This window comes from Corythoichthys intestinalis, chromosome 7, assembly GCF_030265065.1.
Source record: "Corythoichthys intestinalis isolate RoL2023-P3 chromosome 7, ASM3026506v1, whole genome shotgun sequence".
Classification (NCBI taxonomy): Eukaryota; Metazoa; Chordata; class Actinopteri; order Syngnathiformes; family Syngnathidae; genus Corythoichthys; species Corythoichthys intestinalis.
The window spans coordinates 16,736,008-17,024,365 of record NC_080401.1 but is presented as its reverse complement, the minus strand read 5'-3'; the positions used below and the strand labels follow the sequence as shown (position 1 = coordinate 17,024,365).

Genomic DNA, 288,358 nt, shown 5'->3' with positions numbered 1-288,358 from the left:
ATTAAATTTCATATCTTTATGTTTGAAGCCTGAAATGTGGCGAAAGGTTGCAAGATTCAAGGGGGCCGAATACTTTTGCAAGGCACTGTATATTTATGCATACATATATATATATGCAGTAGTCAACCACCAATTGTGCAAGTTCTCCTACTTGAAAAGATTAGGGAGGCCTGTAATTGTAAACATGGGTAAACCTCAACCAAGAGAGACAGAATCTGGAAAAAAAAAAAAAAGAAAGAAAATCACATTGTTCGATTTTTAAATAATTTATTTCCAAGTTAAAATTTAAAATTAGTATTTGGTCACCTACAAACAAACAAGATTTCTGGCTGTCAAAGAGGTCTAACTTCTTCTAACGAAGCCAACGAGGCTCCACTCGTTACCTGTATTAATGGCACCTTTTTTTAACTCATTATCGGTATAAAAGACACCTGTCCACAACTTCAGTCAGTCACATTCCAAACTCCATTATGGCCAAGACCAAAGAGCTGTCGAAGGACACCAGAGACAAAAATGTAGACCTGCACCAGGCTGGGAAGACTGAATCTACATTAGGTAAAATGCTTGGTGTAAAGAAATCAACTGTGGGAGCAATTATTAGAAAATGGGAGACAAACAAGATCACTGATAATCTCCCTCGAACTGGGGCTCCATGCAAGATCTCACCCCGTGGCATCAAAATGATAAAAACGGTGAGTAAAAATCCCAGGACCACTGGGGGGACCTAGTGAATGACCTACAGAGAGCTGGGACCACAGTAACAAAGGCTACTATCAGTAACACAATGCACCGCCAGGGACTCAAATCCTGCACTGCCAGACGTGTCCCCCTGCTGAAGAAAGTACATGTCCAGGCCCGTCTGCGGTTCGCTAGAGAGCATTTGGATGATCCAGAAGAGGACTGGGAGAATGTGTTATGGTCAGATGAAACAAAAATAGAACTTTTTGGTAGAAACACAGGTTCTCGTGTTTGGAGGAGAAAGAATACTGAATTGTATCCGTAGAACACCATACCCACTGTGAAGCATTGGGGTGGAAACATCATGCTTTGGGGCTGTTTTTTTGCAAAGGGACCAGAACGACTGATCTGTGTAAAGGAAAGAATGAATGGGGCCATGTATCGAGAGATTTTGAGTGAAAATCTCCTTCCATCAGCAAGGGCATTGAAGATGAGACGTGGCTGGGTCTTTCAGCATGACAATGATCCCAAACACACAGCCAGGGCAACAAAGGAGTGGCTTCGTAAGAAGCATTTCAAGGTCTTAGAGTGGTCTAGCCAGTCTTCAGATCTCAACCCCATAGAAAATCTGTGAAGGGAATTGAAAGTCCGTTTTGCCTAACGACAGCACCAAAACAACACTGCTCTAGAGGAGATCTGCATGGAGGAATGGGCCAAAATACCAGCAACAGTGTGTGAAAGGCTTGTGAATAGTTACAGAAAACATTTGGCCTCCGTTATTGCCAACAGAGGGTACATAACAAAGTATTAAGATGAACTTTTGGGATTGACCAAATATGTATTTTCCACCATGATTTGCAAATAAATTCTTTAAAAATCAAACAATGCAATTTTCTGTTTATTTTTTCCCCACATTCTGTCTCTCATGGTTGAGGTTTACCCATGTTGACAATTACACTTGCACAATTAGTGGTTGACTAATTACTTATTTGCCCCATACATACATATATATATATATATATATATATATATACACAGTATATACACAGTATATATATGTATATACACAGGGGTGCACATAATTTTTTTGCCCAGGTTCTCAGAGGAGGACCTGGAGATGTGACTTGGTCCTCATTGAGCTTGAGAGCCGACCCGCCTGATGCGATAAAATTATGACAAGCTTTACTAAGAGCCAATTACCTTTAATTAATTATATTAACAATTAATGCTCGATTAACATCAACTGGCACAACAAAATTGCCATTAGTTCAAAGTGAAATGTAAAGAAATAAACATAAAAGCACCAATTCAAAATAAAGGGCATTATGCGGCTCCCACATTAACTCCAAGCCTTTGTAAAAGTGGGATGCCCTCCTCCTCATAAGAGCTCATTGAACGTACATGTTTAGCTTTGTGAAATGCGAGCAAAAACACGTTTGTCAGTGCATAGCGCTGTGCAGGGCGAGTGGAGTGCTGTCTGACATCGATAGTTTGCTTAAGTGCCACATGCTCTGTTTTTTTCGTGCTTTTCAAAGTTTGGATGGCTGAAATTCTTTGACCCTACTACATAAAATGCGCTGCTTTTATTAGCGATATTGGAATTCTCACGGCAAATTTTGTACCACATTTCCGTGCAAGCATCATTTGCTTCTAGCCATGGTACCTACCTCCTGCAGCCGCTTTTCAGCAAATGTCCTTTTTTTCGGTAGCTCCGGTGACGTCTCTCTCGTCTGTCTGTCTTTTGACGGGGGTGGGGGAATACGGAAATAATTACCGGTACTCAGTGGGGCCTGCCTCTTATCCCGCCCTCCTGTAGTTCGAGGAGCTATCCTTTGCGAAGCAGTCGTGTTCGCACATGGGGTACTACGCCCAATACGACCTGCTGTGACGTTTTAGTCTGCGCCAGTGACGCATTATTTACTCGCCAGTCGCCATACCCAGCAGCAGCGCATAAGCTAAACGGAAAACAACGAAATGGAGACCGTTGAAGACACCGCAGCAATTCTTGCATGTTTGAAGGGAATCGTTTCCATCAGCGAGCAATCCCAGCGTTTAACGACGAGACTGGTAGCGCACATTGAAAGACAACAGAGACAAAGGCAAGCAATATGGAGACCGAAAGGGTAGCAGACGACCGTAGAAGACAAAGGAGGCTATGGGTAAGTGTAAAACAATGTATTTGACGTGTTTACTAAGGATGTAAGTGTTCACGTGATGCGCGAAAAGTAAGGGGCGTGTTTGCCGCTGATTTCAGCGAATCACCAAAGAGCTACGTAATATCGTTCCTGCGGCCCCGCGGAAAGTACTCACTTCAGAGTCGGAGCTAAAATGTAGCTCGGAAGACGAGGTCCGCGTCCTAGGTTCCTACATATCCGAACACACAAAATGACGTCATCCACCCCCAAAAGGGTCGAGGAACTGCGTATAGTTACAACAGTGCGAAAGCGTCTTTTGACATTTTGAGAAGTGATTTTCTCCTGTCCGCCGCAAATACAGTGGTCAGCCATCAGTACGCAAAAGCCTATGGAATCAAGTTGAGTGCCCGCGCGTTTGTCTATGTCCAGTACGCATGCGCGCATGCGGACCACTTATGTGCACCCCTGTATATACAGTATATATGGTGAAAATGTGCCACGAAACTGCTATGGCAGTATATAGACATATTGTTACGGGTAAACGGGTGCAAGAGCAGAAACTGCTTTTTCAGCATTGTCTGTGTTTTCCGCTATATACAGTGGAGAGAACAAGTATTTGATACACTGCCAATGGGTTTTCCCATTGACTGTGTATCAAATACTTGTTCTCCCCACTGTATACGTCGTAAAACACTCAGGTGACTTGAAGTTCCGCTCTGAGACCACCAATTAGGCCAAATTCAAAATTGTCCTAAATGAATGTGTGATACATCATTGGAAAGCTTAAAATCTCAATTTTCTGGGGAAAGAACAAATTTGAACAGGAGGACATTTAAAAATAAAAAAAAATTAAACCCCTAAACCCTAACTCGAGGTGAGAGCATTAAAGAGCACAATTAAAGACACCATGATTTTAACGAGGTATTCGCGTACTTACCTTGTTTCGATCCCAAAACTCTGCGTATCATGTCTCACCGATTGTCAAGACACAGCTGTGAATGGCCACAGCTTGATTTTTGGGGGATTTTATGGGCAAAACACGGTAATATAACAAGGGTCAATGAATAATTCCAAGCTAAAAATGATAGTTCGAAAAATAAATATAATTACTTACCTTCTTTTTATGGCTTGGTTGAAACAAAAACGGTTGTGCAGTGTCTGTTAACAGGGGTCTCCAGCGTAAAAGGGACAGATTAAAAATAGTCCTGGGGCATAATGCGCCATGAAACTGCTATGGCAGCATATAGACATATTGCTCTATCAAACACAACAGTTCTTTTGGCTTAAAAGCAGTTTTATTTTAAAGAGGGGTGCAAGAGCAGAAACTGATTTTTCAGCCTTGTATGTGTTTTCCGCCACAATATATACAAAGATCTAAGCCAATATTCAAGGAACGAGAAAATTCAGCAATAAAATTGACAGCACTGCAAACAGAATCAAGCTCAATCAACTCAAAATTTACCTTTAATGGCTTGCTGTACAAGATGTGCAGCATCCATCTGAAAGTGTGCTGCTTTCACTGTTGGTTTTTATTGGTCAATATCTTGTTTACCTGCCTAAAATTCCTTGTACATTTTATTTATAGAGTGGTTTTACAGATGTTCAAAGACGCTTTACATTTAAATAAAGGAAAGCAGCAAACAATGTGAGCAGAACAGAACAGTAGAGAAAAAGAATGAAAAAGCCAGTTTAAAAAGGTGAGTTTTTTTGAATGAAGACAGGTCTGAACAGGTGCGGATAGGGTTAGGGAGTGACTTCCAAAGGGAGGGTGCAGCAACAGAGAAGGCTCTGTACTTAAGTACAATAACAAAGTACTTTTACTCCGTTACATTTTCCACCACTGCTCCTCTCAAATTGTTTGATTTTCATACAAGAATGCTCACAGCTCTAGATCATACTAATTCTGTTATTTGTGACATTGCTAGGCTATGGGGGTGAGACAAACTAGCATTGTCATGGCAATAACAGAAATACTATTCTCCTTTTTGTCAGTCAGTGCACCATCAAAATGTCTGGCAGTTGTTTTAAGGTAATTGCTACTTTAAGAGGGTGAATTCTACTTGCAGTATCAAACTGTCATTAAACGTAAAGTCCAATTGTTTTTCATTTAGTTTGTAATTCTTGTTGCTTTTCCTGTTTTTTTTTTTTTTTTTTTTTTTTTTTTTTACTCCCTCAACATGCTAAAAATCACAAGCTGTTGATGGATCTTGAAGATTATTATCCACTGAGATTGAGCTTCTCTAGCTTAACACGCCCAAGGGAGTCTCATCACCCTCGCTGTAATAGACAAGAACAAAAGGAGGAGAGAGTGAAAGAAAAGCATGAATTCCACTGAGTTACAACAAAGAACACACTCAAATCCCCCCCCCCCCTTCCTCACACCGTCTATAACAGCGTGCCATGAGCATACCTCATCTTCTTCTCAACTGAGGTGAGCCATACAGACACATATTGATCACACTCTGTTCACAGCTATCGTTAATTGACAACTTTGCTTGATTATAAGTCTGCTTTCACACACATAAGCGTTCATATCTATTCCCTCTGTCGGTTTGTCTACGTGTAGCCTACAGTACATGCATTATGAGAAAAAAATGTTTTGAAAGTCTGACTTAGAAAAAAAGAGAAGAAAAAAAAAAGTTTCATATCAGAGGGGACCTTCTACATTTTCAGAAAAAGATAAAAAATATTCTTGAAAAATAAGTATTGTACAGTGGTACCTTCGACATACGATCGCATCAACACACAACCCTTTTGACATCCGACGTAAAATTTGACTCTTCATTTGTCTCGACATAAGACGACGTGCTCGAAATACAACGATTTATGAAAGTGTCGCAATATTGTTTTCGCGCAAGAGGGACGCACAGCGGAAAGGCAACTGGCTCGATAGTATGGCCGGAAAAAAGCCATCGTCAGACATTTTATAATGGAAATTTTTATTATTTTGACCAATCAAATGTGAGTATTTCAGATTGTCTCCCCAACTCGTGATGGATTTACTACCCACTGTAGCATTTGCGTTAACTGAAGTGAAGTGGACTTCATCTAAGTCTCATACGGATAAAGGAGAAAGATGGACACAGACTGCAAAGGTACAAAACTTTTTTTAGCTACTTTTTATCTCGATCGAGTGGATCAGCACTTATGTGGCCCTGAAGTGCAAAACTTAAGGGCAAGTCACAAAACAAAACGACAAATCAGAAAGCACTAATGGCTGCACTTTTTTTTTTGGTGTTTGAACATTATTTTCCCAGTAATCATAGTTCTAAGAAATATATGATTTGCATATTTAGATTCATTGAGCAACCACCTTGCACCTAAAGGTCATTTATACTGGCTCTTGTCTTTTCCTTAAAGTTTTTAAATCTGTATTCAAGTGCCATATTCAGGAGTAACTCCACTTGCCAATGTGTACACAAGATTCCACTTTTCTTTGTTATATCATTGTCTTTGCTGCAAATGCTTTTGAAAATGACTAATGGCTCAAATTTCAAGTGCCACCTGTTGCTTTCGCAGCAATTTCAAGTGCCCTTTCGTGTGGACAAACCCAGTTTGCGTTTGAGGTGTTTTTTTGCTACGTTTGTTGAAAAGGTAAAATACTTTTTTCTCAGTCTTTCTGTTCCATTGTTTTGTTTGCATTCAGTCATTCACCTCCATACACCGTCCAACCTCATGTGACATAGATGCTAACACTGTCCCTGCCAAATCCAACATTTAAAGATTTATCTCTTAAATGAGAACCTGTGGTAAACAAGCTAATCTGTTTGGCGGTGCTCACAGTCATGGCTGAATAAAACATTTGACAAGGCTAAGCTCCTGACTCTTCCTATCTCTCTCTGGCAAAAGGCCTCTCTCTGCTTCCCTTCGGGGCTTCTTCATTGTTAATTCTACCGATCGCATTCTCTGAGCTTTTCTTTTGCCCTGGCGCTGGGGTCTGTCCATACTTTTGTCCTGTCTCGCTGTCCGAGAGTTCATTATGCGACTGGCGACTAGCTAATGCAATAAGGTGCATCATGTGCTACTACCAGCCATATATGAGCAGCACTCTGCTCCTCTTCCTCCCATCTTTTTCCAGTCTTGTGGAGCCAGCTTGCCACCTGTCCAGGGGTGACAGGTTCTCTCTAAGGTATTTAACCACTTGTCTTGAGAAAACAGTTGTAGTTCACGTCTTTCATGATGGAGAACCTTTCTGTGATTAGAACTTGTCTAATTGTCATTGTATTCACTTCTCAACTTCGCGATGATATCTTGTGTAACTGGACCTTTAACCCTTAAATACCTGCAACATGAATCAATTATCAGAGAATCCCAAAATTTTAAAAATAAGGAGCAAATGAAACTGAATTTTCATTCATTCATTTTCCATGCCGCTTTTTCCTCACGAGGGTCGCGGAGGTGCTGGAGCCTATCCCAGCTAACTACGGGCAGTAGGCAGGGGACACCCTGAACTGGTTGCCAGCCAATCGCAGGGCGCAAGGAGACATACAACCAGTCACGCACACACTCATACCTACGGTAAAATTAGAGTGTTCAATCAGCCTACCATGCATGTGTTTGGGATGTGGGAGGAAACTGGAGTTCCCGGAGGAAACCCACGCAGGTACAGGGAGAACATGCAAACTCCACACAGAAAGGCCAAAGCCCGGGATTGAACCCTTGATCTCAGAACTGTGAGGCAGACGTGCTAACCACTCAGCCACCATGCCGCTAACTGAATTCTCAAATTCGTAAAAAGAAAAGTCCAAATGAATATTTGTAATAAGCGCTCTCATATCTATAACCCTTGCTAAATCATGTTTGTTTTTCTCATGGAACCTGCAGATGCATGTGTTGACTTGCATCCATCATTTTTTTTTTTTTTCAAAAAGAATTGTCAAAATTCTGAATTATCGTAATTTCCCAAATATAAGGCGCACCACTGTATAATGCTCACCCCAAATTTACTTGTAAAATCTAGGGGAAATTATTGTACCCTAATTTTAGCACCAATAAATAGAAGAATACAAGAAAACAGAGCTCGTGTACAGGTACAGAAATGTCATTTTACTGACTGGTGAAACACAGCACAAGCATAGCATATTGGTAGTTCAAAACATTACCATAAACTGACAATATTTACAGTAATAATATGATTTGAAAACTTCTCCAATTTACCAGAATCTAGGAGAAAACAAAACAGATGTGACTTTTCTTTTAAAGGCTGCTGTATAACTTGCTCGTTTCATCATGATGAATAAATGTTTCTTCCATGGATTGATACGGTAAAATGAAAGCGAGAACGTAAGTCGGAAATCCGAGAGCGCTCATCGCTGTCGACACGACAGTAACAATAGGAACTATTGTTATTTGGGTTTGAGTTTCCCGAGGGGCAGATATAGTTGACGGACACACACAGGACGTCTGTGTTGTTACGTTTGTTATGGGCCAAGTTGCGGAGCTGCAATAAACGTTGACTCAAATGAGTTCAAGAAACTAAATTCTGTGCTTTATGAAGAGTGAAAAAAGCAGAATTTAACACAGACGAAATCATTCGGCCAATCAGAGTGATGTATTACCGAAACAAAATGGTGACGTCACGTGCCGTAATGGTCGACAACGGATCACCGCATACGTTTCTTCAACACAACGTGGCCGTGTCAATAAAAAAAAAATCGGTTTATATATATATATTTCTGTCTCCATCCATGTACCCGTTTATAATGCGCACCATGATTTTACAAGTTGACTTTGGGGGGAAAAAAGTGCGCATTATATTCAGGAAATTACGGTAGTCTCAAAATCATGAAATTTTAGGTGTATCAAATGTGATACGTTTGGCAATAAAGGGTGATGTTATTAAAATCAAAGTCAAGCATTCCGCCCTTTGTTGGAGACTCTGAATAGCAGTAGTTGGCATGAACATGTAATTTTTTAACCTGCACCAATGAAAAACTTTTAATAAATTTTGAGGTATTATCATGTTCTCTAATTGTTGATTAACTCAATTAAAGTATAATTCCACTCGTGGGTTTTGTTAAATTTTGTGGAAAGATGACACAATTTCAGATCAAGACATTTAGTCATTGTCCATGTGCGATACTAAAGGGTGAAACAATGGGTGGGGGGAATTTTTATGCAGAAAAAAAAAAAATTTCATTTGATATTTTCACCATTACAGTCACAATAGAGTTGCCCCAGAATACAAAAAATATATATAAAAATTAAGGAAAAAATCAAAAAAATAATGCAATTCCAAGAAAGAATTCCAGAAAGCTAAATACAATCATGTCTGCACTAAAATGAATTGGCCAGATCACTTACAACTTTTCTGCTGCACAAGTTTACTGCCAAACTACAATTAAAACAAAGTAAGTTACATAATATGTATTTGGAATAACCTCAGTAGCCTACATTACATTAGCTTAAAGTGCGTATGACACCAAAACGCATGTTTATTTCATATTTCACGCAGTGTTTTATGCTCCTGAATGAAATGGACCGCATGGATATGTGTGGAAGTGATTGTTTATACATTCAATTTTTGAATCCCGCGCCATGAAAATGAGTGACTTCGGGCTTCAATCTCAGGTTTAGGATGTATGCAAATGTGACGTCACCCGGGCCAGCATCAAATCAGCATTGCTTTATAGCATGCAGATGGACTGTGGATTCAGCTAATTTTAGAGATTAATTTGTTAATTTTTTGCATCACACCGGCCAAACGGCTGCAGGCTTTTGTAGCTGCACCAGGGTGATGCATGTGAGCCTTTTTGGGTTTCAGAAAGTTTCCGTTCACCCCGAGATCGGCCAAGACGAGTGTGCGACAACTGTGGGACCATTGGACTTACGAGGAAGTGAGTAAACAGTGTGTTTTGTATTATGTCAAATAATGGGATCATGGCACACGTTTTAATACAGAGGTTTTTGTGGCTGACTGTCCACCGAAAATGCCAATCAGCCGACGACCGTCGGCTTGTCGCACACCGCCCCCCACCAAAAGATCACTATACTCGGTTTATTGCCCTCTACGTGTGTCCGGTGTTCTGTCAAATTTTCAACCCCATCAGAAATTCCAACTTTGTGTAAAAAATGGCCGCGAATACAGCGATTACAAAGTAAACACTACAAAGTTCCTTTAAATGAAGGACTATTTACTTACGTTTGCTCATGGACGGAGATGTAGAAAAGTTCTCCTCAGACACAACCTGCCATGTTAGCTGTACAACAACTGCACGCCGCTCTCTGTTTACGTCTTCGCAGTGTATTAAAGCATTATTTCACGCCATATTCGTGTTGACCATGTGGCAGCTATGCACCCCTTCAACGTCGGCTGGTTTGTCCGGCGGTAATCTCCAGCTGCTTCCCCTGCGAGCTCTCCTGTCCATAGGAGGGGAAAGAGCTGTAACTTGTTCGCCGCCGGGCGGGTTGCCGTTCGACGAAGACAATCGACATCCCCGCTGCCGTGTTACATAATCTGGGATAGTTTTGTGTGATTTTTCGCTTCGAAAAGCGAATATAAGACTTTGAGACGTCATTCGGTTCGGGTTAGCATGTCAGCTAGCTGCCACGCCTCTTGGTCTGTTTACATTATCCGAAGCTGGGGCAGGGAAATGACAAAAGCCTGACTAACTACGGTGGCATAAAATATTGTTTGGGAGGTGCGATAGTAAAGGTGAAGTGACAGTTTTGACCATTATGGAGTAATTTTGTCATGTACTGAATAAATGGATTTTTAATATTATTTCATATACCATTTAGCATAAGACTGTTATTTGTCATGACCATACCATTTATTTAGAAATTGAGGAGAAATACTTCGATAAAAAGAATATCCTGTAAAAATATTGGAGTAGAAAGACTGAAACAATGACATTTTGCGGCTCTCTTCGTCACATTTTCCTTGCTCTGAATAATTCCCCCTCAGTGGGTTGAATTCTAAATCAGATGAAACCATGACCCTGCCGATGTCATTCTCCTGTTTGGGATGCTATAGACCCTACTCACGTGACGTCACAGCCACGCCCCCGCGCCATGTTGTCCGTATACTCGTCATGTTAATGCATTAGTGCTTCGTAAATTCCTCCTATTATGGCGTGTTTTTCTGCTCGTTAACATTAATAATCAAAATGGTGAAGTCGTGTGTGGCGGTTGGTTGCAAAAACAGAGAAGATAGACAGAGAGACTTGAAATTTTACCGTATTCCGAGAGACCCGGAGAGGAGACCGAGATTGACTGCTGCAAATCGATGAGAAAACTGGGTTCCAAACGACTACCACAGATTATGTAGTAGTCATTTTATATCTTGTAAGATGCATTTAATATATATTTAGAGGGTTTTGGGCTGACAACCACAATTAAGATCATTGCTAGGCTAATCGCCAACAACATACACCTAGACGGTGTCAATGAACTACCTGAAAATATATAATTATAAGGGGATAATCAGACAGTTGTCATACAATTAATTTACAATTTCACCATTGAGGTCAAAAGTCAAAAAATAAATTCAACTAGGGACAATCTGGAGTAGTGCTATCGCACTTCATATTTATTACATATTATATATGTATGTAGTGAGAGTGCTATCGCTAAACCATATAAACATTAAAAGCCCTAGCTCCATTGACAAATGACATGAAATACATTAGACTTGACCGTGGATGTTAGCAAGAACAAAAGATTTTGAATTGAAAATTTCGTAACTCACCTTCCGAGCACAAGATTCCTGCCGAATTTTCGTGTACGAGGACCTGTTTCACCCAACCAGCAACGTAGCATTTATAAGCCTCCAAGCTCTTAAAGTTTTTCAAACTTTCGTGAGAATAGGCTGATTTTGTGTGGACAAGATAGTTGTAAATATCAGGGTCAGGCAAAGATGGCGAAGACAGCGGGTCGAAAAACATCGATTTAGGCATCAAATACGGATCTGGCGAATGGATAAACTGAAGCTTTTCCATGTAACGCCTTTTATGCAACGCATCCAATGAGTTTACAGCGTCAGATAACACCGGGGCTCTATAACTTGCACGATTAATTGAAAACAATGAGAATAGGTCTAAAAAATAGGTACAATATGGCGGCCGGATACAGTGACACGTCATTTTGTGACATAGGTGAGTAGGGTCTATAGCCCCTATAATAGCAGGCGTGGCTAAACGGCAGATTAAAAGACTCATTTTTCGTCATCTGTGCTTTGCCAAATTGTTGTGTATTGTCGAATCGTCTCAAAATTTGATTCTAATTCACATAATAGTGCTATTTAAGACCTTTTTTTATCCTGTCGTATTCACTTTAATGTCTGGTAGCGGGATTCAAGATGGAAACGCTATTGACGTGCTAACAAGTGGAATCTAGGGCTAATAATTGTGTTCATGGTGCAGTTAATGCAGAGTGACTAACAGTTTAGCAACTCCATTCGCCCACCAAGAAAAATTTCTTCAGCAAGACACTAAACCCCAATTTTCTCCCATTATGCCCCTTTCGGACCTACCCTGAAATCCAGTATTATGCTTTAAAATTTACTAAAATTATATCACTCCAACATCAGATCTAGCATGCACAAGCGATCCGGACGGTACCGATCATCAGTCTGAGCCTTCATAGCGTGTGTTCATCGCGTTTTTTTTTTTGTTTTTTTTTTCCAAACCTAGCGCTTGAGAAAGTGTTGCAGTTCAGTCTGGTCTCAGAAATGAATGGGGAAGATCATTACAGTGAATTAACTTTACTACTTCAGTGGAATATGAAAATGTAAAACGATTTCACGTCATGGCCGGGTTTCATTCTCTACTTTTGCACCAATGGCAACAAGTGATTTGAAAAAAAAAATGAGGGGCGCACTTCCAGACAGTACTATATGTTGGCCGAGAAATGTCAGGCAAATTGGAAAATGGATTTACATTATCTTATGTTTGTAGTTCTATACGTTTACCCCAAATTTTTATGATCCCTGGTGCTCTTTATTGGTGAGCCACCTCTGATCTGCACAGTACATGTCTGAAAGAGGCCAAGCTGGCATATTTTCTAGCTCACAGCCTTATGTCTAAAAGACCCATTGTGGATTGTGGGTCATATCACATCGTAATGTTGCAGTATTCATGTCTGAAAGGGGCTTCAGGCAAAGTAAGGCAAATTTATTTGTATAGCACAATTTAACACAAGGTAATTCAAAGTGCTTTACATCACTAAAAATCAGCAAGACAAATGAGAAATAATAACACAGACAAAATGAAACATTAAAAGGTACTGGGAGTGCTTTACATGGCAGCAATTAAATTTCATTCTAAACAAACACTAATGCTCAAAATATTACAATTTGAATATCTTAACTTATTTTTTCCTTTTTAATATCGATGTAGAAGCATGTGACTCATCACCACAGTCGTAAGCTTTTGAGCCACAGGTCAAGTCAGAGCCATTACCGTTGGCCTTGTGGGTTTTCAAATGAAATGATTTGCAGCATTTTCATCAGTCAGCATAATTAGCAAACTGCTAATTTCTCATTTCAAAGGTTCTAGCCCATTAAACATTGATGGAGATATCCAGTAATTAGGCCAGTAGGAATTAGTTATTTAAATTCTGAACAATTTGTAATTTACCGACACACACACACCTACGCTTACAAAACTCTTAGTGAGAAAACAAATAAAAAAACAACAACAACAATTATAGGCTATACAGTAACTATTATTAAGGAGATACTCATATTTCATTTGGGTATTGGGGCATATTCCCATTATGTAATGCAAAAAAGAAGATCAAAAGTATACTCAGTACCCAAGTTTGCATTGTTTTGCCAATAGAAATACACATATCCTTGGTTCAATATCCCTGCTTGTAGCACAGCATGCAATTGAATCCAACTCAGCAGGCCAAATTCAATTTGAAAAGGCACTAGTCATACAACAAGGTAAACAACCACATGCATCCACCCGCTTTTCAAAGAAGAGTATACTCAACGTGAACAGTCCTATTCTAAACTAACACATGCAGGCAGCTCTTGTAGTGTATATTATATATATATATATATATATATATATATATATATATATATATATATATATATATATATATATATATATATATATATATAATACCACTTGTCCCCACAAGGGTCACAGGGTGATGGAGCCAACCTGTCCTATCCCTGATTGTGGATAGGTTGCAAATTACTCCCTGAATTATTTGCCAGTCAATTGTAGGCATGGCACAAAGATAAAAACAACAATTTACACTCTCTTTCACAACTATGGAAAATTCACAGTGTTCAATTAACCTAGTACATATACAGTACATGTGTTAAGGATGTGGAAGAAAACTGTGGTACCCGGAAAAACCCACACAGGCAACGAAAACAGAAAAACACGTAAACTCTTCATAGCAAGGCCATATTAAGCCTGGAATTGAACCCTTGATTGCAGAACCGTGAGGCAATGTGCCAACCATTTGTCCACTCTACCACTGCAGGGTAGTTAGATGAAGGAGCCTATCAAACTATGGACATTTAGTAAACTTGAACCAACATTATTCTCAAGGCATTGACAGATGTGTATTTTGAGGACATTTATTATGCGTCCCCAAAAAGCAGTCATTTGTTTTAGTGACTCATGTGAACAAATTAATGTCCAACATCTGAATTATTAATCACCTGTTATTATGCCGTCCTGTTTGCATATTTTAGTTTGAAACATGTAAGTATGCTACTGAACTCACACTGCACACTGTGTGCTGTGATTAAAAAAATAAATTCAAAAAAGTTTCTTGATATTATGTGCAAACCTTCAAAATGCGCAAGTGAGCCTCACAGGGGTCGCGTTAACCGAATATTTTCCGTCGTTGACCGTTTTTTTAAAACGGTGATGGAAAAAACTGAAGTCCATCCGTCATTTTGACAGGTTGCAATTCACACCCCAGACCACAGGGTGGCGAGTGTGCATATTAATTAGCTATTGTCTCTCTTGATGCATGACGTCGTTGGCCTTACTCGGAAAAATGTCAAGGCAACTGAGTGTTTGCGTGGCACGGCCAGACTGTTCTCCCTTTATTTTTCAAACACTGAGAGAAAAGTCTGGGACACAGCCTCTCGAGTCAAAATCAAAATCGCTACAAAATCAATCGACAAATCAGATTTGTTTATTTGCGTGACGTGTTCTTCACGATCAACGTCACTCTTGCGCGCCGAAAGTCATCTCTACAACAACACGGATGGCGGGAGAGCCGAGAATATGTTCCAATCCGCGGTAAATTCAGTTTTAAATGAGCTTAAACACATCGACACGAGACATTGACAACAGTCTGTCTCACGCTAGCCATGTTGAATAAACTCCGTTCTCCTCGTATGTTTACTTCCGCGCGCCGCGCAAGTCCCTCGTCCTGCCCTCGTCGCTTTGCTAGCGGCACGTCTGCCCGTCGCTGATTGGTGCACTCCGCTGTCTGTTTGCCTCTTGTTAAACTTGTTTGGACAGAATATTAATTAAAAATGAATGAAAACTAAATACTATTGAATATGTCATTATTATCATTTTAAAAATGTAAGTGACGGGTAAAAATAGATTATGACCGGATTTTTATGACACTGTCAGTCAAAATGACAGACAACGAAAAAGTCTAGCGCAACCTCTGGAGCCTCACAACAATAGAAGTTGTGCTTCCAGGTAAATATGGCACCTTTTGTTGAACAGTATGAGTTTAATGTGAGGAACACCCGGAATGAAAATAAATACCTCTTCCTTCTAGAAAGAATATTGAAAAGTGATAAACTGTATATGATATTACCGTAGGTGTTTTTGAATGGTTTTTTCGGTTGAGACCAATGATGTTTTTTTTTTCTCTCCTCATTTCGTTTGCCCGATTTCTTACCGACTTTCGACTGCTGTAGTTTTTCAATTGGCTTGGATAAACATTTATGTTGGTAGCATCGTGTGGTACCTGGATGCTACAGACGTTACGCAAATAGTCTAACTCCTCCAGGAAGGCTCATCAACATGTGCCATTGCAAGAAGGTTTGCTGTGTCTCCCAGCACAGTCTTAATATCATGAAGGAAATTCCAGGAGGCAGGTAGTTAAGGCCATTTCACAATAGCGGCAGCTTAGTGTGAGGAGCGGCCCACAGCAAGCGCAAAACGGGAATAGCCATACAGGCTGATGTAGACGCTGGTCAGGAAGTGAAACGTGGCAAGCATATTTACTAAAGTCTCAAGCACCAATGCATATATTTTTCATTGTTGCACAAGAAAAAATAGACTTTTCTTATTTCAAGGAGTAGGGGGCATTAAAATAATCGTGTAAATAGTTTTACCCTGTTGAAATTTGACCCCCCCCCCCGGCCCAGACGCACCCGAGAACAGCACCAGCCACAACAATTGCTGCTCGGCCGACGCTGCCCCGCGCGCGCCCTCCGGGAAGGCCAAATCTCGCGCGTCCTCTTATTTTAACCCTTTGTACTGACTCCATGTTTCAAAAGCTTGAAGAACACTAACCGAAAACAGGTTGACAATTTATTCGTCGACAATGGTAAAAACAAGGCAAAAACAGACGACGGAGGGACAATTCTGGATCCAAAACAAGGCTACATGTTTCCGAGCAGAAGAAATCTGTCTTATCTCAGTGTCCAGTCTTTTTAAAGTCTTTGCTGACGCGGGTCATGTCGAAGGTGTGTCTGAAGGTGGGTCTGGGCGTTGCTTTTTGGTCTTCCCCTTGTTGGCCGGTTTGAGGCGGCTTAGGTTCGTGCGCGGATTGGGACGCTCGCTATCAACTTTGCTGTCCGGGCTGGTTGTACTTGTTTTAGGACAAAGCGCTTTGTCCTTGGAGTTTGCTGGGAGAGCAGATTGCCCGAGTTGGTGCGTCACTCTTGTGATAAGACGGCATTGTGTATCTCTTCTATTTTCCTCATTAAACTATGGTGTTCTATTTATTTTATATTAGTAGCTTAGTCCTACCGTAAATATGAAAATGATACTATTTCGTGATTAATTATATTACGTGTGTTAGAGTAATGCAAACAGTTAGACGGTGCCAACCTGTACCATCTGTATGTGTTAGACTATACAGTATATGTGTTAGACTAATGCAGACAATTATATGGTGTGTGCGATGACGATATCGTTTCTCCTTCAACCCTTTTCGGTTAGAAGGTGAATAGTTTTGTTGTTGTTGTTCGTGAACTACATTTACACACAAACGGACATTTAGCTTAGCAAAGAGAGGTATAAAAGTTACTTTTCGAGTGTCCCAGAGCTCGAGAAACTCGTAAAAAAAAAAGTGCATTTATCAAGGTTTTATTGGCCGTGATTTGCTTATATTCATCTGGCGAATCAGTCTGATAGCACAAACATAAATACGCCTGTCCCTCTGCTATTTGATACGGTGTTGATGTCAGCGTGGTGGCGCTGTGAAAATGCAACAAGTCTCTATTTTGGGCCCCGCCCCTCATCAAAATTTCATTCACCTCACCGAGAAGTACCATCCCACATGCAACAGAGGTGAAAGTGTCTGGAGATGCTGAGGAGAGCTTTATACTACCCGTAACATGACTCAGAATGACCAGTTTGGTTGTGGGTCAGTAATAGTATGGAGAGGCATATCCCTAGAAGGATGCACAGGTTAGATAATGGTACCCTGACTGCTATTAGGTATCAGGATGAAATCCTTGGACCGATTGTCGGAACCTTGCTCCTGGTCCACATAATGCCCAACCTCCTGTGGCTGGAATATGCAAGCAGTTCCTGGAGGATGCAGCTGTAATTTCCAATGTGTCGTAACAGGGAAATAATGTGTTCAGATCATTTACAAATTATTCTAGGTCAGTTACTGTACAAGTGATAGATTTGGGTTCACACTCTGCAAGGATCCTCACCTTCTGCAAGGCCTGTTCGATTGTTCATACAGCAAATCAAGGATTTCTTAGAATTACAATAATTCGGGGGGTTTAAACACTGTAAATGATGATACAGGTTGCCAGTTGAGGAAGTTTTATGTTGGTTATACCCAGGCTCCTTTGTGCTGGAGGTAACATACAGACTGCTAGCCAAGGATGTGTCAGAAAGCCAGAGAAGTCTGTTGGTTAATCACTTTTGGGCTGTGAGGCAAAATAAAATAGCAGATGAAGTTCTTAACTCGGGTAGTTTGAGCAATGCGTCTTGCTCAAGTTATGTGTTGGAAAGCCAGAGCCAGCTGCAGGCTGAAATCTAAAAGTTTGAGCCGAGCCGAGACAATAATTCGAGTTAGCACTCTTCACAATAGGGTAAAACGATCGCAGGCACTGTTAGCACACAACACGTAAAAATGAATGGACTCAAACAATTATTAAAAAAGAAAAAAAACAAAACAAAATAAAATAAAACGAAATACGTGCACACTCTTCAAAGTTACTATACCTGTTTTGGTGTTGCTTTTTTCCTTTTTTCTGTCTTGGACAGAAATGGAGGATTTCACATTTTGGGTTGGGCGAATCGGAATCTTGTCATCCTTAATCAAAGCATCTTTTTGCCTCGTCGCCGTTCATTTATCCTGTTTTTCGGTTGGCAACAACCAGTTTTACCTTGTCCACATACACTATGAAACACTTGGGCAGAAAATGTGCCGAACAAACATTTGAGGCTTCTGTAGGTGTAAACAGTGTGCATCTTTTCAGCAAGACCTTGGGAATGTGAAATGAAGCACAGGCGGTGGTGGACTATTGTGCTTGCCCTCCATCCTGTTTGTACAGCTCGTCTAAGAATTTTTTAACAAGATACTGAAACTCACATTGCTGCTGGTGCTGCTTTTTACTAAGCCATACTTTTTACTTTTACTTGAGTAGATTTGTGAAGAAAAAGTACTACTCTAACTCCGCTACTTTGGGCTACATAAAAGTCGTGACATTTTTCCTCATTATTCTACATATTAGATTTATTTATTATTATTCTTTATGTTTTTTTTTTTTTTTTGCCAGCGATGCCTTTGCCAAGAGTAACGCTACTAATTTCACCGATGAGACGTCACAACAATAATCACATGACTCCATTTCACCAATCAGACGCAAGCTTGCAGTTCAATGATCACGCCAGCCTGTTCATGTGGCGTTTTTAAAGCACTGTAAAAAATAAAGTATTTGACATAGAGGTACTAAACCTCTCTTCGAGTTTTTATTTGGCACCAAATGACCACGGAAAACCGAAGATATGAACCTTTTAATTTCATAATAGTGACTATAACAGAACTACAGTATTCACTATTCAAACTATGAACAGTTTTCTCCACTAGAGGGCATTCATGGTCTTTAGACGAATAATGAGTCATTTTGTTTTTTTCCTCCCTCTCTTGCCGGAATTCAATGATTTTTTTTTTTTTTTTTTTTTTGTCTTAATGTGGTTATGTACTGGGTTATTGTACAGTGTCATTATAACATCAGTTCATATAGATACGTTTGTGCGGAGAGAAAAAAAAAATACCAATGTTAAAAAAAAGAAAATCAAACAAAAATAAGCAGTTACTCACAATGTTACTCATTACTTGAGTATTATTTTTATTGGATAGTTTTTTACTTGTACTTGAGTTCATTTTTTGGATGACTACTTTTACTTGATAATATTATTTTGAAGAAACGCTACTCTTGCTTGAGTGACATTTTTGGCTACTCTACCCACCTCTGCATAGATCCAACATCCAGCACCATTGGCAGGACAAAATACACAACACTTTCCTTTTCTTTATATCATTTTTTGAGCAAAGTATGTGCAAATATGCCAATTCAAGTGGCCCTCGGAATAGCCACGAGCAATTGCAAGCTACGCACATTTAATTGGTTAAAATAATTCTAGCATTCAAAAATGTCTACTAAAAGCAATTTCAGGCACTTCCTGGAAAATATAAGTTTATATTGACATTTTTCTCCATTAGTACAAAGCAGAGAAAATGTTCTTTCTGTTCAAATTGTTAAACATGATTCAATCTGCTTGGAGGGTCTTGATTTAAAATGCATTTTGCACTTTAAAATAATCTAATTTATTTTAAGTCATATTTAATTATTTTTCATTCATTTAATTCATTATATATGCACACATTTTTTTAATTATATATTTGTTTTATTGTCAGTGCTATTTTAATGTAGCATATCATAGCAAAGTCACAGGCAAATTCACATTTTACATGATTGATTTATCATGTTGCTAAGAGATTTAGGTGTCAAGATTAAGAAAACTGCATACAACAGAAGGCAGTAAGGACAGCATATGAAGAGGTGTGGGAAAGGTGAACGTCTCCAGATGCAAGTGCAATGCCACGTGACACTCAGACGGCCCATCAGAACTACCTGAGACTCCAGTCAGTATGAAACAGGAGTGCTTTGTTGACAAGCCATCACTGGAAGTCTCCGACAAGGGCTTTCAGCAAACCCCTGTCTACTCTGTCCATCCCCTCCCCTCTAGAGCCTCCCCCGACACACCCGCTTGAACCCTACACCGCAATGTATGTCAGCACTGTCATTAGCGTAATTGCTGATCACGTACACAATTGTCTCAGCCAAATGTGTTAGACATGCATCAGTCCTCAAGTAGCTTGTCTTTATGATGATTGATCTAAGTTGAGTCTTTTCTTTACACTCTTTAGACAGACCAACATTTGCCTACTTTTTTCATATTCGAGTGTGAATGTCTAAATGTTTATGTTTTGTAAGTTTCAACGTATCAGATTTTGCGTTCTTCAGATGAAAACTGACAGTTTGATTCTGAGGTATGCTGATGGATATGAGGACAGTGTGTCACGGACAGGTAGCAGTGAAAAATTGCCCTTGTTATTCTTGTCGACAGTCATGCTTTTGGAATTCAAAGCGGTGAAAGTCCTTGCGGATTACTTCTCCATTTTCAGTAAAATATACCTTTTTTTGACAGTCTCTCATGCTTCGTGACAGAGACAAGTATTTTAGGCCTCAGAATTAGATACAGCTGTATACCCACTGAGCTCTAGTGCAAGAACTGTATTATCATTTCTGTCTAAGAAAGCTTATACCGTTCCGTTTCTGTAGACACTGGTGATGATTTAACAAACACAATTTATTTTGAATGCAATTTTAGTATTGAAGCTCACTATCTAGAAATCGTTGTAGTTAGCAGGCTTAACATCAACATCTATGTGAGGACACCAGTGTTGCCAATTCCCCAGTAAGGAAAGTAGCGATTGGCTTTCCTAAAAGCCGCTGGCAGTCGCTGGATGACATCATCACCTAATTTGCATAATTGTCTATTTGCATGTGATGTTAATGGACGCTGTTGGAGAGAGGAATAACGTCGTGGGAGAGGCATAAAGTGAGTAAAAAAATAACACCAGAAAGGGCCCCCATATTTGTCGCTAGTCGCTTTTGACCAAAAAAGTCGCCCAGTGGCTTTTGAAAATCGCCAGATTTAGTGAGAAAGTCGCCAGGTTGGCAATATTGGAGGTCACCTATGTAACACGTAATAGCTAATATATATAATATATCGTAATATCTCTTCTTTTAGGATTGTATTCACTATACTTTTATCATAGATTAAATTTACTGATTTGTTAGGTGTTCAACCGAAGCAGATACTTCTTGCACAGTGTCAAAATAACATTGGTTGTTTTATTTATTTTTTCAAACAAAGTTTTCACCTCATGCCAGTTGTGGTGGTGGTGATGCCAATTTTCAATAAATGAAGTCCAATTATTTGATTGCATGATGTTTGGTAAGGACCTTTGAAAGTCAAACGTGTTTCATGGCTTCTTTGTGAAAATCCGCGTATTTTGTGATTTTCAATTTCCTCAAATTTCAGGGACATACAAATGTGATTATTATTCTGGTTGAATTACAAAAATCTTTTTTTTGTAAAGTTCATTAAAAGTACAATAAGGACAACTGAAAATCTTTTCTTCAGTTATGTTTACAGAAGTGTCCTGTTTTTCTGAGCGAGATTAGAAAAAATTAATAGGACATTCTGGGCATTTTTAACTAAAATGATCCCACAAACCCAGTGAAAGGACATCACAGATTATAAAAAATAATAATTACTATAATAAAATAATTATCACAAATTATCCTGAATACTGTATAAAAATATATATAAGATTATTCCGAAATAAATATATAGATAATAATAAAAATTGAGAAAAGGGGATGAATGGACTTTTAAGGAAACACAATCACAAGGAGAACTGCTGCTTCGTATACGCACATGAAGTGCTGTGTGTAGTGTAGAACACCAGACGGTCTAATTGGCACCACAACAAAGTTCCTATGTAGTTTTATTGAATGAAAAGTGAACACACTCCTTTTTTTCGTTTCTGTCTAATTTTATGACACCTGAAACCATTCACTTACTTTTTATTACCACATATAGCCTCTGCCACAAAATATAGCCACAATGACAATGTCGATGGCATTGGGTTTCAAATGTGTTTTTTTATGACCATTTTCTAAACTCACTTGAGTGAAGAATTTGTCTGTATTCAGAGGTTTTTGATTGTGAGGACAACAGGCAATGGTTTTTATGTTTCAGGAGGCTGGAGATGACAAAGGAGGCGAGCAGTGCACCATCTGTATCAGGTGATGAGTTTATGCGTACTCACTTCTCAGAGGCCGTGAAGCCATGACCCCCATCCTTTGCATTATACTGCACTTTCATTCACTTTCCTTTAATGGGCAGCAATCATGATTTTGCTTTGCTGAAAAAGAGACTGCAATGCTTCTTGGATTTAAGTGGAATTTTTGCTTGGATGGGAAGTGGCAGTGCACTTAGAACGGCCTTTGTGCAGATATATAATAATTTCCGAGGTCACGTCGGAGGGACACAAAAATCATTTGCACCTTATCCTGCATGCTTACAGCTTTATGCAGTTGGCACTCAAACAGATTGACACATGCCTTAACGCTCATATTTATGCACGTACACTGATAGCACATGCTCACACAGTGGCTGACTCTGTGCATTGTAATATGCTCAGGAGCCTGTACAAGGATTAACAGCTCATTTCAGGGGCTGTGCAGTTGGCCCTCACAGGGGTCTCAAGGGAGGAAGACAGCTGTGCTTGGGGGTGCTGTTTAGGGAGCTTGTAGTTGCATGTGTATGTTAAGGGGGATGAGGTTCCATGGCATATATTTATTTGACACCGCAGAGCATATTCTACCAGTTTAACTATTACATAGCACTGGACTTAACACGGGCAGCTGACTTGCTTCTTTTTCATATGATATTGCTGTTTAAACAAACTACATGGCTGTGAGGATTCAGAACAAGTATGTGACATGGGAATACTTCTGGAGTATCTTATGGAGACCAAAGTTAATTTTAAGGAAGGTTCCAGCTTAGGGTGAGAAGCTCGGTCATCTGGGAGGGGCTCGGAGTCGAGCCTCCACTCCTACGTATTGAGACGAGTCAGATGCCATGGCTCAGGTATCTGATTAGGATGGTGAGGTGCTCTGGGGTTGTCCCACCAGGAGGAGGCTCCAGGGTCAAGCAAGGACAAGCTTCGGAGCCTATGGCTAGGTTCATACTGCAGGTCTTAATGCACAATTCCGATTTTTTTTCATATCTGATTTTTTGGCATGCCCATTCAGACAGCCTTTATCCATTTAGCCTGTTCAAGTATTACACATGCGCACTAATTCGCAGTCCGACACGCGCTGAGCAAACTGGCCCGCATGCGCAGAAGCATCAAAACGAATGACTACACATGCTGGCTGCATGTCATTCCAGGATGATATTTTGACTTCCAAAAAGAGGACACAAATAACAGACATTAATAATGCTGGTTTAGTTTTATATTCAAAGTTCATATGGATTTATAGAATGCATGCACTCACTGTACGTGTGTGACGCACACACATAAGCCTTATTTGTGTGGGTCAGTTTGCCCCGACTCGGCCATGTGCGCAATATTGCTTATTTGACGCACAGAAAGAAAACAAGCATTATAAGGCTTATCCTTTTCTTCATTTTATTTTATTTTTTTATGACTTTGGTCAAGCCCGCCTCCTGCGTAAAAGCCGAGTTCAAGCTAGGCGCTAACGCAAATGCGCAGTTATTGCTGCCGTCCTGCCTGCCGCTCTCGCTCTTTGCTAACGTAATTGCTGCATGAATTCTGATTTGGGAAACTTGACAGCTCAGACCGCCACCACATTCTGGGAAAATGTGGCCCTTATCAAATTTAAACCACATACGAAATTGACCCAGATCAAATTTAAATGGTCCACTTCTATGCAACTTGTCCTGTTCAGCTTGTTTAATGCCTCACTCGAGTCGGAAAAAACAACAAAAATCAATCGGTCTGAACCTAGCCTATGTCTGCCCGCTGACCTGTAAACGCCTTACGATCCCCCTTGAGGAGACGTTTAAAGTTAATGAGAAGAGGGAAGTATGGGTGTTCAGTTAATTTTGTTTTTACGGCTCTCTGAATAGGGTTCGTAACTCAGAATTGATGGATTATTCGCCATGCACTCTTTTGATTATTTGTTATTATTTGAATTATTATTATTATTATTATTATTATCATTATTTGAAACAGCAGGTAATAACCAAAAAGTATGCATGAATACAATAAACAAAATGTTTTTGCATTAAATTTTAAATGATATGTAATTTAAAGGTAAATAATTAACAACAATGTGAGCATGAGTTCACCATCTTAATAGTCTCTATCTAAACAATAATGCGATCAACTATAATATAAATAATCAGATTTTATTATAACAGATTCATTTAAGCATTCTATATATAATCATCATCGACATTAATTTAAATTTAAAATAGTTTTAAATATACTGTAAATGTAATCATGATGCATAGCCAAAAATAATGAGAAGCAATAAAACATAGGCTTTATACCACCTATGCCAGCAGAACTACATACACAAGTGGATACAAGCGGAACTGCACCAATGAACTACAAATCCCAGCAGTCAAACCAGGAAGTAAAGTGCTGGTATTAAAGCCGCATTCGAGGAAGGTGGGAAATCGGACTTTTCCAACCTCCGACCAGGAAAAAAAAATCATTGGCACGCCACTCGAACTAGGTGGTCTTAGTTGCGAAGTCAGGGGAAAAAAAGTACTCTGACTTCACAAGTTGCTTAAGTCTGACGTCACTCAAGAACTTGTCGTTGCCCGTAGAAAAGCAGACTTGTCAATGGTAAAACCAAAGCTATACGATTGTAAAAAATATATTCATCTGTAACATATGTATTATTAAATGAATTGAGTTAATCACCACAACTACCTGTACCATTAAATGATTTTTACTGACTTTGCTTAGGGATATACTGCTATCTCTTTGCACCAAGTTATCTAATGATTCATATAAAAGATATTCCATTTTAAACGATGTAACTAAAGAAGGAAGTTTATAGTGTGTACTATTTACCTCAGCCGTCATTTTTCCGCCACTATTTGATTGCTTACAAGAAGGCAAGTTTGCTGGAGGTCAAAATGTCTTTGATGGCTAAAGTAAAAAGACAACTTGTCACAATCAGCCAACTTTGCTGTTTACATTCACTTGGAATGCTTTGAGGTCGCAACAGCTACCATCCGAGTGGGGTAAGTCTGACTTCCCACCTTCCTCAAATGCAGCATTACACGAGCTGTAATGCAAGTTAAACATTTATATTTTCGAATGAAATGAACAAAACGTGACAATACTCCAACCAAACAGATTTCAGCATGGATCGCCGTAATTGTGGGTTTCAACTTCAACTTTATGACATTTGGCCCTTGTTATTTAAATGCTACTACTGCAAGTGATACAAACAAACCAAGCAAGCAAGGGATATAAACAACAGACAATAATACTATGGATCAAACAAACACGAACATAAAGTAGCTTCTCATCAGGGTCATGCTGGTGATGAATACTGGGGATTCCACTGAATCAAACCACAGTGCCTTTTTTATACAACACCAAAATGGTCACCTGTCAGTGGAGACCCTGTCCCATCCCATCCCATATGATATGGTAGGTTCCACATACAGTAATTTGAAAAGAAAAACAAAAATGTTAGTTTCACAAAGTACTTGTCACAGTCGTGGGCTGAGGACCCTGAAGCAGGCAACCGAGTAGGAGAAGGTTTGGCCGAAACTCAATTTTATTGAATATGAGCTACAAGACAGTTAGCCAGGCGTGGGGGGTGTTCGGAAGTTTGGAATCTGTGGCGTAGACAGCTGGGGCGATGGGACATGTTGTGGAACAAGCCGGATGGTGAAATAAGTGTGGCGGTCAGAACCTGTGGATTCCGTTCCGTGGAGAGTCTGGGCAAAGGTGCAGGGCGTGAGAGGCAAAAACGAGCTCCTGAGACGAAGAAAGAGGTCGTTGATAAGGTAGGCAAAACACAGCAATCATAGAACATGAGAAGATTCTAAAGCCCCTGTCACAAATTCCATAACACCAGGAATATTGCGGGATTTAACCGTGCAGCAGTTGTATGTGAAAACAATTTCTTGGGTCGACTGACACAGAGATTACGCGGACATTTTATGGGTCGCGGTGTGCGTGATAGCAGGCGTTAAATTCGCGGGTCACAGCACGATGGCTGACGACGTAAATATCATGGCGGGCCCATCGTCACTTCCTCCCTCTTCGTAGTAAGATGAAAAGCGGTAAACAAACATCGCAACTATCAACATAGCAAGCTGGAAATAGCTAAATTAAACTGAAAATATAACGAAATTAAATTGCTACGCGATCGTAGAGCAATGGAAGAAAGTCCATCTTCCATCTTTGGAAATGTATGGTATATTTTGTTGCCGATGTTAGGGTCAGGTACTGCGGAAACAAGGTTGTACTTCAAAGCAGAAGACAACAGAGGGTTGTGTTCAAGGGTTTATTAAATACAAAAATACAGTGGTACATCGACATCCGGTCGCTTCGACACGCGATCTTTCGACATCCGACGTAAAATTTGACTCGCCATTTGTTTCTACATCCGACGACATGCTCGAAATACGACGATCTATGACAGCGGCGCAGTTCTTTTTTTTTCCCACAAGACGGACTCACGGAAGATTTTTTTGTGAGAGCAATCAACATGGGTTCCAATCATGTTAGTGCAGGTGGTGAAAAAAAGGAAAAAAGTGATGCTTACCATTGAAATGAAGTTTGAAATAATAGCGTCGTGTGCGCATCCATGAACTGGCTCGACAATATGGCCGTACAATGTCTACTCTCGACGGTCCGCCTCCGACCTCCGTTCGCCAGTCGTTATAAGTTAAGGTGACAATTATTATTGTGGCAACATCGCCAAAGAAATCACCAGCTTTGTCAGGTTTCTAGTCATTTATGCCATCAACGTTTGCAACGCCTATTGTCCCTCGCAGCTGAACATGTAAAGTGAAAGTGAAAATAGTCCTCCCTCCCTCACTCTGGCACGTCAACCACGCGGTGCGTTCAGGTTCAGCAAAAAATGTCTGCCACATTAGAACCCTATTCGTTACATTATTACGGGAATTATTATTATCATTATATTATTATTCCGATTTTTATTTATAATTCATTTGTTTTGCTATGTGTAACTGCCATTTGTAGTAGTACCAGCAATATTTATTAAGGATTTAGTGTAGGTTTTTGGGCTGTGGAATGAATGAATGGAATTATAATGTATTCCTATGGGAAAATCCTGCTCGACATACGACCATTTCGACTTACAAACAAGGTCCTGGAACCAATTAACTTTGCATGTAGAGGCACCACTGTACATGCGATCGCTGAAAAGTGAGAATTACACAATGCGTCCGTGACAGTAGAACCAAGGAAGAGAGTCCATCATCCATCTTTAGAAATGTGTGGTTTATTTTGTTGCCGATTTTAGGGTCCGTTACTGCGGAAACAAGGTTGTACTTCAAAGCAAAAAACAACGGAGGGACGCGTTCAAGGGCTTATTAAATCTAAAATTTAAATACAAAAACGTACACTACCTAAGCGGTAGGCAGAGAGCCGATAAGACAACAAAACAAAGCCAGCAAGATTCTTCCTTCCCGAGCCAGTGGGATTCTTCCTTCCACCCTTCTCTTGGATCGCAGCAGCCCTCCCCGCACAGAGAGCGCCAGTGGGCAACACGAGACAAGTCTGTGAAAGTGTCCAAGCCGCGTCATTCTCGGGACATCTTTACATGCGTGAAAGCAATGAGGCGAGTAAATCCCGCATCACTTTAAACAGGAATTTCCCTGGATTTGTGTGTGAAAAGGGCTTAAGAGTGCACTGAGAGAGAAGATCCAGCAACGTAGCTGAGCTGTATTAGGGTGATACTGTTTTCACATGGTCCATGCTTTGTTTGATAATTGCTTATGAAACAATTAAGTTTAATTACATTTTGCCCAGACAAAGTACTCTCGTCATTTCTGGTTATAGGGCCCAGGTTGGCCTTACTATGGAAATGCACAAACGGTTGACATTGATGAAGGGTCATGTGAAGATGTGCCTTCACATAAAGCCAAATAAATATTTAGGTCCCTGTCTGTCAATTTTTAAAAAAAGGGTTTCATGTCACATGGCTTCTAGAGTGACAAATTGGGAATTTGAGTGAATGAGTTTTGTTGACCTCCACCACTTGTACACTTTTATTTATTTATTTATTTGTAAACAACAGTAAACAGACCATTTTATTATTCTGCTCTGGCATGTTTTAGCATTGGGGATTTTTTTTTTCCCTTTACTTTCTGGACTGTTGTTTACAGGTTAAAATGTCATGCCTTTTTGTGGGCTGGATCTAACTCTCTGCTCTAAATCAAACACGGTCAAGTCCAGGACTTAAAGAAAAAGGAACATATGACCAAATTTTAGAGCTTTAAGAAAGCCTTTGGCGAAATAAATCATTATCACAACAACCATTAAATGGAATTTTAGGTATTACTCGTCCAATATAGAACATACATATATATTTATATATAAATGTACAGTGCCTTGCAAAAGTATTCGGCCCCCTTGAATCTTGCAACCTTTCGCCACATTTCAGGCTTCAAACATAAAGATATGAAAATTAATTTTTTTGTCAAGAATCAACAACAAGTGGGACACAATCGTGAAGTGGAACAACATTTATTGGATAATTTAAACTTTTTTAACAAATAAAAAACTGAAAAGTGGGGCGTGCAATATTATTCGGCCCCTTTACTTTCAGTGCAGCAAACTCACTCCAGAAGTTCAGTGAGGATCTCTGAATGATCCAATGTTGTCCTAAATGACCGATGATGATAAATAGAATCCACCTGTGTGTAATCAAGTCTCCGTATAAATGCACCTGCTCTGTGATAGTCTCATGGTTCTGTTTAAAGTGCAGAGAGCATTATGAAAACCAAGGAACACACCAGGCAGGTCCGAGATACTGTTGTGGAGAAGTTTAAAGCCGGATTTGGATACAAAAAGATTTCCCAAGCTTTAAACATCTCAAGGAGCACTGTGCAAGCCATCATATTGAAATGGAAGGAGCATTAGACCACTGCAAATCTACCAAGACCCGGCCATCCTTCCAAACTTTCTTCTCAAACAAGGAGAAAACTGATCAGCGATGCAGCCAAGAGGCCCATGATCACTCTGGATGAACTGCAGAGATCTACAGCTGAGGTGGGAGAGTCTGTCCATAGGACAACAATCAGTCGTACACTGCACAAATCTGGCCTTTATGGAAGAGTGGCAAGAAGAAAGCCATTACTCAAAGATATCCATAAAAAGTCTCGTTTAAAGTTTGCCACAAGCCACCTGGGAGACACACCAAACATGTGGAAGAAGGTGCTCTGGTCAGATGAAACCAAAATTGAACTTTTTGGCCACAATGCAAAACGATATGTTTGGCGTAAAAGCAACACAGCTCATCACCCTGAACACACCATCCCCACTGTCAAACATGGTGGTGGCAGCATCATGGTTTGGGCCTGCTTTTCTTCAGCAGGGACAGGGAAGATGGTTCAAATTGACGGGAAGATGGATGCAGCCAAATACAGGAACATTCTGGAAGAAAACCTGTTGGTATCTGCACAAGACCTGAGACTGGGACGGAGATTTATCTTCCAACAGGACAATGATCCAAAACATAAAGCCAAATCTACAGTGGAATGGTTCAAAAATAAACGTATCCAGGTGTTAGAATGGCCAAGTCAAAGTCCAGACCTGAATCCAATCGAGAATCTGTGGAAAGAGCTGAAGACTGCTGTTCACAAACACTCTCCATCCAACCTCACTGAGCTCGAGCTGTTTTGCAAGGAAGAATGGGCAAGAATGTCAGTCTTTCGATGTGAAAAACTGATAGAAACATACCCCAAGCGACTTGCAGCTGTAATTGGAGCAAAAGGTGGCGCTACAAAGTATTAATTCAAGGGGGCCGAATAATATTGCACGCCCCACTTTTCAGTTTTTTGTTAAAAAAGTTTAAATTATCCAATAAATTTTGTTCCACTTCACGATTGTGTCCCACTTGTTGTTGATTCTTGACAAAAAATTAAAATTTTATATCTTTATGTTTGAAGCCTGAAATGTGGCGAAAGGTTGCAAGGTTCAAGGGGGCCGAATACTTTTGCAAGGCACTGTATATATAATTTTCATGGTTATTCTTTAAAAACTCTATTTTATACTACTAACTATGACTTGTGGGAAGCCGAGACTCCAATTCACAGTTGGCCATCTCCCTAATCCAATCTAGTCTTATGGTGCTGGCAATGATGTGCCAGTGTTGCAGCAGTAGGGGATTGTATTGTGAAAAGAGAAGGGTATTATAATATTTTGAAACCCAAACCATTCAGACCTGCTTCTCTTTCTGTGATGCCACGCAGTATGCGATCGAGGGGCATTTAGCATTTAATCGCTTGTCATACTCAATCAAGAGATGATGAAACAATAATGAAATAATGCATAGTAAGTTGTTAAAGTTGACAAGCATTTGCTTGGATGTTTTCCTTCGACATGGGATAGAATAATGTGTTGCAGGGCAAACGTTTGAAAAGAACACAATGATATACTGACTGACAAACTTTTCAGTTGTCATTTTTGTACTCAATATGGAGAACAGTGACACCTTATCTATGTTTCTCTAGTCCGTAATGTTGGACACACATTTACTATGCCCTCTGAAACAATTATCAAACAACTGAATGCTGTCCTATTTTAGTTCCTCACCACCGAAGACACATCCTACTGAGGCTTCTGCAGAACCGTTGCTTCATTGTTCTCAACACAACAGCTGTGACTTAATGAGTTCATTCCAAAGTGCTCAGCCTTTGCTCAAGTCTGAGCTGCTTCCACTGCTGTCTTCTCATTGACCACATGACCACTGTAGCCGAGGTATTCACTGGGTCTTAATAGTAAGACACACAAGAATGCAATGGTGGCTGAGCCTTTGCCACATTGTGGCCTTTCTTGGAAAGCTTGTGAACTCAATTCCAGCAGCTTATGTTTACCATGACAAACCAGTGACCTATGGGTTCATACTCCTAATTTGGGGAGAACCACCCACACTCACAAATGTTAACTTTCTCATGGCAGCTCAACTAATTGCTTATATTTTCTAAACTGTGTTGTTTCGCTTTCAAATTGTTAGAAATTGTGTCTCATTTTTAAAGGCGGAAACACAATGGTTAGTTAATTTTGTTTGATTTATGAAATAATAAAATATAATACAACTGTCTGGCCACACAATTACTCTAAAAAAATGGTTTGTGTCTGCATCAGATTGTTTATTTTAATTAATACCAACCTCCTGTATTTGCCCCAATTCTATAATCCAGCCTCATGCAGTATTAATGAACAAATAATGAACAGACATCGAAAAAATTTACCAATTTCCCAATGTCAACAAGTTTTATGCACTTCACAAATATATTCAATAGGCCCAGGCACCACCCTATTCACATTTACTTGCAGGAGTTTTGAACATTAACAAACAATTGTAATTAAAATGACACAAAAGCACTTTTGCCCTGTATCTCAACTGGGATAGGCTCTGGCATCCCACAACACGGATGAGGATAAGTGGGGTAAAGAAATGAACGAATGGGTAACACCCATGCACTCATACTTCATAACTTTACGCAATGTGTACTGTGCTTGTGCATACTTACTCATACAGCAGTGTGAAATTTGGTAATATTCTCTTTTCAGTGTGATTCGTCCCCTGTCCCACCACTTATTCATGATCAACTTGCATAATAGAAACTGAAAATGGAATAACTAAGTAAACGTCGCATACAGTAATGCAATATTGTTCCATTAAGTGTTGGAGCACATGCTGGAGAAGTAGTCAGCTAACTGTGGACAGAAAAGGGGAGTGGCGGGCAGAGATTTTTCACCCAGACCGAGTAAAATCAAACATTTACTACCATCCACAGCATGTCCGTCCTAATCAGCTCTTGCCTGGTGATAGTCAATGTCGGTTCCTGGGACGGTCGGGTTGGGCGGTCGCCCAGGGCGGCAAATTGCTTGGGGCGCACACACGCGAGGTGCACGTAAGTGATTGTCGACGTTTATAATAGGCGCTCCTAGCGTTGCAATGACATCCCCTGCAGACTGCAGTTACTGTCTGCATGCAACACATAGAGAAGGAGGTGTGGGAGGTGATTGGATAAGTTAACAGTGTCATTCACCTAGGGTTGACTTTGATTCTTAATGTGCAAAGTATCTTTTTTTAGTACTTTGGGTGTCAAATTTGCCTCTTGTAGGACGTTTCGCCGGTGTAGCACAAAGGCGCTGCACAAGATCATGAACATTCCTCACAATGCTATGTGGAGGAATATTTGTATTAAATGTGTTTTTGTGTCCGTTATTTTTTTATCCTTCACACTCGTAATTTGGTAGTCTTTAGCTTGTTTTTTCATCGGCTACGGAAAGTGTTGTTAATCTTACTTTAAAAAAGTAATTAATTACAGTTACAAATTACTTCTCCCAAATAGAATTGCATTAGTAACTCAGTTACCTGAATGTAAGAGTAATTAGTTACTTGGCAAAGTAACTGGTGATAATTTTCATGGTTTTTATTCTCAAAAAAAAAAAAAAAAAGAAAATACAGGTCACACAATGTGAAGTTTAAATGGTTTTGGGGACAATTGGCCCTAGCCCAATTCTTTACCCTAAACTTAACTAGACACAGGGGTATTGTGGATATTGCAATAACTAGACAGTTACCTTTGCTATGTGTGGAAGTCATTTAATGTTGTGAATCAACCGTTAAAGTTGTTAAAATTGCTCTTATTGCATTAGTTCCCTTCTGTCTACTTTCGACATTTGTACGTTTTAAAACTGTTTCATCATTTAAAGATTTAAGTTAGGTTTTGCCGATTTAGGAGCATTTTAGATAAAAAGTTACTTACGTTTGCTAGGAAGGTTCTCTACAACAGAGCCTTTTTGAGAAGTCTACTGCTTTAAGATGGCGGCTGTTTACCAACGCATCTTGTTCTTTATACATGTCGCTAATGCCACCGTGTCTGTCATTTGCATCTAGTTCTGTATATATGTGATATCTACCGTAGCATCATGTGGCCGTAGTTTGTAGGCTATTGGCTACAGTCAGGTATTATTGGAGCCACCTAGCATAGTAGCATCGCATTTGCAACGTCGTCACACTCCCTTGCCTCCTACCCACTCCTGCTCTGCTCTCTAGTCTCTGTGAGTCCATCTTTCTCAGAGTTTTCTTGCGTAGTCAACCAACATAGTAACGCATAGTAACACACGTCTTTCCCGCCTCAGTAACGGTAACGGCGTTGCCAAGATGAGAAAAGTAATTAATTAGATTACTCACTACTGAAGAAAATAACGCCGTTAGTAACACCATGATATTCTAACGCCGTTATTAACAACACTGGCTACGACTGTTAGCATCATACCAAAATAATTAATGTGAGCAGTGAATGTAGTGGCTTGAAGGGACAACACATGCAAATGTTCACTATAGACCCCAATCACCACCGTCACACAATCACGTGATTGCTGTATTGTGCCGCCATATTGTCCGTCATTGTGTGTCCGTATTGTCAGTGAGCGTAGTTTCTAAAGGTGGATTCACTTGCAAATTATGGAAGCCCCGGTGCTTTCAGACGCTGTAAACTCATTGGATGAGTTGCATAAAAGCCGTTATTTGGAAAAGCTTCGGTCGATCCAGTCGCCAGATCCATATTTGATACCCAAACCGATGTTTCCTTCCGTCCGGTCCTGTCCCGTGCGTCAGAGCTCGTCCTGAGACCACAACATTTCCAACCATACTCCAGTTTATGTCACGATGAGGAGTCGGGTACCCAAAATCGGCACCGGCCCAAATATACAGTAAACCGACATTTGGTCAGCTGGGCGTCACCGTTGTCACGATTGTAAAATGAAAATTGATCAACAACGGGCCGATGTGTGCCGAAAAATAGCTGCCCCGCGTGAAAAGTCCCTCCTGACGGGAGCGCTTATTTATAACGCTTTATTGACGTGAAAAGATCAAATGCTTTCATGGACGCATTACAATAATGGATTTACGACTGTAAGATCAGTTTTAAATAATTAAATGACACAAAATATTAGAACTATATTTTAGTAACAAATTATGGACCTTGCCACATAACCATCTTTGAACAGAAATGTATTAGTCTACAGGTTTTCACGACCATATCCCAATTACAATCACACAGGTATAATATTTATTAGTTCAAGCAGAGTAAAATAATACATATTCACAGTACAAGAAAGTAGTTTCCGTGTGGGCGCTCCCATCAGGGGGGACATTTCACGCAGAGTGGCTATTTTTCGGCACAACACCTGTTGTTGCGCTCACCTTCTTGCTGCGCGACCGTGGCGACGAGCTTCGTAGTCTCCGTCTGATGATGTCTGCAATCGTTTCGGCATCATATTGATGTTTTCGCTGCTGTCTGACGGCTGTCGACACAAACGCATCATGGACCGAGATAAACAAACCGTGCTGCTTTAGAGATTTGCCCTTTTAACAATGGGCACACAGCAACTACTAAAATGACCGTTTATCTTCTCTACTACTGCAACCAACCGCCACACATGCCTTCACCATTTTGATTAATCAATGTTAACGATTGTCAGGAAGGTTTTTGGGTTCGTTTACTAGGCGGTGATTCCTTAGACAAGCAGAAAAACACACAGTAATAGGAGGAATGTACGTAGCGGTAATATGTAAACACGATGAGCTGACGGACAATGTGGCGGCACCAGTCAGGGGGGCGGAGTTGTGACGTCACGTGATTGGGATCTATAGTTGGTTTATAGTTAAAAGGATGTTTTTGATGTTTAGTAAGCTAAACACATTAAGTCTGTGAATATTGACTATATTTCTGTATGTTATTCACCAGATGCTAAATGTGTGCACAGGTATGCACACCTGCACATGAGCCCAAAAAAGTCACAAGACACAAGTAGACATTTCCACCCTTTCTTTATTATGTCTACAATATTTTATTAATGTTTGTGGTGTTAAATTAATATTCTCTTACGCATTTCTATTGCTGTGCACTTTCAACTGGTTTGATAGTGTTAATGAATGTAACGTTCTAAGCAAATACTGTGTTTTGGTTGTTGGGTTGTGCTAAGTATACTTCCGGCGCTGTATTTTGTGGGCCAACCATCTTTGTTGTTGTTTTTTTTTCTTTTTTTTGCGATGGTGAGGGGGTGGGGGTGGGGCAAAGTATCTTGTCGCCCAGGGCACCATGTAGGCGAGGAACGCTACTGGTGGTAGTGTTCCACACCGATCCTGTCAATGTTGAACTTTCAGGACATACAGTAGGTAAGCGAGTTCATTTCACCACATCTCCATTCTCCAAGTCTGCTGGGTCAAAAACTTTACTTGTCCCCATGGCAAAGCTGTAACGCCAGCTAAGAAAAGCTTTGCGTGGTTTTTCATAGTCCCAATGAACATGTAAGGTAATTAATCGTTCTTTTTCTTTTTCGTTCTGTCAGCACCATCACATAAGCACTGAAAACCAATCGTTCTTCATACTTTTCTCCTGTGTGATCTTCATGGCAGCAGAATGGCTGTTGCAGCTTGGAAGAAGCAGTTAGGATGCTGTCACCGATATTTATAAGACATGCAAAAGTAGTTGTTTTACTCATTCTGTTTCTTTTGTAGACTTGACAGTGAGAATACTAGTGACGATAGGCAGCAATGACATGACAAGTACATCATGAGAGTGGCCTTGTGGAACCATGTAAATCATTCCATGTGAGTCTTTTCTGCAGATTGTAGATTTGAGCTGGAGGATTTGTTTTTATCAAAAGATTTATTCATGCAGACGCAGAGGAATTAAATATTGTGACAAAGCTAAGAAGCAGTATATTACGTGACCAGAATTTTCAAAGTGTTGATCTACATTCAGCTAAGTGGAACAGCTTCATTTTGTCGAGTTTGTACCTTAGGAAACAGTGCCTGTCACAGTGTGACACGTATGCATACAAATTGATGTGCTTGTGTGTTAGGGCCCATACAAACGAGGCTGTATTACATGCCAGGCAGAAATATGATGTTGAACAGCCTGGAGTCACACCCCTTTAACCCCAGGAAGAACACAGCATGGAACTGTCACTTGAGTCAGGCGTCATTATCGCTGCAGGTCTGAGTTCTTAGTGAAGGCTGATAACTTTATGATTTGATTCACTTGAATTGAGAAGTAATTAAAAAGAGAGGTTGGCATTGAGACCCCATAATGAAAAGGTATTATTCATGCATTCTATTGCATGATGTTATGCAAATGCACAAAATCCGTGTGCAATAAAGTCACACTAGGGCATAACTTAAATCATAAATTTGCAACAGTTATTCATCTTTCATTAATCTTATCACAAATTTGAGACTGGGTTTGTATAAATAGATGTTAACAACGAAGTATCACAAATGTAAATTAAAAAGTAAACACAAAAAAAATCACAAAACTTTCAAGAACAACTTTTAGCTTCTTTTAAAGTAAACAATGATTTATTACCAATTGCATTTTTCTCAGTACACCAGCAAAGACAAAGACAAAAGTTGTGTGAAAAATCCTTTATATTTGTGAGGAATAGAAATGGTATAGTTCACTGAACCGTATGACGCTCAAATGATTATTTGGTCCAAATTAAATAAGAAAACTCAGAATATTACAAAATGAATTTGAAAATCTGATCACGTTATAGAGAATCAATTCAACACATTATGGTTTCAAACTGTGATCTAAATCATATAACATTGCAATTTGTTCTTGAAATAAATATTGCTAATTTCCTAAAAGATGGAGTGTATTAAGATATGTAGTGGCTTGTTTATATAGCATGTCTCTAAAACTCCATCTATCCAATATCATTCATTTTATTTCAGATGAGAAAGAGGTACTTGATATTATCTTTAAATACTCAACAGCTTTGAGACATTGAATGCAATTTATGATTAAAGTTCCTCAATCTTTAGATTTTTTTGGGGCACATAATCAAATTGTCAAGCTCAGTGACACCATCTCCCTACTCAAAATAATGAAGTACCAGGGCATTTCTCCATGAATTTGACAGATGCATAATAAGCGACAAAATATTAAAACACTTCCTCATCAAGAGATAAAATGTACATTTCCCATGCCTGAAGGCAGTCAATTATATGACAAGTACATCTAATGAACAATGCAAAACTATTGAGAATTTAATCAAAAGGCAGTGGCATGGTCCCAGTGCAGATGGAAAATGATTAACACAGTTAATCAAACATCCCAGTGTTAGGTTAAACACGGCCAGCCTTTGCCATCATCTGAAATATGAATGGGATGCTTAGCACATTTCCATTTTTCCTTTTGCTTTCGCCTTTGGAACATTGATAATATTCATCATCTTGACCCTGTTTATTCTTTTGCTTTCATGAAGGTATTTTTGTTAACCATGACATCTCTGACAAATGTCTTCTCTTTGAAAGCAAATGCCGACACTTCAAAATGAGCTAACATCGCCACAGTTATTAAACATTCTATTGCAGCCAGCTGGTCAAAACATGAGTTAGCAGACACAGTAACTAAGTACAGGATATTAAATTACCATTTGTTTGTAAACTTTTACACCATTTCTCGTGATAAATATTACTCTTATTAATCCAAATATTATTTTGGTGATTCGAAAAGGGTTTATGTATTGCCAAAACATGTACATATGCAAGTAAAATATTTTAGAAATTTATCACCACATCAACCTCAAAGCCCAAGTAATGATTTGTATATATTTTTCCATTGCTTAGTTTATTAAATAACAAAAAAGTTTACTTTGTTTAAAATGACAAAATCAAGATACAGTGGTACCTCTACTTCAGAAGGTCTCTACATACAGAATTTTCAGGTTGAGACACACCTCAATGGGAAAATATTGCCTCTTGTTAAGAAAAAAATACTAGCATAAGGAAGGCAAAAATGCAGTATGGCTGGTACTTGCAGCTGCCAGAGTCCACTGAACGTAATATACTTATAACTGCTCTGCAATTGGCTATTGCCTCGCATTCCTGGCATCAAAATGGCTAAGAAGGACCGCCACAGTATGTGTGTATCCCAGCGGCCTTTTCATTCGCCCCTCGTGTTCCAACAGCTTTACGTGATCGTCTCAACTTTGATTCTTTACTCTATTCTTTTTCTGTTTTTTTTTTTTTTTTACCTTATGCACAACTCAGATTTTATGTTTATTGTGCAATAATCTAATTGTAACATATATTTGTTACATGTTAATTATAAAAAAAAGCGTATGTCTAAATTTTGGGGGACTTGAAAAAGATTAGGGCATTTACATGGAAAACGTGTCTACCAACAGAATTTTCAAGTTAAGAAACTACTTCCAAAACCAATTAATTTCGTAAGTAGAGGTACCACTGTATACCGTATACCGTATGTTTCGGACTATAAGTCACAGTTTTTTTCATAGTTTGGCTGGGGGTGCGACTTATACTCAGGAGCGACTTATGTGTGAAATTATTAACACATTATGATATCATTTCACACGTTATTTTGGTGTTTTGGAGTGACACGGATGGTTTGGTAGACTTGTTAGCATGTTCTTTATGCTATAGTTATCTGAATAACTCTTAATAGCTACGGCGACGTTCGCGTTCTGCCTTTGGCAATGTGTGTTCAATTGTATTATTGACTTTTTTTACATTGAAATGCATGCTTTTAGTTTGTGGTGCTTTCACGCCCTAGTGGGGGCGCACTCCCACTTGTTTACGCGAAGAAGAGCGCTCACACGCCAGAAGAAGACTACCAGCTACGCAGCATCTCTGAGCAAGTGGGCGAAAGAGCGAGAGAGAAACACGGCTGCGAACCTACGTTCATTGTTTATGCTTGTAAAATATCTCTACAGAGGCAACGCCTGTGTGTATCATCTTTTCTGTTGTTGTTGTTTGTTTTTCACCCGCGATCGGACACTTAGAGCCAGTTGTGTGGTTGTTTGAATGATGTGCTGTTTGTGTCATTGCTGTAATAGCGGTTAATTATCATTTATTTACGTTGACGCGAACCTGTTTGGTATCGAGGACGAAACTGATTCAGCAAATTATACGGACGTCCAGCATGGTCATTTGGGAGTTTAGCTCGCTGTATAGCCAGGACCGAGCCGTAGCGTCCTGGAGAGGACAGTATATTCGCATTTCGTTGTTCATGCATCATGTAACATCATACTGTACACTTATTCAGCATGTTGTTCTCTATTATATTTTTATATTAAATTGCCTTTCAAGATGACATATCTGTTCTATGTGTTGGAGTTTATCAAGTAAATTTCCCCCCAAAATGTGACTTATACTCCGGGGCGACTTATACTTGTACATGTTTCTTTCCTCTTCGTTGGGCATTTTATGGCTGGTGCGACTTATACTCAGGTGCGACTTATAGTCCGAAAAATACGGTACTTATAGTACTTGCAGTATTATATTCACAGACCTCCATTTTACTGTACTGATCATATTTTTTGCAGCACTCATTATCAAAATGTATTTTGTCTTCATACAGTGGTTATTAGCCACATGTTAAGAAAATGTAATTATGCAACAAAATTCCCAGAAATCTCAATTGAAAGAATAAAGTATCCACCTAACTTAACTAACATGATCTCCTCCGACATGTGTCATCCGTCATGACGCCTCCAGTGTGGTCAGTCAAAAAAAAAAAAAAAAAAAAAAACTAGTCCAGCTGAAAGTCGGTCTTACAACATAGTGGAAAAAATTCCAAATTCTTCTGCCTTGCATGGCTCAAATGGAACTACATCCTATATTTTTTGTGGAAGGGTTTGTTAAATGTATCAATACTCGTCAAAAAATAAAAACTACGCTTTTTAGTTATGGTAAATGGTGTTACACTTGTATAGCGCTTTTCCACCTTCTGTTGGTGGAGTACGAAACAGAAGAATCCATCAATCTCAGTGAGCTATAGGCGATGTCACTCCCTCCGGAAGTGACGACACTGTGATATCAGTGTGAACAGTAAGTTCGTTACGTTACAAATGGGTCATCAAATAATGCATCGATGCATATTTTATTTTGAAGTGATCATTCGTGGTGTGCACAGGTGTACATCTTTTTCCCCCCATTCACCAACTCTCAAAAGCAACTTTTATGCCGTTCACAATTTACAACGCAACAGTAATTAGCCATGATTACAAAGTATCTCTTGAGAAATTGGGACAGAACAATTTACTGCTTTGTCCTCAGGAATGAAGAGATGCCCTTCCTTACATGTCGATTTCCACTCTCGGATTCATTTGCTCTCTCAAGAAGACACAACTAATCAAGCAAACTATTTGATTGCCTTCTTTTGGAATAATTAAGTTCAATAATTAGGGTGACTCATCTAGACTTTTAACTCTGTAAATGAAGATGTTTGAAAATGTCCATCCATATTTTACAAGCATGCAAGCATTTGTTTTGCAAAAGTTTTAGGAAAACTTGGTAGACTTGGTAATAAGCTTAAGCATCTATAGCTTGTATCTTTTTTTTAAACCCTCGGGACCACCTTCTGTGTTTGGAACAGTAATGCTTTATGGAAATAAGCTATATGTACTCAAAACTTATAATTGTGTTCCTTTATACTTGGACAAAGCAGGACCTTTTAATTTGGTTGAATTAATCGGAATCCAAAATTGAAGGGAGGAATGTCTGTCCACAATGATGAATGCTTAAGTAAGATTTTGCCTCAATTAAATTTCAGGCAATTATTCTGGAAGATTATTGACCTCTAAAGGGACTACTGAGGTCACATATTGTCCTCTGTCTTTGCAGTGCAGTATTCATCTTCATTAGGCAGAACAATTGAAGTTGTTTCCTTCCTAAATGAGAGAGTATTAACATAGACAGATTATCCCCTGCACAGTTCACTAAGAAAGCTGATTTAGAATATGGTCAGCACAGGTAAAATGAGATTTTTTTTTTTTTTCCCACATAGCTCTTTGCCTCAACGCCACTCAGATATGACCACAGACTGAATAAACCATTCACAATGCTCATCAGCCAGCTTTTTACCAGCTTGTGTAGTTCTGTATGTAATATAGTCAAGTGAAATTTTTATAGAACACTTAATTGCGAAGTCTTTCAAGGGGCTTCACAAGCCCACGGTCTCAGGCAAAGAACTGGGAGATACCCCAACTGAGGGGGAAAAAAGGGAGAAACCTCAGGAGAAGAGCACAGATGGAGGGATTCATCCACATGACCAGGCTGCAGTGGACATCAAGTGGGCAAAATTAAATGATGTGATGCTGTACAATGTTATTTAAAAAAGCAAGAGATTCCATCTGGTGAAACGAAGTACCACAGAAAATTAATCGGGGTGACCAAATTCTGAAATAAAACATTCAGATGTTCTCATCTTTTTTTAATATGAGTTTATATTATCCTTAAAAAAAATGTGAATTTATTTTCAACATTGCTTATCCTTGTTAGCGTGTCACAGAGTGCTGAAGACCAGATGACTTTGGGCAAAAGACAGCCCACACCCTGAACTGGTTACCAGACACCCATAAGGTACACAAAGACAGTCAACCATTCTTACACAATCACACTGCCTGCGCTGAAGTCAGGCGAATGCACCACGACACCATCAGCAACTTTCTTAGAAAACTATTCAAACATAAATTTCCCCATTGGCAATCAAGGAAATGTTGTACAATGCCCACCCACTGTCATCGATTATAAGTGAAATATGAACTCATTTTCCCACCCAAGTTGATTAAAAGTGAGATCATGAACAGAAAAGCAATGAGGCAATGATGTAATTTGTCCATCAGTCAGTCAGATGTCATCTGAGACAAATTAAGCAGTTTCAGAAACAATGATTTTTTTTGTTTTTTTTTTGTTTTTTTTCTTTTTTTAGAATTATAAATTTTGCTTGCAAAAAATAAATATAAATTGAATTACAGTTTGGCAGCATCTCCGCATTCATAATTTAATTTCTGAGGTGGGTGGAATTTTTTTGTTGCGCCAAGACTTTCTGTATTTATTTTTAGTGCGTGTGATTGGTACATTACTGTTGTTGGCATGACAATGTAGTCTTAGAAATTCTTCTTGTCGTGTGGTAACAATTGGGTACTGCTCCTCAAGTCTGGAGATAATTGAAGAGTAAATGCCTGGCAAAAAGAAAAAAATGCTGGTTTATTATTTCAGATTTCTTTCAAAAGACTTGCAAGAGGATGAAAACTTGCAGATGTTCTCATTTGTTGGCCAATGTTTTATAATTCCTGATTATGATACATCAGCTTGATGAATTATAATTATGATGGCTCCATTTTTGTTTTTTGTTTTTTTTATGACAGAACGCCTGTCTTTTTGTCCCCCTCCCAAGTGTTACACTTGTGAGTGAATGGGTGTCTCGCTCAATCATTTCAAAACACACTGAGAAGGGGGCTGCGTTTACTGTGAAAATGCCACATCTTTTGAAAAATATGTCAATTTTTCCACCAGACAGACTTATAGCACGGCAAAATGAAGCAAATTGGAACTGTTGGCCTCTGCTGAACCATATTACTGGGGACCATATATCATTTTTTTATAGGTCACAAGTGAAGCACATCTGTTTCCACTTGCCTAAGTTTCCATACAAAACATTTGAATGGAGATTCTTCATGTACATCCTTTGCTTTCCTGCTCTTGTTTAAATCAACATGTGCCTCATACATCAGGCCACCCGTCAAAAAGCGCATAAGGCTGAGCTCCACTAGAACTTTCTCAGCCTGTTTGATTAAAGAACGTAGAAGGTGTAGGATGTTTACGCCACAACACAATGATTTGTTTATGCACCGCAGTCTTTTAACAGTCAAGTTTTCTGACAGTTGTGGAATCCAGAACACAACATGCCGATGCTGAACCCGTTTTTTTCTCTCAAATTTGATCTCAAAGCCCCTCATGTGTTTGACTTCTTTTTAATTACTTCCTGTCTGCTGGGTCAATTATAAGTCCTGGATTCTTTTAAGGGGGAGCAGGGCATTTTAAACAGACAGGGATATTAAATAACTGAAATATGAGAATAATCATGAGATCATCCATTGGGGTTTGATTTGATGATTTGATGCTATACTGTACACCCATTTTGAAAGTACTTTTAAATGTTTTAGCAGAAGTTGATTATTTCTACCGCCATTCTTGACTCCATTTTAATTAACCAGTTGAAAAGACAAAGAAGTCTTTATTGATTAAAGTAGATTGAAGTCTTTTAAGTCTTACTTTGTTTTTTCTGTCATCGATTTCAGTCGCATGGGTGCCACCCTTTTGTCACTTAATTAAAAGAACGTATTTAACAAAAATGCTTAAAAGCTCAAGCAGTACTCAGACATATAAGACAGGTTTCCATTAACACATTTACACTTAAATCAACCCTAAAAGCATTAAGTTTGTGTCCGTCTTTGTATTTTGCACATCGTTGGATAGTTTATGTTCAGCGGAAAGTTGAATGCCTCAAGGTTGTACAATTCAGAATAAAAAAGGCCTCTAAAATCACACCAAACGTCAGCATTCAGCAATTTTTAGAACAAGAGGTGACAAAAAAAGAAAAATAAACAAAGGAAGTTACATGAGGTCAGCAAACACCTATTAAAAGTAGAGAGACTGCAGTTCCACCATGAAAGTGGCATCACTGTCATAATGTTAGGTACAGTGTATCACAAAAGTGAGTATACCCCTCACATTTCTGCAGATATTTATTTTATTTTTTCATGGGACAACACTGACAAAATGACACTTTGACACAATGAAAAGTAGTCTGTGTGCAGATTATATAATAGAGTTAATTCATTTTCCCCTGAAAATAACTCAAAATATAGCCATTTATATACAAACACCTGGCAACAAAAGTGAGTACACCCCTTAGACACTACGTACATCCCTAAATGTCCACATTGAGTACTGCTTGTCATTTTCCCTCCAAAATGTCATGTGACTCATTACAGGAGTGCTGTCAGCATTGCTGCAGAGATTGAAGAGGTGGGGGGTCAGCCTGTTACTGCTCACACCATACGCCGCACTCTACATCAAATTGATGTGCATGGCTGTCACCCCAGGAGGAAGCCTCTTCTGAAGACAGTACACAAGAAAGCCCCATAAAGGACTTCCCATCTCATCAGACCATAGGACATGGTTCCAGTAATCCATGTTCTTTGTTGACATGTCTTCAGCAAACTGTTTGTGAGCTTTGTTGTGTACCGTCTTCAGAAGAGGTTCACCGCTTTTAATAGATGAGCGCATGTGTTGAACGTCTCGCCGCGTAGAACAGGGGTGCCCATCTGCCGGGCCGCGGACCGATACCGGTCCGTGGCTACCGTTGCTACCGGGCCGCATAGAAATAATAATTTAATAACGACCGCATTCTGGCTGAATTAACCCTGTGCCCCTGATTAACACACCAATATCCCTGTCTACTCCAGATATAATACTGCGGGATAGATTAGAATGTCGTCATAGAAATCCATTGATTGGACTGCTAGCAGTACATCTTGTTTGTGCATATAATATATTTATGTGCGCTTGTCCTCGATAATAACGTATTGCTAGGCCGCGGGCGCAGCACATTTGTTCCCAGAAATAATTAGCCCCCACACGAGCGAAGATGACTGGAAAACAGACGTCTTTGGAGATATTTTTACGGCAAAAAGGGCACCTGACAAGCCTACAACCTCAAAGACCCAAGAACTGTGAAGGAGTGGATTCGAGACCCGTTTGTGAATAAACCGAGTTATTCGAGCATGTCTGTGCAACAGGAAGATCAACTTGTAGAGATCGCAAATGATGACGACCCTATTAAACGTACATTTGAGACAACAACTCTACCGAGGTTCTGGATTAAAGTCATTCTGGAATATCCTGACATCGCTACAGGAGCACTGAAAACCTTGCTACAATTTCCAACATCGTATCTTTGTGAAGCCGGTTTCTTAATTAATGTTTAACGACAAGGCGAAGTCGTTAATGGTGAGAGCGGTGTGCAGTTGTTGTGTGCAGCTTACATGGCAGGATATATCTGAGGAGAACTTTTCTACAAGTCCTTCCATGATCAAACGTAAGTTAATATTCCTTTCTTTCAAGAAAGTGTGCAGTGTTTACTTTGGAATCGCTGCATTTGCGCATTTTGCGGCTATGTTTAACGTTACGCGCATGCGCAGAACCGCATCGTTGCAGTTTTTGATGGGTTGCAAAATTGGTCAGAACACCGGTCCGTGAAAAAAAAGACCCAAATAACACCGGTCCGTGGTGCCAAAAAGGTTGGGGACCCCTGGCGTAGAAGGAATTGCAGTAACTCAGTAGTATTGGTTGAGTGACAGTGACAATTTTCGTCATCACCCCGAGCGTCCATAAAACATGGCGCCCTCTGTAGGTCAAAACTTGTAATAAATATTATAGATTTTTAAATCAACAGAATTATTTTATGTGTTTCTAATAACATATTTGAGTAAAAGAGAACAATTGTGGCTTATTAGAGCCTACAAGTCTTTAAGTTCGAGGTTCCCTTTAAAGGTTGACCAACCTATGTAGAATGATCTGTTTGAGGTACAGTATATTAACATTCAAAGTTCAGCACGGAGGAAGAGTGGTTAGCACATCCGTCTCACAGTTGTAAGATCAAGGGGTTTAATCCCGGGCTGTGGTCTCTCCGTATGGGGTTTGCATGTTCTCCCCGTGCCAGCGTAAATTTTCTCTGGGTACTCTGGTTTCCTCATCCATCCTAAAAACATGCATGATAGGCTGATTGAACACCCCGAATTGTGTTTGGGTGTGAGTGCGTACGATTGTGTGTGAATTAATTTTGGTCTCATTGTGCCCTGTGATAGGCTGGTAACCAATTCAGGGTGTTGCCTTCATACTGCCCATAGTTAGGTGGGATGGGTTCCAATACCCCATGAGGTTAAGCGGCATGGAAGATGAATGAATGAATGAGTTATATATAATTTCCAAATATACTTGGCCTACTGTAAAATTACCTTTCTGAAACTCATTAAGGTTAATAAAAGTCCATTGTTCTACATTTTACAGGTTGTTGTCCAAAATATCAACTACCTAAGTTATAAATAAACCTGAAGAGATCAATGGATAACCCAAAGGAAGCCCAGTTCAACCGGTGAAAAAACAGGGCAATTCCTTGTGGAGGTGGAGAAGTGAGGTCAATCTCCAAGTGGCATGGTTGCCCATGCCTACATAAATATTAATCAACTTGCCTGTGTGGTGAGACAGGCCTTCTTTTGATTGGGACACTGCTATGAGAGCTTGATATCCAAGGAGACCACTGAGGCACCCCATCCAAATTGATGTGTGACTACCAGGAGAGCTCATGTTGAGGTAATTTGGAGAACTGTCCTTTGGGTAGATCCAGCTGCTCTTTATCATGCAAAAGGAAAGAAAATTAAAACAATAAAAATACGCTTTTTAAAATGTCACAACATTAACATTGTTTTTTTTTGTTGTTGTTTTTTTTCTTATGTAATTGATACAGATGAGCCAAAATATGAAGGATTTCCTTTTCCTTATTTGTCAAAACTAGGGCTGTCAAACGATTAATATTTTTAATCGAGTTAATTACAGCTTAAAAATTAATTAATCGTAATTAATCGCAATTCAAACCATCTATAAAATATGCCATATTTTTCTGTAAATTATTGTTGGAACGGAAAGATAAGACACAAGATGGATATATACATTCAACATACGGTACATATGTACTGTATTTGTTTGTTGTACACAATGCCAGCGATTATTCCACCATAGACTAGGCCTCTCAAGTCATATGAGACATAAACATCCACCACGAAAATAGGCTGACAAACGACCAAAACTAATACTCGGACACGAGTGTGAAGCCGCCGCCGACGACGAAATCAACAAAATGGGATTAACATTATTAACATTCTGTTAATGCGATCCATGGATAGGAAGACTTCTAGTTCTTAAAAGATAAATGTTAGTACAAGTTATAGAAATTTTATATTAAAACCCCTCTTAATGTTTTCGTTTTAATAAAATTTGTTAAATTTTCAATCAAAAAATAAACTAGTAGCCTGCCATTGTTGATGTCAATAATTACACGATGCTCATGGGTGCGTAAACCCATAAAATCAGTCCTACCCAAGCGCCAGCAGAGGGCGACAAAACTCCTAAAAAAACACAAGTAACAAGTTGGCATTGCACTGTTTGAGCGGGGCATGTGCGTTAATTGCATCAAATATTTTAACGTCATTAATTAAAAAAATTAATTACCGCCCGTTAACGCGATCATTTTGACAGCCCTAGTAAAATCCGATTAAAAAAACACAAGATGCTTTCGATATTGTGGATTGTGACGGAGGCGAAGCACTACGTAAAGTAAGTAGCAGTTTATTCAGCTGCATTAGCCCAAGGAAATAATACGACTATTATACTCATAGTAACAGTTTGACTTTTTTCTCTTAGTAATAGTGCTGTATTTTTCGGACTATATGTCGCAATTTTTTTCATAGTTTGGCTGGGGGTGCGACTTATACTCAGGAGCGACTTATGTGTGAAATTAACACATTATTGTATCATTTCACATGTTATTTTTTTTTTTTTTTTGGAGTGACACTGATGGTTTGGTAAACGTGTTAGCATGTTCTTTACGCTATAGTTATTTGAATAAATCTTAATAGCTATGGTACGTCAACATACCGGCCACATTCGCATTTTGTTGTTCATGCATCATAATATTATCATACTGTACACTTACAGTATTCAGCATGTTGTTCTGTATTTTATTTTTATTTTAAATTGCCTTTCAAGATTGCATATCTGTTCCATGTGTTGGATTTTATCAAGTAAATTTCCCCCAAAAATGTGACTTATACTCCGATGCGACTTAAGCCTGAGTTATACTCCCGCGTTGCAGTGACGGCGCAGCGACTACGGCGTCATTCGACATTCGATAGTTCTGCGGTGAGGGAACGCGTTGCTCTGTAATTCACCGCCAAGCCACTAGAGGGATGTGGCGTTATGTTTGTACAGTTTTGGGGCATGCTTGTTGACTTCCGCTAGTCGGAGAAAAAATAAACAATGCAAGGTGGAACTCTTGAATGTAAATATTCTGCTCATCAACACTGAATAAATATTGAACATACAAATGTTGAGGGGCAGGCGATGCTGAAGACAGTTTCGAGGCGGTCTGGCCGACTTTTGATGCCGCACAGAGAGTTTTAGACTCGGGTGGAGAGAGCTAGCTGTGGCAGCTAGCTTCAAACTGGCGTCGAGCACTGCGTTCAAGGTCTGCATAGCCCTCCAGCCCGATTTGTTTGCCGTGTCCTACAACCAGCCTGTGGGAAGCCATAGCAGATTTCTGGCGTCTATGGAACTTCCCAAACTGCGTTGGGAGCCTTGATTTTATAAAAAGCACAGAGGCACTCTCAATCAGTGATGATGTATTGTGTGTGAACTGTCTGTTATTGAAAATTAAAGATCAAAACAACTCTTTTGACACCAAATCTGTGCTTTATTCTTCATATACTTGAAGTGTGACACGTAAATAAGTCACAGACTCAAGCAATCATATGTACACGATAAATGATGAAGTGCACCAACCAAAAATACGACATAAAGTGATAAAAAGTTGGCAGTTTTTGGCCGACTGGGTCACCGCTTCGTGTGGCCACTCGATTCCGAACACACACATCTCGGTGGTTCTTCCATTTTTTTTTTTTTTTTTTCAATCGCCGACCTTGCCATTTGGCAATCACAATAATGTCTTGACGAGACTTGCTCTTCAATGATACTCCCGTCGGCTTGGTCCATTTTTGCGTGTAGAAAATAATGTTTGATTCTATTCTACAATGGCGGTGATTTCGCGCTAAACCAGAAACAACAGTCTGAGCGGACCAATCACAGTCCGTTTTCGCCAAGTCATACACGTCTACACGACGCGAAGGTTAGAAAATTCGAGAGGCGCGCGTCAGGCTACGGCGTAGGGTCGTAACTCGGGTCTTCCTTGACGGCGCAGGTCTGACGCGGAAGTATAACTCGGCCTTTATATATGTTTTTTTCCTCTTCGTTGGGCATTTTATGGCTGGTGCGACTTATAGTCCGAAAAATACGGTACTTTTTCTCATGGTAACAGTTTGACTTTTTCTTCCTCGCTGTAATAATATGTATTTTTTCTGGTACTATTACGACTACATCAAATCATAATCAATAGAATGATTTATAGGCTACCAACACTTCGTCGTAGCTCCCAGCTACGTAGTAGCTTTACGAGGTAAGTGATGTAATTGTGAATTGGAATAATATTGTGCATCTCCTGAGTCTATATTATTGAATCTGCTTTATAAATACGGAAATTCTTTATCTTTTGGCTCATCTCCATCAAATTTTAATGAATAGATGGCTTTATATTAATGTTCCCAGCAAACTACATGTATTTAAAGTGTGTAGCGGTTTATCCTATGTAATAATCGACTTTTTTTCTCGTAGTACCAGTATGACTTTAATCTCGTAGTCCTTTTTTTTCCTTCTTCTTCTTTATTTGGCCTTAATCCTCCGTCGTAGGATCCAGTTGCCTTCGAACGATACTATGACGACCTGCCCCCCTGCAGGCTAAGAAGGTGCAAATACAGTACAGTAGCTTTCATGGCGTCTCAGACAGAAATGCCCCTCAAACTGGTATATGTTTGCATTAATACCACCAATGCAACCAAAATGTCTTTGGATGCATTTTCTCTTCATAAACCATTCTTTTTTCATCGTGACATGAGTGATACCCTTTAAGGGGCTTCGGGAGATTACAGATTTGTGCCTTAAAGTTGACACTCGGAGACCAATTTCCACTGCAATCATTCATGTGCGTATGTGACCTTCCCACTCTCTCGAACCCAACCCCTGATTATGTGTCACATCTATTGGGGTGATTTCAAACGTATGATAAAGATGATGATAACAATGATTGTTTGGATGGAAGGATTTCTCCAATGTTTCAGAGTGTTTGATGCACACTGTTACACATTTATCAGCAGTCTACCTTGCACCAAAAGTTACTTGTTCTGAAGAGGCGTAAGTTAAGGCCGACTGCCAATCACCTAATATTCACACGTGCTGAGTGTATCTTCAAGCACTGTTTTTTACACTTGAGCGCAGCTGTGCCAACTACAGAAATCGAGCCCGCAGAGTTAATCATTTGATGCTTGCTGAGGTCAGTGCACTATTTTATCATATGATATCCTACTTCTTGAGCAGCAAAGACAGTTTAGTTTGACTTTATTATTTCCTTCCTTTTACATATTTACTGCATTATAGTGAGGAGTCACTTCATTCTAGAATTTATTACCAAATGGGCTATTTTTACTTTCACTGCAACCTTTCAAATCATTGCAGAGCATACACATACATTGACTACCATTATGCAAACACATACGATGAATGACCTTTTCAATATTATTTAAAGCATTTGTATGTTACTAGTTAACTTTATTTCTTTCCAAGCATGCCAAAGGCCAACAATGTTGCAGCTGTGCTTTGAAAAACTAAAGAGGCTGTTGTGACAGACTTTATTTATTCATGTGTGCTGCCGAGTATATTTTATATCCTGCACACATTCTCGTTTCGATGCAAATCAGTTAGCTCCATTTCTCTATGAACATGAGTACATGGGTCAAGGTAGTGCATAAAGTGAATAAGTAATATAAAATGAGATACAAATGACTTGAGTAAGTGGGACATTGAGGCATGGTGCTTATAAGAAGCTTTGTTAATTGTGCTCTGAAACCTTAAACCTGACCAAAACCTTTGGCAGTCATCAGCAACAGAGCTCTAATTTAACAGGGTCAGTCACAGTCCTGTGACTGGTCATGTGTGCCTGAGATGTCAATCATGTGCAAATATTTTGGGAAGGAACCAATAAGCATTGTTCCTGTGACAATTCAAGGTTAAGAGACAGGTCTTGAGCCACATGAGAAATTGGGAGGTATGTTAGCCCACCGGGGAGGACTGCGGCCAGTCCAAAGCATCTGCCACTCTCTCTACATGATTAAAAAACAAACAAATAAACAAAAATGGCAAAAACTTGTCCTTCTTTGCCAGTTTTGATTTTTGTAGGAGGGAGAGGCAAGTTAAAAACTTGATTTATGATTAAAACTACCAACACGCCTTCAGCCTTATTAACAGTACTAATAAGTGTAAACTGTAGAAATGTTCTTACTCGGCATTGAAGTTGATCTTAAATGGAAAAACACAGTAAAATTCCAGTCATTTTCTTCGTCATTTTCCTCCCTATTTTCCTGTAGAAGGGCGTCAATTTGACCTATCTAAACCAAAGTGTATAGGTCTAAAACCATTTTTAAAAAAGTTGGCATCACTGAAACACCTATGTCCAATACTGATGCTATAGTCATCATTATTGCATTACACTAAAGTTCAATTAGAGGTTTTGGCACAAAACCTGACGATTTCCAGACTTTTTAATGCATGATTTAAGCACATGTTTGTTGACATCTAGTATCAGTGATTGATACCCCTAGTCTGTATTTTGCTTTCTTTTTTTTCCTTTCGTGCAAATTAATTAAACAGAGAGCCGACTGGCATTTGCCAGACTAGCCACTAGTAACTACAAAAACCTAAATATAAATAAAGTAAAAATCTAAAATGAGAATCTGTTAGGCCTTCCTTCAGAGGCACTCACAAAAACATTCCCTAAGAAACAAACAAAAAAAGATTAACGTGCACAATAAACCACTTTTTTTTGCTCGCTGAACTGAGGAAAACGAGAATTTGTACAAAAATTGTTTATTTAAATTTCTAATTGTAAATCCTCATTGACTTTCATGTTTTTGTTTCAATGTAAAAGCGGCCAATTTCTACATTAAATCTTGATACACATGCCTGTGCCGAGACTGCGATTAGCATTTAGCTAGTTGCACTTTGTGCAGCTGAGCTATTTTTTGCAAGACACATTTAAACTCAAACACTCTCAGTGAATCTCACAAAAAAATAAAATAAAATAGAGCAACTACAGTAACACCCACAGTAAGAATTAGAAAAAAGTATTACTAGATGAGCTCCTTGATAATCTGTCTTAACCTTTAGTTGGTTTATGTTGAGTTATCTTTTCAAAGGAGTTGTTAAATTCCTTCTGTTGACAATTTGACAGACTAGTATGAATACAAAATTGCTGTTCAACAAAGCTATAAAGACACCCCATGTGTTTTTAGTCTCTGCTTATAAATAAACATTTTTTTCAGCTATGGATGCTTGCCACTGGGTGACCTTTTATTACATCTGTTTTCTCTTTTTTTGTCCGGCCCCCACCCAAAAAATGGCATGTATTATTATGTAAAATTATGCTTATAAAAACACAAGTCAGCCCCTCGCTTGCATTCACCTTCACCTGGTGAGCATGACTCAACTTCACATTTCTCCACCATGGGTGAAAGACAGTTTTTATTGAAGCCAGGTGTTTAGCCATGCCCTGCCTTATAATATTTCAGGACAGAACTGCTCAGCCATCACAATACACAAGTCCTTGCCCAATGCAGAAATAAACACACAACTCTTGTGCATTGACCTGATTTTGTTTTATGTAGTAATTGTCACCACTTTAAAAAAATATATGCGACACATTTGAAAAAGATGTGATACAAAATAGTTTCTCATGTTATTGTGCTATGTTGTTCAACTTGTCTTATTCATATGTGTTGGGTTTTAGTTAGGTTTTCTTTTGTTCGGTCAAAGTACTTTTCCCCTCCCAAAGATGAAAAAGTTCCTTTCCCTAACTGTCATCGTCAGAGCTGTCCCAGAATTCTCAGGTTCTCATGTTTAGAACTGAATAATTTTCCAAGTACCTGTACTTTAATTTACAGTGGTTTAGAATTGGTGGCACAGTAGGAGAGTTGTTAGCAAGTCTGCCTTACAGTTCTGAGATCAGGGGTTCAATCCCGGGCTCTGGCCTTCCTGTGTGGAGTTTGCATGTTCTTCCCGTGCCTGTGTGAGTTTTCTCCGGGTACTCCAATTTCCCCCCATCTGGTAGGTTGATTGAACACTCTAAATTGATTGGTTGGCGACCGATTCTGGGTGTACACCGACTACTGCCCATAGTTAGCTGGGATTGGCCCCAGCACCCCCGTGACCCTCGTGAGAATCGGCAGCTCAGAAAATGAATGAATGAACGGTTTAGAATTGCATTCCACCAGAATTTAATATACTGTACAAAATTTGATTTATTTTATTTAATTTTTAATTGCATTTCAACTTTACAAGTTAGTTAAATTAGGTTAGGTGTTCTATTTCATGCAATAAATGCTTATAGGACGACATCGAATAATTGTAATAACATACCTGTCAAGTTCTACGGTTTCGGCGTAATTTGTACAACTGAGCACTGATTTTTAAATGTGTACGCCGCACGTTCAAAATCTGTACGTTTTTCGTGCATTACGTTTTTTCTCCATTCTGATTTTGTCACCGTTTCGGCAACAAGACAAGGAACAGAATTAGTTTGTAGCCGTTTGCTCGCGAGAATTACGCTTTGAGTTTAGCGTCCGCTTCCTCCGATCACGTGTCTGCACTTGCACTTCCGCCACCATTTCGTGACTCACAGTCGACAATGTTGATACAAACGTGATAAAAATATGGATCAACCAGCTCGTAAGAAAAAAAAAACTGTTCCCCACAGACGCCAGCTACCAGAATGGGAGATACAAACTGGTAATTACACTGGATGGATAAAAGCGTCTTCGAAAGGACAACAGTATTCATTTTGCGTGCCGTGTGGATTAAAACTTTAAAGTTTTGGCATCAGGATTCTTCGATCTCAGAAAGCACTTCCAGACAAAAGGTCATGAAGATGCAGTCTGCAGAATGAAAAAGCTACAAGCCTACCAAAGAACAATTTTTACCGCAAAACAAAACCACGCTCTCATCGGATGCTGTGACGAAAGCAGAGATTTTATTCTGCCAATTTGTTGCCGAAAACAATTTGCCTGCAACTATTGCCAATCACTTCTTAGAATTAGCAAAAGAAATGTTCCCTGACTCAAAGATTGCATCGGTAAGTTAATTTTATTTATCTTATTTTATTTTATTTTTTAAATTTTTGATTCTGTTTCATATTGCACGCTATATAAATCGTTGTAAGATTAGTCACCATTTTGTAAGGGCATACATTACTTTTTATAAGATTGCCAATGGCCTCGGGTTGACAAGTATGTAATAATGATAAAACAATACAAATTAAATACATTAAAAAAGAAAAAGAAACCCACTGATGGTGTCGGTCACTTGCCTGCTGTACAGGTAGTGTTTTATTATGAATCAAGGGTGCAGGTTTGGTCTCAACATTGGTAGGGACATTATAACAGCATAACCTGCATATACACTTTTTGCTGGGGACGGGACATTAATAAGACCAAACAGATTGTGTGAACGGGGATCAGGGCTACATTTCGCACAAGTATGAAGTGTTGCCTACGTAAAAATGAAAAAAATTTAAATTGTTACTTTCAAGGGAGAAAATGGGGGAAATACCCATTTCTTCATATAGCCTAAAGAAAATTTACAGTGGTTGTGTTTTTGTGTGTGTTATTTTTTTGGGTGGGGGTGTTGGATTAAAGAAATGTCTGCATAAAATTATTTTCAAATCAATGATGGCGAAAATAACTAAATATATTTTAATTAATGAATAAATGCACTGTTGAATTAATGTTAATGGTAGAAAACACATACAGTACAGGAGGACACTTATGTCTAAGCTGCTTCCTACTCGAGTTTTGCAGGTTAGCAAGTTCAAACAGTTTAATGTTATGCTAACTGTGATGCAGGTCAGACTTTCAGTAGCAAAATTAGTGGCGTGTTCTCCACCTCCACAACATTCAAGTCTATTTACAGTGGCTGCTGCGGCTGGCGTAAAAAAAAATTGTAATATCCCTCGTCTTTGAAGGGGGTGGAGGAAGCGGCATGTTGACATGTATTTCTGTTGGGGTGTCGGGGTTGTGTAAGTGCGTTTTTGTTTGTTGTAGTCATCAGCCAATCAAACGTGCGTTTGAGGGGAAAAAATGGACAGGCACATTCAGCAAGTGAAAAGGGGCAAATGAAAGTCTGAACATAATGAAAATACAGTAATTCACTCAATAATGGAAGGGTCAATTCTATTCTTACAACATGTGGGGAGACATTATAAATTATCATCATTAATAATTATCATCAATTATAATCATTATATAATTCAAATAAGGTTGCTTAAAAGTTGGTGGGGACACTTTGAGCATCCTGAAAAGCTGGTAGTGTTATGTCCCTACCGTCCCTATGAAAACCTACGCCCTTGTTATGAATACAGTCGATACTGTAAAATCAATATATATCTGACAGTCAAGCATTGTTTTTAGAAATGATACTACTGATTAAATTTCATTCTCAATAAATTGATTATATATGATTCACTTTAGGATCCGTGTGTTCATGTTCATATATACAAAATGCTGAACAATAGTTTAGCTTAAACACTGTCATTCTTGGTTTAAAAAAAAAAAAAACATTTTTTTTTTGCTATGATTTTTCCCCATTGTACTATGACAGCGGAGACCAAATACTTACTTTCATTGGCTGATGAGACGGGACTGCCCACAGTAGTGCATCGGGTGTTTGCACTAAAGCAAAGAACACATCTCAGTGCACAAAAAGAGCCAATAAATGATGTATTGATAACATCCTCTCTATGAACTGATATGAATTTCCTCAGAATACTGCACATAAAAAAAGATGGCTGGCTAATAAATCCCCTGCTGTTTCCCCGGCTGCTGTCACCCAGTCCGCATCTGACAAACTCCAGTCCAGGCTTTTGTGACGCCTCTGCCCTGTGTAGTTGCCCGCACACGGCAGCCTGCTCCCGGCCGAAGCACTGGCTGGCTTCTCTTACTGGAAGTCTGCCGTTCATCGCTTCCTCCTCTACCCGGTGAGAGCGCTCCAATTCGGCTTCCAAACTTCTCGCCTACGGACGGAGCACAAGCCGTTTACAGAGCCACTAAGCCTCCACTTACACTTTTATTTTGTTTCCTGCCACAAGAGGTGACTAAATGTCGCCGGCTCGATTCGAGCAAATGTGTTGACGAAACCGGACAAAGCGGCTTTTGGCTATGGAAGTGCGCCCCTGGAAGAGAGGCACGGCCGGGCTGAGAGTGAGAGGAAGACCTGTCGCTGAGTGAGAACCAGCCCGACTCCCATGAAGAAGGGCATGACTCAGAGCCCAAGATCCTCTCAGGACTCACCATCATATTCTATCTGACTTTTTTTCTTTTTCTTATTATTTTTTTTTCCCCATTTTGACTTTATTCCGCCTGGCTTCGCTGCAAGGTAAGTTTCGTTGCATCCTTAAATGAACGAAGATGGCTATAATTCAATGCAGGCAACTTTCCCCACTTTAGTACGAACACTATATTGCGTGTTCGCGACTCAATTAAAAGAAGCGTTTTGCATGGCAAGTTGTATTTGAGAAGCTTAAAAAGCCACCGTGACAAGCAGATTGCGAGCCGAAACTCCCCAAAATACTGGAAAAATCCCTGCGCAACAGATGTGCGTCCGCGTTGATCTTTCATCGCGTTTCAGAGATGGCGAAGAACCTCAAACATGAATTCTTTTTAATAGTTAAGTTGTGCAATTTTCCCCTTTTTACACACCCATTGATGTCCTTGTTGTATTCAATGAGGAATTTCTAGTGGAGCTTTGACCTGAGAAGTGATTTTTGAGCACATTCAAGGGCTAATCCTTTCTAATTGGACCGAGACTATTTATTCAAAGACATTAGAGGGAAAAGTGGAGAAAATTATCCTTGCAATGTAATAATTACTTTACCACAGAAAATACGTGGGTTGTTTAATGTCAGCGAAATGAGGCTAAGAGTGAAATAAATGTCACTGCTTAAATCTGTGCAGCATAATGATACATAATGATTTACTGTACGTATTAAGTGAAACAGTCATTATAAAGGATGATAAAGGCATGTGTTTTGGAGATGGGCGAGCATGCACGCCGGTCCCGGTCGGTGATGCATGGCACCACCTGAAGCACAGCCGCACTCCTCGGCCATCCATCATTGGATTATTGGTCAAATTTAGGTTCGCAATTGGCACAGTCAAAACTGTGCAGTTGAAAACAATGTTGCGTTTACCCAAATAGATTCAGGTACATGATTATGTCTATTTCTCAGATAAGAAAAGAATGATGTGGCTTTTTGTACATTTAACAGGTTAGACCATCCTAAATGACTCTTTATTATAGAACAGTTCAGTTTGTAGGCAGTAACAAAATATATTAAGTACATTTTGTTAAGAATGCCAATAATTTTGCCTCTGATTTACCCTAACCCATTGAGATAATACAAAGCTCCTAATAGTCTTGGTTTTTGTGTAAATTCCACCCAGTTTGAATGATTACACTAATATAGACTATAAGAGTGGTGCTTTTAAATTTCGGAGTTGGTGTTGGCCGTAACGTTATCTCGTCTCAGCCCATTGTATTGTGCTGTAACTGGAAGCTTTTTACACAATTTGTCTCTCTGCTAGTAAGGTACATTTAGACCCCTCCCTCCGCGCCCCAAAAACTAGGTCAATTAATAAAGACGAATGGAAAAGTAGTATTTTTTTCCTTATATTTTTAGAAATATACATTTTCTTCAGACCCTCCATCATTAGTAGAAGGAAGTGTATGACGCAAGTGAGACTGTTTTGTTTCAATCATGTTTGAGTGAAATTGGCTAGTTCTGTAAAACTAGTCTCCTCTTTTTCCAATTTTATGTCAAGGCATGGATCAATATCGGCCAGCTCACATGTCCAAAGGGTTTGGAGCAGTCACAAGTGTCTCACATCCATTTTCTCAACTCTTTTTTTTCCACCTTCAATTTCACACTCCTTCCAGTATGTATGAAAGAGGAGGGTGCGGGTGAGAGCTCATCAAAAATTTGTGACAATATGGGCTGTTGCTTTATGCACCCTGGCCATTCTACATTTCCTTTCTTCAACAGTAGACAAGAGCACCCAGGATTGGCTTCTTCTGACGAATCATGTACTTAAAGAGACTGTCGTTTGGTTCTTTAGATGATAACGAGTCAAGCACTTGCACTTAGGCTTTATTAAGGTCATTTGTTATTGATATAATATTGAATGGCTTAGACTGGTGGGAAGGCAGCATTTGCTTTCCAATGAGAATTGGTTGTTTTTCTTCATGTGATTGAATGATGGACTGCCACAAGCGTCACTTTACAGACATGCAGAGCTTTTAAATCCTCACTGATTACTGTCCAAATATAATCTTTCTTGTATTGTCTCCCCTCACATTCAGCAATCTTATGACAAGAATCCATGTTCTTTTGTGTGTGGAGTCAAGGATATATACTATAGGGAGTGGACTAATTTTGATTTACAACCTGATGGCAATTTTGGCATATAAATTGTGGGCTTGCGTTTTTTTCCCTAACCACCTACATGGAGTCATGCTGGGCGGATAACTGCTTGCCATTAAAAGGACTAAACAAGGCTTTAAAGCAAGGCATGGATGGAAGGTGCACAGTTTTTTATGCCAAGTACTCTCCCTTCTTGTGACTAATTTTATTTTACGATAGCTAATCACTAAAACACTGTGCGCCTCTATGCGCAACACCACCTAACCTTCTTCACCAACAAACATTTTTCTCCACTTCACAAAAGTCCCTGCAGTGCAACAACGGTGGGGGGGGGGGGGGGGGGGGGGTTTATCATTCGTGGGTTTTGGCTGAAGAAATTTCCAGCTTGCCGAAATAATTTCATAGAGGAGCGAGACATAAACGACAGGATAGCTTGCAAAGACTCCATTTCAACACAATGACAAGAAGCAACATGGCTGCCTTCCTAAGCTCTGAGCGCTATGTACGTATTTGCCCTTTGTGAAATGCTAGTGCAAAGTGCAGTGCACTGCACTCTCAAATGTACCCGCTTTGTGGTTTTCAGTCATTTTATGACATATTGCACACATGTTTGGCTTTCACAAGGCTGTGCATGATTTAAAGCTATAAGCATTGGTCACACCCAACATGTGGAAAAGAGGAAAAAAATAGGCTAACGAATGAAAGGTAAAAAGAAAGCAAACTTGTAATTTAATCAAAATACATGCACAAAGAACACTCTCAATGTTGGATGGTGGAATTAATGTAAAGAAATATTTGTAATTAAGGAAATGTGCAACTCATTTCAAAATCAGATCTTTTAAGAAGAATGAAGACATACACAAACCCACAGTCTCATTTCTTGCGGTATATGTGAACAAGACGTGTGCTTATCTGTGCACAGCTGCAACACTGTTTGGGGAAAATATTCAATTTGTGCACGTTAGAAGAGATGGAGGCTGTGAGCAAACAGCAGTTATTGCGGCTCCGCTATAGCAGCCGTAAGCAGGGCGTGCATTGGGAGAAAAGGGGGGATCTGCACACGTCTGCCAGGGGAAGGGAGTCATGTCTCCGCTGGATTATAGGAGAGCGAAGCACTTAAAAGCCCCTCTGCCGACAGGACACGGACTGTTATTCAGGGATGGTGTGGGTAAACATGGTAGAGCAATATATTCGTCCTTGACTATTGCAACTCATTGCAAGTGAGAGATGTTTTACTGGGTGTCATTTTGCTTTTAGAATAGATAAAAAAAAGGAAGCTGTGGTCCGGTAGTATTTTATACTGAGCGGAAACCAATTTTAGTAACATCCTGCAAATATGTGTTTTATATGGAGGAAACTTTTTCATATTTGGGTTCTTTATCACAAAGTGTCACCAAACTGAAGACGGAAAAAAAATTCTAGTTGACCTAATTACCAAACTATTTTGACATATTCACTTTTGACATTTTTTCCTATTGTACAAGTTTTTGTATGTATTTAAAGGGGAAAAAAAAACAATTCAGCGCCATAGCATATAGTACAACTAACACACAACAGTAATCATATCATTATAACGGACACACAATCACTTTAAAATACAGTAAAACAGCTTAAGTGATTGAGTTTATGAAACAAAAATGTTATTTTAACACTAAACGAAGTTAATGTTTACTATAAGTCCTTGCGGATCATTATTATTTTATTTTAATCTTACACAATGACCAATTAAATTTTATATATGCCTATCTTGTGGATTAGGCCTGTTAAGTTGCTACTAGTTGTGTACTGTGTGTTTGGCTGTGTTTTGAGCTTTGTTCTCGCACTGAAGCTTAGTTGCCAAGTCAGATGGAGTGGCGCGTCTGGTCTGGGACTTTCAGAGGAATATCACAATATCACAAGCCTGCTAAGTTGCTAAAAACTAAGCTAATCAACAAAATAATTATCTGTTCAATTGCTACCATGCCAGAGACATCAAACACAGTGGAGGGATGGAAAAACAATCAAATTACATGATAATGATTGCTCACGCTGACAGAAGGTGTTTTTTTTTTCTGTGTGTGTACGTGAGAAAGGATGGCGATTGAGGCTGCTCACTCACAAAAATGGAAAAAAAAAGTGTGTACATTTTGAGAATGAAGAAACGTCCATCATCGCCTCTAATGAGCTTCTTATGTGAGTTTTTTGGCATTGAAACAGAGAGAAAACAGTATTAGTCGATTAATTTCCTGCAGTGAATCATGGAACCTGCTGCTTTTATCTTCACACTACGCTCCATGTGTGGGCCACCAAAAAAAGGTTTATGTTTGCCTCACACGCTCACAAGTTTGGCCCGCCGTGTGTCCCCCTCCACCCCCTGCTTTCCCCCTTTCATTCTGGGCATAGATAATGTCTCAGCATATGAATTAACCGCCTTCGTTGAGCTTCTTTCCAGTAATTGAGAAAGCAGACACCGTAAAACCGTCGTCATATTATATCTGATATGTTCTTCTCTGCGCTGGTTTGACACTCTGCTTGGAATGTTCTTTCCAGAAGTACTTTTAATTTTCTGGTTATGGTTTGAATGCTGTGCATGATTGAAGTCTGGTAGGGGGTAAAGTGCAGCCTCAGGATGAGGAAAATCGATCCCTGTAATTGTAAATAGTTATGATGATTGATCAGAAATGTGTTTATGACAAGAAGAACAAAAAATATAATACATGATATAACTATGCTTTATTGATTACACCCACAACATACCCGTTTTCATATAGTTAAGCCTTTACAGTACATAGATGAAATGATGTTTTTAAGATCTTAATTTGAAAGTTATTTTTACTATGTTAATATACAGTATATATATCACATATAGCGCAAACTAAACCAATCAAATCATAGAATAGTTATACCGTATAAATATCTTGTGCACCTGTGGCCAACGTTTCAAGTAAAATACTATTTATGAATTGAACAACACTGCCTGTGTAATCACAGATAAGTCCTCAATGTTCTACAAAGATGCTTCAGGTTTAATGTGTTTTGTTGTCTTGACTGGAGAGCTTGTGATTGTGTTGCTGTAGCGGCGCACAGTTTTCGTGTGTGTTTGTGTGTGCATGTGTCACAATGAAGTTTCCGCTTGGTACAGTCTTACAAACACAGTGCAAAATGGCCTGAGGAGGAGTTGTTCCTGACAGAGATGCATTGTTTGAGGCAGCCAATAAAGGCGCGCGCTGAGTAGCTACATCTGTGAACCTCATCTTGACTACAGTGTGGGCCGAGCGACAACACGGCAACTGTCACAGCTGCACCTGCTGCTGTGTCCCCGCGCACAGCCCCTCATTCTGTGCCCGCCCGCCGAGCCGCCACCGCCGCTTCGTCCTTCTGTGCCGTGACCATCCAAAAGCCCGTGGCCTCTGCTTGAGTCAGCTAGAATTGAGTTTCTTGAGGGGAACCTCTTGAAAATACAGGGTGGAGAAAAATGTGAAGTAGAAAAATAGAATTGAAATTGATGCCCCCAGGGAGTTGGATGTAGTTCTGCTGGAGTGCAAAAAACTCTCCCTGTAAAACAAAATTGGGTTCAAGAGACCTGGCTTAATATAAACTGACCAGTCTGGAGGGTAATAGTAAAGCTAGTTGTCCCTCCATGTCACTGTAAATGTAGATTGCATGAGCTATTTGGGACACATACATACCCACACACACACTCGTGTAAAAGGTTGACATTAAGAACATTAACAGATTTTAAATATGCATTTAAATGCCCAACTGCTGTTACCTCATTTGCCTACTGGCAAATTAAATATATTTAACCAAATTATCTTTTTGCTATTATTTTAGTGTTTTTTTTGTTTTGTTTTTTTATTGTGACTTTCACCTCTGTCTTTAGTATGGGTTTTGTATCAGGTTACCAACAGTTATTTATTCTGTTGTATAGTTTTTATTATTAAAATGGCTTTTTTCCCATAGTGGCTGAGCGAGACACATACAGAGCTGTTGGGGGTTGTGTGTCACTTATACTCTACACAGTAATGCTAACAGTCATGGCAGTGACTGGAATATTTTGTTTCATTGACTTTGCAGCAGTTCAGTTTTCATGCTTCTTTTTTAGTATTGTAAGGCAGCATCAATTTAAAAAAAATCTTATTACACAGTGTAGTGTGATATAGTGGAAATTTGTCTTTTCCAAACACGGGTATGATATAAAATGTACCTACTCATTGTCCAATAAGAGCAAAACTAGGCTAATGACATTCAGTAAGCGTCTAAGAAGCAATTTTCAATTGAGAGTTGATATGTGTAACAATGGCATGGACTCAGACATTGGTGGGGGGTTTGAGATTGACCACTTCCAGCTTTGCTTATACAGCTGTGCCAGGCTCGCTGGCATTGAATGCTGTTTGTTGGCTCCAGCTCCTCCACCTACACTGCGGGGGTGCTCACGTAATAAACATCCTTAAAATTGGTGATAAGTAACCCTCCACTGCCGAACCAGCAATGGTTTGATGGAGATGTCAAATGATTCATGCATTAATCATGAACATTCAGAAGGAGAATATTGACACCTCTGATCTTTTTGGCATGTGCAGAAGAAGTGTGTGTGTGTGTGTGTGGGGGGGGGGGGGGTGTGTGTGTGCAGGCTGGCCCAATAATGCTGCTCACTAATGCTGCTCATACACCACCTTAGATCTGTATTTAATAGGTTGATGTTTTTTCTTACAGCAACTTCAAAAATTCTGTGTGTGCAAATGATGGAGATCTCATCTGTTTTGTTTGCCCAGCAAGCAAAACACAATAATTATTTTCTATACTTTTTATTATGTAAGTGACCGAGATGTACTTCCATATTTAAATTATTTGTGTGGAATACTTTGGATATGTTCAAGGCTCAGATCAAAGAATGATACGTTTAAGTATTTATATTAGAAAAACAATGTTTACAGCATGAGGAGATTTTCTGTATTATTGCCAAGTTGTCGTGAAGATGAAACATTTCTCTTTCTTGCAATTTGTTGGAATTGTGTCGATAAAATTTGTAGCTTCTCCTGCCATGAATTTGTAATTGCGAAAAAAAGTCATTTAAACTTTACAATGTTGTAAAAAGTGTCTATAAAACCCAAAATGAGCTTTTGAGGTACCATTCTCACATCTGAAGATCGATGACATGGGTTGGTACCACCTCTCTAAAGTCAATAAGCCAATATTCAGTTTATGACTGTTCCATGGAAGTCTTTAAAACATTTTTTTGGGGAAGCTGTCATTTTAATTAACTAAATTAATGTGGTTTCTATATTTTCTTAAATATGAAGGGAGGTCACAAAAACTGAAAAGCTTTGTTTCTTTTTTGGGGGCTTTTTCTGCCCAGTGCATAAGAGAAGCATCAGTCCCAAATGGGAAAATCACAGACAGATTTGCAAGCAGGGTATTTATTCATATAATTATTTATAATATTAATAGGACATTAATATTACATTATTAACATAAGAAAATAGTTAATAACTAATATGATATTTTTATGATAGCTCGTCTTTTTACAAGGGATGGGCATAATAATAATAATAATCTAGAATTGTTAAGAGGAGACTCGCAAGCAGCAACTAGAGCACCTTTATAGTTTTATGTCAATCACTCACTACTATCACATACTATTTTTTACTACTTTTTATTTCTCTCAGAACTTGACCAGTGGTTCAGTAGTGTGATCAGGGGAGGTCCATATCAGCTGATGAAAAATGGGTGAAAAAGCACCATAAGGAGGTCAATCAAATGGGGACTGGACAAAAAAAAAAAGAATGGTCGATTTTTTTTTTTTTTGTCATTGCGAAGCAGAACTGGTGGCATTTGAAGCATCGTTCATCAGCTCGAGCTGATTACAGTAGAAGCTGGTGAAGTGAGCTGTGGATGCAGCTTTTGTAGCCATTTCCATCACAAGTAGGTCCGGCCCGCCCGCGGGTAGACAAAGAGATGTGTCTCAGTAGAGGCCGAGACCTGCCTACAGGATGTAAAAGTTTTCACTTATATTTGCGTGATAACATTTCCCTCACAGTGGAGGTGAGCTTTTTTTCTTTTTAGCATATTTAGCAAAATCCACCTAAGCTGAAGCAAAGGACCTTATGCTCTGTAAATGTAGCTACGAGACAACCGGCATTGCAACGCCTCCTCACTTTTATTGCATTGGATCTTTTTTCCTCACCTGAAGCGGCCCCTGTTTCCTGTGCATATTGGAGGCAATGTAGTTGCAGACATACTGTAACAGAGGGCCTATAAGGATTCTATATTCGGCTATTAAATAAAGACTCCCTCTGCTGCATGCTTCAAACTTAAATATAAGTTTATACCCAGATAGAAATGCCTAATGAAGCTGCGAGTAACGTAGCATATGTACAGTAAGTATAATGTGCAGTGATAGTCCCAAATTGATGAGCTAATTGATGCTCTCGATATTTTTGGCATTTGGGTCCAAGAAAGATTGTGGTGATGGGGAATATATTTTAGCCGCTTGTTCGTTTGACGTTTCGACACAATGTTTTACTACTTAAAACATTCAGCTCTGTATATTAAAAGGACAATCCAGAGGAAGTCAGCCTTAATACATGATTTGATTGGATCAAATAGAAGATTGTTTCACATCCTTGTCAAATGTGAATTATTTAACAAATGTTGCTAACTATATTTAATAATATTTGAGACCACAAAACTTCACAGTTTTGTGGCAAAAGGTGGATTTGTCAGATGAATCTTCCATTGAAGTACACCACGGTCGCCGCAAATATTGCAGGAGACCTACTTAAGCCCGCATGGATCCGAGATTCACACAGAAAACAGTGAAGTTTGGTGGTGGCAAAATCATGGTCTGGGGTTACATCCAATATGGGGTGTGCGAGAGAGCTGCAGGGTGGAAGGCAACATAAATTATCGGAAATATCAATGGCTGACTCTTACATTCCTAACCATGAAAAGGGAAAAATTCTGCAGCAGGATGATGCTCCATCGCATATTTCAATCTCTACCTCAAAGTTCCTCAAGGCAAAGAAGATCTAGATCCTCCAGGACTGGACAGCCCAGTCACCAGACATTAACAGGATGAAAGAGGAAGCATGGAAGACGAAACCCAAGAATGCTGATGAACTCTGGGAGGCATGCAAGACTGCTTTCTTTGATGTTCCTGATGACTTCATCAATAAATTGTATGAATCCTTGCGAAACCGCATGGATGCAGTCCTTCAAACCCATGGAAGTCATACTAAATATTACATTTGGATCTCACAGCACCACTACTTAATTCGCTTTTGTTATGTAACATATTTTTGTATTTGAAGTACATTTTTTGTTCAATTTTTACACTACTTTCTGTGGGTGACAAAATTTTTGTCTTGACAAAATTTGACCTTTATGTCTTCATTAAAATATATTTTTGTACATTCAACATAATTTGGTAGGGTCTTAGCTTGCATATGAGCCATTTCTGAAACCAATTGAATAATTAAAAGTCAGGTTATTAGTAATTGTTTCTACAACATGGATAAGCGACAAGACTTTTGTCAGGGACTGTACTTGTTATTATAGCTTGTTACAATATTGATGATAATTTGATGAGAGGTTTCTCATGTCTATAGAACTCATCTACCATGCCATCAAGGCTTTGTAACGCAAGGAAAAGCATCCCTCTCGTCAGAGGGGCTTAGCGTGTGCAGTAGCATGTAGTAGTTGCCAGTAAGCAAGCCCATATTACATAAAACACATATGAACACAACATATGTATTTTGTTGACGGAGGTCATAAGTTTTCCGCTGCTGCCATGGAAGTAGTGCTAGAATTTTAGAGGACCCTTGAAAGAACTTGAGCTGACCAAAATGCATACAATGTCAGCCGCTGCTTGCCAGCCGTGCTCATTGCTCGTGGCTGGCTGTTGGTCTCACCTAGACAAAGCCCAAATATATAAAACACATACATGTACACGCAAGAGATAATGTATTTTGGGGATTGGAGGCTGTAACTTCGCGGCACAGCTTGATGGCAAAATAAATGCGGGAGCTGCAGTTGTGGTGGGCAGAAAGCCACTGATAGCGAGAGAGTTCTTATATAGTGGTAGGGGCGGGGAAGAAAGCAATAGTTTGAGGTGACGTCACCCTACCCCTTTTTAGGTCTTTCCAAAAACATCCAGGCAGCTCTGACAAAGAAAAAGAGTTTCTTGCTGAAACTCAGTTTCAGAACTCAATTGTTCTCAACCTGTGCACATGTTCACCATTTATCTTCAAACATATTTTGTGTACTGAGAAATGAATCATCAGAATGACTGGAGTCTCCCTTTAAAATTCAGAGAATAGTGACAGATGCTTTCAAGATATGGAGTCATTTCTTCTAAATGACATCATTAACAACAGCAAAGCATATGCAGCAAAAGTAAAACGAGTGGTGCCTAAAGTTTATGTTCACAAACCATAAGATGATGTCACTCTGGAACAGAATATTCGTCATACATCACTGCACTGTGGTTCATATTCAAAATACCCCTTAGCATAGTATCTATTCATTCTACTTCCAAGCCGCTTATCCACATGAGGGTCGCAGGGGGTGCTGTAGCCCCCCCCCCCCCAGCTAACTGTGGGCAGTAGGTGAGGTACACCTTGAAATGATTCCATTAGTATAGTAATACGTGAAATTATCTACAAATCAAATAAGTTAGTCCTTTTCACACAGACTTCCAGTCTGAATCGTTAGGTACTACCTTACTAGCCTGGTACTCCAGACCCATCGCTGTTCCAGCTATTGAGTCTGGCCACCATTCAGCGGATTACAATTTCCAGGGCGGAGCAAGCCGCAGCAAACATACAGCGGAGTGGACCAATCAGCGACGGGCGGGACGAGGGACTTGCGCGCGGAAGTAAACATACGGGGAGACCGGAGTTTATTCAACATGGCTAGCGCGAGACAGACTGTTGTCAATGACTTGTGTCGATGTGTTTTTGGTAATTTAAAACTGATTTTACCGTGGATTGGAACATAATCTCGTCTCTCCTGTTCTGTGTTGTTGTGGAGAGTGAGACGACTTCCGACGCGGAAGAGTGACGTTGTTCGTTAAGAACACGTCACGCAAATAAACAAATCTGATTTGTCGATTGATTTTGTACTTGCTCGAGAGGCCGTTAATGGGCTGGGTCCCAGACTATTCTCTGTGTTTGAAAAACACAGGGAGAACAGTCTGGCCGTGCCAGGCAACTTCCTTACCTTACTGGTATTATTATTATTATTATTATTATTTTTTTTTTTTTTTGAACTCACGGTATGCAAATAGTAATCTTTTTGTTTTCCTTTTTATTATTATTGTGATTTGTTTCTGCTACAAGATACCATTCTTCAAATGATAACTTTTTGACCGAGCTACATCTATGTGGCAATTGTTCCCAATTAATTGGCCGGCCAGTAGGTGAAGGTTTGAGTGGAATGAGTGCTGCATGTTATTTATATGTAGTTTAGAAGTGTAGAATGTGTGACCTTGTTATAACTTTCACTTTGTATTCCAAGTAAGTTGTCCTCTGCTGTCATGATTTTGCATGACATACATCTGTAGCAATCACACTTCAGTGGATCACCTAAGCACAGATACCTGGATTCACATCTCGACTTCATACACATTCCCAAGCGGCGGTTCAAAACGTGCGACCTGAAATTGTTCTCCCTTTCGGAGTTTGTTTTGGGAATTAAAATCCCTTTAGTATTCAAAGTGAGAGAAGATAATTTTCCTCAGTTAATGTTTTTTTTTTTTTTTTTTTTTTTTGCACGCGGCTTGGCGGTCTCGTGTAGCTTCTCAAGTATTCATCACTGAAGGAAAAAAAAAAACCTTACCATCCTTCCCCCTTTTGCTTATCACCAGAGAGCAAACAAGTATTAAACACACACAAGGTGGAACACAAGCGATTGCTGTATCTGCTGTCCAGCTGTGGATGATAAGACAGGCCATGAATGAAAAATGTGTTTCAATTATTCTTGAACAAATGTCGGAAGGGGATATCTATTTTTCCTCTTTACAAGAAAACACTAAAAGTGCTACTCCGTTATTAAAGTTGTCATCGTTTAGCTGAAATCCACCAAGAAACTCAAAGCAACTCCACTTTCATCATGTCATAGATTTAAATATGTGCCCAACAAATTCTCTTTAAGCTTGATGGTGTCAGATTCACTTGTTTCACCATCGTTAACCATACCCCTTTAGAATATGCTGGTTGAACAGTGAGCAGAGCAATTCACTAGCACCTCAGTAACGTTTTCAATTAAGAGGATTGTTTGGTAAGCTTGTTTTCATTACAATCCACTGCTTTATCCCGATGTTATTCTAATGAACACTGAGGTGATGACTCCGTTTCCCAAACGCTAAGGGCGTGGCAATCAGAGGAGCAGTGAGACTAAAACCTCTCAATGAAATCTACTGCTGCAACCAGAAATACTTAATAGCTTTGTTGTTTGTTATTTGCTGTGAATTAATGTTATTTAATTTTAAATACTGTATATTGTAAATTATTGTTATACAGTACTTGTGTAGTTTTCAGGCAGCAAAAAAAAGCCAAATATAGCTTCATGAGTTTTAACAAGCTCTTTTACCTGTCCTGGGGCTGTGATTTAGGATTGACAGGTGATTGGATTTGGGAAAGACGACACCCAGCTCTTAGTGTGGGTTTATGCGTGGGGGTGTGTGTGCCTGTGTGCGCGTGCTTCCTGACAAGACACAGAGCCATACCTTGTTTTAGGTTGACATATGCTTCTCTTCCTGTCGGATGAAGGCATTTGTGCTGGTTTTGTGAATGGAAATGGATAAACTGCTGGTGTGGCAGGTATTGTAACAAGCCAGAATGAAGCTGGCTACTGTAGATACATTCCATGGTTGAAAAAATATTTGCTAATGTAATGGGTGTAAGGAATTTGTCTGTTGGATTTTAGATACACTAAATGGACTAACTCTTATTATTGACCGTGTTTGAAATTTTGCAAGTTTTGCAGCAGTGCTGAATGATATGACAGTATATTGCACCAAAACGATATAAAACTTTCTATCGACATTTTACATGCTTATGGTTATAATTGCCTTAGAGTTCCTGCACTGCAAATTTTGACCAGCAGGTGATGTCCAATTGGCTTGCGACATTGATGGGATTCCATATACCACAGTAGTACCACCAACCGGCCTCAAGATATCACTATCGTCACCAAAAAGTCAGCTAAATGGCTCCCCTGCCAACCATATTTGAGTAATGCATGCAATACAATTGAAAATAGCAACAGATACCCCTCACAGAACACAGACAATACATTTTCACTTCATTCTAGGGATGTCTCGATTTGATCACATGATCGGAAACCGGGCCGATCGCGGGTTTTTAATTAATTTAATTTATTTATGTTTTTCTGCTTCATGCTTGTACAGCGCCATAGCCAGTCAACCTCCCTCCTGCTAAGCAGTGCGTCCAAAATGTCCAGCTTGCGTTTTGTACTTAAAGTTAATTTGATCTTCGTGAGAAGCTTGGTACCTCTACAATCAAAGGCACAAATGTGTCAATCATCGTTAAACTTAGCATAAGTGTGCTGTGACAACTCATTATGTAAGTGAGAGGCTGTTCTCAGGCATGAACTTCAAAGCATGAGTGGAATTGAGTGGAATCTAGTGGACTCACTCAATGAAGCATTTCATAAAGCCAAGCATTTTTCTACGTTATTCTTGTTTAAAAAAAAATCACGTTTTGAAGGCGGCGTGGTGGGACAGTAACATGTTTGGAACCCCCCCCCCAAAAAAAAAAAAAAAAAACCCCCAAAAAAAAAACCAAAAAAAAAAAAAAAAACATTTTTTCGGTATCGGATCGAAATTGGTATCGGCAGATTCTCAAAATCAGCTGACTTGGACTCTAGTGCAAAAAAATTGCGATCAAACATCCCTAGTTCATTCCAATATCTATATAATGCAATTATTGTTTTAAATAAATGATATTGTTCTAATTTAATATACAGCAGTCTTAAACGTCAAAACCCCTATTGAGTATAAGTAGATAATAAGATATATCTTTGCATTTGAGCAAAAATAGTAATGCTGTATATATATTACTGTGTTGTTTCTGTTAACACTGGGTAGTTTTAAGCTACAGCACTAGTTGATACATTTACGTGGCAGATAGTGAGTGGGGGGAAAGCAGTCATTACTGTTTCATATCAATATCATGATATAAATTGGCCTATACCGTGATAGATTTTTTTCAATATCACACAACACCAGTTTGCAGGTACACGGTGGATCCCCATTCCATCAAAAGTACATTGCTGTCCGGATCATCTGTTCAGTTGTTCCCAATTATATGGATTTTTTTTGTGCTTTGTTCCATTTCAGAGATGTAATGTGGCATCTATTATATTGACCATGTGTCCGTCGTCTAGACTGCTGAAGGTTAAAAGCATCAATTAAACGCCAAGTGACGGTCAGTCACATTATGGCCAAAGCCCTTAGTCCAAGATTTGGTACTCTTCAAGAAAAAAAAGACACAACGATTACTGCCTTACAAGCTTATGTGCACTTTATTATTATTATCGTGTCTTCAATTGTACATTTATTAAGGTGAGTGTAATTTAGTGTAATGATGAGGTGGATGCAACAATGACCCTAAGGTAAATGTTCTGTGTTCTATTAAAACAATAGCATTTAAAAATGGTCTTTTTTCACTTCTGCTTTAACAGCATTATACTCATCATCTCATTTACCTTGTTCGTGTTTGTGTCACACGCCTCTTAAAAATTGATAATCCTTTTTTGATACTGCTTGGCGATCGCAGTGCATTATTGATGGCGGGGCCCTTAATAGAAAGACTGTGCAGTGTTTTTAACCATGCAGCTGCTCATTTTGAGAGAGGGTGGGGGTTAGAGGGTCATACAAGCTGCTTACTTGTGCACATCCGTGTAAATACAGCGGCATTATTATTGTACGCTAAAACCACGCTTCATACATCCAAAGGGCTTTGCTTCCTTTTTGGCAAACAAACATGGACTTGGGAATATAATCACACGGATTTTCGGTAAGGCTGAGTTGTGCTCAGTGATCATAGTGAACAGTTATGATGCGGCTGTTTGTCAGGCTACTTCTACACTGCTTTATGTTCCTGGTGACCATAGCACCCTGTGAATTATGAAATTTTGGAATATTTCTCCCCTGTGTATTGAAATCTTGCTGAGTTTTCATTGTGAATTATGGTAGCCATGAAGGGCCATGGGCAGAGGGACTACAGTCACATCTCTGCTCAATGAATACTTAAAGAAAATATAAGTTTTTTGTCAACAACTATTCATCCAGCTCATGCAAAACCTGGAAAAGACAGTTATTTAAATACAAACTCCACAATGAACTGAGGCGTATGCCACTTCCTCACACGCTTGCTCTCCCACATGCACACATTCAACATTAGTGGTATAAACAGGTATGCCATGTCATTTAAGTAAATTAACACATTTACACAGTTAGTTTAAGAAGAGTTGTAGGCAACCGGTGTGAAATACCGGGGGATACATGTGCTTCCCATCTATCTACAGGCCGCTTCCAGGTTTGGTGCACCATTATGCACTGTCAAGTTTAGTTGAGTTTAGACATGTGCCGGTTTGATATTCTAACAATATGATAACCGTAACCCAAAATATCACGGTTCCACAGTATCACAGTATTGCAATTACAGCTCTAAAACGTGTTACTTATGTAGGTTTAAAGAAAAACAAAAAAACATTTTTTCCATTATACAGGATGTTTATTTTTCAAAGCATATTAGGAAATTGTAACATAAGTATAATGTTAAGTTAAAATAAATTAAAAAAAACAAAACAACATATTCTAAATAAAATTAAAATAAATCCAGTCCTTTAGAATGAGCCTAAACCCACAGCTACAGCTCAACATTATTCCCATCAGAACAAAAATAATTGAATTATTTTCCATAAAAGGACGTGTGTATGACTCGTATCATGTTTACATGATACACACACTCTCTTTCTCAACATAGACAGTTGCCAGAGAGAAAAAAACTCACATATTTTTCCACCGCTAGACACACTAAACAAGCTCTCGTAGCTGGTGGTAAATCTCAGTGACAGTGTTTACTAACCTTTAATTTTGTATAAATGCGAAATCATATTGGAGGTATTGCCTCCTCAGCAGCCACCCTCCATAAACATGTTTTACATGTCGGTTGGCCCGCGGCCGTCTGTAACTTTTCTGTAGCCAAAGGGTTCCCATAGCAGTGATTTTGTTTTCTTCGCTGGGGGAAAAAGTTCAGGTGTTTGACCTACTCCAGCCATTGTGTAGCACAGCTGACTCACGGACACTGAGCAATGTAATATTGTAACATAAATATGCAGTTTATCTACAGCAACAACCGGTGGGGGAGGGTTGCAGCTGCAAGCGAGGGATTTCTCCCTGCATTATTGGGACATAATAAAAAATAGCTAATACCTTAGGGATGGTATGACATAAATTTTTGCGGTTTTGAAACCGTGACAGTTTCATACCACGGTATACCTTGAAACCGGTAATCAGCATATGTCTAGTTGAGTTTAGGGCTGCAATTATTTTCATAATCGATTAATCAGATGATTAATTAAACGATTAATCGATTAATTGGACAAATGCCAATCACTTCTTTCAATCACCTTCACAATTTACCTTGAAGTTGTTTTCGGCATGTTGTAGGTACCAATGGAGACAAAATGGATGACTTTTTCCTTCAAAAATAATATTTTATTACAGCTTCCTGAGTTAACTGTAGTTAAGAAGGTAGTTTACACAGTAAGATGTCCGAAAATTGGCAAAAATGTGAATTGTTGTTTTCCAAAATAAAATCAGATTTTTGTTCATGTCCTACTTTGACTTAACGAATATATAATGAAGAGATCTACAACTGAGAAGTTATATATATTGTATAATTTCAAGAATTTAGACAGATTTAACCCGAAGAAGGTCCTAAACGATTAATTGGTTATTAAAATAGTTGTCAATTAATTTGCTAACCGATTAGTTGTCGATTAATTGATAAATTGTTGCATCTCTGGTTGAGTTCACGCTTTCTTATGAAGTCCGAGACATCTCCTTCACATCATGACAGCCATAGAAAATTTTCTATATTCAAACATTTCGCTGGATGTCCAGGGCATCATGGCCTCTTACTCCATGCTGTCTAATGGCCATCTCATTTTGTCCACAGCTTTTCTCATCCTCCAATTTGTTTGGATTAATTTAGCCATGGACAACTGGGCCCTACTTTAATGTTACTTTTATGGTGTCCTAATGTACTATCTGAGTAACAACCAGACAGCATATTTATGTGCACTTTCTAATTAGATTGGGTTTTTGGTCAGTGGAGATCCATGTTCAGCAGTGCTCCAGACTGCACCTAACAGTTGATAAAGTGCAAGTTTCATTTATTTGCACCTGAATAACCTGTAAATATGCTATATATTTTTTAGTCATAATTATTAATCTTTAATGGCTATCGCTCCCCACTTAAGTCCAGTTAACAATGGTAATGCATGAAATAGCTGTTAAAACGTTTATCAATAATGTTGTGAAAATTAGTGGAAATATGAATACTTACCAGAAGGTTTCAGGTTAAGGAGCTAAAGTCCTTCCAATAACAAAAAAAAAAGTTCTGTACAGTATATGCATTCATAATGTACATTCCTGTTATTTCAAGGTAAATCATGCCTCGTCATGGACTTGATTGGCAGCTCGTGTGAGATGCCCATTCCTACTCCTAATCTCCCTATTTGTCGTCCAGTATTAATGTCACGCTAATATTTCCTAAGCTCAGGTAACATTTGGCAAAGGCACCGTTTAATAGTCCTGCCTGAATCATTCTTATCTCAATAGAGCTGAAAAATAGTATTGTGCTATCAGCAAATTGAAATTACATTCTGAAATTCCCTTCCAGATAATCCACTTCAGGTGCCAGTAAAACATCAAAATTACAACTCAAATCTATTCTATTCTATCTATTTCACCACTTTGTTACTGTATCGAATCATTTAGCAATAATCCGTATGGACAGACAGGTGTAGGAATCTTACAGCTCTAATGGGATTTTCAGTGCATTACTGAAGTGATTATATGGCTAAGGATGTCATATAGAAGCAGAGAGCAGTATGGCTGAACCACAGCCCGCAACTCTCTACATTTAACTTATTTGCTGTTATTTGTCCACTAAACCCTACCTGAACTGGGTTATGCTTTTCATTGTAAACATGCTCTAAATTGTCTCCACTAATGCAACAAAAAAGTTCTGTTGTTCCAACCGATGGATAATTATTGCTTTATTTAGTAGTATTATGTCATGATCAATGGGGGACACAGCTCATTGATGAATTGAGTGGCTCATAAAAATGATGAATGCTGCAAACTCCAAAGTAATGAGCCTGCTGTCCTGGTCTTTGTCAGGAAATTGTTTTAGTCTTTGAAATCGAACCTAATAGGAGTAAAAATTTAATTTGTTTTGTCCAAGACCGGTATCAGAATACAGTGGTACCTCTACGTACGAAGTTAATTCATTTCAGGATCTTGTTTGTAAGTCGTAATGGTCGTATGTTGGGCATGATTTTCCCATTGGAATACATTATATATTCATTAATTGGTTCCACAGCCCAAAAACTTACACTAAATCCTTAATAAATACTGCTGGTACTATTACAAATGGCAGTTACACATAACAAAACAAGTACATTGTAAACAAAAATCGGAATAATATAATAATAATAATTCCTGTAGTAATGTAACGAATCGGGTTCTAATGTGGCGGACGTTTTTTGCTGTAACTGAACGCACCGCGGGGCTGACGTGCCAGAGACGGAGACCGGTGAGCCTGAGAGTTTCACTTTCACTTTCAATGTTTTCTTGAGAACACCGTTAATTGCGGCAGACAGTAGGCTTTTTGTGTTGAATAAGTTGTGAGAAAAATGATAAAAACGTGGCGAAGCTGGCGATTTCTTTGGCAGTGTTACCACAATAATAATTGTCGGCTTAACTTATAAAGACTGGCGAACGGTGGTTGAAGGAGGACTGTGGTGACGTATTATTGAGCCAGTTCACGGATGCGCACACCACGCTCATATTTTTCCTTAATTTTCATCTTCATTTAAAAGGTAAGCGTCAGCTTTTTCTTTGTTTCACCACCTGTACCAACCTTTTTGAAACCTGTGTTGACGAGAAAATCCGCCTGAGTTCGTCTGCGGTGCTGTCATGTCGTCGTATTTCGAGCATGTCGTCAGATGTAGAAACAAATGGAGAGTCAAATTTTACGTCGGATGTCGAAAAGATTTTGTGTCGAAGCGATCGTATGTCGAGGTACCACGGTAATTGTCCACAATGTGTTGATCAGCATTTACGCTTTCCATATAGTGGTAATGCTTGGACCAGAAGTTTTCTTTTGTCTTCTTCTCATACAGTCTCACCTTCTACCCCCCCGCCCCCCTCTTCAAACCATCACCCCCAGCACTTACCTCACTCTCTGTGCTGATCTGTCTTGTTACGCTATGTGCAAGTTTGACCTGATATTCCCCCTTGCGTGATCTCTGGTCAGGGCTGTTTTTTTGGGGTGGGGGGCATACAGTCTTTTGGTGGATGGATTTCACTCCTTGGCTGCTCTGAATCATTCCCTCAACAGAAGGGGTCATTGCCTGATTCCTCTCTGCCCCATATCGGGCTCAGCGGGGATCCAGACTCATTTGATCAACAGTCCAATCTCTTTCCTCAGGAGTGCGAATTTTCTGATTTCCGCTTTCAAATTGTAAGTCTCGAGCCATCGGAAGGCGCAAACGCAATCTCTTCTGGGGGAAGTATTTTCCTTCTGCAGTGTGTCTGCGTGTTTGGCACCTTAGCTCTGAGTCCCCAGGTTCTTTAGCCTCTGAGATCTGACATGAAAGGGGGTAGTACAGTATGTATGAATTTATGTTTCAACATGTCGTTGGGAAAGAAGTATTAGAAACAACCTTCCTATTCAACATGTGGGGGTCTCTTTGCTCTGATTTACATTTGTGTGAAAGTCCAAGCCTGTATTTCCCCCTCCTTTGCATCTCTTTGATGTTCACTGACAATTAACATCCCAACTCTTTCTCGGGGTTTGTTGAAAGCTGAGGGGCTAATTCAAGGGTCAAGCAAGACTTGCAAGCTGTCAATCTTTTTATTGTAACTCCAATCCCCTCCCCCAATAGAGTGCTTTTATTCTCAGACACCCCAAACCCCCTTCTCTCTCCCAGACCTCGTTTAACAGAAAATCCCAACTCTTCCTCTATTATCTTGTTGCCCTCTAACTGCCCAAGTGGGACAACCAAAAGCTTTGTCTTGGAGAAGCCATGCATTCTTTCACATCTGCCTTTTGTTTTCAGACCCTTGCCTCCCACCCCTCTAATTCAAATTTCTAACTGCCCCTTTCAATCAGCTCTCCTCCTGTCTCTTCTAATCACCCCTTCCTCTTAGCTATTAATTTCCAGTTTTACTATTTTCTACAAAAACAATTGATTCGTCTCAAAGTACTCTGTCATTTACTGTGCATCCACAGAGCATCTTCATTTTTCAGGATACTTTAACATATTTTGGTAACAACTACATACACCTCTCCGCAAAAAAAACCCAACTGTTTCAATTGCACCTTCGGAATCAAGCCACTCTGTTTCTGATGCCCTCCATCATCAGTCTGCCCTGAGTCTGTAGATAAAAACACCTTTTCTTAGATCATGGCGCCGTGGAGGTGGCTCAGAACACGATCACTGGCAGTGTCTCTCTTTAAAGGCATGAGGAGAGAAAAGCAACCTCCAGCTGAGAGGGGAGACTTTGGAGCTTAATGAGGAGAATGCCAGTCAGACAGTGTCCCTCCGGTCGGTGTCTTTGGTGTCTGTGCATGTTGAACATTCACAGCATGAGACAAAATAGATTAAGTACAAGACTGTTACAATCAATTTATAGAACAACCTCTATATGTAAGAGTGATATACTGTACTCTGAATCTACATCATGGCAGGGGACGTCAGTATGAGGCAAATCTCTTAAGATATTTTTTTGTTGTTGTCGTAAGACACTTGAGGTATGTTGAACGTTGTGCCAGGATATAATGACAGAAGAAAAGAATGATGTGGATTCTCTAATAGTTTGTTTACAGGCTGGAAAAACCTCAGCTTCCGTAGAAACGGTTAATGTGCTGCTCAAGTCCATAGGGTGTTTGGATTGTAACACAGAAGCATACAAGTCGTAAATTAATAGATCTGTGTTAAAGCGAGGCAATGTGATTCGAGAGAAGATTTGCAAGTGTTCCTCCTGATAACTCCAGATAAGTTTAAGGTTAAGCTTTTAATTCAGCCCATTAATCTTAACCGAGCCAGGGAAATCTCTTTGTTAACACGCATATCCATTTAAAACAGCAGGAGGGCACTACTGTGATGTAAACATCATAACCCCCCTACATCACCAAAGGTCGTGAGCCTCTAAGTATCCGTTTTTTATGACATGTGAATGCATACATTCTATAATAACATATTTTGGATTCCCGTTCATGCATTGAAGAAGTGTTTTTTTTTTTCTATTTTTCTCAGTTTTTATTTTTTTTTCTTGTTTTCTTCAGTCTCTGGTCTTCACCCCCCAAAAAGACACACAAAAAAAACATTTCCATCATTACTTATCACATTTGCAATTCTTTTATTGCACAAGGCAAGATTGCATTTGGAGGGGATTATTGTCGTTTCTCTCTATGTGCACCACAAATATCCTAAGTGGGAAAAATGGTTGGCACTAAGCCTGTTTTTTTGTAAAGATCTTAAGAGCCTTTATGCTTCCCCTTCCAACTTTATTGTTCAGACAGATTCAGGCCTTGTCTTGCAGGAAGAGAAATGACTCAATAGAGCAAAGCCCTCCACCTAAGCTGGACAATCGTTGTATCAGGACCAAATGATGAAGCTTAATCCCCTTTTGTACTGTATACTGTATGTGTGCATTTACTAATTTAGTGATCATTTGCGAGACACAAACACAAACCTTTGAAAATGTCTCAAAGTGCAAGTTTCTGAAAATGTTACAACTTCTGAAACCTCGTGACAACAGAAATGTGTTCAGTTTGATCATGTATGTTACTGTGATAATAGTAAGTTATATGTGTTGTTATGCTTTTTAAATATTGTTGACTTTTGTTTTTGTTGTGATGCATGCTTTTATTTTGGCGCAGGAAGCCTAGAGCAGGTACCAGGTAGTACTTCCGAGACTTCACGAGAATAAGAGCGCGTGAACTAGGAGTGGGAACCTCTTGGTACCTCACGATGCGATACGATTTGCGATACAAAGCTCACGATAACGATGATCTGACTATATGGCGATACAACTATTATCGTTACATTGGGCAGGAAATCATTCTAGGATATTCTACAAACAACTAATAAACAGAAAACAAGCTTCTGCTATGAATTCAAACGAGTTTATCACTAGTAAACATCCAATTTGAACTGTTAGTGGCAGCCAATGCCAGGCAATGAAGTTAATTTTGAGCCATTTAAGGTCATTTACCTATTGATTTTTAGTTACTTCCTGTTGATTTTGGAGTATTTTATGGGTCACTTCCTGTCAATTTTGAGTTACAGAACGGGAAGTGACCTGGGAATCCCCCAAATGAATAGGCAATGACTCAAACTAAACAGAAAATGACCTGTAAATGCCCTAAAATGAACCGCAAGTGACCTGTAAATGCCCCGAAAATCGGACAATTAATGTGAATGCTCTGGTTTCGAATAAACGAACGTTCCCAGTCTAAATGGATTGGGCGTCGTGCACCGTCAGTGCAGGCTTGGAGTTAAATGAGACGCTATTATGGTGGAAGATTTTGGTAGAAACTTGTTGGTTCCTTTTTATTTTTATTTTCTTAAGACCATGAACATCTTCTTTTAAAACGATATCTCAGTTCTTGGCCGGAGCATATCGATAACCTTTTGGGATACAAAGTATCACGACACAGGGTGACCCAAAAAAAAAGTTTACACTGCCATAATACAACTTAAATGCCATGTTTATTCAGCTTAGAATTAGAATTTAATCACAAATTATACATTATTGTAAAGAACATGTACAGTACACTCTATTTTTCAATGTGTCCTCCCTTAAGTGTCACAACAGCCTCCAGGCGCCTGCGGAACGCTTGACAGGTCTTCTTTACGTAGGATGCTGTCATCTTTTCCCAAGATCTAACAATGGACCTCTCCAAGGCTGCCACAGAAGTTTGTGGCTTCTTACAGGCACTGTCCTCCACAGTTGCCCATATGCTATAATCGAGGGGATTGAGATCTGGACTCTGGGGTGGCCGCATATCACCTTGTCAATCAACTTTTTTGGTCCGCACAGATCGGCACTTCCAGACCCAGGTTTTCGTGAGGCTGTTCCAGTATCTTTCAGCTTCTTTTTAACTTTGTAGACTGCACATCTGGATATTCTCAGATTTGCTGCAATCTCAGTAGGTGTCAGACCGGCACGCAGCAATTCAGGTACAGCTAAAGTTTTCTTCATTTTCAGCAGAAGCACAGGAATTGTAGAGACGAGAAATTAACAGCTGCATTGAGTGACCTTAATGAATCACTTAAGCATGACAACCTATTTAGATATGTTTCAATGGCTTTTAAACAAGCAGTCAACTGAGTGTAAACTTTTTTTTGGGTCACCCTGTATATCACCATTTCGATATTTTGTCACACCTCTAGCGTGAACACATGAAGAAGAACAGTTTCGCACACGAACAAGAGCGCATATGAACACACGAAGTCGCGGTGCCAAGTAAGTAAGAGAGAGAGAGAGGAGACAGAAAGCTTACCGTATTTTCACGACCATACGGCGCACCGTATTAAAGGGCGCATTCTAATTCTTGTGTGTTTTTTTTGTATTTAACACACACACAGGGCGCACCGGATTATTGGGCTCGTGGGCGTGCATGCATGCACTCACGCTAAAACATACAGTAGCATTCACACTAGCTTGCACGCTAGCATACACACGAACGTATTAAAAAAAAAGGCAGCGGAAGCAAAACTGAGTTCGATTGTACTTTATTAAAGAATTTTAATAAATACTCACTTTTTTTTCAGTCCACAAAGCCATCAAAGTCCTCATCTTCTGTATCTGACATGAACAGCTGGGTTAGGTCTTCATCAAACACGCCAGGTTCCCCCTCTTCGTTGTTGTTGTCCGAGTGAGTCTCGTTGCCATGAGGCTCCTCCTCGGAAATAATGGCTTTGGCGACAGCTCGAACAACAGTGCAAGCGGACACATTAGCCCAAGCATCCACAATCCATTCGCAAATTGTGGCGTAACTCGTCTGGCGTTGCCTGCCAGTCTGAAACTGTGTTCGCCATTCGTCATCCATTGCTCCCACACTGCACGCAACTTGACTTGGATGGTGGAACATGGAAAAAACCATCCGGTCGCCTCACGTAAACCTCCCTCAGCCAGTCTCTCATTTTCTCTTCGTCCATCCAGCCCTTTTGATTGGCTTTCACGACGACCCCGGCAGGAAACTTGTCTTTCTGCAACGTCTTCCTTTTGAAAATCACCAGCGGTGGCAGTGTCTGTCCACTAGCATAGCAGCTAAGCACAAAAGTAAAAGGTGACTTCTCGTACCCCATTGTGCGTATCGCTACCATGCTGGCTTTGTTCTTCTCCACGATGTGTCTCACCTGGATGTCGAAAGTGAGTGGGATGTCGATAGTGAGTGGCACCTCGTCCATGTTCGTGATATGCTTCGGCTGGATGCGTATGTCGGCAATCTTTTTGCTGCAGTAGGAGCGGAAGATGGTCAGCTTTTCCTTGTAATCAGCTGGAAGTTGCTGCGCCAATGTAGTTCTTGTCCGGATGGAAAGATGACGCCGTTTCATGAATTGAAAGCACCACGACGGACCTCTTCGAAAATGTTCAATTTTCATCTCTTGCGCCAGCGTGTGTGCCTTCATTCGCATGGTGACTGTCGAGACGCTTCTCCCGGCTGTTCTTTGGTTGGGAATCCACCTCTCGAGTTCCAGGTGAGGCCACTTCGCTTTATTTCCACGGAAACTCAGCTTTGTTTTCTTGACTTGGCTTAGCTAGTTTTCCAGCTTTCTCCACTTGCGAACCATTGACTCGTTGATGCTGAATTGTCTCGCCGCGGCTCGATTTCCAAGTTGCTTCGCGTAGCTGATAGCTTGGAGCTTAAACTGGGCTTCGTAAGCGTGTCTTTTCGTCAGAGTTACCATTTTCGGGGGTCTTGATTCAGACAGAAGTTGATTTGCCCAACGCACGTAACTCAATTTTATACTGTAACTAATGGCGGCCCGCCCCCTATGACGAGCACCATTCACACCTCTAATGGTTGTCATGCTGCTTTCACTCCCGTCCGCCTTTGGTACACACATTGGGCGCACCGCATTATTAGGCGCCCCGCCCATTTTGGAGAAAAGTTTTGACTTTTAGGTGTGCATTATGGTCGTGAAAATATGGTATATGCATATAAGTTGCTTGTGAAGCAACCACAGAGGCAACAGCTGTATATAACCCTTTTGTACTGTTTGTTATGCGTTTTCAATCGTGGTCGAATACTTGGGCGTATATGTGAGTATATGTGATTGGTTTTGATGATGTGCGGGCGCAAACTGATACGTGCTAATCGTTTGTGTGATTTGTTATTGCACGATCAGAAGCTAGTTATAATCGTAAATTTGAATTGATGTTATTGAAGATGAAACTGATTTAATTTCATGTTTATCTGACTTTAATTCTGCAAGTGTTGATGTCACGAGCTGCTGAATAAAGTCAGACGCCACACGGACATTTGACATAGTCATTCCGGAGCTTAGCTCACTGTCTAGCTCCAACGTCTTGCAGAGGACGGTACAATTATGTACAATACATGTTTTTGGGTAGTTATTTTTTGCGATTTTAAGGTATTTAGCGGTATTTAAAGGAATAATTCCGACTCACGGGGAAATTCGGGTTATGGCGCCAGCGTCGGAACAGAGCTCGTTCTTAAGCCGAGGACTACCTGTATTTTGTGTTTATCTACCAAATTTTGCTCACAAATTGAAAAAAAATATAGGACAAGGATTGAAAACATGCTTTCTGTGAGTTTTTTTTTTTCACCATTATTATTATTATTATTATTATTTTCCAATGAATGTGCATAGCTTGATTTTTTATTTATTTATTTTTTAATATTTTTAATTCCTGAAACTATGTATTCATCATTGGACCTAAACATACAGTGATGTCAAGTCTCTTACACCCACTAACCTCATTTTAATGGTTCTGAAATTAGAGGTCCCACATGAGGCATACTGTCATATTAGATGAGGTGATTATGGCGGACTTAATTACAACTTTGTTGCCTAATGTGTGCATGCTGCATGTTTTTATGCCCATGAAGTACTCCGCTGTCTGGGAACTTACAAACACAAAATAGATCAGACGCTCTGCAGCCAGTGGATATTCTCCAGTGAGAAAAGCAGTGTTTTACACCCCAGGCTGCACACGACAAGCAGAATGCCTCAGTTGTTTTTGGAAGCTAACATTCACAGAAAGGTTGCAGACACATAAAGAAGGACATGGCTTTTTTTGATTGGGCTAAAAAAAGATCAGGGGAAAAAACAGTTTCTAATGGGGTCCTGTGTGTCCTGTTGCCTGAGTGATGCCATATCCTTTGGTAAATTCGCTAATGGTTCATGGAACTGAGAGAACCGAGTTGAACCCAGCAGTATAAACATCGGACAAAAGGGAGCCGTTAGTAGTGTGAAACGCATGCCTGAACACACAGGTACGCATTAGGTTTCACCCGTCACAGCCCCACAAGTGTATCCATGACTTAGGAGTAGGCTATTTGCTTTTGTAGTGAAAGAGGCAAAAACAAACATTCAAACAAAGTCCTACTATTGGGACAGGTATGGATGAGGTCGGAAGACAAGAATCCTTCTTGGGAATAATGGGAGTAGAAGGGGTGGGGAAGCAGAGATAAGTTTGTGGTCAGTCACAACAAAGCATGTTGACCAATTGCTGTCAAGTGTTTATTTGTTTGTCAGTGTCACTGGGGTGGAAAAGGCAATTTACCTCTAAATTTGCAGCTAAAAATCCAAAGTTGTATAATTGTGAGTAAAATTTGTCATAAAATGTAAATTTGGTCCTATGTGAATTTGGTAACTGAAGTGCTTCTATGGCCTTAGAAACTTCACTATTTCACCAGGCTGAATACGTCATGGATAATCTTTCATAACATTTATGATTTTTTGCATACAGCGTTGATTTATTATTGCTCCTGCACGTGAATGTGGAAAGCAGTTCGGCTCACAGTTGGCCACTTCCTCCCAGTTTGGAGCCTACTCTTTTTTTCCTTTTTCCTTCTTTTTTTAAATTTAATGTTTCTTTTTGTAGTTTTTAGCCTTTTTTTCTGGGATTGTGTCAATTTACTGTCAGTAAGTGTGTCGACTCCAAATCTAAATTGTCATGATAAATCAACATCACTATAAAGTTTTACTGATATGCCTCATGTGCTCCTTGGTGGTAGGACAGAGCTGTGATTTACAGATGACAACTTAAAAAAGTATGTAAAAATGGGATTGAATTAAGTTTTGATAAGGTGTAGCATCCTTCTTCCATAGGTTTGGACTATGGCGGGCTTTTTAGGTTTGACAGCATTTGTTGCACCCAGTTACGAGAGATGGTCAGCTTCCAGTAGCCATTAAAAAATATCTATCTTTCATGATTAGTAACCACATCTGCTTATTTGACGGTCCATGCAGCATTTCTCAGAAAACACACACACATTTTGGAGGTGGAGGTTCTTAAGGTTCTATTTCGCTGCCAAATTGACATTCCCTCTCCATGTGCTTCATCTACAGGTGAGAGGATCCACGATGACCATTTCTAAGAGCGTTTGGATTGGACTTTTTTAGAAGCCATTTGTCACGACACAAAAACCTGTAATAGACCACCGACACTTGGCACCATGTGGAAACTACACACCTTGTGCTGGCTTGTCGCGCTGGCCCAATTCCACTCCACTGAGGGTAAGTGCACGTAAAAATCTTTGGTCCTATAAATACAGACCGCTTTGTTTTCATACCACCATTTTACAGCATCCCGTGAATAAGTGTTTCAGGCTCACTGACAGTTAGGCACTCAGTGGGGATTTTTCTTATACTGTAGACTTATTTAGGAATTCTCGAATGAGCAATGAAAATGTAACGCTCACGCTGCTCCTCCGAGGTCCCACAGTGCATGTCTAAGTAATGTGGCTCTGAGGACCATAGGCTGAGGCGGATGGGGATGATCAGGAGTGCTTTCATTAGTTGGGATATCTCAGACAAATTGTGATTTGCCAGAGATTTTCTACTTGAGAGCCCCAGTTGTTCCCAGTGGCATTAGGGCTAGATACATTTAAAGACATTTAGGGCTAAAGTCTTCAGTTCTGTGCCCAGCACGCACACGTTTCACACCTCAAAAATGAATCGTGGTGTGTTTTAGTTGTGATTGAAACCCCCGTCCTTGTCTTTATGGTTAGATCTATATGTCTACACTGCGTATCCCAAAGACTTTCCTCCACTTATTAGTCTTTAATCGCTGAAATACCGGTGCTCTACTTTTGGTAATTGATTATTGTTTTAATAATTGGCTTCTGTTTTAAACGCAGTATATCACAAGAGCTATTTCTCAGTTATTGTTTTTTTTGTGTCAATGGTTGAAGCATTGCCAGTCTTTTATCAATTTTTAATAGTGTTCTACAATATTAGGTCTTTGCAATGCAATGATTATTTGTGCAGTATGTCACACCCAAGAAACTAATGTAGTATCTTGATATAAAATGAATTTTTTTCATGTGTCATCTGGCTTGGATTTTTAGTCACAGGCTAAGTAACTGGCTCCTTTATCTTGCAAACGCCGAGAAGCAGAATTTCATTAATGATGGCAACATGCATTGTCTCAGTTATGCGACAATTAAAGTTTGCAATTTTTATTTTCAATATTTTCATGGTCTAAAAAGAGATGGCCAGCACCGTGAGAACGATAGAGCGGAATAAAAATGTGAAAAAATGTGCAATTATTTTAAGAAAGTAATAATATTTGTGTGGGCTGCAACTTTGTACATGAAAAGATGGGCCCACGGACAGAAAGATTAAGAACCCCTCGTGTAGTTGACCTTAGGACTGAAGTTAGCTGTGGTAGGCTTCAGCTGTGCACAACCCTGAACACGATAAATGGCATTAATATAGATGGGTGACATCAGTAGAATTGGCGCACATGGGAATATTTGTATTTTTTGTGGCAATATACGCAGGAGATGCAAAGAGTGTTTCCATTGCTTTAAAGCTTTTAAAACTCCACCCTGCTTACCCTTTTCAAAATTCTCCACATCCATACATTGAAACATATTTTAAAAAGGCAAACATGCAGTGACTAGACAAGTGGGAAGTTTTGGAGGGCTCTCGACTCCTAAACTTTTGTTGTACAGTATGTTAAAAGTGAGACTTGTGTACGGCTGAAGCCCTTAAAACTAAATAAGCAAAAACTATTGAATAATGCACACTTGGTTTTGTTATTGATAACATTTGTCATTTATGTTCGTTTGCATTTCTTCCCCCCTCCTGTCAGTCCCATTTCCCATCTCAGCTGCAGAGATCAGCCCCCGAAACAGTTCATTACAAACAATATCCCCAAGTCCACACACTTCATTAAACTACGTCTAGGCCTAATATCTTTTTAATGCATGTTTTATAATTGAATTAAATGAGCTAGTGAAATGTTGTAAATAGTTTAAAGTTTGTATTCGGAAGGAAGACCTTCACGCATGCAATATTATTCCTTTTTCTTAGGGGGTTTGTGTTGTTACCTACAATTACTTTATAATGTATGTCTCCCCCACATCCAGCAATGTTTCTTTGACTGCGGTCCCTGCATACATGCCTTTTATCTATATTTGCACAGCTGGCTCACTGTCATCCCAAGGCTTTCATCCCATAACCTCTTTGCCCATTAAAAGATATCGAAAACGAGGCAAATAAAGGAGTTTCCATCTATGTTTGTGGACAGTCGATCGCTTCCGGGTTAGCAAACGTGATGGTGAGTGTATCGTATATAAAAGCGACAGTTGAATTTCATCATTGCAAAGCATTTTAATACTGGACTCCAAAGTTTTTACATCATGCAGATGCAGGTTGATTTACACCTGTGTACGTATGAGGTCATTAGTGGTGGAGGATTTAGCACTAATTGCTTCTGTATCTCCTAGCAAACTTTGAGTACAAACTAAGGTGTGGAGTTGACCTGGGCATTTACCAGCCAGATACGGTCCCACAAATGACGCTCTTGTATTGCATTGTGGGAAGGGTCAATGTCTTTGTTTCTCAGGATTGACCCATACTTGAGGCTCAAAGTCTAGATTTCACAAAAGTACTGAAATTTACAATCTTAAGCTGCTAAGTGACACACCAAGCTTTTGGGCCGCTGCTTGACAAATTACTAACCGTTAAACATGCATTGATTGCATTCCTGAAGATAATCAATCTTGATCAACTTGTAATTCCTGTTTAAATGTTAGTGAAAGGAGATAATACATATGAGTAAAACCTAGATCAGGTCACTTCCTTCTTTATAGGAGGGGAATGGATGAAAGTAATGACTACAATAGATTGCAAATTGTATTTCAACCTTTTTTTAAGATAAAACACCACTTTCCTTTAATTGCAACTAAAAAAAATTTATCTGAAATCTTTCTAGTACGCTTTTTAAATTTTTTTTAAATGTACCACCCTTGTTTTATTTTCCAAGAATTTCTCATATGAAGTAAAGTCAACAGATGACACTGTTTTACATTGCCGATGGTACACAGTGGTGTTCTCAGATAGTGTTCTGTTCTATAGATAAAATGTTTGTATTCTTTAATTCTTTAATTATCGTCTTCATTCACTTAATTTGTACTAAATGTATTACTTAAAATTACATTACATAAAAGGCCAATTTCTTGTTTAGAAGTATTTGTTATTTAGGGGTGTAACGGTACACAAAAATCTTGGTTCGGTAAGTACCTCGGTTTTGAGGTCATGGTTCGGTTCATTTTCGGTACAGTAAGAAAACAAAATGCAAAATATAAATGTGCTAGTTGTTTATTACACACTTTTGTGCTTTCAACAATAGGAACATTAGCCTATACAAAGCTAGAATTCTGCTCAAAAATAGAAAATAAAATCAGAAATGTAGATATTTTGAAAAACAAAATAAAAATAACTTTGGCTAAGACTTTTTCTTCAAAATAAATATCTGATGTGCAAAATTGAACAGTTGCAACACTGAAGTGAAGAGTTGTTCCATCTATATTCTTTTTTAATTTGTATTCCCCACCCAGAGGGCCAACCATCTTCCATGTTAACATTTAACCGTTACCCACGCTGCTCACTGCACTTCTGAGTGGTGCGACGGCCCTGGCCGTTTAATTGTTATCTTTTTTGAGACTGTCAGTCATCTGATCGCCGCGTCTGCCAGCTGGCTGCCTCCCCTCCCAACGTGGCGTACTCTGATTGATGCCGGACGGGCTGACGACGTCACCGCCGCTGTCCGGCCACCCGAACTAGCCGCTGTCTGACATGTATCCATTATGCAGCGCTTTGTTTACATTTGCGGCAATAACGACACTTGCTTTACGGCAGCTAATCCGATACACAGTAATACGGCTCTGGGTAATACTATTAGGCCGTTGTTTGAGCTTGCATATCCGCGTGTGTGTTGTATTGTGCCTGAGTCTTGTTAACCAAATAAAGGCAGCGTTAACAAAAGTCATCTGACCGCTCGTCATTTTACAGTCAACACTCAGAGTTCGCAACTGCGCATTTGACAGCATACGTGCCGTGTACCTCCTTGCCAGCTGTTTGCTCGCTATTCATTCACCTGTGCATTTGATCACTATTTTGTTACACTCCCGCTTTTTCGGTGAGGTATTTTGTGTTCATTGGTTATTGGATCGTTTTTGTTCACCGCAGCAGTAGAGGTAAACTGCCGTTTTCGTTCAACCCATTTTGTTTAGTGTAGAAGCCAGGTTAGTGGTTGTATTGTTATTTCATTTTTACGATCAGGATTTACTTAGCGGGTGGGGTCCAAGTGTAGTTTCATTTTGTTTGTTGTTTTGGCCTGGGCTTACGCTGAAGCCAGCTCCTTCCGCTTTTTGTATATTTTGTTCATTGCGAGTTCGACTTGTGTGAATAAATTTGTGTCCTCTTGCAATTTGTGTGCGTGTCTCGTTTTATGGTACGCCCTTAGCAGACGTCCGTCGGACGTAACAGTGGGATTATGGGAAGCATGAGCGGGCATTCCGCGCTTGCGTTAAATGCATCAAATATTTTAACGTGATTAATTAAAAAAAATTAATTACCGCCTGTTAACGCGCTAAATTTAACAGCACTTTACATTTCGTCAGAAACTCGTTCGGTACGCCCCCGTACCGAACCGAGGACCCCGAACCAAAACGGTTCAATACAAATACATGTACCGTTACACCCTTAATATATATATATATAATATATACATATATATATATATATATTAGGGCTGTCAAAATTAACGCGTTAACGCGCGGTAATTAATTTTTTAAATTAATCACGTTAAAATATTTGACGCAATTAACGCACATGTCCAGCTCAGACAGTATTCTGCCTTTTGGTAAGTTTTACAGCAAGGCTTTTTGTGCTGTCCAACAGCGAACTCTTGTGGTCGCTTTGCGACATGGTTTATTGTTTTCTTGCCAGTTCAATATGGCTGCACGACATCTCGGGCTGACGCCTACGTTGTAATGTTGTGCTTATATGATCCTTGGACAAGATTTGTCTGTAAGTATGGTTGTTGTAAAGAGTGTACATATTATGTTAGTAAGCGAAATGTTATATTTTTTGTATGAGACACTTTTGCCTTTGTTTATGTTTAGTTAACCTGTATAGCGTGCTAAGCTAACGTTGTTGCTAATGCAATGCTTGTGTACTTTTTTTTTTGTAGTTTTACGACGGTCTACAGTAAAGAGGACAATGGTTTGAGGCCATTTTATTAATAAATCAGATGAAAAACGAAGAAGTCTGATTATTACGGCGTCGTTCACTAGCTGTCTAGCTTTGGAAAAAGTAGACGCTTCGGAGTGAGGACAGCATAGACCAATTTAAACGACAGTAGAGTGAAATGCCCACTACAGTCCTTATGTACCGTATGTTGAATGTATATATCCATCTTGTGTCTTATCTTTCCATTCCAACAATTTATTGTACAGAATATATATATAATTCACAGAAAAATATGGCATATTTTATAGATGGTTTGAATTGCGATTAATTGCGATTAATTGTGATTAATTATTTTTTAAGCTGTAATTAACTCGATTAAAAATTTGAATCGTTTGACAGCCCTAATATATATACTAGTATATGTAAAACTCAAAAATTAGGAAAACAATTGAATTAAAATAAACAACGACAAAATCCAGTGTCCAAATAAATATTATTGAAATTAACTGTTGGCATACAGATTTTCAAGGAATGAAAATAAGTGCAGAATTCAAAAAGTTCAATAATGAAGCGATTTTAGTAACATCCAAGTATCCTTAACATTTAACCAGTAAAATTTGTAAATACATTATTAAGTCTTTTAGAGGTTAGGTTTTAGGAACAGAGGCACCAGTAGCAGCATAAAAAAAAAGTAAAGCAGCGTCGTAACGATTTAAAAGTAGATATTTAGAGGCCATGGCCACAATTTTTGTTCTGCTGTATTTTTTATCTACTGTATTTAACCAAGATGTCCTACTGAGATTAAAAAAACAACCTCTTTTTCAAAGAAGACCTGGCTGAGACAGGCAGCAGCACAACAAACATGATTACAGACATAGGTTACATAAACAGACATCAATAAAAACATAAAATAAACATTAAACCTTCAAGATACAATTACCACTGTATTTTTTAGTCTGCGGGGTTCATCACATTATTGAGTGCACCATCAATGAAAAAGTTCATTTTAATGGCACACCTGATTATAAGGAGCATTAGCACATCAATGGACAGCATTTGTTATTTGCTCTTTATCTTTAAATACTAGGGATGTGCCGATCCAGGTTTTTTGCACTTCTGATCCGATACCGATATTGTTTTGCACTTCCGATCCGATACCGATACTGACCGATACCGATACCGGCCTATCTGAGCATGTGTTAAAGTTTAAAGTTATTTAGCCTCCTTACTTAGTTGTCAGACTCATGTTGAAAAGGGTTTTAGTAGTCTTGATAACAACTAGCCACCTGAATTAGGTGAGTTTGAATTACACACAACGGTTGGTAACAAGAAACTGACCTGTTTATTCAGTGACAAACACAAAACATTATAAATAACAAACAGAAATGGCATAGTCAGTCAGTAAAACGTGCAAATAATATTGTAAACTGTCTTAAAAAAGCAAAACACACAAACAACCTCAGTGGAAAATCCCACAAACTCCCCAAGCTATTAGATGCTTTTAATGTTTCGTGCATTAGTTACAAAAATTGTATAAAAAGTAAACAGTAAATAACATATTCAAGTCCCCATTCTGTATCAGCAGCTTTAAACTACATTCAATAATTTAATTTTGCGAATCAATTGTTAAAGTTATTAAAATTGCTCCCGTTATTCCATAATTTCCCTTCTGTCTACTTTCGACACGTGAAAGTTTTAAAATTGTTTTGAAGGTAGATTCAAGTCAAGATTTTGCCGATTTAGGAGTATTTTAGATAAAAAGTTAATTAGGTTCGCTTGGAAGGTTCACAACAGCCTACTAGGGAAATCTCCTGCTTTAAGATGGCGGCTGTTTATTAACGCATCTAGTTTTCCATACTTCAGTGTTGCTAACGACGTCGATTCTGTCATTTTGCATCTAGTTGTATATACATATGATATCTTTTATCTACAGTAAAACAATGTTGACGTAGTTTGTAGCGGCTGTCAGCAGCAGTCAGGTATTCTTGTGTTTTTTATCCAGCGGCATGAATTGAGCTAAAGCCGTGAGTCGAGCATTGGCATTACCCGGGTCTATGACAAGCATGATGTTTACTCTCAGGACGCAATGCGGTCCGTTTCTCATTGCGTCCCGAAGACCGCGCTGTGTATTAGTTCCGCTTTACTTGACATATTTCAATAATCGGAATTTGGATGTTTGTGAATCGTTCTCGAATCTTTAGTGGAACCGAAGCAAAAACTGGAATGGATTATGTAAATTGGTGCGCTGGAAAACCCGGACCGGATGAAAAACTGGATCGGAAGTCTGGATCGGAATTTTTCCGTGTCGGCCGATACGATGCCGATGCACATTTTTTTGCCCATATCGGCGTCCGATCCGATCTAAATATCGGATCGGGACATCTCTATTAAATATTGTAATTGATGTTTTATCTATTAAATTGAGCTTATTAAACACATCCAGAATTCATACATAAGGCACATTGTCAATTCTGGGGACAAATAAAGGATTTTAGGTGTGCCTTTTAGTCCATTTATAACACTGACTTTAAAGATGCTGTCTCCTTATCCTTAAATTTAGTTTAGAATTCATTAATGCGATTCAGATTGGGGACATTTTGTAAACTATTCCATGCAATGGAGGCGGAGTATAAGAAATATTTTTTCCCATTGTAGTGTGAACATTTGGGACAGAAGGCACATAATGATCTGTGAAGTGCAGTGAGTAATGTCCAGTACTCTTTTGAGGTAAAAACTCAAAAAGATAAGATGGAAGCAGACCCAAAATATCCTTATATATGAAGGCGTACCAATGATATGCTAGTAGTCTACGAATAGCCAGAGAAGGCCACAACTAAGGCTCAGTTCAGACCACAGGTCTTAATGCACAATTTTTTGTCATCTTTTTTATTTTTAGGGCCTGCCTCTTCAGATTACCTTTTTCGCTTGAGCCCGTTCAAGTATCCACATCCAGTACGAGTGGAGCAAACTTACCTGCATGAGCAGAAGTATCAAAACAAATGAAAACACATGATGGCACTTCGTTATTCCAGGGTGACCATATTTTGATTTCCAAAAAGAGGACGCAAAAAGCAGACATCAATAATCCCTGTTTACTTTTATATTCAAAGTTTATACTGTCTGTGTTGATAGAGCACATACAGTCAGTTTGCTCTTGGCCATGGAAGCAATATTGCTCATTTGGCGCAGAGAAAGAAAGCTGAGAGTTCTCAGGCTTAGACTTTTTTTCTCGCTTATTTTTCTAAGGGTGGTCAAGCCCACCTTCTGCCTAAAAGCCGAGTTCAAGCTCAGCGCTACCGGTAATGCACAGCTCCATCGCTGCCGTCCTCCCTGCTTCTCTCTCTCCTTGCTGACGTAATTGTTGCATGAATTTTGATTTGGGAGACTTGAGAGTACAGAATGCCACCACATTTTAAAAAAATTCGGCCCAAATTGGATATAAAACCACATATGAAAGTGACCAAGATCAGATTTTAAATGGTCCACTTCAATGCGACTTGTCCCATTCAGACAGTCATGTAAATTGGAAAAACGCGAAAAACTCCCGTGGTATGAACCTAGCCTAAGTGAATTAAAAAGCAACACAAAACTGCCTCTTGAAACACACATAGTTTCTTTTCAGTATTATTTTCTGGAATAATATAACGCCTTAATCTTAAAATACTTCAACAAAACTAGACATTGATTACAAATGAGATCTGTCAAAACAAATGGGAGTTTTACAACAAATTTATTCTAGCAAAGCTGATATTTACATTAGAAATAATCAAACTCTCAATAATTTAATGACAAAAACATACAACAGCATGTTGAACTTTACCTTGAAGGATTTAGGTTGATGCTCATCATGAAAAATCTTAATATTGTTCACTGAGAAATAAATATCATACTTTTCAAGAAGTATACTCATATTTGATCGATTTGATTGACAATCATTGTTAAACTGTGCATTTTTCACATTCTGGGTTGCACACAGCATAGGAACCATTTTGACAAGAGTATATTTACCAAGCAATCATACTGTCTGTCACACAAGTCACTCAACTTTGGTATCTGTCTTACTGCAGGTTGATTTCCTTTGTCCTGTCGGTGTCCTCTATGACTGTTACCATGGCAACCGTAGGAAATTACGGGACTGCGATTTATAAAGAAATATTGTAAATGTATTTGGAAGCGTGGAGTGTTGTTATTTTATTTTTGTAATACGTGATTAAATTGTCTCCAAAGTCTGCCTGTGTTATTTAGTCAAGCTGAGAGAATTTCTTGGCATCAGCAAGTGAATAACAATTCTCACTCAGCGTCGGCCGTGTGCTCTCTGTAAAGGTTTTGCCAAAGATTGTTTCAATTACTAAGTGGAGCTATGTTTCTGTGTCATATGAAAGGAACATGTCGAATGGACAGCTAAGAATCAATCAAGCCAAAACGTGCACTGTTTCTTTCCTCCCGGTGTTGCCAACTTTGTCAATTTTCCACTTTTTCTAACAGTGAAGAATCAAGGGGGAAATGTAATTAGCAAAAGAATACTATTGCAGCTTTAAAGGCTATGCCGAATACACAAAATTTGTGTTTGTTATTAAAAACTATAAACTAGGTCACAAATGGCTTGTGTGAGTATAATTTGACAGCATTGTTTTATGTTCTTGTTTTCATTCCATTAGTATGAGGCTTTTGTCATTTATGTATGTCACTTATGGGGTATGTAAACTTTATGTCATAATATAAAAGCTTTTTCAGGAAACAAACTTTAAGAAAACTGCCCCTTGCCTCGTTTCTTGTAACAGCTTGACTTGTTTGAAGTTCTTGAAATTTTTCAAGGGCATGAGAGAAGGGCACCTTTAAAAGTCCTCTTTTTTGGATCATGTGAAACAGAAGAGAAGAGGCTTTAGACCTTAATCTCAAAGTGAAAGGGGTGAAATAGACAATCAGGGTGTTCCGAAATGTAATTACTGGAAGTAAAAGCTAAGGGCTTAATACGAGCCAGAACCTGTAAGAGCACCATCTTGCGCCACCCACTGCCGTCCTACCTTTTACTCTGGTTTAATACCTCTTCTGGCTTCTAGCAAACCTATTTTTTTTCATAAAATGGGTTTGAAATGTTTTGTACACAAATAAATTAAAGCCAGGCTAAACTATCCCACAAACCCAGTCAATACGTCTCCATCGGAGAGACTGCGTTGTTTTACTCTGAATAGTGTAGGGTTTAATATCTTTCCACAAGGCACTTTCTTCAGCAGCCAGGCTTATCTTTCAAAAACAATAGCATAATACTATCTTTCAAACAAGCATTGGTGGAACCTCAAACATTTTCCCTTAAATACAAAAGAAAAGTAAAATACTGAATCATAAGAGCATAGTTCCCTCATCAAATACAGCATTTTAGGTTAAAGGCATGAGATAAAAAGTGGCTGATGGATTACTTTTAAGTAAACTGCATTAAGTAATTTACTCATTTTTCATTGGATTAGACCTATTTCTGCAAAATGGGTGGAAGATAGCCTTTTAAATATAATGCTCACATAATCACATTACTGTTACCTGTGCCTTTTGTAGTATTCGTTAGTATACTACAATCACTTCAGTCATTTAAACACAACTAAAATAAAGTAGGTTGTTAAAAAAAAAAAAAAAAAACTTTTTTGGATGAGACTGGTCAGACCAGTAGTCGGTTCAGCGTTAAATAAATCTGGTATTATCCTCGAGATGCATGCAAGATTGTTTTTTTCTGGTGTACGAAATACAATGTTTAAGTTGTGGTGTTAAGGCTGATCATTTCCATCATCTTATTTACAATAAACTTTTTAAAATGCCAGGAAACCAAAATATACCAGCTTTTATACTGTATATTGTTATACTCTACATTTACGCTAAAACTGTGATGAGTCACTAGGCATGTGCCGGTATAAGACACTGACATTATGATAACCTTAAGCAAAAATATCACGGTATTGCAATTACAGCTCTAAAATGTGTTACTTTGAGATATCTGGGATAGAAAAGAAAATATTTTTTTTCCCCCATTGAACAGGACTTTTATTTTTCAAAACATATTAGCAAATTGAAACATGTGTATAATGTTAAGTTAGGATGAATTAAAAGAATAAATAAATAACACATTTTCCAAATAAAATATAAATGCAGTCCAGAGGTTGCGCTAGACTTTTTCGTTGTCTGTCATTTTGACTGACAAGGTCATAAAAATCCAGTCATAATCTATTTTTACCCGTCACTTAAATTTTTAAAATGATAATAATGACATATTCAATAGTATTTAGTTTTCATTCATTTTTACTTAATATTCTGTCCGAACAAGCTTAACAGAGAATCCACACCGTGCCATCACACATCAAGCAGATGAATATGTTACTTTTTCTCCGCAGTGACAAAAACAGCTGACTGTGGCCCCAGTAGGTAGGCTACATATGGAACAATGAAATTAACAGTTCACCTGCTGTGGCCTGAATGCAGTCTCACAACTTCCTCCTGGTGCGCATGGACTTGAATTGCGTGCCCGCTTGTGCATAATCAAATGTCTCAAGAAGAAACTTTTTTGAAGAAACTTCGGAAACTCAGTTTCCTTGACATTTTTCTGAGTAAGGCCAACGACGTCATGCATCAAGAGAGAAGACAATAGCTAATTAATATGCTCACTCGCCACCCTGTGGTCTGGGGTGTGAATTGCAACCTGTCAAAATGACAGATGGACAGTTTTTTCCGTCACAGTTTAAAAAAAACGGTCAACGACGGAAAATATTCGGTTAACGCAACCCCTGATGCAGTCCTTTGTTGAGGAGTTTCACCTTCTCCAGCTATTGTGTAACACAGCTGACTCACTCACACTGAGCAACAACCAGTGGAGGAGGCTTGAGCTTTGCACCTGCAAGCGAGGCATTTCTCCCTCCATTTATGGTACATAAAAAATAGCCAATACCTTAGGGACTGTATGACTGAAAATTTTTACGGTTTTATAACCGTGAAGTTTTCATAACACGGTATACCTTGAAACCTTGAAATAAGCACATGCCTATGAGTCACTGTTTTTTCTTGTATTTATTTATTTTTCCTATGTCTTGAGTAAATGAATCCTTTTTGTTTTGTCTCCCCTTTGCTTGCTTACTGTCATTGGGGTTGTTTGTGGCGGACTGTTGAATCTGGATCCCCATGGAGCCAGGCAGGCTTGGGGGCCTTGTGTACCAAGACCCACCATGCTGTCATGTCTCTTTCATCACCAGCCAGACGTGGAGATAAGGAGACAATAAGCAGTGGCAAGGTGTAACCACAGCCCCTGGGTCTCCTCCCTGCCGAGCACTTCAAATCCTCATTAGGATTTTCAGCAAAGGAAGCAGGGATTTTGTTGGATTAGTGCTTTGTCACAGCTGGCCCCAGGTTGGCGTTTGTCATGCAGAGTGCTGACATACTCCCATCCAACCCCAGCACATACCTCCTTTTACCTGGGCATTGAATAAGCTAATGCCTTTTTTCCTCAAAAAGCAGAAGTTGGCTTTTTTTCCCACATTGTCAGAAGTTGTAAATGGCACCATGCTTTTGCTTGCTGTACCACTCTTGACATCTGTAGTTGATACCCAAAAAGTTTAACTTAATCCATCCATTTTCAGCACTGCATATTCTGGTCAGGGTCGTGGGGTCCTCAAGACTATTCCAGCTGACTTCAGGCTAAAGGTGGACTACAGGTCGCCAGTCATTCATAGTGCTCACAAAGAAATGCACAACCATTGACATCGACATTGACAACATTAGTAAGCAGGAATTTATCCTGCTAGGTATCACTACAGAGCTACAGTTGCATGAAAAAATTTGAGCATACCCAGACTTTTATCTGCCACTATAGACTTGAATGTGAGACCAATATGAACCTACAATGGCATACAAATTCCACTCTGGGCATGCCAACATTTTCACTCTATTTTGTATGCATCACAGCCTATATTTTAATCATCAAAGATTCATCATTTATATGACCGCTAAAGGAAAGGGTCAAACATCAAACAAATTGGAACAAACTAAGACCACCAAATGGGACGCATTCGAGCTAACATTTTGTGATCTATGCAATGTTGCATCACATTGCATACATCGCCCTACCTCAATCCTACGTGACTGACATAAAATTTAATAAAACAAAATAAGTTGGGCTCAGAGAATCAATGCATATTAGGGATGACCTGATCGCATATTTTTGCACCCGAGTCGGAGTCACCTTATTTTGAAAATCTGCCGATACCGAGTCTGATCTGATACTGAAAAATAGGATTTTGTTAGTAAAAAAACATTTCAAACATACACATTACAGTACTGTACTGTTTAAAGTTCTTCTTCTTCCGTTTTTTCCAGGAGTGTTGCGGAGTGTAAAACGTATATATTTTTGTTTCATTTGGCAATACAGTTGTATTTTTGGATTATTTTGTTACCCTTTAAAGTATTATATATATATTTTTTAAAATTAAAAACCTGGTCATTTTCACCCAATTCCGATCCACTAAAAATGGCCCGATCAGCCCTATTTCCAATCTAGTGATCAGATCGGGGACATTCCTAATGCATATACTGTATATGCCTAGAACTCACCTACCAAATTTAATTCGGATCCAACCATGAATAACGGAGGAGTAGCAATTAGTTTCCTCAAGAAGAACAAGAACAAAGTGAGTGACCGTTTGAGCCAGCCCCCGGGTGGTCTAAAATAGATATTTTGACCAGATGGCACCAATGTTGCTTGTGTTTCCCCATCTTCTCCATTTAATCCTGCCTTCATACTCAGTTGTTGAAACACCCGGTTATGGGTCATCATTTGGGTAATAGAATAAACTTTAGCCCACATTCTGACTGTTGGTTTCAACAGAAGTTTAAGAATGCCTTTTGTGCCTGGAGTATTAATGCAAACAAAACACTGACAAAAACATAAAGTGGCACTTTTTAGTCACCTTCAATACTTCTTGTTAAGATCTCTAACTGTTGCTTTCCAGACAGGGAACCCTGTTTTCTTCCAGCTGTAATATTTTTTCTCATCATCATAAGTTATTACAAGGACATTACAAATGGTGTCTTGTAGATACCTTGAGCCTTGCCACTTTTTCCTGTGTTGTTGTTTTGTCTTAAATGAAAGCAAATAGTTTGTGTCTGTTCTCTCATGAGTCTTGTGGATTCATCATGGACAACACAACTTTGTTTGTCAAAGTGGAGCCACAGTAATGCAGTCTAATGTAGTCCTTAATTGGGCCTCAGACAAAGAGACTGGTTTAGCGTGAGAGCGCTTCCGTGTTTTTTAAGGTCTACTTTTACTTGTCTTGTTGGACTTATCCTTGTGAATAATGGCCAGACAAACAAGTCACTGGATGGGATTTCTAAGGCTGTTGATTAGTCATCTACCCTTATTCTTTCAACGTCTGCTTTTTATTTTACTTTTTCGTCTCATTTTGTTCTTGGTCAGACAAACTATTGTGGGTTCCTTACATAAGTATATACTGTATTTTCGCAACCATAAGGCACTCTGTATTAAAGGAATATTCTAAGTTGCAGGTGCAGGTTATGTATTGAACACGTACAGTACATAAGGCGCATCATATTATCAGGTGCAACATACGGCAGCATGCATGCAAGCTAAAACATGATAAGCTAGCATACAAATGTGTTTTTGAAAAGACAGCAGGAGCAAAATTGAGTTTGGTAGTGTTTTATTAAAGTTATGTAGTTAACAATGTACTCAAGTTACTTTTTGATCGATCATCTAGAAATCCATCAAGTACTCATCCTCTGTATCCGAAATGAAAAGTTCGGCCAAGAGGTCAAGTTCGCCAACCAACATGCTAGGTTCTCTCTCATAGTGATGCCAGCTTTTGCGAAAGCTCTAGCAACACTGCTAGCAGACACATTAGCCCAAGCATAAAATAGAATAGAATAGAATAGAATAGAATTGCCCTTTATTGTCATTAATTGGTTGTACAATGAAATTGTGGAGCCTCCCCCTACAGTGCAGGACAAGTAAAACATCTCAAAAGTGGCTTGCAAGAATAAAAGTATAAAATCTAAATAAATATAAAATTTACAGTATATGAGGTAGTCCTATTTTCAGGCAATGCAAATAATTGAAGTGAAGTAGCAGCAGTTGACAGTGAAGGCATTGAATATTGGACAAGTAAAAAATCTCGAAAGTGACTTGCAGGAATAAACGTATAAAATCTAAATATATATAAAATATATATGACATAGTCCTATGTTCATGCAGTGCAAATAATTGAAGCGAAATAGCAGCAGTTGAGAGTGAAGGCAATGAATATTGCAGTTTAATATTACACGTAAATTAGTATTGCACATAGAATATGTGTGAATAGAAATTAAGTTGCAGAAGTTGACAGTGAGGCATTGAATTGCACTTAGTAAGTATTGCACATAGTATATTGCATGTAAATGAATATTAGACATTGGGTGATGTTGTGTTACATGTGGCTGTTCAGGGTGGAGATTAGTGGTGCAAGATATCCATTTTTTTTTAACCGATACCAAACTTCCCGCTCCTCAAGGCCGATACCGATACGATAACCGATAATATATATATATAATTTTTCAATGTATATTCACCTGAGTTTTTGAACACCTGTAGGTCAAAAATACTAATGGTTGATTCAGCATAGATTTGCCTTTGCCCGTACCAGAATTTTCATGATGACATGACCATTATTATAATGAACAAAACAAAGACAAGAACAGTTTTGCCTTCAAATAAAGTGACCATATTAATTTTTTCAAATAAATATGATTTCAGTCAATCACCATCAATCAGTCAACATCATTGACGATGTGCTCCCCTGAACAATGAGCACTGATCTACAACAAACATAAACCCATCAGGTATTATGCTTTGTCAGCAGATAAAACATTTGGTGTAACAGGAGAGGAGACTTTTGTCATCTTGGTCCATGAAACAGCCTTCTTAACCTGGCAATTATAGAAAAGCAAGCCTATCAATAACCAAAAGGCCTCTCAAGAACTTGTAAACATAACCCTGTAGATTGCAAACATTTGCTAATTGCCATGGTAAGGTTTATAACTCATTGACCGAAAAATACGGCATCTAGAAAAGTAACAAGCAAAACACGAGTGGAAACAAACGCACACATCCCAATCCACTGTGCCAAAAATATTATTAATAGGCCTGATAATATATAATGTTATCAGATTAATTAGAATGACGTCATAATTCCTTTATCGGACCGATAATTATCGAACCAATAATTATCGTGCACTTCTAGTGGAGATAGCTTTACCAAAAAAACTGTTCCTCAGTTTGTTTGTTCTTGCTTTTAAACAACTATAGCGTCTCCCAGAGGGGAGCAGTTCAAACAGCTGGGAACCAAGATGTGAGCTGTCCTTGAGGATGGTTAGAGCTCTGCTGAGGCATCGAGAGGAGTAGCTGTCCATCAGGGAGGGGAGAGGACAGCCAATGATCCTCATCGCTGTCTTGACTGTCCTCTGAAGCCTCTCCCTGTCTGCAGCAGTGCAGCTCCCGTACCAGGTGGAAATGCAATATGTTTTAAAAATTGTGGATTAACTTGCCTAATGCTGGCTGCCAGCAGTGTTGGTAATTATGGCGTTAGAGTATAACACCATTTCTAACTGTGTTATTTTTTTCAGTGTGAGTAATCTAATTAATTAATTTTCTCATCTTTACACCACCGTTACGGTTATTAAGGTTGTGAAGGGGTGCGTTACTACAATTTGGTTGAATGAACCGCGAGTTGTCTGATTTCGTCACAACCTTCTTGGGAGACAACAGAGCAGGAGGGGGAGGAGGGGAAGGGGTGGTGGCACCGATGCAAACTTAATAATGATTGGCTAGGTGGCTCGGAGTGTTAGCATAGCATTTGTGTTTTGGGGAAAAGAAACTAAAAGTCAACACAAGAGCAAATGATGGTAGATTAATGTGTTTTTTTTTGGGGGGGGGGGGGTCACTAGTTTAGACCTCAGAAGTTTTGGAAATGTGTGTATGAGGAGACTTAAATAAATATTTAAATTTTGACGTTTTCAAAAATTGTAATCTATATCTCTTACTACTGTAATTTTACTTCAAAAGCGCCTAACCCTACTAACGCCTTGAAAATTGGACTGGAGTACATTATTCATTTCTTAGTGAAATGAATAAAAGTCATCATATAACTAACTTTTAAAACAGAAGTGTGGGCACATAAAACAGCTCTACTTTCAGATGATTATGTGATTCCTGATCAAGAGCTAGAAGGGGCAGATGAGAATGTTTTTGATTATCCAGTAGATGGTGTTTCAAAGCAGAAGCAGCATGCAGGCTTCAGGCCCGAAAGACGAACCAGCTTGTCTGGTCAAAGGGCAAATGTAGCTGACTTTCCTGTTTGCTACTGTATTACTTTGAAATCAAAAGAAGTGATTAAGTTGCAGTATCAATTCACATTGCACCACACTATTCACTGGTCATCAGCAGGGAATAATCTTTTGGGGTTGTGCTAGCTAGTGAATAATATGGTACAAGATTCAGTCTTTCCCAGTGCATTGAATATATTTATTGTAAAGACAAGCAATTTGATCTTCTTTCACACACACAAAAAGCATTTTATGAAACTATTAGCTTTGGCCTTTATAAATTTCCCCCTGAACATAAGCCATACTATCTTATTTGGGCAGGTGTTCAAGGGAGATGCTTTTACTGTAGATGAAAGGCATTTTGATCACAGTGTATGTAAAAGTGCAATCCATTTTGTGTTCTGTAAAAAAAAAAAAAAAAAAAGAAAAAGAAAACACACACACCAAAAGATGCATATTTTGCTGATTTGTGCACTTTTTTTAGATTAAGTAGCAAGATATTGCTTGTATTTACCTTGTGTCCTTTTTGTCCTTTTGCTTTCCTTTATCCTGACTTAGAGTGGCTATATTTCCTGTTGAGGCGCCTATAAAGAAGGGGTGGCGGAACTGGGCTTGTAAATATGAAGGATTTAGATCCAGGGCCTTTCGGAGGATGCCTGAGTTCCCATTTATGAAGCTTGTTAAGTAGTTTCCCAGGCACATGATGATATAAATGAGCGTTTGAAAATATATCCTTGATTGACTCAGGGAAAGGTGAACCTTTCATTCATAGAATATATCTTTTAAAATATGTGTGATAGGGAATGATAATCTTGCTCTGAATGTTTTAGGATTCAATTTCAATGCCAATCTCATCTCAAGTTGATTGATGCTGCATGAAGTAATAGTTCCATAGAAAAGGTTTTGCAGATATGTAGCTTAATTTATCATGCTTTCTTTAGGCAGCAAACTAATTGAGGCTGATTAGAAAGTGCATCAGCTGGTTGCAGCTAAGTATGGCTTTTATTTCTATTGATTCAAAAATAATTAACGTAACTATCAAATTCAGTCAAGTGTTATATCAGGGCTCCCCAAACTGCGGCCCGCGGGCCGGATACGGCCCACCTCCACATTTGGTCCGGCCCCCTTAACAATACCAGAGAGCATTTTGAATTTTTTTTTTTTTTCTTTTTTCTTTTTTTTTTCCCAATAGTGTTATTTATTTCCTGGCCTTTTCTGTGAAGAACTCAGAGAGGGTTATTTGGTTATTATCTATTTAATTAAGAGTGTTATTATTATTTATTATTATTATATTATATTATTATTTTATTTAGTTTTGTTCCGTGAAGAATCCAGAAAGGGTTATGTGATTGTGGCTTTCTGAAAAACAATACATTTTTACATTTAGGCATTCCTGCAAACGTCACACTTTTTCTGGTACAAACTGACCCCGGCCCCTCATCAGAAAAGGGAAAAGTCATGTGGCCCTCACAGGAAAAAGTTTGGGGACCCCTGTGTTATATCAGTACGTACTACTTATTATATTTTATCAATATATTTATTTATGTGAATGTTTTGTATTATTTTATAATGTATACTCATTACATTTGGTCAAAAACATTTTTATTTATTTTTGTTTTTTGACCTCATGGTCCCATTGTAAAAAAAAAAAAAAAATCACCATTTAGAGGTCATGAATTTCTGGTTTGCTTGCTGTCAACTTTAACTTGTCAGACCAGACCATTTGTCCGGTGACAGATCACTACGTCTTGACCCCATGTGACTCAGCATTTGACCTTGTGAGTCATTATGACCCCTAAGTGTGTCCATATGTCAAGAGCTTGCCTCTCTTTTCTTAAACCCCTAAAGTAAATGATTGCCTGAAGAAAACAACTCTCCAAGGTTTCCCATGTGGAAACATTATCAATCAATACCAATAGAGTAAGTCATTTTTAATTAACTGAGATAAATCTCCATACTAATACTGACTCAGCTTGGCAGGGTTGTTATTGTTGTTAATGTTAGCATTTTATAGTATTTCTGAAAGCAGACTTTTGCCTTGCGAGTTAGCCAATTGTTTTTTTTTTTTTTTTTGTACTTAGATCCTCATCTAATTATTTTTTTAACACCGTTTGAGGCTAAGCTCAGGTATTTTCATTCATTTTTTAATGAAATTGCAATTCTGCACCATTCGAAGAAACACTTGGACATTTTATTTTTTTCTCCATATTTAATGCTCTTTTGAAAGTGCTTGAAGGTTGAAGTGTGCTTTCTCAGGACTCAGGAAATTTATTTTGTATTGACTTTTATTGTTCTTTTTAAAGTGAAATCTTATCAAGCCTTTGTTTTACATCTCCTAATTTTTTTTCTACAACACTTTAACTGTTCCTAATCCGATTACTCGATTATTCGAACTAACTAGTTGATAGAATAATCGACTACTAAAATAATCGATAGTTGCAGCCCTAAAACAAAATGTTGAGCCTATTTTACCTTGGAGGCAACAAAAGTCTTCAGTCTAAATTGTATGACAATTTAATCGGGCGTGATAACAGTGGTGTCCTTACTGTAGTAGTGAGGTAGTCAGCAGACTTCAATGGCAGGTGGGGGTCAGTCGAACCACTAGCTGAATAATGTGGCACAAATGCATAGGCATGGTAGTGTAGTCTCAGTAAAAGAAACAAGTACTGTGGTCCTACTTGAAGAAGCGCTCTGGGGGAATGCAAACCAAGCAGATGGACCTATCTCATTTGTGTGTGCTGCCACTTGTGACCCACTGGGAAAGGTTTCCTTATTGAATCAGGAAGCATCAAACGCTTCATTGGAGCAGAGAGCGAACCAAGTCCGAGCCGCTCCATGTATATGAATCTATTTTTTCATAATTTGTAATGGAAACAGTGGCAGTGAGCTGGCAAACACACCCCCAAATCCCAATTTAAAAGGTCTTTCAAAGAAAATATAGCTGACATCCGTAACACATTTAACGTTACTTAATAATGAAGTGAAATATTGTTAGCGATAAGGAAGCATAATGAGGTCAAAAGTTCCTGCTCTTCACTAAAACACTGGATTCATCTTTGAATGAACTGCTGAATATCAGTTCTCTTAAAAGTGACTCATTGGCTCACTTCACTACTACAACTACAAACTAAAAAGACAACAACAAAAAAACCCAATTCAATAAGTCCATTTAAAAAAAAAAAAAAAAAAAAATTAAACAGGGATTTTTTTTTAAATCACTAAAATAGTTTGTATTTTTTTTTTTTTTTTTTTTTTTTTTATGTCATTCAAATTATGGCTAAAAACACTGGTTGGCGATAGGACCCAATGATATTTTTGATCTTTTTTGCAGGCTATTTTAATAAAAACAGAACTTGCCCTTGCTTTTTTCCGTATGTTTCTATGACCTAAAAATCACTCACCCCCTTGCCCCCCCCCCAAAAAAAAAAAAAAACACACACACACAAACACACACACGCACACACACACGCACACACACACACACACACACACACACACACACACACACACACACACACACACACACAATGTACACAGGCTGGCCTGAGGGCGATCCAATATTAGACAGTGAGATGACAGTTTGTACTTGTGTGAGTGCAGCCAGCCGGTATGTGCTGATGATGGGAAGTCAATAATGCATTATGAAAAAAGGAGGATTTATGACCTTTATTAGCCCCATTGAACTTAATTAGGCCTAAAGGTTGATATACATACAAGTGTAAACGGTGTTTCTTAAGGATATGTATTTTCAGCACAATGCATTTCTTTCAGTAGCAAGACTTCAGCCGCACAATTTTCTGTTGGATTAATAAAATACCTACATTGTATTTGTCAGGAATGAAAGACAAGATACACCTTTAAATCTCTGTTGTGCCATTTACATAATATTTAAATGACTGGCTGTAGCTCATAGCATTTACTGTGTAGTATTTTGTGCTTATCTGTTAGTTGTAAGGTGGAAGCGACCAGTAAGTGTACGCAACATGGTTTATTTCTTGGTAAAATATCACCTTAACACCATAAATGTGTCCTCACATAGAAATGACAGGATATATTTAACAGTGATATATCTACAGTATATCAAAATTTCTCCTGATACCCCCTGCTGTTGCTATGGAAGTAGGAGAGATGTAAATGAACTTGAGAGTTGGATGGTGGGGAATACAAATGAGGTTCAAGCACTTGTTTCTTTGCTGCTCTTTGCCTCATCGTCAACTACCACGATCACCAAGCTTTTACTTACTCTCTGTCTCTCTCTCTGATTTACAAATGTTTTTTTCCTTTCAAGTGTAATGCATTGATGAAAAAAAACTAAAAATTATAATTTTTTTAAAATGGAGAACATGTCTACACCAGGTAAAGGACCCGAAGTAGATCAAATTATATTATTAAAAAAAAAAAAAAAAAAAAAAAAAAAAATATATATATATATATATATATATATATATATATATATATATAAAATCTCAAATTGGGTTCCTTAATACAATAATACATATTCAACAATAGGTTCAAAATGAAATAGGGTTTATGTCAAATGAGCAATTCACACCACAACCCAATTTTGGATTTTTTAAAAATGAATTCCAATATTTTTCTGTAACAATTCAAATTGCACAAACATATGTGACTTGAAGTGTGAAGGGAACGCGTTCGTGGTTTCACATGCGAGACGTTTAGCAGTGTTTACAGAAGTAAAAATGGTCTCTTCAGGAGGTCTTGGGCATCATGCTTTTGTGGCAACTTTTGGGGATTTTATGCAACCGGAGCCAACATTTTTTAATCCGATAGCTTCACATGTGGTGGTATCAAGAAGCCAAAGTGTAATTTTTGTGCCTTGGTCGTTCATTTCTGTTGTTTGTTTTGTCGATCAGCAGTTACATACAGTGGTATGAAAAAGTATCTGAACCTTATGGAATTTCTCACATTTCTTTATAAAATCTCCATCAAATGTGATCTGATCTTTATAAAAATCAGACAGATGAAATACAATGTCTGCTTTAACTAAAAGTACCCAAACATTTATAGGTTTTCATATTTTCATGAGGATAGCATGCAAAGAATGAGAGAAAGGGGAAAAAGTGAACCCTCTGCCTAAGGAGACTTAAAGAGCAATTGAAACTAATTTTTACCAAACATTTGAAGTCAGGTGTGTTCCCAGTCACTGATGAGTGGTTTAAAGCTGCCCTGCAAACACACACACCTAGAACACACACCTGGTCAGAAATGTCTTGATGAGACTTATTGTCTGATGTGCTTCATGGCTCGGTCAAAAGAGTTGTCTGAAGACCTGCAATCAAGCAAAGCTGGTAAAGGATACAAAACCATCTCTGAAAGTCTGGATGTTCATCAATCGACAGTCAGAGAAGTTGTCTACAAATGGAGAGAGTTTGGCACTGTTGCTTCTCTCCCAAGGAGTGGCAGTCCACCAAAAATGATGCCAATAATTCAACGCAGAATACTCAGAGAGGTAAAAAAAAACCCTAGAATGTCTGCTAAAGACTTACATAAATCACTGGCACAGTCCAGTATCTCTGTGCGCACATTAAGTATATGTAAAACTATGGCCAAGAATGGTGTTCATGGAAGGACTCCACGGAGGAATCCGCTGCTGTCTAAAAAAAAAACGAACAAACATTGTTGCTCGTTTAATTTTCGCAAAAAGGCACTTAGACAGTCCACAGAAGTTTTGGCAAACTATTTTGTGGACTGATAAAAACAAAGTTGAATTATTTGGGAGTAACACACAACATCATATATGGAGGAAAATTGAAACAGCTCACCAACATCAACACCTCATCTCCACTGTGAAGCCTGGTGGAGGGAACATCATGATTTGGGGCTGTTTTGCTGCCTCAGGGCCTGTACAACTTGCAATCATTAATGGAAGGATGAATTCAAAAGTTTATCAGTACGTTTTGCAGGAGAACCTGTGGCCATCTGTCATACATTTGAAGCTAAAAAAAGGATGGATGCTGCAACAAACAATGATCCAAAACACAGAAGTAAATCAACTTCAGACTAGTTTTAGAAGAACAAAATACAGGTTCTGGAGTTTCCAAATTAAAGTCCGACGTGAACCCCATTGAGATGCTGTGGCATGACCTAAATACAGCGATTCATGCGAGACATCCCAGGAATCTGACTGAACTACAGCAGTTTTGTAGAGAAGAATGGGCCAAGATTAGTCCTGATCAATGTGCCAGACTGATATGTAGCTACAGGAAGCGTCTGGTTGAAGTTGTTGCTGCCAAAGGGAGGGGCACAAAATATTAAATGTGATGGTTCACTGACTTATTTTTTCCGATTTTGTCATTGTTTACATACTATCCTTATTAAAATATGAAAACCTTTAAATGCTTGGGTGGTTTTAGTTAAAGCAGACACAGTTTTTTCATCTGTGTGATTTTGACATAAATCATATTTGATGGTGATTTTTTTTTAACAGAAATGTGATAAATTCCAAGAGGTTCAGACACTTTTTCATACCACTGTATTTCACTTGTTGATGAAGTGTAGATCAAATGTACAGTAGCCTTTATGGATAAGTGTTCATATTAAAGATACACGATAATATCGGTTACCAATAATTATCGGCCGATAATGGCAATTATGACATCACACAGATAATACAGATAAAAAAAAGAAAAATCAACCGATAATGTAATCCGATAATTATATACTTGATTTAGCCTCCAAATGTGCGCAACCAAGCAGTTTTCTCCACTTCTCCACCGCCGCCTGATCAACCCCTCCCCTCTCTGAAGCCCCTGTGGGAGGAGGGGTTGAGGAGTAAGGCGTCATAGAGGAGGTGGTGTTACACATCAGTGTTGAGGCGCTCTCAGTAGCGTGCGTTGCTTTTCCCGTGTTTGAAATGAAATAAACGACGCTCTCGCCATCTACAAAACAGTTCCACGAGGCGTAAAGAAAGCGTCCTCATTGAACACCACTGACCCAGCAGCCATTTAAAACTGCATCACAATGATTTTTGGAACGAATACGAGGCTGCTGCTAGCGCGAATGCTAAATCTATTGTAAACACAAACTATAAAGGAAGCTACGGGGCTTGTGACGATACAGAGACGCTGCGGTCCTCCCGGAGTCGGGTTGTTTGGGAATGCAGCCGAAACCGGGTGGTAAACTCCCATCTATGGCTAAACACCTCACGAGACCGATAGTCGACAAGTAGCTGTCTTCCAACGGAGTCCGCCGGTCCGGCAGGCCGCCGCCGCCTCGCCCAAGGCGGGCAGAGCAGAGCCATGCACCGAATACGGCGCAGCGAGCCTGCCGGGAAGGGCGGATATCCAGTACGAACTTAGCTGCCGCCGCCACTCCAGTTCAAGACAGAGGCCTGGCGCGGGTGCTAATTTGGCAGCCGGGCGGACTGAAGGGCACAGGCGGGAGGAAATTCCCGAAAAGACCCGATAGCCAAACCCCTGAATGAAAAAATAATGCAGTTTATACGACCACGATTCTTCGTGAAAGACATGCCGATCACATCAGTTTTACCACGGACATTTACACAAGTGATGTCAAGGAAGCATGTTTATCATGACGGCACAGTGGTTAGTTGATAATTTTAACATGCACCAAACCACACAAAGAAGTCATCCCGTCAATAATGCATTCAGTACGCTTTAAATTTATGACGTCTTAATCAGATCATTCTTCTTAAATGTAGTCAAATAATTTTCCCAATCTTGTTTGAGTGTTGAAGACTAGTTAACAGATGAATGCGCCAGATTATTCCACTTACTTGAACTAAATATTGCCATTAGTTCTTATTAAGCCCAAAAAAAATGTAATTTTTCACCTAAATCAAGAAAAAATTGCTTTCAAATAATGTTTTGAACCATACATATTCTTGAATAAAGTACATTTCTGAAAAGGTTTTTTTAGGACTATGTATAATTTATTGCTTAAAATAAGGCTGTTAAGGTTATTTTCAGCTAGCTATTTTTCTTCAAGAAATCTGAGTGAAATATACTTGAAGTGCTGGCAGTTAACTTCACTTATTTCCAATATATTTAAACTGATAACAAGGGAATTTAACTAGTTTTAAGGAGTTGTGTTTTTGCTGTGTAGTAATGTTATACATTAGGAATGGCTTACTTTTAAAGCCATTTTTGTGCAATTTATGTATTTACTCTAAGTAATTGTTGCCAAAAGTTTACCATTACACAATGTCAGACAATCTGTCCTTATTTAGATGTTGGAATTTACTACTTGTTCACATTTGATGTTGGAAAAAAAGAGCAATAATATTTTTGCACAGTAATATTTTCTCTTGTGTATACTTTAAAATTTTACATAAATCTTTTAATAAAATTATCTGCTTGACATTATCGGTTATCGGTTGGAAAGAGGAGGAAATTATCGGTTATCGGTATCGGCTGAAAAATTCATTATCGTGCATCATTAGTTCATATTGCAGAGGCATCTGTTAAATATGTGATTCAATCCACATATTAATGTGGCCCAGGTGGGATTTAAAAAAAAATAAAAATAAAAAAAATAAAAAACAGAATTGTTCATACAGCATGAAAATATCAGGTAGGTGTCGCTTTTGGGCAAAAACATCAGAATTGAAGTGTGCTGTGAACGTAGCCTGAATGGGGTTACCCCTAGATGTCATTCCTACATTTTTTGAGAAGTAAGACTTCTAAACCTTTTTTGTGAATCTTTCGCACTTTAAGCTGAATAAAACTAAACTGCATTTGATAAATGCACCGTAGTAGATTTAGAAATGTCGTTTGAACTTTTAATTCAGTCAATATTTTTTTTTTTTTTTTTAATGATAAAACATGAAGATTGTTTTGTCCCAACTATTTTTTTAACCATACAACATGAAGCTCACTATGTCACAAATAAAAGGAAAACCAAAAAAAAAAAAAAAAAAAAAAAAAAAAAGAAACATACATGAGCTGCTTGTTTATGAAAGCCACAGGGTTTAAATACAGAGAAAAAAGCTAGTCGCTTATAGTGGTGGTATATTTGACATTTCCTATTAATTATTCACCAGCACTTGTCCTTCTTTTTCTTATTTTCTTGACTTCCCAGTTTGGAAAGTGTTTTAGCGGTATGGGAAATGAATGAATGCATGCCTTCATTGCGTTTCTCTTTCTAATCATGGTCATATTAAGAAATATGCAGCGAGTGTCTAATATACCTGTAGCAAGGTGTCTACTGACTGAGAAGGGTAAAAGCTCATCCGTCATAAATGAACACATTTTGTTCTTCAGAAGCTGTTAAGCAATGGACAAAGAACAAACACTATACTTCTAAGTATTGCTTATCCTTCCATCACACACACCCCCATACCCACACGCACACACAAAGCATGTCAAGTTATACACCCACCAAAGTTACAAATCTAATTATAAGACATATTTTGTTTCTTTACCCCTGGGTGGACCTGACTTCTGTTGTTGTAAAGAATATCTGTAGATTATAGAGTCAGCTCTGTGGGAAGACCCTTAACTTTAGGTTTCCTCTCCCTTGTGGGCTTCCTTTATTTGTGCCATAGTGAAAGGCCTGGGGTGGTAGAACTTGGAGGACTCAAGCTGTGTTTCCTGGAGCTCCTCACCAATGCTGTGGGCCACAATATTCTTTCACAACAAATCCTACCCTAGCAAGAGACCTTGTCGGCTCAAGAGTGTCAAATAATAGCAGGCCAAGAGAGATGCTGCCTCATTTAAAAAGCAGCTGTTTAGTCCTTACAGAATGGAAACCAAAGAGCTATGTTAACTGTAGATGACAACCATCAGGAGTGCCTGTGTAGCACTCTACACTGAAAAATTATCTGGTTTCCCATCAAAATAATCTGGAGACCTTTGTGTTCTGGTCACAGAAATGGCAAGTGTAAGGGGTCTGAATGGGCCTTTTGATCAGCCTTATCCCCTGGACTCTTGTCTGGAAGCAGGGGTTACTCAAGTTACAAAGGGTCATTTTAATAAGAAAACTTCAATTGGTGCAAGAATGTCCCAATGAAAAGCTGAATAGGTTCACAAATTCACAGTTCTGGTGATTCAGTTACATTTGTTGACAGTCGCTGAGTAAAAAAAGAAACATAATATTGCCTCCTTTTTACATTTACAGTCTAAGTTAATACACTATTTAAAAGAAAAGATCCCTGTAATAAGCCAGCCAAGAAACTGCTTGACTACCACTATATACAGTACATATTACCTTTCAAATAAACTTTGTCACCACATGTAACACTTTAGAATGTAATTATATTCTACACAAGTAACAGGACTGTGATGTGCTCAGTAAGGGTGTAGTGAATGTAGACCAGGGGTCCCCAAACTTTTTCCTGTGAAGGCCACATAACTTTTCCCTTCTCTGATGAGGGGCCAGGGTCAGTTTGTAACAGAAAAAGTGTGACGATTGCAGGAGTGCCTAATGTAAAAAATTTGTTTTGTTTTGTTTTTCAGAAAGCCACAATCAAATAACCCTTTCTGGATTCTTCACGGATCAAAAGTAAATTAAAAAAAATAAAATAAATAAATAAATAAATAATACTATTAATTAAATAGATAACAACCAAATAACCGTCTCTGGGTTATTCACAGAAAAAAGCCAGGAAATAAATAACACTATTGAGACAAAAAAAAAAAAAAAATCAGGGGGCCGGATCAAATGTGGAGGCAGGCCGGCTACGGCCTGTGGGCCGTAGTTTGGGGACCACTGATTTAGACTTTGTTGCATGAGCAGTGTGGTCTGTCGTTTATAGTTTTAGTTACCACATTAAGTATCCAGAATAATAACATGTCTGTTTTCAGGTTGTTTATGTGCTTCATGTGAATACATTGTTTACTAAACTTAGATTCTTAAGTTTCTTTTCAGATGATTAAGGCCAAATTCTCATATACATTAATGATCAAGATTCACTCACTATAGACCCTACTCACGTGACGTCACAGCCACGCCCCCGCGCCATGTTGTCCGTATACTCGTCATGTTAATGCATTAGCGCTTTGTAAATTCCTCCTATTATGGCGTGTTTTTCTGCTCGTTAACAATAATCAAAATGGTGAAGTCGTGTGTGGCGGTCGGTTGCAAAAAACAGAGAAGATAGACGGAGAGACTTGAAGTTTTACCGTATTCCGCTAGACCCGGAGGAGACCGAGATTGACTGCTGCAATTCGACGAGAAAACTGGGCTCCAAACGACTACCACAGATTATGTAGTAGTCATTTTATATCTGGTAAGATGCATTTAATATATATTTAGAGGGTTTTGGGCTGACAACCACAATTAAGATCATTGCTTGGCTAATCGCCAACAACATACACTCAGACGTTGTGAATGAACTACCTGAAAATATATAATTATAAGGGGATAATCAGACAGTTGTCATACAATTAATTTACAATTTCACTATTGAGGTCAAAAGCCAAAAAATAAATTCAACTAGGGACAATCTGGAGTAGTGCTATCGCACTCCATATTTATTACATATTATATATGTATGTAGTGAGAGTGCTATCGCTAAACCATATAAACATTAAAAGCCCTAGCTCCATTGACAAATGACATGAAATACATTAGACTTGACAGTGGATGTTAGCAAGAACAAAAGATTTTGAATTGAAAATTTCGTAACTCACTCGCACAAGATTCCTGCCGAATTTTCGTGTACGAGGACCTGTTTCACCCAACCAGCAACGTAGCATTTATAAGCCTCCAAGCTCTTTAAGTTTTTCAAACTTTCGTGAGAATAGGCTGATTTTGTGTGGACAAGATAGTTGTAAATATCAGGGTCAGGCAAAGATGGCGAAGACAGCAGGTCGAAAAACCTCGATTTAGGCATCAAATACGGATCTGGCGAATGGATAAACTGAAGCTTTTCCACGTAACGCCTTTTATGCAACGCATCCAATGAGTTTACAGCGTCAGATAACACTGGGGCTTCCATGAATTGCTCTATAACTTGCACGACTAATTGAAAACAATGAGAATAGGTCTAAAAAATAGGTACAATATGGCGGCCGGATACAGCGACACGTCATTTTGTGACGTAGGTGAGTAGGGTCTATAGTTACCTCTAAATGCACAACTTTTGGGGGAAAAAAAGTTGCTAGCTGCATCAAATACTTTTTGGGGTCAGTCTTTAGTATGCTCTGATTGTCCTAATTATGTGCGATGATAATGACTTGTTCTGTGCAAGTACAAGGTATAAGGTTTCTACATGGCTGATAAAGACCCTAATGACTCCCAATTCCTATGAAATAGGAAGGTACTTTGCTCATTACCCCTGCTTCAGTGACACTCATATCTTACCAGATGGTCACTTTCCAATTGATTGGGCTCATCTGGGGGAAAAAAAAAATCATTATTATATTATTGCACTAAAGAGACTATGCATAATAGATTCTTCTTACATATGGAAAATTCTCACAGTTCCTAAGGTGCAAATTTGATATTGGCCTAATGTCATTGCAAAGGTTATATGTTGTAATAAATGCCAGCAAGGGAAACTTTAAATAGAGGCTCCTCATTGGTGTAATAAAGTGCTATAACCCATGGAAGTAGAGGTCCTTTGCACAAATCGAAGTCAAATTACCACATTGTTATAACAACATGAACAATAAGCAGCTGTTTAAAGGTTGATTTTAACAATAGTAATCAGAACATAGCGAAACCCACCATGGATAAATAATGTTAATTTGTACTGTATATCTACAAATAGATGGTCACCCCCTGAATATACTTTTTTATTCGTGTAGTGTTTTCTTACAAAATCAAGAAATGTTCCCCTGCCTTTCAAAATGTTTTTTTTTTTTTTTTTTTTTTTTTTTTGCCAAATCGCATGATTCACAAATATATGATCTTGAAGGCAACACACAACTTTGTTGGCATGCAAATCGGTTAGGTGGCATGCAACCCAGTTTGGTGGCAGATCAATCATATTAATCAACTTTGACCAGGGCCTGGCCAAATATAGCGACCACATTGGCACATTATGCGCATAAACGTTTCTACTTTCCTGGCATCCTGTTTTGAAAGACAAAAGTTTATGCGCCAGCCATGCTCACATCTTTAAAGTTTTATTGCCACGGGAAATAAAGCTTCTTCCCCATCTCTCAACTCTTCACACCTACTTCGAAGCCACTGGGGTCAACTGTGTGTGTGTGAATAATTTAATGAAATGCAACACTTATGAATTTCTGTCGCCAGTTGGTGCCGCTATGACTGACTTTTAAACAAAGCATAACGATCTCTTCAGGCTAAGACCACAGGTCATATGAATCAACTTTGACCACCTAGGCATAGGGAAATTTTGGAAAAAAAAACAAAAACCTAACTAATTTTCAAATTGTTGTTTCTTTATCAGTAGGACGCGCTATATCTTATGACAATAATTTTTATTTACCCAGATCCTGGCGCGGACTCTGAACAGATATGACGTGATTTGGGGCAGCTTTAACCGGGATGCTAGAACTCAATTATTGTCATGGAAAAGGGTCCAATTGTGGGTGTTGTCATAGCAACAGTGTTGCCCCAACACATGTAATATTTTTTTCCCCGATTGCTTTGAAGATTGGTAAATTCTGACAATTTAGAGCATGCTGTGACATTCCAACGCAGAGGGAGAAAATGCTTAAAATATGTTTTCTTTCACCAATAGCTGGCGCTGTAAATCATGCACATAATTTTCTTTCTTGAGAAGGATTAAGCATATGACATTTAAGCATCATTGTACCATATATGACATTTCTTATTTTTTTAATTTTTTTATGACGTCATGTTTTTGGAGACCAAATTTTATGTGCTAGACACATCCACATCTTTTAAGATTCATTGCCTTTGGAAAAACGGCTTCTTACCCCAACCCTTAAGTCTCATCACACCAATTTTAAAGCCAGTCAGGTCAATGTGGTAAGTAGAGTGTAAGAGCATGACACGGACTGCTTAGACTCGAGCTGGGGTCGGCAACCCAAAATTTTGAAAAAGCCATATTGGACCAAAAAACAAAATATATATATATGTCTGGAGCAGCAAAAAAAAAAAAAAAAGTTTTAAATAAGCCTAATAATGAAGGCAACAAATTCTGTATGTATCTGTATTAGCTATATTAGCCTGCTATCAAAATGACAACGTTGGCTAAAAATAGATAATGAGTATGGGTTGGGCATCGTTTGAAATTGAACGATTCCATTTCCGATTCCGGTTCCATGTTTCTTTTCCTGTTCCGAACAATTCTCGATTCCAATTCATTTAAGAGGCAGGGTAAAAAAATATGTATATATATATAAATAAAAATTAAATTATATAATTAAAATTAGATGAATGTAAAATGTATTATTATTATCATTATTATTTATATGAATTTAAAATGTACTATGATTATTATTATTATTTATTAATAATACAATTAATATAAAATTTATGAATTATACAAACTTCTCACAGGGTTATTTTGAATTTGTATATAAATATCAGTCTTTGAACTCGAATGTGATGAAGTTTCTTTCCAGAGGAGTGCACTTTCACAGTTATGTGTGATTTTCCGCTTCGATGACTTTGAAACATCACTCGGTTCGGGTTAGCATGTCGGCTAGCTGTCACGCATTTTGGTTTGTTTACATTCTCCGAAGCCGGGGAAGGGAAATGACATATGTCTGATTTAGGTGTCATAAAATATCGTTCGGGAGGTGCGACAGTAAAGGTGAAGTCGACAGTTTTGACCATTATGGAGTAATTTTGCCATGTCGTCCTGAATAAATGCATTCATATTCCATTTAGCACAAGACTGTTATTTGTCATGACCATGCCATTTATTTAGCAATTGGGGAAAATACTTGGATAAAAAGAATATCCTGTAAAAATATTGACATAAAGAGACAGAAACAATGACATTTTGCACCTCTCTTCGTCGCGTTTCCTCGTTGTGAATAGTTCCCCCTCGACGGACTGACTGGTCCTTCTCAAGTCATCTATATAGCTATTGGGGAAAAATACTTGGATAAAAAGAATATCCTGTAAAAATATTGGAGTTGAGAGACTAAAACAATGACGTTTTGTGGCTCTATTCGTCGCGTTTTCCCCGTTTTGAATAATTCCCCCTCAATGGGCTGAATAGTAAAACCGATGAGCCCAGTCTACCGCTGACGTCATCCACCTGTTGGGGACGCTAAAGCCCTATAATGGTAGGCGTGGCTAACCAGCAGATTAAAAGACTAATTTCTCGTCATCTGCGCTTTGCTAAATTGTTGTATATAGTCGAATTGTCTCAAAATATGATTCTAATTCACATAATAATGCCTTTTAAGACTTTTTTTCTCATGTCTTATGCTCTTTAATGAATTGTTTCATTGCTTTTATGAAATTTAAAAAATGCAATAAGGAAATACGATCTTTGATTGTTGTTTATTTTGAGGTTTTGAAAAACAACAAAATGGAATGTGCATAATATGCCCCTAATCTGGGCATGTCTTTAATTTCCCTTTATCAGCTCAGTTTTAGAGCTGAAATGAATACTCGAGCAACTCGAGTAACTGGAGTTTAAAAAGTGATCCGAGTAATTTTATTCACCTCGAGTAATCGTTTAATTTTGACAGCTCTAAGCATCACATTTTGCTCAGACTACTTTTAATGCGGGATGACTCGCTGATGTCACGTGCGTGGAGGAAGAAGCAATAAATAAATTAAAAAAAAAAAAAAAAATGCATGTGATCTCATTGAGATCACATGTATGTTGAACTAGATGCAAAATAACAGAGTCAGCGGCGTTAGTGAACAGCCGCCATCTTAAAGCAGTAGACTTCTAAGCGCTAATAAATAAGATTAACGTTACTGTCACTGGCTCACGTAACGTTAGCCCTGCGGAGGGCTAGGTTTCTATTAATTATGACCACTGTCGATGCGTGGCTAACGTTTCTTACATACAGGCTTTAACATAGCATGGCGCTGTGGATTGATGAGGGTGTAAAATAAAACTTAATAATGCTTTCAATTTTAGCTCAGTAGTCATTGCTGGATAAAACACCAAGTAGCACTGGCCCCTAATGTGCTCCAATACAGCATGTATCATACATTTATTTTGAACACTGCAAAAACTCAAAATCCTATCAGGACTTACAGTTTAGACTAACTTAAAACTTAACTAGAACTAAAATAACTTGACCCAAATAGAAATTCAATTGAAACACGTGGGAACTACGCCTAACTTTTAAGTGATGTGTGTTATCAAGCGTAATTACATTTTTAGGTAGGAAATATGTTTTTTTTTTAAAAAGATCTAGAAGTTTTTTGAGTGAAATCAGTGAATTTCTTTTTCTAGTACATCTGAGATGCAATTGTTGGCTGTTTTCAACAATGTACATCGAAAATAAATACATTGATTGACTGAAAATGGTTCAATATTAGATGAAATGCCTTGTTTTCTCATGTATATTTATAATTGCTCTGCACTTAAAAATATATGTTTTATCCGATTACTCGATTAATCGATAGAATTTTCAGTCGATTACTCGATCACTAAAATATTCGATAGCTGCAGCCCTACTCGGTTTTGTTTTTGAAGTCTGCAAATCGGTGTTTTGATATGCTGATTAATGTCTCCTTCATGTACTCACCATCTGTGAACATTTTTCCACGCTTTATTATCTCCCGAGTTGCAACAAAAATTGCAGCAGTAGTGGAGTTTGGCGATGTAATCCACTTCTTAAATCTATTTTTCTGCTCCTCTAAGTTCTTCAGAAGTAATGCAATTGCTTCAAATGTAGCATTCCTTCCCTGGAAATGTCTTTCCACATTACTATTTTTGTTATTTGACAACAAGGCAATCCTTCCGCAATGGGAATGAATGCAAATGATTCGGTCCAAGATACAATGTTCTCCTCAGTTATTTTTCTCTTTTTCTCTTTCGGATCCATGGCCCATCACACAGCCGCTGGGTTGTTTACAATAGACCCCACTCCCCAATGTCACACAATGGCGTGTCGCTGTATCCGGCCACCATGTTGCCCGTCATTGTTTATCCGTATTCTCAATGGTTTCAATTTGACACACAATTGATAGTGCAATTCATGGAAGCCCCGGTGGTTTCAGACGCTGTAAACTCATTGGATGCGTTCATTGCGTTGCATTAAAGGCGTTATGTGGAAAAGCTTCAGTCTATCCATTCGCCAGATCCATATTTGATGCCTAAATCGATATTTTTCGACCCGCTGTCTTCGCCGTCTCTGCCTGACATCTGCTACCCTGATATCTACAAATATCTTGTCCACAGATACTCAGCCTATTCTCACGAAACTTTGAAAAACTTTAAGAGCAGCACTCTAAGCAACATTACCCCGTGTGACCCTTTACTTTCAATTTTCTAAAATGGCGACAATCAATTAAAAAAAAAAGTTGACTGCGATGGCCGACGCTTCAAGGATAGGTGAATATTGGACTATTTCTTCAATACAACACGCAACAACTGTGTCTGTCTCATTTGCAAAGAGACAGTCACTGTTTTCAAAGAGTTCGATGTGACGCGATATTAGCAAACAAGACACGCTGACATGTACAACATTACAAGGAAGATACGCAGCGAGAAATTATAGCAACTTGAAGCTAGTTTGATTTCACAGCAGCAGTATTTCGCAAGAGCCCGAGTGTCGAAAGAGAACGCCGCAAAGGCGAGATTGTTGAAATTATGAACTTAAAAAAATAATAATAAAGCAAACGTGACACACAGAAGGGCTTGCTAAAATTTGTTTAAATATATTGTTCGACGTAAATCACCCAAGGTAGCCCCCCACATTTTTACCACACCAAATCTGGCCCCCTTTGCAAAAAGTTTGGACACCCCTGTTTAACTGATGATCCGTAGACGAGGCCAGCTTCTTTCACTTGGTACCAGCTAAATATTATTCAAAAAATAATGATGGCGGAAGAAATAAACATCTTGCATTTGAAACTGTATGTTGTCGGCGATTCGCCTCGCAATGATCTTAATTTTGGTTGTCAGCCCAAAACCCTCTAAATATTTATTAAATGCATCTTATCAGGTTTAAAATGACTACTACATAGTCTGTGGTGATCGTTTGGTGCCCAGTTTTCTCGTCGAATTGCAGCAGTCCATCTCGCTCTCCTCTCCGGGTCTCTCGGAATACGGTAGAACTTCAAGTCTGTCAGTCTATCTTCTCTGTTACTGCAACCAACCGCCACACACACCTTCACCATTTTGATTATTAATGTTAACGAGCAGAAAAACACGCCATAATAGGAGGAATTTACGTAGCGGTAATGCGTAAACACGACGAGCTGACAGACAATATGGCGCGGAGGCGTGGTTGTGATGTCATGTGAGTGGGGTCTATAGCCACATGGCTGGTATCCCGCCCTGCTGATAGAAACGTGTGTCGCAGGCTATGACGCAAATCTTTGTTGACAGAAATTTTGAAATTTGATATTTATTGTACACATTTTTACAATTTGAAAAACGTTAGAATGTTTGTGTCATTTTGTCCTGCTACAGAAACCATATCAAAACAAACAAAATATATTTCCCTTCCCCATCTTTTTCAATTTTCAAACATTTTTGAAAATGCTCCAGGGAGCCACTAGGACAGTGCGAAAGAGTTGCATGTGGCTCTTAAAACACGGGTTGCCGACCCCCGGAATAGAGCGTTGGAGACTGAGAAAAACAAAACGTCCTGATGCCAGAAGGTGGCGCTCTTCCCAAGTCTGGAACAACACACTTGTACTAGTACTTATATGTTAAGGCCAGGAACCTAACTGAATGTTGAGTATGCCAAAGTGTATGTTTTTGTTTTTTTGTTTTGCTTGCTCCAAATTTGTGGTGTACACATGCCCAAAAAATTCAAGTCTTATTGCCTCAGGAAATGCCACATGCCTTTTGGCTTTGCTTTGGAGTTTTTTGGGGTCCAAACTGAAACTATAGGCCAATTTGTTTGGACCAAAAAAAAGTCCCAAAATTCAAAATCTTTGCAAAGTCATCATTCATAATTTGTCTCTTTGTTCATTTTCAAGAAATACATGAGGGGACCTTTTTGTTCCGCTTGCCAGGCTATACAGGCATATTCCGGCTTTCCAGGATATACATGCATACCAAATTTCGTAACTTTGTTGGTGCCTGGCGGGGATGGCTGCCTTATTATTATCTTTTAGGTGGCGCAATCGAGCAGATTCTTTTCACAGTTATTCTCGTCAACTGTTGAGTATCAAATTTTTCCCGTACAGATAATGAATGAATAATCAGTTAATCTATTACTACAGTATATTAAAAAGTGGGTTGGTTTTAAACCCCGTAAAACAAAAAAGGTGCATATTACAATTTCAAAGAGTATTGCACCTGTTATGATTGTCTTGTGTGTACATAGAGTATACAGTGTTTTTTTTCAGTCTTTAATTTGTCACCTGTCTGTGGCTGACGAAGAGAGGATGAAATGCTTTTCAAGTGCTGAAATTAACGGATTGACCAGAATGCATGAAAAAGAAGCATGTCAACAAGAACATGATAAGGATATGGCAATTCATCTCTTGCTGCACCATGTTGCCATGGCACCACTGTACTTCAAGTTTCAACATAATATTCTGTTGAATATGCATTAGATTTTGGCAGTTCATTTTATGCAGATACTGTTAGGGTAGATTGATAGGCATCACACTTTAGTTTTGTCGAGATTTACGCTGCTGTGTTTTGCAACTTGCTTCGTTAACCACTCCATGAAAAAAAAGAAGAAAAAAAAAAAAACAACTGTCCAAACAAGACAAGTGGTGGGAAATTAATCAATTGTTTTGATTTGTTTGGATGTGCAGAGGAAGAACACTCAATGCCTAAACCTTTACACCAAAATTGCAGTAAAAAAGTGAATCATTTTCTTTTCATTAACCAAACCAATTAAGCTTGTGATTCAAAGTACAAAATAACTCTTACAAGTATGGCTTATTTACATAATGTTTTTTTTTTGTCAAATGACACAGTAAGCACTGAATTCAAAATGATCACACATGGTGATTAAATTATATTTTGTAAATGTGATTGATGAATATTCGAGTCCAAGACTGATGCTGTTGTGGTGACTTCATTTGTTTCACATGCATAAAAAGAGAGATGTGATTTGCAGACAAGAAAGCACAAACTCCATTCCACATTATGAATACTGCAAGTACAGTGGGATAGGTGGGGCTCAACCAGTATATACTGTGGGGGGAAAAAAAAAAAAAAAAAATGTCTCGCCCACCCGGGCGGTATGGTCTCTCCTCTCAAGCTCGGGTCCTCTACCAGTGGCCTGGGAGCCTGAGGGTTCTGCGCAGGATCTTCGCTGTCCCTAGGATTGCACTCTTCTGAACGGAGATGTCGGTCGTTGTTCCTGGTATCTGTTGAAGCCATGCACCCAGCTTGGGGGTTACCGCCCCTAGTGTGCCGATCACTACTGGCACCACTGTTGCCTTCACTCCCCACATTTTCTCCAACTCTCCCCTTAACCCTTGATATTTCTCCAGCTTTTCGTGTTCTTTTTTCCTGATCTTGCTATCGCTCGGGATTGCTACATCTATCACTACTGCTGTCTTCTGATGTTTATCCACCACCACTATGTCAGGCTGGTTGGCCATCACCAGTTTGTCTGTCTGGATCTGGAAGTCCCACAGGATCTTGGCTCGGTTGTTCTCGACCACCTTTAGAGGTGTCGCCCACCTCGACTCCGGGGTCTCCAGTCCGTACTCGGCACAGATGTCCCTGTACACTATGCCTGCTACCTTGTTATGTCGTTCCATGTATGCCTTGCCTGCCAGCATCTTACACCCTGCCGTGATGTGCTGGACTGTCTCAGGGGCCTCTTTGCATAGCCTGCACCTGGGGCCCTGTCTGGTGCGATAGACCCTGGCCTCTATCGAGCTTGTGTTTAGGGCCTGTTCTTGTGCTGCCATGATCAGTGCCTCCGTGCTGTCCTTCAGTCCGGCCTTTTCCAGCCACTGGTATGTTTTCCCTGTGTAGGTACAGTATATGTACCTCATTTTTAATACAACTACTCAAATGACAAACGATCAAAAATGATGAAAGGACAACGTGAATAGTTAAGCTACATGGACAGCTCTTAGAAAAAAAAAGTCCATCCATCTGCACCAAACTTCTTTCCTCAGAAGGCTGCTTTCAGAACAAAGGAAATCCTTCCACCTTGTTAAACAGAGTATGGGAATCTGATAAAACAAAAAAGAAAACGATCAAGTTTTAAAATGTATTTATTTTTCATGTATCTACAGTATATATATATATATATATATATATATATATATATATATATATATATATATATATATATATATATATATATATATATATATATATATATCTTATATACAGGGTGTCCCAAAAAATGTATACAATCTTTAGCAGTTGGTAACCTAATTATCTATTGATTTCTTTGTAGATTAAACTCATTGAATCAAATATGTCAGCCAGACTAAACTTTGAAGAAAGAATATTCATTCTCAAATGCTACTGGAAGTATGCAAATGCTGCTCAAGTGTGAACATGTCAAATTATCAGCTGCAAAAGGGTGTGTATATATGTTTTGGGACACCTTGTAGTATAATTAGGGCTGTGCTGAAACATAATATTAGAAACATTTGGCCGAAAAACTGAAAGGCTGAAAAATACTTATACATACAATTAATTTTTTTTAAATATTTATTTTTAAAAATAAATTTAATTCATTATTTTCCGATTAATGCCCTTTGCCTTAGCATTGGTTCTACTACCCAGGAGGCTCGAGAAAATTAGTTTGAAAGATGAGTTCTGAAACCCTATGCGAGGGTGTTTTCCCAACGGCACTGAGCGTTTTGTGGCAAACTCTGAAATTGTCCTAGAGCAGACGTGCTTGTGTCGTCATAGCATTCTGTTCGCACATGTCACGTCCGATCACCTTGATAAATATACTTTCTTGGAAGTTTGGGGTACTCGAAAAATGGCTCTCACGCCTCCAATTGCTAATCTAAATAAGTCAAGATCTCGACGTGTACGTTTGCGTGGAACTGTAGTTCAAAGAACAACAAAAAAACTAGTAAAACTCTTAACAAGCCTATAACAATCGCTCCAACTCCTTAACATAAGACTCTGTGTTTTCTTGCGCAACAATTGGAATCAATCGGGAGCCAGGCGAGTGGGCTGAGTTCTAGAGGTGATGAAGCTGAGCAAAATCGCTCCCAGGCGGATTAAACGGTGACTGGCTGAGGGGGTGTGGAAGTCTCAGGTAAAAATGTGGCAAAAAGAGGAAGTGGTCGTGCTTGTAAACTTGTTGTACTAAACCACAGCAAATGCACATGTATGCATTTAAATACTATTTGTACACTGTTTGCTTGATTAAACTCCCAATACTAATGCACGTTCTCAAATGCACTTTACTAGATGTGGAGAGTGACATCAATGGAAACTTAAGAACGCGTGTTTAATATCATTCATTTAATAATTTATATATTTCTTTGATACCTCAAAATTCTTGGAATCCATGGAATGTTGGCTGTGAGCCAGTAGTTTTGCTTCTCAACATGTTTTGATGACATCATCACAAGAGGACTACGGTTCTTTACACTATTCGGTGGTAAACTTTCGGTCTTTTAACCGAAAACCAAAAATACAATTATAGCTATTGTCGGCCGAAAGTTTCCGGCACCGAATTTTTGGTCACATCTCTAATATATACAGTATTTGTGTGTGTGTGTGTGTATGTATGTATATGTATGTTCAAATAAGACATTTTTTCTTCCTCATTAAATCTACCAAAGCAGGAGTTTACCTTCCGCATTCATCTCTTTTTTTGTGTTCGTTCCACTGCTTACATATAATTATATTTGAGTGTGTGTGCCACTCCCCCACCGTCACATGGTTGTCATTTCTCGCTTTCGAAGTCAATCCTTGCCAACTTCGAAAGGAGGTACAGTATTTATTTTCGATATTGATATTTTCAATATTCATACATAGTCATCGGTATGTTACTTCCCAGCCCTTGCCTAAACAATGAAGAATGATTTTTGGACACTAATGCACTGAGACAGCTGAGGAATAAAGTGCATTTCAGGGACATACCGTTTCATGCAATGTCTGGATTTGTACTCAATAATCAAGCATTATTACAGGGTCTGTCATCAGCATCTGTCCTCAATCGCAGAATACATGAGTGAGAGTCGCATGGTGTTCATACATTCTTGTGTCTGCTTTCTTACTTAAGCACAATGAATACATCAATTTAAAACACACACACACACACACACACACACACACACACACACAGCCTTGTTTTTCTGTCATTGTAGGGACACCTGACAAGACCGTGCATTATGGGGACCACCCTTTCTGAATGTCGTAGAGAGCTGAAAAAAATCAGGGAGCATCCTCGAAAATTGTACAATGCAAAAATCACTTTAAATTTCCATTTAGACAAAGTATAGAGGCATCGACCTGACTACAGACCGACTTATGGGGACATTTTTTCGTTTTCGTCACTTATGGGGTCAATAACGATACACAATACCTGTTTTTTATCCCTTCCTGGGTACCGCTTACACAAACCTCAGATCATACTTACTTCTGGGGTCAGTAACTTTACACACTGACCGCTTTTTCCTCTCTTCTTGGTACCGCTTACACAAACGTCAGATCATACCTTCTTCTGGGGTCAGTAACTATGCACACCATCTGTTTTTCTCCCTTTCTGGGTACCAGTTAGAAAAACGTCAGATCATGCCTACTTCTGGGGACGGTAATAATGCACACCACCCACACAAATGTCAGATCATTGTGACTTTGTGGAACCACTCTATGTCACCCGAAGAACATGCCGTAAAACTACTAATTGACCAGGTAGTATTAAGTTTTTTTTATATGTGCATTTTCTTCAGTGACCATTGATGTGTCAAAACTGACACATAATATTTTAATGGAATGTGCCTTAAAACTTTTTTTTTTTCCTCTTGGCATTAAGTTATTCTTTGTCTTGGACTTCTGATATTCAATTTCTGTAGTAACTTTGCACAGGTTGTTCTAGCATTGCTCAAATAAATCACTGCATAGCCATATAAGAACTACAGTGATCCCTCGCTACATTGTGCCCTCAGTCCATCGCTGATATTTGCTTGCTAAACAGCAAGTTGATTTGAGAGGACTCAGTCAATGAAGAATTTAAAGAATTACACTGTTATAGTAAACTATACTCTTTCCAATGCTAAATCTGAGTAAAAGCATTGAACACACACAAAAAAGATTTTTTTTTTTTTTTTAATGTAAATAAGCTACACATCTACTTCGCCGATTTCGATTATAATGGGGGGATCCCCTTTAACCACGAAAAACGAGGGATCATTGTATATCACTGCATTAATTACGATACATTTACAGTTTAAATTCTACCTTATGTTGGATAAAAATTTACTGGAATTTCAGACTGTACACTACGGTTCAAAAGTTTGGGGTTCAAACAATCAGCAATATTTACAAATAATTGGTTGTTTACATAGGCTGCACTCGACTTTTAGCCGCAGGAGTGCACTTTAGGTTCTAAAAATCCATAGATAGGCAACACTTGACCGTAAACCGCAAGTCGAAGGGGGGGGTTATAGTTCGAAAAGTTTTAGCCAGTAACAGTGAAGTGCAACATGCACAAGGTAAGTCATCGTCTTTATTCTCTCTTAACTGCTGTATCGCTTCAAAACAGACGAAACAAGTGCAAACAGTTATGCCATTGATAGTTAAGTTTGTGTATATCTACCATGGCCGAGAGGTGTGAGGCAAAATGCAAAAGACCAAACACTTTGCAAAAGAAAAGCACGAATGCAACCTGCCACAACACGATCCCCAATTTCTAAAGCGCGATTGCAAACTGGCAAAAGCAAGAACCCCAATTGCCACAGCACAACTTCAAAAGGATGACACAGAAGTTAAAAAAAAAAAAAGGACGACACTTCGTGTATTGCTATATGTGCTTTGTGACCATCTGTACAGACCTCCGTGAAGTCCCTCCACCCCATCAGTCGCAAATTTATATGAAAATGTCAATCATTTGTGCTGTAAAAAATGTTGTTTATGCTGGTATCATTTTATATATATTTAGATATTAATTTCCAGTGAGGATGTCATAACTCCCATGGCTCACGGAGCGTATCAAGTCTCAATAACGAGGGTGTCAATAACGAGCAGAAACGAATTCGGGTCCATTTTGTAGTGAATGGGGGGGCTTGAGATTTGAATTACGAGTGATGACGTCACCCTCAGCTCCTCATTAACCGCAAAATGGACCAGAAGTGCCATTCGTTCCTGATACGTTCGTGCTAGTTGTTTGGACAGCCCTCTGTTATTGAGAGTTGATAAGCTCCGTCAGCCATGGGAGTTATGACGTCTTCACTCGAAATTAATATCTCAATATCTATAAAACGATCGCAGCACAAACGACAATTTTTTACAGCACAAACAATTGACACCATTTTTTAAATCAAAATGGGAGGTTGATTGACCTCAAACCTATAAGAGAAATATTGCAACAATAGCAGGACACAAAAAAAAAAAAAACGCACAAACTATTGCCATCATTTTTATATAAATTTTCATCTGATGGGGCAACTTCACGGAGGTCTGTAGAGATGGTCACAAAGCACAAATAGCAATATAAAAAGGGTCACCATATATAACCCCTACATCCCCCTAAACTCTCCTTTTGAGATCTGTGATCTTGTTTTTAATGTAAAATTTTACTGCTGACCAATGCCTGTTTTTAAGTGCTACTTGTTCCTTTTTAAGGCAGTCATCGCAGTCGCTCTTCCGTGGAACACGGCAGGTAGTGATGAATGACATCATATGCTTCTCAACAGCCAAGACCTCTTTCTTCCATGGCTTCTTTTTAACCGGTTGTCGACCTTTACAAAAACAAACATTCATCATTAAATTTGTTTCAAATTAGTCAAGTCATTTAGTCCATGACACGCTGTTCTAAATATGGCTGTTGCGTAGTGCACAGTCAACTAGCCCAAGCACTGTAAATGTACTAGCACATCACAATATCATTTCCAAAATAAATGAAAATATATATACAGTATATCTGAAAAGTTAATTAGAGAAATAAACATTGAAATCAACATTAAAAACATCTCAGGAAACTTACCTTTTCCTTTTTTGGGTGACTTTTGTTTCCGTTTGGTGGACTGACGTTTGGGTATATGCTGAGGAGATGGTCCATCAACGTGCATAACAGATGGCATCGAGGAGGCTTTTGAGGTATTTGTAAGGTGAAACAAATCTTTGATGATATCCTTCTTAACGAGAGAGTCGACACATTGCAAACCTTCACTCTCATCTGATTCCTCACTTGTGCCTGGAATATATTCATCTCCACTGTCCTCTGAGGTGGAGTAAAGAAGCTCTCCATTACCGTCAATTTCATTTCCCACCTAGAAAAAAAAAACTTATAAAGGAAAGAAGGCAGACGACCAATGAAAAGACTCAACACAATTCCCAATACTAGAGCTGGGAATCTTTGGGCACCTAACGATTCGATTACGATTCAGAGGCTCAGATTCGATTATAAAACGATTATTGATGCACCCCACTCTTTTTTTTTTTTTTTTTTTTTTTTTTTTTTAAATTACTTTTGTACATTAGTTCCAAAATTGTTCAAAAATCCTCTCAGGCTAAACCAAACTACTGTTTCAATATCAAGTTAACATATAGCAGTAAACAAATATACAAAAATAACAGTAAATTAAAAAACTCCAGTCCCCATTCTATATCAGCAGCTTTAAACTACTTTCAATTAATTTAATGTTGTGAATCAACCGTTAAAGTTGTTAAAATTGCTCCTGTTATTCCATAATTTCTCTTTTGTCTACTTTCAACATGTAAAAGTTTTAAAACTATTTTAAAGATAGATTCAAGTCAATATTTTACCGATTTAGGAGTATTTTAGATAAAAAGTTAATTAGGTTCGCTTGGAAGGTTCGCAACAACAGCCTTGCAGGGAAGTGTACTGCTTTAAGATGGCGGCCGTTACTAACGCCCGCATCTAGTTTTTTTTTTAGATGTGCTGGTAACGATACCGAAGCTATAATGCATCTAGTCCTATATAAATGATATCTACCGTAACATAATGTGGCTTGTAGCAGCTTTTCGGCAGCAGTCAGGTATGTTGTTGTTTTTTTTTTTATCTCGTAGCATGAGTTGAGCTAGAGCCGTGAGTTGAGCATTGGCGTTACCCGAGGGGCCGGGTAATGAGAAGCAGGTTGTTTAGCTACTCTCGCTCCGTCCCTAATTGCGTACCGAAGACCGCGCGGCGCGCTGAGTGTGTCGTACTTCTGCTTTACTTGGCATATTTCAATAATCGGAATTTGGATGTTTGTGAATCGTTCTCGAATCTTCCACGGCCGAATCGCGAATAATCTAAGAATCGGAAATTTTGCACACTTCTACCTAATACATACCTGATAACGGCTAAGTGTGCTGTTGACCTGCATACATTTAGTTCTCCTGAGCTTTGGGATAGTACTTTGGTAAAGATTTATGGATAGCTCCTGGGATTCATCAGAATCAGTGTAGTTAACCAAACCCATATTGTGCAGGTTTTTTTTGTCCATGGGAAAAGAATGGTTTGAATCCAATTTCTAAAGAACAAAGAAACCATGAATTGCTGAATACTGTCACAGAGGAAAGAGGTCTACACACCAATATCAAAAACGGTATATATCCAACATTGAAAAACAAAAAGTACCTTCACTTCTGACTTCGTAGGTCCTAGAGAGGAATGCTCGGTGGTGCTTGACATCTCAAATTCCGGAGATTCACTTAAATTCAACTGTACGTCCTGTCAACAAGTTGAGATTTAGGTTGACAATATTTACAATGAGGAGCAGAAGTATTTGCATCCACTTACAAAATAGGTAGAGGTCTGATATTTCAATCATAGATGCATTTCCACTTATACAGACAATCTAAAAAAATCCGGAACTCACATTGTGTAATTTTTTAAATTTATTTGTAATTTATTGAGGTTCATAAGTATTTGTACCCCTGAGAATCAGCAATAGTTATAACTAGAGCCGTCCCGACTAGTCGATGTCATCGATGACGTAATTGCGTCGACGGGTAATGACGGGTTAAAATTTTTTTTAATGCGGATAAAGTTTAGAATGGCGGGCGCTCGCGATGCAAGCGGTTGTTACTGGCACCTCCAAGGGGGCCGCTGTTATTTCAATGTGACCGCCAATGTCAGATTGAGCAAATAGGAAGAAAGTGGACGAGCGAGAGAGAGGGAGCGAGAGAGAGGGAGTTGGAAAAGTTTGTGGGTATCGCGGAGTTGAGTGGCTGCATCCCCCACATTTTTGTTTTGGTCAATAAAAGTATCTAAAGAGCTATCCGACGCCTCTCGGTGTTTTTATGCACGCCGCCGCCTTCCGGAGGAGGAAATCAGACGAACAGACGACAACGAACCAAGTGAATCACTGGTTCACTTGTCAGTACGGCGAGGAGTTAAAAACACCGCCAATTACCAAAAGGGCAGAATTGGTAACACCTGAAAGTGGCAAAAAGCCCAAAAACCGGACCAGAATAGCCAGAGCCTGGAATTATTTCAAGGAAAATATGGAGGGTGCCACCGTGTGTACTCTTTGCTAAGCTGGGCTCACATACCATGGTAGCACATCGGCTATGAACGAACACTTGAAGCGCAGTCACTAGTGGTGCAACGGTTTGCGGTTCAAAGCCGAACCGTATGGTTCGCCCAGTACGGTTCAATACGCCTTTATGAACCGCGCCTTTTCGGTTTTGCAATTAATGTATTCTGAACGCTTGTGGAATGAATTGATCGGCCTCTGTGTGCCTGTGTGTGACATGAAGCACCGCTGTGGAGAAATTCCCGCCCCGCAAGTAAATGTCGGATCGCTGTCAAGCACCTGTGTAATAGATGCAGAGAGCGCTTACGAGAGAAGTGTAAGTGAAACAAGAAAGAAAACAAATAGCGATGGGGAGCGGAGGAGTGGAGGGACCGAATTTTGAGGAAGCACCGGCGTCTTTCAAATCTGCGGTGTGGCAACATTTTGGTTTCCCCGTGGACTACAATGCGGAGGGAGACAAACTATTGAGAGAAAAAAAATGCAAGCTTTGTTCAGCGCTTGTTCCCCATGCTAATGGCAACACTTTTATGACATGACTCCGGCACCTCAGCCGGCATCACCCACAGATATCACTTTCTCACACAGATATCACTTTCTCAGGGCAGGACAACCCCAAAGATGACACCAGTGAAAACACACAGTGGGCTTCGTTAATTTATTTGCCACGCTTGACCCGCGTTATATTGTTCCCTCGCGGACATATTTCTCCAACAACCTAATCCCCAACATTTATGAAATGGCAAGCAAAGCCATCGAAGATGATTTTGCTAAAGCACATAGTTTCGCCCTGACCACTGATAGTTGGACGTCCCGTGCTACAGAGTGCTACAACCTAACTGTGACGGTGCACTTTAATTCTTCATACCTGTCAAGTTGTACGGTCTCGTCGTAATTTGTACAAGTGAGCACTGATTTTTAAATGTGTAAGCCGTACGTTACGTTCAAAATCTGCACATTTTTCGTGCATTACGTTTTTTTTTTTTTCATCCGTTCGGATTTGGTCACCGTTTCTGCAACGAGAATGTTCGTTGATACGTTGGTTGAATGACGCGAGAAAAGTCAGACACGGAGAGGGAAGAGTTTTTGTTGAGACGCTGTAGCAAATGCGATGCTAGGCGGGTTAAATATTTCCTGACTGTAACCGACAGCATACAATCTACGCCTAGATAACCCATGCATATAGAACTACATGCGAAATGACAGACGCGGTAGCGTTCGTAAACAGCCGCCATTTTAGAGCAGTAAACTTTTCAGAAAGGCTCTGTTGAAGTAAACCTTCCGAGCGTACCTAAGCAACTTTTTATCTAAAATACTCCTTAATCTGCAAAATCTTGACTTGAGTCCGTCTTTAAAGGATGAAACAATCTTAAAATTTTCACATGTCAAAAGTAGACAGAAGAGAACTAATGCAAAAACGGGAGCAATTTTATCAACTTTAACGGTTGATTCACAACATTAAATGACCTCCAAACATAGCAAAGGTTACTATGTTTTTGGGTTTGTTTCTTCCTGCTGCTTCGCTACCCTGCAGACATCTCTCTGCTTTGCTCCTGCTTCTCATGCTTCAATCATCTTTTTAATCATTTTTAATCACCTCTAAATTACTCAGCAAGTCTTGCAATTTTCTTTTAATCTTGTTTATATTTAAACAAAGGCTTTTTGAGCATTTTTGAGCCTTTTTAGAGTGCTTTTTTGTCTTTACTGGAACACAAGCCTGCCTTATCGCGACTGGAACTGAGGAATTCGGCTAACGGAAGCTAAGTAGCAGCAACATGCCTCCCCTGTCAATGGATGATTGCCACAAACTGCTCCAGAAGATAGCAGTACTGGAAACAAAAATCTACCGGCTTGAAGTGAATATGGAGGTAAATGGACAGCTCGTCGTTTGGGACAGCCTTAGTAATGACATTCAAAGAGTTGTCAGTCTACCTTGAAAAAAAAAAGTCCAGGTTAACTCCATGAGAAACCACCCACACGCCACCTGACCTTCCAACATGACAATGATCCAAAGCCCACAGCCAAGCTGACCGAGGAGTGGCTGGGTAAAGACCACATCAAGGTTCTGGAGTGGCCAAGCCAGACTCCATATCTAAACCCAATAGAAAATTTTTGGATGGAGCTGAAACTGTTTCTCAACGACAGCCTCAAAACCCAACAGATCTAAAGAAGATTTGTGTGGAGGAATGGGCCAAAATCCCCGTTTCCATATGTGAAAGCATCTAGCCTCTGTAATTGCTTCTGCACTATACATTAGCACTGATTTTCTCGGGGGGGGGGGGGGGGGCAAATACTTATGAACCCCAGTAAATTATAATTGAATTATAGAAAAATCATACAATGCCAGTTGCGTTTTTTAAATTTATTTTTTTAAACTATATCTCCATAAGTGGAAATGCATCTATGAATGACATTTTAATCCTCTATTTACTTAAGGGGTGAACTCACAAGGAGTGCAAATACTTCTGCACCTCACTGTACTTGCTACAGATTTTCTACCAATTTTTAAGCATTAGCAATCCATGAGAACATTTATTTTATCAGTTTGACTGTCTCAGTATAGCTGATGCCAAGTCGCTTTATCTTGATGTATTTTATCCATTTTGTTTGCTAACAATATAGTGTGCAATGGACCCCAGGAGAGCCAGGAAGTACTGAAAGTCCCCCAAATAAAAAGCTGCAGTGGATGGTAATGTTGTAGATTATTTCAGACTAAGAGTTTATACAACTTCTGTTATTATTTCAATAAACTCATGATGAAACAGGTTATCAAATAGTATTTAAAAAAAAAAAAAAAAAAAAACTTTACGGGGTCCCCACAAACATTGTGAAACCTGACACACACCCACTAAGCTGGGCTGGGCTGTACTGTATTTCAAGTCTCGAACAATTGGCTGAAGTCAGATAAACTGCAGCTTTAAAGCACAAGCGACGCATACCTCCATTGCAGCGTCTGTAGATTTCGGAGACTGTTGCTCTCTGGTTCTGGAGATCCCAACCTCAAAATATTCAGTCACAGTGGAATGGCTTCCTCCATCCTGATCAACAAGTTGAGAATTCATTAACAAACATCAAATGTATATCTCTATGCATTTTAAGATTTAGCCATATACAACAACAAAATTCCATAACTCAGTTGAATCCACTCACTATGGCCGATTCAAAATCACTTTTATCGTGATGCATTTGTTCTTTTTTTGACTAGCATTTTATTCATTTGAGGATTAATGAAAACAATAATGTGTTAGGGACCACATCAGTGCCCGACATGTCCTAAACGTCTCCCAAATTAACAGCTGCAGTGGCTGGTAATGTTGTAGATTATTTAAGACTAAGGGTATATACAACTTCTGTTATTATTTCAATAAACTCATGATGAAACAGGTTATTAAATAGTATTTTTAAAAACAAAATAAATAACTTTACGGGGTCCCCACAATCATTGTAAAACCTGACACACACCCACTAAGCTGGGCTTGGGTGTACTATATTTCAAGACTCGAACAATTGGCTGAAGTCAGACAAACTGTAGCTTTAAAGCACAAGCGATGCATACCTCCATTGCAGCGTCTGTAGATTTCGGAGACTGTTGCTCTCTGGTTCTGGAGATCCCAACTTCAGAATATTCAGTCACAGTGGAATGGCTTCCTCCATCCTGATCAACAAGTTGAGAATATAATTCATTAACAAACATCAAATGTATATCTCTATGCATTTTAAGATTTAGCCATATACAACAACAAAAATCCATAACTCAGTTGAATCCACTCACTATGGCCAATTCAAAATCACTTTTATCGTGATGCATTTGTTCTCTTTTTGACTAGCATTTTATTCATTTGAGGTTTAATGAAAACAATAACGTGTTAGGGACCACATCAGTGCCCGACATGTCCTAAACGTCTCCGAAATTAACAGCTGCAGTGGCTGGTAATGTTGAAGATTATTTCAGACTAAGGGTATATACAACTTCTGTTATTATTTCAATAAACTCATGATGAAACAGGTTATTAAATAGTATTTTTAAAAACAAAATAAATAACTTTACGGGGTCCCCACAATCATTGTAAAACCTGACACACACCCACTAAGCTGGGCTTGGGTGTACTATATTTCAAGACTCGAACAATTGGCTGAAGTCAGACAAACTGTAGCTTTAAAGCACAAGCGATGCATACCTCCATTGCAGCGTCTGTAGATTTCGGAGACTGTTGCTCTCTGGTTCTGGAGATCCCAACCTCAGAATATTCAGTCACAGTGGAATGGCTTCCTCCATCCTGATCAACAAGTTGAGAATATAATTCATTAACAAACATCAAATGTATATCTCTATGCATTTTAAGATTTAGCCATATACAACAACAAAATTCCATAACTCAGTTGAATCCACTCACTATGGCCGATTCAAAATCACTTTTATCGTGATGCATTTGTTCTTTTTTTGACTAGCATTTTATTCATTTGAGGTTTAATGAAAACAATAATGTGTTAGGGACCACATCAGTGCCCGACATGTCCTAAACGTCTCCCAAATTAACAGCTGCAGTGGCTGGTAATGTTGAAGATTATTTCAGACTAAGGGTATATACAACTTCTGTTATTATTTCAATAAACTCATGATGAAACAGGTTATTAAATAGTATTTTTAAAAACAAAATAAATAACTTCACGGGGTCCCCACAATCATTGTAAAACCTGACACACACCCACTAAGCTGGGCTTGGGTGTACTATATTTCAAGACTCGAACAATTGGCTGAAGTCAGACAAACTTTAGCTTTAAAGCACAAGCGATGCATACCTCCATTGCAGCGTCTGTAGATTTCGGAGACTGTTGCTCTCTGGTTCTGGAGATCCCAACCTCAGAATATTCAGTCACAGTGGAATGGCTTCCTCCATCCTGATCAACAAGTTGAGAATTCATTAACAAACATCAAATGTATATCTCTATGCATTTTAAGATTTAGCCATATACAACAACAAAAATCCATAACTCCGTTGAATCCACTCACTATGGCCAATTCAAAATCACTTTTATCGTGATGCATTTGTTCTCTTTTTGACTAGCATTTTATTCATTTGAGGTTTAATGAAAACAATAATGTGTTAGGGACCACATCAGTGCCCGACATGTCCTAAACGTCTCCCAAATTAACAGCTGCAGTGGCTGGTAATGTTGTAGATTATTTAAGACTAAGGGTATATACAACTTCTGTTATTATTTCAATAAACTCATGATGAAACAGGTTATTAAATAGTATTTTTAAAAACAAAATAAATAACTTTACGGGGTCCCCACAATCATTGTAAAACCTGACACACACCCACTAAGCTGGGCTTGGGTGTACTATATTTCAAGACTCGAACAATTGGCTGAAGTCAGACAAACTGTAGCTTTAAAGCACAAGCGATGCATACCTCCATTGCAGCGTCTGTAGATTTCGGAGACTGTTGCTCTCTGGTTCTGGAGATCCCAACCTCAGAATATTCAGTCACAGTGGAATGGCTTCCTCCATCCTGATCAACAAGTTGAGAATATAATTCATTAACAAACATCAAGTGTATATCTCTATGCATTTTAAGATTTAGCCATATACAACAACAAAATTCCATAACTCAGTTGAATCCACTCACTATGGCCAATTCAAAATCACTTTTATCGTGATGCATTTGTTCTCTTTTTGACTAGCATTTTATTCATTTGAGGTTTAATGAAAACAATAACGTGTTAGGGACCACATCAGTGCCCGACATGTCCTAAACGTCTCCGAAATTAACAGCTGCAGTGGCTGGTAATGTTGAAGATTATTTCAGACTAAGGGTATATACAACTTCTGTTATTATTTCAATAAACTCATGATGAAACAGGTTATTAAATAGTATTTTTAAAAACAAAATAAATAACTTTACGGGGTCCCCACAATCATTGTAAAACCTGACACACACCCACTAAGCTGGGCTTGGGTGTACTATATTTCAAGACTCGAGCAATTGGCTGAAGTCAGACAAACTGTAGCTTTAAAGCACAAGCGATGCATACCTCCATTGCAGCGTCTGTAGATTTCGGAGACTGTTGCTCTCTGGTTCTGGAGATCCCAACCTCAGAATATTCAGTCACAGTGGAATGGCTTCCTCCATCCTGATCAACAAGTTGAGAATATAATTCATTAACAAACATCAAATGTATATCTCTATGCATTTTAAGATTTAGCCATATACAACAACAAAATTCCATAACTCAGTTGAATCCACTCACTATGGCCGATTCAAAATCACTTTTATCGTGATGCATTTGTTCTTTTTTTGACTAGCATTTTATTCATTTGAGGTTTAATGAAAACAATAATGTGTTAGGGACCACATCAGTGCCCGACATGTCCTAAACGTCTCCCAAATTAACAGCTGCAGTGGCTGGTAATGTTGAAGATTATTTCAGACTAAGGGTATATACAACTTCTGTTATTATTTCAATAAACTCATGATGAAACAGGTTATTAAATAGTATTTTTAAAAACAAAATAAATAACTTCACGGGGTCCCCACAATCATTGTAAAACCTGACACACACCCACTAAGCTGGGCTTGGGTGTACTATATTTCAAGACTCGAACAATTGGCTGAAGTCAGACAAACTTTAGCTTTAAAGCACAAGCGATGCATACCTCCATTGCAGCGTCTGTAGATTTCGGAGACTGTTGCTCTCTGGTTCTGGAGATCCCAACCTCAGAATATTCAGTCACAGTGGAATGGCTTCCTCCATCCTGATCAACAAGTTGAGAATTCATTAACAAACATCAAATGTATATCTCTATGCATTTTAAGATTTAGCCATATACAACAACAAAAATCCATAACTCCGTTGAATCCACTCACTATGGCCAATTCAAAATCACTTTTATCGTGATGCATTTGTTCTCTTTTTGACTAGCATTTTATTCATTTGAGGTTTAATGAAAACAATAATGTGTTAGGGACCACATCAGTGCCCGACATGTCCTAAACGTCTCCCAAATTAACAGCTGCAGTGGCTGGTAATGTTGTAGATTATTTAAGACTAAGGGTATATACAACTTCTGTTATTATTTCAATAAACTCATGATGAAACAGGTTATTAAATACTATTTTTAAAAACAAAATAAATAACTTTACGGGGTCCCCACAATCATTGTAAAACCTGACACACACCCACTAAGCTGGGCTTGGGTGTACTATATTTCAAGACTCGAACAATTGGCTGAAGTCAGACAAACTGTAGCTTTAAAGCACAAGCGATGCATACCTCCATTGCAGCGTCTGTAGATTTCGGAGACTGTTGCTCTCTGGTTCTGGAGATCCCAACCTCAGAATATTCAGTCACAGTGGAATGGCTTCCTCCATCCTGATCAACAAGTTGAGAATATAATTCATTAACAAACATCAAGTGTATATCTCTATGCATTTTAAGATTTAGCCATATACAACAACAAAATTCCATAACTCAGTTGAATCCACTCACTATGGCCGATTCAAAATCACTTTTATCGTGATGCATTTGTTCTTTTTTTGACTAGCATTTTATTCATTTGAGGTTTAATGAAAACAATAATGTGTTAGGGACCACATCAGTGCCCGACATGTCCTAAACGTCTCCCAAATTAACAGCTGCAGTGGCTGGTAATGTTGTAGATTATTTCAGACTAAGGGTATATACAACTTCTGTTATTATTTCAATAAACTCATGATGAAACAGGTTATTAAATAGTATTTTTAAAAACAAAATAAATAACTTTACGGGGTCCCCACAATCATTGTAAAACCTGACACACACCCACTAAGCTGGGCTTGGGTGTACTATATTTCAAGACTCGAACAATTGGCTGAAGTCAGACAAACTGTAGCTTTAAAGCACAAGCGATGCATACCTCCATTGCAGCGTCTGTAGATTTCGGAGACTGTTGCTCTCTGGTTCTGGAGATCCCAACCTCAGAATATTCAGTCACAGTGGAATGGCTTCCTCCATCCTGATCAACAAGTTGAGAATATAATTCATTAACAAACATCAAGTGTATATCTCTATGCATTTTAAGATTTAGCCATATACAACAACAAAATTCCATAACTCAGTTGAATCCACTCACTATGGCCGATTCAAAATCACTTTTATCGTGATGCATTTGTTCTTTTTTTGACTAGCATTTTATTCATTTGAGGTTTAATGAAAACAATAATGTGTTAGGGACCACATCAGTGCCCGACATGTCCTAAACGTCTCCCAAATTAACAACTGCAGTGGCTGGTAATGTTGTAGATTATTTCAGACTAAGGGTATATACAACTTCTGTTATTATTTCAATAAACTCATGATGAAACAGGTTATTAAATAGTATTTTTAAAAACAAAATAAATAACTTTACGGGGTCCCCACAAACATTGTAAAACCTGACACACACACACTAAGCTGGGCTGGGCTGGACTGTATTTCAAGTCTCGAACAATTGGCTGAAGTCAGACAAACTGCAGCTTTAAAGCACAAGCGATGCATACCTCCATTGCAGCGTCTGTAGATTTCGGAGACTGTTGCTCTCTGTTTCTGGAGATCCCAACCTCAGAATATTCAGTCACAGTGGAATGGCTTCCTCCATCCTGATCAACAAGTTGAGAATATAATTCATTAACAAACATCAAATGTATATCTCTATGCATTTTAAGATTAGGCCATATACAACAACAAAAATCCATAACTCAGTTGAATCCACTCACTATGGCCGATTCAAAATCACTTTTATCGTGATGCATTTGTTCTCTTTTTGACTAGCATTTTATTCATTTGAGGTTTAATGAAAACAATAACGTGTTAGGGACCACATCAGTGCCCGACATGTCCTAAACGTCTCCCAAATTAACAGCTGCAGTGGCTGGTAATGTTGTAGATTATTTAAGACTAAGGGTATATACAACTTCTGTTATTATTTCAATAAACTCATGATGAAACAGGTTATTAAATAGTATTTTTAAAAACAAAATAAATAACTTTACGGGGTCCCCACAAACATTGTAAATCCTGACACACACACACTAAGCTGGGCTGGGCTGGACTGTATTTCAAGTCTCGAACAATTGGCTGAAGTCAGACAAACTGCAGCTTTAAAGCACAAGCGATGCATACCTCCATTGCAGCGTGTGTAGATTTCGGAGACTGTTGCTCTCTGGTTCTGGAGACCCCAACCTCAGAATATTCAGTCACAGTGGAATGGCTTCCTCCAACCTAATCAACAAGTGGAGAAGTAATATAAACCATTAACCAATATGAGACAAACTGCAGCTTTAAAGCACATGCTATGCATACCTCCATATCCGAGTCTTTAGATTGTGGAGGCTGCTCTCTGGTCCTGGAAATTTCACTCTCAGCAGTTTTCGTCACAGTCGATTGTCCTTTGTCCTGATCCGCAAATGGAGACATACAATTTCTATTGATGTGATCATGTGATAAGGAGGAAAACAACTTTTAAATTAGTTTGTGGTTAGCCTACAAACAGTCAACCTGTTTACCATAAAATGAAAACAAACTGGAAACCCCAACATTTGAGGGACCAAAGCTCTGTTGCAAGTTATTTTTATGTCTGATACTTATTTGACAAACCTTTTTCCTCCAAGGCCAGTCCGCTGGTCCGTAGTCATAAGTTATCTCTTCACCAATGTCAAGGTCTCTTTGTGCAAATAAACACAGGTGAGGCTTGCCCTCTGTCACAATCATCTTCATTTTACAATTTGGGTGCTTGTGGTCATCATTGACCAGTCTTCCGAGACTGCCATCTTCTTTGGCAGCATCAATGCTTAAAAGACAATATGAAAAAATATATATATAAAATATATAGAATATACAGTATATACACATTTAAAAGGGGAAGGGAAATGCACAATTGGGTCATATTATAATATATATATAATAACATATATATCCTCAGAGATCAAGTGATTTTTCTCAAGACAATTTATGTCTTATGGCATTGATTTTCACCTGAACAGTTAAAACACTGAATGCATGAAAAAATAAAAATCTGATAACTGCAATCTTAGCCTCACCACCAAGTTTTTTCTTGCCAGCGGAAATCAAAGACAAAGACTCTTCCTGTTCCATAGTCCATCTTTCTCTTTTGGGATTCATCCCAATCTATTAATTCTCCTCTGTACTCCACCACAAAATCTTCTTTCCTGAAAGGGGCTTTGGTAAATACTCCTCGACCTTGTATGAACAAAAACAAAGGTTTGTAGCTTCATCTTCATAATTTTGACACAATTACTATGGAAAAGGAAAAAAAAAAAAAAAAAAAAAAAAAAAAAAGAGTAGCAAGATCATCATTTGTACCACCATTTACTCTACAATGCCCTGATCACATTTTTGCACCTAAATCGGAGTCACCCCATTTTGAGGATTTGACAATTCCTGGTCACGATACAATAACAGGGCAATGTATTAAGATTAAGCCTGAACGATATATCATTTAAACATCTCCATCGCGAAGTGCATATGAGCGATAGTTTTATTTTTTTTAATCCACAAATTTATGTTGGTTCATGCTTTCTCGGTCCCGAGCTGATCGCTTTAGTGTCACTCGTGCTCCCTCCATCCCTCTCCCAGCTCTATGTTCCTCTGCACAGTTGCTTATTAAAGTTAACGATGGTTGTGTTTGATCTTGCCACTGAAGCGGACTTCAAATGCACCAGATGTTTCAGTCATTGTTTAACTTGTTAAGCACTTCTTGCAAGAAGGAAGCGTGCGTTGGAATGAATGTGTGTGTGTGGAAACGTTCGAGGTAGCCGGTCTTGTAAGGGGTTTTCTTTGTACACCTGTTGTGTCTTGGAAATGAACGCCAATAGTGATTCTGCAGCCAAGGTAGATAAACAGAAGCATTTACTAAAGCAAAGCATTTGTCTACTACAGTACTTTATTCTTGTTTAAAAATGATTAGGTGGGACAGTTACATTTAAAACTGATCATCATTATTTCATTTGAAATGCTTAAAACCCATTTTTTAAAATATTTAGATACATTTTTTAAAGCATACTTTGGGGGAAAAAAGTGAAAAACATGTCTAATATCTCTTTCCAATGCTAAAAAAATAGGTATAAATAAGTATTTTTAATATCACAATATATTGCAATCCCCCCAAAAATCGCAGCAATGTTTCTTCCAATATCGTTCAGGCCTAATTAAGATTAAAAAAAAAAAAAAAAGGTAGAACTAGTTAATGTAAAAAAATTTCATATTCCAGATATCACTCTTGTATGATGATCTTATCATTAACGTCCTGCAACAGCCAGCAGAACATTCTATTTGTGGTACATATGCTTCTGCTGTTTCTGGATTTGTTGAAATATATACTTTTGTTTTTGTAATATCTGTGTACAACTGGATTGGTTTGTTATCAAGTTGTTTAGTGCAAACCGTTGTTTGGAAAATTAGGAAAATTAGTGAAAAAATAATTTGTTTACCTGAATAGCCTGGTGTTTGGAAAAAAAAAAAAAAAAAAAAAAAAATAGAATTAAGATTGAACATTTGACGATACATCGCAGTATAGGAGATAAATGTGGACAAAATTGTTACTACCCTTTATATTAAAAAAAAACAAAAAAAAAAAACATATATTCAGACATGGGCTGATAACTAGTTTCAAAGGATACCAAGGTTTTAAAATGTCTAATTATCCGATTGTTAGATGAGCTATTTCAATATTATTGGCTGCTTTTAAACCCTAACAAACGTTCTCGCTGAGCTTATGGTGTTGACAGTTCGCAGGAATCAAATCAGCTTCTCAAAGCCGAAGGACATGCTGTTTTGTTAATACGAATCTTAGGCACACAACACAGTTGTTCAATGTAATTGCGTATAGAGCCGTCCCAAGTAGTCGATGACATTGATGACGTACTGTAAATGGGTCGGTTAGCACAACATACTGTTGAATGTTGATAATGTGAATACATCGACACGAGCATACAGTCAATTGTTAACAAATATGCACTGCTAAAATGGCATAAGCTTGGGATCCCAGTGTTTCGGGCAGGGAATAAGAGTTACGTTTGTTATAGTGGTTTTTAGTTTTTATGTTTGTAGAACAGCGGTAACCAATATGGTGCCCGTCGTCATCAGGTGCCCTGCCCCCCAAAAAACAAATAAGTAGTCGACAGTTTTAAAAATAGCTCACCAGTGATGCAATATTGTTAGTTCTCGATTCAACAATTTAAACTTGGTCTGAGCATTTTTTTTCAGTACAAAATATTCTACATATTGTTTGAGAAAACATGAATAATGTAAACAAATTATCAAAATAATGCATTTTAGATTTCTATTTTGATACCGTAATATTTGTACTCAAGGTTATCATACAGTAAGAAACTGATTTTGGCCCATGCCTATACCCAATGGTCATTTAAAGTTAACCATATACGGATTTCCAATTTTTGGCACTGTTACATGCATAGGGTTAGCCAGCAATACAGTCAGCCACGATGAGAATTTGGCTGTTTTCAGGAGCATGAAGTTACTACATAAAGTTGCTTGAAAAGGTAAATTTTAAGCAATTTCCACAAAAATTGCCTTGCGCACCTCATAAAATGACATAAGGCAGGGGTTGGCAACCCAAAATGTTGACTCATGAAGACTCATATTGAACCAAAAAAAAAAAAACATGTCTGGAGCCGCAAAAAATTACATATTAGCCTTATAATGAAGGCAACACATGCTGTACGAATCTATATTAGATATGTTAGCCAATGACCAAAATGACTAAGTTGGCTACAAATAGATCATGAGCCTTTATCATTAAATGTTTATTTTTCCTGCAGTGCATCCCATTGAGAATGACGCACCACGTGACTACTCTGTTGTACGATGCTACCTCAACTTTGAACTTCATCACAATATTAATGAATTGAATAAATGTTTGTGTCATGATTTTCCTACTACAGAAACCATATTAAAACAAAAAATATATTTACCTCCCCCATCTTTTTCAGACATTTTTCAAGAAGCTCCACGGAGCCACTAGGACAGTGCTAAAGAACCGCATGCAGCTCTAGAGCCGCGGGTTGCCGACCGCTGACATAAGGCGATTAAAAAATATATATATCACCGAAAAAAATAATGCAAGGCCACATTTAAATAATTTGAAAAAAATCTAAATAAATACTCTTTGAGATTTAGACACGTCTGACTTGAATTAAAACGCTAAGAAGTCAACTCGGATACAGTAAAACAAAAACAATAACTTACAGTATATCTCAGTGAACATTTTAATACCATACAGTACCTTTAAAAGAACTGATGTACTTCTTCTCCAACTCGAGAGTCTTATCCAGACCCATTAAAGCATGTTCAATGGCATCCTGTTTTGGTGATTTCCTGCTTCTCAGGGAAGGCATTGCCAATTCTAAAAAATAAAATATAATGATTTTACACATTATTGGTATTATAGGCTAAATTTCTGCCTGCTGCCACACCAATTTGTAATTTTCTTTAAACAATGTAGCTGCATTACATAGCTTTCTTAGCGCTTTTATAAAAGAGTTACACTATAATGCAAAACTATCTTGTTAAATTTGTCCACGCAAGAGGGTATACGTTAATGTCCTACATAGCATATTGCTAGTTTGCATAGAGGTGCTTCAATAAAAACGTTTTGGCTACTATGCTAAGCTAGCTCACTAAAGTAAGTCCTTGCAGCACATACATACCGGCACTGAATTTCTGCACTAACTGCATAGCATAGTTGTCTTATATGCTTATATAAATCGCTATCGCTACAATGCTAAATTAGTTGGTTAAATTACGTGCGCCTCAGAGCAAGGCCAATTATGTGCTAAATGCTACCATCACAACGAAGCTGCTTATTTTAAACGTTTTATTTTTAACTATACCATCACTCCAATCAAGGAGAGTGTATATTGGGTCAAAATAACACTTACCTCTGCGTTAAAACAGGTAGTATATGTACTTTAATCAGGGTGACTTTCCAAAAGTTGCACTTCCTCCTCTCATTCAATTGTTCTCATCTGCAATGCATTGGGCGGTGCTTAATCAGTCTTCCCGCGCCAGCTGTGAACGTCAATATGTTTTAACCCCTTCAGACTTGCTGCGGGAGGACATGATGCGTGCGCATCTCTAAACCAATAAATACAGTGAATTCAGTTGCAATTGTCACTTCTGGGAGATGATTGTATGAAACCTTACCCATTGAAATCAAATCATGAGTAGTGAGAAGCCCTCTTTGCTATTTTTGGCTCTTTCAAAACGAATAACGTAAAGTGCCCGTTTGTCATCAAAAACACATTAACATAAAAAATGACCAATAAAAACTTTAAATAACCAAACCAAAAAATTGCACTTTGTTGTGGTGTTTGAGTAAAAATCAGGGCAGATTGTATTATTTTTTTCCCCATCAGTAAAACTGCGGGTCTGAAGGGGTCTCACTGTAACTTTAATTAATGTGTGGTTGTTAATAATTATATTTGAGTGACCTTTTTCAGGAAACACAATTTACATAAGAAGAGTTCATTTCCAAAAGCACGTCTTAAAATACACACACACATATATATATATATAAATTCAAAAAATTGTTTGCTTTTACTCAAATTTCTGGTAAAACCTGTAATAACACTGAATAAAAAAGGGTATGTTGGGTAAAGCACAAAAATCAAGGTTATCACTCATAGCAGTCGCATGCTAGGAGTTAATTGCAATAAGTCGTGACAGACAGACAGATAGTGTGGTGACCCTTTGTTGTTTGACATAATTCACCCATCGTACTGGTGTGTCCATTTGGCCGAGCGCGTTACCGGCTACGTCACAGTCACGGACAGATACTTTAGAGCTGCGCGCGTTCTGGCTGAGTTCAGAGTTCACAGAAAGCAGCAGAGTTCCTAGCGAGTTACAAGAGACACATGAGCCGCCGAGCACGGCAAATAAGACTCCATCCAACGTCTTACCGCTTACCCTGGTGACCCCGACGAGCCTCGCTGAAGTCTCAGAGGCATTTTTGAACACTTTAAGCAATGGCGGACGCTAGCTTTTTCGAGCTGGCGACGTTTAATGAGTCTTCTGCGGCCGCGTTGTTCGCGTTCGCGGAGGAGCAGTTCGTCCTCCGTGGTATTTCCAACGACACCATCCGCTTCTACCACGTGGTAGCCGCGCTCGGGTACTCGACGGCGGTCAGAGCACAGCACTTCATAGTCTTTCCGCCGAGACGTCGCACGTCTCGACCTCTTCCTCGACCGCAGCTGAGCAACGCGTGCCGCCTCTCTTGGCGTCCGCTTCTCCGGCCTCGCCTGGGCGGAGCTGCGCGACGCGCTCCTCGTCCTGGACGGGCGCCCGATCGTCCTGCTCGGTCGTCCACCGCCTTGCATCCTGGTCGTCGCTTTTGGTCGCCCGCCGCCTGGCATCCTGGGCGTCCTCCAGACTGTTCTGCTCAGACTTCCCGCATCCGGCGTCCTGGACGGCCGCCTGACCGTCTGTTCGGTCGTTTTCCACTGACGCCCCGGCAGAGCAACTCATGCATTCCGTTCTTTTGATTCGGGTTGCGCCTGGCGTCCTGTGTGGGTGAATTCTGGGGGGACCTGTGGGGTGACCCTTTGTTGTTTGACATTATTCACCCATCGTACTTGTGTGTCCATTTGGCCGAGCGCGTTACCGGCTACGTCACAGTCACGTGACAGACACTTTAGAGCCGCGCGCGTTCCGGCTGAGTTCAGAGTTCACAGAGAGCAGCAGAGTTCCTAGCGAGTTACAAGAAACACATGAGCCGCCGAGCACGGGAAATAAGACTCCATCCAACGTCTTACCGCTACGATAGATAGATAGATAGATAGATAGATAGATAGATAGATAGATAGATAGATAGATAGATAGATAGATAGATAGATAGATAGATAGATAGATAGATAGATAGATAGATAGATAGATAGATAGATAGATAGATAGATAGATAGATAGATAGATAGATAGATAGATAGATAGATAGATAGATAGATAGATAGATAGATGATGTGTTTTTTCCCGTCAACATAGTATACATACATAACATACTGCCCGATTAAGATTACTTTAAGATTTTTTTTCAAAAGCAGTTCTATTCTTTCTCCACGTGGTTATTCTGGTTGACTTGGCAAGGTAGGCAGACTTTTGTGGAGGGTATGAAAACATATAGTGTTTATCTGAATGTTTTTGGGGAAAACAGCCACTTTCCCATTCATCTTCACTGTATTTCAAATAAATACAACAACTCATTTGGCAATTAGCCCCAGAAATTGGACTGAACTCTGTGGCTGCCATTGATAAGAAAAATAAATTATTATTTTTAACTGTAAGGGTGAGAAGCAAACGATCATGTTTCTGTGCCATTAACAGCAGCAGATGTCCAATCAATTTTGACAGGCAGGGCAACCATTGGCTGCTAACTCACTCAATCAAATATATATGTATATATATATATAACACCATTATAACACCATGGTGTTAAATACAAATCATATCAGCCATCCATCGGTCTTCTTTGAGGTCGGGTCACAGGGACAGCAGCTTCAGCATCCCATACCATACTGTTTCCTCTGCTAGTTTGTCGGTCATCCCAAGGCCAGCTACAGTAGATCCACCTGCAATTCGCACCCACATCTTTTGTTTTCTCACTAGTAAAGGAGACCTAGTTTTAGACTGGCGGTCCAATCGGGCTGGAAGGGCTGTGGCGGGCCCTGCCACCGGAGCCTCGGGGAGTGGGGTTTGCACCCCCACCCTATTAAATTCTCGCCGCAAAGCCTTTCGGACCCCCGCCGGCTGATGAGGGGGCCAGTAACCAGGTTGGTGAGGGCACGCCTCGCGTCGCAGTGGCGCTGAAGAGTCATCCACTGGACCTCGACGCTCTCGGCTGATTCTGAGGCGTTCGGTACGGGTGGACGCTGGATGGACGCCTGGAACAAGCTCTCACTCCAAGATGATGCCAGCGTGTCTGCCTTGTCTTTTGAGCTTGCCAGGTTGGGCATCGCTGTAGTCGCCTTCATCGACCAGGCAGTGGCCAGATCAAGGTAGGTGGTTACACCTATGACTGGTCGGGTCGAGCCGAAGGTCGGCGCACCGAGGGTTTGGCCATTGTGGTGGCCAACAGGGGGGCTTCGCAGGTCAGGGAGGTCATGCTGGTCTCAGAGCGTACCATGAGGGTGCGACCCGCTCACTCGGTGGGCGTTATGTCGTTTGTTGCAGTGTACGCTCCAACCAGGGAAAGTGAGCTTCCAAAGAAGGGAGCCTTCTACACTGAGCTTGAATCGGCGATGGATGCTGTTCCAAAGAGAGACACAAGGATCATGCTTGGCGACTTCAACACTGTCACTCGTACGTCATGGGACTGCTAGGAGTCATGTCTCGGTCCTCACAGCTCTGGAACGTGTCCCCAAGGGAATCTGTGACGACAACTCCGAGAGGCTGCTCGACTTTGCAGTAAGTCGCGGTCTTCGGGTTGGAGGGTCGTGGTTCACGAGGCCGAATTTACGGACCTGGTATTCTAATACTGGCCGAACTGCGAAGGAGCTCGATCATGTACTCGTGGACGGAACTGTCGTGTCTTCCAGAGTGGCCAGTTCTTCAGCACTGACCATCAGTTGCTGGTAGCGACACTGAAGCTACAGCTAGGGGCATGCCGCATTGCGCGACGGCCAGCCAAATTCGGCTGGATGTCGGAAGCCTGCGGGACCCCCGGGTGGCAGACGCGCACTCCAAAAACCTGACAGAATGGCTTGGGCGACTGGGCGTTGTGGGGGAGGCGCAGGATATGTGGACTGGCTTCAGGGACTGTGTCCGGGCGACAGCTAGTGACAGCATCCCAAAGTTGCCCGGGGCCATCGGAGTGGGCTTTCGGAAGCGACGTTAAACATCATCGACGAGAGCCGCAAGGCAAGACTTGACCGCAATTCCGAGCCCTACAGGCAGCTGAGGAGAAAGCCCATCTGCACAGTTCATGGGGAGCAGGAGGACACACATTCCGGCGACGCTCGTCTGGTTTTCTAAGTCATCCACGAGCTGCGTTCCTCTGCCTCCCGTCCAAGCTGCACGGTGGTTCTAGCTGCTGATGGCACAGTCCTGTCGGAAGAGGACGCCCCGTGGCGCTGGGTTTAGTACTTTGAGGAGCTGCGTGGGGCCGAGCCTCCCAGCTGAGAGCTCCCCGCCAAGGGCATTGCATGCCTGACGCCTGACCCACTGGTCAACATTGTTGTGCCAACCCTTGAGGATGTCCGAAAGGCTGTTGGCCAGTTGGGGGATGGGAGTGCACCAGGCAACTGCGGTGTCTACGGATAGACGCTTAAAGCTGGGCCGACGCCGCCCTGCGGGAGTTGCAGGCACTCATCTGCTCCGTTTGGAGCTCGGGTGACATTTGAGAGACCAGCAACCACCACAGGGTCACCCGCCTCTCAGTGCCCGGCAAAGCCTTCACACATGTACTTCTGAACAGGATACGTCAGCAGCTACTCGATCACCAGCGTCCTGAATAGTCTGGGCTCACACCAAAGAAGTCCACTGTCGACCGCATCCTAGCACTTCGCGTTTTTTCAGAGCGACTTCTTGAATATGAGAAGGAAGTATTAGCTGCCTATGTCGATTTCAGGAAGGCGTTGGAGTCAGTGAGTAGAGACGCTTTGTGGAGACTTTTGGAGCTCCGCAGCATTCCACTGCACCTTGTTCTCATCCCGGCTCTGTACTCTGGAACAGAGGGTGCTGTGTAGTAGCTGGAAGAGAATCTTGCGAATGTAAGGGTACCGGGCCGGGAAGGCGCCCGGACCTACGCTAGGAGATCAGCCGCTGAGTGGAGCGCGAGGGTGAACGCAGCGAAGCGTCTTCCTTGCACGTGTCCCCACACCTGACCTCACCTGAATGACAGCAAGACCCGGAGGGGCATGATTGAGAGTAACCCCAAACACCCCCAGATCAGCTCCTGAGTGGTTTTTAATGCCTGGAAATCTGCGCTCATTGCATATCAATATTTATACAATGTCTAAGCATAAAGAAGTCCATATGTCCATTTGGCACCTGGACACCTTAGGCCGCAGCTCAATTAATGACTTTGTAGTCGTGTCATTAGGCCTGCGGCTGAATGTCATGGACGCTCGGGTGAAGAGAGAGGTGGAGCTGTCAACTGATCACATTATGAGTTGGCTCCAGTGGTAGGAAAAGATGCCAGTCTGGAAAATCTGAATGTTTTGTGAGGCAGGGCTCCACACGTTTTGCATTGCTTGCATTGGTGTGCCTAACTTTTTTTTTGGATGCACCAGCACAAAATCTAGGACCCATATTTTTCATTGCATCGCATTTGATGCCATACTTTGTAGAAATTGCTTGTCGTAATGAAGTGCTTCAGTGAGTTTAGATTGAACATTTTAATTTAAGACATTGAAAAACAACAAAATCCAAATAAGTGCTTCTGCTTAAAGTCCGTCACTGAACAGAATTTGAGAATTTCAAACTTCCTAAAACTTCTAAAATCCTAGATGGTTAGCAAATTTAGGATAAAGGAAACATCGTTTTTCCGATTGTTTACGCTTTCAGTTTCCAAAAAGGATCAGTTTTCATTCAGAATTAAAGGTAAACTCCAAACATGGTAAAACTGACTAGTTATTTGAATAAACGTTGAGATGTGCATGAAACATTTTCGAGATATCATCTCGTGTATTCATAAGCATAAAATGGTAATGAACCACCTACACCTTTCACCCATGGCTTGAAAAATTGGATCATTTTACGCTTTCATCTGTTGGGAAAGATCCGCAAAAGTTTGTTAAAAAACGCGAAGGTGTCTTGTGAATGAATGTATAAGTTTTAATACACATAATTTATATAACTCAAAGTGTTGTATATATTAAAGCTTTTACCTGAGAGGGATTTTTGTATTATTGTAGTTGCGCAATGTGTCCCCACAACAGATCAAAAACTGGGTGATCTGTGTGTGCCCACAATGACATAAAAACAAGACAAGTTTGTTCTGTGTATGTCCACACAATGGCATAAAAACAAGACAAGTGTGTGAAAGTGTGCGTAACTGTGTGTAGATGCAGTACCATGTTCTGTCTACAGGGGCAGCACTGAGCACACACACTTCACACAAAAAAGTTGGTTTTCGTGTATTGTGGGTAAAGCGCTGAAATTTTGACAGAACGTCTATCTAGTCATTTTATCACTATATCAATGATAAAAATTGTGGGGTCCAGGGTTTTGGTCCCCACAAGTTTTTTGGTCCCCACACTATGACTGGGCTGTCAGGTGTTGGTCCCCACAATGTAGCAAAGACAAACACACACACACACACACACATACACACACACACACACACACAAAAAGAGTTTTCAAAGGCTCCTTCTGCTGATTTAAGTATTTTAACACAATTGCTTCACACTGAGTACAATAGGGTTTGGCTCCCTATGTAAAGCTCAAACTCAAAGGCTCTTGCGCATGACTAAAAACCCTGATCACTTAGTGAATAACCAAAAAGAGAAGTTGTATTCGGTTCCGTAATATGCACAACATACACTGTTAGCACAGTGAATTCTCTAAAAACTCATTAATATTATAATCAAGCTCTTATGGTTTCAAAGATAGGCATGATTTCACCATGCAGGTTATTTTTTTGTGTAGAGAATGTGGCATTGACTGATGTACATTGCTTTCACATTTTACATTATTCATTTTTAAACACGTTGACATAAAGTCAAGTTTGGCTGTCAGCAGCTGTTCCTAACATGCAATGGTTTCAGTTAGCCACCCCCTCATGAGACCTTTGTCACAATCCAACATATTGTACTGATACATTGTTTAGCACCTCGAGCGTTTCTTTTTGACTCCACCAAGAAAAAGGTTACAAAAAAGAAATCTTTCTGAAATGTATAAAAGTGTAATTGCTTGGAGTCACATTACAAAATATTCTCTAGAGCGAGTCAGAATAGGAAGGAAAGATCCTTACTCGATTGGATGCCCCTAAACAAATGAGGTCTTATAGCGAGGTTAGCTTGTCTGTGGCAGCTGCCCCATTCCATACAAATCAATCCTTTGTTTACTTTGAACTGTACACTACAATGAGCACCTTTAGAAGAAGAGCTTTCACCTGATGGGAGCACAAATGGAGGATCAGGCTATATAATGTGACATTTATCTTCCTTTATAAAATACCACCGTGGCAATTTCGGGTGAGGACCACAATTCAGCAGCTTAATCCCCTCCTATTGTAACATAGCATTTATTCAGCCAAAGATAATTGTATTTTCACTTAATTGATTAAGTATCCCATAGGGTAAAATGACCTGAGCCATTCCAATTGGTTTTAGAAGACCTAGTAGTCAGTAGTTAAGCCAACTGCTGCCGCAAAAAGTGCTTTGTAAACACAAGCAAGTGCACATATGGATTTGTCTCATTTGTACAGGTGCCAATGAAATACAGCAAAACAAGTGCATGTAACCAAGCCATGAAGACCTCATTAGAGACCCTGTAGCTCTGGAATACAGCTAGCGCACTGGCATTTAAAGGACAAAAAAGGCAACAGATGCTCAAAAAATGGGATATTATGATTCAGTGCAGCTTGTGGTTTAGAACAGAGGAGCAGCTGGCAATTTGGTTAAGCTTTATATCGCTGTGCTGTAATACTTGATGATATGGTAAAGCACAAGTTCCCAAAAATGTTCTGTATCTGGGACTGTTTCCTTCATTATATACAATGTAAACTGGTCTTTTATGACTTCATCTTGATTTGGATTTTTTGCAAAGTCTCTGCCTATACACCATTTCATACACCTACTATTTGTGCTATTTTTAATAGTCTTTTAAGCAAATTGAATTAAATTGCATTCAGACACACAGTTGATTTCATTTTTATTTATTTATTCATGACCAGACAACAAATAAAATAAATAAATAAAAATCATCAACTTTGCTTTTTCTTCAGTTGACATTTTAACCTGCAATTGAAATGACAATTATGTTTTTGTTTCAGGCTTTATATAATCAGAACAATATACAAAAACTGATTGGTGACAGTTGTCATATTGGCTGTCATTACATTGTGATAGTGTACCTCATTTTGTCACTGCTTAATGCAAAAATGTATTGCATTATAGCAGAATACACACAAATAGTATAAAGATGTTGCTTATGTTCACTTCCATCTCTTACATTCAATATGGTGCTTCTCTGTGTCAGGCAGCTCACATTGATTCCCACTGATAAAGCTCTCCTTCTACTCCCTCAGGATTCAGTCGGGCTGCCCTGCCATTTGGCTTAGTACGAAGAGAGCTGTCTTGTGAGGGTTACCCCATCGATCTGCGCTGTCCAGGAAGTGATGTCATAACGATCGAAAGCGCCAACTATGGGCGAACAGATGATAAGATCTGCGATGCTGACCCTTTCCAGATGGAGAATATCAACTGCTATCTTCCAGAAGCATACAAGATCATGTCACAGAGGTAAACTTCACCATAGAGTCTATATTAGATGTTTTAGTGTACAGTACGTGGGTTGCCCAGAGCAATACGCTCTGGATTGCTGTCAAGTGTTTCTTTTTTGTGAGTTTGCCCCTTTTGGATTCCCTTTTTCCTCTCTTTCTCTCACCTTTGGAAAAAAAAAAAATCTTTAACATGGCTGCTGTCTGATTGATCGACTCCATCAAAAATAGACAAACTCAATGGAACTGTGGAGCGGGGAAAAAACAGGCAGATGTATCCTGGTAGCATAAAAAAATAAAACAAACAAAAAAAATGCTCAGGGAATTTTACAATACTCAGACAAGTACTGATTGTTATAAATATGCATCATCGCTTACAGTTGATGAAGCATGTAGTACCATTCTTAACTGTTCAATGCCTTTTTAGTCAGGCTGTTTATTTATTTATTTATTTTTTAAAAATCATAGATCAATTATATTTTCACACACACCTGTATGAAATGAAAATTGTGACTTGCTTAATAATGTCTTCCAGCCTCCTGAAGTAATTTACCGTTAATTAGCTCATCTGGGAAACTATTTGTCAAACCTGGTTGATTGATTGATATCGGTAATCTAATCCAGTGTTCCCTAACCTTTATTGAGGTCTCATGTGACACCACACAAAAAGTGGATGTCTGGAAAATTTAGGAGTTTCTTTCAACTAGCAGGAGAGCATTTAATTGTTTGGTCTGTCACTATTTTTCCACTTGGATGAACAAATATTTTATTGTAGTAAATACCGTAATTTTCCGAATGTAACGCACACTTTTTTTCCCCAAAATCAACTTGTAAAATCATGGTGCGCATTATAAACAGGTACATGGATGTATATATATATATATATATATATATATATATATATATATATATATATATATATATATATATTAGGGCTGTCAAAATTATCGCGTTAACGGGCGTTAATTAATATTTTAAATTAATTACGTTAAAATATTTGACGCAATTAACACATGCACTGAATGACCCGCTCGCACATTGCCTCAAACAGATTACAATGAGGCCTTTTATGGACATTAAGAGTGAAGAGAATGCCACCGGCCGCTTGGGGGCACCGCCGTTCCATACTCATGTTATTTCTTCTAAACGTGGGAGAATTACTAGTTGTGAGACGTTTATGCTGTATTCACAATGCAATGCAAATTGCTATTTGTGCTCCACACATATTTCGGTAAGTTTTCTTTCTTTTAGTGGCAATTATGTGTCTCTTGTGGTATTTTGGGTAAGATATGTACAGATATATGTTATACAGTAAAGGCGAGTGGACACAGGCGTTCTTTGGACCGCGCCGTTTATTGGCATAAGCTTCGGCAACTCCTTCACAACAAACATAAGTATTGTTTAGTGAAAGCACAACAAAAATAATGTTCCTATCGCTCCAAAAAAAATATAATGTTCACAAAAAGAAAAGCACTTCAGTCTATAGTAATGAGGCCCTTTTCTCACACAGTTAAACAACAATGCAAAATGAACTGGCATTACATATCAAAATAGCTATGCAAAATACACGTAAAACTTAGTCAGACTTTGGTCACTCTATTTTTATTATTGTTATTTTTATTCTTCTTATTATTATTATATTAACTCTACTTTTGATTGAAAATTTTACAAATGTTATTAAAACGAAAACATGAAGAGGGGTTTTAATATAAAATTACGGTAACTTGTAACTATAACATTTATCTTTTAAGAACTACAGGTCTTTGTATCTGTGGATCACTTTAACAGAAATAATGTTAATAATACCATTTGTGGATTTATTGTTACAATAAACAAATACAGTACTTATGTACAGTATGTTGTATGTATATATACATACAACATATATATAACTCAAACCCAAATAACACAAGTTCCTTTTGTTACTGTCGTGTTGACAGCGATGAGTTCTCACGGATTTCCGACTTACGTTCTCACTTTAATTTTACCGTATCAATCCATGGAAGAAACATTTATTCATCATGATGAAACGAGCAAGTTATACAGCAGCCTTTAAAAGAAAAGTCACATCTGTTTTGTTTTCTCCTAGATTCCGGTAAGTTGGAGAAGTTGTCAAATCATATTATTACCGTAAATATTGTCAGTTTACGGTAATGTTTTGAACTACCAATGTGCTATGGTTGTGCTGTGTTTCACCAGTCAGTAAAATGACATTTCTGTATCTGTACACGAGCTCTGTTTTGTTGCATTCTTCTATTTATTGGTGCTAAAATTAGGGTGCGCGTTATAAACGGGTACCATAATTTTCCCTAGATTTTACAAGTAAATTTGGGGTGCACATTATACACGGGTGCGCCTTATATTCGGGAAATTACGGTAAATAGTTTTTCCTCTAAATTAGTGACATTGATACTTTTTCGCATTACACATCCTTGATGATGTTTGGGAATCACTGATTTAAACAGACATGAGAAATAACATTGCCAGAAGTCTGGAATCTCGAAAAGCATCACTTTTCAGAAAATCTCTCCAAAATGTATGTATGTCAACATTATCTTCTTAAAGAAAGCAATACATTTTCAACAATGAGATGGATTATTCTTTTATCAAATTAACTGAATTGAGAAATAACCGGTATTATTTTTCTTGTGGGAGTAAAACTGTAGTAGCAGGTTTCTTAAGCGAACACTCAAACATTTATTTAAAATCATACATACTGGTGGTAATTATTAATAATACTAATTTGAATACATATACAGTGGTACCTCGACATACGATCGCTTAGACACACGATATTTTCGACATCCGACGTTAAATTTGACTCGCCATTTGTTTGTACATGTTCAAAATACATATATAGGTTTCAAAAAGGTTTAAAGTAAAAGGGTGACACTTACCATTGAAATGAACATGCACGTTATAGAAAAATATGAGTGTGGGGTGCACATCCGTGAACTGGCTTAACAATACATCTCCACGGTCCTCCTCCGACCACAGTTCGTCAGTCTTTATAAGTTAAGATGACAATTATTATTGTGGGAACATCGCCAAAGAAATCGCCAGCTTTGTCAGGTTTTTATCATATATTTCAGAACTTATCCAACACAAAACGCCTCCTGACCACCAAAGTAGATGGTGTTCTCAAGAAAACATTGAAAGCAAAAAGTAAACTCCGCTCCGCTCCCTCTGTGTCACGTCAGCCACGCAGTGCGTTGTAATAGTACCAGCAGTATTTATTAAGGCTTTAGTGTAGGTTTAGGGTTATGTGGAACGAATTAATGGGATTATAATGTATTCTTATGGGAAAATCCTGCTCAACCTACGACCATTTCGACTTCGTCCTGGAACGAATAACTTCGTATGTAGAGGTACCACTGTATCGTTATCGCATAGCGCAGCTTTTGTTGAGCCGACTTTGTGGAATAAGTAATGGCTTTTTTTTAAAGCATTTTTTTTCAAACCATGGTGCAGCAAGCATGGCTGGATGAGTTTTTAAAATAATTTGAGTCTCGGGCCCAAGTTGCCCAACCCAATCAACCATAGTTGCGATGCGCTGTAAGATATATTTTGCTCAAATATTGCCCTACTTCTCCATATTGAAAACGATTTAGTGTGGAATTGTGCATATGGTGTTGCATTTGCATGCAAGTCCTGTAGGAATGCAATGCCATTGTTGCAAATGTGAACCCTTGAAGATGAGCGTTGATGTCACATTGGAATGCCATCAATGGCAAAATGCAATGGATAGAATGACATATGAATGCCTCTGAGAAACCCGATGGTACCAGATTGTCAGCAACTTTGGTGAGCCGCCTTGGGAAATGAAGAGGACACAAAACAGAAAAATACACTGTCGAGCTCTTGTATGCAGCAGGGTTATTGTGAAGTCCTTTTTGATGAAGTCAGATAGCTGACTCACATTGTCTAATCTTGAAGGGGTGCCGCCTGTCTGCTCCCTGCTTTTGGCCCTGTGCATTACGCAAAGCTCAACCTCGCTTGGACAATAATATAGCACACACAAGCACAAATATTACCCAGCAGGACCTACCTGTGTACAAAAGAGGCACAGTGCTGCAGAAATATTTTCGGCAATCTTTGAAAGTTTAGGGATCGCGTTGTATGGAGTTCCTGAAAATGCCAGAGGCCTTAATGTTTTTTTTTTTTGTTTTTTTGTTTTTTTGTTTTTTTTATTAATTTTTAAGTCCCAATACAGAATTGTAAAGTTTTGTCTCTTTGGAAACAGCAGAAAGAACCTCAGCAGAGTTCTCATTGAATCCCACTGCATTGCCCAAACATGAATAACGCTAAATCATATCATTGTCACATTGCAGATATTACTGGAGTGTTTTCAATCTCTTGCAATATATTATGTCACTGAGTCAGAGTATATATTTACATACTGTTTCTACTGTAGATGTACATATTTCATCGAGAGTCAGAATTCATGTTATTATTCAAAATAACCCCCCACCCCCCGATTCTAACATATGAAAATTAGATGCAGTGTATTGTTGCTGCAGCAATACAAAAAAAAAATAAAAAATAAAATTGCTTGGAAAAAAAAAAAAAAAAAGAATCCCATCTGATCACTAGAAACCATATGACTTCATCAAGATTTGTTTAGTTGATAGTTGATATATAAGTTAAAATAGGCTAGGTGATAAATACATTTCATGAAATGTTTCAAGTTTTTATTGCGTATGATTCGACAAATAATTAATTGTTTTGTTGTTGTTGTTTTTTGTACAATGTTCTGTATATGTCTGATTTGTTCCTCTTATTGTGATTTCTATCACCATGTAGTCCATGAATCGGTAGGAAAACACATGTATCGTGATACGCATCGTGACATTGTTTGCAATACCCAGCCCTAAAGTGACGTGATATCGAAAACAAAGTGAATATTTATACCGGGTCACCAATTCACAGTCTAGAACAGGGTAGCTCAAGCCCAGCTCTCGAGGACTGGGCTTGGGTACCCCTGGTCTAGAATAGTTGCTACCATATTTTATGGAATATATTAATTTTACACTCTAATCTCAGTGTGTGACAGAATAATGATGCCCATCTGGATATACTTGCTGATTGTTTCCACATTCCAAACGGATGTGTTTGGGAAGTGAGGAGAATTGAAACGAGGTTTTGGTTGATGTTTGATGAATCCTGGCGGTGCTTATATCAGTTGGGCATATTACATTCATGAGCACAATGATTTAATGAAAATCGCCTTAGGACTGCTGTGGCTCAATTAGAAGATTCACCTGCAAGCAATTAGTGGACTCAAGTGTCTGATAATCTGGACATTTCCCTAGCAGAAATTGCATGAGGGTACCATTTGAAATAATTAATATGGTGATAGGTGTATATGCGAAGACAGGTCTTTCTTTGAATATCAATATATTATTCTTTTGAGTATCTACTCATGATGTTATTTTTATTATTATTGGTTGTGGTGGCAATAGTATTAAGACATTTGCTGACATGCATTATTTATTTAGTTGGTGTGAATACCAAAAAAATATTTGACAGTAGCAATTTGAAAATCATGGATTATGAAGATAATAATGATGATGATTATGATGTCTTTCTATTCATTATGACAAAGTTCAAATAAATATTTGTGTGAGCCATGGCCATCTCTCTGTCATGTACAAGCTTGGGGTCTGTACTTTTGTTCACATCTGAAGCCATACTCCTCATCTACCCAATTTAATGTAGATTGGATATTGTTTTAAAATGATGTGATTTTTACCAAGTTCATTTGTGGATGCGCTACCTCAGCTCTATTGATGATTCCACGGGAAAAAGCTAGGGATGTCCCAATCGCCTATTTTTGCGTCCGAGTCCGAGTCACCTGGTTTTGAGACTCTGCCGATACTGAGTCCCGATTCCAAACCGAAAAAAAGTTTCCTTTTCCTTTTTTCCCCTTAAATTATTGAATAATATTTCTCTGCAATGATTGCTAATCTTACCTATGTGAGTACCTTGAGCATAGGAGAATGCTACATGTATGAACTTCAATTGAAATTTAAATCAAAATACCTAGATTTTCAGAGAAAAAGCTGCTGCTTTTTTCCCTCCATTTGAATAATCCGGCTTAAATCATAACATAATATTATAACTTAATAACAATTACGAAGTGACTTATTTCTGGACAGTTTGGGGGACAAAAGAGCTTTATGTTTTCAGTTTGAGAAATAAAAAAGTTATAATTTCATGTTGCTTGTCATGATGACATTGTCACTTGGGGTACATTCATAGTCTCAACTGACTAGTGTGAGTGGCCCATGTTTATCTGTGTGCATTTGGTGAATATTCTTCAATGTACCCTTGGAGTAGATTCTCCAATGCAAACGCACCCTTCGCTAGTGGTAACGTTCCAAATACTTAGTCTGTGGGAAGGGCTAAGGAAGGCTACATGCCAACTTGTTTTCAAGAAAATCAGCTTGATGCCACTACAGAAGAACCATTTAAGGCTGAGATGTCCAAAGTCCAGCCTTTGGGCCATTTTCAGCCCGCAGTCAATATATTTGTGTTCTGAAGATGGCATTGAACACGGCCTGCAACTCTAACTTTGCCTGAGTCGATATATTGCTGTGTGCAGTGAGTAGTGCTTTACCTCTTTTCTTCACAGATAGGACAAAAGGGTTCATTGTGCTGCATGGCCCTATGCATATAGGTGCAATTGTTTCATGCTAAATGAAGGGAGGGATTTCTCTTGCTCATTTCTCGTCTTTGTGTGGGCAAAGGCTGGAAGCTAGCATACTCACCGCACACACAGAGCAAGTTTGTGACAAGCACTGTGCAGCAGCTCTCGTAGCAAAGTGAGTTTGCTAAATTTACGGAATTACTTTTCATCCTGATATGAAATACTCATGAAAAAAATACAAATGGAGAAATGCATTCAATTGAGAGAAAAAGAGAAAGAAGAGAAGAGAAAAAAGAAAAAAAAAAGTGCATTTGAATTGTCAGTGAAGAAATTTGGCAAAATGTGTGAAACGTGGTAACTGTACAACAGAGTGAAGACAAGATTAAAAGAAAGCAAAATTCGTACAGTACATGTTCAATTGATTACCATGAGGCCATCATTTTTAGAAATTGTGCTGTAAGTCTAAAAAAAAGTTATCTATACTGATATATAAATGGAACTTTGTGTGTGTGTTAGGGTGTTTGCTTGTGTGTTTGTTCTCTATGGATGGCGAAATTGCTTGCCAGATTTTGACCACATTTTACAAAGTTGTACTTTCTTTGTCTGGGAGTGTTCTTAGATGGGTTTGATTTCTGTAAATGTCCATTTGGTGCAGAAAATTAACTTGAAACTCCTAAAATTAGCATAGAAAATCCGTAATTGTGGAGGCGACAGCGCTATCATTTGGGCAAAAGACGCATTTCTTGTGATTGCAATGTCACATTTTGCTTCAATTTTTCACCCTAGCAACAATGAGCCATACTGCTAGTGAATCCATAAAACTGGTGAAGTTTAACGACGACCTCAACTCATTGTCCAATTTTTTGCATTTTTCATGCATAAGATGCAAAATGCGAGTGTAGCCTAATAGAAGTGTGTTTTCTGTGTAGTTTTTTATTGGATTGCAATCGCCTTTGGAAGTTAAATCGTTCTGCAGACTGTAGGTTTTGAAATTGGTCACAGTGTAATGTTACACTGTGCTTTATCATGCAAGTACCTGCCCTCTTCGTTTTTCCTTTACACCCACTTTATCCAGAGTACTGTTCATTGAGAAAAGCCATCTGGAGTTTGCCACTTTCTGGTTCCAAAATGGCTGCATTAAGTATACAGTATATAAATAAAGCATTATTTGAATATATACATGTGGCTTTGCCGTTGTTTATTACAATAGTTTCATATCACAACAAGTTCCTGTCTTTTTTTCCTTGTTAGCTCCACACCTCGTTTGCTGCTACTCGCCATTTTCCTGGCTAATAGGCACTTCCACTGGGTTGTTGAAAAGTCAGCCTCCTGGTCTGCTTCTCGCTCAACATTTTTTTCCCCCGCGACCTCCATCCCTCAAAGCTCTTCGCTGTCTAGCTGACCGAGAAGTACTTTTCTCTGCTTGCTCACCGGCAGGAGCCGAGTTCCTTTGAGCACTGAGGAAAGCAGTCTTGAGGTTGCCACTTTATGATTCTAAAATGTGCCACATAGGCTTTTATTCATTCATCTTCTGAGCCTCTTACTGTCACGACGGTTGTGAGGGTGCTGCATCCTATCCCATTTAACAATGAGCATCAGGCGGGGTACATCCTGAATTGGTTGCCAGGTTTATAATGAATATAAATAGGACATTATTTAAATCTATCAGTGCTGCAATGATTAATCAATTAACTCGAGTAATTTGATTAGAAAAAAGCTTCGAATCAAATTTTGCTGCTTCGGGTATTCATTTAATTAGAGTGGTGTTGTAATGGTTTGGTTCGAAAGTGTTTGCATTTAGTTTTATTGTTTTGGGTGGATACACTGCCCTTTAGTGGCAACGGTGAATATGACATAACACATTTAACATAGCTGAATCCAGCTGATTCCCGACAAACATAAGTTTTTTTTTTTTTTTTTTTTTTTTTTTTTTTTTTTTTTTTTTTTTTTTTTTTTTTTAAGCTAATATGTTTTTTTTTTTTTATACATTCATATTTTAGTTTATAGGTATATTTACAGTGGGGCAAATAAGTATTTAGTCAGCCACCAATTGTGCAAGTTCTCCTACTTGAAAAGATTAGAAAGGCCTGTAATTGTCAACATAGGTAAACCTCAACCATGACAGACAGAATGTGGGAAAAAAACAGAAAATCACATTGTTGGATTTTTTAAAAAATATTTCTAAATAACAGTGGAAAATAAGTATTTGGTCACCTACAAACAAGCAAGATTTCTGGCTGTCAAAGAGGTCTAACTTCTTCTAACGAGGTCTAATGAGGCTCCACTCGTTACCTGTATTAATGGCACCTGTTTTAACTCATTATCGGTATAAAAGACACCTGTCCACAGTCACACTCCAAACTCCACTATGGCCAAGACCAAAGAGCTGTCGAAGGACACCAGAGACAAAATTGTAGACCCGCACCAGGCTGGGAAGACTGAATCTGCGATAGGTAAATGCTTAGTGTAAAGAAATCAACTGTGGGAGCAATTATTAGAAAATGGAAGACATACAAGACCACTGATAATCTCCCTCGATCTGGGGCTCCATGCAAGATCTCACCCCGTGGCATCAAAATGATAACAAGAACGGTGAGCAAAAATCCCAGAACCACACATGGGGACCTAGTGAATGACCTACAGAGAGCTGGGACCACAGTAACAAAGGCTACTATCAGTAACACAATGCGCCACCAGGGCATCAAAACCTGCACTGCTAGACGTGTCCCCTGCTGAAGAAAGTACACGTCCAGCTAGAGACACAGTTCGCTAGAGAGCATTTGGATGATCCAGAAGAGGACTGGGAGAATGTGTTATGGTCAGATAAAGCCAAAATAGAACTTTTTGGTAGAAACACAGTTTCTCGTGTTTGGAGGAGAAAGAATAATGAATTGCATCCAAAGAACACCATACCCACTGTGAAGCATGGGGGTGGAAACATCATGCTTTGGGGCTGTTTTTCTGCAAAGGGACCGAGACGACTGATCTGTGTGAGGGAAAGAATGAATGGGACCATGTATCGAGAGATTTTGATTAAAAATCTCCTTCCAGCAAGGGCATTGAAGATGAGACGTGGCTGGGTCTTTCAGCATGACAGTGATCCCAAACACACAGCCAGGGCAACAAAGGAGTGACTTCATAAGAAGCATTTCAAGGTCCTGGAGTGGCCTAGCCAGTCTCCAGATCTCAACCCCATAGAAAATCTGTGGAGGGAGTTGAAAGTCCGTGTTGCCCAACGACAGCCCCAAAACATAACACCTCTAGAGGAGATCTGCGTGGAGGAATGGGCCAAAATACCAGCAACAATGTGCGAAAAGCTTGTGAAGAGTTACAGAAAACGTTTGGCCTCCGTTATTGCCAACAGAGGGTACATAACAAAGTATTGAGATGAACTTTTGGTATTGATCAAATACTTATTTTCCACCATGATTTGCAAATAAATTATTTAAAAATCAAACAATGTGATTTTCTGTTTTTTTCTACATTCTGTCTCTCATGGTTGAGGTGTACCTATGTTGACAATTACAGGCCTCTCCAAGATTTTCAAGTGGGAGAACTTGCACAATTATTGGTTGACTAAATACTTATTTGCCCCACTGTAGCTGTTTTTTGTGGGAATATGTGTTTGAACAATTTGTTAAGAGCATTTAAAAAAAAAAAAAGTAGCATTTTATAGCATTTAGGCCAGCTGACTTTTGCTATGCAAGTTAGCCAGTTGTTCTTCTGTTGTACTCTGCTGTCCGCCCCAACCCTCCCATCTTGTCTCCAGCCTGCAATCAAAGAGCCCTAACAAAGCTCAGGTATTTTAATTTATTTTTAAACAAAAGTGCAATTCTGCATAGTTTGATGAAACACTCAGGAATTTTGTTTTGTATTCTCTTTTATTGTTCTTTTTAAAGTGCAATCTTAGCAAGCCTTTGTTTTACATCTCCTAAAATTTATTTTGCAACATATTTCACCATGTAGTAGTGAACTCAACCATACAGGAGTTCACTTGCATGCAACCCACCTGAGTTCACATGATAGCATTCACAAACTTGATAAGTTTGAATCATCCTAACATCCTAAAAGCAACTCTTTATAGAGTTCTGGTTCCTTTGAAATCTACTATCGAACTCTTACAACAGTCACTGTCAAAAGATGGGGAAATCTAATCACTTCTAATAAGGTGATAATGAACACAATTAGTTCAGGAAAAGTTCACCACATCGCTAAATGGCTTTGCAGATTTTGTAATTTAGTAAGGGTGTAAGGGTACATGTATTTGTATTGAACCATTTCGGTACGTGGTGCTCGGTTCGGAATGGAGGCGTACCGAACGAGTTTCTGACGTAATGTAACCCTTACTTTTCGAGGCTATGAGTCGAGCGGGTTACATTTTCTTTGTATAGATTATATATACTCCGTCTTCTCTACTATAATGAGGATCAACACGGTAGGACAGTATAACCCAGAAACGTCAACGGGGCGACAACGTGGCCACCGCGAGAACGCAGCGAAATGCGGACGTTAAAGTCAATCAGCCAATGCACACCAGTCGCCGTGCGGCCGCGTGTTCCAGAAGCAGCTCAACCCGACGCACGTGAAAAGAACGGGAGAGTTTATTATTTGATGCGAGACGCGACCCTCCTGCGCCAATACTACTACTGGTAGCAAGGATCGGGCAGACCGGAAGTCACTCGTGTAAAAATACGGTGGATCTGGTCGATTTTCAAACTAATCTGCAATCGTAACCCACTTTTTGAGTCCATCAGATCTCTTGACTGGTAGATCGAGGCACAGTTGACTCTTTGTTGATTTACTGCTGTCTTCTCTGCTATAATAATAACCAACACGGCCCGTGTTCAATACAAAACCCTCCTACCACAAAAAAACAAGTAGGAACTAATATTCACATAGGAACTAAAGTTATACAACATAAAATATACAATATAAATGAATACTACATAACATTTGTAGAATATAAACACATAATAAAATAAATAATAGCCCATTTAAATAAAATACATTAAAATGAGCTAAAACACCCTTAATTAAATAATAAGAATAATACACCGATCCTGCCTACACAATTAAATTTATTAATTTCTGTGTGGCGCTTTAACTTGATAAAATCCACCAATAATGCTTTTGAAAACCGTTCATAAGAAAAAAAAATGATTCATTGAGGCATTTGTAAAATACATGTTAAAATCTTTTTCATTGGGATTGCTTTTCTCTTTAGCACAAGACTTCTTTTTTCTTCTTTCTTTCAGAAAGAAAGCTGACCAATACGCAGGGTCTGAAAGGCAAATTGTTGTTGGATTATCTTTAAATACCTGCTACTTTTTGAGCAGAATTCTAGCTTTCTATAGGCTGATGTTCCTATTGTTGAAAGCACAAAGGTGTGTAATAAACAACTAGCACGTTTATATTTTGCATTTTGTTTTCTTACTGTACCGAAAATGAACCGAACCGTGACTTCAAAACCTAGGTACGTACTGAACCGAGATTATTGTGTACCGTTACACCCCTATAATTTAGGGATGCAAATATAAAAATACTACATCACACTAATACTCATAACTCTTCCAGTAATTTCTCAGAACCCCCGTCACTTCGAGAGCACACTAGGAAGAACTGATCTCTTAATATTTCTCCATCTATTTTTAGGAAAACTTTCTGTTGTTTTGTGAGTAACACCCTTGGTAGCCTGACACTAAATCATATGACAATACACAATATCAAGTGGCTTACATTGATGAATTTCTTTCTGATTAATGAGCATCATCACATGTATTCAATAGAAAGGGTGTTGGTCACTGTACTGTAACAAGGCCCAGTTGTGCCATGCCACTAGCTTCGCAAGGAGTGAATCATTTACATAAATGATCAATGCTGATAGCTCTCTAATGGATGAGGTGAAACTCATCAAGGCAAAATGCCACCACATGCGGAAGAGCTGTGCTCCGCTTCGCCACATCAGCTGGATCAAATACGCAAGCGCTATAATCAATGTGCATGATTTCATTCAATGCTTTCGCTGTGTGACTCCACTACGGCACTGCTCTGGCGCTCGAATCAGATGTGCAAGGCCTCTCTTTTTGACGGTCACTGCAACAAGAATGCATTAATTCAGCACAGCACGAGCGGCAGCGGAAGTTCCACTGCCGAGTAGAGTACCCGGTTGGTTTTCAAATTATTACGAAGTCCATACGTTAAACTGTTCTTCACATGATAATGGGAGTTCCCAGTGCTCAACTCAAGAGTCAAGGGTCTTTTAGTGTTCATTTCACACCCCTGTAAACAGATGATGAAAGACTGATTTTTCAAGACCAAATGATTATTTATTACAACACACATGATTTTTATGAGTATAATACAAGAAAGTCTAGAGCACGGGCTACATTACCTTAAGCACTCGATGGTACATTGATTAATTTGTTCATAAATAAATTATATGAACCCAAATGATGCTGCCACTTGACAGTATTCATAGACTGTAAGTACTATAATATCCGTAAATATGGGTTTACCACTCCAAAAGAGGATAGGCCTGATGAGAGTGATGAAAGCGGAACAGAGACAGTAAGGATAGTCAAGCTGTGAGTTGTGGCCGCAATTTCAACAAAGCGATTGAAAGAGGATTGCCAACTCTTTTCCTTTTTTTTCTCTGGCAAGGGCATTAATAGTATCAAGTGTAGGTTAAACAATGCATGTCCTGTAACTTTATTCATCAATTGAGAAATATCAGTAACATTGCGTTTGTGATGTGCATGTCTTGCTACCGTGTAGTGCAGCAGTTCCGCATGCAGTGGAATCCCAGGGTCAGTGTGTGCAAAACCAAGAGGGCCTGGAGTGACAGAAAAAAAACATTATTTTCCTAAAAAGAAACATTCAAAATTGAAACATTTAGTTATGGCATGCTGTTATGTACAGATGTTAACACGGGAGGCGAAAATGTCTTGAATAAAACAAAAACAAATCCAAGGCGCAATCAACAGTGTTTTCTTTCTTACTCTTGTCAATCATTGTAAGGCAGTTGTGGAGCCGAGATGATAGTGCTCACAGTATTTACATCAGTGACACTGGTGCTTGCACGGCTCTCCAAGGAACTACATTGTTGCCGCCTGACAGCACAGTGCCTTGTTCGTCTCCTGCGTATGCGGGGTGAGGTGAGAGTTTTATTTAAAGCACAGCAGATAAACATTTCATAAAGATCCACATGAAGCTGGGCTGTTACATTGGGGCGTGCACGAGTCCTTGGGCCATGAAATAGCTCCTCGTGCAATACTTTATTGATGATTATAATGGCCTGAAAGCAAAATAATTCTAGTGTTTGTCTGTGATCTTGAGTGGGTAAACATACTTATATAAATTAAAACAAATCTTATCTGTCTTAATATCAATTGCTAACGGTAGCATCTTGCAAGACTGATGATGGAAGGTCATTATTTACTTTTTATGCTTTATTTTTCACTAAAAAACAGGAAACGTATGTGCAATAATCACGAGTCGAGTTTGCCAGGTAACAGCTAAGCTAAATACTATCCGAGGACACTCACTCTATTCAATTTAACTTGGGCTTGCCTGGATCGTTTGGCGGAGTGCCACTGCCACTGCCACAAGCAGATGCTCCCGATAATAATATTTCATTTGGTAATGCATTGATAGCATTGACAAAGACGATTGTATTCCTCCATCCATTTTACCGGCCAACGTAATCTGTACACGTGTAAATAAGCTATCTGGTCAACGGGGCCAGATGGAACATGCCCAACTTTGTTCATATTTTTTTGTCAATTTACCATACAGGAAAATAATACAGTATAGGAAATCTTAAAAGCACATAACCCTTTGAGAAGTCGTGCAGCTTTGGTGTCTGTCGTCAATTTTTTCCACATCAGTTGTCTCGATTGTTTGAAGACATATCAATGCATATCCTTGTTTTATTTCTGAATTGTCATATATCATAAATCATTTGACATTCGGAATGAGATTTTTTGCTCTATTGGTACACGGCATCTGTAATTCTGATTGTGAATGTGGTAGCGACCTTAAATCACGTAGCTGTGGCATCATGGGTAAAGACAAAGAACTGATCTCGTAATTGGCTGATATGGAGGGCGGGACACCCATTGTGAACAATGAATCAAAACAACAACTAAAATGGACTGACTACCAACTTTTAAAATGGGAAGATCTTGCCTAACCGTTGAACTGTGTTAAAACTTTCTAAAAAGCATATTTCTTCTATTATTGTTATTATTACGTCTATTGAAATATTAGAATCATTTCATTAAAAAAAATTGAAGTGCAACTCTTACATAATGCTCTTTTAAAATCAGGTGCCTCACACTCAGGTTCAAAAATATGTGATTACGACAGCCTTAATCATAATAATAATAATAATAATATTAATATTAATAATAAAGATGCACCGATACCGATACTAGTATCGGCAGGGGGCGCCGATCCGGCCCGAAATGGTGGTATAAGTATCGGTGAGTACCAACAAAGACGGCGCCGATACCATTTACCGGTCCATTATTATAACGTTTGACCGCAGCCTTTTTTTTTTCTCCTGGTGCTCACTACACTCTGTCTCTGTGTTGTGTAATGACACGTGAACACCAAGCAGCTATCACTATTGGCCTGCTCCAGAACGGACCAATAGCCACTCCCGACCAATGGCAAGGGCGCTTTTTCATATGAAGGAAAAATAAACCAGAATAAATGGCGGCGGTCGGGAAATATTTCAAAATACAAATCCCGTCGACTAAAATCAATGTGTAACCCACGTTACTATGATAGAGAACACTGAACATGATTCACACGGAAATTTACTGAGCCAGGAATTATAATAAGAAAAATATCAACTCAAACGAAAGTTGATATAAAATTAGTGAGGAAAAAATAGGTTATTTAAAAAAAAAATAATCGTTTGATTTCATTACTTTTTAAAAGGCAACGACCTAGAAGCCAATGGAAAGTTGCGATATTTCTCTCCCTTAACCAATGAGCGAGCAGGTTCTAGGCCATTGGTAGGATGACAGGAGCGAACCGGTCTTCTCTCTCTCTTTTACTTCCTCATCGCGAGCTAGTGAAGACGCAGCTTCTTTGGTCTGTCTGACAGTTACAAACATACTGCGGGAAAAAAAAAAAAAACGGATTCAACTACAGTCTTTGTGCGTCATTGGAATTGTAAGTAAAATCGATTGAATCGCCACTAATTTAGTGGGGTCATATTACTGTTAATTTAATTTTTGCTGCGTCATCGCCACAATCGGCCGTTAGGAGGGCAGCTCGTGACAGCGCGGTTTGGCCAACCGTTAACTGCGTGCCGCCATCACCTTGTTCTGGTGAGTGTTTTATATGACATGTTATGAAACAAATGTATGAATATTAATGTTAATTTAATGTTTGCTACGTCGTCATCGCAAACTGGCTGTTAGGAAGGCAGTTTGTGACAGCGCGGGTTGGCTAACAACCGTTAGCTACGTGCCCTCATCACCTTGTTCTGGTGAGTGTTTTATATGACATGTTAAGAAGCAAAAAGATGAATTTGAAGCATGATGTTAATACTAGCTTGGCCTGTTTAGGCCGGGTCTTTTATGCGGGAGTCGCCTTTCATTGAGGACATCGTGGGAGATCGCTTGTGAAGCTTTTTTTTTTTTTTTTTTTTTTCCTTTTATTTTTCCGCTCTCGACCTGTCGAGCCACAGGAGTGGTTGTCGAAGGAGGGACCGGTGGCGAGCTAACCCAATTTTCGAACCTGAACTGGACACTTTTTTTTGTTTGAGCTGGGAATCTGGTAGGAACTTTACATAATACTCAACAGTGATTTACATGTGAGCTCACATAGCGTTTTGGGACTGGAATAAGACGTTGAAGGGAAAACACTAAATGCACTTAGTAAAGTTAGGGGGTGTAAAGTAACAGTTTTTTGGATAAATTGAGCATTTGTTTCATGCATTTAACTTTTCTTTTCAATGTACATATTGTAAATAGTTTAATATTTTTGTTTTTTTATTACACACAAAAACCCCACAATTATCTGTGTCTTGAGTTTTATTTGCTTCTGCCGGGTGCACGCTGTCTCCTGTGAGTCGAGTCTAGCTTCTGATGCACTGGTCCAATAAATAAACACGTTATAATCAGACAACGTAAAGTGATACAAGGTAAACTTTGTCACTTGTTAACCACCGGGTTACAAATGGCTGCATGCAAGATTTGCGGCCTGAAAGTTTCGAGATGTGGAGTTAAATTGGCCAGTTTCAATACCTCGAACCTAATAAAACATTTGAAGACGAAACGTGAACGAACACAACGAGTTTGAGCCTGCAAGAGCAGGACTGCTATCCAAAGGAAGGGCGCTGGACCGTTGCAACAATCTCTGGTAAGTTCACTACGTCAACTTTACTTGTCTTTTACTTAAAGAAATGCTGCAGTAATTTGGGAACTGTTTCCAAAGTAGGGTTGCCACCTTTCAGAAATAGAAATAAGGGACTCCCCCCCATCCCGAAAAAAGGAGGCTAATAGAGAGACGGGATGCTGTGGTCAATTATTATTACTTATAATTGTTAGCGTCCGCAAATGCGGAAACCAAGTTGGACCTCGAAGCGGACAACAAGCGGGGGATACATACAAGGGTTTAATGATTGCAAACAAAAAATAACACGCGATCGCGGGATAGTAGAAATAACAAAAGGAGTCTGTGACAGCAGGTCGACGGAGCTCAGTACTACAAACGCGAAGGTTAACTAAGACGATAGGCAGCCAAAAAGCCAAAATAAAAACACTCAAATACCTGCATAGGGTAGCGGTTACAAACAAGTGCAGCACACTAACAGAAAAAAACCCAATGCAGGGGCGTAACAAGCAAATGTAGTGAGACTATAGTGCGAGATGTCAAATGGCGATCAGCAAGGCAAATATCTCGGCAGCCTTCTCTGAGATCACCCGTGCTTAAATGCTGCGTTGATGAGCCTGCATTGGATTCAGGTGCGACATCAGGAACGCCCCCACTAACAGCCCAGCAACAAAACACAATCTAACCAGCAGCAGAATGTGACAATAACTTCATGAAAGTTGCACTGTTTGGCCTTTGAGAGGTTTAAAAAAGTTTACTCAGTTCATTCAGAGTTTATTATTATGAATTTATTTTTACTTTATTACTGTTGGGCTAGTATTATACTTTGTACTAATCTTTTTCCTATTTTGCAAAGGTAAGCAACAGCCTGACAAAGCTTTGATAGCAATGATTTAACATCCAATTATGTAGCTTTTTTTTTTTTTTTTTTTTTTTTTGGGGGGGGATTAAAAAAAAACAACAACAACAAAAAATTATATATATAAACGGGGTGGTATCGGTATGGTATAGGTATCGACCGATACTGCACAGCCAGGTATCGGTATCGGGGCCAAAAAATGGTATCGGTGCAACACTAATTAATAATAATATACAGTGATCCCTCGCTACTTCATGCTTCAAACTTCATACCCTCAGTCCATCGCGTTTTTTTTTTTTTTTTTTTTTTTTTTTTTTTTTTTTTTTTAATTAAAAAAAAAAAAAAAATACATAAGAGCTGTCCCAAGCCGATCGTGCAGTCTTCCTCTGGCTCCCTCCCCCTCCCTGCTCTTTGTTCATCAGGCAGGCAGTGCACATGCACTGGAGTTGGTTATTAAAGTTAACGATGAATGACAGATGAATGTGTGTGATCTTGCCAGAGCCACGAACTTCTGAAGCACCGCATGTGTCAATCATCGTTTAACTTGTTGAACAGTTTCTGTGAAAACTTATTGTGTGTAAGTGAGCAGCTCCTAGCAGATTTGAGTAGTAGACTCACTCAGTGAAGCATTTAATAAAGCCAAGCATTTTTCTACTACTACTACTGTATTCTTGTTTAAAAATAATTCGTTGGGACAGTAACATGATTAAAACTTATCATAATTATTACATTTGAAGTGCTTAAAAAACATTTATTATATATATATATATATATATATATATATATATATATAATCTGAATAAATACATTGAACACACCAAAAAACACAGTGCACTACTTCACGGTTTTTCACTTATCGCAGCGGGTTCGGGTTCTTAGCTGCGAAAAACGAGGGATCACTGCATTGCATATCCTGTAACATTTTTCGACCAACGTTTTCAAAAGCAGACTGAACATAGGCAAGATAGGCAAGTGTGTGTCTTGCACTCTGGGAACAATTGTATGTTTATTGCTATTCTGTGATCCTAGAAGTTATTTTATTTTAAATGGCCTAACTATGATCAACAGCTTCATGAGATGGATCTCTGTTTTGATAGTTATGCCTTGAACCTCATAACCATTTCAAATGAAATGGAGCAAGACAGGTCACTTTGAGTTGAAAACACACTAATTTGATTGAAATTCAAACTGGGAGCAAAGAAAGATGACGATGCCATTAACTGTGTTACAATAGCCTATTTAAGACCCTCTCTCATATTGCTGTGCTGCAATATTTTATTTATTTATTTACTATTATTATTTATCATTGTTTATTTCATGACTTCCAAATGGCCTCTTAGGATATTATAGACTTTGGAGGGATGGAAAATTGTGCAGTTTGAAAGAAACTCATCTGAGATTCACCGATTAAGGTGCATCTCATCCGTATCCAAAACTGCTTCCTCACATGAGAACGAGTAAATGAATCACATGAACTTTATTGAATTGTTCCACGAGGATCCTTTTGTATTGCTTTTTAGAAGGAAATATTAAAGAATTGTGCATTTACAGTAATATTACATTTTTCCCACTACTTTATTTACAGGCATTCATATGAAAAAACAATCATGTTGATAGAAATTAGGGAAGCACCAAACACTCGGTGGCCCAAATTGTGTTTTCCATTTCATTCCAAAAAATACAAACACAAGCAATATCATTAACTGAATAATTAAATTCTTGTTTTCCCCATGTTTAACTGATTAGACATGGGGAAAAGATAAATCTGTCTTTAAAGGCTTTAATAGCTTTAATGTGACACATGGAAGTTTGGAGGACTGCTGTTGTAGTTGTTTATATTGTGTTGTTTATTCAAAAAGTGCAGCTGGACATAAAAGAGGTTGGAGTGAACAGAGAGTAAATAAATTGAACAATGATACAAATATCTGGTTGAATATAAATGCTCCCTAATTTAGGTAGAATTGCCATTTTGATATGACTGCTCTTTCGAAGGGGACACCATGTGAGGAGGGGATGTTGTCATACTGTCATAGGGTAAGGCGAGTGAGGAAGCAATGTTATTAATGTTAGGGAATGTAATGTAATGTGGGGAATAAGTCATCTGTGAATATTAATGAGTCGACATCAATCAATTTTTTTGGCACACACTTTCTATCTACCCATCCATCCATCCATCCATTTTGATTTTGATTTATTCTTGTCAAGGTTGCAGGGTACTTCAGCCTATCCCAGCTGACTTCGGGCGAAAGGCAGACTACACCCTAATCTGGTTGCCAGTCAGTTGTAGGGCACACACAGAGACAGACAACCATTCGCACTCACAATTACGCCACCACTGAGTAGGAATTGATCTCCATCCAATAGGGCTTTCAATTTTGTTTAGATATGCTAATATCAAGTACAAATATATGAACTCGGCTATATTTTCATCACTTCTTTCAGTTTACCATTGCAGCATTTCAAAGGTCACACAAGCTGGACAATAAGGAAACTGAAGTAAGCAAACTTTCTTTGTGAATAGGATTGTCAGAAGTGACACATTTTTATCAACCGATTGGCAGATAGGAGTCTGTCTAGCTCTACACTTTGGGAGCTAGAGTGTGCTAATGGACTAAGCATCCCATTTAGAGGGCGCCATGTTACAGTATTGCACTGATCAGTTATTTTGGTGCTGTCATAACTTTTGTCAATAGAAGTGAGATAAATGTAAAGCTACCATACTGAAGCAGAACCAACTGTACCGGGATTAATATATCATTTCACTATATTTTAAAAATTAATTGTGTGTCAAAACCCAGATTGGACAATCACTAAGCTTTAAACATCACTAGATTGTTACCTTCACCATTAGACGAAACCTACGGAAGTCAGAGGTTATGTTTTCGGTGCCGTATGTCTGTCTTTTTGTCTGTCTGAATTGGTATGTTTATGGTCAAGATAACTGAAGAACGAATAAAGAAATTGTTATCAAACTTGAAGGATATGTTCATAATATGAAACGGAACACGTTATTCAATTGTTTGAGCTCATAGGTCACAGAGGTCAAAGAAAGGAATTTTGCGATGAAAACAGGTTAATTGTTATTTCCAGGGTTGGTGATACGATGAGAAGAGAACGAGTCAACGTTCACAGAGGCCAAAAATATGGCGATCCTTCAGCTTTGTTTGCTTGGGTAGGGGGCTGCTCTCTCAGGTTGTTCCTCTAGTTGTAATATTTTTTGGGATTTAAAATAATGTGGAGCAGGCCACAATAGCTGCCTGAGATACTGCTATCGTCAGTGCCAGTCAAACCACACATTGACACCCATGCCAAAGGACACTGTCGACTTGTGTAACAGATCTGTTCTTTGCCAAAATACTGTATAGCACTCCTCTACATACGCACACACACACACACACACATTTAATTACACTACAGTTAGATTCGTGCTATGACATCCCTTCAATTATTCCTCTTTCAGGATTTAAGATAAGAGCTGAGAAGGTTAAATTGCATGTAGATGTGCAGTACCAGGAGTATGCTCAGTTAAATCTTAATCAAACTCATGGTCAGCTGAGCTGTGCTCACAAAAAGAGAATTAATGATATACCAAATAAGGCAACATTTTCAATATGTTTCCAGTGACTGCAACTGCCTCTTTTTCCCACAAAAGTAGTACTGACTGTGGGATCATTTCCGTCCTAGAAGGTTCAATATGGTTCCGCGTGTGATCTACCACGTTCAGTCCGTTACTTCAAGGCTTGTCACATTCTGATGAGATTTTTCATTGTTAAGGTTTTTTTGGTCCGAAAGAAAATAGCAGGCAGCCTTGTGGCCAAAAAGATTCGGCGTCAAGTATCTCTTGGCACATACTACCTCTCAATAAATGATACAGAATATTGTTCAATTGTTTGCACCAAGCCTATCTTAAATAAACATTAAAATGAAAAAATAAACTACTTTTGTAAAAATGCATAGCACAGTTCACTTCCATTGCAAGGAAATCCTCAATTGAACTGTCAGTAAATAAATACGCTTCCCATCGAACTACACACCGCCTCAAAAGAAAAACTGAACTTATAATACACACCGCTTTTTTTTTGGAAGTTTTGATACGCTCTTTTACAGACTGTCAAGTTCAGTTGCATATAACCACCCGTTTCTATTTATTTATTTTATTTTATTTCTTAGCCCACTAGGTGTCCCCGCACTGTTCACTTCAATGGCAAATGTGTTGACACTCTAAACCAGGGGTTTTCAACCCAGTCCTCAAGGCACACTGTGGGTCCTGGTTTTTGTTCCAGCCGATCCAGCAGAGACAGTTGAACCAATGAGGCTTCTGCTAAAACAAGCCACACCTGACTGCAATCAACTGATTGCACTTGTAAAACACCAGATTGGGGAAAAAGTGTTGTCATCTTGTTTGGTAAGAATGAAATCCTGCACCCACAGTGTGCCTTAGTGGAATAGGTTGGGGACCCCTGCTCTAAACAACATCCTGCTGGGTGCCCACAGCAATCACGCCTGTTAGATACTCCTTTCCGTCCCTTGCATGTGTCCGTCCTGTTTTGTCCGTAATAACCTGAAACCAAATTTCCATTGCTGTTGGGAAAATTTTGTAAACAATACCTAAACATGAATATTCAACAAAAAATTAAAATCACTAGATGCTACATGCAAGCTGGCTATTTACACAGCAGAAAAAACAACTATCTTATATGTTTCTTTTATTGTTTAACTCTAATTTAACAATTTCATTCTTTTACTTAAAACAGGATTAATTAAAAATAAATAACTGCCTTTAATTTTCTTCATTATGCACATCATTAATTAGTTTATAGCCTGAAACGGTCAAACGAGTCACAGAAATCTTTAATGTACATGTATTTAATTAGAGTGCACTTTGAGACCTGTGCCCTGGCAGGCTAAATATTGAACTTTTTTTATGCAAGAAATTTCAATTACATCCGAGAAACGGAGGCCTAGTACTGTGCATAGAAGTCATTAAGCCTTATTCAATTGGTCTCGGGAGAACCCCGGGGTTTCACAGATGAGACAAGCACGGTCCTCACTCCCATAGATCAGGATGCCTGGCTCCATAGCTCCAAAATGAGGCCAATACATCAGAAAGCTATCAACACTTACGTCAACATTGTTTCATAAAGAATGGGAAGTTTTTTTTCATTTTTGAATGTTTTTTCCCTCTTCTCCTGCTGATGTCCTCTTGTTTAACACATCTGCCTCTGGAACAGTGGCAAGGGTCATTAGTATCACATTTTATATTTTTAGTATCATTCTGTTTCATAAACCTAATGTAAACTAGATATTGATTTTCCTTAGAATTTGTGCGGGTCATTAAAAAGTATTAAAAGTCATGATCATGAATGTCAAAAAGTGGGCCTTAAAAAGCATTGAAAAGCATTAAATTAAAATGTTGAGGCATTAAAAATATATAAACTTGATGGTTAATTTAAAAAAAAAAAAAAAAATGTTTTTTTTACATAATTCATTTATATCTAAATCTAATTTTGATTATCTTTCTAAGTTAGGGCGCAGACCGCTGAGGTGACATTAGAGAGTAGGGGTGTGACAAAATATCGAAATGGTGATATATCGTGATACTTTGTATCCCAAAAGGTTATCGATATGCTCCTGAAAAAAATGAGATATCATTTTAAAAAGGTGTCAATGTCTTAAGGAACCAACAAATTGCTACCAAAATCTTCCACCATAATAGTGTCTCAGTTAACTCTAAACAAACCTGGTCTTGCCTTGATGGTGCTCGACACCCAATCCATTTAGAAACCAGAGCATTCACAGTCATTCTGTCAGATTATCAGGGCATTTATAGGTCACTTGCTGTTCATTTTAGGGGATTTCCAGGTCATTTCCTGTTGAGTTTGAGTCACTGCCTATTCACTTGGGTGATTCCCAGGTCATTTCCTGTTCTGTAACACAAAATGTACAGGAAGTGACCCATAAAATACCCCAAAATCAACAGGAAGTAACTGAAAATCAACAGGTAAATGACCTAAAATGGCACAAAATTACATCATTGCCTGGCATTGGCTGCTACTGACGGCCATAGACGTTCAATCCGTTTGAAGTGGGATGGACGACAGCGAAAGTTCATTCGCTGCCACCCTCCCAGTTCAAATGGATTGGATGTCTATCAGTGATAAACTCAATGTAATCAATCAAATTTATTTATATAGCCCTCTCGTTTTTCTGGATGAGTTCATGTGACAGTATGGGCGTTTATGCTTCTCGGTTTATCTTCCGGAACAGTTACGTTATCGTAAGCCCAGTTTAGGGCTGGGCGATATGGCCTTAAACATGTATCACGATAAATTGAGCAGATTTATCTCGATAACGATAAATGACGATAAATTCGCCCAAGCGGACTGTTATATAATTTGAAAATCTGAATCAATGCATGAAATACAGATTAACTATTTCTTGTTGATTTATTTACCAGCATTCAATTTGATATACTGTATTTAACAATTGTACATGCAGTCTAAACATTAAATTTATAAAAATTAGGGCTGTCAAAATTATCGCGTTAACTGGCGTTAATTAATTTTTTTAATTAATCACGTTAAAATATTTGACGCATTTAACGCACTTGCCCAGCTCAGACATATTTAAATGTCACTAGAGTGAAAGGCCCCCCTGTTAATTGTGTTTTGCGGAGTTTTGCTGCCCTCTGCTGGCGTTTGGGTGCGACTGATTTTATAGTGTAAGTAATTATTGCCATCAACAATGGCGGGCTACTAGTTTATTTTTTGATTGAAAATTTAACAAATTTTATTAAAACGAAAACATTAAGAGGGGTTTTAATATAAAATTTCTATAACTGATTTAGAACTGATTTATTGTTATAATAAACAAATACAGTCCTTATGTACCGCATGTTGAAAATATATATCCATCTTGCGTCTTATCTTTCCATTCCAACAATAATTTAGAGAAAAATATGGCATATTATATAGATGGTTTGAATTGCGATTAATTACGATTATTTAATTTTTAAGCTGTAATTAACTCGATTAAAATTTTTAATCGTTTGACAGCCCTAATAAAAATGTATTGTAAGCAATAAGAATTCAAGTATGAACATTTATAACAGCGTGTATGACTTGAACAATGTACATTGTCAAAATCAATATGCCTGTGCAAACATGTAATTGTAACACAAATGACTTGCAGCTTGAACAGTACACTTCAAAAAGACAACTTATTGTTAATGGCTGCTGTGATATAATTATTAAATACAAGTGTTTACTTTATGGTTTAAGGGTCCCCCCCCCCCCCCCCCCCCCAGTGCATTTTTTCATAAATGCACGCACAATAAAAATAGCTGGGGCCATTTCTCGGTCATTATAAGTTTCGCCGTTGGATTGTACTTTATGCAGAATTCTTTACCATCACAAAAGCTATCAGAGGAATCACACACACAGACAGATACAAAATAACGCCACATAGTAATTGCTAGATGCAGTCCGTGCCCAATCCACTCATTAAGTTCAGCCGTTTCGACAAGGTTAGAGCCTCTATCCGACTCCATAACGTTCATTTGTAGAGTTAGCCGCTAGCTAGCGTTAGCCTGGCTACCAGTAGAAAGCACTGAAAGCACCATCTCCGGAAATCGTGAGAACAAAGGAGGACAGCGGGTGAAAGCCCGTCTGGATGCCACCAAGAGTCTACTAAATGTCGGTTGAAAGTTTGGTGAACCTCCCTTAAGCCACACTCCATCACGTTTTGCTTGTAGCGTTAGCTGCTAGCGTTAGCTTACCGGGCTTTTGTTTGATTGGCTTCCTGATGATCACGTGACTCCCTACGTAAGCACATTCACTGCTTTCTTAAAGGGGAATGAACATAGACGAACAACACAGAATCAAAGCGGGATGAAAAGACTATTTTCTTGTTTTATTAATTTACCGAATTTACCGACATGGTCAAAATTACGTCGGTCATCGTTAAGAATTTCGGTGACGGTAAATTTTCGGTTTACCGCCCTGCTCTAGCCCAGTTATCACTCTTATGTACTACTTTGCGTTCTATTTTTAGGTCTAGAGGTTATACTAGGGATGTCACAATCACATATTTTTGCACCCGAGTCCGAGTCACCTGATTTTGAGTCCCAATCCAATACCACGTTTTCCAGAGGTCGTCTGAAATAGCACCTTTACACACTTTATGACGTGTGTTTGACCCGAATCGTCACGTCCTAGCAAAACATTTGTTCATTGCTGATGTCACTAGTTGTAATTTCAGATAAGTATTTTGGAGTATTTGGAAAATATTTAAGTTGTCAACGGACGCGGGTCTGTTAACAGAAGGACTATCCATGTTGTTGTAATGTAGTACGCATTAGGGCCAAATAAAGAAATATTATTTCGTAGGGGTAATGTAGCTGTAATCAACTGCGCATTTTACGTACATTAACCGTAGCTGAGAGCTACGACGAAACATTAGTATGAATGCTTCTATTGATTATAATTTGATAAAGATGAGGCATAATATTAAGGATTTCCTTACTTGTTAAACCGAACACAAGATGCTTTCATTATTGTTGATTTTAACAGAGGTGGCAACGCGCTGCATAAAGTATTTAGCTGCTTATTTAACTACAATAGCCCTACGTAATAATACAATTGTTCTTCTGTTACTATAAATTTGACATTAATTCTCGTAGTAAGAATTTAACTTTTTTTCTTGTATTACTACGAAAATGAAAGTCGTACTATCGCATATAGGGCTAATGTAGCTAAATAAGCAGCTAAGTACTTTAATTAAGAGCGTTGCCGCCTCTGTTAAAAACCATATTGAAGGCATCTTTTGTTTTAGGATCGGTTTTACAAATAAGGAAATACTTGATATTTCGCCTTTTCTACATCAAATTATTAACCATAGAATGATTTACCGTAATTTCCCGAATATAAGGAGCACCCATGTATAACGCGAAACCCAAATTTACTTGTAAAATCTAGGGAAAATTATTGTACCCGTTTATAACGCGCACCCTAATTTTAGCACCAATAAATAGAAGAATACAAGAAAAGAGAGCTCGTGTACAGATACAGAAATTTCATTTTACTGACTGGTGAAACACAGCACAAGCATAGCACATTGGTAGTTCAAAACATTACCGTAAACTGATACTTTGATTTGGTAATAATATGATTTGACAACTTCTCCAACTTACTAGAATCCAGGAGAAAACAAAACAGATGTGGCTTTTCTTTTAAAGGCTGCTGTATAATTTGCTCGTTTCATCTTGATGAATAAATGTTTCTTCCATGGATAGATACAGTAAAATAAAAGAGAGGCTAGAAGTCGGAAAACCGAAAGCGTGCATCGCTGTAGACTAACAAGAGGAACTATTGTTATTTAGGTTTGAGTTTCCCGAGGGATAGATATAGTTGACGGACACAGAAAGTTGCGGAGCTGCAATAAACGTTGACTCAGATGAGTTCAAGAAACTAAATTCTGTGCTTTATGAATAGTGAAAGAAGCAGAATTTAACACAGACGAAATAATTTGACCAATCAGAGTGAAGTATTACCGTGTAAGGCGTTATAACAGAATTCACCGGCGGAACTTATGTTGTCACGTTGTATAGTTCCCGGGGGGAGGTATTTTGTTGAGGGAACAGCCGGAAAGATAGTTATATTCCGCGGGTTGCATGTGAGATAGACATTGCTACTACTGGTGCACGATAATTATTGGTCCGATAATAGGAATTATGACCTCATCCCAATAAATTCAATAACATTATTAATAGGACCGATAATATGTACTGTGCTGGCTGGCCTGGAAATCAGTTGAGCATTTGCGGGGCATTGCTGCCACCTATTGATCAGAATAATTTGCTGCATCTATAATTTGTTCCACGAACTCATTCACTTTACACAGTGCTCTGTCTAGCGGTAGCATTGACAATCGTGAATGATTTCTGTTACTTACGTTTCCGCCTCGGAATTATATGTCTGTAAGTATTTATTTACTATAACATATGGATGTGCAATATATGTTTACTTTGGTGGTGAAGGGTCATATGTACAGAACTTCATAAGTTGTTGTGTTATAGAAGCCAGCCAATGCTTAAGGCTAGTAGCTCAAGCTAGTGTGCTATGCTATGCATACATATAATAGTTGTCGTGTAATGTTAGTCCTGTCAGCATGCTTGGTAGGATTTTATACTATGCAGATAATTGATTGTGATTGACTAAAATTATATTTATTTGAAAAAATAAATATTGACACTTTAATTGAAGTCAAGACTATTCTTGTCTTTGTTTTGTTCATTATAATAATGTTCATGTCAGTATGAAAATTCTGTTGAAGCCAAAGGCAAATGTATGTTGAATCCACCATTTCTTTTTTTTTTTTTTTTTTAAACCTCCAGGTGTTCAAAAACTCGAGTGACAATAGATTTTAAAAATTAAATATTTATTATCGGTTGTCAATATCAGTATCGGCTTTGGGGAGCAGGAAGTTATCGATATCGGTACCGGTTTCAAAAAATGGATATTGTGCACCCCTATTTGCTACCGTATTTTGTTGCAGCCTAAATGTCAATAAAGCAACGCGGATTAGCTCCGTTGTTTGATACTCCGCCTCCGACTCCTTCCGTAGCTCGCCACGACCGAAACAAAATGGTGACGTCACGTACCATAATGGTCGGTCAACGGATGGCCGCATACGTTTCTTCAACACAACATGGCCGTGTCAATATATATATTTTTTTTTAAATCGGTCTTTATATATATATATATATATATATATATATATATATATATATACTCCATCCCTGTACCCGTTTATAATGTGCAGTTGCACACCATGATTTTACAAGTTGATTTTGGGGGAAAAAAAGTGCGCGTTATATTCGGGAAATTACGGTATACACTGCAAATTCATAACGTCAATCAGATTATTTTTCTTAAATCTCGTCAAATAACTTTCTCCATATTGTTCTGAATGTTAAAGACTAGTTAAAAGTCATGGGTCAGATTATTCCCCTTACTTTAAGTAAATATTACTATTTGTTCTTATCAAGCCCATACATCTAGAAGTTGGTCAATTTTCACCTAAATCAAAAATAATTTGCTTTCAGACAATGTTATGAACAATATCTACTCTTGAATTAAGAACATTTCTTACAAACAAGCTTTTTTAACAATTAAATATACAAATTTATTGTATGAAATAAGTGTTAAACATATTTTCAGCTAGCTATTTTTCTTGTTACTAGAAATCTAAGTGAGTAAAATTACCTTGCAGCAATGGCAGATAATTTCACTTATTTCTAGTAGATTTACACTGAAAATAAGGGAATTTAACTAGTTTTTAGGAGGTTTTTGCAGTTTACTAATGCTTCATTATAGCTCCCAGCTAAGGTACATGCACATAAAGTGCGTAGTGGCTTACAACTACATTATCCCTACGTAATAGTATGCTTTTTTTTCATAGCAATCGTACAACTTTATTGTCCTAGTCTTTTTATTTATTATTTTTTTTTATTTGGCCCCAATCCTCCATCGTAAATGCAGACCGTCACATACCGAAATGTTTCATTAGCCAATTTTTCAAATAGATCTTTCTTGTTCTTCTTGGAAAAAAATAACGTTTTAAAAAATATATATATATTATTTGTTATGATATGTTGCAATTTCACCGCGGTGGGGCTGTTCGACTTCGATTCAGCCCAACACCACACCTTTAAATAATCCTAGGAGAAACCCTGAAATGTGCTAGATAAACATTGCCATTCTTACAACAAAGATGGCATGATTGTGAAAGTGGCTTTAAAATGTACTATACCTCTATGTGCCAGCAGATCTGTGCTGCATTAACGGTCCTGTAAAATGGAAGTCAACGTCAAATAATTTGACACGCCAAAGGGACAAGGGAAAAAAGAAAAAAAATATTAAATTTGTGTGATAAGGCTTCAGTATCGTAGAAAACAAACACTGCTCATGTGTCAAATGTCAGTCAACTCTCTGAACTTGTTAGTCGCCTTCTCACAAACATACACTCAAGAAAGCTTTCACTACTAAGCTTAGGGTGCTTTCCACATTGCACTCAACAGTGCAATGAAAAATGTGTGAAGGAAATATTTGCCTTTCAAAAAATAAGCACCATGCTAGTTCACTCCTAAACATCCATGCATATGCCCTTTCATTAAAGCTGCAGGGTCCCCAGGTAGGGTGAAACGTAGCACCGTATAGTCCCAAAAATACCATATTAGAGGACGGAATATATACATTAATTAGCTTTTTTCATTTCCCTTCAAAAGAATAATACAAGTTATATTATATGGTGTCAAAGTAATGAAGTAAATGGTGCATACATCCACATGCCTAAAATAGATATATAATGAAATCATATCTTTTGATATTATACATTGCCTAAAACATAAAAATATATTCATTCTTTTTTTTTTTTCTATCGGAAATATGTGTGAGGAAAAATAGCCTATATTTTTTTGTAATGATCTATAAATAGTCATGCTTCAATAAAAGCAGTCTTGCACACAAGAGCTTGTAAAACTCAAGACATTGATGACTTTTTGTAAAAGTACATTTGATTCCAATGTGGAGCCAAAACCCTACTCCTCTTTGTTCAGTATCTTGATTGAACGAACATCTTTCCTCCTCCTGCTCTCCTGTTATATTATTTTCTGTTACTGAAGTATCAAGTTCAGGTACTTTATATAGTCTTTGACATCCTACAATATATCTGTATGACTTTTATGAAAAAGAAACATTACAACACTCCAGTCCATAGTCCCATTCATTAGGCGTTTTTACCCTCCATATTTCATGAATTTTTTGCACTTTTTCAGGTAATTGTTTAAGTTATTTGTTTTTTTGTGTGTGTGTGTGTGCAGTAAAGCAATATGTACGCTACAACAAGTCATTGTAATGTTTTATTTACTTTTAATTCCAGGATTCAAGTGACACGGTAAAGTAAATAAAAATGTTCATCAAAATATGTATGTAGGAATTGTCTTCTTGCATTAATAATAATTTAATAAATGCATCATTTACTGTAACTCACTGCTACATTCGAGATGTGCAAATTCAACTTTAATTAATTGTTTGTATAATTTTCTTCACAGATGCAACAATCGGACCCAGTGTATTGTGATTACGGGTTCTGACGTCTTCCCAGACCCTTGTCCAGGAACTTACAAGTATCTGGAGGTCCAGTATGAGTGTGTGCCCTACAGTAAGTATAACACAGTTCTCACCCTATGTTCATAAGTTAAAAAGTCACCCTCCACATCCCTTCAACCCTTTGCTCCTGTCCTCAGTTTCTTTCTCAGCATCATGGCACATCACCCTCCCATTTCCAGCTCTAACCTTGTCCCTATTGTCTGCTCTCTTTGTCCGCAACACCTATGAGTGCCCTTTTCCTCTCTCGCTCCTTCCATCTATGTCATGCCATGAACTTTTCATGATCTATAACCTGTCAAACATTTTGGTTCTTCTCTGTTCTTCCATGTTTTATTAATGTCTTCACCGTGATTTCAGCGGTCCGACGACCTGGGCTATGAGTTAGTAGAACAGAAAGAAGTGTAAAAAGTCATGCTGACTCTCCATAATTGCAAGCAAGTGTTTCATTACTCTAACATGGAGAAATCTGTCAGGCAAAAGTGCTGCTCACCTCGATGGCTTAATATGTGTCAATAAAGCAGGTGTAGAGGCATACTAACAGATGTTTCATTATGTAAGAGAACATAACGGCTGCACTCATAAGTCAGCAAGATAATCTTTCCTACGAATAGATATTGTCAGCATTTTGTCTTTTGCCTACTTGTAAAACAGTCGTCGCCTTTCAGCACCCAAACAAAATTCAGACTGCCCTTTGCATTAAAAAATACCCTTTTGTCCTTTGAGGTACCACGTTCATTTGCAATTTGTGAAGAATATTCCCCCAAGTAACCTTTACAACCTGATTAACGACAGAGTTATATGAATTTCCAGACTTGCTAATCAGATGCAACTGGAATAATTTGAGTAGAAATGATGGGATGATATTATTTCCCTCATCATTCGGTTTTGTAAAAAAAAAAAAAAAAAAAAAAAAAAAAAAAAACCTACAGAAATGCAGGCCACAGTGTAAACGTCTCTCTTTGTCATACAAGTATAGCATTGTTAATTTGCATTACCTGTGCAAGCTGCCCATTAGTGTGCATTCAGATTGCACTGGTGAACATCATTAGGTGGGGAACATCTTGACATCTTAAAGGTCAACTTCTCTAAGGCTTGAAGGGCCTGTTGTTAAAAACAGCAACCAGTAATGAGTATCCTCCTTGAGCTTTTAAAATCCTGTTTCACCTAAACATCTATTCGTTACCCACCTCATTATTATATATTGATCATATGTCTTACTGTGCCACCTTGGGCTTTAACAGAGGTATTAGCCTTGAGGCGAACTGTCCTCCGCCCACAGTTGACTTAAAGCACTTTCCTCCTTCAAGGATACAAACAAGATTTCTCTAATTTGGGGAAATATATCCTCTAAACAAATGTATAGTAAAATTAGTAGCAAAAAATTAAAAGGCAAAAAACAGAAACATTTCATTCTCAGGAGTTTCCGTCTGTGCATGTCTGTAGCACCCATGTTTTTGCCTCTCAAAGGTCCATGCCCAACCAGAATAGGAGCAAGAACACAGAATGTGTCCTATCGCAACTGTCCTGGTAAGTGTTTAGTGTATTCCCAGTGTGACCACCCCATCCCGTCCGCACAAGCCCAGTTTATCCCTCTCCAGTCCGACAAGTGTTTTGTAAAATGTGAATTGTTTTGTGACTCTCCTTGAACCAATCCGCTATTTCCTAATTAATGCACAGACACATGCCTATACACTTTGATTTGTGTAAATACAGGTAGCCAATCTCACTAATTCAACTGCTAAGATTAAAACAGGTTTTGCCAACTGATGTCGCAGTTGTAGTTTAAGTGAGATGTTTTATAAAATAAGCTACCGGTATTTCAAAAAAGGCATCCCACAAACTATTGGTGCAATGCTACCATTGCAGACATTTTATCATAACTGAATAGTGCATCTTCACAGGATGGATTTTTGGGGGGGTTTTGTGCTTGACAAGAGGATACACTGGTCCATTGTAAACAATGTTTACCTAAGCAGTTACTAATGACTTTTGAAACATATTAGAGTGGGACCTCTAGGGGAAAACTAAATTATTTTCTGTGACACTGGTTGTCCCCTGATTTGTTCAAATATTTTCTCAAATCTATCGCCGCTGATATTTATTAACCTTAAAGAGATTTTTAGATTTTAGAATGTTTATACCAGTGTTGTTTATGGCAGCCCTTTGAATTTATGTTTCAGTCTTCGTCTTTTGGACGAAAATACTTTTTAGTCTTAGTCATATTTTAGTCTTTTCAAAATTTGTTTATCTTCGTCTAGTTTTAGTCAATGAAATCTCATACAAATTCCGCTTAGTTTTAGTTGACAGTTACTCAAAATGTTTTGGTCTGTAAAATTATAAATTTTGAATGAAAGTTTTCAACAATTTCAAATGATCATAGACAGATGAGCACATATTGTAGTGTCTACAAGGACAACACCATTCGGGAAATTACGGTATTAATCGTTTGTATCAAGTGCATCCTAGCAGAAATATTTTTATTTATTTATTTTTTATTTTTTAAATTTTATTTTTTTTATTTTATTTTTTTTAAAGAAAAATAAAATGTAATTTTTCTGCTGTGTAATAGTGGAGCTAAATGTCAATAAAGGCCAAAATTTCCCAGAACTAGGCAAAATTCACATGAACAGCCATTTGTAAATAGCTATTCACGTGATTCACGTGTTTTAGTCATTCAAATGTGAATATTTCAGATAGTCTGCCATTGCTCGTGATGTCAGATACACCCAACGTATTTCTAAGCTATTGCTGTTGTTTACATGCGAGTCCTCACTTAAATAGTTGTAAATACACTTATTTTGCTGAAACAAAAATTATATATGAAAAGGACAATGTTGTGTATTTTGTCCTACTCATTGTTGCTGTAGATTAGTCCATCTTTCCATACCATTTACTGTGGCTATCTGCTTCGTCCAGTCTGCTGCTTTTCAGATGTGCTACAGTCGTGTGGTGTATAATCAATTCATACATGGATTTTACTTGGAAAAACTACATAAAGAATAGAAGATAGTGTCAGTATGCCTCAGTGTTTGACTTTTGGCTGTACGAAATGGATGGTGAGTAAATACAAAATTGGGAGCAAAGAAAGGCAACGAGCGAGGGAGAAAATATGCCACTACACAGTGTTCCATATTGCCCGACCAAATGCTTCATCTGCTATCAAAATTGACAGCAGAATAGGTATCATAACCCAAAGGAGGGTGAACCTATATCATTTTTGCTTCTTTTCACCTGTGTTCGAGGCTATCAGCGTTTACGTTTTGTACGTTAACAGTGCCTGCTACCATTGTGCACAAATATCAGAATATTTTTCACTGAAATGTAACAGTGTAAAAAATTCATCTCCACCTCGATTTATTGGTCATTTACACTGATTCTTCGCCCAATGAAGACCCTAAATCTAATGGTCAGCCTGGCTCAAACTGTTAGGCTGCAGCCCGCGGCTTCTCTCGCATCCAATACATAATTGAGAAAAGTAATATCGGCCGACCTAAGGAACTTCATTCTCCATTTCAATTTGCCTAGCGGCCCAAAACTGATAAGCCCACAGCCTTCTCTGGCATTCTGACATCCTGGCTGACGGTCTGTAAGTTACGTCAGAGACAAAGGAGCTTGCGAGTATTTGACGTCAAATTTGTCCCAAAATGTCAGTCTCAAGAAGTGAGTAATTTTCTGTTTAAACTAAGGATCGCCCGGATCCGATCACGTGATCGGAAATCGGGCCATTTTTAGAGGATCAGAATCAGGTGAAAAGGATTTTTACTATATGTATATATATATATATATATATATATATATATATATATATATATATATATATATATATATATATATATATATATATATATATATATATTAGGGCTGTCAAACGATTAAAATTTTTAATCGAGTTAATTACAGCTTAAAAATTAATTAATCGTAATTAATCGCAATTAATCGCAATTCAAACCATCTATAAAATATGCCATATTTTTCTGTAAATTATTGTTGGAATGGAAAGATAAGACAAGATGGATATATACATTCAACATACGGTACATAAGGACTGTATTTGTTTATTATAACAATAAATCAACAAGATGGCATTAACATTATTAACATTCTGGTAAAGTGATCCATGGATAGAAAGACTTGTAGTTCTTAAAAGATGAATATTACCACAAGTTATAGAAATGTTATATTAAAACGTCTCTTAATGTTTTCGTTTTAATAAAATTTGTAAAATTTTCAATCAAAAAATCAACTAGTAGCCCTATTCTGTCCTCAATGTGTGTGAGTACACAAATTGACATATAGCGAACATAAGTTCCAAAAAGAAATCAGGCGGTGTGGCAAAGTTGCATGGGCTTTACTGAAGTCATCTGTTTTTGACAGGAGCACGTTTCTTGTATTTTTGTAAAACTGAAAATAACAAGGCAATGTGTCAATAACTTGCATAAATCACAAAATAACATAAAATGTACACACACGTGTCCATTTGAGCAGTAGCACTAGCCAATTAGCTCACAGGCATCTAACAATGTAACTGCATTTCACCATATATGTGAACAAATTCAAATACACATCATCAATAACTATCTAATGCTCATGAATATAAACAAAGGAGGAATATAACTCACAAGCGATGCATGTATTAGACACAAACAGTGTGATGGGACTATGAGAACTGCCACTGAATACTGGATGCGGACGTTAGCTGGTCTGAATAGCACCGTCTATTAGTGTGAGTTCGCGTCGACATATAATCACGTCAGAAAAGCGCGCCGAAACCCAAATAATCAGCTGCACTGAATCGCCAGCAGAGGGCGACATTACGCCAGATAACATATGCAAGTCACACCCAAGCGCCAGCAGAGGGCGGAAAAACTCCATAAAACACAATTAACAAGTTGGCCTTTCACTGTACTGACATTTAAATCTCTCTGAGCGGGCCTAGTGCGTTAATTGCGTCAAATATTTTAACGTGATTAATGAAAAAAATTAATTAACGCGCGTTAACGCGATAATTTTGACAGCCCTAATACATATATATATATATATATATATATATATACAGTGCCTTGTGAAGTGGAACAAAATTTATTGGATAATTTAAACTTTTTTAACAAATAAAAAACTGAAAAGTGGGGCGTGCAATATTATTCGGCCCCCTTGCGTTAATACTTTGTAGCGCCACCTTTTGCTCCAATTACAGCTGCAAGTCGCTTGGGGTATGTTTCTATCAGTTTTGCACATCGAAAGACTGACATTCTTGCCCATTCTTCCTTGCAAAACAGCTCGAGCTCAGTGAGGTTGGATGGAGAGTGTTTGTGAACAGCAGTCTTCAGCTCTTTCCACAGATTCTCGATTGTATTCAGGTCTGGACTTTGACTTGGCCATTCTAACACCTGGATACGTTTATTTTTGAACCATTCCATTGTAGATTTGGCTTTATGTTTTGGATCATTGTCCTGTTGGAAGATAAATCTCCGTCCCAGTCTCAAGTCTTGTGCAGATACCAACAGGTTTTCTTCCAGAATGTTCCTGTATTTGGCTGCATCCATCTTCCCGTCAATTTTAACCATCTTCCCTGTCCCTGCTGAAGAAAAGCAGGCCCAAACCATGATGCTGCCACCACCATGTTTGACAGTGGGGATGGTGTGTTCAGGGTGATGAGCTGTGTTGCTTTTACGCCAAACATATCGTTTTGCATTGTGGCCAAAAAGTTCAATTTTGGTTTCATCTGACCAGAGCACCTTCTTCCACATGTTTGGTGTGTCTCCCAGGTGGCTTGTGGCAAACTTTAAACGAGACTTTTTATGGATATCTTTGAGGAATGGCTTTCTTCTTGCCACTCTTCCATAAAGGCCAGATTTGTGCAGTGTACGACTGATTGTTGTCCTTTGGACAGACTCTCCCACCTCAGCTGTAGATCTCTGCAGTTCATCCAGAGTGATCATGGGCCTCTTGGCTGCATCTCTGATCAGTTTTCTCCTTGTTTGAGAAGAAAGTTTGGAAGGATGGCCGGGTCTTGGTAGATTTGCAGTGGTCTGATGCTCCTTCCATTTCAATATGATGGCTTGCACAGTGCTCCTTGAGATGTTTAAAGCTTGGGAAATATTTTTGTATCCAAATCCGGATTTAAACTTCTCCACAACAGAATCTCGGACCTGCCTGGTGTGTTCCTTGGTTTTCATAGTGCTCTCTGCACTTTAAACAGAACCCTGAGACTATCACAGAGCAGGTGCATTTATACGGAGACTTGATTACACACAGGTGGATTCTATTTATCATCATCGGTCATTTAGGACAACATTGGATCATTCAGAGATCCTCACTGAACTTCTGGAGTGAGTTTGCTGCACTGAAAGTAAAGGGGCCGAATAATATTGCACGCCCCACTTTTCAGTTTTTTATTTGTTAAAAAAGTTTAAATTATCCAATAAATGTTGTTCCACTTCACGATTGTGTCCCACTTGTTGTTGATTCTTGACAAAAAAATTTAATTTCATATATTTATGTTTGAAGCCTGAAATGTGGCGAAAGGTTGCAAGATTCAAGGGGGCCAAATACTTTTGCAAGGCACTATATATATATATATATACAGTTGTGGTCAAATGTTTACATACACTTGTGAAGAACATAATGTCATGGCTCTCTTGAGTTTCCAGTTAGTTCTACAACTCTGATTTTTCTCTGATAGAGTGATTGGAACAGATACTTCTTTGTCACAAAAAACATTCATGAAGTTTGGTTATTTTATGACTTTATTATGGGTGAACAGAAAAAAAGTGATCAAATCTGCTGGGTCAAAAATATACATACAGCAGCACTAATATTTGGTAACATGTCCCTTGGCACTTTTCACTTCAATTAGGCGCTTTTGGTAACCATCCACAAGCTTCTGGCAAGCTTCTGGTTGAATCTTTGACCACTCCTCTTGACAGAATTGGTGCAGTTCAGTTATATTTGATGGCTTTCTGACATGGACTTGTTTCTTCAGAATTGTCCACAAGTTCTCAATGGGGTTTAAGTCAGGACTTTTGGAAGGCCATTTGAAAACCTTAATTCTAGCCTGATTTAGCCATTCCATTACCACTTTTGATGTGTTTTTGGGGTCATTGTCCTGTTGGAACACACAACTGCACCCAAGACCCAATCTTCGGGCTGATGATGTTAGGTTATCTTGAAGAATTTAAAGGTAATCCTTAGGGTTGTTCCGATCATGTTTTTTTGCTCCCTATCCGATCCCGATCGTTTTAGTTTGAGTATCTGCCGATCCCGATATTTCCCGATCCGATTGCTTTTTTTGACTCCCGATTCAATTCCAATCATTCCCGATAATTTTTCCCGATTATATACATTTTGGCAATGCATTAAGAAAAAAATGAATAAAACTCGGACGAATATATACATTCAATATACAGTACATAAGTACTGTATTTGTTTATTATGACAATAAATCCTCAAGATGGCATTTACATTATTAACATTCTTTCTGTGAGAGGGATCCACGAATAGAAAGACTTGTGACTTTGTGTATTGTGACTAAATACTGCCATCTAGTGTATTTGTTAAGCTTTCAGTAAATGATACTGCAGCATGCCCCAAGGCATGATGGGAAAGTGGAACCATGATGGGAAGTAAAACCATGACTGTGAGTCGTGCTAACAATGGATATATCATCTCTGCTTTGGGAAATAAATCAAGGTGTAAAGACAATGATCTATTGCCACCTTGCTTCCCCGAATTGCTTCCCATTACAAATCTATTAATAGGGAGGGAGGGTTTGCAAGGAAAAGTTAAATGAGGGACGGTTTCTAAGGCAGCCAAAATTCATTTAATTCTTTTAGGGCTGCCTTTTACCTCTCTATGTAGGTATACGGCGTCACAACAGATTGAGCGCGATAGTGAGTGAAAGGTTTGTGCAGCGCAAATATTAATAACATTAAAAATTTATCATCACACATTTATCTATTTATTAATTTCCGCCGTTATCGGGATATTTTTGATAACCCTACATTAAGCCTAAATTAAAGACCCTGGATGAGTTTAACATATTAAGTCTGTAACGTTAAATACAATTAGAAAACGATTTAATTAAAATATATATATATTAAAAAAAGGCATGGCCGATATTTTTTTGCCGATTCTGATACTTTGAAAGTGACGTGATCGGACCCGATCGATCGGCCTCTAGTAATCCTCCTTCTTCATTATCCCATTTATTCTCTGTAAAGCACCAGTTCCATTGGCAGCAAAACAGCCCCACAGCATAATACTACCACCACCGTGCTTGACGGTAGGCATGGTGTACTTAGGGTTAAAGGCCTCACCTTTTCTCCTCCAAACATATTGCTGGGCATTGTGGCCAAACAGCTTGATTTTTGTTTTGTCTGACCACAGAACCTTCGTCCAGAAGGTCTTATCTTTATCCATGTGATCAGCAGCAAACTTCAGTCAAGCCTTAAGGTGCCGCTTTTGGAGCAAGGGCTTCCTTCTTGCACGGCAGCCTCTCAGTCCATGGAGATGCAAAACACGCTTGACTGTGGACACTGACACCTGTGTTCCAGCAGCTTCTAATTCTTGGCAGATCTGCTTTTTGGTGATTCTCGGTTGAATCTTCACCCTCCTGACCAATTTTCTCTCAGCAGCAGGTGATAGCGTGCGTTTTCTTCCTGATCGTGGCAGTGACAAAACAGTGCCATGCACTTTATACTTACAAACAATTGTTTGCACTGTTGCTCTTGGGACCTGCAGCTGCTTTGAAATGGCTCCAAGTGACTTTCCTGACAAGACAAGAAATTGCTAATTTGTGTTGCTGTATGTATATTTTTGACCCAGCAGATTTGATCACTTTTTCTGTTAACCCATAATAAAGTCATAAAAGAACCAAACTTCATGGATGTTTTTTGTGACAAAGAAGTATCTGTTCCAATCACTCTATCGGAGAAAAATCAGAGTTGTAGAAATAACTGGAAACTCAAGAGAGCCATGACATGCGATCGGGACATCCCTTGTTTAAACATTATTTTCTCTGTTATAGTAGTTTGATTCTTTCGAGCAACCATATTTCACATGAAAGTCATTGATATCAAACGATTACTATTGCTGTAATAACGTCAGATTGGTAAATACAATCACAATTTATTTTTTTTACAGCATTTACACCCAGTAAAATACATATGCAAGTTCGCATGGATCTAATAGGACACTGTTCTCCGGTGTTTGCAGACAAGGCAAAACCCATGCCAAATATCGAGATTTGTGATTAAAACATTACAGTGGCTCAAAGGCTTAGAGTTCCCTGGATTTGCTGGGATACAAGACTTGAGAAGTTGATTTACAAGACAACATATTAAATCCCCATTAAGCTGATCAGCGACGGGCTTGCAGACAGTGTCCTCATTTTGACTGTAGAACCAACAGTCCCTCAAAAGCTTTTACCAATGAACTTTTAGTCTGCACAATATCATAAAAGGTTGTTTTAGGCTTTGTGGCCAACTTGTGAATTGAAAATTTGCATGAGCACACAAGCAATTAAGGGATTTTTCGCTTCTATTTGCAAGTAGCCTTTGCAGCAAGTTTGCACTATTTCATCATTTTGGCTTTTTGATTTGGTTTTGATCATGCTGTGCCCTCATTAGCATCATTATTTTCCAGCCAGGGAAACATTTGTACATTTCTACTTCACTTGACACTAAGTTTATCTCTTATTACACTATTATACACTTGAGTCAGACAAAAATATATTTTTACCAGAACTGAACTATAAATGCTATTTGTAAATAGCAAGACCACTCATATGGACATTTCTTATGCTCAGTTTTAATAACATTTTTTTGGTGTCACTTGCTAAACACCAACTGTCCTGCAAATACCGCCAATAACACATAGAGTTATCAGTCATATATATTTAATAAAATATTTTGGTGGGTTTTGTCTACTAGTGGTACTTGTAGTGATACTATTAATCTAATTTACATCTTCCATCTTTATGTCATCTTAATTAATACTCATGACAGTTATTTGCTTGATGCTATTTTTATGATGATTTATGAAAAAATAACTATCTTGCTATTTCAGTGGTCAGTGGAAACACTATAGAATTTAGGGCTCAGTGTGAGAAGGGATTTCCTAGTATTTCATTGTTGCTTTGATAACTGACTGTTTTCCCTTCCTCTGTGCAGTCCGCAGGAAGTTTCCTTGGCTACCAAATTCCCCCTTTCCATCTGTGGATTTCTGATCAAACTGTTTTTTTCCCTCACAATGTTTCAGATTACCTTTATCAGCTCTCCTGTCATTGATCTACAGTATTTTGCTTTTTCAGATTATTCTACATTGTATTTTCTAATCTAGTTTGATGTGATTTAAGAGGCTTCTTACGATATTAACTTTTATTTTGCTTGGTCTGATTTGCACTATTTGTGTGATAGGTTGTGAATCACTATTTTTCTCCAGCTGATTGACAGATCCTGGCTAATGGTTTTTGTATTACTCAAACACTAAAGCCTGTCTCCTAATGACAAAATATGAAATGTTGGGTGAGCAATTTCAGATTTCAGAAAATGTTGTTTTCTGAAATCTATCATCTCACCTTCAAAAATAAACATTTCTTTAGCAGAATATTTGAGCAAAACGTCAGGCTGTTCTTGATGGCAACCTCGCTAATGAAATGTGCCCGTGATGAAAGAGTTTGTGAGCGCCTGACAACAGATTGAAACTTTGTCTTGTCACGCCTTCACTCTTAGTTTACTTACAGTACAGTATTAGTGGGAACAATTTATATATTCATATTAAATATATATGGTTTCATTATATCAAATTAGAGGTTTAAACAGTGTCAGAGACAGCTGAGTTACTTATTTATTTATTTTAAATTTACAAACTCCTTCTTTAATTACCAGTCGGTCCAACTATCATATTAAATATAAATGTTACATTTCAATTGTCTTTTCTGAACTAAAAATGTAACATTAGCTGCTATCAAGTCATGGAGATGGGGACGGGTTGCATATTGCACCAGAATTCATCCAACATTATGTGTTAAAGTAATCATATGCACCTTAAATTAGATTGTACTAGATGTTTAACGTTTTCCTCTTAATCATGCATATCACTTTATGTATTTCTTTACCCTCAACAGGACCATGACAATGATGATGGCACCTTTTTCACACGTCACTGTTTTCTCTAATTAGGGCAACCCATCCTTATCCATGTGTCAGCTGTGTCTTTATATGTAACCGTAGCGATGAAAGTTAATACATATTAATCTTCTTTTTTTCCCCCTTTCATCCTTTTCATTCTCTCTTCCAATGCTTAAAATAGAAGTGGAGCAAAAAGGTAAATAACAGACACATTCTGAACTCAAGCTAGTTTTTTTGTGACATTCAGTTGTCAACTTCTTGTGATGGCCCATACAACCTTCTTGTGGACTACAGTGGAACCTCTAAACTTAAATGACCGGTGAACGAACAATCCAAGTTCCACAAAAAATTGCAAAAAAACAAAAATAAAGTCAAACTAAAATGTGGATTTCGAGGCGTTGTCATGCATGACGCCACTTTACTGTATGTCGAAGTTGGAGCAAATCCTGATATTCCAGCTTTGATTATCATGGAGATATCTTGGGCCCTCCACACATTATGCTAAAATAAAATAAAATGCTACCAACTCTTAGCCACTTACGAATGAATTGAACAATGGATGTCGTGCGACAAAAAATTCCGAGCCTGCATAGGCTTCTGAGGCTACACGTACTGTGTTGTGCTTTCGTTGTATGTCTGTCAAGTAAGACGCAAGTTCCTACTTAGAAAGACTGGGCGAGAATAAAGAGAAAAACAATGTGAAATAATTGCACCCAATGCAGTGTGTATGCTTGTGTACATATATAAGCCTCAATTTAGGATATTTTGTCCACAGGTACATGGAAAGTTATAAAACAACAATATTTGTCAGTCGGTGCATTGTATGTATTGTATGAAGTCTAAGTAAGGGTGGTGACTTGGTGGCCGACAGGGTTCTGTCTTCATGAACCCTAAAATATATTTTTACTGTGTGTGAAATGTTGAATGTGAAATGTGAAACTTCGATTGACTACTTATGTCATCACGTAACTGTGGTCCAAATTTGGATTTTTCTAAAACCAATGGCCGAGCGATCATTCATTAATTAAAACAATTGCCAAACCTTGCACACCCACAACCTTGTGGCAGTGTTTATTTATTTATTTATTTATTTTTTTTTTGTTCAGGAAGTGCACACCTGTATAATGGTCAGTACATCAGTTAATAGACTCGGTACATACGGTATAAAGAGTCTTTTAACCTCAATGCAAATCGCCCAGCATCCTCCCGCTTCACATTTGTCACTGTGTTCATTATGTACCATTAGACAATGGACAGACATTACATTTATATTACAGTACTATTGATTTTTTTCATTTGTATGAAAGATGATACTTGTAAAATATATACACCTCCTATTAAAATGACTGTTTTTGGGAACAAATGAAACCAAGTAATTTGAAAATGATTTCCACTACTGTGGTCAATAACCCTATGCCACCTGATGGGGTCAGGGGATGTAAATTCAAGGGGCCCAGTAAAGTTTGATAACTCAAATAATACGTTCAAACATGTGTGCACACAGGCATTTGGTGATTTGTTAAGAATTAACCGATCACATTCAAATTCTTGTTAAATGGTAGTCAGCATTCATCTGTCACCATTTAAAGCCTTTCTTGTTAATCCCAGATGACCTTGACCTGCAGGTTTTACCTCACATGTTTGTCACATCGTATAGCACAAGCCATAGCCAACAAAAAGATTCCACTTCATCTGAAAAATATTAGCAGAAAGATACTATTTTCTGAGGTATTAAAATGCTTTTGGACAGTTGTTTGGACAGATATCATCAATTGGAGAACATATGGCCAAACAGTGACAAACCTAACTAAACTGGAAGTGCCTAGAAATTGGTAAAAAGATGAGACAAAGCCTGGTTAGCTCAACTACTGGGATTAATGACATAAATATTGACAAAGCAACAGAAAGGTCTTACATTTTGCCTGTTTCGCACATGTGATGACAATCTCCTATATCCTTCATCTGTGTGGGTTATGAGGAAGAGTAGATGGATTCCTCTTCGTATGAGGAAAAAAATTCAGGCCTTAGTACATTTTGTAAAAATAGACTTTAAATCTCTCAAATGCATGTGGGAAAATATGTGTGCTGACGTAGCCAAGATTTAACTGTTTGGCTATAATCCATCTTTTTTTTTTTTTTTTTTTTGAATCACAAACACAACAATGCTCCTCACCTGAAGAACACCACACCTACAGTGAAATGTGGCATTGGCAACGTCACACTTTCGGGCTATTTTCCTTCAACTGGAACTAGGCGTTAGAGAAGGTGGCAGGAATTATGAAAATTTTCAAATGTGTGTCAGTGTTTAAACAAAACCCTAACAAAACACAAACGGCACGAACAGTTGAAATGTGCTTTAGGTTTGATTAATCTTGGTGTCATTTGTTTTTTTCCAATATCACAAAAACCTAGAATTTGGACAGTTGTATGTCAACATCTCCTAATGTTAATATATACATACTGTTGATGCAAAAAAATATATCTATCTAAAATTTATCAAGTATCAAATTAATGGACAACTAAAGTATTTTAATAATTGATTAGATATTTACAGTCTTTGTTTAAATTAAAACTCGCTTAATTTTCAACTTCAACCTGACATTGTTTCTCAGATTTCGGTGATCCTCCATGAATGCAGACTTATTATGTCTGTTAAATCAAAATCTGATTTCATTTTGAAAAACAGTCAGCAACATGTTTGCCCATTTTCTGATATGTTGCTAATCGAAATCACTGAATTATAATCAATTTATAGTTTTCACACTTTGTACAGTATTAATTAATTTCTAATTTCCCTAACCCTAACTGATTAATTGATTAACTTGAAAATCAATTTTCATTCCATCTCTTTGGAGCAGTAAGGCAATTCATTAAAATTTGCCCAAGCCTGTCCATGTATGGGCTTAACACACTAAATATGAGTATGAAACAAGATGACAACATTTCAATTCTTTCACAGATGGTATTTAGATCTAGATATATAACTTGATTATGCCACATTTTGAGTGCACCAATCCATACTTGCATTTGACGATATTTTTAGGGATACCTAATATTAAGCCCTCTGAGCTGCCTAAGTGAAAGTTAAAGTGAAGACAGGATTTTTGAAAAAGAAGAAAAAAAAACTGAAGAAGCCATTACAAAAACATTGACCAAGGCCAATACAACAGCCTGCCCAGAGGAAAAATGTGTCCACTAGTGTTGTTATAGACATTAAACTGGTAGACCAAGTATAACAATGGCCAATGATGACAGAATCATTTTGAGAGCTATCAAGAAATCAGCTTAAACAACTGTTAGGTACATCAGCAACAACCTCCGGAGGGAAAAACTGAAGGTCAAGAGTATCAACCAAAAAGCAGATGCTACACAAACTAATCTTTAGCAAGATGTATTGGGATGACAAGCTGCAATTTACACCCCCAACAAACTAAAGTTGAAAGATGCTGCGCTAAACGCAAAAAATAGCAACTAAATATATTACAATATTTTGCTCACCTAAAAATGTGCTGTTTCATTATCAAGAAATGATTCACACAATGTTTTTTTTCCCAGGATAATCATTTATTGAACCTCAAAGGACACTCAACATGTACTGTAGGTCATAATTGAGTATCCAATCAAATTTAGGCCATATCTACACCTAGCAGGTTTTTTATTTCTTCTTTCCCTAATAAGGCGGGAAAAAAAATAATTACGTCCACACCAGCACGTTTGTAGAAAAAAAGCTTCCGCAGCCAACCACTTTAATTCATTTTTTAAGGACATTCATAGCGTGAAAAATAATTGTCCATAATACTCCCATCTTTCTCATGTGTTCTTCAATATGACGCACTGCAAGAGTTTGAAAATAAATGGAAGCAAAAAAGCACCTGTCTAAGGCTACGTTCATACTGCAGGTCTTAATGCACAAATCCGATGTTTTGTCATATCTGTTTTTTGTGCGTGCCCGTTCAGACTACCTTTGTCCATTGAGATCGTTCAAGTATTAGCACTATTCGCAGTCCGACACGCGCTGAGCAAGAAGACCCGTATGCGCAGGAGCATCAAAATAAATTACACATGCTGGCTGTCATCCGTCATTCCAGTAAGATCATATTTTGATTTCCAAAAAGAAGACACAAATAACAGACATAAATAATCCCGTTTAGGTTTTATTAAAAGTTTCTGTGGATCGATAGCATGCACGCACTGCCCGTGCATGTCACACACATATACGGGCAGTTTGCCCCGACTCTCAGCCGTATAAGCAATCTTGAAATATTGCACATATACAGATAAAACCGATCATTCTCAGGCTTATCTTCAATTTATTTTTATTTTTATATGACTGTTGCCAAGCCCGACCCCTCCCCAAGGGGTTAAAGGCAAGCTAGGCGCTAACGGACAGCTGCACCACTACCGTAGCGCGCCGTCTCTCTCCGATTTGGGATATTTGCCAGTTCAGACCGCCGCCACGTTCTGGAAAAATGTGGCCCAGATCGGATTTAAACCACACATGAGAGTGACCCAGATCGGATTTGAAATGGTCCACTTCTCTGCGACTTGTCCTGTTCAGACGGTCAAGTTAATGCCTCACTCGAGTCGGAAAAACACGAGAAAATCAGATTCGTGCATGAAGACCTGCAGTCTGAACATAGCCTAATTTACTTCAAATGTAAACATTGGTCTCATGTGTTACGTAGGGACAAAGTTTGTCGCAGTCAGTGACGTTTCTACAGTTAAAACTTCGGTTATCAGTGTCCATGTGAAAGTGCCACAAATGCAGAATTTGCACATCTTCACTATGGACTGAGGTTTTAAGAACCCTCGTTTAAATGTGCGTGTGCTTTTAGGTGATAGGCCAAAACGTAGAAAAAGTTCTTGTTTTTGCCAAATATACCCTGCCAATGCCATGGCCTTAAATACCTCAAAAACTGATCTCGTCTCTGGCTGTAACGATATTGATTGTTTAAGCACGATGGCAATCGGCATCGTCATCTTTTAGAATTGCCATTTTCTTAAAAAGAATGGTTTTCATTTAAGCTACTGAAATGCAAAAAAATGGTCAAAAACCAAATTGCTATAGATTTTGTCGTTGTTTTTGCTATAGGTGAAATACAACTGATTTTGATAAATGTGCACATATGATATTATTAATTTGATTGTCACCATTCAATTTCATTTAAGGGCATTCAGACCTTTTAATAACAGCAAATTCCGTATTGTCCATATAATCAAAATTGTATCTTCATGAACTTGGTGATTTACATCCCTAGTTTCATTGAAATATCTGGTTTTAATGTCAAATCGAAATATTTTCAGTGTCAAGTAAAAATTCAGGAACTAGCATCATTGTTCTAACACCTGAAGAGGGGAATTCATTATCACTATCATTTGTTAACATGTATTTCCGTTTTCAATGGAGACATTGTTTAGATCAGTGCTTAGATCAATGCACCTTAATCATTTTCTGTTACGCCCGCCCCCCCACGAAAATGTAAATGTTTTGCGTCCCCCCCAACTCTCTGCCGCCACTGTAAATAGTTCCATTTGTCTCTAAAATTATTATTATAAGTTCACCTCTGCATAACATTGTCTTTTTATATTAAAGGGAAAAAAGTAATATAAATTAACCTACAATAAAGTATAACTTTATTAACATTGTTATTTCTGTAACAGAAAAGTGTTAAGGCGCATCAATTTGCCTGAATAAAAAAAGTCACAGGCAAATTGTAAAAATACACTCAAGTTACATGTTTTGACCATTTGATACTGAAAAATAAAACTTAATAAAAATCAATCAATAATAACAAATTCAAATTAAACGAGAGTGTCATTGGACAGAGGGACAGTTTTTATTTTTGCTGCAGGCAGTATCAGCTCCTTTGCTATGGTGTGGGGTGATTTTGCACTGAGCATGCTTGTTTACTGCTGTAACATTGACAAAGAGGGACGATTGCTGGCAATATTTTGCACGTTTTCGCTGAAAAAAAAAAAAAACATGGCTTATCAATGTGATCGTGGTCTAATGTCTTTAAGTGACCTGTAGTCACTATTTGAGAAGTACTGGTTTAGATGTACAGTATGGACTATGACCACTGATGCGGAAATAATTATATTCAAATTTTACTTCATTGCACTCCAAGTGACACAGACACTTGGTTTTTACATATATGATGTTGCAACACTGCGGAACAGTTTGGCTGATTTCAGGCCCGTCGCTCGGTGCACAACTGGTCTTAGAGGTTTCACTGTATATTCTCAGTCCACAAAGTATGATGTTAACATTCAGTGCAATACACGAAAGGAAATAAGAGTGACTGTAAAGAAAAGAAAGGACACACACACACACACCCATCCACAGTTAAGTGATGTAACTGGGGGCATATTGGCTTCACTCCATAAAGGTTTTTTCCTCCCCATTCTGCCTGGGTGCCTTTGCAACTCAGCACAATTTGCCTGGCTTCCAAATCGTTTTCCATAGCATGCCTTGCTAACAGTAAAGCTATTGCTTTCTTCCGTCCCTCTCTGTCTCTAAAGCCCCTTTCTTGCTCAGCTCCCTCCAATTTTTGACACTTGAGAGTTTGAACACACCATATTCATTGCATTGATAAAGCAAGATATTCCAATAATTAACCCTGATAAGGCACACCTGTGTAAAAAAACATTGCAGGGCCATTTAGATGGTGACACTTCGAGGATACGACACCTTTTATGTTTGCATTTAAATGGTTCAATTCCTCGTGAAAATGATATAGTATGCATGCCAGTTTTACAAGGCGACAGCCAATGATGCACATCCTTGACAACAACCTCCTCAGCCCGGAAGACAACGTACCCGCCCACTCGAAGCAATAGCGTACACACATTTTTTTCTTTTGCTTCAAAAGGCACAAAAACGCAAACATGAAATATATTTAAATTTAAGATATTATAAAAACAGTAAATTAAAGCCGACTTTCCGCAATGTTTGCTGTTTTGAATGTTTAGCAGCAGTGACTGTGCATGCCCAAAGTGACGTGTGCGAGTGCTGACGTCATCGGAGCAAGAGTGTTCCATTCGAATTGTTGCGGAGCAAGCCCTGCAATCGAATTGTTCTGATTTGGAGGCCACAAAAGTTTGCATCTTTGCCTTCTGTTTTTGCCGTCACCGTTTAAAGGTGAGGCCATTCAATAACACAATCGTTGCGTCTTAGTCTCACATCGTCACCATGTAAACGGCCCTTAACTCTTGACGCTCATCAAGTGCATGTCAAGAGTTTGCAAACAGGTAATCAGAGCAAAGGGTAGCTAATTTTAAGAAACCAGAATATAAAACATGTTTTCAGATATTTCACCTATATTGTCGGTGAGAATCTTTTTTGTAAATACTAATAGCCATTAAATGAAGAAAACAAATAGATGTGTGTTCAAACTTTATATACTATACTAGTATATACAGTACATACTAGTATATAATTAGGGGTGGGACTTTAATATATTAATTTCAATTATTTCGCAGCTACCATAATGACGAAATAACCACATTTAATTAAAATGTAATACCTTGACAAATAATGTGGATTTGTGCAAATCTATATAGTAGTATTGTGCTTGTCTTTAAATAATTTTCCCACAAAACTGAAGCGTACACATTTGTGTCAGTAGCAGCAACATGAAATAACTACTAAAATAAATAACTTTGTGCTAATGAGAAGTACAGTAATATATATTACTTTATAATAATTATTAACACAGTTCACTATATATGTGAATGTTATTTGATTCAAGCATACACTAAAATAATTTCAAATAACACTTTTTGTAACAAATATTGATTCGCAATTAAACTGAGCTTAAATCATTAAAAATAATTTAATTGATTTTAAATATTTACACACGTATATATATATATATATATATATATAATATATATATATATATATATATATATATATATATATATATATATATATATATATATATATATATATATATATATATATATATATATATATATATATTTTTTTTTTTTTTTTTTTTTGTCCCACCCCTGATACACACACATACCTTTTTCTAATGATTGTGACATTTACACCACTCACTAATGACATGCCTCTCCGGTCTTTACTGTAGAATAGTTGAGACGCAATCTAGGCACACACATACTGTACATATGTTTCCAGTATATGATGACTCTTTCTCATAACCTTTCACGTCTATTGCCAAGTGACTTTAATTGGGCTGTATATTTTTTTAATTACAGGATTGTTTTTTTATTCTGTTACATTTGTGTTGCCCTCATTTTGTGTTTTTTCCTCTTGCAGTATATCTCAAATTTAAAACCTCCTTTCGTTTCAGACTATTGAAATTACATACATATTATGCTTGATGACTTTTCTATTTTCTTATTCCTTGCTATGCACCAAACCAAAATCCTTATATTGCTTGTGAAAATAAGTGATAGCTTTGAGTTATTTAGTGTGCCTGTCTTCATTCACTTTGAACAACTCATTAGGCAAAAATGCATTTTCTTTTTATATATATATTGTGTGGTGCTTTTGATGGCAGATTGACATGAATGTATGTTATTCTACTTTCTTCTATTACTAGTTTTTCTATGTCCTGGGACTCTGAAAGCTGTTGGGGAACCCTCCTTTCAATTTGAAGCAGAGCAACAAGCTGGTGCCTGGTGCAAAGATCCACTTCAAGCTGCTGACAAGACCTACTTCATGCCTTGGACTCCTTATAGGACAGACACTCTTATTGAATATTCTTCCCTGGATGACTTCCAAAATGCTCGGCAAACAATTACCTACAAGTTGCCCCACCGAGTGGATGGGACTGGATTTGTGGTTTATGATGGTGCTGTGTTTTTCAACAAAGAGCGCACCCGCAACATAGTCAAGTTTGACCTGCGAACTCGAATCAAAAGTGGGGAAGCGATCATCAACAATGCCAATTACCATGACACGTCACCCTATAAATGGGGTGGTAAAACAGACATTGACCTGGCTGTGGATGAGAACGGCTTGTGGGTAATCTACGCAACAGAGCAGAACAATGGCATGATAGTAATCAGCCAGTTAAATCCCTACACACTCCGTTTTGAGGCTACGTGGGAGACGGCCTATGACAAACGATCTGCCTCCAATGCCTTCATGGCCTGCGGAGTACTCTATGTGGTCCGCTCCACCTATGAAGACAACGAAAGCGAAGTCAGCAAGAGCATGATCGATTATATCTACAACACTAAGCAGAACCGTGGAGAATATGTTGATATCCACTTTCCCAACCAGTACCAGTACATTGCATCTGTGGATTATAATCCGCGAGATAACCAACTCTATGTGTGGAATAATTTTTACATCCTGAGATATAATCTGCAGTTCGGGCCACCTGATCCAGTTTATGGTAAGTAATTAAACTACATTCCAATGACATACCGTCATTGTTCATGTTTTGGCACCTAAGCACCATGTTAACAGTTTAATGCTTTAACAAAAATGGTATCTGTTTAGTATGTACTGTATATGTCGTCTCCAGCGATGCGTAATAGCTGTTGCTCTTGGTATATTCCATTTATGTTTGTGTGCGAATTAACACTTACTCATCAAAATGCATTCTTTTCATAATCATAAAAAAATTCTGTTTTCTTTTTGGAAACAATAATTTTCTAATATAATTGTGGAACTAATACACTTTTTTTTAAAAATTTTTAGAAACTTTGAAGTGTAGGCTCGTGGTAAACAACACCTTGAAGCAAACAGCCATATCATAATGAATCAGTGTCTTGGGGATTTAGGGAGGTTTACCATGTAGACATTGCTCGAGTCGTGCCAAAAGCTCAGGGGACCCTGCCAGTGCCAGTTTTTTTTTTTTTTTTTTTTTTTTTTTTTGTGAAAAAGTATACCCTCAGCCCTGGTAACATACATTCTCAAATCTGGCTTGGGGCAATGTTAGATCATTCCCCATTTAATGCTGAAAATCTAAGTCTGTTCTGGCCATTAAATAAATTCACACAATTTTAAGCAGGAAGGTCTTAACGATGTCAATGTAAGCGACACAAAAGGGGAAAAATATTGTCTCAACCAGCCCTAATCCTATTTGAACAATTTTCTTTTAAGTGAGGAATGAACCTGAGAAGGAGCCTGCAATATACCTTCTTTTTCAGAATATAAAGTAAAAATCTTAATTACCCTCATCATTCCACACCCCTGAATCAATCCATCCATCAATTCAATTCGATAACGATTTTGAGAGCTACGATTCGATTACTGAACGATGATCACGGTATTGACGATGATCACGATTATTGCAATTATCAATGCATCGTACATCACTAATCAATAAAGTAGCCAAACAAATATATGTCAATTATTTATTTAAAATATCCTAATGATTCAACAGGAACAATGGAAACATGCCCAAACAACAAAAAGCTGCCTTTTTTTTTTTTTTTTTTTTTTTTTTTTTTTTTACAAGAAAGTGCAAAACATTAACCATTTTAAAGGCAATACTTATTTCTAAACATGCCTATACAACACACAACAGACTTTTAAATGCTCTTTTTCACAGAAGGTACAAAAACATTAGCTTTTTCAAAGGCAGTACTTATTTCTTTCAACAATACAATAAAATTTACACTGGTGGAATGAATTCCACATTTTCTGGAAACAGTCTTTAGAAATTAGACCATAACCAATATACTAGTACTTTGTTTTCACAGATTTTTGTACTATTTTGCGTGTTTGTAGTGTTACCGCTGTACTTAATCCTGGTTTTAAATGTTCTGCATCTAGAATAACTTTGTACACCACCAAACAACGCATAACTTAACATGGAAATACATGTTAGCGAAGTCGCTAATTAGCATAGCGCTCGGCACAACAACAATAAAGGCTAAACAGTGCAAGAGGGTTTGTGTACTCACTCTTATAGACGCACACATGACTTAGCAACCCGCTCGGGACATTTTTCAATTAACGTGACTTGAACCTACTGCTGGACAATTGAAAGGCAAGAAGCAACGAACTATCCTTCTTCCCTCTCGCTCTAAAAAATGACTTGCTCAGGGAAGCACGACCGCCGGGTTATGCCTGTCTCATAAAAAATGTATTTTCAAGTTTTTTGAAAAGGAGTAAATCTCTCACTCAATAACCAGCTGCATCTATCATAATGTTGTGCATGTGTGCGTCCATTAAAGGTGCCCGGGCAGCAGACGTGTCTTGAATTTTGTTCCGCTACTTGCAGCTGTCATAAAGCTATTAGGGAAAATCATTGTTTTTGAGCATTTATGAATCGTAATCGAATTGTCACGTGTCGATTCGCGATGCATCTAATAATCGATTTTTTTGGCACACCCTTTTTATCTATCCATCCATCCATCCATCCACCCACCCATCCATCCATCCATCCATCCATCCATCCATCCATCCATCCATCCATCCATCCATCCAACAGAGTGCAAACATATTTTTCATTTAAAAAATAAGGAAACTCCCTGACAATAATATGAATAGGTGTGTTGAATCTCTATGTGCTTTTTCCCCCACTTAGTCCCAAAGGAATACTTAGTATGTCAATGCAGTTTATGTAGAAATAATGTTCAGTAATGTATTTTCTCTACTTAATCTTGGCAAGTTTTTGTCTGTTTTGTGTTGATGAAGACTTTGTTCTTCCTTCTTGACAATGAGATATTTACATGTACTTGCTGCTCACTAATGTGCGTCGAGCATCAGTCAATGAGCGCAGGGGAGAATAGCCTGAAATGATCATCAAGATGTCAGTAAACTTGTCCTCCCACATGGCTGATGTTGACACATAAATGATGGGCACTTTGGTTTGCCTGTCGCCAGACAGCCTCTTTGCGATATCTTCATGCTCGGCTCATTGACTTTCGTACAATCACAGTGTTCTAGCTGCACATGTTTTGAGCTACAATGTGATTTACAGAAAAAAAATATAAGCAATAATATTTTAGGTTTGCTGGAGCTCCGAAATGCTGATGAGAACGCTTAAGCATCTAATTGTGCAGAAATATTTTTACATGGCTAATTATAACCGTAATGATGATGTTAAAGCTGCAGACAAATGATCTTCTGTAAGTTTTAATCAAAGGACACACGTACTGTTGAAGATATTACAGCTGCTCGTGATAAATTCAGCAATCAATGAGTACTCCACTCCTAGCCTGCTTCCCTTTGTCTGCATTTGTCAAGTTGCAAAAACACGTCACATTACACACTTGTCTTGGAATTCAATCGCAGCAAAGTGATGTTGAGACCCTGTGTGGCAGACAGTTGGATTGTTGTCAAGTCCAATATCGCTGCTCATGTTGAGGCTAGATCATCTCTTGTAGGATTATGAGGGAGTGGATGGGGTCACATCCAACAAGCGTCTCCACTGGAAGTGGACATTAAATGGGTCAGTAAGTCTCTTGCTTGGCTTTGACCAGAAGCACTATAATCCACTCCTTTACTCATGGCTCTGTGCCTTTGTTCTTCTTGCATACAGGAACTAAAACAGCAACCACATATTCATGTGTCTGTTTTCTTTTGTGCAAAATGATTAAATTAATTACTGTAAATTGTGTTATTCTCACAGAAATCTAATGTTGCACCAATTCTATGGATAGGTCATTCATACCAAGCTCTGAAATGAAACTCTCGAATAAGCACATCGAATGGTTGTTTATTTATTTATTTTAACTGCAAAGGTGCATAAGCGGTCCTTATTTGCTGGCTCAATGTGACACAGGTGAGCTTTGTTAGCTATTTTATTTATCCCTTGTTGCAGGATTACATTCTGAATTACAGCGATATAGAAGCCGCAAGCACCACATATAGTGCTCACACAAATCAAGATCTCCTCTTTTAATTGTCCAAATGTCTATACATTTGCATATGGTTTGAAGCCCCAGTTGCACTCTGAATTTTTTACTGTGTGGAAAAAAAGTACTGGAGAGAAAGACTACATTTATTAAGACAGTAAGGTGCTACTCACAAATGTGCTTGCCCAATTACATACATATGTTGCATATGGGCCAACAAGCACCCTGCACAATGTGAACATATGCATTGGAAGTGTTTTACAGCGCACACATGTTCTTTTGTTACAGTTGCACCAACAAGTGTTCACCCGAGAGAGCCAGACTCTTACCATCTGAAAAATATAAAGCTTTCTGATAAGCATGTCTATGATATATTCCTGTCTTTTATGGCACTTACATGGAGCTCATACTTCACAGGGCAACATTTAGAGAGAACGAAGAAGAGACATAAGAGACTTTCATCAGCACGCTTTCAAAGCAACCAAGGTGTTTGGCTAAAATGTCAGGCACGTGTCACCTCCTTGCTCAATTGAGCAGCAGGCAAGCAAACCTTCGGATGTGTTTAAAACAACCAATTTCATTGTTTGTCTTGACAGTACCCCTAACCTCCTCTTTCTTTTTCCTCTGTCTCCTTTCATATGCCCAAGTAAAAGCTAGCACAAAAGAAGTGTGTACTGATATGTAAAATGACGCTTTTTGGTTTGGTTTCTGAGTTCTGTCATATTCTCAGCTGGCACATCTTATTATTCCTATTTGACTCTCCGTATTGCCGGTTCTGTTTTGGTGATTTCTAGAAATGTGAGCGAAAATTCGGCGCCAAAAGCTTTCGTCCATAAATAGCTAAAATTGCATTTTCAGTTTTCAGTTAACAGGCCGAAAGTTTAACCCCGAAATGTGTGAAGAACCTTAGTCCTCTTGTGATGACGTAATCAAAACACAACGAGCCAACACTACTGGCTCACAGTATTTTGAGGTATCAAAGACATATGTCAATTATTAAATGAAGGAAAATAAATTTGCTTCATCACTGCTACACTCTCGTTCTGAAGTTGCTTTCCTTTGATGTACCACGTCAAATCAAGTACAGTGCATTTGAGCCCGTGCGTGAGTACTTTGGAGTTTACTAGGGGTGCACGATATCCATTTTTTGAAACCGATATCGATAACTTCGTGCTCCTCAAGGCCGATACCGATATAATAACCGATAATATATATAATTTTTTAATGTATATTAGTCGGTCAATATCGTTGACGATGTGTTCCCCTGAACAATGAGCACTGATCTAAAACAAACATAAACCCAACAGGTATTGTGCTTTGTTAGCAGATAAAACATTTGGTGCAACAGGAGAAGAGACTTGTGGTCTTGGTCCATGAAACAACTTTCTTAACCTGGCAATTATAGAACAGCAAGCCTATCAATAACCAAAAGGCCTCTCAATAACTTGTAAACATAACACTGTAAAATGCAAACCTTTGCTAATTGCCATAGTAAGGTTTATAACTCAGTGAAGGAAAAATACGGTCTCTAGAATAGTAACAAAACTTTGCATACTGGCAAAACAGGAGTGGAAACAAACGCACACATCCCAATCCGACACCCAAAATATTATTAAAAGGACCGATAACATATATTGTTATTGGATTTATTGCGATGACGTCATAATTCCTATTATCGGACCGATAATTATCGGACCGATAATTATCGTGCACCTCTAGAGTTTAATCAAGCGAACAGTATCCAAATAAAATAGTGTTTAAAATGCATACATGTGCCTTTCCTGTGGTTTAATACAATACATTTATAGCATGACCACTTCTTCTTTTTGTCAGTTTTTTTCCGTGACTTCCACACCCCCACTGGCAGTCGGCGTTTAATCTGGCCATGAACGACTTCGCTCGGCTTCATCTCCGCTAGAACTCGGCCCAGTCGCCTAGTTCTCGATCGATTCTACTTGTCCACAAGAAAATGCCAAGTCTTATTTTAAGGAGTAAGAGTGATTGAAAGAGTCTTTTAGAGAGCTTTAGTATTTTTGGTGAAAACGGATTAGCTTTTTGTTATTGTTGTGAACTACAGTTCCACACAAATGTACGTCGATATCTCATTTAGCTTAGCAATTGTAGGCGTGAGGCCCATTTTTCGAATGTCCCAAATTGTCGTGTCTTGTAATTACTGATGAGATGCAAAATCTGACAAACTCCTTGAACGCACCCTCCCATGGGGTTTCAGAATCGGTACCTTTCAAACTGAATTTCTCAAGCCTCTAGGGTTGTAGAACAAATGCCAGGGCAAAGGGCATTAATTGGAAAATAGTGGTTTTTTAAAAAAAATAATTAATTAAATGAAATAATATGTGTGTTATATATATGTGTATTTTTGGCCTTTCGGTTTTTCTGCCAAGTGTTTCCAATATTCGTTTTCGGCCAAGAATTTTACATCCAAAGCATTTTAATTTGTACATCCCATGTGATTTTTCCTTTTCCCTCTAGAGTAACTTATATTACCTCTTAAAATCTCAATTCCCTAAGGGTGCATAGTAACTTAATTAGACTGCTATCTTAAAAGGTACTGCTGTTCCTCCTTATTATGCAATTGCACCTTTTTGGCTGTCGGGCGAAAAAAAGTTGTTTCTAGTACACTAGTGTAGATTGTTCTTTCAACAAAATGTACTCCGACTCTATTGTAGTACAATCAGGGCCGGCCCAGGCCATTTGGGGGCCCTATGGAAAATAATGCCAAGGGGCCCATATTTTTGGCACACCATTTTGTCACAGTGTACTGTGAAACCCATACATGCAATCCAACTCATACGTCTGTATTTTGTATATTAATCAGATTTTGTTGCACTGCATACTTCAAACTTATCGCCCCAAATGATTGTCAGTGCTTACAGTAGATAGCGCCAAACCTTTTATTAAAAGAGGGAAAAGAAAGAAGTATTTTTTTAAGCTTGGCAGTAAGTATCAAAACTCACAAAAGTCAAATAAAGCAAACTGTTGTAAACAAAATAGAATATAAATTAAACAATTCCCAGATTGGGGGCCTCCTCGTGGTCTGGGGCCCTAAGCAGCTGCGTAGTCTGTGTATAGGTTGGGCCGGCCCTGAGTACAATTTCCGACACTGTTCTCACATTCAAGAGGGTACATCCACATTGGTCATTGGTGTTTTTTTTTTTTTTTGGCACTTCTGAAGTAAAATCTAAAGCCTTCGTCAAACTGTCCAAATCATACCAAATGAGCGCTGCAGACTAAATGACAGGATTTAAGCAAATCCTTAGCTGTGCCTTTGGGAAAATGTACAAAGAAGGCTGTCACACATGTTTAGTTGAGATTTTTTTTGGGACAGTTCAATTCTATTTATTTATTTATTTATTTTGATAACTGCAGTAGATTATTGCACAAAAACTGTTTATGAGAACTTGTTTTGCATGGTTGCAATCATCCAAATGTGTCACCACTAGTCATCCATAACTTTGTAACTTGTTTTCATAATCCCAAATTGTTCCAAAAGAGTTGCGAAGGTTCCTGGGTGGGGGAGGGTGTCTGTGTGTGGTGCCCACTACGTGACCAAGAGCAGAGAGCTTGTTGAAGGTCTTTACATTGCCACCTGGTCTTTACACATCACATGATGGGTAGAATTTCATCTCAGTTTACCAGAGATAACTGGAACTGTGAAGTAAAGGCTTACCCTAGCAATGTAAAGGAATGACTGTGTAAAGGCCAGCTTTTACTGCCCTCTGTCACTTGTTCTTCTTCCCATGTACCTTTTTTTATCTGGTCTCATACTTGAACTGTTGGCATCGTAAGTCGTCACGCTAAGTTAGGGTATGTGGAGGAAGTCAACTGAAGTGATGAAATCCTTCATTATGGATTTATAGGTCTCTTCACAGGCCTGTGATGTAATGCTCTGAGAGAACAACCCTGTGTCTGTTAGATTCATCTTAAGTTCTGGGTGTGAGGCCAGGGCATCACCTGTTTCTTGCACGTAACATCATAAGACATAAAGGCCAGTTGTTGTTTGCCCAACCCCTTCCTCTTCAACCACACATTTGCACAAATAAACCTCAAGAGGGTTTATGAAATTCTGAACTTGCATTTGACATATCCACAAAGACTAAAAACTGAGGCTGAATGAAACATACCTGGGGTTAAGATTTACACTCACAAAGAGTTGTTTTACAAGAACAAGTGTAAAGGGCATGATTATAGTTTTACTGAGCTTTGTAGCCAATAGGATTCACAGTCTCTTGTTTGATTACAGTCTGAGCAAGAAACAAGCTGTATTCAAATGCTATTATTCGTCAGACTTTACATTGGTCATCGTCACTCCCCACCATGCGTTTGAAAATGTATTCACGTCGGCCTCATTATTGTTTTTCCTACTTTTCACCAATGTGTGACTTTTCTTATTGCAAAATGTGTGTGGAGAACATTGGCACATCAGCATGTGAGCCTGAGTGTACACTGTTCCCAAAAATAGACTTACCCCTGTCTGCACAGCATTAAATATCAGTCTGCTCGGCACATTTGGAGTTAATACTTGAAATTTGAAGCACGTACAGTCCAGAGAAAAGCTGCGGGAGGGGTCGGGCAAGCAGTAGTCTGGCAGCTGCTATGTCTGTTCTTTTTATTTTGCTGTCAAGGTGTAGATTACTTCGCAATAAATAAATCTACACACAAATTCACATTTGATGTATGGGAAATATTAGAGACAACAATAACTGACATAAATTAACTAATGTTCCCTGAGATGTGAACATGTAGTATATATTTTGCCCCAACTCCAATGCAGATGACTCGTGGGAAATTATTAGTTGTTGTTTTTTTCTCCTTGTGTTTTCCTCATATTTGTTGCTGATACACAAGCAATCAAATGAGGTCTTCCCGCTTCCCATCCGCAGATGCAACAGAGAGTGAAAGAAGTGTAATCCAATTTCCTTTGGGTATTATCGCTGTTATTGGCAGATATCTGCATGCATCACCAACATACAGTGTTTTGAATTACAGCTCTGCTTTGTAGTCGAGAACAATTCCAAAAGTGTAGAGTATAACAAAAGAACAAACTGAAATGTAAGGGTGAGATATAGTTGCGAGAGAGTGAGAGAGATAGAGGAAATCATTTATAATTTTATCACTGTTCATAACCCAAAAGCTACTGGGTTCTTTATTTATTGTACGTCTACTAGGTTCTTTGTAAAAGACCGAGCACGACTTCTTTACGAAGGCAACACAATGCTTGTTATGTTTGGCGTATATTTACTTTTAACTTTATCAGTTTCTCCACCATTACAGTATAAGACTTTTACCACCCAAGAGCATTAGATAATTACAGTAAATCTCCCAAAAAATGAGTGCATTTCTTTCTAAGAGGCCTTGCTTGGAATCATCTGGAGATTATATTACATTAGAAATGTATGCAGGTTTATGCTGTGTAATATTGATAAAATGTGTATCCTGTTTTTCCATGACTGGGAACTGAAAAAGAAACACTGTTTGACCGTAGTTTCAAGTGGATTAGGGAAGATAAAGATTATCCTACTGAGCCCTAAACTCTTGTTTGTGATGTATTTTTACATTCTACTTGCTTTTAGGGATTTACTAGCTCTAATACACTAAGTGTATGATATCAAATCAGACAAGAGACAACAAATTTTATGAAAATATAATAACCTAATGAGCAATAATCCCAAGAAGCTTTTATTTTTTTTTATTTGTAGGGAATATATTTTAAATGATATTCTGGTTATTATGTGTGGGTGTCCAATTGTACTCATAAGTACTATCCATCAACAAAATATTTAATTTGTAATTTTGTAACCTGTAATTCAGGTTTCTACTCAGGTGACTTGAAGTTCCGCTCTGAAACCCCCAATTTGGCCAAATTTCAAAATTGTCCGATATGCATGTGTGATACATCATTGGAAAGCATAAAATCTCAATTTTCTGGGGGAAGAAAACATTTGAACGTGAGGGCATTTTTTTTTTTTTTTTTTTTTAAGAAAATGTTTTTTTTAAACAGCTAAACAGCTTCGATCCAAAAACTCTATGAAGCATGTATCACCGAGTGTCAAGACAAAGCTCTGAATAGCGACAGCTGGATTTTGGGGGGCTTTTACAGGTGAGATATGGTAATATAACAAGGTTTGCGATGCAGAAATCACAGACATCAAGGAGTGGTCGAGATTTTCATTTTCATATATTTTTCCCTTTTAAATGTTTTTTTTTTTTTGATTTATTTTTCTTTGTTTGGATTGATTACCATCTAAAATATTGGAGAAAATACGACGGTAATGAAAAAAAAAACACAAATAAGCGAAAGTTATGAGGCAGATATATGTGACTTTTTTACAGACGCCAATTTTTTCATTGCGACGTAATTTGTTTAAAAGTTTAAAATATGGGAGAGAATAGTTTTTATTTTTTTTAACTAAATATTAGACGTCAATTTATGATTCAAAGCTAAAATTAATAATAAATGATAATAAATAAATATGATTATTTACCTTCTTCTTATGGCTAGGTTGGAACAAAGCGGTTGTGTGATGTATATAAACGGGTGTTTCCAGGGTAAAACGGACAAATTAAAAATAGTTGGGGGCTTATTGCGCCATGAATCTGCTATGGCAGCATATAGACACATTGTTCAGTCAAACAATACAGTTCTTTTTGCTTAAAATACAGCAGTTTATTTTAGAGAGGGGTGCAAGAGCAGAAACTGCTTTTTCAGTGTTGTCTGTGTTTTCCGCCATATACAGTCTTTATATTTCAAATAATTTGACACATACAGCTTTAAGATTTTTTGTCATTCCTGGCATTTGAGTTTGTTTTAATGATGACATATCAATGAGCAAAATACTTGGTAGGCCTTTACTGATCTTGTGAAGAATGCCGTCATTTTGCTTGGAAATAATGCATAAATCAAGCTTGCTTAATACGAACAACTGGTATTTGTGGCATTTATTTCAGACCATAAACATAATTAATAAAAATTACAAATTAAATATTTTGTTGATGTATAGTACTTATGAGTACAATGGGACACCCACACATAATAACCAGAATTGTCATGAATATAACCTAATGCTTCTGATATGTGGTGATATACTGTACTGTCACTTATGTCACTTTTGATGCAAAGTTGACATTGTTTAAAATTTTTACAGGTTTGGGTTTAGAATTAGGTTTAAAGTTAGGGCTAGAACACTTGATGACATCCGTCGTAAGCATTCATTCATGCTCACGACAGGTAGCGTGTCATGATCACGACAGTCTTATGACACTTCCATAAGAAACATTATTTCTTTCTTTTTGGGTAGATATTGGGTTTTTTCTCTCTCAATGCATACATTTCAAAATACTGTCACAACGATAACAATGTTTTGAGTGGCCCACACGATTGATGCCATGTCTGTTTATACTGAAGTTAGATTAATGCACAAATTTTATTTTATTTTAATCTGAGCTATTTTTAATATCATTAAATATATTGAGTGGCATTATATTCAATTATACAGGCAATTATACAGGATAAAGACAGGCTTTACAGAGGGAGTTAACCATTTTGTATGTTTCCAACCTTTTCTGTCTGACTAGCTGTATTATATGTATAGCATGTTGTCAGCTGTTCTTGCAAAAATGAATTTTTTTTTTTTTTTTTTTTTTTCTAAAGATGATCCTTCTCTGGATTCAATAGTTATATGTACCAACTGATCTATTCTTGATAATTGTAGTGTTAACGGCAATCAAAAGAAGACGATGACGACTGATGTTTTGTGTTTTAATTGATTTTGATTTAACCATGCTATTAACATATCGAGCCTGCTTGATGTATCATTACACCCCTAGTACGCAATACGTGATTCATATGCTTTTTGGACTCAAATTAAAAGTATAGTAGACCATTAGACTTATCAAATGTGCTTAGTCTAGGTATGTAAAACTACCGTGATGTGTCAGTTTTCATTTATCACCCTGAAATGACTCCATCCTGGTGATGTCTAATGACAGGTCTGTGTGCATGCACTAGGGGTGTGCCATCTTAGGCACCTGACGATTTGATTCAATTACGATTCAGAGGACAATGATCCGATTATTAAACAATGATCGCGGTATTGACGATGATCGCGATTGTCACGATTATCCATGCATCATGCATTACTACTTAATACAGTAGCCAAACAAATTTATGTCCATTATTTAAAATATCCTAATGATTCAACAGGAACAATGGAAACATGCCCATACAACAAAAAGCTGCTCTTAAGCTGCTTTTTTATTATTATTATTATTTTTTTTTTTTTTACATGAAAGTTAAAAAATATTAACCATTTTAAAGGGAGTACTTATTTCTCTCAACAATACAATAGAATTCACACAGGTGGAATGAATTCCACATTTTCTGGAAACACAAGTGTCTTTAGAAATAAGACTTCTTTTAACCAATATACTTTGTTTTCACAGTATTCTGTAGTATTTCGCATGTTTGTAGTGTTACTGCTGTACTTAATCGTGGTTGGATACGTTCTGCATATGAAATACACGTTAGCGAATTAGCTAATTAGCTTAGTGCTCAGCGCTAACTATTAACATCTCAAAAACAACAACAATAAAGGTTAAACAGTACAAGAGGGTTCGTGTACTCACCTCTTTTAGAGCCACATGGGTCTTAGCAGCACACTCAGGACATTTTTCAATTGAAATGCCTTAAAACTACTGCTGGACATCTAAATGACAAGAAGCAGCAAACTATCTCTCTTCCCCTCTCGCTCTAAAAAAAATAACTTGGGCAGAAAAGTGCGACCACCGGGTTGCGCATCTGGACCTTCCTCTCTCATACACAAATTTATTTTCCAGTCTTTTAAAAAGGAGTAAATCTCTCTCCCAGTAACCAGCAGCATCCATCATAACGTGCAGGCGACTGTTAACGGTGCCCGGCAGCAGACGTATCTTGAATTTCGTTCTGCTAAGAGCGGCTGCCATAAAGTTATGAGGGAAAAACATCGTTTTTGAACCTTTATGAATCGTAATCGAATCGTCACGTGTCGAATCGCGATGCATGTCATAATCGATTTTTTGGAACTCCTCTAGCATGCATGTGTGTTCATTTTCTGGAGCACTGCGTATACTCAACAAGCCAAGTTGCTCTCCTCCTTTTCGTCTTTTGCGTTCCCGTCTCATTGTCTGACATCAGTTGTTTACCTTTCACACCACTTCACACAACTGTTGTGATTGTATACTCGAGTGCAACATGTTGGTGTCGCACAAAATGCACAAAGAGGTTAAGAATTAAGTATGTTCTTAATATAAGCAGGGCTTTGGAGGATGTTGCTGCGTGCACTCACGCTCTATGACATCTTACTGAAGGGTCCCTTGAGGTTAATGCAGCACATACTGTACATAATAATCAAAGTTCTCGTCCTGCTACAACTCAAGGCCCAAAAGTGTTTTTATAGTCAAAGCTAATATTCAGACATTTGTTTCCAGATTAATGGCCAACAGAAGATACTAAAAACATATACATTTCATTTAACAAGAGGTTAAGTAATACCTTTGGGTTTATCCCTGGCAGTTTTTATTGGATTAAATTAAACCCAAATATGGCATAAAGGTAATAAGATTATTATGCTGTTGTCAGGATTACAGACAGGCCGCAAACTGTATGTACACAAACAGCAGTGGTCAGAGGGGCTGCATTGTTAATGTGGGCATCTACCTGGGCACTAGAGCCTGCATTCATATTAGCCTCTTTCTCACACTAGATGTATTAATGTATTTAGGCATGTGCCGGTATGAGATTTTCACGGTACGATAACCGTGAGCAAAAATACCGTGGTTTCACGGTATCACGGTATTGCAATTATAGCTCCAAAATTTTGAGATGTATGGGTTAAATTTTTTTTTTTTTTAAATCCATTGAACAGGATTTTTTTCAAAACATATTTGCAAATTGGAACATGAATATAATGTGAAAATAAATAAATTAACAAAAAATAACAAATATTATATAAAATTAAAATAAATAGAACCTAGACTATACCCACAGCCACAGCTCAAGTTGCTCAATTTTAGAGTAAGAACAAAATAATTGCTATAAAAAGTAAAAACACTTCTAAATAAAATTAAAAATATATACTGTATGACTTTTTTTGAGGGGGGAAGCTCAAGTGAAGTTTCACCATTTTCAGCCACTGTGTCAACTCTAGTCTACATGATGCCATGCCTTTGTGTTAAAAAGAACAAAGAATTCATAAGTTAATAAGTTAGTTAAAAATGTATAAGTTAGTTTTATAAATTAGTTAAAATGTAAATATTGTTGAGGAAAGGTTTCATCTAAAAAAAAAAAAAAAAAAGTGAGGAGTGAGACCTTCTCTCTCAATTAGCGATCTTTGACGCGTTTCTTTTTCTTCCCCCCTGCATTCAAGCTTTTCTCTCACTCAGCGGCTGTGAGACATAAAAGAAGCTGCTTTCCCAGTTTAGCCTAGGCTAACATTCGTCTTTGTAAGTTTTAGTTAGTTTGTATATTGAATTTGAAAGGAAAATGTGTGTTTTGTTTTTGGCGAACTTTTTAATGGAGCTACTGCTATCCTGTTGAACCCCTAATCACACGTGGAAAAATACAATTGTACAGCGTTTTAAATGTATTTATTTGTATATTTCACCACGATTTGAGAGCTCAATAAATTGAAGAAAAGTACGCCTTGTGTTTGGAGGATTTGTTTTTGGGTTTGCTGGCTGTTTAGTGACACTCACGGCAACAAACGGGAAGGGGTGAGCGGTGCTGCACCAAGCCACTTCGGCTGCATTTTGGCACATGAAAAATAGCGAATACCGTACTAAGGTATGACGGAAAATTTTAGTGGTTTTGAAACCGCGACGTTTTCACACCACGGTAAACCGTGAAACCGGTAACCGGCACATGTCTAAATGTATTCATTATAAACCTCCCAAAAGGAATATGTTAGTAGTTTCATTAATACTGATTTAATTTAGTGTTTTTATTCATGTGGATATTTTAGATGTAGGATTTTCTTGTCCGCACACTATTGTCAGAGCGTTTATTTTTATTGATTGATTTATTGGGGTGAAATCCTTAATCACTTTGCCTAAGCAATGAATGAATGATATTCTGAATATGTTGTGAAGACCAACCCGACCAAGGTTATATTGGCAGAGCAAATGCTATCAATACAGATGTTGTGTACTGTACATGTACAGTGAATTTTTTGGGGCGAGCAACATTTTGAAACTTTGCACTATAGTAGTATTTATTATCTTGGTATATACTGTTAACTGTAAATAGTAGAGCCCAACCAACAAATCGATGAGCTGCTCAATAAGACGATTATAGAACATCAACGTTAAATCAACATCAGACAATATATATTTATAAGCTTTTGAATCGATCAATTGAACTGAATAAACTGGACTGTTGTGGTTGTCTTAGAAGACTTTTCGCCTGAGGCTAGTTGTGTCCTAAATTGGTGTATGAGCTGTTGAAGCCTCGTAGAATAAGAAGCAAAACATCTTCTAAGAAAACACCCAACATTCCAGTGGTGATAGCTTCAATGCATGGATGAAGAAGAATATGCTTTGTGTTGTGTTCGGGTCGAAATTGACCCAAATGAGTATGCAAAAACTTAAAACCAGGCCAATCTTGACCAAAAAAAACAATATGCTGCAATGTTTTAGTATTTTCAGGGTTAAACCACTGATCAAATTTTATCCACTAGGAAAAAACGTGGGCAGATTGCTAACAATCTAAAGAATCTGGGCGTTACTAGGCATGTGCCGACAACCGGTTTCAAGGTATACCGTGGTATGAAAACATTTTCCGTCATACCGTCCCTAAGGTATTAGCTATTTTTTATGTACCATAAATGCAGGGAGATATCTCTCGCTTGCAGCTGCAAGGCTCAACGCTCCCCCACCGGTTGTTGCTCAGTGTCAGTGAGTCAGGTTAAACTCCTGAACTTTTGTCCCCCATCGGAGAAAACGAAATCGCTGGTATGGGAATAGTTCGGCTACAGAAAAGTTACAGACGGCCACGGCTTAGACGAGGAGGGCCAACCAACATGTAAAACATGTTTGCGGAGGGTGGCTGTCGAGGAGGAAATACCTCCAATATGATTTTGCATTTATACAAAATTAAAGCTTAGTAAACAATGTCATGAATGTTTCCCACCACCTACGAGAGTTAACTCCAGCATGTTTAGTGTGTCTAGCAATGGTAAAACGTGGTGTTTTACATTATATTTATGTTCCAATTTGCTAATATGTTTTTAAAAATAAAAATCCCTTTCATAGGGGGAAAAAAAACTCAGATATCTCAAAGTAACACATTTTAGAGCTGTAATTGCAATACCGTGATACCATGAAACGTTATATTTTTGCTTAAGGTTATCATACCGTCAGAATCTCATACCGGAACATGCCTAAGTGTGACTATGTTCTGCAATTTGAGAAAGGGAGAAAGAGATGTGCTTATTTTCATAATCCTTGTAAACACAACCTAAACATATGTTTACTAAGAATACCGTAGTCTGTTTCAATGCTTGTGACAATTGCAGTTAGCAAAAAAATGTAGAGGTAAAAAAGGGAAAGATATTGTTTGATGAAAAGTAACAAGATTGTATGGCTTAAAAAGCTTCCCAGAGATATGAGTGAAAATGTGTGAGATATGCTGACAAGACATAGTAAATTGACATGCCAGAAGAATGTACTTGGATTACAGTGAATGCCGCGTTTATCTACCGACTTGAATCACAAGTCCATTATCTTAAATCCTTCTGCCAAACTGCAGATTGAGTTTCATTTTATTTCTGTCTGGATTCCCCACGCATGGACAGAAATTGTATGCTTATCATGTTGTACTTTGGAAATAAGACACCTATGAAGGGACTTGTTATACAAAGGCATTCCAGATTTTTGAAAAAGCAACAATTGAAGGTAAAAATTGTAAGCTATTTTACCTGAGTCAGTAGTGATAAACAACAGGACAATGAAACAGGCATTTCTGATGTCCAAGTGTAAATACTAGTTCAGAACAGACACGAAGCACAGGTTTTCTTGAGTGCTTAGACAGACTGCACAACTGGATGTGCTTTTTTCAGAAGAGGATTGAATAAGGCTTAGGTTAAAGCAGACATATGATCGATGTGTGTTTTGCTGTATATCAGTCTACACATAAATTTCCGCAGGTCAACAGAATCTAATGTGCTACAAGGTTCAGCTTGCCTCAAAGGCTGACTTTGATATTAGGGCTTGTGCGTAAAAGTTGGGGAGGAAGGTTGTCAGGAGCACGCTTCAGTCAGTCACACTATCCATTCGTGAACAATAGAATGGGGTGTTCCTGTTTCTCCTCCAATCCGGTCCAAAGACAGATGCTGCCTTCTATGTTTCCAACCATACCACATTCGATCGAATTTTTCTTGTCATCACATCAATGTGCACCTCCTCTCCATCCCTTTCTCTTACCCCTCATCGTCTCTTGTCCTGTGCCGCCGACTCCCTCCTTCCTTCACTGGCTCGCTGTCAGGTTGTTTCATCGATGTTTTCACTACAGGGGTTACATCGCTTCGAGCGGCCGGGCTTGGCTTGCGCGCTGTAGCAGCGCCTCTCGCCGCACGCTCCACAGGCGGCCTAATGGAGAAAATCAAAGTACTCAAATGCGATTAGATTCATCGTGCACATTGCATCCCAATTAAAGGCCCTGCCATTGATAAAAGATGCCCATTTTCAATCCTACCTCTTAAATATCTTGAGATCTGTATCAATTAGCATCATGTAATTTATATGTGATGAGACTATCCTTTGTTCATTTTTTTGGTTCAATTGAATCCCACCAGTTTGCAAACACGTTATGTTAAGTGCAAAACTCATCATTTTGGTTGTCTTATAACAATACTTTTGAGAAACAATAGCTTTCAATGCTATTTAATTTTGCTCTACCAAACTAGAACTTAACTTTACATCTCATCTGTCATTTAAGGCGTTATTTTGATGATGCAATGAGTATAGTAACTTGTGCCAACCAAGTAAGCGTGGGAAAGTGTGAGGAGATGTAGGTGGCTAACAGCAGAAAAAAAAAGGAATAATTTGGAAAGAATTGTCTCCATTATACTTTTCAAGATCTAGATATATTTAACTATATAAACAAAGTATTGTTTAAACATGCTTGTTCTGATTGAATGATGGTATGTCCAGACCATGTATTTCCAGTTACGGTTTAGCCTAGTGTATCACATAGTATGTCATGTTCAATGTAAGGAGAGTAGTTTACTACTTTCTGCTTTCCTGGGACTGAAACATATTGTTTTTCCTTGCGGCGTTGCATGACATACTGTGCACCTGCCTTATCAGAAGTAAAGTTGCAGGCAAGCGTGAGTGGAAAATGGATGTTGAGGTAGGACGGCAACGCACTCATTTTTGTGTCGCTCTGGTGAGAATTAATCATCTGTCCCTCACAATATACCAGGCAGAAATGATTGCAAGCCAGAGAATGTTACTGTAATTATTGTCTTGCTCACTGCAGACTCAGAGCCCTGTATAAGCCGTCGTCAACGGGAAGGCAAATACGCTTGTTGAACAAAGCACTTAGCTGCAATTTACACAACAGGATACTTGGATGTATAAGCAATAGAGTGTTGAACATGACGAGGAAAGGGAAAAAAATCGGAAATGTTACTTATGGGGGGAGCTATTAAGTTTTAAGCAGCACACGAGGGCATCTGCCCACCAGAAGGCCTGGCGTTGACTAGCTGCTAAAATTTTACCGCTATAGTTGATATATTCCACATTAAGGACCGCGGGGGTGCCACACTAATGAGCTGACCTTAAAGTGCACCAGCACAGCATAACATGTTTTAATACAGCATGATTAATATATGTGAATCTTACTTTCTTTTTCCTGCAACTTATAAGTTTTGAACTTAACAAAAAAAAGAGAAAAATGGCATCACATCCTTTAATACAATTGCATCTGGTGTTGTTGCAGGTCCACCTTTATCTCAAGCCACCGTATCCCCCCAGCCTCTGAGAACTACAACCACCACCACAACAACTACAGTGCACCGGGGTGTGGCCAACAACACCACCACCACAACAGGGCCCAAGGAGGGCAGCAAGGGAGCGGCCAGGCCTCCTCCTGCGATTTTGCAGACTACATCCCCTCCGCCCCTCGAGTCGTTCCCTTTGCCCGAGCGCTACTGTGAGGCCACCGAGAGAAGAGAGATCATGTGGCCTCAGACCCAGCGGGGCATGCTGGTGGAGCGACCTTGTCCCAAGGGAACGCGAGGTAAACAGGGCCGATCTCATCTCATGGGCCTGCCAACATGTTGTACCTCTTGAGAGAACAGCCGGGTTTGCTAGACGTGTCTGATATGTCAATTTGCCGTGTCTCTTTATGTGTAGAGTCCTAATGAGAGTGTAAGGATTCAGTGAAGACAGTTCCTAACAGAGTGCCTTTTGCCGCTGTCGTGTCCAAACATAATTAAGCAATCTGTAATGGCTCTGTTGCAGGCTCAGCTGTTTGTGCCCAGAACCCAGCATGGCGACATGCACTCTCATTGGATTGAGTGTGAAATTCTTTTTGGCCGCATAGCTAATTAGGACAGAACATGCTTACTGATTATGAGCAAAAATAGACACAAGGTGTTTAAAGAACTGCATAGGTTCGTTTGATTGAGCTCTTGTTCTTGTTTTTCCCTAAAGGCACAGCATCTTATTTATGTGTACGTTCCACTGGGGCCTGGCACCCTAAGGGCCCCGATCTCAGCAACTGTACCTCTCACTGGGTTAACCAGGTTGCCCAGAAGGTGAGTGTGATATATACTTATGTTTGTCTTTACAGTGAACAGCGTTATATTAAGAAATAGAATCAAGATATGAGTCTGAAAAATAAAGACCCGTTTGATGATTTTCAGTTATTTCACACAAACATTATGATGACAGTGGTATGCCGTGTCTTAAACAGCCTTACAGTCAAATACACTATTTGCACTCTAATGCATATGGAAGTAGTTAGAAACAAGCCTGTTAATTGCAAATCTGTCTTCATGCATCCCTGTAAACATGATTAATTTTCCCTCCCTGCAGATCCGCAGTGGTGAAAACGCAGCAAACCTAGCTAACGAGTTATCAAAGCACACGAAAAGTCCCATCTACGCAGGAGACGTCAGTTCTTCTGTGCGCCTCATGGAGCAGCTGGTGGACATCCTGGATGCACAGCTGCAGGAACTCAGACCTAGTGAGAAGGACTCTGCAGGACGGAGCTTCAATAAGGTAACAATGCCTGTTTAAAATAATAATAATAAATAACAAAACATCAGCAAAGAGTGCAACCCCCAAAGTATGCTGCTCCAGAATATAATGCAATGTGATTTTTTTCTGAGTGTTCTATGGAAGGATGAAGCTTTTATTGGCACTAATTTGTCAATTTAATGCATATCATCATCAGCCCTATTTTCTGTAGTCAAGCGGCTGGTAAAAGGTCAATTTATAGTTGTATTGAGTTCATTTTGTCTACACTTATAGATTAGTCACATTTTTCTTTTATCCCAGACAATAGTTATAGGTGGTTTAATTACCTGACATGTTTCGGCGAATACTTCCGCCTTCAGATAATTTAACCACCTATAACTATTGTCTGGGATAAAAGAAAAATTCGACTAAGGTCAATTTATAGCTTGGTCATTTTTGCCTCTGATGTAGCAGTGTCTCTAAATGAAATTTTAAAAGATGCTGCTGATCCGCGGAACTCTCTGCACTATCTGTTTTAGATTTAAACTGAAAAAAATAAGTGAACAATTTCTTTTCAGTTATATCGACATTTTCAAAAGACTTTACTTCATGAAACCTCCGTGAGCTATTTCTTGATTTATTGGTTGGTCCATTTTGAGACATGCTGCTGATACCTGTAGCTACTTGCACTTTTTGTGTCATATTTTGAAAACAAAGTTGTCTATCGTCCAAAATAGATTGGCAGAAATAGATCAATAACATTTGTAAAACTGATGCTTAATGAACACATGCTTTAAGGCATTTTGATTGAAGTGTTGAACTTTGTATTACTTACGATTTTGATGCCAGTATTTTCCTGTTTAAAAGAACATCTGCTCAAACTATCAACCTCCTTGACTACTATTACTGATATGTCCTGAAAGAAATATCTTTTAAACAGTAGTTTTATGGTCATAATCACAGTTTTCCTCTGCAATTCTTGCCCTATTCTGTGGTGGTGTCACAATAAAATCCACAAAAAGACAAAAGAAAAAGGCAAAGTCTATAGAGTTTAGTGCTAAATGTTATGTAATACATAATGGTGGCTTTACCCTTAAGGATTTGTGGCTTTTTGAAGCATACTTTACACCATACTGTAATTGTATCTAACTCTAATTTATGAGATTCTACAGTGCATCGGTGTCACTCTGCCTCCTTTCTTTTTAATGTCAAATTTAAAAACAAGAGTCTAATACACTCATAGAGTTTATGCATTGATCAATGTCATTCAAATGCCTCATTATTCATTGACATTCAGTTAAGAATGTAAGAGTCATTCATGAAATTGGGATTGTGTATCCATTCTGTCAGGCTTACTTAGACGTCAAATCATTTGTCTTTCTGTCTTATCTCCTCTTTTTCTTGTTGAATTAAAACAAACAAACAAAAAAGCTTCAAAAACGAGAAAGGACATGCAGGGCATACATGAAGGTACTGGAGACATGCTCTTGTCCCCTAAACCCCATGCTTGCTGCCGCCCCCTCCTCTATGCCTGTGCTATAAAATCAGCTCACAATCTGCAGCATGAACCTTTTTGTTTGTTTTATTTGATCAGATTTTTAACCAGCAAGCTTTCACTCTTCCCTTTGTTGGTTAAGTTAATTCCATACACACAATAACTATACATTTAAGTCAAATGTACAAAATACAATCATTTGCAGTTGCAAAGTTGGCACTGTGTCATAAATGTCTTTTGTTAAATGTCTTCGTCTGGATTCTGGCCCAAGATTGCACATCAGGAGTCTTAAAATCCAGTCTACTATATCATGTCCTTACATCACACTTATTTTGTTGCCTTTGTAAATTTTTCAGGGTTATTATAATGAAGTTACTTTAAAACTAATCCCACTTTACTCATACTTTTTTTTTTCTTTTCAAGGACCCCCATCACCTGGCTTTTTATCATGCACAAAGTCAAAACTTTACCTTGCGTTTCACAATAACAGGTTTGAGGTCATAGGAGTAATTGTTTTGTGTAAATTGGTGCAATTGGTTCCACCTGGGTAATAGGGTTGCTTAGGCCAAACCTTCTTTTCTCCAATGAATGCCGTCACGTGTTTATCCATCACAGTGTTTTGTCCAAATATATCCCTCCACCTCCAGGGACGTCAGCGTCCTCCGCCTGCCACCAAAGTCAACACCTTCCTCCATGCAGATCTGTCTTTTGGGACTGTATTAAAACAGATTGAGCAAAGTCATAAGCCACACTTGGATATAAGGAATGACTAAATGCCTGATGAAACGACAAATCCCTCCAAATATGTTCCAAAATATTTGTGCTGTCATGTTTTAGTTAACAGTGCTACATGCACCAGGAAGCGTGTAAGCTGCATGTCCTCCCTTTCCATCTGTAGCTTTGCCCCGTCTTCAGGGAATAATTTTGGGTATCTGAGGATTTTTGTCTTTTCGTCTCAAAATAATATTTGTAAGGGCAGATGTGTTAAATCGGGTTGACATTGGGAAGCATAACTTAGTTCATTCGTAGTTTATTGGTAACTTGGTTCTCAAACAACCATGGAAGCAAGCATTTATGGACCTCGCATTGTGCAGTCGGGCACAGTGGCGAACACCCCTATACTATTGCCATCAAAGTTGGAAATTGTCCAAAATATCTATGTAAGATGAAGAATGACCTCGACTTGCACAACCACTGATTGATCACATAATAAATGAAGAGGATCTCCAAATGCATTTGTCAATGCAGTCTTCTTATACATACTGACAGTGCGACGGAAGATCTGGCATGGAGATTGATGACCAAGCTTTATCTGATACCTGCCATATTTGATGCACACACATCACTTTAGCTGCCCTCGCCACGCACTGCATCCTTTACTGAACCCGTCACTGACATTGATTACTTGATTAGACATATTGATCAGGCTATGAAGAAAGATCAAGTAAATGCACGTTTCGAGGTTTAGTCCACCCCAAAAATATTAGCAGGAGGTGGGTCTAAATAGGAACTGCACTCAGTAGAAACTGTAAAATGTTGAATTCACAGTTATGCAGTATATGATCTTTAGCACAGGTTTACAGCAAGTAGTGAGGTTCTTATAAGCAAAAGGCAACTTTTCCAATTACAGTAAAGATACATTTAATTGAAGAAAGCTTTTAGTACTTGAAGTGTCATCATGCTTTCGAGTTAATATGCCGTTATTGAGCCAGACCTGCGCACTGTCTACTCTTTGACCATCACCCTGATGAGACATCCTTGAAAAAGAAACAGAATCTGCCTGACCTTGTAATCCATAGTTTTAGTTTGCAACTCTCTTTTCATCATGCCATTCCTGTAACGTAATGCATATGGTTTTCAAGGGCTGTTAGATATGTTATTTACTGTCTGATCATGTTATGTCCTTTAATTTGATGCTTTGGCTCTGCTTTGTATTCATCAGTGTCTGCATGCTCATTTGTCATGTGTTTCCTTATGTTGATGTTTCTCAAACTGTATGTAGTTAGTTTTGGTCTTCACTTTCTTCTATGGTTTGACACAGGCCATTGTGGATACGGTAAATAACCTCCTTCGACCAGAAGCTTTAAAGTCCTGGCAGGACATGAACAGCACGGAGCAGACGCATGCTGCCACCATGTTACTGGACACCTTAGAGGAAGGCGCCTTCGTCCTCGCCGACAACCTGATGGAGCCCACCATCGTCAAAGTTCCTGCAGACAATATAAGTGAGTTGGAAACTGTAAACTGACAGGCATCTCCACTGACGCCAGCTCACTTTAAAGTAATGTGATTTAAGGAATTACTTGTAATAGGAAAACACAACGGCAAAATAAAAAATGGACTCTGTTTTCAAAAGTGTCTCAACCTCAGAAAACAGCAGACGTTAGTTCAACGAGCCATTTACTGACAAAATGATGAATATCAGATAATTAAAGAGGCTGGATTCTCTGATTGCAGATGCTTAATTCATAAATAACTGTGTCTAGACCTTGTAACTCTATACATTAATGTAAGCATTAGTCTGCTGCCGTGTATATTGTTTATCCACAGCCTCGTCCTTATCCCCTGATTCTCATTAGCGATTAAAGTATACACATATGGCTGTTTCTTTGTGTTATTTTGTATCGCTTCATTAAGCAAGAGTTTTACAAAGATAAATTGATCCTGTTTTAATGGGTGTTTGTATTGAGTAGCAGTAATACGACCGTAGGTTTATAAAAAAGAGTGTTACATCAATGTCTATATTCTTTTGTAGCTTTATAGTTTTGTTGCCAAATAAACATGTCCTGTTATGATTGGTGTCCTTTTTTTTCTGTTCACGGCCCTCTTCCGATTCCTCCTCTGGCAGTTTTGGACGTCTACGTTCTCAGCACAGATGGTCAGGTGCAAGATTTTAAATTCCCACAATCCAACAAGGGGGGTATCTCCATTCAGCTTTCGGCCAATACCGTCAAACTCAACAGTCGCAATGGTAAACTCCTTAAATACATTTGCTAAAAAAGAAAGAAAAAATCTATCCCAACGTAACATAATAAGATTCCATTTGCCCTGTTCTGTTTTATCCATTTAGGAGTTGCCAAGCTGGTGTTTGTTCTCTACAAGAACCTTGGTCAATTCCTCAGTACAGAAAACTCCACGATTAAGATGGCCAATGACGCTTACGGACGCAACGTGTCTGTCAACTCTGACATCATCGCTGCTTCAATCAACAAAGAATCTAGCCGAGTCTTCATCAACGACCCGGTGGTTTTTACCCTGGAGCACATAGATGTGAGTGGAGTAGAGGGTATACACCTCCGCCCCCCTGCAAAATTTAAATACACATCTAGAAAGTAGATTCACAGCAGACAGAAAGATGCATTCCGATTCAATGTGTCTGACTAGGTCAGTCTCTAGTTTATTTGAGTCATCGAACATCAAATTAAAGCACTCTTTGGAACCTAAGTGAATTCTTAATGAAAACTAATTCTTTAATCAACATTGGGATATAAATGATAGCCATTTTCTTTTATTGTGGGGGGAAATTAACTCCAAGATTAGCTGTACAATCTGGGATGAAATTACCGGAGCCCCAATTATCTCTCTTCTTTTAAAGTTGTCACTGAGTTCCCAGAGGGCCAAGCAGGCCTCAATTTTTTATCAGAAAAATTGTGCAATTCCAAAGACGTGGCGTCAAACAATTATGCGTCACTGTTATTAAAGCCTCATATATCCAAGAATTCTCAGCTTGATTTGGTAAGCATGTGCTAAATGAGATGCAACATATGAATTGCTTCATAAGAGCTGTGAAGTGAGAAATCCTCATCCGTATCAGTGCGGAAAAATACTTTGTACGAGCAGGGGGTAAATGGCCTTTGTGTTGTTCATCTACTTCAATTTCAGTCAGTCAATTATTGGGACACTTTAGCATATATCTTGTTATCTTGCAGATGGAGCACTACTTCAACTCCAATTGCTCCTTCTGGAATTATTCCGAGAGGAGTATGATGGGCCACTGGTCCACGCAAGGCTGCAAGCTGCTGGAGTCCAATAAAACACACACGTCCTGCTCCTGCAGCCACCTAACTAACTTCGCCATCCTCATGGCCCACCGAAAAATCCCGGTATGGATTTTTTTATGTTCTGTGATATTCAATATATTTCAAATTGTTCCTCAAATAAAAATGTCCATTCTCAGAATGGACCTTGTTGATTTTCTTAAATAATTAATTAAAAAAAAGAGAAAAATAGACACAATTCAAATAAAGGATGTTTTTCCACAGACAACCAACTGATGTGAATGTACTGTATATATATGATATATGGCGGAAAACACTCAGGTGACTTGAAGTTCCGCTCTGAGACCCCCAATTTTACCAATTTTCAAAATTGTCCTATATGCATGTGTGATACTTCATTTGGAAGCTTAAAATTTCTATTTTCTGGGGGAAGAAAAATTTTGAACAGGAGGGCATTTTTAAACAAAATTTTATTTAAACAGCAAAACCCTAACTGGAGGTGAGAGCACGTGAGAGCAGAATTAAAGATGCCATGATTTTAACGAGATATCACGTACTTACCTTGTTTCGATCCAAAAACTCCATGTAGCATGTATCATGTCAAGACACAGATGTGACTGACCGCAGCCGGATTTGGGAGGGATTTTATGGGTGAAACATGGTAATATAACAAGGGTCGTGATGCAGAAATCGCAGAAATCAAGGAGTAGTTGAGATGTTCTTTTCATACATTTAGCTTTTTAAACTTTTTTTTATTCCTTCAATTTTTCTTTGTTTGGATCGATTATTTCTCATCTAACATATTGGGGAAAATGCGACAGTAAAAAAATACACAATTAATCGATAGTTATGAGGTACACATCTGTGACTTTTTTACAGACGACATTTTTTCATTGTGGTGTAATTTGTTTAAAAGTTTAAAATCTGCGAGTGAATAATTTTTAAAGTCGTTTTTTAAACGAAATATTAGACATCAATTAATGATTCTGGGCTAAAAATGACATTTTGATCAATAAATATAATTACTTACCTTCTTTTTATGGCTGGGTTGAAACAAAAGCGGTTACGCGACGTCTTTAAACGGGGGTTTCCAGGGTAAAAGGGGCAAATTAAAAATAGTTCAGGGGCGTAATGCACCATGAATCTGCTATGGCAGCATATAGACATATTGTTCCATTAAACACAACAGTTCTTTTGGCTTAAAATACAGCAGTTCACTTTAAAAGAGGAATGCAAGAGCAGAAACTGCTTTTTCAGCCTTGTCTGTGTTTTCCGCCATATACATTTATTATACACCCACATATCTGGTCACCGATGGAGCTGTAGTACATTCACCTGTCTTCAGTACAGGAAGCTTGGGTTCAGTTTTCGGGTAATGCCAATGCTCAACTGACGGCTCGAGCTCAACTCTTGCCACGAGATAAAAAAACACAACAACATACCTGACTTCTGCCGACAGCTGCTACAAAGTACATCCACATAATGTTACGGTAGATATCATTTATATAGGACTAGATGCAATATAGATTCAGTAGCGTTAGCAGCACATCTACAGAAAGCTAGATGGTGGCGTTAGTAAACGGCCGCCATCTTAAAGCAGTACACTTCCCTGCAAGGCTGTTGTAGCGAACCTTCCAAGCGAACCTAATCAACTTTTTATCTAAAATACTCCTAAATCGTTAAAATATTGACTTGAATCTATCTTTAAAATAGTTTTAAAACTTTCAAATGTCGAAAGTAGACAAAAGGGAAATTATGGAATAACGGGAGCAATTTTAACAACTTTAACGGTTGATTCACAACATAAAGTAATTGAATGTAGTTTAAAGCTGCTGATACAGAATGGGGACTGGAGTTTTTTATTTACTGTTATGTTTGCATATTTGTTTACTGTTATATGTTAACTTGATACTGAAATAGTAATTTGGTTTAGCCTGAGAGTATGTTTGAACAATTTTGGAACTAATTTACAAAACCTTTAAAAAAAAAAAAAAAAAAAGAGGAGGGGGGTGCATCAATAATCGTTTCATAATCGAATCGGAGCCTCTGAATCGTAATCGTAATTGAATCGTTAGGTGCCCAAAGATTCCCAGCTCTAGCTTCAATAGGTTTCAAAATTGAAAATGAATGGTTAGAAAACATTAAAACTATTTATTTGTAATTATATGCATTGCAGTTTATTTTTAGCTCAAGTCAAAAAAGCAACATTCTGTAATGTCAGTGATGATATTAATGTTTTCGGAACAAGGGTCCCATTAATATGTCAGGTTGTCACATATAGAGACATCTTAACTCGAACATCTTATCTAAAGATACTGTATATTTTTTAGTGCTATATAAGTGCTATTGGTCCGTGTCAAGATTTGAAAGAAGCTGGTTTGAATGATTATGTGTGACGCTGCTTCAACCCATTTCTCTGAATTTAAAAAAATGACCAAAAGGAAAATACAGTCTCGTTCATCATTTTGTCTACAATTTTTTGCTTGTTTGTTTGTTTGTTTGTTTGTTTTTAGTCGCGTAAACAGTACCTTATTGTACCTGACAGTATTTTTTTTTTGTTTACTTTATTTTATTAATATGATTGTTCTGCCCTTTGGCGAAATGTGTATTTGATTATAATGTTGACTTCTATTTTGTGATGCATGCTTTCATTTTGGCACAGGAAGTGTAGAGCCGGTAGTACTTCGGCATGCGAGTAGGAGAACATGTACTCACAGAGAACGTATTTGCGCACACGAAGAAGAGTGCACGCGTACAGAAAAGGAAGAGTGTATTTATTCCCACGAAGAAGTCACGCAGCCGAGTAAGGGAGAGAGGGGAAAGATAACAGCTTAGCTCGCTGTCTAGCTAGGACTTGGACAACGTCTTGGCGAAGACAGTATAATGACGTATAATACATGTTTTTGGATAGTTATTTTGAGATTTGATTTAGGGGGTATTTAGGGCTACATAAAGGGTTAATTCCAATTTACGCAGAAATTTGGGTTACGTCGCCAGTGTAGGAACGGAATTCGTTCATAAACCTTGGACTACCGGTTCATAATAGGAGTGAGAACCTCTTTGTACCTCACGGTACGATACGATTTGCGATACAAAGCTCACGATTACGATGTGGCGATACAACGATTATCGATACATTGGTATGGAAATCATTCTAGGATATTCTACAAACAACTAATAAACAGAAAAACAAGCTTCTGCTGTGAATTGGAATGAGTTTATCACTAGTAGACGTCCAATCCGTTTGAAGTGGGAGGGATGGCAGCGAATGAACGAATGTTCATTCGCTGCCACCCTCCCAGATTGAACGTCTATGGCCATCAGTGGCATCCAATGCCAGGCAATGGGGTAATTTTGGGGCATTTAAGATCATTTACTTGTTGTTTTTTAGTTACTTCCTGTAGATTTTGGAGTATTTTATGGGTCACTTCCTGGAAGTGACCTAGGAATCACCTAAATGTATAGGCAGTGACTCAAAGTCAACAGGAAATGACCTGTAAATGTCCTAAAATGAACAGTAGGTGACCTGTAAATGCCCCTAAAATTGGACCGGATGACTGTGAATGCTCTGGTTTTGAATGGACGAACGTTCCCAGTCTAAAATGGATTGGGCATCGAGCACTGTCAATGGCAGCCTTAGCGAACTGAGACACTATTATGGTGGAAGATTTTAGTAGCAATTTGTTGGCTCCTTTTTTTTTAAATGTATTTATTTGTTTTTTATTTTTATTTTTTTGGGACAACTTTTGACACATTTTTACAACGATATCTCGATTCTTGGCAGCAGCATATCAATAGCCGATACAAACTATCACGATATATCACCATTTCGATATTTTGTCACACCCCTAGTACATAATCTGTATGTTTTCATAGTTGAACAAATTAGATCATGTTTTCAAACATGAGGATTACCGTAATTTCCCGAAAATAAGGCGCACCCGTGTATAATGCGCACCCCAAATTTACTTGTAAAATCTAGGGGAAATTATTTTACCCGTTTATAACGCACACCCTAATTTTAGCACCAATAAATAGAAGAATACAAGAAAACAGAGCTCGTGTACAGATACAGAAATGTCATTTTACTGACTGGTGAAGCACAGCACAAGCATAGCACATTGGTAGTCCAAAACATTACCATAAACTGACAATATTTACAGTAATAATATGATTTGACAACTTCTCCAACTTACCAGAATCTCGGAGAAAACAAAACAGATGTGACTTTTCTTTTAAAGGCTGCTGTATAACTTGCTCGTTTCATCATGATGAATAAATATTTCTTCCATGGATTGATACGGTAAAATGAAAGTGAGAACGTAAGTCGTATATCCATGAGAACGCATTGCTGTCAACAAGACAGTAACAGTAGGAACTATTGTTATTTGGGTTTGAGTTTCCCGTGGGACAGATATAGTTGACGGACACACACAGGATGTCTGTGTTGTTATGTTTGTTATGGTCCGAGTTGCGGAGCTGCAATAAACATTGACTCAAATGAGTTCAAGAAACTAAATTCTGTGCTTTATGAAGAGTGAAAAAAGCAGAATTTAACACGGACGAAATCATTCGGCCGATCAGAGTGAAGTATTACCGAAACAAAATGGTGACGTCACGTACCGTAATGGTCGGCAACGGGTCGCCGCATACGTTTCTTCAACATAACATGGCCGTGTCTTTAAAAAAAAATCGGTTTATGTATATATGTAATATATATATATTTCTGTCTCCAGCCATGTACCCGTTTATAATGCGCACCATGATTTTACAAGTAGATTTTGGGGGGGGAAAGTGTGCGTTATATTCGGGAAATTACGGTAATGTGCTTTGTCAAACTAAAAAGCCTAATAGTCTTTTATTCAATTGTTCAAATAGTATTAGTGTTTTTTAAAATAAAAATCATTATCACTATTTTTTTTTAAGGAAGACAAACTCAAAATGATTAAAAGCTGTATCTTTAAAAAAAAAAAAAAAAAAAAAAAAAAAGATACACCTTTTAACAGTTATTTTAATTTTACCATAAGGTATTAAGATGCGGAGACTCTACACTCTAAATTTCTCCAGTGGCCATGGCAATGGTAGAACCTTGCATAGCAGCAGCTCTCCTACTATTATGAAAGTTCATGTATGTAAATAAATCCCCTACATTTACCATTTTCCATGCACTCTTCTTATTATTGTGTCGTTGCTTATTAGCAAGAGGCTATAATTGTTGGTCAATCAAAATGTTCCTCTTCAACCATGACAATCTTGACTGTGAATCACTTCATTGCAAATGGTACAGGATGAAAAAGGGGAGCTAGTGCTTCATCGGCTTTGTAGCATGAGAGGTCCAAAAGTTTAAACACTTGAATATAAATTGCTGAGCCAGCAGATATATAAATACTTTCAAGAGCAGAAATAGCAACACTGTCCATTAGCTGCTTTTAGTGTAAAAGTGGCCTGCGATTACTGTATTGTGAACATTAAAACGGCAGGCTGGCTTTTGTTTGATACAGAGGCAGACAAATTTGATGAAAGTAACACTGGAAATATAAAACCTCATATATAAATGTGTTGCTTTTATCAAAACATCAAATGTTGGTGTCATTAATTGCAAGTCACAAATATGTTTTTAATTTGATGTTTTTTCTCCCAGGTCAACAGATCACATGAGCTGCTGTTGACTATCATCACCCGCGTGGGCATCGTTGTGTCGCTCATCTGCCTAAGCATGAGCATCTTCACATTTTGCTTCTTCAGAGGCCTGCAGAGCGATCGCAACACCATTCACAAAAACCTCTGCATTAATCTCTTCCTCGCAGAGTTAATATTCCTAATTGGTATCGATATGACAGAGCCCAGGGTAAGGATGAGGGTGTGCACCCTAATGATTTACTTTGCATTTGTTCGCTTCCATGTTATCGCCTCACGACTCCCCAAAACAAGGCAAAAGAATCTTCAGAGTTAAATGGATGCGACTTTAAGTGTTGTTTGTTCCAAAGCCTCTCAGCTTGTCCCTGACATGACATGAGTAAGACAGCACCATTAATATTGTAGAAAACTAACAAGCTGTGCCCACCGCTTGACGTTCTTTTTTTCCTCTTTTAAAGCCAAAGTCGCCATGGTTTCACTTGCTTTGTTTCATGTTTAGTTTTCTCACCTACTACAGCATTTTATGATATGTTTCTGAGTAATAAAAAAATGTGCCCCCCACCCCCCCCAATTAAATCTCACCTTTGGACTAATTTCAGCTTCATTAGAAGAGTTTTTTTCTGCTGATGAAAAGCCATTATATATTCACATCATCTTCACTGTTTGGTCATGTGATGTGTACTCTAATTTAAAAGAGAGTATATGCTTTTTTGATCAATTGCATATGTCTTTAATATGGATATTTGTTCTCACGCAGATTGGCTGTGCAATCATTGCGGGGATCCTACATTTCTTCTTCTTGGCTTCGTTCTCCTGGATGTGTTTAGAGGGAGTACAGCTATACCTCATGCTCGTGGAAGTCTTTGAAAGTGAATACTCACGGAAAAAGTACTACTATGTGTCTGGGTACCTCTTTCCCGCCATCATAGTGGGCGTGTCGGCAGTAATCGACTACAGAAGCTATGGGACAGAAAAAGCGTAAGGAAATCATTTGGGCTTATTTTATTGGCAGAAAAGATTAAATCTCAGTTTCTACTTACACCATATGCAAATTCCCCATTGGCAGCATCAAACTACCTGAGCTACTGTCGACAAGGATGTGCAGCTGTTCAATTTTTCATGTCATTTGAAAGGGTCTGACAGACTCAGCACTTTGGTTTGAAAGGGGAGGGGGTTTAGTGTGGCTACATTAATGCCTTTCTGCTAAAAGACCCTCATGTGACCTCTTGTTTGTAAATGCCCTGTGCAAAAAAAACAAAACAAAAAAAAAAGCATTTTATATAGATTAATGACTGCATCGCTGCCGAGACTATGAAGTGGGGCTTCTTAATGTATTTCCTTTACTCTGTACAATCTCTAAATGGGCTTTTGAGCGTAGATATTGATGAAAAATAATTTTACATCCTAAAGATGAGTAGCAGGCAGTCAATTCTGGAGATGGGCATAATATTCAATTATTTGAGTGGAAGCATTGGAAAACTGTTGTCCATTGACCAAAAATGCCTTTAAACAATGGAGTACACTTATTGACTTCAAACAGCAGAGGTGATTTAGTCTAACTGAAGAACATCATTACATAACTTCAGAGATTAGTTTCACCCTCAAATAATACTATTTTCATAAATATGAGTCACATTAATTGATAGAAATGTAATCAAATACCCATTACTAGGCAATTCGTTACATGTTGCTCTTCTCCAAACTGAAGTGTGTATTTTGTGTCTTTTTTCTCTCTCAGGTGTTGGCTAAGTGTGGATAATCATTTCATCTGGAGTTTCATAGGACCTGTCACCTTTATCATCATGGTAAGCTTTAAGTTGTATTTTCTCTGAAGAGTGAGGCTGACAGAGTGAGTGGGCGAGATGAAGGAGATGCAGGGAAGAGATTAAGGTGGAAGTGAGGGAAAATAATCAGCTGGATTTTCTAAGCTCCAAACCTCCTTGTGCCTTAGACATTTTTTGGAGTCATCGTACAATAATCTCTCAGCAGCTGACACAGATCAGGGTCTGTTAGTTTGTCTGTGCCTTTACATAGTGGAAAGGGAAGGCTACAGATGTGAGCTTTTGTTTTACAGTGAAGCGCTATGATGCGTTCATTCAAGTAAAAGGGCACGTTAAGATTTTATAGCTACTCTGCTCTTGCTCTTCACCCGCCTTCTTTTGTGTTGTGTATCAACCGTATATAGCAAATGACAGCATCAGTGAGAGCATAGCTTTGTTTGGTCAAGGGCTGTTTAAGGTGAAGGACATATAGCATATGCCCCATTGAGCCAAACAATTATTTACTGGTCATGACATTATTATCTCACACTCCAGGCCAGAGTGTGCGTTACCACCTCTGTGTGAGGGCAGCAAAAAGGGGGAAAAAATACTTTCAACCCTATTTAGTTGACCATGATTTAGCTTACCCTCATGCACCCTCACAGAAACAAGGAAGCTCTGCAAACGTCTGTCTTCTGTGCCTGGCAGATGGGTTACATTTGGTCAGCGCTGTGTTCATTATCTAGCACCATGGTTGGTGCTGTATCTACAGATGCAGTGACCTCTTGTTGAACATTAAACCGACAGTGAAAATGTGCTGCAGCGAGAGAATGAAAAGTGGCATCCATGTCAAATACTAGCACGTCTCTGGTAGACTCAAGGTGTTTTGAAAGCAGAGATATTTTACAGCTTTTTGCCTAATGTGGAGCAGATTAACATATTTATCTGAAGTGCATTCCTTATATATATGAAAGTGGTCAAATTAAAATTACTGACTCAAAATTTCTGTTGGTTGGAAAGTATCTTATGTGATACATGTCCAAATACTAGTTTTTAGGAGAACTCAAATAAGAATGAATGCAAAGTGTGGCAAATAAAACACTGAACAATGCTCATTAGGCCTGCGAAATAAATCGTTTGAACATAGCCATCGCAATGTGCGCATGCGCAATAGTCCCATCACAGGACGTCGATTGTTTTGGTTTCAATGTAAACATTTGTTTTTCTTCATAAAAGCAGAAATTGTGCAGAGATATGGCTTTCTGAATCCATTTTATACGCAGTGATCCCTCGTTTTTTGCGGTTAATGGGGACCAGAACCCGCCGCGATAAGTGAAAAACCGCAAAGTAGATGTTTTTTTTTTTTTTTTTTTCAATTTATTTATTCAAGTCTGTCATTGGAAAGAGATACATATGTTTTTTTCACCTTTTTCCCCAAAAGCTAAAAAAGCTTTTATATATCTATATACTGTGTATATATATCAGTGCTTCTCAATTATTTTCTGCGACCCCCCCCAAGCAAGACGTAAATGTTTCGCGCCCCCCCAAACTCTCTGCCGCCACTGTAAATAGTATTATTTGTCTATAAAATTACTATCATAAATACGCATCTGCCTAATATTGTCCCTTTTTTCTAATAAAGAAAAAAAGTAACATCGATCAACTTATAATAAAGTATAACTTTATTAACATTGTTTTGTTTGTAACAGAGAAGACTTGACGTGCATCAATTTGCCTGAATTAAAAAAAAGTCACATTCAAACTGTAAAAATACACTCAAGGTACATTTTTGACCATTTGATACTGAAAAATAAAATGTAATAAAATAAGTAAACAATAACAAATTCAAATTGATTAGAAACATTCACTCATGAGGACAATATGCCAAAAAATTTGACCGAAAAACAAAAATGAATAAAGGAAAAAAAGAGTGTCCTTGGACAGAAGGACAGTTTTTATTTTTGCTGCTCACACTCAGTATTACCTCCTTTGCAATGGTGTGGAGTCATTTTGCAATGAGTATGCTAACAATGCTCACTGGTTTACTGATATAACACTGACAAAGCAGGACGATTGTTGGCAATATTCGGCACGTTTTCGCTGAAAAACAATCAAGCGGCTTATCAATGAGATTGGGGTCGAATGTCTTTAAGTGGCGTCTTAACTGATTTGGCTTCTGGCGGTCCGCTATAATTATTTTTAGACACAGTAAACAGTCTTTCCTCATCACCCACAGTATTAAAAGTCCAAGCTAAAAGGCAAACGGCACGAACAAAGCGCATTCTCGGCGGCCGAGGTAGAACCGTAGGTGAGGGCGGTCGTCGTGACGATCCAAAGCCGAAAATGGCACTTATCGGGCGGCGGCGTGAGAACCGGACAAGACAGTGGGTCGCTGCGTGAGTGAGTCCGGTCGGAAAACGGCTTTCGAAAACGGCGGCGGCACACTACTCTTCATATTTGTTTTCTGTGTGATGAGTGCTCTTCCTTAGTTCAAAAATACTGCACGCACTCTGAAAATGAGAGCGCCACTGCCACCCACTGAGTGGATGCGCAAGTACACTTTATTCCAGTACGGCAGAAAAAAAAAAAAAAAGCATGTTCCCCGAGGTCACATGCGCCCCCCCGGCATCGCTCTGCGCCCCCCCAGGGGGGCGCGCCCCACCATTTGAGAAATACTGATATATATATATATATATATATATATATATATTTTAATAAATGTTTTTAGGCACTTTAAATGTAATAATTATGATAAGTTTTAAACATGTTACTATTCCACAGAATTATTTTTAAACAAGAAAAAAAGTAGACGCCCAATCCATTTAAAACTTACACACAATGAGTTGCCACAGCAACTGTTTAACAAGTTAAACGATGATTGACGCATGAGTCGCTTTGAAGGTCAAGTCTGTGGCAAGATCACAGCTTAACCGTATGTCAATCATTATTTACTTTAATAAGCAACTCCAGCTCACTCTCTTACAAACAAAGAACAGGAAGAGAGAGGAAGGAAGCGAGCAAGCGTGAGACAGCGCTATCAGATACGGCAGGGATGAACAAACTATTCCGCAAAGGGCCGCTCTGGGTTCGGGTTTCTGTTCCAACCCATCAAAAGGAAACCTTTTCACCAATCTGGTGTCTTGCAAGTGCAATCAGTTGATCGCAGTCAGGTGTTTTTTGTTTCACCAGAAGCCTCATTGGTTATAGTGTCTGTGCTGGATCAGTTGGAAAAAAGACCAGGACCCACTACGACCCTTGAGGACCGATTTACCCACCCCTGGGCTAGGGACAGCTCATCTGTATTTATTCATTTATTTATTTATTTATTATTTTTGTTGATTGAAAAAAAATCTGCGATGGACTGAAGGCGCCAAGTTTGAAGCGCTAAGTAGCGGGGATCCCTGTACACCAATCTTCATCATTCACAGATGAACCACTTTCACCTGAATTAAACGATATTGTATGAATCCTAGAGATGTGCCGATTGCATATCTTTGCACTCGAGTCCAGGTCACCTGATTTTGAGAATCTGCTGGGACTGAGTCCCGGTCCGATACTGAAAAAAAGTTGTTGTTTTTGCTTTGGTGCTCAGGCTGCCGAGAACATCATCTTACTTACACAATGAATGAGTTGCCACAGCACACTTCAGACTGTATACCAAGCTTAACGATGATTCGCACATTTGTGCCTTTGACCGTAGAGCTACCGAGAAGTCTCTGCCAGATCAAAGTTACAAACCTGTCAATCATCGTTACCTTGAAGTACCAAATGCCAGCTGCACTAGTGACCAAAACAAAAAAAAAAACAGTTTGGTCGCACTGTTTTTCAGAAGGGAGGGTGAGAGGCTGTTCTAGCATGAAGCAGAAAAATACTTTTTTTTTTTAAACTAAAAACCTGATCCTTTTTACCTGATTCCAATCCTCTGAAAAATGGCGTGATCGGATCGGCGCGATCGGATCAGGAAATTTCGAATGAATACAGTGTGGTCAAAGTGAGTCAACCAAAGTATTCCCAAACAGAGCTATTCAAGTCTGGTGAAAATTATTCTAGTTTTAATATCGCATTATATATCACAAACCCCCCAAAAATCGCAATGTCACTTTTTTATAATATCGCTCAGCCCTAATGCACATTAAAGTGTGTTATGTAAGTACAGTATGTTACACATATTTCAATAACTGGCATGTTTTCCCAATGTTTTTACTCGTTTCGATTGCTCTCATTATAAAAGTGTAAGTGTACACCGGTAATTGCAAAACGGAACATCTACAAGCCTACTTGCTTCCTCTTGTTAGCATGCGCTCTGACAACCACCCATGAGCATGTTTTTCTTCTTTAAATTGGACCCTCATTGTTTTCCAATCGTACGTTGCTTCTGTAATGATTTGCATGAAAAATGTGTCTGCAGTGGAAATGTTGATCAGAATCCCGGTGGTGATGACCGTGGAGAAAGAATCATGACCCCACGAGTTGCTAATGTATTGGAGCGTAGCTAATGTGTGACAGAAATGAGGTTTTGCAGAACTCGCTCCTCTGATTCGGTGCAACAAATGACTCAAAAAGACAAAGTACTGTGGAAAGGCTGATCTCCGGGGATTATGCAGGAGCAAGGTTTGCCTTCACCACCAGTGACCTCGGGTTTCTCGACAAATTGCCTTTGTCCTTGTCAATGAAGGAGAGCAGAAGCGGCCCAAAGCAAGAGGAAAATGAGATAAAACAGTGTTTTTGTGGCTAACATCTGCATCTAAACCATGTTACATTGATTTCCAGCCCTGCTCTCCTTTCTAATCCTCTGTTCCTTTTGCTTTCTACCCACACATTATTATATCTCAATATTATGGCCCTAGCATGGCAAATGTTTTTTTTTTTTCAAATTCTATGTAATTGAAATCACTCCATAAAATAGTAAATATGGAGCTATTTGTAAGATAATTGAAAATAAGTATAATTAAGTAGAGTTTTGATGACATACGTACTCGTTAGCACCACTCTAAAGAACATAGTGATAAATTCTTCTTAAATTGGTCCGCAAAGCATTTTTAGGTTTCCTTGCTGACAGATAGTGAAAAGTGACAAGGTGTACTTGGTTTGCTACAGTCCCAACATAAGATAATTTAATATACCCATTAGTGGTCCCACAATGGTGAAAATCTCCAAACACTTAAAGGTTACAAATGCTGTGGAAATACATACAGTATTCAAGCTGTGCAAGAAGGCATACATACTTATTGTTTTCATTGAAGTGTTTAATGTCTATATCTATGGCATAGAAGGTTGAGTTGAGAATGCAACCTCCATCAGCATTCATACAGTCTCTTAAATACTTGAAAAATGCCATTGCTGCTATTCGAAGCAGCTAATAATTTAGAATTAGATAAAGCATAACAGCGTACTGCACGAATGCTATTTTTAGACTGTAACGTCACCATTGTAAACTGGAAAAGGGTCAACATAGAAGCGCGCTCGCATACAACCCATGCAATTACTGCTTGTTTTCTGCCGATAATCTTTAAAACAAGAACATGCCGAGTAAACACTGCTGCTATGGAACTTGTAGAAACAACTCTAGACATTACGACCATCCACATATGAAGGATGTTTTCTTCATACGTTTCCCGAAGCCAAAAACTCAGAGGAAGAAATGTGAACAATGGATCAACTTGTGCGGACGTCCAAAAGACCAGTTTAACGCCAGCAAGGTGAAGTCATTCACATTCATATGCAGTAAACATTTTGTTGTGGGCCATGGTCCTATACCTGACAGCACTGATCCACAGTCTGCCCCGAAAAGGTTAGCCATTTTGATAGAGTTAGGCTCTAGATCTAACAGATTTACCTTTTCTGTTGAAAAGAAGTAAGGGGGAAGTGTAAATAAATTAATAGAATTAAGGTTTATTATTAATGGAAAAATTTAAAGTGTTCGTTGTCTGTCACTGAGAAGCATTTGCGATCGCTACACAAAAATAGCAATGTAAATTACCCCCAAGAACGGTCAGAAATGTAAGGCAACCAGAGGATTTTATACATAAGAAAAACAGGTTATATGTTGATAAAGGATAGATTGTTGAAACGGGATAATGACATTGTCAGTGGCGTAAGACAAGAAAAAGGTGTCGATAAAAAAAGCTACCTCTGGATCAGGTCAGCTCAGTAAAGATCTCGTTTGTACACTATTTACATGTTTTTAGCATAAGGGACAAACGCGAGCTTGACCCGCCTAGCAACGGTTGCTAATGTCATGAATATTATTGAGCAAAGTGACGTGTCGCGTGCGATACACTATGAAAAAGGCTTATGCATCAATTTGGACATGGATCTTCAAACAATATAATCAGTAAACTAGAATACAATGTAGTAAGAATAGCAAATATATTTATGATTGAATAACACAAAACACAAATCATTTCTTTTGTCTCTTGTAGCTTAAAATGAAAATTTTCCAACAAATATATGACCTCAACTTCAAATGTGGCAAGTGATTTACAGGATTTCTTGTGAGATACATTGCAGTGGTGCACAGCCATGCATTTATGGTTTATTTTCCTTCCCACCCTTATACAAAATAGCCAGATGAAACAAAAGCTGGTGGAAGGCACTTAGATCATTGCCCTGTCTCTGTGCACCGGGGGTATTAGCTCAATGAAAGGGCTACATGGAAGTAATGAGTGTATGCTTGTGGTAGTTGGGGATAAGCCATTAGTATGCTTGAGCTCGCATGAACACAAGGCCTTTTGGATCATGACACGTCGCAAGCAGTTCTTATCATGTGGACAGCTCCATCTGCACCTTTAATATTTTATTCCCAGCAGTTCATTTGGAGTTCAGTGTGTACACACGCAGGCTACCTCTGAAAATGTGAAGGGGGAAGCTTTCTCCTGACGTCCCAGTGTGGCATGGTTGCTTCTGCATGGCTTGCAGTGATGATTCCCAGACAGAAAAGACAGAGTGAAGGATGGAGGACGAAGGAGGATCCCCCAGGGAATCATGTTGGTGGGGGGTGCGGGACATGTGCCATGCAGCTTTGTTACTTTAAAGCTCTGTGTCATTTTACTCTGTCTCATTGGATCCATGTCACCACTCCAGGCTGTGTGAAAAGGGGCTTTTCAAATGTCCTCCTTTCCGTTGACCATCCCCACCCTCGCCATCTTACTCAAACAGACAGATGATGGAAATAAGGGCAGATACCGGCGAAACAAAACATAGATTCATTGCCATTGGTGATATAAACCAAGGCACTCAATTCAGCGCCTCCACCTCCCTCATACAGCCTGTGTTATTGTGTTTCACACTATGAGTTGATTGCATGAGGAGGGGTGATGTATCGATCACGGGCAGTCTTTTCATAGGCGAACTCACACACACGCACACACAGACCAAATATGTTTAAGAATGAGTGGCCAAGGTCTGAGTGGCACCCACAAAGGTCATTTATTTCGTTCCCTCCCACTGGACAATACATGCATCTCCATTTTCTCTTGCCAGGGTTTGATATGCTGTAGAAAAACGAGCACTTCAAAGTTTTGTTTCAAAGTCTGGCTACATGTGTTGTCTTTGATAGGAACATACACACCAATTCATCTTTCTCAGATATTACTCGCCTTTTTTTTTTTTTTTCTTTAAGGCTCATCTGCTCATTTGAGAGCATGAACATGCTGGGTCGGGGTCTACTTTGTTCCAGAATAAATATTTTTTGAAGTGAATTTATTTGAAGTAGATCGGTCCATCCAGGCTTTGTGTCTCTAAATCACAGTATTGATTTTCAAGGTAGCAGGAAAAAAAACCTTTCTGAACTCTCAGCACGTCAGACTCTTTTCTTTATTTCTTTATTTATTTTTTGTTCCCAGACGGTTATGTGCCACTGATTCCCTTAAGGTTCAATATACTAAAATGCTACCCACTCCTCCTTCTTCTCATCTCTCCTATTTGTGGTCTTTTTGTTTTTTTCTCGAGCATGAAAAGTAAAAATGTACCATACTCCCTTAAGCCTTTTCCAGCTGGTTATAAAATTCAGTGTGCGCATGAAATAATGCTCTTGTTGAGTAAAACACGAATGTTTCTGATTACTACTTCTCATTTTTGTTCCCTTCTGAATTCCTCAGACTGACAAGCCTGTTCTTTTTCTTTTTTAATCCTTCTCTGATGGATTTTAATGCTTTACCCTGCTTTTATTGATATAGAATAACACTAAATTTGGCGCTAGATGACCTGTCTTCTCTGGACTAGAGCGATAGATGTTTATTGCATTAGTGTGTGGACATGTAGGATTGGCTCCCTCCTCTTTTTATTCTGAAACTTTAATATAGAATTGACAAAGGTGGATTTTTTCCCTGTGTCAGTCATTCATATATATGCTTTCCTCTGATTTGACAGCTCAATCTGATCTTCCTGGTCATCACCATGTACAAGATGGTGAAGCACTCAACCACCCTGAAACCAGACTCAAGTAGACTGGAGAATATCAAGTAAGTAAGCCTCCAGTGCAAAATAGCCACACCCTATTTTTCTGCAATATGGTACTGTTGCTATCCTTTTAAAACCTTCAGCCATATTTACTCTAGTGAAAGTGTTTTTCACTCCCTGAAATACTGATTAACCTCTTATTTCGGTCTTTCAAATCAATTCTTCAAATAAGAAAAAAAGGAATGCATTTAAGTTGGAAAACATGTACTACTACAAAACCTAGTACATTTTAAAATTACCAATTGTGGACTGTTCACTGCTGCTACTGCAAAAATGTACAGGGTGTTCCAAAATGTATGACCCCATTCTAAATGCCCATATCTCGTAAACTACTTGATGGAGCTTAATGAAACTAAATACAGTTTATGTTGAAGGTCATAAGTTTTATTGGTTAAATTTGCAAAGAAAAGTACAAATAGTTGTTGGTTCTATGACAGATTTTCATAAATGTTCAATATGAGGGCCGCCTGTGACTCTGCACACGTCGAGTCGGTATTCGAGCTAGTGCCAAACTCGCTGTAGCATGTCTTCGATAACAGTTTCCAGCCTAGCTGTAATTCTCTGTTTCAATTCTTCAATGTTACCTGGAAGAGGAGGTACGAAGACTAGTCCTTTCGCATAACCCCAGAGAGTCACTGACGCAAAATGCCTTTTCTTTTAAAGTGAACGGCATTTCTTGACCAGAAAAGCTAGAAATGCCAAACGTTAAACACAAAAACGTTTCTACACAAGCTGTGAAAATTTGAGGTCATTCCAACGAAAATTGTCATAATTATTGATTATTACTTTATGAAAATGAAACAGTGGAAGATCCAAAGGAGGCATGTTTATTAAGCATTTAAAACAGAACCCAGACATAGAGTTGTGGTCAAAAGTTTACATACACTTGTGAAGAACATAATGTCATGGCTCTCTTGAGTTTCCAGTTATTTCTACAACTCAGATTTTTCTCTGATAGAGTGATTGGAACAGATACTTCTTAGTCACAAAAAACATTCATGAAGTTTGGTTCTTTTATGACTTTATTATTGGTGAACAAAAAAAAATTGATCAAATCTGCTGGGTCAAAAATATACATACACCAGCGCTAATATTTGGTAACATGTCCCTTGGCCATTTTCACTTCAATTAGGCGCTTTTGGTAGCTATCCACAAGCTTCTGGCAAGCTTCTGGTCGAATCTTTGACCACTCTTCTTGACAGAATTGGTGCAGTTCAGTTAAATTTGATGGCTTTCTGACATGGACTTGTTTCTTCAGCATTTTCCACAAGTTCTCAATGGGGTTTAAGTCAGGACTTTGGGAAGGCCATTCGAAAAACTTAATTCTAGCCTGATTTAGCCATTCCATTACCACTTTTGATGTGTGTTTGGGGTCATTGTCCTGTTGGAACACCCAACTGCGCCCAAGACCCAATCTTCGGGCTGATGACGTTAGGTTATCTTGAAGAATTTGAAGGTAATCCTCCTTCTTCATTATCCCATTTACTCTCTGTAAAGCACCAGTTCCATTGGTAGCAAAACAGCCCCACAGCATAATACTACCACCACTGTGCTTGACGGTAGGCATGGTGTACTTGGGGTTAAAGGCCTCACCACAGCCCCACAGCATAATACTACCACCACTGTGCTTGACGGTAGGCATGGTGTACTTGGGGTTAAAGGCCTCACCTTTTCTCCTCCAAACATATTGCTGGGCATTGTGGCCAGACAGCTCGATTTTTGTTTCGTCTGACCACAGAACTTTCCTCCAGAAGGTCTTATCTTTGTCCATGTGATCAGCAGCAAACTTCAGTCGAGCCTTAAGGTGCCGCTTTTGGAGCAAGGGCTTCCTTCTTGCACGGCAGCCTCTCAGTCCATGGAGATGCAAAACACGCTTGACTGTGGACACTGACACCTGTGTTCCAGCAGTTTCTAATTCTTGGCAGATCTGCTTTTTGGTGATTCTCGGTTGAATCTTCACCCTCCTGACCAATTTTCTCTCAGCAGCAGGTGATAGCTTGCGTTTTCTTCCTGATCGTGGCAGTGACAAAACAGTGCCATGCACTTTATACTTACAAACATTTGTTTGCACTGTTGCTCTTGGGACCTGCAGCTGCTTTGAAATGGCTCCAAGTGACTTTCCTGACTTGTTCAAGTCAATGATTCGCTTTTTCAGATCCATGTATGTATATTTTTGACCCAGCAGATTTGATCACTTTTTCTGTTAACCTATAGTAAAGTCATAAAAGAACCAAACTTCATGAATGTTTTTTGTGACAAAGAAGTATCTGTTCCAATCACTCTATGGGAGAAAAATCTGAGTTGTAGAAATAACTGGAAACTCAAGAGAGCCATGACATTATGTTCTTCACAAGTGTATGTAAACTTTTCACCACAACTGTATTAGGTAGGCTTTTGTCAAAACACTGCTAGGACCAATAGATATATTAACCCCTTAATGGATGAGGAGTGCAAAACACTATTAAAAATTGTGAAACACTTTTTCATCGCATTAAACATTTCAGAAAACAAAATAACAAAAGGCAAACCAAATATACATATTTGGTAATAAAATAACCTTTTCCCCCCAGAAAACAAATGAACAAAAGTGGAAACAAATGTACGTTTCAGAAAACAAATGATTCATCCTTCATCTCATTTATCTTCCATGCTGGTTATCCTCAAGAGGGTCGCGGGGGTCCTGGAGCTTATCCCAGATAACTGCAGGCGGTATGCGGGGCACACCCCGAATTGGTTGTCAGCCAATCGCAGCAAAACATGATAAAAGCCTGAATAAAATTACATTTGAGGAAACAAATCAACAAAGCCAAAACAAAAATACAGTGCACATATTGAGTAGACCCAAACTGTTATTTCAGAAAACCTGTGTTTTCCTTTCAGAAACAACATTTTGAATAGCAAACTACACTGCAAAAAAATCCTGCAAACGTTGCCCATTGATTTACAGCAAGATTAGTTATTTTGCACTTTCCCAAAAAATGTTTGACAAATCTTTAAAGATCATGGGGCAAAAATTAATACACCCCCTAAAACCATTTGGGCAAAAGCAGACAAAATTCTCCCTAACAAGATTTCAAACACAGATGAATGTAATAACTTGTAAGTGTCGGGCAGACAGGTGACCATAAAAGGGGTGTTGACTAATGAGGAAACACCTTAACACTTAAGGCTGTCTGTAATGGCACCATATGGACCCGAAAGAAAAAGAAAATAATTTCTTACACGGACCAAAATCACTAAAGCTTTTCTTTTTAGTCAAAATGCTGGAGCGAAAGTGGTGTCAAAATTTAAACGAGATGGACATGCAATTATCTCTTTTGACCGTCAGGGCTGTGCAAGCAGGTTAAAACCTCAAAAGGAGCATCACCTAATGAGACAGGAAGGAAAAAAATCACAATGCAAGTTTTTTGTATTTGGCTCAAGACTAGAAAGCCAAACGGGGGTGACTATTTCCCATCACAAAATACATCCTTGTTGGAAGCCTCTCCTTAAGCCAATGCACAAAGAGCCATGCTTACAAATGAACACACTACTGGGACTCTGGAGATATCAATAATTTTGGAGCCGTTGTCTTCAATACTGTCTGTCGTCGCAAAGGTGAAGAGTGCACAGTGAATGCTGCCTACAGTTAAACATGGTGGTGGCAGTGCCCTTTAATTTATGGAATCATGAATTCTTGGTTGTACTGTTGTATTTTAAAGCAGACGATCCTATCATCACTCTCTGCCCTTGGTCGTCATTCAGTTTTGCAATATGACAACGACTCCAAGCATACAGCCAAGGCCAGAGTAGCATTTCTTTAAAAGGACAGGGTCAGAGTGATTCAATGGTCAAGATGTCTACTGACCTGAACCCAACTGAGCGCCTCTGTGGCATTCTAAAGAAACAATTGGTTCATCACTCTCCATTCAACATCAAGATTTTAAAACGGATCTTTCTTGAAGAATAGAAAAATATATGTTTTAATAGGTCAGGAACTTGTCCATTCAATACATTGCAGACTTGTTGATGTCCTGTCAGCTCAGGGAGGTCATACAAAATAGTAGATATGGCAGCTTTTGTTCAGGGTGTATTATTCACTTTTGCACCAATCAATTTTCATAAGTTTTTTAATTTTTGTGTTCTAGTTTCTATCAGCAACCTAGGTTTCATAGTATGATTCAAGCAAACATAGTATGAAACTCTGTTATGTTGAAATGGTAAAACGTTTTGTATTAATTGAGATGGTGATTTAAAAACTTTCCAAAGTGATCATACTAAAATATAATGTGCACTGTCTAAAGTCTAAATAAATTTACCTTCCACAAAAATAAATACATTTAAAAAGTAAAAACCGACAACTGAAGCAAAGCAGAGATGGCACAAAACAAATCACAACGCAGAGGAAACAAATCACAAAAAAAAAAAAATCTCCCTTATCATTGAATGACAGGAACAGACACGGTCCCCGAGCGTACGTCTGTATGCTTGTGCGAGTGTATGAATGACCCGGCTGTTTTGACTTGGACACTATGCACACTATTTGGAGCTCAGATGGGTGGCTCTTTAACGTGGATGATTTGCTTCCAACTTACAAATTACAACACAATGACATGCATCACTCACTCTTTGCTCTGTAAGGATGAGGTTTACAAAAGAAAAGATACAATGGAAAAACCTTTATTCTTTTGTTTCTCAATGTTTTTTTACATCCCACTTTCTAATCCAAGAAATGAATATGATGTCTTTCATACAACCTCAACACTGTTTGCTACTTAACATTTTCTGTAATTGCTTGTGTGTTGTATACTTAGGAAAACAGTATTTACAGGCTGCTAATAAGGGGTTGCATGCTACTAATCTTACCAATGCAAGGGCAGCAGCCTCGCTAATTTCACTGTGATTTCCATTATTTACTTTCCCTACAAAATTGTATGTCGCACAACCAATCTGGGTGAAAGAAGAGACAATATATATATATATATTTTTTTTTTTTTACATGTCTGGGTGTATTTAAGCTGTTGCACTCTCATATTAAGGGAACCACAATTTGTACCTTTGTGCTGGGAACCTCTTTTCAAAGTGTTTATTCCTCCATGGATATTCAGTACATTAAAAGGGACATTATGTATTCTTTGTTTTATGTTCACATGACACAGTTTGTAGCTTCAGTGTCTGCATGTAAAAGCAAATTTAACACACAGCCTCTCCTTTGTCTTCTGTCACTTTCTTTTCTGTGGGGCAATCCATGCCAGTAATTATCACGTTTGTGACGGCTACTATAATACCGATTTGCCTGGGTAAGCGCTGACTTTACACTTCGGCTAATTTTACACACACACACACACACACACACACTCATGTAAATGTGACAGCCAGTGTTGTTAATCACGGCATTAGAGTATAACGGTGTTACTAACAGTGGTATTTTTGTCAGTAGTGAGTAGTGTAATTACTTTTCCCATCTTTGCAACGCCGTTACCGTTACTGATGATGCGATGGCGTGCGTTACTACAATTTGGTTTGAATGACAAGAGATGTCTGAGAGACGCGGAGAGAGCAGAGCGGGAGGGGGAGAGAGGGAAGGGGGTTGTTACACAGTTGCAAACGCAATGCTAGGTGGCTTGAACCGTTAGCATAGCATTCGCGTTCTCATTAGCGTTAGCATTTTGCGTGGCAAACGTCTTCTTAAACTCTCGGGACACTTTTTTTTTTTTTTTTTTTTTTTTTTACATACAGTTCGTGGTTTTCAGATGGGTACAATTAATTGAAAAGAATGGACTGTGGGTGTTGTCCTTGTAGATGCTACAATATAATAATGTTTTGGGTTGTTTTTTTTTATTACCAAAAAAAGTCACTTACAGTCCCCGACAAAAGTCTTGTCGCTTATCCATTTTGTAGAAACAATTGCTAATAACCTGACTTTTAATTATTCAATTGGTTTCAGAAATGGCTCATATGAAAGCTAAGACCCTCTCAAATGATGTTGAATTTACAAAAATATATTTGTTTCACTGAAAAAAGATATATCATTTAATGAAAATATAAGGTCAAATTTTGGCAAGACAAAAGTTTTGTTGCCTACAGAAAGTAGTTTGAAAATTGAACGAAAAATGTACTTCAAATACAAAAATATGTTACATAACATAAGCGAATTAAGTAGTGGTGCTGTGAGATCCAAATTTAATATTTTGTACGACTTCCATGGGCTTGAAGGACTGCATCCATGCGGTTCAGCAAGGATTCATACAATTTATTGATGAAGTCATCAGGAACATCAAAGAAAGCAGTCTTGCATGCCTCCCGGAGTTCATCAACATTCTTGGGTTTCGTCTTCCATGCTTCCTCTTTCATCTTACCCCAGACATGCTCAATGATGTTCATGTCTTGTGACTGGTCTGGCCAGTCCTGGAGGATCTTGATCTTCTTTGCCTTGAGGAACTTTGAGGTAGAGATTGAAGTATGCGATGGAGCATCATCTTGCTGCAGAATGTGTCCCTTTTTATGGTTTGGAATGTAAGTGGCAGCTCAGATTTGTTGATATTTCAGACTATTTATCTCTCAGGGTGCAGACAATTAAAAAACCGTGTGGCATTTGCCAAGGTCCACTGCCTATCAAAAGGATGGATGCTGGAAAAGTGGCAAAAGGTGGATTTTTCAGATTAATCTTCCATTGAATTACACCACAGTCGCTGCAAATATTTCAGGAGACCTACTGGAGCCTGCATGGATCCAAGATTCACTCATAAAACAGTGAAGTTTGGTGGTGGCAAAATCTGGGGTTACATCCAGTATGGGGGTGTGTGAGAGATCAGCAGGGTGGAAGGCAATATAAATAGTCTGAAATACCAACAAATCTTAGCTGCCTCTTACATTCCTAACCATGAAGGATGTAGGATGAAAGAGGAAGCATGGAAGACGAAACCCAAGAATGTTGATGAACTTTGGGAGGCATACAAGACTGCTTTCTTTGATGTTCCTAATGACTTCATCAATAAATTGTATGAATCCTTGCCGAACCACATGGATGCAGTCCTTCAAGCCCATGGAAGTCATACAAAATATTAAATTTGGATCTCACACCACCGCTACTTAATTTGCTTATGTTATGTAACATATTTTTGTATTTGAAGTACATTTTTTGTTCAATTTTACACTACTTTCTGTAGGCAACAAAACTTGTGTCTTGCCAAAATTTTACTTTTATGTCTTCATTTAATGATAAATCTTTTTTCAGTGAAACAAATATATTGTTGTACATTCAACATCATTTGGGAGGGTCTAAGCTTTCATATGAGCCATTTCTGAAACCAATTGAATATATAAAAGTCAGGTTATTAGCAATTGTTTCTACAAAATGGATAAGCGACAAGACTTTTGTCAGGGACTGAATAGTATATCTATATATATTAAGAGTGTGTTGGTACACACAAGTTATGGTTCAATACGTACCTTGGTACGGGGGTCACGGTTTGGTGAGGGTTCAGTACAGCAGGAAAAACAAGAAGAGTTTTTTTTTTTTTTTCCCCCCCTTTTTTTTTTAAAGTATACCATTACAAATTTATACAGGTGAAATTTAAGAAAATGTAAAAAAGGTGACCTATAGCTTTTTTTTTTTTTGGAATAAAAAAGACAGTTCAATACATTCAGTTTATATGAACATATTTGATGTGAAAGATCTTGCAATAACATAATAATTGCTTTGGCGAGTAACTAATTAATTTTACGTTGAGGTAACTTAGTAACTCAATTACTTTTGGGGATAAGTAATTTGTAACTAACAAATTACATTTTTTAAAGTAAGATTAACAACACTGGTGACAACACATGGGCAAACATAGTTTAAGAATTCTGTAATTGAATTGTCAGCCACCACATGTTGTTAGCTTTACAGACTAACCCTCACTGTAATCTAATTTGTGCTTCTCTTTTCCTGCCTCTCATGCTAGCTATGAAGATAATAAACAGTTTATCAAGTAAGGATGCATTGACCAGAACTCCTCAATTCTTGCTTAATTCTATTTCCTCTCCTCCCAATTCCTCTTTACTGTTTCCAGTTGTTTCTGGGTCATCCGTCCTCCCAGGAAGCAACCTCTAAGTAAATCATTGTAGTGAATGTCCTTGTGAATACTTCCTCTCACTATGTGCATCATGTTGTTGTTGTATTTGACAACCTCACACCGGGTGGTTTTTGCCCTCTCTCCTTGAACTTTTTGCTTCTCTGCTGGTAGTTACTTGTAAAGTTCAGATGCATATTTGTAGTTAAATGCCACATCCCTGGGTTTTGATTCCATCTTTGGCTATGGAGACGTTACAATTGGAATTTTTAGTGCTACCTGTTTGTGCGTTTGTTGTAGTTGGTGCGAAAATTGTGATCAGTATGAAGGAAATGGTTTTCCCTTTTCTCCCATCCATTTTTGACTCCTTCACTACCAGCTTTTACTTATTGATCACCATACCCTGTTCAATTTTAGTATGTATCAGTTGGTTAGTTAGCAGTTTTATTTAAGAGTTACTTTGCATTTTGACTAAACGGTGTACATTTTGGTGCTGATATCAATAATGAAAAGTATTACATTGGAAAGAACAGTGGTAAGTCGTAGTCACAAAGTCAGTTTTGTTCGGTTTGATCGTGTCTGCGTTACAGTTTTCCTCTACCCTTTCTGAGCATTGGTCCCATTTATTGATTTGTCAGGACATTATAAGTTACTCATACATACCTTAATGTCTTCTACTATGTGTTTTTGCCATCTTTCAGATCCTGGGTCATGGGGGCCTTTGCTCTTCTATTTTTGCTGGGCCTTACGTGGTCCTTCGGCCTCTTCTTCATCAATGAGGCCTCCATTGTTATGGCGTATCTCTTCACCATATTTAACGCCTTCCAGGGGATGTTTATTTTTATTTTCCACTGCCTCCTACAGAAAAAGGTAGGTCTTGTTGCATTGGGCAATGCTCAACAGAATTGCTGGCAAATCTTTTGGAGCACTTCAACTTGTTTTAAACATTTCTTATGAGTTGCATTTGTTTGATTCCATAGGTCCGCAAGGAATACAGCAAGTGCTTTCGTCACACATACTGCTGTGGAAGGTTGCCAACTGAGAGCTCGCACGGCTCGGCCAAGACTTCGACTACACGGACAAGCGCACGCTACTCTTCTGGTACCCAGGTAGACCAACAAGCTTGCATGAGCAGAATAACAGGCTGCATCACCTGAATGTCACAAGTTACTTTCTTTTCTGCCAGCCCTCTTTATCTTCTGCCTATTTCCTCTCTAACATCATGTTCATGTGGAATAGAACTGCCCTCTTTTTCACTAACGAAGCATAACACACTGAGGGTAAATGCAAAATTACATATTTGTCCCAGATTTGTTTGCATTGCAGTTTTGAATGTAGATGGACAAAAATAGGCATTTTACTAAATTTCCATTCCCGATAGCAGTGTAGTTTTTGGCCGCGCTTTTAATTTTTGTCATAGTCTTTTGTAGTCATATTAGTCATCTCAAAATGTGTTTGTCTTCGTCTAGTTTTTGTGGACGAAAACTCAAGACTAATTTTGTCTAGTTTTAGTTGACGTTTGCTAAAAATGTTTTCGTCTCTAAAATGAAAAATAATAATAATCCAAAGATAGATAAATAAATAAATAAATGAATAAATAAAAAGTTTTAAACTATTTCAAATTAACATTGACAGATGTGAACATATTGTTGCATCTACAAGGACAACGCCAACTTGGTGAAAATACACACTCAGCAGGAAAACAGTACATTTTCAATTAATTGACCGCTAACTGTATATAATAATAGTTTTCCAAGAGAGTTTAAGAGGATGCTCTAATGCAGCGGTCTCAAACCGACTCCACAAAGGGCCGCAGTGGGTCCTGGTTTTTGTTCCAACAGATCCAGCACAAACAGTTCAACCAATGAGATTTCTACTAACATAAGCAGCACCTGATTGCAATCAACTGATTACACTTGTAAGAAACCAGATTGGTGAAAAGGTATTTGTCTCGTTTGGTTGGAATGAAATCCAGTACCCCCTGCGGCCCTTTGAGGACCGGTTTGAGACCACTGCTCTAATGCTAACGCAAATGCTATACTAACGCTACAAGTAACATTTAGTGTGTGATGATCACTCAGCACAGACCTTTAAAGGCAAAAGCAACATTGCATATTCTCTCTGGCCAAGGTAAGAAAACAAATCTTACCTACAATGTGTGCAATCCTGCATGGATATTGGAGAAGACACACTGGTGAGTCAGGGAGGCGGTGGGCAATGCAGGTCACATGAGTGACACAACCAGACACTGCTACGATGCAGGTTAACTACATTTCACACAATGTGAACATGACGGAAACTATTGTGCATTTTTGTCTCGTCCACTGAAAACTGACATTAGGCTGGTTATGTTTTAGTCTCCCAAAACATGTTTTTAGCTTGTTATCGTCTCGTCATCGTCATGAAAAAAGTGCTCGTTGATGAAATATTTTCGTTATCGTCATCGTTGACGAAAACAACACTGCCCGATAGTGCTTCAAATTAAAGATCAACGTCAACACAGTCAGTTCTGTAATGATAGTTGAGTTCAGTTGAATTATAGGTCAAACGTTTAATAGTCAAGCTAAAAAAAAAAAAAAAAGTAATGTAAAAAAGAAAATATAATACTGACGCTTTTGACATGGTCGACATCCTTTCGAAACCTAGAATTATATGAGGTACGTCTTTCCCAAAAACAGTGACACAAAATAAGCGAACCATAGTACAACCTTCAATAACAGCAGTCTATTGGACAAAATAATGCTGCCTAGCTAATTGTCCAAAGTAGAAATCTGTTTTGATGTACTGTAGCCCAGATTCCAATAATTTACAACAGGGTCTTCAATAGATCACATACTTCTTTGGACTAGAGTAGTGGCATTTTTACACACTTGAACAATTTCTAAACAATTAATTAAGAATTAAGCCCATACCTAACAGCAACCCTTTACTAATCTGTTCAAGCAAGCGATAAAAACAAGCATTACAGCTGCCCTTGCCTCACTTGTAATTATAAAATGTGGGCAGAGGAAGATGATGTGCACACTAAAATATGAAACTGAATCTGAGCAATGGGCTTGTTCGAAGTCCTAATGACTGTCCCTTGTTGACCTGACAGAGTCGAATCAGGAGAATGTGGAATGACACCGTAAGAAAGCAATCTGAGTCCTCCTTTATCTCAGGTGACATCAACAGCACCTCCACCCTTAACCAAGGTCAGTTCACACCTCATTACGTTCCACATCTCTACACACACTCCTATGCACACGTTTCATCAGCCAATTTAAAAATACTCCTCCGTGCTGCTGCTAAAGATGGTACCTAGGTAATCGTAATAAATTTCTGCAGCTTGAAAAGACAGAGCTGTGCGGTTTGAAAAGGGAAAATATATCATCTCAGCCTTCCATCTCATCTTCTTGTATTCGCAGAGGATTACCAAAATCCAAAAGTACTCATATAATCTTGCAGGTCAGTTTTAAAGTAGGGCAAGGATAGACGTATGACATAGTGTAAACATGCCTCGCACATATGTAGACAAAACTAAGACTGGGGAAACTAAATGTTATTTTAAGAAAGCAGCCATTTGTTGCCTGGCATCTGAGGTGACCTCAGTTACTTTCAAGGGGAGAGATGGAAAAAAAAAACTGTCATTTATTATTTAGCTTGAGCACAAATATGATGATGAGAAGATAATGTTCAACTCTAGCTGACCCGGAGCGCTTAACGTGTTTCTCGGCTTTCTGCTGCCTCTAAAATGGCTTTTCGAGCATGTGAAGGAAAAGCGGGCATATTCCGAGCTAGTTAACATCCCACCCAGCTTCGATGCCAATTCTTGCATATCTCTGCCTTCACTCGCTTTTTTTTTTTTTTTTTTTTTTTTTTTTTTTTTTTTTTTTTTTTTTTTTTTTTTTAACTTTGCTACAAGGTATTTGACTGCTGCACCTCCAGCTCCAAGACACATTTTGACTCACTCATACACCTCTAACAAAGTAGAGTTTTTCTCCCCTAAGTGTTGAGCCGAGCCGTGAAGTTGTTAATGTAAAGGTTCAGTATTGATCACTCCAGGGTGTATAAACCTAGCTACCCTGGAGAGTCGCTGCACTAAACGAGGTCTCTATCTCCTGGAAGCACATCCTGTCATTAAAAGCATCCTTGAAGTCTTCCCAACATGACATATGGCATTTAACACAGGTGATTAATGGAGATGCATTCATTCCTCTAAACACTTTAGAAGTGAGTTGAAAAAACAATGGACAGGAAGATGTGGTTTGGAGGAAAATTAAAATTTCAAATGATTATACAGTGATCCCTCATTTTTCGCGGTTAATGGGACGGTTGGGACCTTAATCAAAAATCCACAAAGTAGTGGCGGAGCCTATTACATGCATTTGCATTCCATTGCAATGCATCTAACAGCATTGAAAAAGGTACATATAAGACATATTTTTCCCTTATTTTCCCAAAGTATAATAAAAAAATCCAAAATAAAACCTTATATGTTTAAGCAAAACTTTTATAAATGGTTTTGAAGCAATGCAAATGTAATAATTATGATATACTGTAAATGAGAGACAGTGGTACCTCGACATACGATCGCTTTGACACACGATCTTTTCGACATCCGACGTTAAATTTGACTCGCCATTTGTTTCTACATCTGACGACATGCTCGAAATACGACAATTTATTACAGCACCGCAGTTTCTTTATTTTGCCGGAAGACGGACGCACAGCGGATTTTCATATGCCAGAAATCCACACTGGTTCCAAGAAGGTTAGTGCAGTTGGGAAAAAAGGAAAAGGTGACGCTTACCATTGAAATGAAGATGGAAATGAAAGAAAAATATGAGCATCGTGTGTGCATCTGTGAACTGGCTTGACAGTACGGCCGTAGAATGATCATGACGGTCGTCCTCTGACCTCGGTTCGCCAGTCTTTATAGGGTAAGGTGACAATTATTATTGTGGTAATATCGCTAAAGAAATCGCCAGCTTCGTCAGGTTTCTAATCATTTATTCCATCAACCCGTTTACTCAACACTCCTACTCTCCGCTGCAGTTGATGCCAGCAGCCAGCCAGCAACAAAACATTAAAAGAGAAAGTAAAATAGAACCGCACTCTACCTCACCGTCACGTCAGATACACGTTAAAGTGCCTGTGACACGAAAAAGCATGTTTATTTCATAATACACACGGTATGTTATGCTCCTGAATGAAATGGACCACTTGGATATGTGAAGAAGCGATCGATAATATTTATTCAACTTTTTGAATCCCGCGCTACGAAAATGACAGACTTCCGGCTTCGGTCTTGCATTGAGGAAGAGGGTGCTGTGACGTGTACGGAAGAAGCAGTCCTCTTCGCTATACAGTCGTACTGTTGTATGAGAAGGACTAAGGATTCAGCTGATTTTGCGGATTTATTCTTTTATTTTTTGCATCCCGCCAGCCAAACGGCTGCAGAAAAATCTTGCTGTAGGAGGGAGAGGCGTGTGCGCCTTTTTGGGGTTTCAAAACGTTCCCATTCACAGGTGGATAATGGCCAAAACAAGCTCTACTACTGTACTACCGGTTGTCCGGTGGTCATTGTCCAGCTGCTTCCCCGCAAACAAGCCCTCTGCCCTCATCAGGGGAACAACGAGCTCTAACTTGTTCGCCGCCGGGTGGGTTGCTGATCGGCAAAGACAATCGACAACCCAGTCATCATGTGAAATGACCCGGGCTAGTTATGTGTGATTTTTCCGTTTCGAAGACTTTGAAACATCACTCAGTCCGGGTTAGAATGTTGGCCAGCTGTCACACCTCTTGGTTTGTTTACATTCTCCGACGCCGGGGAAGGGAAATGACATAAACACAACTTAGGTGGCATAAAATATCTTTCAGGAGGTATGACAGTAAAGGTGAAGTCGACAGTTTTGACCATTATGGAGTAATTTTGCCACGTCGTCCTGAATAAATGCATTTTTATTATTTCATATTCCATTTAGCAAAAGACTGTTATTTGTCATGACCATGCCATTTATTTAGCTATCGGGGAAAATACTTGGATAAAAAGAATATCCTGTAAAAATATTGGAGTAGAGAAACTGAAACAATGACATTTTGCGGCTCTTTTCGTCGCGTGTTCCTCATTTTGAACAATTCCCCCTCAGTGGGTTTAATAGTAAAACCGATGAGCCCATTCTCCCGCTGACGTCATCCACCTGTTGGAGACGCTAGAGCCCTATCATGGTAGGTGTGGCTAACCGGCAGATTAAAAGACTAATTTGTCGTCATCTGCGCTTTGCTAAATTGTTGTATATAGTCGAATCGTCTCAAAATATGACTGTAATTCACATAATAATGCTATTTAAGACTTTTTTTCTCCTGTCGTACGACCTTTAAAGCAAAAAACGTCAGCCACATTAGAACCCGATTAAATACATTATTACAGAAATTGTTAGTATTATTATATTATTGTTCTGATTTTTATTTATAAATTATTTGTTTTGCTATGTGTAATTGCCATTTGTAATAGTACAAGCAGTATTTATTAAAAATTTAGTGAAGGTTTTCGAGCTGTGGAACGAATTAGTGCAAATATAATGTATTCTTATGGGAAAATCCTGCTCGACATACGACCATTTCGACTTACAAACAAGGTTCTGGAACAAAATGAACTTCGTATGTAGAGGTACCACTGTATATAAAAAAGAAAATGATTTGTACATGTATGCATTTAAACATGTTTAAATAAAATGACACATTAGACTCCAGTGGCTCCTTCCTGGACTGACAGTGATGATGATGAAGAAACACCTGTGCACTTCGATGAAGATGATGAAGATGACACAATGCACAGGTGTAAAGGGAGCCTTATACAGTACCTCAAACATCTGCGAATAACTGAAACCGCAAATTACGAAGGGAGGGGATCTCTGTATAACATAGATAAAAAATTATTTTAATGGTCGATTAATTATAAATTATCTTTGTGATTGGGCATATTTTTTTTAGTTTTAGATGGTCAAGATTAAAAGTGACCACACACTTTTGTAAATGACCTCTTACACTTGGCTTCTTTTCATTCTAGAATGCAAAAATTTGACATCAATCGCTTTTCATGGTCTATTTACCAAATTATCTCGTAAAGAAGGGCTATTCTTGGTATGCATTTAAAATTAATAATGATACATTTTATTTCTAGAGCGCACACAAAGACGCTTCACAAGAGACATGGAATCACAGTATGATAAAAAGGTATTAAAAGGATAAAAGATTAAAAGCACAATAAAAAGAAATAGAAATATAACAGAGCTAGGGGTTACGGTGGGTAAGAAAGAGTGAACAGGTGTGTTTTCAGTCTGGATTTGAAAAGTGATAGGGTAGATATGCTGCGAAGATCAGGGGGTAGGGAGTTCCAGATCTGCGGGGCACACTGACTAAAAGCTCTGGAACCAAAGGTGGAGAGACCGACATGGGGGACGGAGAGGGGAAGAATAGTGGTAGAGCGAAGTGAACGGGTTGGATTGTTTAAACGGAGTAGATCGCAAAAGTAGGGAGGGGCCAGGCCATGGAGTGTTTTGAAGGTGATGATGAGGATCTTGTAAATGATCCTCATTTAAATTGGTTTTCACATGCTGCCGATATTGTTGTCGTTGTAAAAAAAACAAAAATAACAAACGACATCTCTGTCATTTATTTATCTTGCAAGCATCAGGTCCATGCATTTATAAAGTCTTATTAATGGTCTACTTGGCATACCTTTTCAGGTGAATAATCTGAGTTATTTGTATAATGTGTCTATCAATCCTGTGGTACACAAAACTCCTCAAGTCTTGGCTCCACTCACATTTTTGCAACTGCTTCCACAAAGCTCAACAATTGATGCTCTGAACATGGCCGTGATTTATAACTCTCACTGTTGGCTGAGTGCACCTTCTCTTCTTCTGTCTTTCAACTCCAGGAATGACTGGGAATTATCTACTAACAAATCCTCTTCTTCGACCACAAGGCTCTAACAACCCTTATAACACCTTACTGGCTGAGACAGTTGTGTGTAACACCCCCACGGCACCAGTGTTTAACTCTCCAGGTGTGCTAACTTCTTCTATCACCTTTTTTTTTTTCTTTAAACTTCCTCACTTATTTTTTTCATCCTCGGCACGAAGAATCATACTCTTCAATGTCGTGGTGACCGGCCGGACAAAAGGCAGTATATATCATAGTGTTGCATCATAATAGTTCCCCCATCTTCCATCAATTTCTCAAACTGAACAATTTGTATGGTTTGAGTTGTGAGGATATAGTATAAACTGCATGAGCAATATATCAGATCATTTTTTTCTGTAGTGTTTTAATGGGAGTTTTACCCTTAAAACACATCAGCTCTGCAGCATGTCATTTGGACTGCAACCCATATACAATGGAGCACAAAGTTGTTCATACCCTGGCCATTTATCATAAATATATATCTCATCTTTTGAATTGTTGTCTTCAAACTGGAAGTGGCACAGGAATATTTTTATTATACAGTTTGTAACAAAATGTTCTTGTCCAAAATCCGTAATTGACATTCCATATTCAGCATGTCAATTTTAAAAATTTCAAGGTGATTACAATTCTTTAGATTATGCTCAAATTATCCAGGATTCTTAGAATATGACAAAACATCTCATCTCGATGTAATCATCTGGGATATCAATCCTTTTAACATGCAAAATACTATGAAAATAAGGAATATTTATTTAATCAAATTACGACTGATTTTGTCAATGACAAAATTTAGATTTTGGTACAATACCTGCATAAATAACCTCAATAGCAGCACCGTAACGGCAGCATGGCAAAAATCTTTTGGAAAAATAAATAATACAAAATTCAAAAAAATTATTATGCTCATCGTGCTTCTCCACGAGGAGGAGCAGAGGGACAGCCCTATTAAGAGTTTGCACGTTAACTGTAGCCTTTCCTGGACAAACACAACATGCCCACTTAAATGCATTTCTCTTTTCAGCAGATAGACTCCACTTTAGTTGACCATCACTTTGTGTGTCCTGCCTTTTATAGTCCCAGTGTCACTATTTTTCCACACTAAGTACTGTAAATGATTTAATCTTATCAAAAGGTATTCAGAAATCAATTATAAAGACTTCCTCAAAGCCATAAATATTGAAAATGTGAAATAAAAATCATTTTTGTTGTGTTTTTCCTCGACATTGTTGAAACCGATGACGTCCCAGATAGCAGACCGACGTTGAAAAGATGTTGGATCAACATCCCACTGTCGATCTTACAGTGGGGAGAACAAGTATTTGATACACTGCCAATGAGTTGGCAGTGTATCAAATACTTGTTCTCCCCACTTTATATCGTTGAATTAACGTCGCTTTTTCACCCTCAATTAATGTTGTTTCAACGTTGAAATCCTTACAAAACCTAAACGTCATTTCGATTATTAATAATATTGGAATAAAGTTGAATCAATGTTATGTTTTCGAACGAAATGCCCGCTCATCCATAATTCAGTGACTTTTCAATCATATTTCCCAGTCAATCATAAATCAACTATTTGTCAACATTAGCTCATCAACTATAAAACAGTGTTAACCCAACCATCGCCTGACATACCATCGAATAACGTTTTAACGTCACTTGACGTCGAAAATTTCAATGTGAACCATACCGATGATTTTGATGGAAAATCAACATTTGTTCAATGTCGGTCTGCTATTTTGGCTATTAAAAGGGAAAGATTTAAGCAGGAGGATTATGAATCAGTGAAAACTACAGAAAACTTTCAACCGAAAATCGCTAAAATTGCATTGCAAGACCGAAAGTTTACCACCTAATAGTGTGAAGAACCGTAGTCCTCTTGTGATGACGTAATCAAAACACGTTGTCTCGCTAACACTATTGGCTTAAAGCCAACATGTCTGCCGTTTAAAAGTATTTTGAAGTATCAAAGAAACATATAGATTATTAAATGAAGGGGGAAAAATTAATTTGCTTCATTGCTGCTACACGAGTGTTCTGAAGCTGCTTTCTATTGATCTCCCGTGTCCCGCATCGTGTACAGTGCATTTGAGCCCGTGCATGAGTATTTTGGAATTTATTTGTATACTATTCGCTTGATTAAAGTAGTATTTAAATGCATCATTGTGCTTTTGCTGTGGTTTAGTACAATACATTTATTGTACAACCGCCTCCTCTTATTGTCACATTTTTCCCCCCGACTCTTCCAGACCCTGTTACCAGTCGCCGCTTAATCCGGCTGGGAGCCACTTCGCTCGCCTTTGTGTCTGTTAGAACTCGGCCACTCGCTTGGCTCTCGATCGATTCCACTAGTTGTACAAGAAAACACCGCGTCTTATTTTAAAGATTAGGAGAGATTGTAATAGCCTTGCAAAGATTTTTACTAATTTCGGCGAGTACAGAATATTCTTTGTTTGGTGTTGCTGTTGTTGTAAACTACAGTTCCACACAGACGTAGCAACTGGAGGCGTGAGACACATTTTTCGAGTTTCCCAAACTTCCAAGAAAGCGCATTTATCAAGGTTTCATTGGTCGTAATGTGTGTGTCTACGTCCACCGAACAGAATGTTATGACAACGCCAGCTACAGGACTCGTTCAGAGGTTGCCACAAAACGCTCACTGCTGCCAGGAAAGCACCCTCCCATGAAGTTTCAGATTTGGCACCTTTCAATCTAACTTTCTTGAGCCTCCGGGTTTTAGAACCAATGCCAAGGCAAAAAGGCATTAATTGAAATGTAATGAACTATTGTTTGTTTGTTTGTTTGTCTTTAAATAAATAATGAATTATATGCATGTGTATTTTTCGGTTTTCGGCCAAGTTTTTCAATATTCGGCTTCGGCCAAGAATTTTGCGTTCGGTACATCCCTAGTGAAAACACTAGGCAAGACTCGTTGACTTTAAGGTGCGACGAGTCAGAATACGAAATTGAAAGATTCCGGAGAGATTCTACCATACAGGTTCGAACCAGAGGCAGAATCGCTATCACATGGCGCAAGTGATGAGTCCGACATGGAAGCATTATTATATCGGGCACCTATCTTACGTGTATGTCTCTCAACTCTACACAACAGCAAGCACAGCGATAAAAAAATAAAATAAAAAAATGAATCATCTGAAAATATCAAAATCAGGTTATTTTTGCTGGTGCACTTTTGGCAACGGGCCAACAAGGGCCATTGCCTTGTTCTTTCACTTCCAATGTTATTATTAACAACTCATCAATAGATAAAACTGTATTTGTCATTTGGCCAAAGCAGTCTTCAGTAAAATGTTTTTATCAAACAACAGAATACTCCCCTAGTCTTCTCAACTATTTGATTTCCTCAATTCACTCGGCTCTCACCGCTTGGTCGGACAGAAATTTGTTGAGGCTTATATCCGCCTTGTCCAAATTGGACCAATTTCCGACACAACATGTATTAAGCATTTTTCCGATAAAAACAAATAAATTACTTGGGGGGAAAAAACTAAAATGCTGGCCACCACAATAATGCACTTTACGTATTTAGGGTTCTGCACGCAAAAAAGACTTCCTACTCATATGTCACTTCCAGTTACTCACTCTGGCCTCAGTGGCCAACAGGGAGAAATTTAAACAGGGATTAAAACTCTGTTTGACACTTCTTTGGTTTATTTTACAAACAATCTCATTCAGGAAATTACTCTGTGAGGTGACAATGGGACTTTAAGAAATTGAGTGGGTGTCCGGGACAGGTGTCGTGTTTTTCCTTCGTCTTATTTATTTATTTATTTTTAAATGCTGGCACACAAAATTGTATGCATTATTTTTTATCCAGAAAAAAACTGTACTCTAATGGAACGATTTGCTGATGCAATACTAATTCCAACACAACTTCTAGGTCATTTCCAGCTAGAGGACACCAATTCACAAATTTATGTTTGACCCCAATCTGGGTTTAACTGTATATTTTTACACCACCATGTTGAATCAGAAATGGCATCTTTTGTGATGTTTTTGTGCTCTTCCCTTGTGCTTCCCTCTAGTGACCTACAGAGAGACAAGTATGGGAGTCAAACTTAACTTTGCCTATCAAATGTAAATTTTTTTCAGCATGCTTACTTAAAAAACAAAACAAACATCCCACCCCTTCCCCCCACTGGTTACTTTAGGCCATTGCCATTAACACCCACTCGATGAGCAAGTGGTTCACAAAATGTTAAAGTAATGGCAATAGTTTAGAAGCATTATTGTTTTTCTTTCCGTTTCCGTCCGACTGTGGCTCTCAGCAGTGACAGAGACCAGTAGAGCTCATCTGGCACCTTCTTCCCTTTTTTGGATGGCAGCAGCTGTTTCGTTTAATACTGTATGTCGAATTTTTACATTCTCCCTGGTAATCAGTGGGGAATTTTTTTTTTTTTTTTTTTAATGGAATAGTATTAGCAGAAAAAGCACCTCCATTTGTCTTCCTGCAATTGTTGACATTTGGTTTAGTGTGAGAAGCCACATTGGCCTTTATCTACTCTCTCCATCATTGAATAACTAATATTTATCTTTTTTTTGGGTGCTGCTTTGCACGACCTCCGTGCGTTGAGGAATTCCTAACATGACTGCGTCTGACCTCTGTAGTGCTTGTGTTATTCCTCAGCTGCTCTGCCAGTGACTGGTGTCTCACTGGGAGCTGTCACTGTGACGAATGCCAAATGCTGGGCTGTTGGCGACCTCTGACCTTAGCCAACAAGCAGCACAGTTCCGGACAGAATGTATACCTAATTGGACAAAAACAACCGAGAAAAGCTATTTAATAGCTCTTAGTTAATGCAACTTGTGTTCAGAATAATAACGGTATTTAAAATGAGCAAGTAATCCTCAAAATCCTTGCGACGGCTTTTTTCTCGGAATGCATTTTCAAATGTATTAGGAATTATGAATCTTATGCAAACCACAATCCCAGTTAGGTGTACAATGCAAACAAAAAAAAATACAGTAGTTGTAAATCCTTCTTTAATTTAATAAACTACAAAGACAAATAGTTAATGTTTAAACTGATTCTCTTTTGCAAATGCCATCTTGAATTTGATGCCGACATCACATTCTGAGGAAAAAAAATGAGAGAGGGGCATGTTTACACCCTGTCATCTTTTTATCACACATCACCTTCTGAAGTGAAGACACAAATTGCTTGCTTGTGGAATTATTTCCCATTCTTACTTGTACAACAAGTTCAGTTGCTCCATGGTCTTGGGTGTCCATTGTCACATTTTGCGCACTGAGTTGTGCCACTTTTTTCATTAGAAGACAGGTCTGGACTGCTGGCAGGCCTGTCAAGTGCTCACACTCTTTTACTACTTAGCCTCACAGTTGTAACTCGTGCCGAATGTGGCTTGGCATTTACAGTGGGGCAAATAAGTATTTAGTCAACCACTAATGGTGCAAGTTGTCCCACTTGAAAATATTAGAGAGGCCTGTAATTGTCAACATGGGTAAACCTCAACCATGAGAGATAGAATGTGGGGAAAAAAAACAGAAAATCACATTGTTTGATTTTTAAAGAATTTATTTGCAAATCATGGTGGAAAATAAGCATTTGGTCAATACCAAAAGTTCATCTCAATACTTTGTTATGTACTCTTTGTTGGCAATAACAGAGGCCAAACGTTTTCTGTAACTCTTCACAAGCTTTTCACACACTGTTGCTGGTATTTTGGCCCATTCCTCCATGCAGATCTCCTCCAGAGCAGTGTTGTTTTGGGGCTGTCGTTTGGCAACTCAGAATTTCAACTCCCTCCACAGATTTTCTATGGGGTTGAGATCTGGAGACTGGCTAGGCTACTCCAGGACCTTGAAATGCTTCTTACAAAGCCACTCCTTTGTTGCCCTGGCTGTGTGTTTGGGATCATTGTCATGCTGAAAGACCCAGCCACGTCTCATCTTCAATGCCCTTGCTGATGGAAGGAGATTTTCACTCAAAATCTCTCGATGCATGGCCCCATTCATTCTTTCCTTTACACAAATCAGTCGTCCTGGTCCCTTTGCAGAAAAACAGCCCCAAAGCATGTTTCCACCCCCATGCTTCACAGTGGGTATGGTGTTCTTTGGATGCAATTCAGTATTTTTTCCCCTCCTAACACGAGAACCTGTGTTTCTAACCAAAAAGTTCTATTTTTGTTTCATCTGACCATAACACATTCTCCCAGTCCTCTTCTGGATCATCCAAATGCTCTCTAGCGAACCGCAGACGGGCCTGTACGTGTACTGGCTTCAGCGGGGGGACACGTCTGGCAGTGCAGGATTTGAGTCCCTGGCTGCGCATTATGTTACTGATAGTAGCCTTTGTTACTGTGGTCCCAGCTCTCTGTAGGCCATTCACTAGGTCCCCCCATGTGGTTCTGGGATTTTTGTTCACCGTTCTTGTTATCATTTTGACGCCACGGGGTGAGATCTTGCATGGAGCCACAGATCGAGGGAGATTATCAGTGGTCTTGTATGTCTTCGATTTTCTAATAATTGCTCCCACAGTTGATTTCTTTACACTAAGTGTTTTACCTATTGCAGATTCAGTTTTCCCAGCCTGGTACAGGTCTACAATTTTGTCTCTGGTGTTCTATGACAGCTCTTTGGTCTTGGCCATAGTGGAGTTTGGAGTGTGACTGACTGAGGTAGTGGACAGGTGTCTTTTATACCGATAATGAGTTAAACAGGTGCCATTAATACAGGTAACGAGTGGAGCCTCCTTAGACCTCATTAGAAGTTAGACCTCTTTGACAGCCAGAAATCTTGCTTGTTTGTAGGTGACCAAATACTTATTTTCCACTCTAATTTGGAAATAAATTCTTTAAAAATCAAACAATGTGATTTTCTGTTTTTTTTTTTTTTTTTTGTATCACATTTTATCTCTCATTGTTGAAGTTTACCCATGTTGACAATTACAGGCCTCCCTAATCTTTTCAAGTAGGAGAACTTGCACAATTGGTGGTTGACTAAGTACTTATTTGCCCCACTGTACATCATACTGTACCTCCATACCATTACAGATGCTGGGTTTTGAAATTGGAGCTCCTAACAATCCCAATAGTCCTTTTCCTCTTTGTCCCGAAGGTGAGACATCGAAGATTTACAAAAGCAATTAGAAATGGGCACTCGCCAGACAATTGCACACTTTTTCACTTTAAGTTCATCTCAGATTATCCAAGGCCTAGACAAGAAGGCAGCGATTTTGGGTACTGTTCATATAAAAATATTTAACTTGCATTTGTAGATCCGTCTATTACCTTTGTTAACATGAAATCTTGCTTCTTCCCTGTGGGGATTTCTCCAAATTCTGTAAATGTTTTCATAATAGTCCAGGGATTCAGACTGCAACCATTTGGTTGCAACTAAATTAGAGTGCGTGAATTTTTCATCTACTTGCACATGCGCGATTAGTAACATTGCGTTTTCTTTTTTTTTTTTTTTTTTTTTTTTTTTTGCTGACAAACTCCTTCACTGTTAAATCCACTAGTTGGCGATGTGTGGAGTGGGTTATAATTGAGGTAGCGGGAAAACTTGACAGCACTTGCGAACAATGGCGAAAAGGACAATAAGGCTTGGTTCATACCATAGGTCTTAATGCACAGATCCGATTTTTTGTCATACCTGTTTTTTTGCTGGCGTCCCGTTCAGACTGCCTTTGTCCATTGAGCCCGTTCAAGTACTACGCATGCACACTAATTCGCAGTCCGACACGCGCTGAGCAAGAAGACCCGCATGCGAAAGCATCAAAACAAATGCCTCCACATGCTGGCTGTCATCGGTCATTCCAGGGAGATCATATTTTGATTTCCAAAAAGAGGACACAAAAACCAGACATAAATAATCCCGTTTAGGCTTATATTCAACGTTTATATGGATCGATAGCATGCACGCACTGTCCGTGCATGACACACAGACATTTGTTTGCCCCGACTCTCGGGCGTGTAAGCAATCTCTAGAGCAGAGAGAAAACCGAGCATTCTCAGGCTTATCCTCAACCCAATTTTATTTTTTTTATGACTGTTGTCAAGCACGACCTTTCCCCAAAAGCCGTGTCCGAGGCAAGCTAGGCGCTAACGCACAGCTGCACTGCTACCGTAATGCCCTGTCTGTCTCACTCTTTGATGACGTAATTGCTGCATGAATTCCGATTTGGGGGACTTGACGGTTCAGACCGCCGCGACATTCTTGAAAAATGTGGCCCGGATCGGATTTAAACCACGTACGAAAGTGACCCAGATTGGATTTGAAATGGTCCACTTCCATGCGACTTGTCCCGTTCAGACCGTCAAGTTAATGCCTCACTCGAGTTGGAAAAACACAAAAAAAAGCGGATTCATGCATTAAGACCTGCAGTATGAACCAAGCCTAAGTGACTACTTTCTTTCCAACAAAACCACCGGCACTGTTACAAAAGAGGCCGAATGGGGGAGTAAGTCCGACTCAGGGGCTCAACACACGGGAAGCGATGAGCAATGGCGAAATGTGAAAGACCTCGCCGTTGAGCTGAAAGCCAACACATGGGGTGTGATGCGACTGCAGCAGCAAGTGATACGCACTGCCCTCTGCCTGTGCGTCATCGCTCGTCTCTGATTAGCTATGAATTTGGAGGGCATTTTTTAAATGTGTTGACTTTTCTAAGCGCCAAAAACTTCCCATATTGCTGCTTTTTTATTTATGTCCCTGAAATCATGCTTAGAGGCATCATAAAATATGTGCTGCACACTGCTAAAATGATAGCTCCTCCATGTTGACAAAGTGTGGCGTGTGGATGTAATTTTCCAGTTGGCCAGTGTCCTCGCAGGTGATTTCTCGATCAATAAAGCCGTTGCCCATTGGTTGTAGTGTGAGGTGACAGCAACAGAAATAGAACAAAATTCACATGTTGCGGTATACTAGTCGATGTCAAAACGGATAGAGAATAAAATATAGATTCATAGGTTTGTAGCATTTATTATGAAAGTATTTATCAGTTAAACAGTGAAAATTTGAGGAAAACTTTGCATGTCGATTTACAGTGTGCGCCCCTGAATCTTCTGCTTGCGCCCCTGAAATTTTAAGTTGGTAAAAAATATTAGTCTGGAGCCCTGTGTGCACCATAGATGAGGTAATACCTGAATTCCTTGCAATTGTAAGTTTAGAATTGGTTTCACTCAGGCAGTTGTTCCCAAAGTTGTGAATCTTGCCCTATACTTTCTTGAGAAAAGATGTTTTGTGGATACGCCATTACATACCCGACCATGACATTCACTTGTTTCCAACTGACTTGTTCACCTGTGGAATGTAACAAATTGTTGTTGTTGTTTTGAGCATTCCACAACTTCAACAGTCTTTTTTTTTTTTTGGCCATCACAGCTTTTGCGGAATGTGCTGCAGGCATCAAATTCAATACACAGTTCACAGTTTCAGCATGAAATATTTTCTAAGGAGTGTATTCATACCATCTACAATTTATTCAGAAGTGGCTTGATTTCAACTCACAAATTCTCTATTGGGTTTAAGTCTGATCTTGTGACATTGTTACATGTGTCTTATTGATCTGAAAACCGTTTGATCAAACATTAATTTTAAGGGCATTTCCTCTTTAGTTCATAATGTATTCCATCAATATAATTTTATTAGCATGTTTAGTTTTACACACCTTTTTAACAAATCATTGTTCTGAACACAACTGTTTATGGAAGTTGATTCAATTTGCTGAACCCTTGCTCTTGCTACAGTATGTTCCAGTTTAATCTTTATTTATTTATTTTTTTGATTGCTCTTATGAGTGATCCTCTTTATGTTACAATAAATCATTTTTATTTTCTTTTGTACATCAGCTGCTCTTAGACCAGATAGGCTGAGCAGGCAGACATGAAGTGAGTTTTTTTACCTGCTGTGTGTGGTGATGGTGGAGTGCTGCTTGTGGGCTCCCCGTGTAGTGAGAATAAAGATGGCTGTCTCATGTTTACACATGCCTACTTTCCCTTTCTTACCATTCCTTCCTGTCTTTGTTCTTTTTCTCTCTCCCTGCACATCCAACCTATTTGGTGTAACGTAGCGTCTGTAGACCTCCACTCTGCCCAATGTGTCGTGATGGTGGTTACCATTCAGTTGGTTTTCTTAATGTTGTTTGGGATCCCTTTTCATTGCTTAGTCTCTTTGTGGCATACTAATACACACAAAGCTGACGTTTTATAAATTATGGTTGAGAAAAAAATGCACAAAAAAAAGAAAATTCTCAAAATGCATGCAAAGGATTGTGCTAAACTAACTTCTGACAATGGCATGGCTTAGTGTTAATTACATGCATCCTAAACAGCATTAAATATTCAAATCAGGGTTAGTTTGTAATTAAGATGTTAAATAACAATACATCATTGTCCTTTCTTTTTTTTCAGGGCACTCACTGAACAATGTGGTGAGGGATACAAGTGCAATGGATACACTACCGCTAAATGGTAACTTTAACAACAGCTACTCACTCCGCAGTGCGGACTTTGGAGACAGTGTACAGGTGGTGGACTGCGGACTCAGTCTGGATGACGCTGCCTTCGAGAAAATGATCATCTCTGAGCTTGTTCACAATAACCTGCGTGCCTGTAACAAAAGCCACCAACAGCAACAACAGCAGACCCCCAATTTGCATCACCCTTCCCACCACCACCACCATCCGCAGCAGCAGCACCCGCCGCCATTGCAGTACCATCACCATCACCACCACAAGACGGAGCAGGCTCCACCCAAGGTGACGGTGGTGGGCGGCAGCTGCGGCAAAGATGACGCCATCGTCGCTGATGCTTCTTCTTTGGTGCGCATGCGCCAAGCCGTGGGCCTCGAGCTGCATCACCATCATGAGCTCGAGGCGCCACTCATCCCTCAACGGACTCATTCGCTTCTGTACGCCCCTGAAAAGAAGGTAAGAACCGACGGGGGAACAAACACCATTGTGAGCCAGCTGACACCCGACAACAACGACCAGGATAGTTTGCAATCTCCAAACAGGGACTCCTTGTACACTAGCATGCCGAATTTGAGGGACTCTCCTTATCCCGAGAGCAGTCCGGAAGTTGCGGAGGACTTGTCCCCATCCAAGAAGAGCGAGAATGAGGACGTTTACTACAAGAGCATGCCTAATTTAGGAGCTGGCAACCAGCTGCAGGCTTATTACCAGATAGGCAAAGGGACAAGTGATGGTTACATTATTCCCATCACTAAAGACGATTGCATACCAGAAGGCGACGTACGAGAAGGACAAATGCAGCTCGTCACAAGCCTTTAAATGTATTGCAATGAACACCCAAACCTCCTCCTGAACATTTTCAGCCGTGAACATTTGGTGGACAACTAGCGAAGGAAGTAGGTGTGTCATTTGAACTATCCATCGACCACTCGTTCTCCCCAAACACGTCATTCTTCCACTCTTTTCAGCCATTGCTATACTACGTTTTAATAAAAGTGTACATAAAATACAGAGTCAAATTTTCATTTTTAGAGATAAGCCAATTATGTATTTAAATGTGCTGCTGCTGTCAAAAAAAGTATAATACCATAGGACGTAAAAAGGACAAAAAAAAAAAAAAACTGAATTTTACTTGATCCCTCAGAAAAGCATTTACAAAGGTTGTACATACACTTCCCAAGGTTTCGTGTTTTTGTTGAGGTTTTTTTTTTTCCTTTGGTCTGTTTTTGATTGTGGACAAAATGACACTCATGGACAAGGACGTTGACTCAACCCTGCCCCTGACCCCCGAAAGGAATATATATGGTTCTGATCACCCTTCATCCCCTTGCTGTTTCGATTGTATGATCACTAGCAATCAAGCCCTGGCCTTATATTTTCTCAACTGTACAATAAACTGTTGTCAAGAATAATGGCTATAAAAATATATATTTTGTTGTATGGCTGATGTAAAATAGATTCTTGGCAAAACCTTAATTATTGAGAAAGTGTTTAACTTCAAAATTTACCATTTGAGAGATTGTCTAGAGGCTATATACAGTATAGTGGTTCCAACGGTTGATTCATTGGTAGTCAGTTTGAACATTTAAGGCTTATGTAAAGACAGACAAAAAAATACATGGATGCTTCATCACTTTTTCCACCTGTCAACAATGTTTATACTGTTAGGATTTTATTATCACCCTCTCAAATATGTTGATTTGATATTGCCAGATTAGCATTACTTTATGCATAAATACAGTACATATTTTAACCGTTATGACAAAGTGATGGGCAGTTTGAAAATTAATATTTTTTGGGGTTGTTCTGAATCATGAAGTACTTTCACTGCCTCTGTTTGAACAGTTTATTTATTAAATCTTTTTTAATGAATGGGAAATATTTCTCAGCACTGGTATACATACTGTACTGTAGCTCATGGTTTTGTGTAAACATAATAGAACGGGCTCTCCACTCTTAAGACTGATGTAAAGTTCAACACATGTTTGACAAATACAATAAATGTGAGATTTTTTTTCAAATGTCATGTTGCTCATTAATGGCGTTTTGCTACGACGGTACATCAGATAACTTTGACTTATTTTGTTATGAATACTCATACTATTATCTCGGGTTATAAGTACCGAACACCTTGAAAGATAAACTGGTGAATATGTGTCAAATTTATTTTCTCTATTTTTTCCCTATAATGCCTCCACAGTTTGAACAGATTGTTTCACCAAATTTTTCAGAGAGGCCAAATCTGTCCATGTAATTCAAAGATAAGAAACTCAGGTAGGAAAACTGCATTGTGAACAGTTCTGTGTGGTTGTAACACTAATAAAGGTTCACTGACTCTGCTTTACAGTATTCCATTAAGTATATTCTTGAATGAGCACCACTTTTGGCACACTGAAGCAGCACTACACAAATCTTGATTTTGGCTTTATTAGCATGTGGGAGTGGGAAGTGGGAGAGTAGCTGCAGAACTAACAACTGGTCAGTGTTACACTTGGCTGGGCTTGTAGAAATATATTATACAAGATGTGTCCAAGTACGACACATATTTGCTCTAATTGTCTGTTGCAGCTGAAGCCCACAGTCCATTGCCGCTTGTGTTACACCTCAGGTAGTGCTAATTTACACAACACTGCAATGTAACACTAGATGAGGCAGAGTGACAAGCTCTCAGCGGGGGAGCTGGAAATTGCACTGATAGCAATTTGGCATTGAAGTAAATGCCTCAACCTTTAAAAAAATGCAGTCTTGTCAGAGGAACACAACATGACAATAAGTGGGTTACTATTTTGATTCAAACCCCAATTAAGTGACATTTAAAAAGAGGCTCCTGAGAAGAAAAAAAAAACGTTTTAGAACTAATTATTCACAGGTGGGCAATTGGCCCAAAAAATCTCAAGGGTAAGGAATTGGGCATTTGATGGTTGAGAAATGCGGTTTCCTTTCTGATTTTGTTCTGTTTTTCGTGTTCCTTCCAGTTATTTGATAATCCGACGTTTGTCAGCCGAAACACCGATGGAATGTGATTACACTAGTGTCACTCAATCTAGCCCAGTACTTCTCAAATAGTGGGGCGGGGTTAGGGTTTAAACCCTAACCCTTTAAACACTACTCGTCATATCGTACATATCGGGGGTGGCGTGTGGGACCTTAGAGAACATACTCTTTTGTCGCACTAGAATAAAGTGTAATTGCGCATCCAGTCTGGGTGGCAGTGGTGTGCTCATTTTCAGAGTGTGCGCAGCATTTTTTAGCTAAACAAGAGCAAAGAGCACTAGAGATATGAAGAGCTAAGACAAGGAAATATGACGACGGGTATGTAGCGTTTCGCTTTTGGCTTTGACTTTTAATACAGTGGGAGACGAGGAAAACCCAGTCTGTGTCTAAAAATGTTTGCAACGGACAGAAGGAAGCCAAATAAATTCAGACATCACCTAAAAACATCAGACACCAATCACATTGATAAGCGGCTTGATTTTTATTTTATTTTATTTATTTTTTTTAAGCAAGGTCGAGCTGAATATTGCCAACAATCGTCCCACTTTGTCAGTGTTACATCAGTTAACCAGCGAGCACTGTTGGCATCGTAGAAGGTGGCATATCAAGTTGTTCAGTGCAAAAAAGCAAAAATGAAAACTTTCCCTCTGTTCAATGACTTTCTTGTTTTTGTTTTTTCAGTTAAATGGTTTGGTATTATGGTTAATGTTGCTAATCAATGGTGTACCGCAAGCAACACATCACTTTTGCTCATTAATATTCATGACGTAAGCAATTGTGGCTAGACGGGTCAACCTCCCGTTTGTCCCCAATAGTAAATGAATGGGAATAGAGTACGAACGAGATGTTTACTGAGCTAAACCGACCAATTATGTCTGAAAATGGTGTCCCTGGTGCCACATTCAAGGGTAAATATGTGGAAGAACATACAAATGTTCATTTAAAGAGATGGCATAACTGTCGAGGGCTGAAAAAGACAGGAAAAAGAGCCAACGCGACCTGATCCAGAGTTAGCTTTTTTTATCGACCTTTTTCTTGTGTGCATTGCCTTACGCCACTGTCAATGACATTTTCCTGTTTCAACAATCAGTCCTTTACCATCATATGCCCCGTCTTTCCTATATATTATATCGTCTGGTAGTCTTACATCTCTGACCGTTCTTCGGGGCAATTTACATTGATATTTTTGTGTAGCGATCGCAAATGCTACTCAGTGACAGCCAACGAACACTTTTAAATTTTTTCATTAACAACAAATATATTCTATAATTTATTTACACTTCCATCTGACTAAAGTTGTTTTTTACAACAGAAAAGGTAGCAGTGGCAGTCAAATACCATTTTAATTTTTTTCAGGACATTCATAGTCAGACAGAAGCAGCACGGCAAAATGCAACGCTAAAAAATAAGTAAAAATATAAAAATGGCTCACCTCTTCGTCCTCTGAAGGACCATGGCCCCCAACAAAATGTTTATTGCATATGAAATGTGAATGGCTTCACCTTGCTGGCGTTAAACTGGTCTTTTGGATGTCCGCGCAAGATGATCCATTCTTCACATTTTTTCCAAAGAGTTTTTGGTCTCAAGAAACGTATGAAGAGTTGTAGAGTTGTTTCTAAAATTTCCATAGCAACCGTGTTTGATTGGCATGTTCTTTTTTGAAAAATTACTGGAGAAAAAAAGCTGAAATAACATGGTTTGCATGCGAGGGCGTGTCTATAATGTCCCACTTCCACGTTACGATGGTGACGTCACTGCCTAAAAATAGCATTTGTAATAATAATAATAATACATTTCATTTCTAGAGCGCTTTTCAAACACACAAAGACGCTTCACAAGAGACATGGAATCACAGTACGATAAAAAGGTATTAAAAGAATAAAATATTAAAAGCACAATAAAAGAAGTAAAAATATGACAGCTAGGGGTTATGGTGGGTAAGAAAGAGTGAACAGGTGTGTTTTCAGTCTAGATTTGAAAAGTGATAGCGTAGTTATGCTGCGGAGATCAGGGGGTAGGGAGTTCCAGAGCTGGGGGGGCGCAATGACTAAAAGCTCTGGAACCAAAGGTGGAGAGGCGGACACGGGGGACGGAGAGGGGAAGAATAGTGGTAGAGCGAAGTGAACAGGTTGGATTGTTTAGACGGAGAAGATCGCGAAGGTAGGGAGGGGCCAGGGCATGGAGTATTTTGAAGGTGATGATGAGGATCTTGTAGTTGATTCTTTGTTTGACGGGAAGCCAGTGAAGTTGACGGAGGACGGGGGTGATGTGGTGTGTTGCGGGGGTTCGTGTGGTGAGGCGTGCTGCTGAGTTCTGGAGGAGCTGCAGTTTCTGGAAGGACTTGTTAGGGAGACCGAAGAGCAGTGAGTTGCAATAATCGAGCCGGGAGGTTATTAGACTACAGATCAGGGTGGAAGCGGTATGGCGGGTGAGAGAAGGGAGGAGGCGAGAAATGTTGCGCAAGTGGAAATAGGCTGATCTGGTGATGCTGTTGATATGTGACCGGAAGGAAAGTGTGCTGTTGAGGATGACACCCAGACTCTTAACCTGAGACGAAGGAGAGATCGGTAAATTATTGATGGTAATAGAGAACTTATGGACATTAGAGAGCGTTGCGGTGGTACCAACTAAGAGGACTTCTGTTTTGGAGCTGTTAAGTAGGAGGAAGTTGGAGGAGAACCAGGAATTAATGTTATCTAAGCAGAGGGTGAGGGAGGAAGGTGGGAGGGAGGCGGTTGGTTTTGAGGATATGTAGAGCTGAGTGTCATCCGCGTAAGAGTGAAAGTGAATTTTGTGTTTGCGGAAGAACCGAGGGGTAGAATGTAGATGATGAAGAGGAGCGGCCCCAGGACAGAGCCCTGGGGCACGCCAGCGGAGACAGGGAGGGAACTGGATTGATGGGGGCCAAGTTTGACGAATTGTGTGCGGTTGGACAGGTAGGAAGTGAACCAGGAAAGGGGTGTGTGGGTGATACTAATGGAGGTAGGCTACGCTATTTTAATTTATTATTATTTATTGATTTTATTACATTTGATTTTTCAGTATTAACGGTAAAAAAAAAATGTACCTTAAATGTATTTTTTACAGTTTGGATGTGACTTTTTTTTTTTCAAAGAGATGCACTTTAAGTATTTTCTGTTAGAAACAAAACAATGTTAATAAAGTTAAACTTAGTGTAAGTTGATTTTTTTTTTTCTTTAATATTAAAAAGGGCACAATGTTATGTAGAGTTGTGCTTATAATAATGTTAATTGTATTGACAAATGATACCATTGACAGAAGAAAGTTGGGGGGGTGCCGCAAAATGTTTATGTCTTTTTGGGGGGAGTAACAGAAAATAATTGAGAAGCACTGATGTAGCCTAACAGAGGAGAAATTGTTTGAGTTTTGAGACCTTTTCACGTAGGAAGACATAGATTACTGCCAAACTTCCTTCTCAAGATTTAATTATGTTCATCCTCACACCGCAACCCTAGATGCAGCTGGAGATAGCTTGCAAGCAGACTTGTTTTTATGGTTAGAAGCATGGAAATATGATGCGGGATAGGATATTTATCTGTGATGGAAAGTATGGACTTGGCACCATCTAGCTTTGCGTGTGGCCTTCTCACCACGCGAGAGCCTCAATAGATTCTCTACATCTTTTTTCGGGAGACTCGGCCTTTGTCAAACATCAATTCAGAAGTAGGCCAGGAGCCTGGGGTTGCTCGGATGTTCCCGAAAACAGACATGAGAGGCAGTCTGCGCTGAGGAAACCAAGGTTGGGAATACTGTCAGCAGAACTGTGCTTTGGTTGTAAAATGTGAACATGGTCTTGACGAAAGCAATAGCGACAGAAAAATGGTTGTCACAGCTGAATCGACATTAAGCAGGTTTGAGCCTCTCGAGTGTATGATGCAATTTTGTGAAAAGCATTTTGCCTGATTAGCGTGGTACAGTGTGTGATGACTGCATGCGTAGCTGTGGAAAAATAAAACAGTTCCAAAAAGTCACACAGAGATTTGATTAGTCTGTTTAGAGCAGGATTTATGTTGTCTTTTGTCTCTGTCCCCTCACAAACCTTGTCTAACCACATTCCCAATATACAGTGCATCACAACTCCTTTGCTGCACAAAAAAGTGAAGATATGTAGGAACACTGGCACTATACTTGGAGTTCATTTGAAAAAGTTTCCTCCAGACTTGCTGGATCAGGAGTCAATATTCACTTCAATGGTATATGCGCGTATAGAACTCCTGTGATTGGAAAACAGTGGCACTTACAGATGTCATCAGCATGGATGAAAGTGATTGTGTTCTCAAGTTGCACAGTATCTGGCAGCGCAAAAGTAACTTGAGTCAAAGGGTACCCTTTTACTGTTCACGCTTTTCTTCCCTCAGCCTCTTTTGTCCTGTCCCCAACTTCAAATGTGCAGACTTGCGACCCATTGGCAACTTAGATCCGGTCCCGCAGAGGTGAAAAATCCAATTAACCTACAGCTCGAGCTGCCTTCGTTATAATCCCCTCCCATAATTATGAAATAACCAGATGCAGGGTTTCAAATGAAAAAAGGATGAGAGTGACTGACTGAAGAAGAGAAAATGAAGTAAATCATAGTGTGCTAGTGTACTGAGTTCCAATTTATCCTCAGGGGGAACAGCTAATTTTTGAGACATGTTTTGAAGGTGAGACCTGCTAAGGTAGCAGTATCAGGAAAAGACTATGCTGATTATAAACTAACAAAAGTAAAATGGTCGGGTCTAACGGAATGTTACATCGTTAGACTGAATAAATCTTCCATAAAACATAGATTACAAACTGCAGCTCAGAGAGCACAGAGGGATCATTGTCAGTCTACCACAGATGTTCAAACAAAGCTTTCAAATGATTAAATCCTTTGCATTGGGTGAAAAAGAGAAAATTAAAATCTTCAAGAATGCTCACTGTCATTCTTCTTCATCATTGTTCAAAACAGAATACACATAACATTGGGGTAACACAACTTTGGTTCTAAATTGTTTAAGTATGAAAATACAGTACCTTTAGCTCATTCATACAAAAGTAATTATGGATGTTGTTGCAGCCATCCAACATGAATACAAGGAAAACAAAGTTACTTAAATATGAGTTATCCAAAAGTTAAGTGTGTCTTGCCCCCTTTTTCCTGATTTGCAGGAATAACGGAGCACACTACGGCTTTTGATTATAAATTGAAGATGTACGAGTTCACATCTCAAATAAACAAGAGAAGCAATTTTCATTATGTAATTTAGCAAATTTAGAGCAAATTGCCGGGTCAAATTTATCATCGTATGAGATTATTAGTATTAAGTATCGGTGGTGGAATGTAATTAAGTAAAAGTACTTTGTTACTGTACTTAAGTACATTTTTGTGTATCTGCACTTTACTTGAATACCAATATGAAGTGGCACTATTTACTTTTACTTCATTACATTTTACAGCAGGTATCTGTACTTTTTACTCCACTGCTTTTCAAATTGTCGCTTGTGTTACACTTTACTTTTGTTTGTTTTCTTTTTTCTCATCTTGAATTGATAGTTTTGTTTGCATGACTCCGGCACAATCGATAAGCCCCATGCAACTATACCATAACTGAGCACGAGAGGCAGCAACACTAGTACAAGCAAGAGTAGGCAGGTGAACAAGACATTGACCAATAAAAAACACTACGCTCTTGTACAGTAGGTGGCGGTATACAAGCTGCTTGCAATCCGCTATGAAGCTAAATTTTAGTTTTTATAACTTAAGCTTCTGTTTACAGTGCTGTCCATTTTATTGCTTGTTTTTTTCATTTTGCAATTCTAAATAAAACTGAGCAGTCAATGAATTTTCTGTTTCTTTCTTTGAATATTGAGTCACATCTCTGCATGTATTTACAGTATATATGTAACCGCTCTGCAGGGATCCGCGCCGCAATCCATCCCCCTCGTCGAGGTCAGAACTCGCAACCGCGCCGCACGACGCCTCCAGAATGGCAGGCGAGCGCGCTGAACACTAAGCAAAAGCCCAGGCTAGCAGCTTTAGCTGCCAGCACATCCATTTGAAGGCATTGGGAGGAAGGTTTCTATGCATCGCTCACAACAGACACACGTGCACCATGAAGGGAATAGGTACCGTTCTCGCACACGCCATATAATTGTTTGCATTAGTCTAACACATTCATCTAACCATAGTTTAGGCAGACTTCACTCCATGCCCTTGGACACAGTAAAGTGAATCACCTTATCAGGGCTCATGAGGGGGAAATGGAAAAATGGTACAGTTTCTCGTAGGCACTGTCTAACTGTTTGCATTACTCTTACAAACGTAATATAATTAATCAGGGAATAGTATAATTTCTCATATTTACTGTAGGACTGTACTATTTTAACACACCTAATATAAAATAAATAGCGCACCATAGTTTAATGAAAGAAGCAGAATAGCCCAACGTGTGCGTCATGGGCAAGATTGACGCACCAACTCTTGCAATCAGTTCTCTCGACCACCAACAAGGACAAAGAGCAGCACAATTTGTCCTAAAACAAGTAGTGCCAGCCCGGATAACAAAGTTGATAGCGGCCGCTTGGTACGTCAAGCCCAGCGTCGGTCGCTGTGGTAACCACGTCCCATCCACAGACGAACATAACCGCCCCAAACCGGCCACAGAGGGATGGGACCGAAACAACACTCAGCCACACCTTCGGCCCAGCCTACTCCACCGCGGACTTAAAAAAACACTGGACACGAGATAACACAGATTTAGCTGCTCGGAAACATTTTCTATGTTTTTTGTCATTTTCATCTGTTTTTGTCTTGTTTTTTGACTATTGTCGAAGAATAAATTGTCAACCTGCTTTCGGTGAGTTTTCTTCAAACTTTTGGAACATGGAGTCAGTACAAAGGGTTAACATAAGAGGTGAAAGCACGGAATTTCCGCCATCCCGGTTGGGACCCAGAAGCGGTAAGCAGCCGAGCACCATTTCCGTTCGGCTGTCGCCGTTTTCGTGCGGCTTGGCCGGAGGGGCGAATTCCAACAATCACTATTTAATTGTAAATTTTAAAGCAAATAGTTTTACTTAAACTTTTTTTGCACCTGTATCTGTACGTTTACTTAAAAAAAAAAAAAAAACTTCACCCACCACTGTTTAATATCAGTATAAGAATAACTCCCTGTAATTATACAAAGATGCCGTGTATAGGAGTATTAAAATACAATGTACAATACTGCCACTGTAGCTTGTCACAGAAACCACAATCTGATCGTTCAGTAAACAAAACTACAATTTTAACAGTTAAAATAAGCACTTGAAATCTCTTAAGGATATCTCTGCACACTTAAAATAACTATAAACCCCTCACAAATTCAGAATGTATTCAATAACGTGGACCCGTCCACATGGTCTAAAACCACATTTTAATAAAGGTCAAGATACAGTATACAATACTATAAAATCCAAAATAAGTAAACTGTAATATTTGAATCTGAAACGTTGGCAGAGTTATCCAGATACGCTGGGAACTTCGGCCGCTTCCACCAGGACACGGATGAGATCCATAAAGCAGCCAACGGACTCAGCACTGCGTTTATAATTAATAAGTAGAGGGAAAAGAGTTATAACCTTGAGTGCAGCTGCGCATTGACACGGAATATTGATTCAGAATTTCCTTGCTGGTGGCAAAGGTGTTCTGTGAAGACAAGATAGAAAATATATTATAAATGTCTCTGTTGGACTGTAGTTTCTCATTACCATTCAAAGGAGTCGTACAAGAGAAAACCTTGTCATGCTGATCCCGGCCAAGCGTTCCCACAGGGTCGCCATGACCGTGAGCCAGTTGACAACTCAAACGACAATTTTTCTATGTGATCTTTGTCAAATCATTTGCACTGTGATGTCATTATCCTGCCTTTTTAGTGGGCTGTCATGTGGAAATGACACCATTAAAAGAAATCATGCCGTTTTTTTTTTTTTTTTTAATATGTATAGACTCTTGTTGTCATTTGTACACTTAGGACCATTTTGTGAGAGTTGAGGTAACATCATATATTAATAAACAGTCATGTAAACTTGACAAATGAAATGAATCTATAAATGAATTCGGCCTTGATGGGGGTCTAAGGTGATATACAAATATGCAGTAATCCTCTTCAAGTGTAGTATCGGGATTAATTGGGTTTGAATCGAAGTGTGACCTGTGAATCGAGATACGCATTGTATCACCATGTATTAGACAACACACTCCCCTAATAATTACTTTTTTTTTTATACTTCATTTGGACTGCATTTTTAATATGTTGTTCTCAAAATGCTACAGATAGATTACCATTTTAAAAGTAATACAAAAAAAATCCTAGTTAATACAAACTAAATCTGATTAAGCAAAACACTTTAAAAATGTTATGAGGTTGCATTTCATAGCCCTTGTTGTCCGTATGGCCACAAACGGATCACCCTTAGGTCCGCAGGTTTGATTTGAAGAAGCAGTTTGTAGATTCTTAAATTAGCTAACCCATGTGTCTCTGGGTTTAAATTAATTAAATTAAGGTGTAATTTCGTTTTCTCTGCATGAGTTAATTGATCTCACAAACAGTATTTAATATTTTTTCCCACTAAAGAAGATGAGAATAAACATTATAATAAAGACACACAGTTTTCGTTGTTTTATTTTTATTTATCTTATTTATTTTGAGGGTGTGGGTTCGGGGGGTGTCACATTTTCAATCTGATGTCTGAGAAAGGATGTTACTCGGTCATGCAAATTCCATTTGGTATTCATTGGATCCCAGTGCAGATTGGAGAGGGGGCGAGAGAGGCATTATGTTGACTTTAAAAAAGGGGAATAGCCGACAAGCAATTAATGATATCTGAGCTGAGGTTTCATATCACCAGCGATCAAAACTAGATTTAAATGATCGTACGGTCTAATGTCAGGCGCGCTTCCTCCTTTCAAGCCATTTCTTAATACGGCAGATGAAATTGCTTCGGCTATATTTGTGATAATTGTAGCATTGGAACCCAGAACTATGAATGGTTCCTATTACACATTTCAGCACAAGCCGTGGAAATAGACTTTTTAATTTCATTGTATTTCAATGGCGCCAAGTGTAATGGATTATGGTGGCCCTGCATGATTGATTAGTTTCACACTTTGAAAGTCCACCTCTGCAGATATTTTCACAGGGATTGAACTTTAATAACGACAATGGCAACGAATGCATAAACTTTTAATTGTTCTGTAGCTTATTGGGCACTATCATAGTCCCCTCCTGCACTTGCAGGGTTCAGATGTGTTAAAACGAAGCCAGGGGGGAATCCCAGCAGACGCTGAATGGTAGTTTTGTCTTGGGTGCATCAGAGATTTCAGCTCTAGGGTGAAATCAAACAGGAGCCACATTACAACTCACTTTGATGCGAACGCTTCCAGCTGTGGCTGGCACATCAGTGATGTACGACTTGTGTGTCTAACTGCAAGGACCTCAGGGTGACCGTATTTCTGCGATTTTACAAGGTTGGTTCAAGGCAAATCAAGAGAAACAATAAAATGAAATTTAAAAAAATGTTTTTCTTTTAAATAGCCGTATAATGGGGGGACAGGGAATAAAGTGGAAATGGAGGAAACTAAACTACTGTGGAGCACAGCAGTTGCTTACGGTTTAATACGTTAAATATTATGACCACCCAAGACCCAAAACCATATGTCCAAACTTCTCACAATAAAGGTATACTGCACAAGTATAACTGAAAGGAGCCACAATACAGAAAGCCATTGTACTTGGTATTGTGCGAGTTTGCCATATTGTACAAGGATTTAGAAAAAAACTATAAAAAAATATGTTGCACTCTACTTTATAGAGATCAAAACGGGAAACCAAATGAAGTTGTATTCGGAGTTCTGAAATCGGGAAAAAAAATAAACACTCAAAGCAATTGCTCTGGTCTCTCTGGCTTTTTATATTAAATCTCACTTTCACATCCTAAAATGCTTCTTTTGAAAGGGGTCATAGGATTAGACACTGTAACTACTGATCCTCCATTTATACCATATTAAGTTCGTGTTGTCCAGCACGAGTCATTTTTGGGGTCAAAATGATAGGCTTTTTACTCTGATAGTCATGAGACAGCAACAACTTGGGCCTACTGCTTTGGCGTTATCTAGTCTCTGAATATATTCCAACATACTGTGCTCCCTTACCTCATCATTGCACGTTATGTCTTCACAATTTCTGGTATGTGGAGAAAAAAAAAAAAAACAGACTGCCACACTATTTACATGTGACACATGGAGAGACATGTCAATTTAGGTATGCTTAATGCAGGGTGTTATTCCTCCAACTGTGCATTAATTTCCTGTCAGGGTTCAACACGTTTGTCACACTTTGTCAGTCACATTGGTACTTGAAGACCTTGCTGCCACATTTGCAGGAAAAGTACATAAGATCACATACTCAATCGTGGCAGTGGTCCTGTGGAGTTATCAGCTGACAGCACCATTTTTGACATTGCGTGATAAAATGGTTAAAGGATAATTGAAAGACTGCATTTTAGGAAGGAGGTAAAAATACAGAGTAGATCTTTTTTGAAGAAGATAAATATTGTTCATATGCATGAGCACCAATCATTTTTTAACACATTTATTAATTTTTTTTTTCTCATTCCCACTTAAACCACTTAACATATTTTAAGCATGGTGACATCCCTCTTTTTTTCCTCAGGCTCATCCAATATGATTCCAATAAAAATGATTTATTATGGATGAACAGGTAAACAATCACCCCACGTATAATATATTACAAAATATAATTATATATTAATATTCCATAATATACTAATTAATTTATTGCTATATTTTTTAAAATATTTTTTAATATATATTTTTTTTCACATTTTTAAAATATTTCTATTACATACAGACATGTAAAAAAATTAGGACACCCCATGAAAAATTCAGTTCTTTATTAAGAAATGTACACATATCAATGTCTGATCTTGTTTTTTCTTTATCTTTGGAAAAGAAAGTGATTCAATTGCTTGTAAACATACAAATGAACATTGTTTTACTCATTAAACCTAATAGAGCAACAAAAATGCATACTCTAACTGGGGAAAAGGACACCCGAGCGTTACCTCTTTCGGCTGAAATAACTTCAGTGAGACATTTTTTCTAGCCGTCTACCAGTCTTTGACATCGGTCTGAAGAAAGTTTGCCCCACTCCTCAACGCAGAATACTTTCGACAGTAACTGTTGAAGTGAGAGAGAACACCATGGTGAGATCAAAGGAGGTGTCTGAGGCCTTCAGAAAAACGATGGTAGACAATTATGAGTCTAGTAAAGGATTTCAAAAGATCTCAAAAGAATATAAAATCAGCCATTCCACTGTCCGGAAAATAGTCTACAAGTGGAGGACATTCAAAACAACTGCCAAAATGCCCAGGTCTTGCCGTCCAAGCAAGCTCACCCCGAGAGGAGACCGGAACCTCCGTGAAGTTGGCCCCCCATCAGACGCAAATTTATATAAAAATTATGTCAATCGTTTGTGCTATGATTGTGCTGGTTTGTGCTGCAAAAAGTTTCGTTTGTGCCACCATCGTTTTGCAGTTATTAAACATTGTTTTTTAGGTCATCCAGAGTTCACCCAGCCCCCCATCTGTGGCAGAATGGAACCCCGGTGGTGTCATTTGATTCTGCCTCTTTAGTGCTGGATTGTGCTGAAAAAAGTTTTGTTTGAACTGCTACGGTTTTCGAGATATTCATAAAAATGTACATTGATGACGTCACGCGCAGCCCCCCATCAGACGCAAATTTATATAAAAATTATGTCAATCGTTTGTGCTATGATTGTGCTGGTTTGTGCTGCAAAAAGTTTCGTTTGTGCCATCATCGTTTTGCAGTTATTAAACATTGTTTTTTAGGTCATCCAGAGTTCACCCAGCCCCCCATCTGTGGCGGAATGGAACCCCGGTGGTGTCATTTGATTCTGCCTCGTTAGTGCTGGATTGTGCTGAAAAAAGATTTGTTTGAACTGCTACGGTTTTCGAGATATTCATAAAAATGTATAGTGATGACGTCACTCGCAGCCCCCCATCAGACGCAAATTTATATAAAAATTATGTCAATCGTTTGTGCTATGATTGTGCTGGTTTGTGCTGCAAAAAGTTTCGTTTGTGCCATCATCATTTTGCAGTTATTAAACATTGTTTTTTTAGGTCATCCAGAGTTCACCCAGCCCCCCATCTGTGGCGGAATGGAACCCCAGTGGTGTCATTTGATTCTGCCTCGTTAGTGCTGGATTGTGCTGCAAAAAGTTTTGTTTGAACTGCTACGGTTTTCGAGATATTCATAAAAATGTCTAGTGATGACGTCACGCGCAGCACCCCATCTGCGGCGGAATGGAACGGCGATGATGCCATTTTTTTCTTCGTCGTTAGTGCTGGATTGTGCTGCAAAAAGTTTTGTTTGAACTGCTACGGTTTTCGAGATATTCATAAAAATGTCTAGTGATGACGTCACGCGCAGCCCCCCATCTGCGGCGGAATGGAACGGTGATGATGCCATTTTTTTCTTCGTCGTTAGTGCTGGATTGTGCTGCAAAAAGTTTTGTTTGAACTGCTACGGTTTTCGAGATATTCATAAAAATGTCTAGTGATGACGTCACGCGCAGCCCCCCATCTGCGGCGGAATGGAACGGCGATGATGCCATTTTTTTCTTCGTCGTTAGTGCTGGATTGTGCTGCAAAAAGTTTTGTTTGAACTGCTACGGTTTTCGAGATATTCATAATAATGTAAAGTGATGACCTGTTTTCAGCGCTGCGGGCCGCACAATCGGTTCTTGTCTCGTGACGTTTCTGGCGCAATGCATTGTGGGTTTTCGTGTATTGTACAACAACAACAAGCCCGTTACGCGATCCTTTGCTCGGCATCCATTCTGCGTGGTAATCGTTGAAAATGGTACACTCGTGTTGTTTGAAAGACTGCCATTCTAGGTCCCATGATAGAAACGAATGCAAAAAGGATGGGATACGTTTTTTTTTTTAGCATTCCCGCCTGGAAGAGAAAATATGGAACTCCGATGAGTTGACCAAGAGGCTTGAATGGTTGCAGCGGTGAGAAGAAAGGCCATCGCTTTTCATTCATCAACTGAAAACATGTCGGTCTGTTCCCTACATTTCCATAAAGGTAAGTAACTGGAAGTGTTAATGTTCTTCGGACGCTGATACTGACTGCATTTAAACGCTTATGGCGTGTGGTTGTGTTGCTTGCTTTGGCTAACCACGCTAGTGTCTAAGAGAGGCTAACTGTAGCCCTACTGGCTAACTGTGCATAAACCACAGGCGTTCACCGTATGATACTAGTACACAAAAAAAACAGTTCAAAGGTAACAAAGTAAGGGTATTAATGAAGATGTAACAGCACACCATGAATGATTATAAGTATGGGAGATGTGTTAGAAAAAAATGCTATATTTACCTCCCGCTTAGGCTACTGATATGCTTGACCAAGCA

General features: G+C 38.7%; 2 protein-coding genes and 2 long non-coding RNA genes across 35 annotated transcripts; 2 read left to right on the top strand and 2 right to left on the bottom strand.

The window, feature by feature from the left end:
• Positions 1-55,809: 55,809 nt before the first annotated feature.
• adgrl2a (adhesion G protein-coupled receptor L2a) lies at positions 55,810-274,287 on the top strand. Of its 30 annotated transcripts, none has more exons than XM_057842100.1 (28): positions 55,810-56,478; positions 84,380-84,547; positions 152,712-152,925; positions 183,873-183,982; positions 185,398-185,457; positions 195,241-195,255; positions 203,633-204,433; positions 222,844-223,143; positions 223,560-223,663; positions 223,944-224,129; positions 225,519-225,557; positions 227,624-227,807; positions 228,431-228,553; positions 228,653-228,852; positions 229,512-229,685; positions 235,222-235,428; positions 235,975-236,195; positions 236,956-237,022; positions 245,348-245,439; positions 250,672-250,716; positions 253,366-253,392; positions 254,175-254,343; positions 254,454-254,582; positions 256,571-256,667; positions 261,398-261,526; positions 265,473-265,524; positions 271,821-271,840; positions 271,912-272,138. In XM_057842100.1, the coding sequence occupies exons 2-28, from the start codon at positions 84,487-84,489 to the stop codon at positions 271,983-271,985; spliced, it is 3,900 nt and encodes a 1,299-aa protein (XP_057698083.1). In that variant the 5' UTR covers positions 55,810-56,478; positions 84,380-84,486; the 3' UTR covers positions 271,986-272,138. The 30 variants fall into 30 exon arrangements, with proteins under 30 accessions (XP_057698083.1, XP_057698084.1, XP_057698089.1 ...); XM_057842101.1 differs by having other exon boundaries at positions 265,473-265,490; positions 271,912-272,118; XM_057842106.1 differs by lacking the exon at positions 265,473-265,524 and adding an exon at positions 271,260-271,298 and having other exon boundaries at positions 271,912-271,978.
• LOC130919419 (uncharacterized) lies at positions 123,007-146,637 on the bottom strand. Of its 3 annotated transcripts, none has more exons than XM_057842123.1 (10): positions 143,754-146,637; positions 140,530-140,689; positions 140,087-140,279; positions 139,793-139,885; positions 139,613-139,711; positions 129,571-129,663; positions 129,284-129,463; positions 127,972-128,257; positions 127,573-127,726; positions 123,007-123,022 (listed from the first exon to the last, which is right to left on the bottom strand). In XM_057842123.1, coding segments are annotated over exons 1-10 (1,410 nt in total). In that variant the 5' UTR covers positions 143,905-146,637; the 3' UTR covers positions 123,007-123,021. The 3 variants fall into 3 exon arrangements, with proteins under 3 accessions (XP_057698106.1, XP_057698105.1, XP_057698104.1); XM_057842122.1 differs by lacking the exon at positions 123,007-123,022 and having other exon boundaries at positions 126,022-127,726; positions 143,754-143,873; positions 144,409-146,637; XM_057842121.1 differs by lacking the exon at positions 123,007-123,022 and having other exon boundaries at positions 126,022-127,726.
• LOC130919420 (uncharacterized) lies at positions 166,618-170,798 on the top strand. Its single transcript, XR_009063956.1, has 4 exons — positions 166,618-168,735; positions 168,829-168,893; positions 168,987-169,054; positions 169,134-170,798. It is a non-coding gene; the product is annotated as an uncharacterized LOC130919420 (long non-coding RNA).
• LOC130919421 (uncharacterized) lies at positions 166,644-185,095 on the bottom strand. Its single transcript, XR_009063957.1, has 3 exons — positions 184,926-185,095; positions 182,573-182,609; positions 166,644-166,688 (listed from the first exon to the last, which is right to left on the bottom strand). It is a non-coding gene; the product is annotated as an uncharacterized LOC130919421 (long non-coding RNA).
• Positions 274,288-288,358: the final 14,071 nt, after the last annotated feature.

Excerpts from the sequence above, each read along its gene's own strand:
- adgrl2a (XM_057842088.1), top strand. The coding sequence starts at position 84,487 with ATGTGGAAACTACACACCTTGTGCTGGCTTGTCGCGCTGGCCCAATTC. Across the intron at positions 84,548-152,711 it reads CCAATTCCACTCCACTGAGG|GATTCAGTCGGGCTGCCCTG; the intron begins GTAAGTGCACGT and ends CTACTCCCTCAG. Across the intron at positions 228,554-228,652 it reads CAAACTCAACAGTCGCAATG|GAGTTGCCAAGCTGGTGTTT; the intron begins GTAAACTCCTTA and ends TTATCCATTTAG.
- LOC130919419 (XM_057842121.1), bottom strand. The coding sequence starts at position 143,904 with ATGTGTAAAATCATTATATTTTATTTTTTAGAATTGGCAATGCCTTCC. Across the intron at positions 139,886-140,086 it reads ACTGGCCTTGGAGGAAAAAG|GACAAAGGACAATCGACTGT; the intron begins GTTTGTCAAATA and ends TTTGCGGATCAG. Across the intron at positions 129,664-139,612 it reads CTACACACGCTGCAATGGAG|GACGTACAGTTGAATTTAAG; the intron begins GTATGCATCGCT and ends ACTTGTTGACAG.